General features: G+C 43.2%; 1 long non-coding RNA gene across 1 annotated transcript; it reads right to left on the minus strand.

Annotated features, from left to right (window-relative positions):
- Window positions 1–20,817: 20,817 nt before the first annotated feature.
- LOC142855628 (uncharacterized) lies at window positions 20,818–28,753 on the minus strand. Its single transcript, XR_012911534.1, has 4 exons — window positions 28,611–28,753; window positions 28,121–28,260; window positions 27,916–27,985; window positions 20,818–22,430 (listed from the first exon to the last, which is right to left on the minus strand). It is a non-coding gene; the product is annotated as an uncharacterized LOC142855628 (long non-coding RNA).
- Between the last annotated feature and the right edge of the window lie 259,605 nt (window positions 28,754–288,358).

A 288,358-nucleotide genomic window follows, 5' to 3' on the forward strand; every position in this document is an offset into this window, starting at 1 on the left:
GACAGAGAATGTGTTGGATGAATGAAACTGGCAAAAAGGAACCTGATAGAAATGAACTTGGGCTGTGGAGAACAATGTCAAGGTCATGGTGATTTGTTTTCATAGCCACAAACACACAGTGAGTGGCAGGGACCGTGCTTAGCACAGAGGACAAAATGATGACTCACAGGCCTGGAACTTGCCCACTGAAAGAGCCTCAGAGTGTCGGGAGACAAGCGTCACTAACCATTACTGAATGGATGCAGAGTTCTGGCGAGGAGTTGTGCAAGGGCAATGGGTAAGAGAGTTGACAGGGGAGGGTTCTCTGGGCAGATGAAAATCTGAACTAAGATTGCACTGAGCACTGAAGAGGCTGGGCATCCAGAAGAGATGGCTGTATTTCCAGTATTTTCTAACCCAGGCTAGTCAGAGGCCCCAAGACTACTGAAGGAAAGCCACAGACTTATTTGTCCATGCAGGGACTTGACAAGAACCCCTCTCCTTGTTCCATAGATTAATTACAGTGTGCCTGCCAGACAAAGGGCCTAGTGGGCAAATTCTCTGTGTGATGACTGATGGGGAGGATCAAGGGAAGTAGAAAAAGGAATGAAAGTTTGGAAATAAAGGTGACTTCTCAGGGGAGGAAGTAACCACATTAATGAATAAGAGAAAAGGAGTCCCGCACATGTCTCCCTCGATCTTCAGCCTGTTCTACTGATGTGGAAGTGTGCAAGTTCCCCCAGTCTGTCTTGATAGAGTAAAGTAGCCCAAAGAGTCAGTCTTCTACCCAGGTTTCTCTCCCTAGACGTTGGGAAGCAGTAGCTGCTTCATCAATGGAAGGAGTTAGCTTGTCACCTATTTTACAATAGGGGAGGAAAATGAATGAATGGCTCCTGCTGGCCTAACTGGACCCAGCGTAGAAAGTAGAACACACAGAAGTCTATTTCCAGCTTGCCTCATCACCACTGCGGAGTGCTCCATGGGCTCCTCGGCCGTTAATGGGCAGATAATTTATATTTCATAAGGTAAACTCCGAGTTTCCTTTCTGTAACGACAATAGGCAGTACACAGCTATCCTGGTGGAACCGAACATCATCATTGCTCCAGGGCCAGATGCGCTGTGTAATAAATAATGTAGCGCTTGAGCTCTCTGCTGTCTACTTGCAGTAAGTTAGGATTCGTTTCTGTGGCCAATGCGAAACAGCACTTAACACTGATATGTCTCTGTATAACTTGGTTTCCATGGAAAAGCTTCCAGCAATCCCAGAGATACTTTTGTCCTTAGATATCTTTCTGCCCTCTGAATGAGCAACATGCCCTCTCCTCTTCCTTCTGGCTTTTATATCTAAATTAACTCAATGTTCCATGGGTTTGCCTATGGGTTTGATTAATTGTATGAATTTCTTACCTTACAACATGCATGAGAAAGAAACCAGGGTCCTCGTGTCCTAGCTGTGATGTTAATGTTTGCTCTCCAGAGACCCTTCAGATTCCACTTGCCCCAGCACAGGAATAAAATGGATCAGGGATGTCCTTCAGAAGGCACATAAATCAGACAGCTGGAGGCTTTCCCAAAGGACCTAATTGGTGCCATCTTTGATTCAGAATATTTATTGAAGACTTGCCACATTCCTAACGCTGTAGGCACAGTGGGTACTGGGGACAGAAGCTGTCCCCAACCTCATCTGACTTATATTTTAGAGGAGAAGTTAGCCAATTGCCTCAAGTAATGACTTCATTATAGCAGTGACTGTGCAATAAGCCAGCGATGTTCAGAGTGTGACAAGCATGGGAGTTTGGGGACCTGGCTCAGAAAAGGAAAGAGAATGGCTTCCCCAAGGAAGGCGTATGAAAAGTTTGGATTAACTGGGTCAGAGAGATGGGGGAGACATTTCAAATTCAAGGACTGGCAGAGCCGATCCTAGTTTGGAAAGGCCTTGAAGAAGATGAAGGTCTTCAAGTCCCTGCCTTTGATGCCCAGCGTCCTGCTCAGGCCCCATTAGAATAAAGAGAACATGTGGATCTGGGCTTGGCTTGGGCCTGAGGAAAGCATCACCATTCCTGAGAAAAGGGTGCTTTCACTCCCAGCCTTAGCTTTAGCAAATAGGCTGCTTTGATCATGAACAACAATTAAGAACTAACCTAGAAACTGGTCAGTGGTGGCACACGCTTTTAATCCCAGCACTCGAGAGGCAGAGGCAGGTGAATCCCTATGAGTTTGAGGTCAGCCTGGTCTACAAGACCTAGTTCAAAGCTACAGAAAAAAAGGGGGGGGCGAAGAACTAACCTATGAAGACATAGCCCTATTCCCTGAACCCCATCAACTGATAATGCCATTGACTTTCACTTCCAGGGAGGTAAAGGAAGCAATGAGAAATGACACTTGTCTTCCAGGTTTGGGTAGTGTCCTTCTGTATAGTTAGTTTACATTTTTTGGGTGATCATGCGACCCACAGCATCATGACCTTTGCTTGATACTTCAAGTTACTGCTGCCTAAATATTGACTTGCTTGCCTGTGCAACCCAGATGTTAAGAGACAGTGCTTGATTGGAATTCTTTTATCCCATCTCTTATATCTCCTTGTGCTTAGTGCCAACCCTGTATTTCCCACTTTACAGCTCTCTGACCTGGAGAAACCGACTCAGTGCTGCTGCACTAATAGTCCCCCCCACAAAATGGACGAATGCTAGTTCTTGCTTGCAGGAAGAGTGTGCTCTACACTGTACTTGGAGCTGCCCCCGACACTCAGCAGCACTCTGCCAGTATTTGCCTTGTGATGGAAGCTCCATATCAATTCTTAGCTCCAGAGAGATTTGATTGTGTATTTTCAGTTGCGTCAATAGCATTTGCCTCTTCAATCCACTTACCCTGAAACTACTAATACAAAGATACCATCACCATGAGAGGTATTTATTTGATAAATGTAATAGATAAAAATTGGATCAGTAGACCTTGAACGTCAAGAGTCATAGCCTTTAGGTTAAAGCAACTGCTCCCTTTCCAAAACAAACAGGAGACCACAGTACGGTATGTCTTCCCGCCTTGCCTCCTTCCTTCCTTCTCAGTACATAATGCATTGAACACCTAGGTTTCTCGGGCCTACGTCTGGATATGGCAATAAACAAAATGGGTCAGGTTTTTGCATTCACAAGACATCCGTGCTAGTCAGGGGGTGCACAATGCATGCAATGCATACTGTGTTAGGTGACGTTAAGGGCTGGAGAGAAATAGGAATAGCAATAGTGTGTGAAAAGCCTGGAGGGTGATGGGAGAGGTGACCAAGGAAAGTCTCTCTCCGAGGGTGACACAGGTGGCAGGACTAGAGGGGACCAGGAGATAGCTTTCCCTGCCTCTGTGTTGACTTTCTAAGCGGACATTTGTGCCTTCTAATAACTTCATAAGGATTTATTTAAGGAAAGAAATGCTTGACCGGTATGACTCAGCGATTTTCACTCGTTCATGGAGCTTCAGGTACAGGCTGCTTTTCTCAGAGCCCTGTACTGCACACTGTAGCTGTTTGTGACAGTGACTATAAACTTATACTGTAACTGGGGGTGCTGGGTGGGAGCAGGCGGTGGGTCCATGATACCCATGTGCAGTAAGGTTACAACAGGTCAGGGACCTAAAATAATAGGAGGGGAACACCCTAAACTTCAAGAGTTGATGGTTCAAACAGCAAACTCACATAAGCATACACTCTGGCCTTCCAATACTCCTGTGGTGTCATCAGGTTCTAGGTGTTTGTTCTTCATGGACAGGTAAGTTGTGAAGATGACACCCCATGAGAAACCCTCCTCCTCCTCCTCCAAAAAAAAAGAGAGAGATTCTGAATGAACTCTAAGCTCTCAACCACACCTTCTAATTCAAAATCTCAGAAGCAAGCAGTCTTGATTGTCTATTTATCAGGATGGGTGTCTAGGAGAATTTAACTCTCAGAAGGGCTTAGCTGAATGACAAGGAGATGATGAGGAAGAGAGAAGACACCCTGTAGTAATAGGAGTGGAACAGCTGCGACCCCAGCACCGTGGCCGCCTGGCTAGCTTATGCCCCGAAATAACACTGCTTGGCCCATTAGCTCTAGCCCTTACTGGCTAATTCTGATATCCTGATCAACCAATGTCTAATAAACTGTGTAGCACTGGTCTTACCGGGAAAGATTCTAGCCTACGTCCATCCTGGGTCTGAGCTTCATGTGTCTGCCTCAGAGAGCAGAGCTATCACGTCTGCCTGGGAGAGGGGAGCATGGCCTCTGAGCTCACTTCCTCTTCCTCCCAGCATTCTGTTCTGTTTACTCCTCCCACCTATGTTTTAACCTATGAGGGCCAAGCAGTTTATTATAATTAACCAATGACCTTCCTCCATCAACACCCTGTCATGGAGAAGCCATGGGATTTGAAGGGAAGGAGTAGCTGGTCCCCACAGCTATATATAGCAGCCAACTTGTCCTCGGATCTTTATAGGTCACAGCAAAAGACATCAGTTTGTAGCATTGTACTTGATGGATGAGAACAGCTATTCTCAAAGATGTAAAGGGACTTGTGGGTTAATAATGAGAGACCTAAGGGAAGGCTTCTACCTTCAAGGCTCTTGTCCTCCCAGGGTACCTGGCTTAACTTCTTTGTTTCAGCAGATCTCTTATTGAGTTGTCCTCTTCTGGAACTGTCATGGCTGACAGAGATTTGGGAAATATTGCGGAAATGTGATCCTCACTTTCAACTTCATCAGCTCCAATATGAAAAGCTAGGGCTGCAACAAACACAATGGTCCTTGTCTTCATTATTCTGAGGAGGAAGGCTGGAAATGTAATCCCTTCAGGCTTTGTTTCTGGAGCAGAGAGGAGACTTTGTTATCAGGCCACTGCTTTCTGGACCCCTCTCTTCCATTGCAGGAAGCCTGGGCTCAATTTAGAAGCAAATCCTAGGCACAAGGGTTTGTCTCAGGTTTTTTTCTGCAAGACTCTTGTCCCTCAGGATTCTGAGAACAGAGTTCTTCCAGCCACGGTCTGGTCCACTGTGAACCGCCTGCTGCTGGGCCCATGAATCTCTGTGGATCTCAACTGCATCCTTCCTGTAACCCAGAGCATCATCCACTGGGACAGGTTCTCCAGATTAGCCTATTTGGACCCTGGCCATCAGTCGCAGCCACATAAAGCAGCAAACCACCCCTTAGGCTCCTGCTTACAGATGGACACTGACTTACCTCACCCACAATTACACTCCTGTGAACAAAAGAGAAAATGAGTTCTCATTTTTTTCTTTATAAAAGAGCTATTTTTTGCCTTGCCTTTTTCTTCTTAGTGTTCATGCTTGCTGAGATGGTAAATATGGAAAAGCTACAAAATTAGGTTCAGCTCCAGACCACACGCTGAACATCCATAGGGAAGTAGGGAGAAGGTGGCAGGGGGTGTTCTTCCATTCTGCCAGAGCCTGGCTATAGCACATGAAATGTTTCATTTTGTGCTCTTGTGCTAAGATTTTAGACCTGATATACATCCTAACGTTGGGTTATGTTTCTGGAAATAGGGAGATCCCTTTCCTTTTTCATACTTAGCCTTTGATTTAGCAGCTGAGAATGGAAATAAATTATATGATGGTAGCATTTTTCTGTCTCCCCCTCCCAACCCATAGGTGCCTAGGGAATGGATGCTCATACCAGCAAGGGAAAAAAGGTATTTTGCAGTACCCATGGGTTACCATGGCATTTAATGCAACAATGCATCTCTTTAAAGTCATGAACCAGATGGCGAGTTCCCATACAAGAGACTCTGGTGTTTGCATTTATACTCCTAACACCCAGGTAGGAACTAGATTCTGATAGACACTGGTGATTCCTCCTTGAATAACATAACAAATGAGATGAGAAGCTGGCATGCTGACGCTACATTAAAAGCTATTTTCTATGAGTATATTTAGTTAAGTATGCGGTCTCATTAGAATATAGGACACATTATACTCCCAAATTAGATCCATTCATTTCACTCTCCCTTCTATACATCCATTCACTGGCTCTTGGTTAGCTAATGTGAGGCATCATATAGCCTTTGTCTGGAGGATGTAGTGACTAATTATCCACTCCAAACCCGTGTCTCTCACTTGCCTCCATCAAAGAACTCTATACTTTATTGGAAAAAAAAGACAGAGACAAAAAATTGCAAGAAATAAAGTAAGCATTTTGTATATATCCACACTCCTACCATACAAATACCATATTCATGTATACACACACAAACACGCACATACACGCATGTACTTATACACACGTACATGCAACAATTGCTGCTGTGTGTGATTGTTAATATTGATTGCCAACTCAGTACGTTCTAGAACTGACTGGGAGACAAACCTCTGGGCACATCTGTAAGGGAGTTCCTAGACTGGGTTGAAGAGGGAAGACTCGGGATACATGTGGGCAGCATCATCGCCTGGGCTGGGGTCATGGGGCCTGAATAAAAAGGAGAATGTGACCTAAGCACAAGAATTCCTCTCTTTGTATATTCTGATTGTGGGTGGGATGTGACCAGCCACCCCCTATCCCTGTCACCATGCCTTCCTCACCATGATGCCTTCAATCAACAGTTTATGTTGTCATAGTTATATGGTCCTCATGCAGCTTTGGTCAGGGGTATGGACACAGCAGCAGCAACGACAGTTGATTGGGTGAACCATAATAGAAAATGATTCTGATGTGAGCTTAGTTGGAAGAGACTCAGACAGCGGGAAGACCGGGTTGATCATTGGAGCCATTGGAGGCTGTGGACTATGCTTACCTGATCACTACCACAGGTCAATGGAGATATGTCTGCTTCTGTTTGTCCCACTAGACTGCCATCTCTTGGGAGTACCTACATTAAAACTGTTAGAGACATTTGGTCTCTCTGTTGGCACCTCCCCAACATTGCTGCTGAGTTAGGCAGTTGTACCAGTATGAGTTCACTTGTGTGGTTTACTGATTCTTCAAGGAACTTCTCAAAGCATTTCAGTGAGCTTCTGTTTGTTCCTCAAAGTATAAGATAATACTATCTTCTACTGGTTAACTACTATAGGATCAAATATTGTTTATTTAAACTGCCAAACATGAAGATGGCAAAATTATTCATTCACAGAAATGAAGATACTCCCTTTCCTCCATATCTCACAGCATACCTTCAATGATGGAAGAGTTGAAACCAAAACAAGTTGAAGCACCTCATTTAAATGATGTTAGAACTCTGCCCCACGAGGGAGTCCCTGGACCAGAAGAAGATGAAAAGACCAAGTATTCCCTCATAGCCCAGATGCTGTGAGCTAAAAGATCAGGCCACTGTAGAACCTGTAGTGGAGATGGGAAGGTCCACTGTGGTACTGAATTCCTTTGTAGAATGATACCGATGTACTGCACAGTAATTCTTCCTTCCCACGACCCTTATGAAACACCTGCTCTCTCACTTTGACTCAGGCTCTCCTCTCGTGGGCCTGCTCAAGTTAAATGATTTTTCAGGATTAAAGTCTTTCTAAAAGGGTTTGTTTTACATGTGTCTCTAACAATATCTCTGATCATATCACCTTTTAAGATGTGGATGCTAGGGCAGCTCAGCTCTCACCCTAGAAAAACATGGTCTGGCCAAGGAGGAGGAAGGATTATTAGGGTTATCAGTATGTAATACTTACAATATTCACATCTAATTTAAAGCCAAAACTTGGCTTAAAAAATAAACATAAATTCAGTAGCGTTGCCTAAGAAAATGCTTTTCAAAACTCTATAAATATATCAAATTATTTTTAGAAATACTTCCTTTTGTGGACTTGACTTCTAAGTGCTTGGTCTACCTGTTGAGGCATTAAATACCATGCCACTTAGGTCCTACTGAGTAAGTTTGGCTATAAATAGAATTTTTGGCATAGCAGTTAGTTTAATATCAAAGAAGCAACACTCTATGCAATAATTAAAGGGAAAAGCAGGGCCAAGATCAAGACTCTCTAGAGGCCAACCTAAAAGACAGTAACTCCTAAAACTCCAGAGCCTGGTAACATCAAAAGAAGTTTATATTGTTCAGATGAGGTGAGGCTAAGGTATCTTTAGAATAATAAAATAATGTATTATTCAACCCGGGACACTTTTACAATGGAAAGGGACAATGCTAATAAATAGTGTTTATGGAGAGCAAAAAGTAAAGGAGCTTCTATCTACTGGATAAAAGGCAATACACTGGAAGGTTATGTTATACGCTCCTTAGAGTAGGATTATTAGAACAGAAGGACAATTTTCATTTACCATTCCTTTATTTGATACAAGACTGATACAACTTTGAAAGTTTTCAACAGTTAGTTATGGAAACCCCAGACCGCAAAACAATACAGGTTCTTGCCACTCTCCTTGGTTGCCCACCAGAGCTAATTGGTAGAACCCCATTGCTGATTAAATTGCACACCTTGGTCGCAAGGTAAAGAGAAATCAGTTTGCGACCAAGACAAAGGTCATTCTCTGCTGGTTAGCTTTCATAGTGCAGGAAGACACTTTAACTTTTTTTCTTCCTGCAGAAATTTAAAAGGCATCAACAGTCAAACCCAGCAGGGAATCTTATAAACCAAACCATCCTACCAGGTGCTTAAGATCCCTCAGACCCTAGGGGAATGCTTACTACACTTGTTTATGCCTGCAGACAAATCCTGCTCTGAGCCTTACTCAGAGAAGCCTGTCTTTGAGAAGAATAGTGGTGAATGCAGAATAACCCTGGCTAGTCCAGGTTCTGAGAGGGAGTGAGAGAAGAGCGCTCAACTCTCAACAGGATTTAATTACGACTCATTCTAAGGCTCAGAGATAACTAGGGAAGAGGAGGGCATGGAAAAAGTATAAAAGTTGGAGGGTGGAATAAAGGAGTGTAAAATGCTGTCTCAATGGCCTGGCACAGCCTATGTAGTCAAGACCTCGCAGAAGCCATGCGTGCCTACAGTTAGCAAGCACAAGACTCCAGTTAATCATAGGTTGGACTTAAGGAGTCCTACTCATCCCTGCTAAACTGTTGGCACTGATGGGGTTATGAGGGAAGGGGCAGTCGCAGTCTTCAGTTGGGTGCCCACTGGGCAACCATCAGGCTCCAATGGAGAATTCCAAACCCATGGGGTCACACATATGATACTGGTTAAATTCAGTGGATCTCAAAAACATACTAACTTTGAATGTAGGAAAGGAACTTACAGGGAAGAAGAGTGATAATAAGGATCAGAGGGAGACTGGAGAGGATGGGGGATTAGAGTAATCAGAACGCATTGTATAATCTATGAAACTGTCAAAGAATAAATCCAATGAAACTATACAGTTCAATAGATAAGATCCATAATCTGTGAGACTAACGCTTGGCTCCTCTACCCCATGTCCTGCTAAGAGTGCTGAGAAATTCTGCTCTTAATCTATTATAATCTAGGTTTACAGCTTTTTTGGTTTTTTTAAGGGTTTTTTGTTTGATTGATTTTCTTAAAAGAGGGGTTCTCTGTAGCTTTGAAGCCTGACCTAAAACTAGTTCTTGTAGATCAGGCTGACCTCGAACTCACAGAAATCCACCAGTCTCTGTCTCCTGAGTACCAGAGATGGCTTCATTTCTTCTCTGTTTAGAAAAATGATTCAAACAAGGAGGGGGAGAGGTATTCAAGAGGAATGCTTGACAGTTGATTGGCTGCTCTAGAAGGGAGACTCAGTCTTTTAAGGGTGTGGTCCCTGGTGGATTGACCATGCTCCAATGGATGGTCATATATCTATGAATATATGGGCAGCAAAAATTGGTCTCACTGCACTTTTTATAGAAGAGAGGTAGAGAGGGGAAAGGTACTTGAAATTTGAAGGGGGTCAGGAGTTAAAGATGGATCTGGGATGAGAGGGAAGTAAGAAAGTAAATAAGATTACAGTACACTGTATGGAATTCTTATAGAACTAATAATAATATCATATTAAAAATAATTGCAAGAGTTCTTTTTTTTGTTCCAATGGAAGAGGTGAAAAGACAATGACTCCTTTGCTTAATTTGGCAATAATTTCACAGGCTGCTATATGAATGACTTTTAAAAATAAAGTTCTCCATTTTAAGTCTAATAATACATTGTTGCTGATAAAAAGAGGTTAGAAATGTTAATTAAATCCAATCTGGATTCTCAATCAGAGAGGTATTATGTAAGCTTAATTATTTAACTTTTTTAATTCTCTGATGCTGACTTGTCAGCATCAAGTGTCTATCACATTGCCAGCACTTCTGTGTGTCAAACAGTTCAGCGCCTGGTGACAATTCTGTTTCATCTGCTTTCTCTTGTCAAACTCTCTGCAGTTCCTTCTGGCTCCCAATTAATCGCTAGCACTGAAGGTGAAGCAATTTACAGGAACTTAAAAGGAAGGAATGTTAACGACAGAAAAATTCAAGTTTGCTTTCTTTTATCTGGGAACATGAAGATTTGGGAAGGTTCCATCAGACCAGGTCTTGCTAGGGTGCTCCAGAATCAATGATTGACCATAGGAGAGAGAAGAAGCAAGCAGTGTTCTCATGCTAGTTCAAAGTTCAGGGGAATTTAGCTCTTGCACCAGCTTAAACACTCACGTGTAGAGACTTCTCTCATATAGGTAGTGTGTAACACCTTTAGAACTTGCTCTCCCAGATCAGCCAAGACTCAAACTTCGGAGTCTGGTGGTAGATTTCAACTACCATGTAATGTAACTACCATGTAAAGTAATTGTGTTTATACACACACACACACACAGTTATAGAAAATAAATAGAAAAATTCAAGTTACATGTTCTACCGTTGGAGTATTTGTAAGATTCTTTTATTCATTATCAAGCAATTCTTGGAATGATTGAACTTTAGGAATTGGTAATAGTATTGCAGGGTCTCCCAGGAATGTGCTTTGTGTGCCCAGTTCAGAGGACATGCTGATCAGGGCTGTAGACTACAGATACACCTATTTAGTTAAGCTATGCAAAGAATACTTAGTTTCCAAGCTATTTCTGTTCTGGAGTAAGGAAAGATGACATGAATGTACAAAGAGGCCAAGGGCTCTGCAAATAGATCCCACAGAAGGAGAGCTCTTTTAACATTGGAGAAGTATGGCTTGTTAAATGGGAAGTGCCTAGAGGAAACAAACCCCACTCTGGCTATGCTAAGGAAAAGGGCAGGAAATGGATGACCTTAGGCAGGTTTAGAGGCTGGATCTATTGGTACAGAATTCAGTATAGAAAAACAAAGACCAGATGAATTGCAAAAGGTGCTGGTCCTGTTTTATAAGCATGAGGTCAATTAAAAACATGTATCTGTAAATAGTCAGAGGAGGACATTGGTTCATGTGTGTGGGAGAGATCAGGGTTTCTTGCAACATGGATGGAAGGACTTCTGGAGGACTCATGAGAGAAATGTGTTAAAACAGAGAGGGAGTTGGTAAATAATGATTGGAATCCAGATTAAGGAGCCCAGGACCGTCCCAGAGAGGACAAGTGTCCATCTTCCCTTATGTATGGGAGATGCAGGAGCAACAACGAAAGGCAATCCAGGGGGCATATGAGGCTTAAAAGAGGGAGTCCTGAATGAGCCCCAGACACCAAGACAAAGTTCTTCTTCACTCAAAATTGTGGCTGCAGAGTGTTCTTTCGTCAGAAGTTTCCCAGAATGCTCGACTCCAGCTGAGATGCTTCAGTTAGAGATAGAAAAATAAAACAATGTAGTAAGAAAAGAAATTAGGAGATGGGAGAAGAAAGCAGAGGGGAAGGGAAGACAGGGGAAAGGAGAGAAGAGGTAAAGAGAGAAAGAAATAAGAATCATAAGAGGAAGGGCTTTTGGTGGACGAGAATACTTGGTTTTTCGTTTATTTATTTTGAGATTTACTTTACAGCTCACAGCATTAAGAACAATCAGTGCCATTGGTCATGTGTTTGCAGAGCATTTACATAGCTTTTTAATTATCTAGGGACCACATTTTTTTAACCTCATAGAATCTACAAGGGTATCATCAATTCACAATATCCTGTCTTATTGCAGGATCCCCGATTTATAAACTCTTCAACATTGAAACCAGAACTCAAATGTCACTGCGTCCTTTGAGAGATGGAGAAAGTTTAGACCAGGGCAGCAGAAGGGTCATACCCAAGGTCACAGTGGAAGATGCTGAGAGGCCACACTGTACATTTCCTGGCTACTGTTCTCATTATTGTCTCTGGCTCTCTGGATAAGAAAAATGGTCACTTGTGGCCTTACTTTTACTCATTCACCCTCCAATCTCTGTAAATGGCCAAGAACAATGCAGGGGATCCTGGGCTCTGGAAAAATGGGGAAAACAGAGCTATTGGGATCTGAGTTGCTAGAGACTGAGGTATAGGCTCAAGACAGGAGACGTCTGTTAAATCAGAACACCCAGCAAAAGGAATGTAGCAAGGACCTAAGCCAGGAAGTCAGAGGCTGACTTGGAACTGAGGATAAAGAGAAGCTCAGTGGAGTTGGCTGTTGTGAGACCTCCGGTCCTTCTTTCCAACCCTTTCAATGTTTACGTTTGGTAGACAATGCAGAAATGAACATAATCACTAAATATCTGCAGTTTGCCATGCTAGTTGGTGGGAGAAGGCAGTTTGATCCTGCCTCATAAGAAATATGAGATTGCCTTTCCCTCCAATGTTCTTATTTGTATATCTGGAGCCAATCTCAAGCTGTCTGGAACAATCTTGAACAATCTGAAATTCACATGAGCATATTTCTCTCCCACCGGCCAGTTCTCAGATAACTGCATTGCTTTCCCCTTCTCTAAGTAGAAGAAAGAGTTTTAGCCTGCCTCTTGAACGTAAGCATTTCTGACCCGTGCTGATCATCTGAACACGAAATATGAATATAGGCTAAATCACAGTCAGGAAGAAAACCCCATGAACTCATTAACCTTCTGGCCCCAATGCTCAAATACAGAAGGACCCCTGAGATGAATGTTGGGTGCAACAATACAGCTATTACCCCCTTACTTGTGGGTCTCCTGCAGCTCTTTCATAGCTACTGCATGGAATTGCCTATGCTCTTAGTCTTCTAAGAGCTAACAGGTTGCACGGGGTCTGGAAACAGGCATGCCTCAGTTGGGTAAGGATGGCCCCCTACCTGCCTTCTGCAACCATCTGAGCAGCACAGAATGCTCCTGTCTTGACATGATGCTAGAGTGAGCGACCTCCGATGTCTCACAGTAAAGGGAACAATTACATAATCAGAGCAACAACGCCAAAAGGAACAAACACATACGGAGCTGGGCCAACCACCTGGAATGCAGGGAAGCAGAGACACCTCCCAGAGTGGGCCCAGCAGCCACCTCCTAGTACAAATATATTGTTAGGAAACTCTCCAACTCATCCCATCACAGTCTTTTGAAGTATCCTAAAGTTTTATCCTAAGATAAAGAGTTCATTACAAGTTACTCCATCTCTCTGTTAAACCATCTGTAAGTTTAGCTGGTCCAGGTTCTTCTATGAGATGCATTTACCATCATATTTTTCCTTTTTTTTTTGTCTGACTTAGACCCAGAAACAAATATCATCATTTACTGTAACAGAAGAAAGGCTATGAAACAGTGACCCAGACAGACGTTGCACTCACTCCAAGGTACCTGAAATTGAACACCCTATAGCCAAGTTCTGAAAAGCTATGATTTAGCTCCCACATTGATAGATTTATGGAATCTCTCATTGGTTCACTTATTTTCTATGCTTCTGCAGAGTCTCACTTGAGTGGAGGTACCAGGAAAATGAGGAGAAAAGTTTACCTTTCAAGACAAATGATAGCTTTGGTCTTTACTTACTCTAGGAGGGGTACTGTCTGTAAGCTTGCAAGTCACTTCCCTATTTCATGGAGGAAGAAAATAGATCAGGCTAGCATGCCATTTTATGCCTGTATGTCACCAATAGACATTGAACCACAGCAATTTTGCCTCAAGGGCTGGGTTCACAGCTAGATCTAAAGTCTCTTATTCTAAGTCTCAAAAGGCTCAGACATGCTCTCCTTTAAGAAGTGGAGGTGGTGTGTGCCTGCCTCCAAGCCTGGAAATAGGTGACTGGGTAGGCAGCATCACTTTGTGAGCTGCCTGAAGATGTCAGCTACAAGGGGCTATTTGTGTAGGATAGCCCTGCCTTTAATTGAAGAAGAGTTCAGGTTTCCTGACTGCTAAGCTTCAAAATGGCCACAGACATTCTACCTAGCTTAATTCCTGTTGGGTAGTAATTTTCATGCTCCTATTGGACTTTATGTATGTATGTATGTATGTATTATGAGTGAATTAATGTGTAATCAAAGACTTTTGATAAAATGAATATTTTAACAAGCTACAACTTGGTACATATTACCTTCTCTGAATATAGCATAGAAATGTTTCTGATAGGCAATGCTTCAGAATGTTGCTGAATGTGCTTCTATAAGTAATAGATCCTTAGGATTCCATTGTTTGCTGCTGGAGAAAAAAAGAAGTCAGTGCAAATTAATGACTTTCTATGGATCACATAGGATGTTTGGTAAGGCCTAGACTTGACACATATTTATTTTTAGGAAGTTGGCAAAGTTTGCCTCTCTTGGGAACTCTTCTGTAGATGGAAGTTTTCATACTGCCCTGTCCTGTAGCCATTCAGTACCAAATAAACACACAGAGGCTTATATTAAATATAAAATCTTTAGTCTATTGCCCTAACTTAAATTAACTGATAATTCTTATCTATGTTTAGCCAAATGGCTTGGTACCCTTTCTCAGTAAGGCATTCTGATCTTACTTCTTCTGAATCTAGATGACAACTGTATCTCTGCTTTTCTTCCTCCCAGAATTCTCCTAGTCTGACCTGCCTACACTTCCTGCCTGGCTACTGGCCATTCAGTGTTTTATTAAACCAATATGCGTGAAAAATCTTTATAGTATACAAAAAAAGCTTTCTTAGGCTTAATGTAGAAATTCTTGACAAACATTTGGGTGTCATTTGTAAACAAAAGTTTCTGTCTTGCCCAGTCTCACAGCCATTCAGTCCCCAAAAAAACCCCACACAGATGTATATATTAATTATAAATAATTTGGCCTATTGCTCAGGCTTATTACTAAATAGCTCTTACAACTTAACCCATAATTTTTACCTATTTTGGTCAAATGGCTTGGTACCTTTTCTCAGTAAGGCATTCTCATTTTGCTTCCTCTGAATCTGTATTACGACTACATCTCTGCCTTTTTTCTTCCCAGAATTCCTCTAGTCTGGTCTCTCTACCTACACTTCCTGCCTGGCTACTGGCCAATCAGTGTTTTACTAAACCAAAATGAATGACAAATCTTTACAGTGTGCAAGAGTATTATCCCACAGCACTCTTCTACTTTCCCACTGTACAACTTTTGGTGACATTTACTCATGGTACCAATGGTTGACATGCCAAGAGCTTAGCTCTTTCTCACAAGCCTGTGTTTGCAATTATTAACACTGATAGTGTGGACCACCACATTAGGATTTTTGCCAGCTGCGTTTCACTGGATTTGTTCAGGAGATCATGTTATGTTGGGTGGTAGTTGTCATGGCTGTGATGTTCATGTGACTCATCACTTCTGAGTTTCACCATTCATTTTAATTTCAGCAGTTTCTGTCGATGGTTTCAGCACAATCATTTGACTGGTATCAAAAAAGCAAGCAAACAGATCTCCATGTTTTCATGCAGACACCTGGATCTACATTTTGAGCAGAGTATTTACTAAATGACTATAGTGAAGTCAGTTCCCTAACCCTTCCAATATTTCTTATTCAATGATCTTTGTAGAATAAGAATCACATATTCACAGTGGCTGCAAATTAGCAGTGCCAAATGACAGAACATATTCTCTCTCAGTTCTAGAGGCCATAAATCTAAAATCCAGAGGGAATATTCTTTGGGAGCTATAGAGAGGATCTAATTATTGTTCCCCGTATTCCTGTGCCCAAAGCCTTATTACTCAAAACTCTGCCTCCAGCTTTACATGAAATTTTCCTTTGTCTTTCTGTGTTATAAGGGTATTTACAAAATGTATATTTGAAAAATCTTTCATACATGTGTATATAATATGATGATCATTTTCTCCTAGTAACCTCCCCTTGGTCCTTTTTGATGGATTTACTTCTGTACTTTTATGTCACCTGTATGGACATAATTTTATTCATCAGTATAAAATCTAGGAACTGCAATGAGAGAAATCATACAATATTTGTCTTTCTGAGACTAGCTTAATTCACTTATGATTTCCTATAGCTGCATCCATTTTCCTGAAGCAACATAACTTCACTCTTATTGAGGACAGGAAAAGTTCCTCTGTGTATATATGCCACTTTTTCCTTGTCTGTCCCTCTGTTATTAGTTACTTAGGTTGGTTCTATGACTCAGCTACTGTGAATACCATTGCAATAACAATGATATGCAAATATCTCTGTGATAAGTTGATTTCCAGTGGTTTGGGTAAATTAGCCAGAAAGGGTAGAGCTGGGTCCTTTGACAGATGGAATTTCAGTTTGTTGAGAAACCTCCTTGTTGACTTCTGTAGTGGCTGGACCGGTGTACAGTTCCAGGAGCAGTGCATGAGGTTTCACATTTATCCACATCCTCCAGCCCCTGCTCTTACCTGTTTAATGATGCTCATTCTGGGGTAAGATGGAATCTCTATGTAGAACTGATTTATAATTCTCTAACAACTAGTGAAGCTGAATATGTTTCCATATGTTTATTGATCATTTGTGTTTCATCTTTTTAAAACTGTCTGTTCTTTTTGCCAGTCCTTTCATTGATTAGAAATATCTTTGTTGTTTGTAGGATACACTTAGATAACCCAGGATCATCACTTTGCATGAAACCCCCTAATTTAATCATACTTCCAAACACATTTTTTCAAGTAAGGGATTAGAATTGGATGCGGACATAGTTCCCAGTGGTCTCCATTCAGCCCACTTCAGGTTTCATGAGTAGGAGTGTTGAATGAGCTGAGTTACCGGTTTCCACACCAACAGGGCCCAACAAATGTCAGTGTTCTTCCGCCCAGGAATTTAGGAGGAGATCTAATTGCCTTCTTTAAAACTGAGTTCCAACCTGGGGAGCTTGGCTTCTACAGAACCCAAAAGCAGCTGCCATTTATTGTGTCTCTGCTGTGAGCTGGAAATGTGCACACTTTGCCTGAACTCATCCTCCCAGCTGTACAGCTGGAGGCTGGAGCGCAGTCCTGGTGGGCCACACAGTCTGTACAAAGCAGAGCGGCTGCTGTTAATTGCAGCAAGTCCCACATGCTCCCTGCAGGCCCCATGCTGCCTCTCCCACTTAAGGAAGTAACTAGCTGAACAGACATAATGATCATCTCATTCAGGCTCCTTGAGAAGTATTCCCTATTAGGAGCAAGCAAGGAGAGAGCACGGCCTTACCTTGTCATTCTGATTTCTAGACTAACCCATCTCAGACAAGGAAAAGATCTGGGGAAAAAAATCTTTGCTTTCTCTTGAGACTCGTGTGTATGTTCCCACATTTCAAAAGCCATTTTGGGAGCAGGGAGAGTGGTTAGACTATTAATCAAATTCTTAATAGAAAAGTTTCTAGAAGGGAGCACACCATGAATTATGGAATATTTGCCTTTGCTTGCCTCATCTCTGAAATGTGGAGCACCACGATTATACATCTCCTGCACGAACGCTGGGCTTTTCAGAAGAGCACTCTGTTGAGATTTATTGAAGTGTTGGAGCCCGTTCTGATGAAAAGGTACACGGCAGAATTCTTCAGCTCACTGAATTGAGTTCACGGGGTGAAATATTCATATGTCTGTGGGTACCGGGTTTGGAGTAATTTTCCAGTTGGATGGGATCTTTTTCAGTGCGAGCTCATCTTCTGAATGTTCTGTGGGGCCACTGTAGGTATAAGGATGCCATTGGCAGGATCAGACAGCAGAGCCAATGTGGTCTTGAAGCCAATATTCTTGTGGTCCTCTTGAACTCAGTTAGGGATCACCTACTCTTAAATGAGGCAGGAGCCATTTTGCTTAGCTCTAAATCAGTGCATACAATTTTGAATAATTATCTGTGGGTCTGGGTGTTGAACTTCTACTAAAAGTAGCAAAGGGGCGGGGAAGCATATGTTGAGAATGTACAAGAATTATATGATCTCCATGGAAACCAGGAGACTGTTGAGAGAAGTATAACGTGGTCCTTCAACATGCAAGTTCATGCATCTGAAGACAATAGATCAGCGGTTCTCAACCTGTGGGTCGCGACACCTTGGGGTGCAGTTGTATATCAGGTACCCTACATATCAGATATTTACATTACGATTTATAGCAGTAGCAAGTTACAGTTATGAAGTAGCAGCAAAAATAATTTTTATGGTTGGGGGTCAGCACAATACAAGGAACTGAATTAAAGGGTCACAGCATTAGGAAAGTTGAGAACCACTGCTCTAGATAGTGACACTTCAAGATGAACGAGCTACTAAGACTGACCCCTAAATGTCCACTGAATGTCTATGTTGATGGGATAATGCCCTTCAGAAGTGTGGTACTATGTTCTCAAGTAAAATGGGAACAATGTTGGAAGTATTTAGGAACTACATATAAAAGCTTTATATTTTAAAAAATACTCTTACTTATGTTTGATTTACCCTTTTAAGATGCATTAGATCCCAACAAGATAAAAATAAACAGGTTTTAGAAATGTTTCTTAGATGAAATGACTTCTCCAGATGAGAGATAATAGCTTCCTTCTTGAAATGACAGCCTGCTGCTCGTTATACTTCTAGGAAGATGGACATTGTACACTTTGAGGAGTCACAGGTAACCCCAGGAAAGAAGGCTCATTCTCAATTAGCATCAATTATAAAACCGCATATATTTTCATTGTCTTTAAGGTCAATGCTAGCACACAGGTTGGGGTACCTACAGAGTCTTCCTGCCAGATGCAATATCTTGTCTGAACCTTGTTCCCTGTTTGGCACTCCCTGGTTCCATTTTGATGGTTCCCCCAAGCGTCTCTTGACTTTAAAGCAGGCTAGCCTCCCATTTTTCTGCCTGCTGCCTACTTATTTACTTCCGCCAGAGCACAGCTGTCGCTCCAGGTTAAGGAACACTTGGATGGGATGGATTGCTCCAACGTTCTGTGTTCATTGACTTGAGAAAGTATGATTTGAGAATCCAAAACGTGATATTAAATTCTTCATTTTATACTTAAAATGTTTAGGAAACTTGCTAGTAGCGACTCAACTAGTGAAAGTCGGAGACAGTTTGAACTACAGTTGTCTGGGTTCAAAGTCATTCTCCTTCACTCTCACCAGCCATGTCACCAGACATGAACATTTTTCTGTGCTGATATCATACTTGCTTTGCTCCTTGTGTCTTCCTTCTTTTCCACAGGATCTGGGCTACCTGACACATGTTCTGGAAATTTCTTTAGTGTCATGAAGAGTAGTACTCTAATAAGTGGGTCCTGGAAGGAGCTGGACATAGACATGCATGCACCTAAAATATAGTTAACAAAGAAGGAATTGAACACAGATACACATACAGCCACACAAACATACATACAAAACATACACATGCCTAGATGTATGCCCACCTAACCCATTAAGGAAACTCCTCCCAGCTTGATGAAAAGGATATGGGGTCCCTGGTGCCTAGTCAGAAGGCCTGTGGTATCTCAATGATAAGCCTTCTGACTTGTCCATCCTGAAAGAAGACCAAGATTGCAATAGGAATGAGACCGATGTCTTGCACTAGTGCATCCTGGAGGCGGGCACTTGTCAGGCAAACCAGTCAACTGGAGTTTGCCCCAAAGAGCTAGGACGCGAAGACTCCAGAGAGAGGAAAATACATTTATTTGCATTGAAGGCTGCCTGCCTACACAGTTACCTCCGGCAATAGTAAGAACAAGCTGTTTTGCTGTTCTCAGGATTGCCTCAAATGCACGCAACTATACTAGACACACATGACAAAACCTCAACATCCAAAACCAAAAATTATGCCAGGACAAAGACCTTTCTCCAGCAAAAGTAACATTCATGAGTTTGGAGGTTTAGGTCATGGACATAACTTGTTTGGTTCCACCATCAATCCCAGAAGAGTTTCTTCAGCTTCATGAGTCTCTTTGAGAATACAGATGCAGAAACAAAATCCTAAGATTTAGGGTTTGAGTGTTTGCATTCAGTAGTCTGAATTTAGTCTGGATTCCCTAAGTGATTCTGATGCGATAGGCAACTAGCTATTCAAAGCCCAGCCACTAGCTTATCCCAAGACTTAAATTATTGGGGACAGGTCTTCTGAAAACACAAGCCAGAATATGTCACATCTCAGAGTAAATAAGACCTGATGCTGTGTCTTAACCCCATCCCTGACATCCCACCTGCTCCAAGGCTCTGCTCCTCTTTGAGGCCACAAATGCTTCTCTTGCCTGACATTCTTTGTAATACCCCTCTCCCCATTTCAAGCATTCTTCCTTGCCGTCTTTCATTGACACTCTGTATATTTTGGGCTACTGCTTCTCCTTGAACCAGGCCTGATTTGATGGAGTCTGACTCACTCGTCATTGGTATTCTACTCAGAGTGTGGACTGTGATCTCATGGTTCCTTTCCTGTCTCCTATTAGATTGTGAGTTTTTTGAGAACTCGATCTCACGCATCTCTTCCCCACGTCTTATAAACTGGGCCTGATGCCTACTAGGAAATCAGTACATGTTTACCATTAAACGAAGTGGTTATAACTCTCACATAGCATTCCTATAACTTTCAGGGTCACTATCTCCCAAATTTTCTTTGTATGCTAATTCCAGTGATAAATTTTATTGAACGGCAAAAATCCTATGGAACTTCAAACTGCATTATGTTAAAAACAAATAGTTTTTTTTATTGGTGCTGTATCCATTTCATTTGGGTGAAACTTCATAGTTTACAAAACACATTTTCAGATTTCATCTCACATGTCAGTCAAACAAGTTAGGCAGGGCATACTAATGTATCTTCATTTTGCAACTGACAACACAGACCTCATTAGATCAACTGACTTACGCAAAGATGAGCCAATGCTATCTGACCCAAAGCCAGAAGAATTGGTGCTACTCCAGTTAAAGCTTAAGTTGTCGATTATAAACCTTTCTGGGAGCATGTGCCCTGGGATCCATGCTGGGCACAGATAAACAGTGGCAGGGACCTAGCCACTGAAGGTTGAGGGTCTGGTGCCTAATTGACCTTTCTGTAAGGACCCAAGAGGCAAGAGGAAAGCAAATCACCACAAGCAAAGTACAATGTCTACTAGGCATACTGCAGTAGAGCTGGAGTAAGGACGTGACATAAGACAATTGCGGCTCTCTAAATTGTCCAAACCTGGTTGCCGTAGTTACTTTTCACCGACTTCATACAAACCTAGACATATCTAGGATGAAGGCACCTCAACTGAGGAATTGTCTCCATCAGACCAGTCTATGGATATGTCCCTGAGTGCATTTTCTTGATTACTAACTGATATAGGAGGGTCCAGCTGGATGTGTGGTTCTGGGATATATAAGAAAGATAGATGAACATGCTGGAGCAAGCGAGCCAGTAAGCGGTGTTGCTGTGTGGATTCTGTTTCAGTTTCGGCTTCCAAGTTCCTGCCTTGAGTTCCAACCTTGCCTTTCCTCTATGGTGGCTTGTAACCTGTAAACCCTTTCCTGCTTGTGTTGCATTTGACCCTACCCACGCTTTTTCTGAAGTTAGAAAAGACAAAGAAAAAGTATTCCAGAGTTAAGATCTCTGCCTTTGGGTGGTGCCTCAAGGGCATCTCAAGACCACCTGAGGGGAAAAAATCCTCTGCCAGAATGGGCGCCTCTTACGGCAGGCATCCCAGATATGAGGTGGGCTGAGGAAAACTCAAGCTTGCTCCCTTGCCTCCATTTTTGCTGGTTGGAGTGTCTGCCTCTACTGCTACCATCAGAATCCAGCTGGAGTCCTTTGTCGGTTTGATGCTTGCCAGCATCAGAGCCTCAGGAGCAAGCCTTGGGCTGTTAGAAAATGAACAAGCAAGAAACCATATTCACAACTTACACAGCCATCAGAGGGGGCTTCTGGTGCTGTTTTCTCTGTGCCTGGATGCCTGTGGGGCAAATCTGGGAAGGAAGCTTATGTGAGAAGGGAAGACAGAAGCATGCATCATGGGGGCTTAGCTTTGGCGACAGGGAAGAGCCGCCTGTTTCCCCAGCAGGGCGAGGCAGCCCCTCTGAAGTTTGGGCTGCTTCTGCTTCTCTGCCTTGTCAGTTGCTGTTCCACACTTTTGTTAGAGCGGCAGGGGTGAAGAGATGACTGGAACTCAATTTATGTGAATGCTGCAAGGTTATGAGAGACTCCAAGCCAGGGAGTCAGCCAGCAGCCCCGGGCCTGAGCGTTTCTCCTGGGCTCATCAGATGGTTGAAGGCATGCTCTGACTTTGGAACCTCTCTCTATTTGACAAGGAATTTCCTTTTATTCTGATGAGCTGATCAGAAGGGACAGCAAACCTGCGTGAGACACAAACGGAAATTATAACACTAATGAGGTAGCTTGGCTAAATGTGATATACAGACCCTTCTAGAAGTTGACTCTGTGAACTTGGGCTGGTTATTTTTATCTATTTATTTTACCTGAGTTTGTGGGTTAGAACTTTCTAATCTAAACACACAAACAAGCAAGATCTCCCAGGTATAAGAATGTTATTCATGTCCTTGATGGACGGATGATATTTCTGGATGTTGGATGACCTTTGTTCAACTCACCTAGCAGAAGAAAACTGAATTGGAACCAGATCAGCCAGCTCCCCCAGGACTTTGCCTACACAGAAGTCTGGCCACTTCTCCAGCTGTGAAATCCATGAGGCTAGCAGCTTGCTTTAAACCTTCTTCTCTCTCAAGGCCTGGGTGGGATGTTGTGTCATTTGACACAAAGAGTTCTTTCTACAGCTGTCCCCTCGGAGGACCACCCAGGGCAAAGCTGGTTTCAGCCACAGCTGGACAAATTTGGGGCAGATCTGGAGAAGAATTTCCTGGCAGTGTGGCTAAACAATGGGATGAGTTCCTGAGCAAAGAAGTAGTTTTCCCCCTTAGAAGATCTGAAAGCCTGAGCAAATCCCCCCCCCTCTCTGCTACTCCTCACCACGTGTGCACTCCCACCCTCCCCACCCCCACCCCGGGCTGTACGAGGCAGAAGCACGACACACTTTGTCTGTATCCCATTCTCTTCCCCTTATACCAGAGAAGGCTATGAGCCCAGAGGGCACAAGACAACTAAATCCCCCAAAGAAGCTGCCTAGAAGAGATGCAAGAAGCAATGCATAAATGTTCCCACACCTGTGTTCTATGTGCAGCTCTGTTGAGATAGCAGGGCAAAAGCAATGGATCCTTGCCTGCATGGATATCTGGTTCTAGCGAGAGATGAGTCTCCAAATGAGGAAGGCAGAGAGAAAGTCAGAACTGTGTTAGATAGGGAAATTCAAGAAGTCTCTCTGACAGGATGGTTTCTGCGTGAGACCGAGAGATAAAGGGAAACATCCCTGAAGACAAATGGGAAAGAGCAAACAACCTAAGAGATGACAGTGTGGGTGCAGAAGCCAAGGAGGCATCACTATGACTTCCTCTCCCTGGCGGACTGGACCTCTCTGACGCCCAGTCTCTCCTTGCTTGTACTACAGATTAGTCATATATCTCTGCATTAGCTTGTGAGAAGAAAGGGAGGAAAACAAGTCCACGTCTGATGCTTTAGTAAGTCACAAACTTTCCCTGTGACAGCGTTTATGAACGCTGAGTGTGGGGGACAGCATTGAATAAAACCCCTGTGCAATGTGGGATCTGCAGTGGGATGTGTATTGAATGGGGAGATTGGGAGTCCTTCAGATGTTTTTTGGAAAACAACAGACCTTTTTTTCTTTTGCTTCTCCTTCTAAACTGTGACTTTTTAGAGGACATGTGTACTAATTTTCGCCTTTGTGACAGAAACACCCAATAGATAAATTTGAGGAAGGAGCATTTGCTTTGCTCATTGTTTCAGAGGATCCAGTCCACTGTGGCAGGTAAGATACTGACCATATAGCCAGTTTACATCTTGGTGGACCAGACAGTACAGAAAAGAGGGCTAGCAGTTGCAAAGCCTGAGACAGAGGCAATGTATGGCATATTCTAGCAAGGAATTTGTCTGCTTTTGATCCCTGTCCCAGACTTCATAAAAGGTTAAGGCTCTAGGCAACAGACTAGTGAACTTGGCAGAGGGAATTTTAAGACAGTACAGCATACAGGTTTCAATATGGTTACAGTTGGCTACTTTTAGCTAAATTTATTGTGTGGATGGGGAATGTAGGTAGCATTCTCCTCTGCTTCTTGGACCATTATGATATGGGCTGAACTGCTCCACCATGGCTTCCCTACCTTCATGGACTGAACTCTCTGACCTGTAAACTGAAATTACTCTTTCTGAAGGTACTCAGCAAAAGTAACAAATAGAGCAGAAAACAATTCTAAGAACAATGTCACATCCTCTCTCTGTCTCTCTCTGTCTATCTCTGTCTCTCTCTCTCTCATGTGTGTGTTTGACACAAGTTCTTACTATGCTGCCTTGGCCAGCCTAGAATTCACAGAAATCTGCCTGCCTCTGCCAACCAAGTGATAGAATTAAAGCAACGTACCACCATGTCTGGCTTACGTTTAAGCTTTAACATAAGAAAATTTACCTTTTTTGAAGGCCATTATGGGTTAAACCTAAGTGAGATGCTGAAAAATCAATGAAAGTGACGGAAGGAGAGATGGAGAAATAGAAAATATGTCTGTGAAATGTTGATCAATGGTCTAATTAAAATAGAACATGCTGGTCTGTTTTCTGCACACATCTACGACCAGCACAGCTGAACATCTGTTGGCCTGCATCCTAAACCCATCAGGAGGATGGAACGGCTCTTTCTCCCCCAGGCACTTGTACCTCTCTGTTCTCCCCACACCCAGATATGACTGTGACAGCTTTAAGAATATTGTTCAGTAGGAAGAATCATAGGAAAATAAAGTTGAAAATTTAACCATATGTTCCAGTGTTTTGCAAGACATAAATAATAAATAATGAACCCTCACTTCTTTGTCTCTGTGCACACGAGGATGCACTCCTGTGAATGATGGAAACTGTCTAATGTTTCCTCTGAAAGAACACTCCTCACCTTCCCAGGCAATTAGAAGCTACAACTCATGCTGACTACAGCTTTCTTCCCCGGGGCCTCTGTTCTTTCTAACCCCACTAAACAGTGCCTATTCAACCCGGGATACAAACGGTCCAGTTTCATTTGATCTCCGTACTGAATGTCTTTATGAGGACTTGCATGCTCTCGTAGATGAGGGGATTCTACGCCAAGGCATAACTATGAAATCAATTGAGGAGTAAGCTCTTTGGATAAACTCTGCTGCTTGGGGAAATAGCATAATCGTCTGCTCTGCAATAAGCAGTGGTGCTCCACCAGCCCTGGGACAAAGGTCTTTCACCTATAGCACATATGTCTCTGCAAGGGTGTCAGAACATTGTGTAGATGGTTTAATATGGCTGTCCACTACTGCAGGGAACATAGCTGTTCTCCATTGCACGCCACACACTGCACTGTGACTTTCCAACACTGAAACCTTGACAGTGGCATGAACAAGAGACCTTGGCATTATTTCTACTTAGCTGGTGAACAAACGGAGTGGAAGAGACGAACAGCTTTGACTTGGTGTCATGCACAGCACAATCTGACATGCCAATCCCTGCTTTGTTTTCCGTTTTCCATGAAGGCCTGCATATAGGTGCTTGTCTCCTGGAGCGGTTTCAACAAAGTATGTTTCAATTAAAAATGCAATGATGGTAGCAACTTAATAGATAGGATTGGACAGATAGTTGCTCAGGCAAAGACAGTGTGATCCTTTTCTGAAAAAGAAAACCTTTTCTAATGTTCTTCACCATAAGCGCCTCTTTACTGTAAGGTTTCACAGATATGCATATATAGCTGACAATGTGTGTGTGTGTATACACATACATATATGTATATATAGGTGACTATATGTGTGTGCATATATTTGTATATATGTATATATAGCTGACAATATGACCTATTTCTCCTATTTCTTTCCTTTCGTTCTTCCGCCTTTATCAAATTGTTCTGGTGAAGGTCATCACTCTAACTCTTTCTCATGAAACCCTTCCCAAAATGCACCTCTTCTCCTATCATGCTGTATTATATAACTCTTCATCAAAGCACGCACAAACGCTCATCATGTATCTCAACCCTGAGTCTTTTTTGAGGACCAAGAATGAGTTTACTCCTCAGAAATGGACAGTCAACAGGGGATGTCAGAGACAGCAGGAAGTGGGGAGCTACAGAGCATCAACTTAGGAACTGATGGTGAGCTTTTTGCTGCTGATCATGTTCTGGGAGCTGCAGAAAAATACTTTCTCATGCTAGGGCTCATGGTTAGTGAGGCCAAGAGACTGTGGCTATATAGGTCACGGGTCCTAGGTAGAATCTAATGCCATTACTCTGCAGAGTGGACCTAGTACTAAAGTGGACTTGTCAACCCTCTCAAGAGAAGCTGCTCATTGTAGTAGACGGCAGTGGACACAGACACCTCAGCTGCTCAGCTGCAGACGATAAGAAACTGCAGAGCTCTCAACCCTACGCGGGACAGACAGGCTTGAGGTTCTTCACAGGCGAAGGGATAGAAATACTGTCAGAGCCAGCAGTGATGGATAACTTCAAGGAAATGTGGTTTTCTGGACAGAGCACTTGCACCAAGGAACTCAGGGATTTTGACAGCATACACAAGACCGGTACAAAGTCGAGCCAGACAAAAATTCCAGCATGGAAGAGGGGAGGTAGGCACACAAGTCACACGACTAAGTTCTGAGAGAGAGAGAGAGAGAGAGAGAGAGAGAGAGAGAGAGAGAGAGAGAATTCACTAATAACGTGACCCCCTGGTCAGTTGACCACATCACAGAATAAGATTCACAGTGGGTTTAAAAGGAAGAGGAGGTGGAGGAAGACTCAAAGTTGGCTGGGTAGGGAGGTGAGTATGAAAAGCCTGGGCCTGAGGAGAGTTGAGGGAGAGAAAGGTGAATTTCATCAAAATACATTGTAGGAAATTCTCAAAAAATTAACAAAATTATTTCTAAAAACCCAGGTGCTGAAGAACTACAAGTAATGTTGTTGTTTGGCTTCATACCATATTTGTGCAAATGTATATGCACCTACACATCCAGAAGTCGCACAACCATAATCCACTCTTGCTCATTCAGGTATGTTTGTGGTTACAGGGTTCAGTGAACCTTGCCTAGCAGCAAATGCACCTGGTCCTCAGGAATCCTAGCCTACAAGCAGAACACGCCTAACTCCATTTTACAAACCAGGAAGAGTGTCTCCCAAGGCAATTGGCTTGAGCTGCACCCTCCTGCAGCCAGGCAGTGGCAAAGCCTAGAAGGAGGTGAGAGGGACAGCCCAGCATGTGGACAGGCTGGTTGGACTGGCTGTACTTGTTCTCTGCCCTTCCCTCCTTCCTGTTACACATGCAAGAGTGCTCCTTGTCAGGCATGGGTCTTGCAATCTCTACAAGCCACAGGCTGGCTGGCATTGGGTTGGGGACTTTCTAAATTGCAGCAGAAATTTTAAGTAGCCTAAAAGGTTGAAGTGATTTCCATCTGATGAACAAAGTTGTGGAGGCCTGGGAATCTAGGAGACTGGTGATCTTTCTAAATATGCCCAAAGGGGTTCCACAGTCCTCTCTGTAGGCCCTTCTTAAGCAGAGATGGCAAACCACTAAGCTTCTGTGGCCACCATTCCTGTCATCCCGGGGCCAACTTATTATAATGATTGGTGTCCGCCTGTGTGGACTTCCATTTTGATGAGATCCAAGACTCTTCCCTTTCCAACTTCATCATCCATCCTAAAAGGACAGAAACAACCCAAAGTCCTTCCCGAGAGGGGTGGGATGAAGTGAAGATCTCTGTTACCTGTAGACATGCTGTCAGCTCTCGGGTGAAGCCAACAACAGACAAGAAGATTGAAGGGAGAGAATGGCATCTAAACAGAGCATATACAGAATTTATTTCTTGTCATAATTTCCTAAGCAACACGGTGTAACACTTACTTTGAAGAGCAGTTATAGTACATTGGGTGGTACGGGGAACACACACAAGTACCATGCAAATACACTACCTCTTTTCTATAGACGGTTTGAAGTTATAAGGCTTGTCACAACCCTGGGGATTCTTGGAGCCCATCTGCCATGAATACTGAGGGATGGTTACATTCGCCAGGAAATGAGGAGACACAGGTTCCTCAGCGGAACATTCTCCCTTTAAGAAGTTATATGTTAAAATGAATGCAAGCAGGCATACCATTTTCTCTCCCCAGCACCTTCTCCTGACTCTCACTTATAATTGCATGCTTCTTTACACATGTACACACACACACACACACACACACACACACACACACACATACACACACACACATGCACACACAAGAAAGAAATCATAAGCAAAATCAGACAGACACTGTAACTTCTTTCCTCACAGCTCCTCCCCCTTGCTGTTGCTACGGGCAACCACTGCCCACAGGTGCCATAGGTTTGGGCCACTTGGCAAGACTGGCTTGTCACATTGCAGCTCCAGTAACTGTGTGTGGGCGAAAGAGGGACACTCACCGGATGTGTTCTGTAATTAGTCCTTCTCAGAATAGCTTGATTGTCAATCTCGGATCAAAGGAGGACAGGCTTCTCCAGGGAGAAAAAGAATAGCAGAATTCTTAGTAAAGCAGAAACTGTGCTCCTCCAGCTCCCCAGGAGTGCCACAGAGATGTGGGGTGAGCCATAAATAGCACAAACACTAGATCTGGACAACTGAGGATGGCTGGGCCAGACTGATGGTGTCCACGTAGCCACAACAACCCCCACTCCTGGAGCAAGCACTGCCAGCTCAGCATTCTGACTCCTGTCTGAGCACAGGCAGATCATTTTCCCTGAGGTCCACAGCAAAGGCATAGCAGAGCTATGACATATGACTTTTTCTTTGCTAACTCAGTTTCCTCTCCCACGACAGCCCCATCCTATCTTCAGGGTGGAGTTCTGAGACAGGGAGAACTGGGTGAAAACCCAGGAGCCCAACTCACTGGCTTCTGCAGATCATCTCATCTGGCTTTGCTGCTCATAGGTGATATGACCTGAGAAGGCAACTGAACCCACTCCTGCTCATTAACACATCTTTACATTGCTATACGATGAAGTGCCTTCTGCCCATTATGGCCTGGTGTTGGGCTCCTCTGATCAGCTCAATCCTCTACACTCTGCCTTGCTTGTCCTGGATAGTAATTTAGCTCTTATACTTCTATCTGTGAAACCCTGCTTCTTACAACCTACTTATCAGTGAGCACCAGGAAATACAGCCTAAAACAAGCACTCATCTCTCCGAGAGATGAATGGAGTTTGAAGTCAAATTAATGAAATACCAGGAAGGTAAGAACTCAATATAGGCTCTGTTTGCTCCTCCCCTTGGCCCTGCCAAAGCCAGCACCCGAAAGGGACATAGACTGTGTAGTGTGTGTTCGCCCTGTCCCGTCAGATCAGCAAATGAATGCCTGATGTCTAGATCAAACAAAACCTGTTGGCAGGCTCAGCTCTTCTTGTCCAGAAATGGAAGCTAAGGAGCCCCACTTCACAACTGAAAGTAGGTCAGGTTTTGTTCCTGCTATTTGTGAATGAATTCAACACTGCTCTCCTCTGGTCATCTTGATTGGTCTTGGTGGGTGGGAATCCAGTTGGTGCCCATTGTGGACTAGCCAGAGGCTAGCAGGTGACTGTGCATACCAAATGATTGGTGTGACCTCAATATGAGAGGCTGCTAATCTGTGACAGGGGAATACTCTCTCAGCATAAGTTTTACCATCTGAAAAAATAAATACCAGTTGTCAGACAAAAATAATGTAGTATTAAGAGTAGTAAGATGAGCTGCAGTTTGCTATGTCAGTACTGAAGATTAAGATTTTAATATAGAATATTGCATTTTTTCCTTGATGGTTTTTCTAGCTCTTCCTTTCTTTTTCTTTTTTTCATCCATTTTCATCATTTGCTAATTAATGTGAAGCAGCTTCTCCAGTTATTATTTTTATATTTTTGTAAGGAAGCTATAGAAAGACATACTCTTGCTTTTCAACTATCCTCTCTTGGCTCTTTAGATCCAATTAGCTTGACCATCAGCCTGGAAGGTTGTTTAAACCACATTTTATGTTTCTATGAGATAGGATAAGATTGAGGTATAAATTCCTGGCAATGATGGACAGGTAAAGCCTCATCATAGTAACTATTCCTTGAGTCAAATGTCAGGTTCTCAGTGCTATAGGCCCCCATTGCCTACTTCCATTTTATCCTGGGTCTCATCTTTCACTTTATGCTCCAGCCATAACGCCTGGCAGTTTCCCGTCAGTCTATGTTGCTTCTCCTTGCTCTGTTCTCTGTATGACATTAAGTTAACACAGTTCCAGATGTGAGACTTGCTTGGACCAATACAGAACAACAGAAAGTGACGAGGGCTGCTTCTGGCCACTGGGTCATCTTCATGCCCTCTATGTATTTCAGAAAGAGTCTCACCGGTTCCCTTCAGCCTGGATCCCAGAGTATGTCAGGCAAGGAGCCAGTCCTAGGGGAACCTACAATCATTGTGAGCTATGGATAAGAAATTTTGGCTTGTAGTTACTAGTCAAGAAATCAGACATCTTTATCTATCTGGCCATCCCCTCTCTGTATTCTCTTATGACTTGCTATAGCACATACTTGTATTATAGCCAATTTCATCTGAAATTGGCATTTCCTCCTCCAGCTTTGCCTTTTCTATTAGCTAAAGAAGGCTGCAAGGTCAAAACACTGTGTGTTTGTTTACCATCCTATCTTTAATGCCCAGATTGGGTACTAGGAACATAGTGTCTGAATGTATTGGGTAAAACTCTCAACTCTGCAATCTTGCTTAAACACTGATTGTATTAATACAAATCAAACACTTCATTCTCAATGTCTACACTCAAGGTGACTTGTTGTGTGTGTTCCTGAGATCAGAATGGCATACATTTTATCAATGAACAGAGCTGAAGCGCTTTTCAGTAACTAGACATGGTGGCTGCATAATAATAGCAAGGAAAGAATTGTGGCCATGAGAGGAAGGTTGACAGGAGCCAGTGTAAAGTAACTAAAGCTCTGAACTATATGGGTCCCTACTCATTTTTTAGTTGCCCTGGACTGGGTAACATTCACAACCTTGCCTTTAAGGGAAGCAGAAGTTTGGTTGTACACAAAGGATGTAATGATAATGGATCTACATAGGAAGGTGTAAAAGACAAGATCTCCTGAGTAAACAGGGAGCATGGGAGTCATGGGAGAGGGTAGAGGGAGAGAAGGAAGAAAGAGAGGGGAGTGGAAAAAATGTATAGCTCTATAAAAACAATAAAAAACAAGCTAAAAAATAGAATTTAGTAATCCAAAAGGGTGTGGTGGTGCACACCTCTAATCCCAGGACTCAGGAGGCAGAGGCAGGTGGAATTCCAGGATGACCTGGGCCACACAGAGAAACCCTGTTTCGAAACCCCACCCCACCCCCAAATAAAGGGAAGACAGACAATCCATGTGTGTTAACTGATAAGGGGTACCAGGCTGCAGGTCATGACGGTCACATGCCTTCAGAGGCCACACACACATGGATCAAGAGCTTTCTGTTCACCCAGGACCAGTGCAAGCGTAGGGTTCCTGGAAGACACAGTTTCCTTAGGAGGCATAGCATTACTATGTGGGGTTTTCGAAGTACATACTTTTTCCCTTCCCTCGTTAGTTGCAGCATGCCATTTCTCAGCAGAAATATTCCCTTTGTGCTTTTCCTGAAATCACTATGATTTCCTAATAAGGAAATAGACTCAGAGTCTCCCCAAGGCCACCACTTAGGCACTGCAGATTAGAGGAGTCATCACAGAGGCTGTCGCGCTGATTGCTCATTCAGCTTTCCATCCCCAACTTCTATGGGCAGAACAAAGCATCCCCAGAAATAGAATGTTCAAAAAGGAATTTATTTAACAATTATAGAGCTTTTCAGGTTTCCATTTAGAAAGTATCTTATTCTAACGGCCAGCGTGACAAATTCCAGTGTAGACCAGAAAGTAAATACTTGACCATTTAATTAAAAGTCTGTCTTGATTGATGGAGTAGTTGACTGATTCATTCATTCATTTTGCAAACACACACTGGACCCAGGTATGCAAAGGAGAACTGGGATGCTTACACACTCGCTGGGTTTCTCGAAGGTGTTATTCACAAGTTAGTAAGAGCAGGGACGCAGGGAGCCGAGAGGCACAAGGACACACTGCGGGTTCTCTGAAGGATTTTGTATAGGTCATACAACATAGTTTCACTGGGCGGAAAGGAAGAATGAATAGGGCAGTCATGTCTCCCATTCCTTGCCTTTTCGTGGGGAAATGTGGACAAGCATCTATTCACCTTACATAGGGTACTAATCAGACCAAAGCAATGATTCTGCTCAAGTCTAGCATGATGAATCCAAGAGCTTATTGGGGCTCCTTGCTGAAGCATTTGTGATCCAAAGGCAGCTGTGTCACCAAAGAGACCAGCCCAGCATGAATGATGATTTACGAAAGCTGCATCCAGGAGATCCCTGTACAAACTGTTTGTGGATATACTAATGGGGACGGAAGTTGGTGGTAGGCATCGCCCTGTATCTTTCTTCACTTTATTTTCTGAGACACTTTCTCTCACTGAACATGGGGCTCGCCGATTGGCTAGACTGGCTGGGCAGCAACCCTCCTGGATCCCTCTGTCTCCATGTCTCAATACAGCGATTATAGGCATATGTTGACCCTCCCAGCTTTTCCTGTGCGTGCTGGGCATCTGAACTCAGGTCCTCTAGCTTGTACAGCAAGGACACTTATCCACTGAACCATGTCCCTTAGATTGCAGAAAATAATACCAGTTTCTTAGATATTTGTATAGTTAAGCAAAGGCTTTCCTTGGCTGGTAACTCATAAGACACAGAAGCACAGTAGACCTTAGGAAAACTTATTAACGGTAACAGCAAAATGTTAATAGCAGGAGAGAAAAGGACAGGGATGCAGAGGGAAAAAGGCAAGGCGAGGGAAAGAACACTAGGTGGATGGAGAGATGTAGTTGGGCAGATCTCTAGTCTGGTCCCAAATGGATCACAAACTACAGTTTGACTTCAGAGTCGGTTAGCCTCTTCCAGTGCGCAAGCATAGCTAGCTCATAGTATGATGATTAAATACTCTAATGTGCACAGTGTGGATAGTTCTCACCTGCAGCTTCCCTCCCTTCCAGTCTCCTCTGTTTTCAAGTGAATCTAAAATTTCCAGGCAGAAGTTGAGCCTGAGGCTGAGGAAGCCTCTTATTCTCCTATATCCAAGCAATCCACTCCTGTCCTGCCTGCTTCCCCTTGTTCTCACCATCTCTCAATGGTAATTCACATCCATTCCTTTACAGAATACAGGCCTTCCTTCTTCAAGACTTCCCTCTGCGACTTTCTCTCAGCCATTCTGTTTTCCCCTGGCTCGCTGACCCCTTTGATTCCTTTCTTTTTTTTTCTGGACGTGTTTATTTAACCGTCTAAACAAGCTCACGTTTCCTCCAAACTGGCAAGCCAAGTAGAAACAGTTTAGACATCTCTAAACTCATCCTGCCCCGCATGGTTTCCTCTTACCATTTTGAACAAGTTACGAAATACCTGGATTCCAAACGGCATCTACACTCAGTGCTTACATGTTGTCTGACTGGATTCTTCACCGAACTGAAAATTACTGATGTTAATGGGGCCGCGTCCACAGCTCAGATGTGTAGGTGGTGTCTAACACCTGGGACATTGTGTAGGGAACAATGAAGGCATGCCATACCATATCCCAAAAGATGGACCTGAAGGAACCTAACCTTTAGGAAGTTGAAAGTGCCATTCCAACTGGTTAAAAAAGTAGGAAAATAAGAGTAAGCCCGGAAAGAGAAAATGGCTGGTCTGTAAGTTTGTTTGGGACTTTAATTAGTCCAGTTAATATGAAGTGGTCACCTGAAGTACAAATAAGCAGGTTATCATTTCTTGGCTTGGTTATGATGAGTTCTGCCAAAGGCTCAGGTGTCAACGGTTTGGTTCCCGGTGTTGTGTTCATAGAAGGGACTCTGGTAAGGCATAGGGTTATGAGGGCTCTGACGTAATCAATGATTTATGCATAGATGGATTCATGATATGTTGACATTATTGGTAAGGTGGGGGAGGGGACACGTAGGATGAAGTTGGCTTGTCTTTAAAGGATGCGTGCCATCCCCGGGCCTTTTCTCATATGCCTACCTTCTCTTCTTGGCCACCATGACAGGAGTAGCTGTTCTATCACATGATACTGCCACCATGATATTCTGCTTCCTCACAGACCCATTGTCATGGAAACCACACGTCTGTGGCCAGAAGGGACCTTCCAAAGCACAGATCTTTACTCCCATAAACTAAGTTAAGATGCATCTTAGAATAATGCATCTTAGAATAAGATCATATAGAAAATCCAACATGCCGCACCTGAAGGAGCGCTCCCATCTGAGGCTAGGTGTGGAGAGCTCTGGAAGGCAGAACTCCAGGGGCCCTCCAGGGTGTCAAGCTCTCCTGGGTCTATCCATGTTCCTCTACTCTCTTAAGTCTCTGGTATCTTTAATCCACATTTCCACCAATCTTTGCAGCTCTTTCCCCTCACCTGCCTCGTAGTGACGGCCCCAACGTTTTGTAAAGGACGACAGAACTCTGATGACTTTCTGTAAATTTCACCAACTCTTTCTCCTTCACCCCATCTGAGTGGATGCAAGGACTCCACATCCCACTCATTTTATCTCTGTCTGTGGTAAGAATGTGGGGGAACTTATTCAGGTGCTTGCCTATGAAGGACAGCCCCATTCACGTGGGTAACCTATAGCTGTCCTGTGGCTCCTGGGTCTAAGTGTTTCCACTGTAGAGACTCTGGCTCCCAACACCCTCTTTCTTCCTGTCTGACTTTCTCTGCTCTGTGTTTACACACATCTGCCTAATAAACTTGACTTCTGTCCTTGCCCCAGGACACTAACTGGTGATTGTATAATCTTCTCTATCATCTACTTAGCAATTCTCTTCTGGATCCCTGTCATCTTTCCCGATCACGTCTCTTCTGTATTTTCTGTGAGCTAGACTTACACAATGGTGTCCTAGCTTTCACCTTATGTCCCCATTGCCTCTACCACCTTGATTTACCACCCTCCACACTCAACACAGAATGGGGCAAGTTTGGGAGTATTAATGATATTTCCATGATCTGGTGTCATGTAACGGATCAAGCCAGACACAAACTTATTTTCCTGCCTTAAAATTTGGCATTTCATATTTACCTTTTTTGGGGAAATAGGATGCTTCATGGTGTCTGTACATACACATATGAAGGAAAGAACCTTGTGCATCTGAAAAAAATGGGCAGTAAACACTAAGTGCATATACTTAGGTGATGTGATAAAGGTTGGTACCTAAGAGCAAACAGACCACAAAGAACACGTCTCATCCATGAAGACATTCTTCCTCATGAAGACACCCCATCCATATTCACATAGTAGCTGAACAAGACTCCAAGAAATTAAGAAACTTACTCAAGTCACCTGTTAGTCAAGAGCAGGGACAGGCAACTGTGGGTCTTCCCTCGTCCACCAGGTTCTGAAAGCCTGGGAACTGTGACTACATATTCACCCGCAGGCATGAGCACACATACACACATATGTGCATAAACACAATTGCATTCCTGTCTGTCCAGAGACAAGGTCACCAGAAAAACTTGTTTAATGATAAACTAGTTAAAGCACCATGTGAGCTGGGAAGATGGGTCAGTGAGTAAGGGTTCGCTCTGTAAGCATAAGGAACTGCGGTCTCCTATAAAATGCCCGGCATTGCCTGAGTCTGCAATTCAGGTATTACAAAGGGCGAGGTAGATCCCACGTGCTCAGTAGCCAGTCAGCCTACCTGAAATGGCGGGCTTCCTTTGGGCTCCGTTAAATACCCTGTCTCACAGCAGTAAAATAGGGAGTGGTGATAGCGCCCTGCTCTGGCCTTCCTACAGGTTCATACAGGAACAAGTACCCAAACACTCATGTGCATGTAACACACACACACACACACACACACACACACACACACACACACACACCCAGCACCTCATTCTCCTCTTAGCATTTAAGTTACTTCTTTTCCTTTTCTTTACTTCTGTCTTTATGTACACGACCTCAGGAGAGGCTTGGAGGGAAATGTATCTTTTCAGTAATGAGGCAGCCTTTGCCCCATTCCATTCCAAGATATTGAGCCCAGTTAATGGTACAAAAGAAAAAAAATACTTGCCTCTATAGCTTTTTACTCTTGTCATGTTTTGCCTGCAGGAACTCTTTTGTACCAGGTCTATGGGCTGAGTGGTTCAAGCTGTAGTCACAAGTTGGCCCTTTGGGAGTAGAAGGCAGAACCTCTGCCTGAGGCCCGCCCTTGGGGTGGGGGTGGGGGATGCTGCCAACCTTTCCCCACTCCCTAGCAAGAGCAGTTCCTGCCAGTCAGCTCATTGACTTCATAATAACATCTGTCTCCCATGTCTTTTTACCTTAAGATGGAAAGGGCATACTGACAGTCATTCCTTCCAGATGAGATGTGTGATCAATTGTCATTCTTTTGAATGAAAGTTATCTTCTCGCAGTGTTTGGCACACAAGATCTGAACGTACGTGTTCTCTCCTCCACCAGCTCTGGCAGTTCCCAGGTGGTCCTGGGAGACATGCATCTCTGAGAGGTAGATGCATGCAATGCCAACAAGAGACACAGCCCTCCTTTTAGAAAGACCTAATGGAGCAAAGAACTCTCTTTGCCCTCAGACTTGGGTTCAAGTTCTGATTCAAGTTCAAACTCAAGTTCCTACCTGCTGACCTCAGGCAAGTCACAAAAACTCAAGAGTCTCAGTTCAAGCAGCCTGATGGACTAAGAGCTGTCAGTCCTTCCTCCAACCATTCTGGGATTGTTCTTTGGGTTTGGTTAGAAACATACTTTATGCAATGCTCTTTTCCTCCAAAGCCTAGTGAGACGGGAGAACCCACAGAAGAGGGACACTTCAGAGGCATCATGAAAGAAAAAAGTAAAGAAGAAACACTGGAAACGTCAGCCAGCATGAGCTACGCCTAATAAAACAGAGCCTGCACAATGTTAACCATGGGGTCCCCAAATGCCTGGAAGGCTGGTGCTATGTAATGACTTTACAGGGGTAATAGACTCTTGTGTTCCAAGGTCTTAGAGCCCGGAACTTGCCAAGCCCTCTGCTCAGTGTCCACCCTACTGTTGGGAGTGTCTCTTTCTTTCATAGCAGATTCTTTATCTATCTATGGCTATTCATTGCCCCGGTCCAATCCTTTGTTTCAGGACTTGAGAATCTAGATGTATCAATGAGTACTCCTCCTGATTCATGTCTATAATGTCAGGAGTCTGCAGCTTACACATTCTTCAACGACAAGTGCAAAAAAGAGAAATTCAGGGAAAGGTCCAAACAAAACACAATAATTAGTGTTGCTTTTATCTGCACATTTAAGACTATCAGTCACTATAAAGGTCCACTCTTATGTGAAGCCTCCAGTCTGACATTGCTCCTTTTACAAAGGAAAAGAGTTCTGAAGGACAGCCCTTTCCCTTTCAGTGTTTCCTGAGAAGCGTTGGCTAGGTTGGGGCTTCACACTGGAGTGTGGTTCATTGAGCCTGACTACGATATCACCTGTTTCTTCAGTTCTTGGGTTCTCTAACCCAGTCCAGGACTTAGCGAATCACCAGAAATGTTCCACCACTCTTGAGTCAAAAGTTATTTTATAAATCACATAGCCTAGTTTTCCTGACATCATCCTAGAGCTGCTTCCTTCTAAGACAGGGATTTGGTATCAAAATTTATAGTCACTTTTTATTTAATTATGCTAATTGCTATTTCTAAGCATGCTTAGCATTTTGAATATTTTGTGTAATTACGTCAAACAACATGTTTAATTTGTCATGTCAAGTACAATAATTAGGATTAATTCTTGAAAAGATGTCATTACAAATTTGAGGTATTTACAAGGTGTAATTATGTCAAACGTGATAATAATGAAGAGGAACACTAAGGCTTCCAGAAAATCTCTGCTGAAGAGATCCTGAACTCTGCTGCTGTGGTCACCTTAAAACAGTTTTCTGGCTGAACAAAAGATGGTACCCAGTATGGCTTCGTGGTTTACCTACTACTGTTGAAAATATTTTTTGTTTATTTATTGTGGTGGGGGGTGCGGGGGAGGGCGGTGCACCAGTGTCCTTGGCTGAAGTTGCAGGTGGCTCTGAGCTGCCCAACATGGGTGCTGGGAAGCTAACTCCGGTTCCCCTCAAGAGTGGCAAGCACTCTTAATTACTGAGCCATCTCTCCAGCCCCCTTTGCTTATGACTCCAAGGAACAAAGCCAAGTTCTCAGATTGTACCTGAACCAATTGTGTTTTTCTTTTCATAAAACACCCAAGTCAACAGGAATTGTTTTCCACGTGAAATAGTTATCCTTCAGAAATGGTTTTGGGGAATGAAGACAACCCAGAACATAAATGGATTTTCCCCAGATGTGTAGATTTCAGGCCAGAGGAGGAGGGTAAAGTTCAAGGTTGCAATGCAGCCTTCCATTTCATGGCTCTGGCTTGCTCAACACTGGCATGTAACAGTCTCAATTACTTTAATGTGAGACACGAACCACACATGCTGTTTGCAGAGAAGAGAAAGGGGTGATGTTAAGCTGTTTTGTGGCTGTAGATGGCCTAACGGTCCTGTCTGTCATCATCCCTTTAGGGACATTCCAGACTCAAACAAGGGAGACAGGAAGGAAACAAAACCCAAGCCACTCAAGTTCCTTTACAGGTGGTGCGAGAGGACTGCCCGGCTGGGTGGTTCCACACAGGCCACTTGACCTCTGATAGGCGTCACTGTCCCCAGCTCCAGAGGAGGAAAAAGGGATAAACTCAAAGATGAGTTGAGGACAAAGGGCCCTTTACTTGGTGATTGTGTGGGTTTGAATTAAAGTAGCGCCTGGGGACACTTGGATCGGGATTTAGTTCTTAATTACATTGTTTAGCTAAATTGACACAGTGTTGAACTGAGTTTTAAATATACATGTTTATACCCAGAGACAGTTCCCATTCTCAGTCCAGTTCACAGAGGTCTCTCTCTCCAGTGAACCACGGTGAATGCAGAAACTCTCATCTGTACAAGGTACTCAGACTACGTAAAAGTAGAGTACTCACCACCCTGTCCCCCAAGGACATTTATGTCATCCCCTCTAAGATTTGGGGGACATTATGGAAGAGTAGAAGCGAGGGGGAAAGGAATGCAAGAGCTGGGAGATAGGGAGAAGGGCTCAAAGATGCTATTTTCTGGGTAAGACATGGGCACTGCAGTCATGAAGCCTCAGCAGGCAAAGATGCCTTTATGGACCTGCAGAAGAATGTTTCCATTAACAGCCAGGTGTGGACAGGGGAGAGGGGCTGGGTAACCTATGATTTTCTATTGAACTATGCTTCACTGACAGATTCAGAGAAGGGAGAGCCATCGTTCTCAGTTGGCCACTCATTCATGACCCCACCAGGCACCAAAAGATAGACCTAATCCAATAGCCACACAGGTGGCTCTGGTGACTGGGAGAGTCAAAGCAAAACAAAAAGTCATAAATCTGGAAAAGAGACCATCTTGACAGGGATGGAGAGAGATGAGACACTGAGGAGAACAACAGTAACCAAGACAGATTCTATCTGTGTATGAAATTGTCAGTGAACCAGTTCAATTATAACAATGGCTGAAAAATTTAGCCTCCCCTCCCCTCCCAGTTTCTTGGAGAGCTAAGTGGGTAAGAGTTGTTTCTTTCCCTGGCTGAAAGAAGCTTTACTCATTAACCAATAAAAGCAACACATATACAGAAGGACTTCGCACACCAGGTGAGGTTTTGAGCATCTCAAGTCTTTGGACTGAGATGTCCCTTGCAAAATTCCAATTCCAGCCCAGACTACTTTATTCAAAGACTTAATGTAAACAAAGGATTCTGCTTCCCCTCCCCCTCCTCCTTAATCTTCTGTCCCTAGTCACACCTATCAGTGTGTGAGAGTTTCACAACCTGAGTAATGCCCTGCTGGGCCAATTTACTCCTAGGAGCCCATTACACGCCAGCCAACTGTGGTACCCAATGCTTCCTCCATCCTATAGCTCACTGACAAACATGCAAACACTCAAAGATTTATCATGGACTTGTAGGCATGACTTCTTCTGTGGGGTCCTCAACTTCCTCTCTCAAGATACAACTGGTTATTTCCTTTATAGTCTATACATAGCAATCTACAAAATCTCCTAACGCTTTCTTTAGAAAGCTATGTTTCCCTACTTGCGTGGCTTCCTCTATAACAACATGAGGGACTCTTGGAAGGGTAGAAACTGTTGGATATCGTCTGAATATTGACATATTCCCTAGCATGCAGCACTGGCCTGGAATATAAAATTCAGCAAGCATGTTAATAAATAAGTTTTGTTAACTTTAGTGTGACATCTAAAATGTGCAAAATGTTTAGATTTGAAATGAGACAAAAATGGCCAAGTCTTTCTTCTTCCCTCACTCCCTCTCTGTCCTCCTCTTTTATTCATTCTCTCCTTGCGTCCATACATCTACAACTATTTACAAGTCATTGGCTCTGTGCTAAGCACAGGATCTGAGGATGTGTCTCTAAGATGACATGACATAGATACCTTCTACTGAAGGTTTTTAAAAGTATAATTGAGGGATTGCCTTATTAAAATCAAGGGGACACTGCTACAAGTGAATTCTTACATTATAAATAAAGTATCTTTTCTGACTAATTCAATTAGATCCTCTAGTTATGGGACTGGGACATTCTATTTCAAGTCAGTGTTTGATTCTCCTGTTCCTCGAAGTTTTAAACTCACAGGATGACATGCTGAGTCACTTATATAAAATTAGAGTATGTGTAGTTTGAATGGTAATGACCCCCACAGGCTGACATATTTGAATGCTTGATCCCTGTTGGTGAAACTGTTTTGGAAGGATTAGGAGGTGTGGTCTCAGAAAGAGATGTTCCGCCAGGCGGCTTTGAGTTTTTTCCCAATCCTAGGCCATTCACAGTTAGCTTTCTCTGTATTTCATGCTTCTCTGCCTTGTATTTGTAGATCAGATGTGAGCTCCTACTCACTGTTCCACCATGCCTGCCTGACTGCTTTCTTGCTTCCTGCTATAATGGTCATAGACTCTAACTCTCTGGAACAGTGAGCCTCAAATTAGATGCTTTCTTTTAGAAGTAACCTTGGTGATCAGGCGGTGGTGGCACACACCTTTAATCCCAGCACTTAAGGCAGAGGCAGGTGGATCTCTGTGAGTTTGAGGCCAGCTTGGTCTACTGAGAGAGTTCCAGGACAGTCAGGGCTACAAACAAGAAAACAAAAGAAACAGACAAACAGAGAAACAAAAATAAAGAATGACAAAGAAGTTACCTTGGTCATGGTATTTTATCATGATAGAAAAATAACTAAGACAAAGTTGTTCTTTGGCATCTCAGAACCTCAGTTCTGGTAGATGGAACCCCAGTAACTGACAGATGTTTGTGGTGAGAACCATACTGTCATCTCTTCCTGGTGCCTTCTGGGGAGTATCTGATTTCTGGCCCCTGGTTCAAAGGAAATGATGTTTCTAGTGCCCACAACCTTAACAAGAGCACAAGTCGTGGGTTTTCAAATGAAATCTAGATTAGCTATAGTTGTACATAGCTGCACTGAAAATGAACAGCCACCTCTTGGTTGTCAGTTTTGTCAACTGAGATCTCAAGCGCCAAGTCAACTAATTGTGACAAGCGCTTATGAACAGAGGTAAAAGGTGGAGCTCTTGACTTCAGCTGCTCATCATCATCCTGGAGAAACAACATCAATTTTCTTAGCCATTGTCCAGCTAGAGACACAAGCCCCTTGGAGTTTCAGAGAGATGAGAGGCTAAGGAGCCCACCAGGACAGATGGTGGCTGTGTAAACTTGGGAAAGAAGAGTGACTGTACCTTTGCCATCAGTGTGGAGATGGACACGGTGCTCGTGAAAACCCCTCACCAGTGCACAAGCTGAAACCACCCCAGTTTTGCAGGGGAGATCTGGAGACACAGACAGCACGAGCTGCTGCTAGGACATCATTGGAAAAGACAAAACTAATCCAGCTCTAACTTTGTCCCTTCCCTTCGTCCCTTACCATTGCCCCATATTGAATCAGCTGAACAGGAACCAGGGACAGGCAGCTTGAACAGAGTTAGCCTTCTGGGGACAGCAATGCAGTAAGGTCACTGTGGTTTGGCAACTCCTCCACAGTGTCCACAGCTAAGAGCTCACGCTGTACTGAGAAGCTCCTGCGTGACCCAGAACTCCTCAACTCTGTGGACAAGACCTTTGTTCGGGCAAGGAAGGCAGGAACCTAGATCCCACTGGGTTTGCAGTGAAAGTCCAACCTGGGCATGCCCAGAAGCTGCTTCTGGGGATATGCCTGTCCAGTGTTTGCTTTGTTTCTCCTTTCAGAGACAGGGGTTTAGGAAGCTGAATTACAATGAGACTCAATTGCAGGGAGGCTGCACCCACATAGTCATCAATTCCTCACAGGCATGGCCACTCTGATGTGTGCTCTGATCCCAAAAACCCTTCATTTGAGGTTATGTTATCCAAAGTGACTTTCAACTGTGTTAAGGTGACAATAAAATCTAATGAGGGCAGTGCCACGTGATGAAGAACCTGGAAACAGCCAGGCCTTAGCACACAAGTGTGTGGTTTGTGACGAGGGCATCATGACTGCTGTCTGGCTGACGGTAGTCTCCAGACTCCTTTACTTGGGCTGTGTTTGCATTTCAGAGATGTCAAGTCTTAAAAGACATGTGCATCTGGCTTGCCGAGACTAGGACAGATGCAAAAGCTAGCAAGAGTCGTGCGTACTCCCTTAGTTTCTGCAGTTCCCTGTTCCATCAGCTTCCTTTGCGATGCTCGTGGTGTCTGGCCTCCACATAGACAACTTCCCATTCTGACCATAAAGAAATGATCAATAGAGTTACCATCCACATTCTCCAAGCAAACTCACGTGATTATCCATGGTTGGATTATTTGTGTCTCTGAATCCTTTGGCCTTAAGTTTACAGGTTCACAGTCAGTCTCCAATAGGTGACTAATACTGCCTGTTGAATCTATAAGTAATGTGTGTTACGCTTGAATGCCTGTTTGCCTGCACATGTGTTCAGGTGTACATGCACATGCCCACTTACATACGCTGGCCTCAAATTGATGTCAAATATCTGAGTTGTTCATTCCCCAGTTTGTGCTGGCAGAATCTCCCACTGACCCCGGGTTAGTCAGTTCTAGCTCCTGTAATTAGTCATCATTGCTCAGGCATCCTCTACCTCCTGTGTGCAAGAGTCCCAGACCCTGGGGTCTGGTGGTCTCAAGGCCAGATTTGACATCTTCATGGCAAGCTCTTTGTCCCCTGAGCCATCTCCCTGTCTTATTTTTACGTTTGTTTGGTTTTGTGTTTTGTATATTATCTTGTGTGAATGTTTGTGTGTACAGACGCATCAGTGTGTGGAGTATGCTTGCACAGGTGAGGCATTCAGGTCAGAGGTCAGTCTTGGGTATTATTCCACAGGACACTGGTTGCCTTGATGTTTGAGACAGGGTCTCTCCATGGCTTGAAACCTCTATCACAAGGTTTTTTTGGTCACCCGGTCCCAGGAATCCACCTGCCTCTACACATCTAGCACTGGGAGAGCAAGCACATACAAGCGCATACAAGCACATACAAGCACGTATAAGCATATCTGGCTTTTTTATATGGCCTCTGGGAATGGAAGTCAGGCCTTCCAGCTCGCAAGGCAAGCACTCATGGTTGAGTTTATCTCTCTAGCCCATTATATAATAACTACATATTATATTTCAAAACTTTCTTAACTTCAATGAGGAATGTCTGGGGTATTTTATTGCCAACAACATAAATAGATCTGTTGAACTTGCTTCTCTTTCTAAATATCCTAGCGTGAAAAGGCTTTTGTTGTTATACTTCAGAAACTGTCTCGCTAAAACATAACAGAGGAGTCACGGTGCCTCAGTTTGCATTGTTGGTTTTATTATCTCCTTTTGATGGACCAGATGGCAAGTGATCTCTTTCCTGAAGTTTATGGTGACAATAAGAAGTATGGCTAGAAGTTGTAACTCCAACCATATTTATATACATTCCTCATGGTTAACTTCCATAATAGATTTTAGAAACACAGAAGGTAGGAGGAGGAGATGGCTCAGTAGAAATGCATGTGCTGTACAGGCCTGAAGACTAGACTTTAGAATCTCAGAATCCACTTAATACCATAAATGCCCAGTAGGTTTAGCAGCCCCTTGTTATCCCAGCATGTAAGAGGTAGAGGTGAATCCCTGAGACAATCTGGCCAATACACTAGCCAGGGAGCTCTGACTTCCACTGAAAGAACATGCCTCAATAAATAAAGAGAAGGGCAAGAGTTACGGCACAATGGTTAAGAACACACACTTTTTTTCAGAACAGAAGACATAAATTTGATTCCTAGCAGCCATGCCAGGAGGCCCACAACTACCTATACCTCTAGACTCCGAGAACCTGATGCCTCTGGCTTCTGCAGAACTGGCAAACATGTATATAGTTGAATATATAATTGCAAGTAAATTAAGAAAATGAATGGGTAGGATAGTGACTTGAACTTGGGCGCCTAGAGGTTTGTTTCTTCTAGAAATGTGTTAGCTGAGCTAGGTAATTTTAATCAGCATGTAAAATGAGAAAGAAGGGAAAGATAGGTTTTCTCTGTATAAATCCGTGTTTTAAACTATAAAAAGTATCAAGGTTTGATAATGTTGGAGGAGCATGAAGGACCAAAAACTTCTCTATAGCATTCCACGTAGTGATGTGTTTCATCCTCTAGTTCTCAAACACTGAAGAGAATGTAGTTGCTTCAGGCAGGTGTCATCACTCCTTAACCCACCCTGAAAGTTAGGGTCCTTAAGACAACCCTGATTCATTCCTCATGTGTGTACATTCTGTGAGTGGAGCAGGGTCTCCCACAGGATTCGGGAAATCTCAAAGATGTGTTCTAGGCCCCGGGTCTGGGAGTTGGATCTCATGGGAGGCCTTTGCAGCTTAGCTGACCTCTCTTCAGGATGGCATAGGTTCCCAGAGCATAGGAGCTAGCAGATCTATTAGAGCTCACAACCACCAATTATTCATCTAATAGTCAGTGTGACCTGGACCTGGCCATGGTCAGCAGAGGGAGAAATCGGTGCACTTCTTGAGAGAGGAATCACACAAAAAAAAAAACCAAAAAGGTTGTTTGCTTGCTGCTAGTTGTGGAGACCTGTATTAGTAGCTAAGAGAATTGTCTGGGAAGAATCTCACGTAGGACAATGACTTCTGACTATTGAAGGAGAATAAAACACAGACTTAGATAAAGCATGGGTGGGTGAGAAGACTAGAAAACAGCTTTAGTGTCTCCTGGAGCCTGAAGTATTGTCCTGTGGCAACAATATTCCACCAATAAAAACCTTTGAGACCTTGAGTGGACCTCACACCTGGTTATTTTCCTGTTTCATTTTCCCTTATTAACTGCTTCTAGATTTCACCTTGAACTCGTCCTTCATCTTGGACAGTTGCCTAGGATGGCTTCATAAAAACTACAGCTAGAATCCTGCTTCTAGGATTTGATAGCTGTCTGACTAGCTGCATACCTCTTAAAAGCTGAAATTAGAAATTAATTTTTTAAGACAGAATAGCATCTTGATGTCCAATTCAGTTATTGGTCACCTATTTTAAAGTAACTCTAGGTACACATGAAATGTCATTTTTACCATACTTCACCAAGTGGACAGAGAGTAGGCTATGTGCAGCAGATATGTTAAAAAGAACTTCACTCATCATGCCAAGACCTCTGTATTAATGATCCCAATCCTTATGACATCCCTTGGTAGCAGATGTCATTCTATCTCCTCCCACTTTAATAAAAACAACATAGCAAACATCCTGCCAAGCATTTTGCAGCAAATAAGAACACAACTAGAATCCCAACCAGGTTCCCATTGACTCCCTGATGCTCTTTTTTGTCAGCACAAGGGTCCCTCAAAGAAGTCCAGACTGACACTGAGTCCTACTTGCATTATAACTCATCATATGCTTCCCTTTCTTGGCTCCCTTAGATGACCTCTCCTCTGTGCAGATGGACTTTGGCATTCTTTACTCTAACCTGCACAAACCTTTGTTATAGCAAGGCCAGCTGTTTGCTTGGGTACTTGGGACCAGAGAGGGGCACAACCCCTACAAAAGTTCTCTTTACTATCCCAAGAGCCTTGCAGGTCTAATGAATCTTTTACTTTCTTCCCAGTAAGTATCTCTCTCCTTGAATCAAGAGAGACAGAGGGAATGTGTTATCTTCTGTGTGCTTATTACATTCCAAATATCATCTGCTCAGGCTGCCAAGGTCACAAGGATATCAAGCTCATGATTGCCTTTTCCTATGCTGTTCACTGGACTCGTTAACATTTAGATAACCCCTTTCATTATTGATTACATCCAAACACTGGGCTGAGGGCCTGGTGGGATAGCTGAGTGGGTGAGGACACTTGTTCAAAAACCTAATGACCTAACTTCAGTCACTGGAATTCCATGGTAGGAGGAGAGAATTTAGAGGCTACCTAGTCACTGCTTTCTAGACATGGTTCATATGTGTCTCGCCTTATTTGTTCAGACACCGTATGAAGCACATATGAAGGGAAGCAGAAAAATACAAGAATGAGAGAAGAAAGGAATGGAAGGAAAATCAGAAAACAGAAGTTTGAAACAGTGAGAGACAGCAGGAGACTTTGCTCTGGCTCCATCCTTGGGTAATGGGGAATCAGAGGCCTTGACTCAAACCTTAGGGAGGAATGTACGAAGATAAAAAGAGAAAGGACACAAGTACCAAATCTGATGTTATTTCTGCCATAGTGTGGGACCATGAGGGTATTCCAAGGCTAAGGTTTCTGACCCACTCCAAACCCTCTGAGCTGCTTCATGGTGACCACTGGACTATGTAAGGAAGGGGGAATCTTTTGCTTTGCTCTGCAGTTCGGTACTGGTTGTATATGTTTGGTACTGTTCTGCTTCTGTAGGTTCCTGCCCATCTGTCCTATCCACCTGTGCTATCCTGGAGCCAGTTGTTCCCAGATTCAGGGCACAAGAACAGGCTGCCTTTCCTCTCACTGTGCACCAGTTACAAGGGGCACAGTTCAGAAAGAAGGGATGTTGCGGTCCACTGAGTCCTATTGAGCTTAGCTGTCACGGGTTTTCCTCCAGGCTGTTTAGCTGTTATGCCAAGCAGAACAGCAAGCATCGATGTTTAACACGCATGTCCTGTGGCTTGTTTGGGACATTTTTAATCAATATTTCATCAGAACATTGTTTTGTAGTCCTGGAAATATGATCTGTAAAAGGCTGCCTTTTTAAGCACTTGTTCTTCAAAACTGCACTAATTATTTCAATTTATAATAAACTCAGCACAATTAATGCAATTTGATTAAATGCTAACACATTTATTTAGAAACCATCAACACAGAAAAGGGATGAATATGTCCATCATTCTTTAAAAGTATCCCAGTGCCCCCCTGCTACTTCCTCCCTCCTACCACCAACAGCGGTGTGCTTTCTCTCACTGTGGGGCACTCCCCATTTCCAAGAATTTTACCAGGATAGTTATGTATGTTGAGTTGGCCTAGAACAGTTAATTTTAGATTCATGCATAATATAACAATACTTTTGTCTTTAAATTTTTAATTATGAATTGTGTGTTCGTCTGAGAGAGAGAAAGAAGATGAGAAGGAGAGAGAGATTCAAACACATACGTGGAGGTCAGAGGATCTTTTAGGACTAGGTTCTATCTTTTGATGTTGTTTTGAGGCAATGTCTCTCTTGTTTCTGCTCTTGAGCTGTGCTGTGTACTGCCTCATGAACGTCTCCATCCTCCTGCATCCTTGACCTCTATGGTGTTTCTATTACATCATATGGATATATCACAATTGTTTACCCTTTACCACTTACTTTTGAAAGCTTTTCCCCCAGTCCTGGGGAACTGAACTACAGTTGCACACATATTATTAGTCAACGACAGTAGCATTGAGTTTAATCCACAGTACTACTTTTTACTCCTTATATTGATACAAGGTCCCATTAAATGGCCCTGGCAGGCCTTGACTCACTCGGTAGCCCACGTAGGCCTTGGGTTCTGCATCCGTTTGCTTCACCTCTCCAGAGAAGCTGGGATTACAGAGCTGTGTTTTCACCATTCTTGCCTGAGGGATTTCTCAGTGTGATCTGTTATAATCAAGCTTCTACACGCACTGTGAAGCAAGTCTTCATCAGAGTGCATGTTCCTCTTTCTTTGTAGTAAATACATGGAAACAAGATGGATTATATGGTGGACAATTATTCATATTTTTAAAAGCCTACTAATAATCTGAAATGGCTTTGTCATTTCATATTTCACCTGTGGTACCAAAAATTTCCACACCCGGTCAACACTCTATAGTCATTCTTCCGAGGCTCAACAATTTCAGCAGGTGTGTCATGTGCCACCCTGTGCCCACGCATGGATGATCCATGACCCGTTCTCAAATGTTTATTTCCCATGTGTGTATAGTTTCTTTGGTGAAGCACCTGCTCAAATATTTGCCATGGTTATTTATTATTTTTTAAGCTGAGTTGTTGATTTCGTTGAGTTGCAAGGATGTGTTATATCTTCTGGATGCAACCATGTTAAATATGTGGTTTATAGATGTTCGGTTCTATTTCTCGGTTTCTTTCCCTGTCTTAGCAGCACTATTTTGAAGAATGGAAGAGATCAACTTTGCTCTGGTCCAACTTTTCATCTGTTCTCTTCGGGTTTTAGTGTCATATCTTTGTATGACTCAGGCTCCCAGAGGTTTCTTTCTTAGAGTTTGGGGTTCTATGTTTAGCCTTATAATCTACTTTGAGTTATTTTTGCATATGGGAAAACATAAAGGCCTGTCGGAACATGGTCCAAGAATGGAGTCATGGGAGGCGATTTCTGTATGCTTGTGAAAAAACGCCAAGAAAGCAAGAAAAAGAGCCTTGTGAGCTCAGTTTCTTCAAAAATACAGCATTGTTCTTGGATTGTTTTTGGGCTCCTCCCAGGTGCAGCAGACAGGAGCCAGTTTGTATCAGCTTATTCATTACAACTGGCTACTGCTATTGATTCTGTGTCTCTATGGAAAGACCTGGTTTTGCCATGTGTGGCTTGCAGTTGTGAATGTACACTCTACACATGGGACCCCTCTTAACCCGAGAGTAGAGACTAGCTGATGCTCTGGATGGATGAGACTTTAGTTTGCCTCATTTATCAGCTCAAGCCTCCCAGCTCCCACTGTGCCTAGAGCAGTGTTACAGGCCTGATGGTGGGTATCGTGGCCATCAAAGCACCACAGCATCAGATTTTTGGAGAGGATGCTTTTTTCATGACTCATTTCTTCTCATTTTTTATTGAAAAATCTATAATAAAAATATATCTGGGTCAAATTCTGAATTCTTCTGTTCTGATAATATATCTCTCTATATTTTTTCTTATAGAACATTGTCTTATGGCAAAATTGACAAATATTTACTCCAAGGTATTATGTGTTATTTGTGGCTATTGTGAAGGGTGATGTTTCTCTGATCTCTTTCTCAGCCCATTTATCATCTATATGTAGCAGGGCTACTGATTCTTTTTTGAGTTAACCCTGTATCCTGCTAAATTACTGAAGGTGTTTTTGAGTGGTAGGAGTTCCCTGGTAGAATTTTTGGATATACTATCATAATCAGCAAATAGTGAGAGTTTGAGTTCTTCTTTTCTGATTTGTATTCACTTGATCTGCTTTTGTTGTCTTATTAGCTCTAGCTAGAACTTCAAGAACTATATTGAATGGATATGGAGAGAGTAGACAACCTTGTCTTGTCCTGATTTCAGTGGGGCCACTTTGAGTTTCTCTCCATTTAGTTTGATGTTGGAAGTTGGCTTGCTATATATTGCCTTTATTATGTTTAGGTATATTCCTTGTATCCCTGCTCATTCCAAGACCTTTATTATGAAAGGGTGTTGTATTTTGTCAAAGACATTTTCAGCATCTAATTAGATGATCATTTTTTTCAGTTATATTATATGGTGGATTACATTGAGAGATTTTTATATATTGAGACATCCCTGCATCTCTGGGATGAAGCCTACTTTGTCATGGTGGATGATTTTTCTGATGTGTTCTTGGGTTCATTTTGCCATTATTTTATTGAGTATTTTTGTATCAATGTTCATGACTGAGACTGGTCTCTAATTTTTTTTCATAGCAATGTCATTGTGTGTTTTGGGTATCAGGGTAATTGTAGCCTGTTTTTATTGTGTGAAACAATTTGAGAAGTATTGGTATTAGTTCTTCTTTGAAAATATTGTAGAATTCTGTGCTGACACGATATGGCCCTGGGCTTTTTGGTTGGGAGATTTTGATGACTGCTTCTATTTCTTTAGTGATTATGGGTTTATTTAGCTTGTTTATCTGGTCTTGATTTAATCTCAGTAAGTAATATTTATCCAAAAATTGTCCATTTCCTTTAAGTTTTCCAATTTTGTGGAGTACAGGTTTTCAAGGTATGACCTGATGATTCTCTAGATTTCTAGACCTGCATCACAAGAACTTTAATTCTTTGAAGAAAAAAAAATGAAGAAAACCAGAAAATGGAAAGATCTCCCATCCTCTTGGGTAGGTAGAATTAACATTGTAAAAATAGCAATCTTACAACAAGCAATCTACACATTCAATGCAATCCTCATCAAAATCCCAGCAAAATTCTTCTCAGACCTTGAAAGAACAATACTCAACTTTATATGGAAAAAGCAAGAAACCCAGGATAGCCAAAACAATCTTATACCTTAAAGGAACTTTTGGAAGCATCACAATCCCTGACTTCAAACTCTACAGAGGTATAGTACTGAAAACAGCCTGGTATTGGTATAAAAACAGACAGGAGGACTAATGAAACCAAATCAAAGATGCAGATATCAACCCACACCCTATGAACACCTGACTTTTGACAAAGAAGCAAAAAGTGGAAAAAAGAAAACAAATTCAACAAATGATTTTGGCATAACTAGATATCAACATGTAAAGGAATAAAAATAGATCTGTATCTATCGCCATGCACAAAACTCAAGTCCAAATGGACTAAAGACCTCAACATAAAACCAACCATTCTGAACCTCATAGAAGGGACAGTGGGAAGTACCCTTAAACACATTAGCACAGGAGACCACTTCCTAAATATAACCCCAATAGCACAGACACTGAGAAACAATTCATAAATGGGACCTCCTGAAACTGAGAAGCTTCTTTAAAGAAAAGAACACAGTCCACAAGACAAAACAGTAGCCTACAGGATGGAAAAAGATCTTCACCAAGCCCACATCAGTCAGTGGGTTGATCTCCAAAATATACAAATAACTCAAGAAATTGGTCATCAAAACAACAAACAATCCAATAAAAAAATGGGGTACAGACCTAAACAGAGAACTCTCAACAGATGAATCTAAAATAGCTGAAAGACACTTAAGGAAATGTTCAACATGCTTAGCCGTCAGAGAAATGCAAAGCAGAACAACTCTGAGATTTCATCTTACTCCTGCCAGAATGGCCAAGATCAAAAACACTTGATAATAGCTTATGGTGGAGAGGATATGGGGTAAAGGGAATATCCTGCATTGCTGTTGGGAGAACAAACTGGTACAGCTGTTTTAGAAATCAGTATGGTGATTTCTCAGATAATTAGAAAGCAACATACCTTAAGACTAAATAATACCATTTTGGGGTATATAAACCAAAAGATGCTCAATCATACCACAAGGACTTGTGCTCAGCTATGTTCATAGCAGCATTGTTTGTCGTAGCCAGAACCTGGAAACAACCTAAATGCCCATTGACCAAAGAACCGATAAAGAAAATGTGGTACATTGACACAATGGAAGTATTACACAGCAGTAAAAAATAATGACATCTTGAAATATGCAGGCAAATGGATGGATCTAGAAAATATCATATTGGGTGAGGTAACCCAGATCCAGAAAGACAAATATTTTATATACTCACTTGTAAGTGGCTTTTAGACATAAAGCAAAGAAAATCAAGCACACAACCCCTGAGAACCTAGGGAACAAAGGGGACCCTAAGAGAGACATACATGGATCTACTCTACATGGGAAGTAGAAAAAGAGATCACCTGAGTAAATTAGAAGTGTGGGGATCATGGGAGAGGATAGAAGGGGGAGGAAGAAGGGGAACAGAGAAAAATATATAGCTCAATAAAAGCAATATAATATATAAAATATTTATTATTACCATTATCATTCTTTTCTTAGTATTATTATTAGTGTGAGCAAGCATATGTGTGTGTGTGTGTGCGTGTGTGTGTGTGCGTGTGTGTGTGCACGTGTGTGCATGTGCTCTTGTGTTGCATGGCATGTGTATAGAGGTCAGAGGAGAATTTTTAAGAGTAGTCTGTCTCATCCCACCTTTTTGAGGCAAGAGCTCTCTTGTTTCTGCTGTGCTGTCTTCTCTGGACTAGCTAGTCCATGAACTCCTACTATCTCTCTGTAGGTGATTCTCCTCCTATCCCATTCTCCTTCCATCTCCTCATAGGGATGCTGGGATTACAGATGTGAGCCACCACATCCAGCTTGCTGGGGGTTTCAGGGATTGAACTTCAGATCATTATGCTTGTGCCTAAGTTCTTTTGCACACAGAGCCATCTTGCTGGCCCTCATAACTACATCTTTAGAAGTCAACATCAGGAAGTAGTAGCCTCCCACATAGTTCCTTTCTCAAACATGATTCAGTTAATATTACTCCTGTGTGATTGCATATGTGGTTACTATAAAAATAACCTTTGGAATTTTGATTGGACCACATTAAGCTAGTGGTTAATATAGGAAATTTTTGAATATTCAAGTAGTAATTCTTCTCAAACACAAGAATATCTGTTTAGAATTTTTAAATTTTTCTAAGCAATATAACTTTTACACATTTCATTGATATGGTTATAAAATTACATTCACTATTCAGAAAAATGTCCTCTCCCATCCACTTTGTTTGATAATAACATGGCTAAAGTAGGTTTATTTTGAGTATTGTGTATGATGCAGCCTTCTATAACTTTCTGTATTTAACCCATTTATACCTTTATGCATAGAATCATGGTGTGAGTATGCATGTGGATGCCCATGTAGCCCAGAGTGTTTTGGATGACTAGAAGTAGGATCACAGGTGGTTGTTAGCATCCTGATGTGGGTGCTGGAAACAACACAGGTTTTCCGCAAGAACAGCAAATGCTCTTAACCTCTGTGCCAGCTCTACAGATTCATGGGCATTTTAATGGGCAACATGTGTTTGTGTATTTATTTTCTTATGAAATAGGAACAGTTCTGGCCCTTACTGGAAGTCTCTGAATGAAACTCAATGCCCTTAGATCATTAGGTTCTAATGCCATTTAAAAAAAAAATCCAGCTATTTATTTTATTTACTTTCTCTTTGTTTCCTCTCTTTTCTTTCTCTGCTTATATTTGACATTAATTATATGTTAGGGTAGCATAAACTCTATTTGATTGGCTAAAAAGAGAAGAGGATGTGAAGCTGGGAGGAAGGGAAGAACTGGTGACCTGGGAGGAGTTGGGTAGTAGGGAAGAGGCAGTGACCTGGGGGGAAATAGGGAAGAGGGGTGAAAGGATCATTCCTATATGAAATCCCCAAAGAACTAACAAGACCTAAGAAAAATGCTTTTTATTCTAAGTTTTGTTTTGTTTTTGAGATAAGCTCTCAGGTAGCCCAGACTAGCCTTGAACTCCTGACATAATTGAAAATGACCTTGATCATCCTGCCTGACTCTCCCAAATATAGTAACCACAGTTGTGGCCCACCATGACTAAATGTCCTGATTCTGTTTTACTTCTTCTGTTATTATATTAAGATATTGTCTCATTTTCACAACCAATCCAGAACACGGTTATGCCGCTTCACTTATAGCATAAAAAAATAAGAATATCACGTGTTCCCATTCCTCTTCGCTTAGACTTTATTTACTTTCACATAACATTGTTCATCACACCCTCTTTATTAACAATGAACTGTTCTGTAAAGAAATTTCATAATAAAATATGTATTTCTCTCTAGTAGTCAATTCCAGGGAATGTTTTCATCTGTGGATTTATATTTCAATTTGGTGTTGATTTATCCTACACAAAAGAATTTCTTTAAGTCTTCCACAGTTGCTATCTGCTAGTGATAAAATTTTCAGCCTTTATATTTCTTTGTAAAGTATTTATTTTTATTATCTTTAATGTTATGTGTGATAACATACTTCTTCATGTTTCTTAGATCTGTAGATTTATGGTTTGATCAAAAGCAGGAAACATTTGGACTTCTTTCCTTTCTCCTTTCTTCTTCAGGTGTCAAATCATTTACTGGGCTACTCAAAATAATCTTAAAATTTACTCATTTTTTAAAACTTAATTTTTAGTAATAAGCTACACTTCTCTACCATTTTGATTGTTTTTTTTCATTTGTTATGAATTTAGGTTACTAATCTTCTTTCTCAAAATATCTAATCTTATCCAATATATTTTTCTTTCTTGAACAATATCTTAATTTTTTCGAGAATTTCATACAAGGTACTTAGAACCTATTTTCCCCTTCCCACCACCTTATCCTCCCACCCATCTCTTTCCATCCATCTTTGAGATTTTTTTCTTTTTTCTATCCAATGTATTTCTCATCTCACATACTGTAATTTTTACCCTTAGACATTCAATTTCTTTATAAACTCCAAACTCCCATGTCTCTGGCATCATGTCTTGTCCATACGGAGTAGATTTAGAATATCAGCTTTAATGTCTTTGTTTATTGACGCTAACAAATGTGTCACTTCTAGGGCAGAGTCTTGGACTGGCTGCCAGATGCCATAAATACTGTCCGATGCTGGATTCATTTCACTTCTGTAAATACTCCTTAGATTTATTCTAGTATGCAGTTGCTTTATTTGAGAAAAGTTTAATCTAGTCAAGCCTTTCCTGGATCCTTACTGGGAAGATCACCAAGAGTTCAGGGCTAACTCTTCTGTTTCACTGAGGTAAGCCTTCCCTGAAGGTCTGCCCACTGTCTAGGGAATCATTATTCCAGATTTTTCCAATCTGGCTGGGGAAATGGGCACTACATCTGGGCTCACAAGGGTTCATTATGAGTATGATTCTATACTCTGTCTGTCTGTCTTTCCCTCCCCCCTCCCGGTGTGTGTGTGTGTAAGATTTTTTTTTCTGTGCCTGACTTCATCAATATTCTGCTGAAAATCCCAAGGTCTCTTCTCATTCATCTATGGCTTCTGCTCTCTGTAGCTTTCTCCTCTATCTTGCCCTCTCCAGCTTCCTTTGACTCTTGGCACCCTTCACTGTTATGTAGCCCTGTGCTCGTTGGTGAACAGGCTCAAGATGTTGAGCAGGGAAAACTGTAGAGATTCTCCATGTGTTTCCCTCCCCTCCTACCTTTTCTTTCCCGATAGCCAGCTTCAAAAGGAAAAATCCTTGATTTCTATATTTTGTTTGTGTAATTTTTATTTTTCATATTTTAGCTGTCCCATTCTTCTCTCTTGATTAGAGCTAAAAAATAAAATTGCATCACTTTTAATTCATACAATTGCAGAAGTAACTCAGCTTCTGACAGAGTTACATCCATGTAATCCTCAATTGAAAATAGACTTAGTACATTTACTCTACCAACTGGCACAGCTTAGCAGCTGTCCCAACAAGATTCTCTTTGTCCCTTATCTTAATGATCAAGTGAATGATGGGAAACCCGAGGACCACAATCTTTATCCCTTGCCTTGAAGAAGATCCAGATTCAAAACCTGAAGTCCGGCCTCTACCACAAATTCATCCCTTCCCACAATTATTGAGATGTCTTGGGTCTTATCATCATATTTCAGGGGCCATCTATAGATCTCTGATGTTATAATAAAAACAAATGACAAATATAATTTGGAGTCCTTTTGCAGTTTGTACAACTCTATACACTTTCCTGCCTACAGGTGCATTCAGATGGCAGTTAGCACAGCCTAATTCTGGTTCCCTTTTGACCTTATCTAGGTCCTGCTAATATTCTATTATGGTTGTTCCAAGAACAAACCTTATTGATTTGTGTCACGTCATGGGAATGCTAGATTCTGTATGGTGTTCAGTTCCAGCAGTCAATAGACACACGACACTATTGTGGTACTTTATTAAAGTCACCAACAAAGTGGAACACTGCGGAGATTTGTAACCAGAGAAATTGAAATGTCTCATCTAGGTAAAGTAGGCATGACAGGAAGTGACACCCTCTCAGCGTTCATATCCATGTGCATAAGGGAGAAGCTTGGGCAGGAGGGAAGAGAGAAGGGTTTGGCCTTAGACAGAACACAAGTCTAGGCCTAGTTCCCTATGTTATCAGTGAAAACAAACAAACCCCCACACTTCAGGATTATCATCTCTAGAGACGAGGCATAACATCGTCAGCCTTAAACCCTTATTATAAAGATAAAATCGAATGTGCAGGAGGCTCACACTCTGCATGCAGTGGACACCCAATCAGTGCAGTTCACCTTTAAAGTCATTCCATTGTCAAGGTTAAATATTTGCACTGTTATTACACTGTTAGAACACGAAATAGCATGATTTGAGGCATGGGAGGACAAATTTCACTTTTATGCATGATTTTAAATCTTTGGATTTTGAAAAAAGGTTTGATTTTGGTAAAAAGCTAAATATCACTCAAAGTGGAGGTAAGAAAATAAATGACATGACTAATTAATGGTGCTTTAAGTACAGAAGGATGTACCCGAGTGATCATGTCACGCAAACTCAATACTTTAGAGGAAACCTTATGTCAATTCCTCCTTTTGGAGCAAAGGACGTTCTGAGGATTACCATGCTATATATCAACATTCTTCCCTCTGGAAAACATTATGCTGGGCCCTGCGTTGGGAGCTAAAAATACCATATGTTACCATCCTGAGCTCATAGACCAACAAGCAGTGATTGAGAAAATAAAGCACTCCCAGTGTGTGAGAGACGCTAATGCTGGGTCTGAGCACAGCACTGAGGAAGCAGAGAAGAAGGCCATTCTTAGTCCTTTCTGCATAATTTCTAACACCCCCTGCCCAGTGTCCAGCTGGACATGGTGCAATTGAAATGGCCTAGAGAGATTGTCTGAAACCGTGCCCAGCTGCCTCGCTCATCCCTCTCCACTCAGAAATGCCTTTCCCAACTTGGAATACAAGGTCCTGAACCCTGCCCCCTTCCATGGCTGGGCTTCACACCCAAGGGTTTTTCCATCCCTGCAAGGTGGGGTCTCCTACACAGATTTTTATCGCTATGATAAAGATCACGACCAAATGGAGTTTGGTGAGGAAAGAGTTTATTTCATCTCACATGTCCCTGTCACTGTCTGTCATGAAAAACAATCAGAGGAGAAATTTGGGGACCTACCTGGAGGCAGGAACTAATCCCTTCTGTGGGTTTACAGATACTTATTTGTAACCTAAGAAAACGGAGCTGGAGATAAGTCGAAGTGACATGCATGATGTCATACACTGGCCATTCCCAAGGATGGGATTTGAAACTGAACCATGTTCTCACAATACTAAATATCCATTTCTGTATCTTCCTATAAAAATACTACTTTCAGAACAAAAAGTGCTAGTTAATCAACTGCTAATGTAAGGGAAAACATTTTGGAAAGTAGTTCTGTGAATTATTGCCATCGTTACCATCGTTAGCTTTGACTCGTACTGCTTCGAGTTGAAGTTGCATTTAATCCTCAGGCATTCTTGAAGAATGACCTCAGTTCTATGTCACCGGGTCTTGGCAGTTGGGGAGAAGCACACAGTGACTGCAGAGATTCCCCATGGCTTTCTCAGGAGGCTTTCCTAGCTCCCAGATGCAAAGAGATGAAGTGGGAACTGACTTTCCCACACTTCTCTCTTTCCCAAGCAAATCCGGACTCAGGAGTAGGAATGCCTTGCTGCATGTGAGTGATCCTGTCCTATCCAGAAACAGCTCTGCCTCCTTCCTAGGGCACACTCAGTGTAGAAATCCCAGAGCTGGAAGGGGAGGAGCATTGTTCTCAGGAGTCATCAGAATTCCCCACACTTAGAATAGTGCAGACCCAGGCACCACCTCCATGCTGCCATTCCTGACCCGGACCTAGAGATTTTAAAAAGCCATGCATCTTTGGAGATCCAGTCAGGACTGCCCATTGTCTCTGTGTGTTCCTTTTATTGAAAAGCATCTAGCATTAGAGCTAAGCAAAATATGGTTTAAGCACAATGAACTATAAACTGGGCAGAAGGGTCAGGTAAAAAAAAAACATGGTGTGGGTTAAAGTTGGCAGACACTGACCTTACAAACTTTCACTACCTTTGTTTGGCCTGATCAGAAGAAACACGTTCTAACTCAAATTGCCAGGTTCTGTCTCATCCAGGCTTAGCTGTTTTCCTGATGGACATAGCTGGTGCATTGTTTGCCATGGTTTGTCTAGCTTAGCTCTAGGAGAAGCATACATGGAAAGGCAGGCCAAATCACCAACATTGCTAACTTTTAAAGGGCATTCCTACTATTCTGAAGTAGTTGATGATGATGCTGTGATGGGGTTGATGCGTGGTGTTAGTTCATACTGAATTCTGTTGTTAAAACTTAAGGAAAATAGCCAAATAAAAGGATACCAAGAATGTTTCAACAGAGCCAATGTAAGGATATTCATAAAGGTTGGGATAGTTTCTTCCTTAATCTCTCTAACTGGATAAGATCCAACCAGCAAGCTGGATATTGTGGGAATCACCCAGCAGTTATGTATTTGGTTTAGTAGAAGACAGAACACATTGTGTGGTAACCACCCATCAATTAATTACTCAATTCAGCCAAGACTGTAGCTCTAAGGATGTAATGTGCACATTGAGGTACACACCCAACCCAGAGATGGGGTGGACTTAGAAGAAAGGGAAAAACACAGGTCTAAATGTGAGGTTCTTGGCACCTGGTATAATCCTTTCCTATGTCCTATAGTGACCTACAAAATGCCCTCTAATGAATTCAAGGTAGGCTTTGGCTGCCCTCCCAGGCCTGAGCGTGGCCCAGCCTGCAGATCTGGCCATGTCTTAACAGAAGAGGGAAGAGTCTGAAGGTGATGCAAGAGCAAATTTTTGTCAAACATCAAACCTTGGAACTTGACAGTCCAATGTCCTTACATTTCTGTACCCCACATGGTCATTTCACCTTAGGCAACATAGGTCACAAATCCTAGCAAAGTTTTTATGGGAGTTAAACAGAAAAAAGTCTATCAGATAGCATCTGTGTTCCATCAATGGCAAATTTCAGCCCTGAGGAAGCTTCTAGACGGAAATGGCTCTGTTAGTCTTCATCTTTCTAGAGACTTTTTATGAGCTTTCATGAGGGTGCCTGGAGTTTTGCTCTATCTGTGACATTTTCTCTTGCAGCCGTGCACAGGGAAGTGAAATTGAAAATTTTTATATCTCTGTAAGTGACAACTTTTCTAGGAAGGACTAGGCAGACTAGCACCCTTATGCAGAGCACCACAATCCTTACTAGCACAGTGTAGATGACCAGTCCTAGAGCAGCCGTCATGGTGGTCTAGCTTCAGCTGTGTTTGGTGATAGTGAGGGAAAGGCACAAGACTGAGCTGTCTGCCTAGTTCAGAGAAACACCTGAGGCTCTGCTTATATCTTCCAGCCTTGATATTTCTATCTATTTCTGTCCCTGTTCACAACCACCCACAAACAAAGGAAGGCCCTCATGGAGTTCCATGTATCTCACGTCCATATTTTCCTTCCTTTCTTCTTCATCTCCCCTCATACCACAGAAGCCAGGATTAAGTCAGGCTTTCATAGATGTCATGTTCCAGTAAACTTCCATGTCCTGTATTACAGCTAACTTGGTGAGACTGGACTTTAGGGATACAGGATGCTAGAATGTGCTAAAAAATTTAAAAAAAAAAGGCCCTAGCATTATCACCTTGTGGAGGGTGAAAGAGTGGGCCCCCAGTCCCAATGCTCCAAGTGGCTTGTGAGCTACTTTATCTTAGCTAAAAGACTCTTTGTTTGCCCCTGGTTGCGTTCAAGACTATTACTGTGCTGTTATCTCTAACATGGGGCAATCACCTGCCCTCTCCTGTCAATGAACTGCTGTTAATACCCACGGCTTCAGTACTTCCGCCAGCACACTTAAGTGAAAACTCATCTTCGTTTTAGTCAGCCAGCCTCAAATCCTGGGTTCTCCACATCTCCAGCAAGGGTGCTCCATTTCCAAAACCTTCCATGTCTGGCGCTTCTACCCCTCATCCTTATGGAAGTAGTCTCTTCTGTCACTCTTTTTCACCTTCAGACTTCTCTGCTGGTCATTCTGACCTCTGCTTCAGAAGACCAGCCCTGACTCTGCCGTGTCTCCACAGACTTGCAATTTGGTTACCAAGAAATCTTCATTCAAAAAAAATTGTCTGGGTTCTGTTTTGATTAATTAGAATTGTAACACATAGTATTTCTTTCCCTCCATTCTTCCCTCCCCCTTTCTCCCTCTCCTCATCTGTGTGTATGTATGTGTGTGTATGTATATATGTCTGTATGTGTGTATATATGTGTGTGTGTATATATGTGTGTATGTATATGTGTACATGTGTGTGTATGTGTATGTATGTGTGTATCAGCAGGTGAAGAAAGTTGTAATTGGAAGGAGCAGGGTAGACAGGAACAGAAAATGAGGTGCATGTATTATTAAAGCAAAAAGGTGGTGATATCTGGGGGAACCAGCAAGATGGGGAAGTGGGAAGAGAAGATGGCTTGAATGAGAACAAACTATAGTGTATCTCAGCACTATGAGGCCCATTTTCTAAAATAAACCAGAAAATAATCAGAATGAGCAGGGAGGTGGAGTATGGGAACCAGTGCCATCTTTACCGTCTTCTTGCGTCAGTACGACGCACAGTCGGAGGTATAGGTGGTCTGGGTTGGGAAGCACACCTCAACAAGGCTAGTCTAGCCCTGCCACCCAGAACCCGGCTTGAGCAACACCTTGCATTCTTGCCTAGACTTGAAGCTGGCTCCGAATGGTCCCCTTATCCCAGTTACCTGTATCATTTCCTAATCCATATTGAAGTCAGAGTCTTCAATGACCTGTTCTCTGGCCTTTGAAGTAGATTGTGTCATCTACTTCCTGACAGCCGTTCTGGATGTCCGGTGCTAATGGCTCTCCAGGCCAATCCTGCTGGGGTGCAGTTCAGGAAAGCACGTCCATGTTTCAACTCTGTTTACTTAGCCTTTCCTGGGGCGGGGGGGGGGGGTGATAGGTTAGAAAAACCCAGGAAGCAACAGATCTGATCTCTGTCTTAGAAACAGAATCATTCTTGGTGATCTTGACTTAGGCACTGTCTCTTTCCTCAGCTTCTCTGTCTCCATCTACACCACCTGGGTCGTGAGTAGATGTTTACTTAGTACAGACTTCCACAATTGCCAGGAAGTGATTCTCACATTCGAGCATTTGGTCCATTCTGCAAAATCTGCTCCTTCAACTCAGATCTTGCCAGAACTAGACATTTTTGTTTTTGTCTTTATAATATTGTTCCTGGTACAAATTACTATAGGTTTGGCAAAAGAATGGATCAAAGCCTTCAAACACACACACACACACACACACACACACACACACACACACATACACTCACACACAGAGAGAGAGAGAGAGACAGAGAGAGACAGAGAGAGAGAGAAAGAGAGAGGCAGAGACAGAGTCAGACAGAAAGATACAGAGACACACAGAGAGAGATACAGAGACACAGACAGAGATAGGCAGAGATATAGACAAAGACAGACACAGAGAGATGTATGATCCCAGTGTGGAGGGGATCATAGGAACACAGGGAACTGATAGAGTCTCCCCAGTCTTTTCCTTTTTCAAATACAATTATTTTCTGTCAAAAATAAATAATGCAGTTGTTGGTGGGAGGATACTCTACGCATGGGATGTGTGTTTGAAATCCTCTAGATGCAATGGGATTACAGTGTTGACTTTCTATCCATACCTTCACCATCCGGATTGACCATCCAGGTCTTTTCTTATGGAATCCTGGCCATCAACCAATTTATTATAAAAGAGCACTCTAATTATGACTTCAGTGTCCCTGAATAGAAAAGAGATGGTTCAAATTGTCTCCTAAATTCATGTGCTTAAAACTTAAAATGGAGGAAGACATCTTTGATAGAAGCTCATACATGGCTTTTCCATGTGTAAAATCTTTTGGTGTTAGGATATCAGAGTGACATCGGTGATGGGTTATAAGGCCTCCTGATAGCCTTGCATCTGTCCATTTTCTCACCTATATGGGTGAGACAGTCTCTCCCAGCCTGCCAGAGGAGCAGTGTTCTCTCCTTTAGGGTACATCAGAGTTATCTGGGCTTCTTTGACAAGAGAACCAGGCCTTGGTATCTTCCTGGGAAACACATATGATTGATCTTCAGAGGCACAGCAGGCTTAGTGGAAATGATCCGATGGGATTCCAATAAGCAGCTGAAGTTAAGAAAAGATGCCATGGGAAACCCAGGAGTCTGGTTCTCCAAGCAAGAGGCAGTTTCTTCATATTAATGGATAAAAAGGAAAATAAAATAGATATATTCTGTGTCCCTTAGAGTAAGAACTGCATAGGGAAAACAACGGAGGGGCTGGGAAGATGGTCCAGGGGTAAAGTGCTTGTTCTGCAAATAAGAGAACCACCTGTTGGATCCTCATTGGAGAGCTGGGCACAGTGGCTCACACCTGTAACCCCACAGCTAGGGATGTGGAGGCGGATGGATCCAGGGTGGTAACTTGGTCAATACCACACAGCTATTGAATTATTTTTCTTACAGAAGAAGAGGCAAGTATTTCTGAGTGTAATAATATGTGTATTCGATGGAGGACAAATTACTTTTACTTGGGGAAGGGAAAAAGTTTGTCTGGAGGATGTATGAGTGCATTCAGGTTTCTATAAAAAAAAAAGTCACAAACTGTGTCTTAGACATCAGATTTTCTTTTTCTTCCAGTTCCGGAGGGCAGAAGTCCAAGTTGAAGGAGCCAATAGGTTGCTGTCACCCGAGGGCACTTCTTGGCAGTTTTACCAGCGTCCTCTGTGACCCTTCTCCTGTGCACACAAATGCCTGGTGTCTCTTGTGTCCCCAGGTTTCCTTTGTGGGTGTAAGATGTCCTTAAAAGAACATCGGCCCTGGGATTAGATCCAATATGAATGACTTCATTTTCTCTCAACGGCGGCTTAAAGGTCCTATTTCCAACTGCGCTCCCAGGCTAAGATCCTGGAGATTCGGGATTCAGGAAATGAGTTTTGAAATTATGCAATTCAACCCCTACACAAGGAGACAAGGGCAGACTCCAGGAAACGAGGTAGTGCATTGCTGTTTATGGGGCAGGCATATGGAAGATATGTCCCCTGTGAAAGAGCAGTACAATTTGCCCTGCACAAATTGTCCTAATGTAGACACTCTGCCACTATCTACCAATGAATGTATTTAATGTATTTGTTTGCCTAATTTTCTATAGATTAATAGAGATTCATTTGTAGTATAAATGTGTGAATATACCTGAGAGGCTTATAGTTTCCTGTTTTTTTTTTAACGTACCTGGTGTGTGTGTGTGTGTGTTGTGATTGGAGGGGTATTCAAACGTTTCTACCCTCACCATTTAGAACCTACTGGACTGATTTCTCATGCAAGACAAGCAGTTTTCTTCAAATTATTTAGATGAATAAGATGGAAAGTAAAACTGGTGTGTTCTGTGTCATCAGTGCTAGGAAACACACAGGGGTAAAAAGAGAGTGGTCAAAACTGTTCACAGGTAGAAGGCGGGGTCAACCAGGAAGGCAGCCATTTCTCATCACTTGGTCCAAAGACTAGGGGACTGAAAGTGAAAAACCTCAACCTTAACGGAGGTAGGCAGAGCAATAGTAATCAAGACCTTTATCTCATGCAATGGATAAGAACGTTGGATCATATCTAGAATGACACCAGTAGGCATCCAATCAAAGCTAGCTTCTACAGTCTGCTCAAATCTTTAGAGCTGGTCATAAAACAGTCACAAATCTGTAGTCAAGGAGGAAATTGTCAGTGTCTCTTGGGGCTGTTTCAGGCAAAGACAAAAGCATTACTGGGACTCCCGTAGTTAAAAGCATAGAACTGAGCATTGGGTGAAAGCAGAGTCAGGAACCGGAACAAACCAGATGCTTCTGGCTTTGGATTCCACACAAAATCTGTTTGAGAAAGTTTTCCAGGAGAAATACAAGACAGGAAATCAAAGAAAAACAACTCTAGTCGTTCTTCCACCTACTACTTGGAAGCCATAAACCAGAGGCTGTTAACCATGTCGCGTGGACCAATGACGTGTAACTTTGGCCACTGGTTGAAATCAGGCATGGGAGAACACCTGCCAGGACAGAGCTGGCTGATCCGGGGCTGACACTGTCCATCCCAGAGTGGCCAGAAGTAACTGAAAAGCCAAAAGGAGGCAGCACTCCCCACCACAAGCAGTAAACACATGTGTTATCCACACATGTGCTGATTGGGTCTGTGGAGTGAGGCTCACTGTCATTATCTGCCGGAAAAGGAGGAACTCTCTGGAAGGAAGTCAGTTCACTTAATTGTACACAGAGAACTTAAACCCGGGCTGAGATTCACGTGTGCTCACAATCCTCCCTCAATGACTTCCTCACATGTTTCATGCCCCCTTCTTGGCCTCTCTTCACCCTGGCTCAGTAGCCCCCACCTGGGTGGTCTCTCTCCTAGTGTTTTGCTATGCGATCATAGCCTTTATTTAGTCTTTATATGCCACAGGAAATCTTGAATCTGGAGCTTGAACTTGCTCCAGATTGAGGGAAGGATACATTTTTCCTTTCTCTGTGTGCTCAGGGTCCCACAGTGGTGGCCCTACGTTCTCCCACCCAACCGGAAGGCAAGGATTGAAGGGCTAGAGTCTAGCATCGTGGTGCATGGCGAGCTGAGTATGTGGTGGTTCTCCAGGGTTGGTGTAGACCCTGGGAGTAGAGGATCAAGTGGACGGACCACTTGCCTAACATCCCTTTGGACCTGGGGAATGTCATGGTCAGTGAGGCTCCATTCCAGGGGATATCCTAGTGTGTGTCCGCTCCCTGTGTAGGTTTGCGTATCCACTGCAGCTGCTTTAAACTTCCTACGTGAGCTCCTATGGACTCCACAGATTCCCCAGTGACCTTGTTGTAAAGTCACTAATGCCTATTTTTAGCAGTAAGAAAATCCCAGGAGTTGGTACCTTAGGTTGAATTACCACGTCCTAGCTGGGCATAAATGACTGAGAGAAAGGGAGACAGAGATGGGGTGGAAAAAAAGGTCATTGAAACTGAAAGAGGTAAAAGAGAAAGGTGATACCCTATGAGTCATCTTTAAATTGTGACTGAGCCAATGAGGTCTATGGAAAATAAGAGAATGTTCCACTCCAGTGATTTCCAAGTCTGCCAGGATGTTAGATTCATCTCTGAAGACTTTTTAAGGCATGAATAAAATTTATACCCCATGAGCGGGATGTTTAAGGGGTCAATCACAGACATTATGACCTATGCAAACCTAATGCCCATGCCAATGAGAGAATCGCTGATGTGTGTGAGGTCTAGTGTGCTAATAATGGGATCTCCCGTTCTCATCTTTAGTACTTTGAATGTGGAGGTTGAGGAAATGCTCTGAGAATATGTCTAGTGTGTAGACATCCTGGGTTTTATCACTACCCACACACTCTAGCCACACAAAAGCCAAACAGTAAAGCTCTTCATTTGGTCTTTGGGTGCATTAAGCAGCCACGAGTGCCTTTAAAATATTTTTTAAAGTTACTCTGCTTACTCTCTCCCTCCCTCTCTCTATCTCTCTGTCTCTCTGTCTCTCTCTCTCTTTTTCTGTGTGTGTCTATGTGTGTGTATGTATATATGTGTGTATCTGTTCGAGCATATACACATTTACTTGTATACACATGTGCCATAGCTTGTGAGTGGAGATAAGAGGACAGCCTAGAAGGTAGAGTTGACTATCTTCCCTCCAGCATGTGGGTTGTGGAGAACAAAACGCAGATCCTTAAAAGTTCAGCAGCTGGGGCCATCACTAGGTGACCGAGTTACATGCCAGCTCCTGAGTACCTGCTTCAGTTTTCGAACTGGCCCAACTTGGGTTGACATATTTCCTAGTCAGCAGTATTCCTAACCTCCCACAAACTCCCAGCTCACCTTCTCATACCAGTCTGCTTTTCAGAAAATGAGCCCACCTATCAACTGCCTAAACCATGTCTTCCATCCATCCATCTTCCTTCATCTTTCAGCATTAGGACTCAAAATGGAGCAGCTCGGCCTGGGACCAAGTCTGCTTTGTCTGCATTTTTCTTAGCTGACTAAAACTGAAGTCATGTAAGACATGGGCTACTTTTCATCACCCTTTGGAGAAACCACATGAATGAGTGGAGAGAAAGACACCTCTCAACCAACTGTATCAGGCTCCAGATCCAAGCTTCAGTAGTCCTGGTCCTGTGACATTTTCCATTATACATAAAATCCACAAAAGCATAAGCCTCCTGTTTCCCATTACGGATAGAGACAATAACAGCATCTGCCTTCCATGCACGTCGGGCAAATTTAAATGTAAGAGTGTCATTAAATGGTCTCTACACTTGGGATGCCTCCCTTTCTCGCTTTGCCTTCCCCAGCGCCCACCACGGTCCAAGCACATTACTGATGAAGAAATGATCTGCTTTGAGACTTGACAGAGAAATTAATGGGTCTATGTGCCATGACTTAACAAAACCCAGCATGAACATTTCGGTTTCCTACTTGAGTAATAAGTGGCTTGCAAGAGTGATACTTTGTGGAGTCTTAATTAATCATTTATTTGGGATGTTCTTTCTAAAAAGCAACCACCTTGGGGTACAGACACAGAAGGAAAACACTAATTACTCGGTTGCACAAAGCCAATCAATACTGGAAGGCCCACGGAAACAGAAGTCTATCAATCCAGCAGTGGTTAGAGATGGTCCAGTCTGGGGATGTCTGTGCTACACAGGCCCTTCAATTCCCTACCTGGAGTGATGTGGGAGTGTCTTCTTTCTATCTGTTGATTTCTTTGGTTAATTAATAAAGAAACTGCTTGACCTGATAGATCAGAACATAGGTGGGTGGAATAGATAGAACAGAATGCTGGGAAGAAGGGAAGTGAGGGCAGGCACAATGGAGCCAGCCTCCAGGTCAGACATGCTGAATCTTTCCCAGTAAGCCACCACCTAATGGTGCTACACAGATTATTAGAAATGGGTTAATCAAGATGTGAGAACTAGCTGATAAATAGCTAGAACTAACAGGCCAGGCAGTGTTTAAAAGAATACAGTTTCCGTGTTATTATTTCCGGGGCTAAGCTAGCCATGCAGGAGCCAGGTGGGACGAAAAGCGGGCCTGCCAGCAGCTCCTTCAACACTGGAGGCCCTTCCCTGCAGACAGCAAGGCATGGAAGTTAGTCAGAATGACACCCTCTATTGGACAGCACCTCAGCGCCAAGTACTGTTCCATGTCCGTGTTAGGTCAGTATTCACAGCATCCATTGAGTCTTGTCGCAAGGAGGAAACTGAAGCTGTGAGAGGTTATGGGACACTGTACATGTCACCCCCTGTTATCCACCCTGGGACAGGGACAGTACTCACACTCTGTGTCTGTGACTCTGTCAACAGTTCATGGCCTCTCATGGAAAGCCTGAGAATTGACTGAGACGGAAGGTGATGAGGTGTGTCTTCCTTTCATGCCAGCTCTGGATCTGAAAGATGAACAAACTCATATCCTTTAGCTGGTCTTTGCCTTGAAATATATGCATACATATGTGTGTATGTATATATATATATATATATATATATATATATATATATATATATATATATATATATACAAGAAAGCCAACTAACAAGGAGGTGATTTATTTGGGCAAGTTGTTTAAGTCTACTGTCACTTGGCACCATTGTTTTGAGCCTGTGGTGAGGTAACCCCTTATGGTGAATGAACATGTCAGAAGACACCTTTGTTTTATGATAACTGAGAAGCAAAGAGAGGATGCCAATATTCTTTTCAAAGGAATGCATCTAAAGATCTAACTTCCTTCATATATCAAAGGGGTCCTCACTTCCCAACAGTGTGGGTACTGGTGACTAAACCTTTAGAATAATGGTCTAGGGGTGGAAGTAAGATTGAAAACTGTAATGATTCACATTATGGCGAGATACAAAACTCCTTAGGGTTGAGATCTGATGAGAAAACCCAGGGAAGATCCTCGCAGAGCTGAAGACACACGCAGGTCAATCAGTGAACATGCGATCATCATTGCTGTTTTGAGACAGCAGGTTAAACCCTTCTGATTACACTGGGCCAGATGGATGGGGTCACGGGACCATGATACTCCTTAGAAAGCTGGCTCAAATCTTCTTTCCCTAAGGAGAGAAAACGTCCCAGTCTATAACCTGGTGAAAAGATTGCCTGTCGGATCTTGTGTCCTCACACATTCAGAGTTTTTCATTTATGATCTGCCCTCAGATATAAAAATTGTTAGCCTATGTAATATTTTCCTCTACATCTTTGAGGGAATTTTTCATTTCCTCTTGAGGGATTCAAACAGAGAACTCTCAACATACGAATCTCAAATGACTGAAAGACACCTAAGGAAAGGCTCAACAACATCCTTAGCCATCAGAGAAATGCAAATCAGAACAACTCTGAGATTCCATCTTACACCTGTAAGAATGACCAAGATCAAAAACACTGATGACAGCTTATGCTGGAGAGGATGTGGGGTAAGAGGAACATTTCTCCATTGCTGGTGGGAGTGAAAACTCTCACAACCATTTTGAAAATCAGTGTGGCGATTTCTCAGAAAATTAGGAAATAATCTACCTCAAGACCCAGCAATATCACTTTTGGGTATATACCCAAAGGATGCTCAATCATACTACAACGGCATATGATAAACTACGTTCATAGAAGCATTATTCATTATATCCAGAACTTGCAAACAGCCTAGTTGCCCCTCAACCAAAGAATGGATAAAGAAAATGTGGTACATTTTCATAATGGAGTACTACTCAGTGGTAAAATATAATGACATCTTGAAATTTGCAGGCAAATGGATGGATCTAGAATAAAAACATATTAAGTGAGGTAACCCAGACCCAGAAAGGCAAATATATCATGTACTCACTCATAAGTGGCTTTTAGACATAAAGCAAAGAAAAACCAGCCAACAGGCCACAACCCAAGAGAACCTAGACAACAAAGAGGACCCTAAGAGAGACATAGTTGGATCTACAAAGGAAGGAGAAAAGACTGAGTAAATTGGGAGCGTGGGGGTCATGGGAGAGGGTAGAAGGAGAGAGGAGAGGAAAGGAGGGGAGCAGAGAAAAATGTATAGTGCAATAAAAAGCAATAAAAAAATTGTTAGCCCAAATTAAAATATGTGAGAAAATCCACATTCTACCTCTCATTCCTTCATTTTTCTTTTATCCACAGCCACCATGGTTTTATTTCTGACTCCTTTATGCACTGTGTTGTGTTCTGCCCTGTACGGCAGCTGTTCACCAACCTTCCCCTGGTTTCCTTCTAGTACTTACCCACTTGTATTAGGTAGTTCTGTCTCTGTGACAAAAATCCCTGACCAATGGGCTCCAAGGAGGAGGGATGGATTTTGGCTCACTCTTTGAGCAGATATAGTCCTTCCTTGGGGAAGGCGTGGCAGCAGGCAGTGTGAGAATGAGGTGGAGAGGTTTGCCTCCTCCATCTGTAGGGAACAGGAAGCAGAGAGAGCCAGAAGCCGGGCTGCCATTAAGCACCAAGGCCCGCTCTCCTGTGACACCGTTCTCGGGTTAGGCCCCACAACCTCCGAAAATGTCACTCTCGGCCAGGGTGGGAGTCCACAAATGCATGAGCCGACATTTCACCTTCCGAGCACAGTGTCTCTAGTTCAATACATCATTCCTCAGCTAAACCTCCCGATGCTCCATCAGATTTGATTAAGACCACCCCAGGAGAGTCCCAGGCTCCCTTGTCTCTTTTTTTGTTTATTTCAGCATCCATGATTTTCACAATCAAGTAATTAAAATAGAACAATTGCCCTAGTCTTGGCAAAGCATGGAGACTAATGATTGTGCGTGCCTGCTTTTCCACACTTGTTTGTTTTTTGGATCAAATGAGAGTGTCCATTTTCTGAGAAGCGTGAAGTCGCTTTCTCTGACCCCGCTTGAAGGGTTTTACAGTTCGCCCCACCGCTCGCTTTCAATAACACTTGACACACATGGCAGAAGGCTTGTTTGTACTTTGCAGAGAGAAATGGAGAGGCCCCGGTCTCGAGCAGAGGAAACAAAGCCAGGCTGGAGCCTATGTTTCGAATGTCAAGTGCCCACTTTCCAAGGACATCTGACTTCTCTCCATAAACAAGCGAGCGAAGAGCTGACCTCCCCAGATGAGAGCCGCATGCCACAGTGACTGAGCCCCTGCTTGCAAGTCAGAGGTCCTTGGAAACCTGGCTGTCTGGCATAGGGTTTGTCTCTAATATAGTTTGGAAGCTAGAACCCAGACCTCTTTGAGCTTATTCTGTATGAAATACTATTAAGTGGGGAAAAAAATCAGTGACCATTTTCGTCTTGAGAGGCAACTGGTAGAGGAAACATGGTGGCCTTTGCCTTCTGTGAGTAGGGCACAGTGAGAGTCAGAGGAACAGTAGGCTGTCTCTTCCTGGGTCTCTGTTCTTGAAGTATCCACTGTTAGTGGCATCTCCACTATGCAGGTATCCTCTATAGTCCTGATGCTTGTAGTATAACAGTGGAAATATTAACGCTGTCCCTCTGGAGAGGGAGGGAATAAAGGATAGAAACAGGAAGATCTGAATTTGATGCTCAAAATCCACTTAAAATCCAAGCACAGAGAACTTAGACAAAAATGAGGACATTAAGATACACTTACATGGATCTATTCTACATGGGAAGTAGAAGAAGACAAGATCTCCTGAGTAAATTGGGAGCATGGGGACCTTGGGGGAGAGTTGAAAGGGGAGGGGAGAAGCAGGGAGGGGAGCAGAGAAAAATGTAGAGCTCAATAAAATTCAGTTTAAAAAAATCCAAGCGCAGACACTTGTGACTATAATCTCCTAGCAGTGGGGGCAGAGACAGGTGGAGCCCAGGCTTGCTGTCTGTCCATGCTATCTGAAATTTGAAACAACTTCAGGTTCAGTGGGAGACCCTGTCTCAAAGAGTAAAGTGAAACGATTATTTTGGTGATTTTATTTTGTTTGTTTGCTTGTTTTAGAGAAGTAATCAGGTTTGGTCTGGAGGTGAGGATTGGGGAGGGTGGATCCCAGCATACCCAGTAGAGCCCTTAACTTGCAGATTGTAGGTGTCATGTCAGAGGAAGCCATTCGGGCACTGCACGGTGTAGGTGGCTCAAGGCAAAGCCGTCATTACCATGGCCTAGGAGAGACAAGCCCTTGTTTGTAATCAGCAAACTCTGCCGAGTGTGATTTCTTCTTCAGCATCTCATAAGCAGGAAGAGTGCTGTGGTTTCCTGGGGGTGCATGCTTCTCCATCTCCTTCCCTCCCCTCGCGCAGCCAGCTAATTCCCGAGCCAGGGATCTAGGCTGCAGGAAGATCAGGTTTACGTCCTAATCCCTAGGAAACTTTGCCTCAGCTCCCCCAGTTCATTCCATCCAAAGGTGAAAGGAAATTGAGAGTTAGCTAATGCCAAAAAAAGGCAATCAAACCAACACAAGCCAGGACCAGGCTGTGTCACCCTGGGCTTTCCACACCGCTGCCACTGTTAACACCTGGGAGGCCTTTGATTCTCACGTTAGCCAAACACGCTATAAAGCCTGAACTCCTTCAGGCCCACAGAAGTCCTCCTGCAGCAGGGGAGGCAGGGGACTGTCACAAAGGTGCCATTCAGCCCTGGAAAACTTGCTTGGGCCTCTGAGGCCAACATTTCCTACATTCATCCCTGCAGATACTGGAGGAGCATCTCTGAAATCCCCAGAGGGCCACAGAGATTTTCCTAGCTACCCTTTTATACAGTGGCAAGGTAATGGGATTTCACATGGTGTGGATAAATATATCTGTATACCAGTGGCCGGATAAATATTAAGATCCTGAAAAGGCAATGGTTGCCAGCTCTCGTTCATGCAGAAGGAAGGGCTGTCTATCCATCATGGGATAGACCATCTATGTCCAAATAAGAGAGCTATAGATAATGCAGGCTCCATTCATAATTTCCAAGTCCAAAGTAAAGTTGCAGGAACATGCATGCATGGGGATGGGGAGAAGGGAGGGACACACACACACACACAGAGAGAGAGAGAGAGAAAGAGAGAGAGAGAGAGAGAGAGAGAGAGAGAGAGAGAGAGAGAGAGACGATGTAACTGGCTAATGTGGAGAAACCATGTTTAAATTTTAAGTGAGGGAAATAGGTGAAGTGGCCTCACTTACCTAGTTCTCCTCTGCTGTCCTTTTGTGATGCATGCCTACTGGATCTCCTCACAGCTCACTGTCGCTTCTGCCTTTCCACAGAGCTGCCCTTTCCTTCCACCAGCTGCCTCAGCTTGGCTCTGTCTGAGCTGAGAGGCCTCTCTACTCCTGTCTTTATAAGGTTTGTCACCAGAGATGTGTTTCCATTCACTACACAGTCTTTACCACATAAATCTCTCGCTCCATGGCTTCTTCGAGCGATTTTAAAGGCCTTTCTCATAACAGCATGCAAGCAATGGCCTTGAGAGGTCATAACCAACCCTTCCACTCCCCAGAGAATTAATTACACCTCGACTAAATTTCTTTGCCAGCTTTGTAATAGTTCCATTAGGTGACTTTGACGAGGGTCCGGTATCAGTGTTTACTGAGGTGACCACATGCTTATGTCTTCTCCAAATATGATTCTGATTTAAAAACTAAGATTCTCGTGGAGTTGCCCCTGTGATAGATTTTGTGCATAAAGAAATACACCTTCTTCCCCATCCCCTTTCAAAAGGATGGGGCTTCTTAGAAGAGCTTTTGCCTTCAGTACACATTGAAAGGTAGTAGAAAGCAACCCGTGCCTGACTTCTTAGGGCCAGGACAGACTGTATGCCATTGTCCCACTAAGGAACAAAGACTGGGAGAGCCCAATTCGGGAAATTTGGAGATGTGAAAAGGGTCTGAGATTTTACCCCCTATGCAGTCAGAAGAAATAAGACTTTTGGGTCAGGCATAAATGAATTTCATGTCTACTCTAGTATCCTGGATCCCACTCCTCATGAGTGCAAAACAGAACTGTCTGGGTGAACACTGTATACATAGTAGGTCTGCTTCATAGCTGAGGAAACTGAAGCCTGGAGAACATGCATATTTTATACTGGGCTTTAAGAAAATCAATATCTATATTCCCCTGGAGGATGTGGAGGCCCAAAAATGTGAGCCTATTCCACCTTGACTGAAGGTCAAAGAGTTTGAGATTCCTCAAAGTTGTTAACAAGTGTGGCTGTACACCCTGACCTAGGGTGTGGTTACTTGGTGTTTTGGACGGTTAAGATGGCCCAGACAGGTAGATCCACTCCACCCTACCCTGCGGTCAGAGAATTCAAGCTTACTTCTGCTCCTTATTTTGAATTCAGAGATTTGATCTAGGGTGTGGCTGCCTTCAGGATATTCGGCCTAGAGTGGGCTCACTGTCTAAACAACAGAATGCTTTTCTCAAGAAGTAATGGCTTGACGTCTCAAAGTATTGAAGCAAGCAACTGTTCTGGTTGTCCTTTGTGTCATGTTAAACAGTCTTTTGCCTTCTTTGACCTTCTTCCCCCCTTTTTGTATTGGGTTATAAAAGTGTATGGAAAATTAAGCACAGGGCAGACTCAGTGCTGAGAACTCAGAAGGCAGCATTCAGGATCCGCTGGGTTGACTTCCCAGTACTATTGTATGCTTCTGTTTGTGATTTTTCACTCATGTCTTTGTTCTCTTTACATATTTTTTTAATCCCCATCCCCTTACCCTGGTTGAAGCTGATCTCCAACAGGAGGGAAGCATTCTCTTCCGTTACCTGACAGTATATCAGGCTGCTGACCACTCTATGGGGTGACATTGTCTCTAGCAACATTCTCAAGAAAGACCTTCTTTGCAGTGGTTTGCACTTCAGAGATGTGTTCAGTCACTGATCAAGAATTTAACTCCCTTGAGCTAACTGTTTTATACTCAAAATAAAAATAGTACAGAAATATAATATATTCATGGTAGCATTGTTCGCAAATGCGGAATCCTGGAATCAACCATTCATAGAACAATGGGTCTGGTTAGATAAACTATTATGCATTCTTACAACGAGATCCTGGAAAGTTATAAAAATGAATAACAAAGGTCTAAATGAGCTGATATTAAGCATTTCTTGGACAAGAATTGGAAAAAGGAAACAAATAACATATATAGTTGCTATTTGTTGTACAAAAAATGAAAAGAAAATAAAGAAATTATATATGTTCATTATTCACATACAAAAAACACAGAATAAACAAGAATTTAATATCACCATTTACCTCATGCAGAGAGGAAGGATAAGGGTGGAAAGGCAGTTGGCTGGGAACAGGGTGAAAAGGATGATAGAGAATGGGCACTCTTTGAGGATATGTTTTGGTGTACTGCTGACTTTTATAGCTGTGTTAATATTTTTTATAGCTTAAAACAGAAAACCAATAAGACTGAAAGGAAAAACTCAAAACGGATTGCAAACACTAACAGATAAACCATAAACTTAGCTACACACAGATGAATGGCCACACACACACACACACACACACACACACACAGAAAGTAAATGCATGTTGTGTCTTACACCAATTGGGTGTTGAGTACCCTACATATGAAGCTGACATGCCTTCGATCTTCTCTGAAAAGCAGACGCAAGGATGTGAAGGTTTGTGGCCTCACAGAGTCTGCTCTCGTCTTCTGAAATTAGCTTTAGCTAATCTGTAGACAAGGAAAGGGGAGCCTGTAGTCTAGAAAAACACTGTGAATGACATTGGAATCTGGTTTTCATGTAACTTTCCTAAGTCGTAAAATTTTATCCTTTTTTTCCCCTTCATAGCCACTTAAAAACATAAAAGCCGTTCCGATCTCATGACCAATATAAGAGCAGGTGTGTCCCAAGGATTTGGACCTTGGGACTCTGTTTGCTGACCTTTATACCATATCATTTATTCAGTTCCTGTCAGTTCACCTTCTACTGCCAGCAGTCTGTATTTTAAGTCTAGCTTGTATATTAAGGCTCAAATGCATTATTTTCTCCCAACTCCACCAGCTCCTTTAAAGCCTTGCCTACCTCTGGACCAATGCAAACTCTGTATAACTTTCTGTGATAATATTTTCTCATGAACAAGGACACAAAGCACATGGACTCAGGTTGTTTATTCTACTGCATGCCTTGTTTCTCACTCCACTCATTATTGCTAAATCCCAGCTTTGCAGGGGGTCAGAACGCTCTCCTGCAACCCAGGAGGCTCCTGCTGTCTTGTGCTATGTCTTTGTACACAAGCTGCCATCTGGATGAATCTAGCCTGAGCCCAGTTGGAAAGTGTGCCCCCACTTTGATCTCTTATTGTTCACCTAGGTGTTCCTTGTCACCCTTAAATCTTAAACTGTATCGTGAGCTAAATGCCTAGTGAGTGGCAGACCTTCATTTCACAATAATTTGCAGAAGCAATCATCTCCCTCATCTTAATGCTGACCTTTTACTCTTGGATAAGTTTTTATGATTTTGCACCCTAACTTCTATATGTTTGAAACAGCCTGCATTTCCCTTGCTCATGTAAGTGTGGGGCAGGTAAAAGTACCTTACCCGAGCAGCCCTTCCTCTCATTCTCCGCTGGCCCATGATGGATTTACTGCAGGCAGTATTCATTCCATCCAGTGGTGTTGCTTCTGCCCCTGGACTTACTGAGGTCAAGGACAGATGGGCAGAAAGCAGGCAGTGTGCCAAAGGGAAATTATGGAAGCCCCATGAGAAGGGAGGTCATGTGACCTCCACACATGACCTGAGGACATTATGTTCAGTCACACAGTTGTGTGTCTTTAAGAGGGTGTCAGAGACACTCTGCCTTTCTCGGTTAGGGTGGGATTTCTCAGCACAGTTGGGAAGTCTGTCACTGACCTTTTCTCGAAGATACTTGTTGCCATAGTTAAGGGTGACTCTCTCAGAGGCGAGACTGTCATTTATGTAATTCCTATCTATTCATAATCGCATGCTTTTATCATTTGATACATGTTCGCTGGCAGGTATGGGGATAAAGACACTATGGTGCCTGTTTGGTGTAGGACAATGGTCTGTATTTTGTCAATTATATTTTAAATAAATGCTGATTAGCCAGTAGCCAGGCAGGAAGTATAGGTGAGACAACCAGACAGGAAGTAGAGGCAGGGCGACAAGAACAGGAGAATTCTGGGAAGAGGAAAGCTTGGTCTGCAGTCCTAACCCAGCCACAGAAAAAGCAAGATGTGACTGCCTCATTGAATAAGGTACCGAGTCACATGGCTAACACAGACAAGAAAAATGGGTTAATATAAGTTATAAGAGTTAATAAGAAGCCTGAGCTAATGGGCCAGTTTATAACTAATGAAGACCTCTGTGTGATTTCTTTGGGACTTAATGACTGGGGAACTGGGCAGGACAGAAACCCCAACAACACCTGTCTATGATTCTATCACAAGTAAGAACTAGATGACATCAGGGTCTGACTCACTTCCATCTGAATGTAAAAGCCTGTGCCTTCCATGAGCACCTTGCCTCCAGAAAGATGAAGGCTCCTCGGAAGTCAACTGAGAAAATCCAGAGTGACATAAGTAGTAGTGGTTTCCCTACTTGTCTGGTTGTTGTGATGAAATTCACCGACAGAAGCATACATCAATTCTGTCATGTCAGGAAGCAGAGAGAGATAACTGTGGGGTCTCAGCTTGTTGTTCTCCCTTAATTCGTTCTGGAACCCCACCCTGTTCTATGGAGTGCAAGGGCGATTCCCATAGTAAAGGTGGATCTTCCCACTGTTGAGGTGGATCTGTTTACCTCAATTAACCTAATCTAGATAAGGGCCAGAGGCAGTCTGCTAGGTGATTCTAGATCCTGCAGAGCTGTCAATCAATATAACTCACTACAGTATGTTCCTATAATAAATAGTAAAGTGATTAATCAACAGAATACAAAATCACCTGCATATTACATGTTTTGTGGAGGTTTTGTCTGATCCCATCCCTGATTCTCCAGTTGACAGTGACATGAAGAAATGGCTCAGAAAGGAAGGCTGTGTTGTTGTACTTTGAGGTTTTCTTGCTTTCTCATTTATACATCTGAGGCAGTCTGGGGACTGTGGGTGCCCATGTTGCATATTGCAATTCATAAATTAATGAGTGATTAAAATCTTACTAAGGCAAACACAGCCACAAATCCAAAAGATGCATAGTTATTGCCAGCCATAGCCAGCAGATGTATAGAAATAATTGGCTTTTAATGCTCATTAGTCAGTTTTATTACAAATAATGCATTTGCATGATATTTGTAAATTTATGCTCCAGTGGGAAGGCATGGTGGCAACCCAAGATAAACAGGAGAAGCAATTAGAAAAGAGGAATCCAGAAATTTATTAATGGTTCAACACCCCATTTATTTATACATTTGTTTGTTAGCTTGGTTCTTTCAAAAACAAAATAATTGAAGGGAACTTAAGAAATGTAGTCATTATTAGAATTTTAAATGGAGAAACTATGCAGACAGTAAGGAAGTGAGGGTCAGGAAAATTAATGAATTGGGATGCAGTTAGTCTGCAAGACGAGTATCAGTGCATCCTGCCCCGGTGAACATGTGTTGGCATCTGGGGCAGAAGTGATAACCGACTATGTGAGATTCATGGTGTTCAGGAAAACTGAAGCTAACACTAACAAGTGTTTCTCAAGGGAAATACAGCACTGCCTGGTCAAATGAGAACGGGGAAATTTATCCTACAGTCAGAAAGGAGACAGAAGCAGAAAGGGACACTAATACCGAACAAGACCTCTGGGGCAAACACCGCAGCTTCCTTGGTACCACGCCAACGTCAGAGCTGATACCCGATGTCACTGATAATGCTTGGGCACGTGAGAAGAATGCCCCTCTTTCCTCTCCCTTCTCCACCTTACTTGTGTACACTGACTCTACCACCATCCTTACAACTTGCCATTATTTAAACTGTACTTTGATTTTTTTTTTTTAAACAATGCAATGTCTGTTCTTGTGACTTTTCCAGTCTCTCACAGTTCAGGAAGACACTGCAGTTGGGCTTATTTTCCCACACCGCTTGGTCTTCTTAATGTCTTGGTTGTCACTTCTATTTGATATGATGACTATTCCAAGCACAGATTCTTCCCCAGTAAAAAGGTGGGCACACTGAATGTATCTGTTCCTTTGTCTGCAGATCTTCCCTGTGGCAGCCTCTGGTCAGGCAGAGGCCTGGGCACAAGGCATGGTATTATACCAGGTCTCCCCTTAGCATCACATGACACCCCCTGACTGCCTTCTGCTTAACTATAATCTTAATGAACATTATATTTTTGATGATTCACCACTCCCTTTTTTAAAGCTTTTTTTTTTTTTAGAAAGGCATATAGGAGACAATTTTCTTTTAGAGTTGGTGAATATCTCAAATGACTGTAACAGTCCTGTGTTACTGACAGCATATACAGAATATAGTGATGGCTGGAAACACAATTCTCCTTTGGTATGCTCACAGGATCCTTGAGGATAGGATACTAAAACCAAGTCCTAACAAAAGATACATAAACCTGTGCACACCCTCGCTATACTTTAAATCACCTCCCGATTATACTTAATAACCAATACTATAAATTGTTATACTGCCTGGGGAACAGTAAGAACACAAAGCAGATACATGTTTAACACAGTCACAGATTTGCGAACAGTTTCTGTCCTGAGTAGGTTTTATTTGTGGATGCAGACACTATGAGCAGAGGGGCCTAGATGAGATTCCTGGGCATTTTAAGGGATGTTCTGCCTCTCTTGCCAACAGTTGAAGCTCTGTATCTACTCTTTAGGAGCTTTATCAGGGCAGATGCACTGGATGGTATGGTATGGTATCCACCAGCAGCACCTCTGGCATGATTGACCCACTTCCTGCCTCCCAGTTCTGCTGTTCAGTGGGCTCAATTGGGTCTCTACCATTGCCAGCAGACCCAAACCTCTATAAGCCCTCAAAGAGTGGTGCTGAGATGTTCATTCTATACTTTGAAATGTCTGTCAGTCTTTCTGAGACAGTCACCAGCATTGGCAGGACAGACTGCACCCGCTGATCTTCCAGGGGAAGGCGCAGTATTTTTGTTTCTGATGTAGATACTCAATGACAACACCAGAGCTGGTCAAAGAGTGAGCCTATTGTTAGGTCAGTCTCTAGGCGCTCTATGTCTGTCAACATGCTTGCTGCATGTGTCAGCACTGGGCTATGACAAGCTGTCTTAGTTATTTTATATGTTGCTACAACAAAACACCTGACCAAAACAACTCAAGGGGGAAGGGCTTATTGTGGCTCAGAGCTGGAGTTACAGTGCATCGTGGCAGGAAAGCTATAGAGGCAGAGCTTGTGGGAGTGCTCAGCATCCAATCTGAAGTTGGGAAACAGAGGGACAGTATATATGCTCAGCTCCCTCTCTACTGTTCATCCAGTCCATGACCAGCACATGAAATGGTGCCACGCACAACCAGGGTGGGCCTTCCCATCCAAATTAACCCACTTCAGAAAATCTCTCACAAGCATGTTCACAGGTCAATGTAATCTAGGCCATCCCTCTTTGACACTCTTTTCCCCAGGCAACTCCAGATCCTGCCAAGCTGGCCGTTGAAATGAACCATCACACAAGGACTGGTTGACATTTTCTTTATTTGGTTGCTCCATGCCACTTCTGTGGAGGATGCTTTTATATGGTGCTCAAATGTGAAGTCAGCTTCGGCATCCATCACAATACCCCCAAACACACACGCCCGCCCATTGGCTTCAACCCCACTAGCTCTTTCTGTCCTCCTATATTTGCCCTGTTTAGCCAGACTACGGCCTATGAATATATGTATACTAAGATCGATGGAGTAGTTTGACTTGCTATTTGGATTCCTTTATAAAAATGAATGGTGGATCCTCAAAAGATATTAGCAATGTTCCCTGGGGGGGGGGAAGGTCATTGCAGGCATAATTAAGTTAAGGATTTTGAGATAAAATATTAACTTGGGTTATCCAGGTTGGCAATGAGTCTAATGACAAGTTAAAGGGCTGGAAAGATGGCTCAGAGATTAAGAGTACCTGCTACTCTTGGAGAGGACTTAGGGTCTCTTCCCAGCACCCACCTGAAAGCTCACAATGGTCCATAGCAGAAGTTCTAGAGTAGCCAAAACCTTCATTGGGCCTCCTTATATATCAAGAACACATATGGTGCCTGTGCCTACATGCAGGCAAAATACCTACACACATACACATAAACACATAAAGTCTAAGATGACAAAGGATAAATTTAACAACAGAAGAAAGCAAAGTGCTAATGTAGACAAGGATTGTAGTGATATGGTCACAAGTCAGAATCACTGGAAGCAAGAAAAGGCAAGAGATGAGCATCTATGAGGGTCTTCTGAGCATGCATGGCCCTGTTAATACCTTGGTTTTAGATTTATGGCTCAAGAACCACAAGGGAATGTTAGCTGCTTTTTTTTTTTTTTTTTGGACAGCAGTTAGAGAAAAATAGTAAAGTGGATCCTGGATTGTCTTGAACTACTGACCCTTAAATGTTTGATGTGCTGAGACCAGAATCTCTGCAGGGTCTCTCTCCCACTACTATCTGTGCACAGGCCTTTCCATGGTTTCTAATGGGGTAGCAACTTTAGGATCCTTTAGTCTGCTTTGTCTGATGAGGTTTGATGAACAAGATCAGCTTGATGCCCTGGGTTATTCAATAGCCCCCGGTCTCTTTGGACTGTTCCATTGGCAAGGCAGAGGAAGGGGAGAATAAATATCACCCTTGGACATAGTTTCAGGCCTTTAGTTTTGTCTAATGAATCTAAAGATGAACTGATTATGATCTTTGTTGATGAGGTTGAAAGGAATGACCGCAGTGTGGGTACAAACCATGTGTGGAAACCAGGTAAATCCATTGTATTTAGGGTACCAAATCAGCAAGGGGTGCAGCTGTAGTTGCAGATGCATTTGTGGCAGTCCTTTACCCTCAAAGTATCATCTGACCAATCAGCCAAATGAGGATTTGATAAGGAAAACCCCAGGAAGAAACCCACCTTCCACACACCTGCAGAATCCAGTATTGCTTTTGTTTTATTATTTTAACTTCATGGAAGATCAGTTTCATATGGGTTTGGGAAAAGAAACAAAGTTGTAAATACATGGTTAGTTGGACATTAATCAGATCCCATCACTTCACTTGGTCATATGCCAACGTAAGGCCATGATGACTTTGGGCCTCCAGCATGGATATGAGTTTGAATATTCTTACTCAGTCCATATAATGTCCCTTGGGTAAATGTCTACTGGTCCTTTTGAGGAAAGCACTGGGCCCCATCATCAGGGCAGTTCCCCTGCCTCGTCCTATTCTGTTGCAGGTTCTTCGTATTGATTGCCTTTACTTAATGGGCTCTCGATACAAACAATGGATCAGGTCCAGAACGCTACAGGAGAATGGGAATTTCTCTCAGTGAGGCCGTTGTTTTCAGCTACCACATCATGCATCCTCAATTTCATCTAATGCTGTGAATTAAGGCAGTTCTTAGTGGTTTTCCATGTGTTTTAAAAGCAAGGGACATCATCTCCTATTGACCATCTTTCTTACTCTGTACAAAGGGCCTTCTTACCTGCCACTCTAATTTTGCTACAATTGCTATTGGATTTTGATAATTAAATGCTACCATCTGACATTAATAATGATTTGACTATATATATATATTAATAATGATATGTCTCTGCAACGCCCTGCCCTATTGTCAATCCCACCTATAGCAGAATACTGTGAATGAAATTTATGGTGATGGTGTTGGTACCCCCATTCTCAGAACAGCCATTGTTCATTCTGGGATTTTTCACAGAATATAATGAGATGATAAGTCCATACTCCTGATCAGACATTGCTGTGGATCATTCTCAGACATGACAATGACCTTGAGCAAGGTAGCTTTCTTCAGACAAGATAACCCCTAATAGAGGTAACAAGTGGAGTCTGTTTCCTGGCTTCTCTAGCACCAACTTGGAGAGAAATAGTCCTTCCTCATATGACATATGACTTTCACATCTCTATAGATGTCACACCTGAGGGTGATATGGATAGGAAATTAAGATAGGTTCCATCTTCTGCAGGATAAGCTTTATCTCTGCCATAGAAACATAGGATCATTTAATTCTTATTAAATCACATTAAGTGATTCAACAATAGTTAATTTTAAATTATTAAATTATTATTAGATCTGACTATTGACTAATGTTTCCCAAAGATTATACTAAATTCCCAAATAAATTACCAGTGCATTACACACACACACACATACACACACACACACACACACACACACACACACACACACACACACACACACACATCTTCCAGCCTGGGAATATGGCTCAGTGGCAGAGTACTTGCCTAGCATCTGTGAGGCCTCAAGGACAAATAAAACAAAAGAAACCGAAACCCTGATTGGTGTATAAGCAGGGGAATATGGAAAAGAAACCATCTACTCCTTACAACACTGGACAGTTTCAGATGGGTCTAGCCAGCAACCATTGAGCAAGTGTCTGAACTGAGGGAGATACCATACCAAGTGGCAATGGCTCCAAGATGTATGTTCTGATTCCAGTAAAGACACAAAAACAGATTTGACAGGAGAATTGTCACCTACAGCAGGGGTGCTACTGTTAAATAACATCACCCTCACAGCACAGTGGGGGCTCAGGAAAGGCAGCCCCCACAGGAAGCTTTATAGGGGAAAAGATCCCCATCCATGAGAACTGACACAGCGTCATTCGTTGAGTGGTAGTGAATAGATTATGAGTGGAATATTAATAGACAAAGAAACAGAGGGAGAAGGGAGAACCCTAGACAGACCTCAGAGGCCTTTAGATGCTTCTCTGTACAGACAGCAGTAGGTAGTCAGTAGGAATATTTATCAGGGAGACTAGAGATGCATGACGACATTGCTGTGTCTTGCATCTTTGGCAGAACATCCTTGTACTCTTCTCTGGATGGGGCAGAGGACTTGTAGGGAAGGGGAGGGAAGGGGACGGGAGAAGAGGGAGGGTGAATGACTGACATTTGTGGTTTATAGGATGGAAAGAATTGATCAGTTAAGGCAAGAATTAAGGAAGACAAATACCATGGGGCTCTAACAATGGCCTGGGCAGAGCTGGTGGAGAGTAAATCTCAATGTGGCAGTCAGCTCTAAAGCCCATCTCAGATTCCGTTGTCCGTGCTCGTCACGTGGTTCATTTCTCACACCTCCCCACTGAGCTTACAGACCTTGGGTAAACTGTAAAGCAAAGATTCTGAAATCAGCCAGGCTGGACTTTTTCAAACCCATCTTCCTGTATCAGATGTATGCCTATAACCAGGAACTAGTGAAATCTATTTCATTTTAGTAACTGGGTACCAGCAGTTGTACTTTTTATCATTGCTCAATGCCACACCACAGGCTAGGTCTGAACACTTAGCATCTGAGAATACAATGGCATGTAGTTGTTTTTTTGTTTTTGTTTTTATTTTTGTTTTTTTGTGTTTTTTCGCTCACGTTATTGTAGTGTTAGTCACAATGCTGTCACCTTTCAGATCTACATATTTCTTGGTATTGCTCATCTGCCTTCTCATCCTTGGGAACAGAGTCAGACTGCACGGACAACCCTCATAAACTGGAACACAATACTCATTAATCTGAAATCACTTTACCAATTTCAGGGGACTGGAGAGACTTGAGTGAGAGGTACATTGTAACGCACTATGCCTGTTCTATGCGCTATGGTTCCCCAGCCAGGAAAGGGGCTGGAGATTTAAACACATACTCACGTAGAGACACAGGGACACAGGGACACAGGTCATCCTTGAAACAAGAATGTCCCCTTTATTGTGTTCAGGGGCAGCTTATATAGGGATCCTTAACTGATAGCCATGCCCCAGCCAAACCCACCAGAAACCACTTCTCTGACTATCAGGAACACCTAAGAGTCTCGTGCTCAGAGCAGCTGCAAACACAGGAAAACAAGTTGTTTTGCTCAGAGCAGCTGCAAGCATAACAAATTGTTTACAAGAAATTCAGGGTCTGAGGGTCCACAGCCCCCAACATCTCCCCCTTTTCTATATAATTAGCACTGTTCTTAACTGGCCTGGGTGTGGCACAAATATGATAGCAGTAAGTTGGATAATGCCCTAGCAAACATGCTCATTCTATGTTCCACTTGAATGATATTAAATGCTGGTCCTGGCTACAAGATAGTCACAGCAGCTGTCTGGCTGATGTCTGGTTGATGGCAATTCCAGCTGCCATGGAGGAGGCTGCAGAGGTGACAATAGTGGCCACCTGCGGGGATCCGGAAGTCTCCTACATGACGGCTCAGCAATTATAGGAAAGCCTGTTGCTTATACTACCTTGGGCCCACAGAGCCAGAACCACTGTTACCTTTCCCTCACCCCTCCATTGCCTTCTCCTCGCCCCTCCACTGCCTTCTCCTCGCCCCTCCACTGCCTTGTCCATATGCCACTCACAGACGGGCAGCCCAGCAGAGCCTAAGCAGCTCCCGCTTGCCTCGGCTTCAACACTTGTTGCCTTGTTTCCCGATGCTCCTGGCACTGCTGCAGTGTCCCCCTCTGCCACACAACCTCTAGCAAACAATTTGGGGAATTTGGGCGTTGTTCTCTATACTACTTTCTGCTGTTTATTGGGTGAAGTTTCTTTGGGGGTATTCACAGTGAGCTTCGGGGGGGGGGGTCTTGGTGCATCACACCACATTAGTCTAGAAGAAATCCATAGGTTCTCATCTTTTATGGAAATAAAAAGCAGAACCTCTTTTCCAAAGCAACAAATCCTTAGACCCATATTTTAAAGTCAAGATACCTTTCTTAGCAGTGCCCAGAATCAAATGTCTCTTTCCAGTCAAAAAACCAAAAGAAAACACAAATATACATAATCCAAATTCTCTGTGTAAATTTCATACTTTCATGGCTTATTATTTCTTTACTCCTTTTAATCTGTCTATACTCTGTCTCTTTAAAGACTTTCTTTTAATATGACTGTCTAGGCTCTGTTTCTTTAAAAACTTACTCTTCTTCTTCCATTCTTTCTGAGGCCTTCCATTCACCTTCCCCATTCCCAAGGGCAACTTCTCAGCCTGTCCCTGTTTCCGATCTCTCTGGGAGCCTCCACTTGGAGTGCCTGCTCTATGAGACGGTTCATGAGTCTTGGGCAAGGGCTTGGAGATTTAAACACACAAACACAGAGATACGGGTCATCCTTGAATTCCCCAAGAATGCCCCTTTTATTGTGTTCAGGGGCAGCTTATATAGATAGTGCTCTGGTACACCCCAGCTCTCAGGATCTTTCAGCTGCAGGTCCACCAGAAACCACTCCCCTGTCTTCAGGGTCTCATGCTCAGAGAAGCTGCAGGTTTCTCAGAGCAGAGGAAAACAAGTTGTTTACAGGGAATTCAGGGTCTGGTGGTCTGCAGTCCCTAACAGTACATGACTGCAGGCAAAGAAGCAGGACAACAGCAGGTTGGCCAGCTAGGTATGAAGGAGTCAACCTCCTGATTACACATAGCAGGCGCCAGAAGGAGTGAGCTGTATAGCCAGCTGGCTGATCCACTCTCCCTCAGAGTCGATTTTCTCATTCACAGCAAATGATAATGGTCTAGTCCGCTCAAAGTCATGAAGAGAAATGTGGTTAACGTGTCAATCATGGCACCTGACAGATGAGATGCTCTTGACAATACAGGGATTTCTTTTCTTCTCTCTAAAGATTCTAGAATTTTTCAGGTGCCATTACAATCACCTTCTCTGTCTCTTTGGCACTTTACAATCTTGGTAATAAAACTATGATCTATATTCATAGCCCCAGGTGAACAGGTGGGGACATTGAGTGGCAGAAAGTTGGTCAGAGCCTCATCATTGATAAGTGCATCTAATTCTCCCATTTTCAATCCTGGTGTGGATTATGAGGCAGAGATTTCCCTCTTTCAAGAACTTCAAATAGTAGGCTGGAATGATGGCACGTTAAGGACACATACAACTCTGGGAGGTGGCCCACATCTGCCTGTAACTCCAGCTCTAGGAGATCGGACACCCTCTTCTGGCTTCCACAGTCAAAACGTACACTTTCATGCACATACCCATACACAGAAACACATACACACGTGTGATTTTTAAAAATTAAATAAATATTTGAAAAGAACAATGTCAGATACAGGAAACTTGGGATGTGGATCCATTTTGCATGACTATGTTATACATGTTTGCTTCCTGATGAAGTGAGAAATGAACGCCCTGAACGTTTGCCACCAAATGAGAGTTTCTGTAGCCTGCGCCTTTCAGTGTTATTTACTTTGGACGTAACTGCCATGCTCGCTGAGAACCTGAGGTAATTTATTTCATGAAAACCATCCTACCATTAGGTAATTTGTCAATTCCCTTTCCACGCATTCTACATGTCTCCTACCAACTTGTCAAAGACAGCCACATATAGGGTGCTCCTGTCAAAAGTAATTTGGGGAAATGGGCATTGAATCAACAGGGAGGTGTGGCCTGGCTCCCCTCAGCAAGATGGCAGCTTCCTTTCCTGGAGCAGGGGTAGGGGCTCTAACAAAGGAGTTCTCCAGGTCCAGAGAAGCAAAGAAGAGATGTGCTGCTATGCCTCAGGGAATTTGAAAGGGACAGCAATGAAGACATGGCGACCCCCCAGGGAAGGGTGCGGCTGAGGGATGTGTTGTTAGAGGGTTGGCATCTGAGGTTCTCCTCCATCAGGAAACAAGAACCAGAGTAAGAAAAAAAGTACAGAGTGAGCTGTGGGCAGTAAACATGGCTGTAATGTTGGAATGGTTACAACACCAACTTTCCCGATTTTTGCTATTTTATTTAATGTTTATTAAATTTTTAATTAACTTTATACAACAAATTAAGAAAGAAAACTGCCTTGTTGAAACTCAGGCTGTGTGAGCTTAGAGAAAATATCATCTTGCCTTACTGGGGCAAGTTTTCAGGGAGTGTTTTCAGGCATGTAGAGTAGACACAGTACTTCACATCCCCGACTCTCCTCTGATTTTCCATCTTGGCCAGCCAGAGACTCCTCAACTCCTCACTGGGAGTAGTGACATGATTTTCTGGACAAAGAAAGAAAAATATGATGTCCCTAGTTCAAAAGGTATAAGTAACATGCAATTAGTTCAAATATAAAGCTGGGTGTAGTGTCATTGATCAGTGGTCCCAACCCACCAGAGACTGAGGCAGGGGGGATCATGAATTTGAGGGCAACCTAGGATATATAAGGAAACCTGTCTATGCCTCCATGTGTGTGTTCATGTGCATGTGTATATGTGCGTGTGTGTGTGTGCGTACAGGTGTCAGTGTAAAACACAAATATAAATCCTATTCCACCATGGTGTCTGCATATGTAAGCCAATGTTTTTATTTGATATTTGATGATATTTGATATCATTCTACACAGAAAACTTAACCTTATACAATGCAAATACAAAAGTGCTCAACTCCTGTTCCCCAAATCAGTGAATTATTGACTTATTCTGTATAGCCCCGCATGCAATATTCTTTATCAAGATGTGGGGATGCCATGCAATGTTAATTTAACCAAGACCTGTCAGGATGCCATACAATGTTAGCTTCATTTTATAATCCTCTCTAGAGCTAGGATTAAAGGCTGTACCACTGTCATTAAAGGCATGCGCCGCCCAGTTTTTATGGCAACTAGTGTGGCTACTAGGATTAAAGGTTTGTGTCCTTATGGCTACTGAGATTAAAGGTGTGTGTTACCATGATCTGTAAGGCTGAACAGTGGAACTGTTTTACTCTCCTCTCAGATCTTCAGGCAGTCTTTATTTATTAAAATACAGTTAAAATCCATTACATTTCCCTTTTAGTCTAAAATAAAGGCTATAATTAATATAAGGAAACTATATACAATAGGTACAATAGCTATATACAATATATACAAGCAATAAATACATCAACCATGTCTAGTCCATTTGCATTTGACAAATTCAGAAAAAAATATTTCATATCTATCCTATCTTGGTAAGTCCAATTTACTTTCTACCATAACTTCCTTTCTGTGTCTGGAAAACTATAACTACGGCTATCTAACCTTTAACTCTCAGAGACCCAAGAAGGAATATTAACTGAGTTCGCAGGAAGTGCAAGCAAACGATTCCCAAAAACTGTAAGTAATGACAGAAACATCTGGCTGCCTGGACAGTCACCCAAATTTCCTCTGCAATGTTGGGGTATGCGTCTTTGGCTTACAAACCTAGCATATCTATAATAATAATTTTCAAGGACTAGAAATTTGCATTACATTGTTAAATGAGCTGTATAGGTATAAGACTTTGAACAAGATTAGAAATGTATATAAAATATGTTTTAACAAAATTAAATTTGTATCAATATACAAAATTTGCATACAATATACAAAAGTAAAACCAATGTAAAACATTTAAAATTAATAGTTGCTTTTTTTGCAGGGCATAACTGATATTTATTTATTTATTTATTTAAGATTTATGCTTCCTCCCCGCCACCACCTCCCATTTCCCTCCCCATCCCCCAGTCAAGTCCCCCTCCCTCGTCAGCCCAAAGAGCAATCAGGGTTCCCTGCACTGTGGGAAGTCCAAGGACCACCCACCTCCATCCAGGTCTAGTAAGGTGAGCATCCAAACTGTCTAGGCTCCCCCAAAGCCAGTACGTGCAGTAGGATCAAAAACCCATTGCCATTGTTCTTGAATTCCCAGTAGTCCTCATTGTCTGCTATGTTCAGCGAGTCCGGTTTTATCCCATGCTTTTTCAGACCCAGGCCAGCTCGCCTTGGTGAGTTCCCAATAGAACATCCCCATTGTCTCAGTGTGTGGGTGCACCCCTCATGGTCCTAAGTTCCTTGCTCATGCTCTCTCTCCTTCTGCTCCTTATTTTGGACCTTGAGATTTCAGTCTGGAGCTCCAATGTGGGTCTCTGTCTCTGTCTCCTTTCATCGCCTGATGAAGGTTAATATTCAGGAGGATGCCTATATGTTTTTCTTTGGGTTTACATTCTTATTTAGTTTCTCTAGGATCACGAATTATAGGCTCAATGTCCTTTATTTATGGCTACAAACCAAATATGAGTGAGTACATCTCATGTTCCTCTTTTTGGGTCTGGCTTACCTCACTCAGGATAGTGTTTTCTATTTCCGTCCATTTGCATGCAAAATTCAAGAAGTCATTGTTTTTTACTGCTGAGTAGTACTCTAATATTTATATATTCCATACTTTCTTCATCCATTCTTCCATTGAAGGGCATCTAGGTTGTTTCCAGGTTCTGGCTATTACAAACAATGCTGCTATGAACATAGTTGAGCATATACTTTTTTGTATGATAGGGCCTTTCTTGGGTATATTCCCAAGAGTGGCATTGCTGGGTCCAGGGGTAGGTTGATCCCGAATTTCCTGAGAAACCGCCACACTGCTTTCCAAAGTGATTGCACAAGTTTGCATTCCCACCAGCAATGGATGAGTGTCCCCCTTTCTCCACAACCTCTCCAGCAAAGGCTATCATTGGTGTTTTTTATTTTAGCCATTCTGACAGGTGTAAGATGGTATCTTAAAGTTGTCTTGATTTGTATTTCCCTGATCGCTAAGGAAGTTGAGCATGATCTTAAGTGTCTTTCGGCCATTTGAACTTCTTAATAGTTGCTTTTTAAACATAGATTTAATAATCTACATTTTTAAACTTATCATATATATCCCCTTTTTTCTTTTCAGAGTAGATTCAATAATCTACCTTTCTTATTCTCTCTCTCTCTCTCTCCTGTTCTATCTTTGATTTTTTTTGAGACAGGGTTTCTCAATAGCCATGGAGCCCATCCTAGAACTCATTCTGTAGACCAGGCTGAGTTTGAACTCATATATATCTGTCTGTTTCTGGATCTTGAGTGCTGGGATTAAAGATGTGCACCACCACTATTTGGCCTTTATTTTTTTCAAAACAAGAACCTTGAATCTAATTTCCTTTGCTTAGCTTTTTTCCTGAACATTGTCAGTAACAATTTGTAACCAACACATTAAACAAAAACAAACATCCATAATAATTATTTTTGGGAATGTGGGAATAGTTTTCCAGGTTACTTCCTGCTGATTGGGGTCACTGATAATCTTGTGGAAACCCAAAGAAAATTTAGATCTATAATCAAGTCCTTACTAGAGTATTCTGTGAGGCTGGGTCATCTCAGCCAGCAGTGTTGAAGCTGTTCTGGATGTAGAACTCCGAGGAAACTGCAACAAACGTACTCTGAAACATTGGATCATCTGGGTCACCTGTTCCCATTGGAGATTTTTCAGAGGTCTTCTTCGATCATACCTTATTTTTCTTAAGCAAGAATGAATCCACAGCCTTTCACTTCCTGTGGAAACAAAAGCAAAACCTCTTTTCCAAAGTAACATATCTTTTGAATTAAATTTTGAAGTCAAGGCAATTTCAAAATATATAAATTGGATTAATGGAGCATTTATAATCAAAAGCCTTTTAACAGCTATTGCTCCTTCCTCAGCAGTCAAACAATTCACAGATAACACAATAATATACAGTATCCAGATTCTCTGTATATTTGCATCTTTACATGGAAGCTAAGCAGGAGCAGTACAGAGCTGAGAGTGCTAGTTTTGCTCCTGAACCCAAGGGACTAGACTAGGTTTGGGTCCTGTTCCTAGAAGTGGACTTTCACTCCCAACTCTAACCTGGGCTGGTAGCTAAAAAGTCTCAGGCAAATGGCATTTTCATGAATTTGTACCCCAAAAAGTTGGGTGCCAAATGAAGCACAATTAAGAAAAACTCAGAGAGAAATTGGGGTTCAACTTGAAGACCTGAAAAGCAAAACGGCCAGCCACTGGCTCTGACCTTAATCTCAGTCTGAAATGGTGATCCTGCCTCCCGGAATCTCAGAAGGAGACTGCCTGACTGAGAGCCATTTCCTCCCATTTTATAATCCTCTCTAGGGCTGGGATTCAAAGTGTGGACCATCATCATTAAAGGCATGCACCGCCCAGTTTCTAAGGCAACTAGTCTTGCTACTGGCATTAAAGGTGTGTGTTACTATAATCTGGTCCATAAGGCTAACCAGTGGGATTGTTTTAGTCTCAGATCTTCAGGCAGTCTTTATTAAAAATACAGTTAAAATCTACTACACACCTCCCTAGCATTGGCATTAAAAGGGCATGCCACCATGTGCTCACTTTTACACAGATGCTGAGCCAGCCCTCTAGCATTTTACTGACTGAGCCATCTTTCCAGACTCAATATCTGATGAATTTTAAGTACAGCATGTCAGCATGAATGGAAAACATTGGTTTGTAGAGCACGGTTCCCTTGTACTTGCTCTCAGATCCACTAAGTTCCCATAGTGGCACAACTTGATTCACTAGACACCACTGAGAGAGAGAGAGAGAGAGAGAGAGAGAGAGAGAGAGAGAGAGAGAGAGTATTCAACAGCATTTAAGAACACTTATTGCTCTTCCAGAATACCCAACTTTGGTTCCCAGCACACATGTGAGGTAACTCCACTGCCACCTATAATTCCAACTCTAGGGGACCCAACACCCATTTCTGTCACCGTGCCCCCCCATACATATGACTTGCATACAAGGACATACAAATACAGTCTTTTAAAATCTTTAAAAGATTATTAGTAAATCCAAGATAGCAGAAGCAAAGTATCACCAACAATGGGGTCCTTCTAGTCATGGCTACTATAAGTTTGTGAAATTGACTTTGCCCTTAACCTTCATGGCTTCCAGAGAAATATATACTTTCTCTTTTGTGAATGGCTCTGTCCTTGTCTTTCCAGATCTGAAGCTAGGCATCATGTTTAGCCGTGACATGCTTTTATGTTTTATCCAGTTTCTTCTGGAGGTCAGTATCATGGGGGCTAGGGTCCAGCCAATTTATTCATGTCTAACAGACAGTCTAAGTGGATGGAACACCACAGGACAAGCAAAATCCTTTCATGACAGGCCATGGCTCCGAGTATTTCTGCACGCACTAGCTTGTTCCTGTCCCTCACCATCTACTGGAGCAATTCTTCCTTGTTTTTCCTACCAGTCCAGTCCTTGGGCTTCTCATCCTCAAAGGAAGATGCTACTGGGCAGCAGAAAGCAAAGAGATGGGCTGAGTAGTGAGGGCAAGCATAAACTTGAGCCTTTGATAATCACTAATTCTAAGTTAATAAGTCACTTAATCAAGAAGCAGTATTGGCAATGGCCCTGAATCTAAAGTATGTCACACTCAAATTATGTCTTCCACTTCATTCTCATTCTAATTCTCAACTCCCTTCTGTAAATAAACTGAATATTGTAGTATTAATTTACTCTTTTATTTTAGAGAAAGTATAACCATTTAATACGTGTCACTAGGACAAAGCCCTTCCAAACACTGCCAAAGGGCAGAGAACTCAACTTGGCTTCCCCACATGCCTCGCTCTCAAATCCTGGTTTATCACCTCCTGACATTTGGCATTTACAGCTTGCAGAATGGCTTGTAAACAACCCAAAGAGACTGGTGGAAATCGGCTCCCTCATTCCTGCCTGTGCGGCACCGGGCAATCCCAGGAGTAAAATATTCATTAGCAGTGATCACTTGGATGACATCACCAGTCATTTGCTTCATTCGCTCCCTAACACATGATAATTTCACTTGGATAATACCACACATAATGCAGAGTTATTGGCAAGGGCTTTGAACTCCACCACCCCCCAAGTCATCTTAGGCTTAACCCTTTGAACACTGAATCATTCAGTCCTCCCTGTATCTCTCCACTGTGAGTCTGGAAATCAGCCAAGAGCATAGCATATAAAGGTTTCCTAAAAGCCCTTGACAAACTGCCTGAGATGTAAGAAGTAGGGAAGGGCAAAATTGATGACTATTTGCTTGATAAATATTTCTAGAGGAAGATATGTTAGCCACAGAGGATGGCTGGGGGAAGGGAGGAGACATCTCCAAGGGGACCTTGTTCCATTTCAGTTGTCAAAGCCCTTCTTTCCCCCAAATAACCTCTGTTCTTACCCTATCATCATGGGTAGGTTTAGTCCGATTCTGCAGCTTGATAGGATGAAGTCATACTCTGTGGACTTGAAGCAATGGCCTTTCTCACTATCTTCTCATTTAGGATTGGGCCTCTGTCTTAGGGTCACTATTGCCCTGATGAACACCATGACTAAAAGCAAGTTGGAGAGGAAAGGGTTTACTTCTGTGTATACTTTCAGGTAACGGTCCATCAGTGATGGAAGTCAAGGAGAAACAGAGAAGGAACCTGGAGGCAGGAGCTGATGCGGAGGCCATGAACGGGAGCTGCTTATTGACTTGCTCCTCATAGCTTGCTCAGCCTGATTTCTTTTAGAACCCAGGACCAGCAGCCCAGGGATGGCACCACCCACACTGGTCTGGGACCTCCTATATCAATCATCACACACAAAAAGATGCCGCCTGAATTTGTCTACAGGCAATCTGGTGGAGAAATTTTCTCAGTTGAGTTTCCCTCTTCCCAGATCACTCCATCTTATGTCAAGTTGACAAAATCAGCCAGTGCACGTGATAAATTGTATAAGCCAAGAGAAATTATTCCCATTGAACTAAATAAGGATATTTATGTTCTTTCCAAGAATAACCTCATGTCTATAATTTGAGATATCTGAGTAATTATTTTAGACATAGTCTTAAAAATGAAATTGTAAAATCATGAAACAGAATACTTAATTTTGATAGATGATCCCTAGTTTTCTGACTTGTACAAACTCATATTCCTGCCATCAATACTCACAGCTATTTCATAGTATTACTTGACTTACATCTTGATTGGGCTTTTTTGGTACATTTTCCAATATGCAAATGGTATCCTCTGCATCCTCTCGAAAACTTGCTTATTGGTTTTCACTTGTGTCTCCTCATTAATTTTGAGCAGCAATGAATGTACTTTTCCTGTTCTCTGTCAATATTGCAAACAGCATCAGGAGAAGTAATGCACAAGATTGTAATTTGATTTAAAAGAAAGAAAAACAAAGTGGCAAAGGGAAAACAAGGGGAATTCTCATGGAAACCACTATCAATAAACGGCTAACAAAAGAGAATAAATAAGGCAACTTTTATATTAACAGGCTTGTCCTCATAAATACCAGCTCTACTCTCCTTTTGAATGAAGAGTAGCATTTCTTCCAAGGATATTGCTGTGATTTTATTTATCCATCATCATTTCGGGATAAGGGACCATTGGGTGTTCCTAGCGTTTCCTGTTGTGGACAGTGACGATGAGTGGGTGCAGGATAATCATCTGGAAGTAGTGATCCACTTTTGCCAGAGTGTTCTCTCAGTTTCGTCCTAAATGAGTATGATCTAAAGAGGTTAAACAGGTACGGTGTGTGCACTCGTGACTGAATCCTCTGCCACACTTCACCATGACTCAGTGAGGTTGCAATTGCTATTCATTCTTACTCTGGTAAACAAATCCTTTTGATGCTAATTTGTGCATTTTGCTATATGCCGATGGGTTTTTCAAACATCCCTCCTCTTCCCTCATGTTCTACTGTCTCCTTCTGGCCCCTTCTTCCTCTCCTCACCTAGTCTCTCTTTCTGTGTTTGTTTGATATTTATATTACCCCCTCCCCACAGGCAATGTACCCAGGCTAAACACAAACTCAAAACCCTATTGGTCAGCTTCCCTGATGCTAGGACTTTTGGTGAAGGCCAATCCATCTTGAGGGGCCTCAGGGTTACTTATAGAGTTTCTTGGTACACCCATTGGCTACAATTAGCAATGCAGGATATATATTTTCTTGATAACAGGGAAACTTTATTTTACTTAAGATAATCCTTAAATATATCTAAATTAAAAATAAGAAAAAATGAACATATTAAAGAAAGAAGTTTGACTATAAATGTCGTTTTCAGAATAATATACATGATTCCATTTCTGAGATAGCAAGTTCATGAACACAATTGTAATTTGTTCAATTACAAATTAATGAACCTATTACATTTCTTATGGTAAAGAAGAGAAAGAAGAGTGTAAAACTAGGAAAAAGAAATTACTGAGGAAGCTTTGATTTTATATGTGATTTTTAATTTGGCTCCTAAACATCTTGAATCAATAATGACACCATTGGAAAAACAGTTGATATTAAAGCTAAAGATAGCTAAAGCTTTCATATTAGTTTATATTCGTAACTTTTTATAAATAAAAATAAGCCTGGTTGGGGAAAGGGTAAGAAAGAACAGACAGCTGGGAGGCAGCTTCACTAGTAAGAGCTTGCTGCATGAGGTCCTGAATTCAAATTCTCCGAGCCCAGGAAGGAAGCATGATGGGTTGTTATGTTTGTGACTCCACACTGTGGGGATGGAGCAGGAAGGTTGACGAGGTTTGTGGGTCACCAGGCTAGCTCTAGTTCAGTGAGAGACCCTGGGACAAGGGAATAAGGTGCAGGAAGATGGAGCTGAACAGGGTCATCCTCCTTTAAACACAACCATATACTCATGCACATACATCAGACACACTTGCACACACACACACACACGGGAAGGGAGGGTGAGGGAGGAAGGAAGGAAGGAAAGAAGGGAGGAGAAAGAGAGGGAGGGAAGAAGGGAGATAGAGAGGGGGGAAGGAAGAAGGGAGACAGAGAGGGAGGTAGGGAGGGAGAGAGGGAGAATGAGAGCCAGAAGAGAGAGAGAGAGAGAGAGAGAGAGAGAGAGAGAGAGAGACAGAGACAGAGACAGAGAGACAGAGAGAGAGAGAGAGAGACAGAGAGAGAGAGAGAGACAGAGAGAGAGAGAGAGACAGAGAGAGAGAGAGAGACAGAGAGAGAGGCCAAGTCTACAGGTCCACCCACCCCTCCCACTTCCTGGGAAGCTCCCTGTCCAGAATTGACCCACCAGACCTTACTCTCCACATTGCACATTTCAACCTGTTCATACTTATTCATAAAACATTCCCTTTGGTTTTCAGTCATCTGCATTTTCTTTATTATATTTAGGAAGATTTCATCTTAGCAGTTTTCATAGGATCTACTTTCATGCAAGCAAAAACTTTTCCAATGAATTTTCTGTCTTTCATTTTTCCATTGTGAACACACACACACACATTCACACACACACACTCACATACACTCCTGAGAACTGTTATAAAACACTTTCCCATAGTCTATCATTGTTACAAGGTCATATTTCTTCATAAGGAAAATGATTTCTCTTCTCTGGATTTTAAAATACATACCTATGTGCTTGTCTAAGCCAGCACATGTACTTTAGACGACCAAACGCCTCTGTTCTCATTGCTTTTGTTCCTCAATGGCCGCCATCTTCATCATCGGTCCTCCTACCCATAGTCTTATATTAAACTGGTTCAGTCTGATTCAGTTCTGCTTGGCTTCTGACCAACAGTTTTACCAAAATCTCCGTCTCAGGATCCTAGCATTTCTTAGGATGTCCGTCCCTCGAGCTCCTTTATACCTAAATGACTACCAGGCTGTCTATAACATGCCTGGATCATGTGTGTCTCACCCCATACGCCTCTGGTGACATTTCTGCATTGTTGTCTGCCATTACCCGGTGTTCTGTAAAAGTCTAAGTTTTGTTTTATTTTTTTTAACTCTCTTTTGCAAGAGTCTCACGTCCACACCCCCAACTAATGTTCAGAGAAGTTTGACAAAGACATCAACAATTGCTAAGACCTGTAGATGCAGCCTCTCACAGTGATGCCCTTCAATCTATCACAGTTAACTCACTGTGTTCTCAGTCACAAGACCTTAAACTGGTGTGTGTGTGTGTGTGTGTGTGTGTGTGTGTGTGTGTGTGTGTGTGTGTAGGGAGGTTAGAGGTTAACATCAGGTATTATTGTTCATGTCTTCTTTTGCTGAGGCAGAGTGTCTCGCTGTTTGTCATAGCGCTTGTTGATTCAGCTATTCCAGCTAGGCAGCTTGCTCCAGGAGCTCTTGTCTCTGTATCCCAAGCAGTGGGATTACAGGTAAGTCACTATTCCCCATCTCCACTCGGCTTATGTGAGTGCTGGTCATGCAAATTCTGCTACTTCTGCTTATGTAGGAGGCACAGTATCCACCAAGCCATCTTCCCAGCTACAAAACTAGCATTTTCAGTATTCCTTTTCTACTGTTTGAATCAACCCAAGAAGGCTACCCAGAGTCAGATGAGCTGGGATCCATGCCAACCGTCTCTTGGACCACCTTCTCTTATGTGTATGTAAATATTCCCAAATTGGGAGATTCAGAAATTACTCTTCTGTATTTGACAGCTGTTTCCACCATTTCCTCTTCTGCATTCCAAGGATGTGGATGCCCATACACTGCTTCTGTGATGTGTAGCTTCCTCTCTGCCGTTCCATTGTAACCCCTGCCACTGCCTACAGTGCTTCCCAGTGAGTTCCTGATGACCTCAGTCCCTTCTTCCATAACCACCTTGATTCCATTCAGCATCCCCCTCTTCTCCTCGCCCTTCACATTACTTTTTATGTGGCAGTTCATTTTAACTGACACATAATAACCATGAACATCATTGGCTACAGTGTGATATTTAAACATATGTATACAATATATGATGACTGAACAAGGGTAAATTTCCTATTCATTCTCTCAAACAACTAAAGATTTTCTGTGTCGGGGGCATTAAAAAAAATTCTCTTCTTGACCTTTTGAAACCCATACTGAAGTACTTCTGACTGTAGCTGCCTTCCTGTGTGAGAGAACGCTAGACTGCGGTCTACCTGTCTGAACTATGTGCTGCCAATCATCTTTTCTCTACCCCGCCCCTTTTGCCACCCTCTACTAAAGCACTACCAGCCTTCTAATTCCACGAGGTTAACGTTTGTAGCTCCCAAGTGTGGGTGAACTGTTCAAGAGGTGTCATTCTGTGCCTGGTTTATTCCTCTTGATATGAAGGTACATTTTACAGTGGTACAAATGACAAGGTTTCATGTTTTGTATGAGAGCAATGCCATCTGTTGTGATTGTGTAGATGGGTCCCATTTTTTCACACACAGTCACTAACCCTCACTTATGCTGATCCCATAGTGGAGTTATTGTGGTTGCTACTGCAATAAACTGGGCAGTAACGACAGCTCTCAGGCATGATTGAGTTCACCTAGATTGCTAATGTTTGATACTCACTGTTTGCTGCTTTCTTTTATGCCTGCCTGTTATTGACCATTTTTTCCAGTATTATAGGTTGAACGTGGTGTGTGTGTGTGTGTGTGTGTGTGTGTGTGTGTGTGTGTGTGTTGAACATGCCGAGTCAGCATCTCACCACAGAGCTGATTCCCTGCTTCCTATCTCCTCTTTTATTTTTTATTTATCACAAGACAGGGTCTCACTAACTTGCTCAACTCTGGCTTGGAGGTCACTCTGCAGCTCAGAAAGGTCTTGAACTGTGATCCTCCTGCTTCAGTCTCTCCAGTAGCTGAGATGACAACCCTGTGGCATTTAAGCCAAGATATCAGTTGATTGTGTCTTTTTAATGCAATCACTCTGAGAAACTGTCTTGTTGGATTGGAATACATCCTGTGACTTGGTGAAGACTTTCTTCTGGCAGAACTCCTCCATGGTGTCTTCACGGGCTCCTTTTTCTATTTTCCATTTTCTCTGGTTTCCTGCTTTCACAGTTGCTTACAGTAGCCTGAGATTTCTTTCACGCCTCTCAGATACTGACAGCTCGGCTCAGCTGCTTCCTTTCTGGATGGCCTAGCTCAGTGAAAAAGCTTCTTTGTCTCTCACCCTCGAGGTTCCATTTCAGAACTGGTTTCTCTGCTCATGACTCCCATTTCCTTAAGAAGCCTCAGAGGTAATTGACTGCTTTGATTTGTTGATGTTTCCTGTTCAATTCTGTATAATTTTATTATCATAATTGGGTTTATTATGGGTATTCCAGAGTGTATCTTTCTTATATGGCTGGGGTAATTATGTTTATATTGGATTGTTCTAGCAATAAAGACATGGCCTGACAGCTGTATACTACCAGTCCCCTAGACTCTGCTGAGCTGGTACCCATTTTCCCCAGATGGTGCTGGATAAAATGAGGGAGATTTATTGTTCAAACAAGGAAGTCCAGAGGAAAGGCCATGTGGTGCTGCTTCTCCAGAGCCTCCCCATATATCCTTTCCTCAAGGGACAACCAAACTCCATCAAGATTTATGTCTCAGTGTATTATTCTTTATAACTATACGTAAACATTTGCTATGGTCAATCTCTGCCTCTGTTTCTGCTTCCTCTACAGCTGGGAGAAAGTGATGGAACATCAGCAGGTTTGCCCGACTTTGAAAATGTCCCTGTATGATGGGGAGAGCTTCCAACTAATGCTGAAACCTTTCCAAGTATTACCCAGGATGCAGTTCAAATGGAGGCTATAAAAAGCCTTGCTGAGCTTCGCTCATAGCTGTCCCTCGTCCCCTGTGTAGCTGCTATGGAATGCAGAGGCTGTAGCTGCTGCTTCCCAATTCTCTTGTCATCCTCTCCAGATGATCTTCTTCAAGAGAATAAATATTGTGCTCCATGTATTTGTATGGTCTAGGAGATGAGTTTCAAAATATTGCATATGTGTGTGTGTATATGTGTACCTGTGTGTGGATGTTCCTGTGTGTGGATGTGTACAAGTGTGCACATTCAACTGTCTGCATGTGTGCCTGTGTATGTGAGTTTGTGTGCATGATATGTGTGTGTGCATGCATGTATGTACATGCTCCTATGCAAGTGTGTGCGTGCATGTTCATATGTGTGCTTATGTCTGCATGTGTGTGAGTGCATTCATGCATGTTTGTATATGCACATGTGTGTTTGCATGCATGCATATGCTTGTGTTTGTGTGTGCCTCTATGCAGGCACATGTCCATAATCATGTCTGTGTGAATGCAAATGTGTGTGAGTGATATTGGGTGCCTTCATCACTGGCTCCCCACCTTATTGTTAGAGAAAGGGTCTCTCATCAAAGCAGGAGCCCTTTGATTTGGCTACATGGGCAGCCAGTGAACCCCAGAGATTGTCTTTGACTCCTGTTGTTGCTGTGCTGGGGTTACAGGCTCTTACCAACATCACGCTGGCTTGCTTTTGTGGGTGCTGGGGACCCACACTGAGGCCCTCACACTTGTGTGGCCAGCACTTTACTAAGTGAACTACTTCCCCAGCACTGAGTGCATCCAGTATTTCACCTTTTTCTTTTTCAGAGAGTTAGATTTCATTGGGAGGGTTTTGATTCCAGCTTGTTTCATGCTGGTTTTTCATCCTGCCTCCGGAGTCTTCTCAGTGGCTCTTGATTTCTGGTTTTGCCTATGATATCTCCACATGTAGCTATTGGGTAGTGGTTTCTTTCTCTCGTGCTTTGTAGTAGCATCCTTTTGTTTATTTTATGCTGGCTTGCAGCTGCCCAGCCCTCTCTGTCTGGATCTCCGTCTTTCTTTTTTATTTCCCCAGCATATGATGCTGTAATGATGTAGCTGGCTAGCCTAACATTATTTCTTTATAGTTAAATCTGCTTCGCTATCCTGCTTATCTATTGCTCTATACAAATTTACCCAGACAATGTGACTTTAAAATAATAAGCATCAGTCTTTTCTCAATCTTTGGAAGATAACTGACCTCAAATTAATAATTTAAATTGAGTTTCGCTTATTTTGCTATAGCCAGTCAATGTTAAGACTGGAGTAATCGGGATATTCCCACCCATATTTCCAGCTGGGATGGAAAAGATTCCAATACCTGGAGCTACAGCAGCTGGAGGAACTTGGGCATCTCTTTCCATCATTATCATCTTGCCATGCAGTTTCTCCACCATGGTGGCCATGAGATCATGGCCACAGCAAACTCCTACCCAAGTTCATAGACTCCATCTCTTGCTCTGGAAAGGGGACGATCCTAATGGGGGTCTTTTAGGTAAAAAAATAAATGGTTTGCAGGATCTACCCTCCGGGTACAGTAATCCACTCTATTTCAAAATTAGAAATCCACTGACGTCCCTTGCCCAAAGCCTTGATCCACGGCAGCATCAGGCCAGAGCTTTCTGGCAACTGTCTTGTCTTAGCCTGTTCCAAGTATGTTAAGGTAGATCCCAAATAAGTTCAAAACCACAGCGCCATCAGGCAGATTCTCCAAGATCAGAAGAACTATGGTGTAGTAAGAAACGTGAGCTCTTGCTTCTGTATCCACACACCACAGAAAAGGCAGCAAATGGAATAATAATGACGGGCATTCCCATTCCAAAGACTAACACAGGGTGTCCAAGAAGTAAGGTCCAGGGTGTTCCTGTGCTCGAGCCTGGGATACATTGTCGTACCGTTGCTTTAAACACCTCTGCTGATACAAACAACTCCGTATTTAGTTTGTATAATATAACACCACACTGGATTCATTTGTTCTTTCAACCACTGATACATATTCCCTATTTTGGCCATTACGAATAATGTTGAAGTAAATGTGGAAGTGCAGGTGTCTCCTACTTAAAATTCTTTTGACTATGTAGAATAGATATTTCTAGATTATATGACAGTTATCATCTCAGTTTTTGGTGAATGTATTAGTTGTTTCTCATTTGCCACATCATTTGCATTCTCAACAAACCATAGTATTTGATTTTATCCACATCCTCACCAATACTTAATCCTTACTATTACAAAGTAAAAAATGTGTTAATGTTGAGCCTGGCAGATTCAAGGTTCATCACAGTCTGATTCACATTTCCTGAATAATTCCCTATTTCTAAAAATAGTACAAAATTATAGTAATTAAAGTACTACTACAGAGGTACACACACACACACAAATGCAGCAGATTATAAAGTTTCTATGTTAATTCACACGTACATAGCATGGACTTGAATGTTCCTTGAAGGTGCGTAAGTCAAAGGCTTGGTTATGAGCTTGGTACACTGTTGGGAGACAGGAAGACAGTTCGAGGACATAACCAACTGGAAGAAAGTTGGATGGTTAGATGACACCCCTGAAGAAGATTCTGGCATCCTGGCCCCTTCTGTCTCTGCTTTATTTGCCAGTTCCCATTAGGTGAACGGTCTTCCTTCATTGCAGGCTCCTGAAATGATTTACCATGCCACCACCGCCCAGGGCAACAGAGCCAACCAATCACTCACAGAACCTTCTCAAACTGTGAGGTGCCCCCAAGCTTACCTTCTTCTGTGCTAATTCTCTCTGGGGTTCTCTCATAGCAGCAGGAAGCTGGCTAACTCACAAGATCAACTGATTTCAGGAGGAAGGCTAAGACCCTAAGATGTCAGAAAGAAAATCAATTCAACAAATAATGCTGGGAAAACTGGATGTCGACACGTAGAAGAGGTTTTACGAGTTACACAAAAAATAGCTCAGAATGGATTAAGAAATTAAATGCATTTTAGCCAAATTTGTAAAATACCTAGAAAAAGAAAGGACTTCCTGACTTTGATTCTTGTAATGACTTCTTAGATATGACATCAAAAGCCAAAATAGGCAAGGTTTACTAAGTTAAGCTAAAAAGACACTGTAAAGCAGAGGAGATGACCAACAGGAAAAAAAATCGGCTTACAAAATAGAAGAAAATGACCAGAAGCGACTGGCTTCCAAAGCATGTTTCTACCTCCTAAAATACAATAACAAGAAAAGAAAAATTAAGAACCCAAGAGGCAATAAAAATACCAGCTAAGGATTTGTCTAGATATTTCCCCCAAAACAAAATTATTCAATATACATGCTCATCATCCTAGTGCTTAGGGGGCATTTCCCAGATAGCACTCCTGAATTCTTCCCTCCTTTTAGAATATAGCATATGTTTACTGACTTTCAGTAAATGTGTTAATTCTCACTATTTATTGTGTGTGTGCTTGCACAAACACACACATGTGTAAGCATGTCTGTGGGTTCATGTACTACAAAGGGCATGTACAAGCCAGAGGACAACATGATGATGTATGTGGGTGGAACACACATCCTCAGGTTGGTGATTGGCACCTATATCTGTTCAGCCCTTTATCATAGATTGTTTATCTCTTCCCATGTCGCTACACCTAAGCTGAAGCAGTCACTCAGCACTGTCAGTCTTCTGCCTTGAAATCGTGGCTGGGTCATCCTGGGTACACATCCGGGTCACAGGTGCCAAGATGCCCACCTTCATGTAAAATGAGCCCGGTACTCTAGTTTCTCACGGAGGATTTTCCACTCCTGCTCGCTTTCCTCTGACAATCTGCTTGAAGTCTGAGTCTCTTCCAGAGTTTTACTCCCTATATTTTGACTTATCCCTTTGTCCCGTTGCCCCCTAGTTAACTTATCCCAAATCCCATGCCATGGCATCCTTGGGGTGTTGAGTGATTCCTCACGGAGAGGTAGCAAAAGCAGCTCCAGTGGTCTACTGCATACATGTTTAGTTTTAAACAGTAGTATTCCACTATTGTTCTCCTTTTATAATTTCTCACATTTCTGGGCCTTTCCCAGACTCAGCAGGGAAGTTCTGTGGGCTTCTTGTGTAGGTATGATCCAATGTGGCTAGGGCCAACAACTTCTCTTTCCTTCTTCAATTAGATGTTGGCAACACTGAAAGAGCTAACCTTCTGAACTAGTGTGGGTGGATTCTTGTCCTGATTGCCCTGTGTGCTCTCTCTAGCAGTTAATTCTATCCTGGAAACATCCAGATAGCCTCATGAGGTCTGGGATTCTTCCATGGTGGATCAGAGCTCCCAAGGGAATTTTTGGAGAAAATGACACAGACATGAACCATCGAGTGTGTCAAAACATGTAGCAGAGATTCCAATCTGGATGTTTAAGTTACAGGTGCCTCTTCTGCCTCCTCCATCATGAAGCATACATAAAGGCCTTCCAGGGCTTCAGAACAGTTAAATATACTTTGGTTTTTGATTGTGGAAGATCAATCAGTACCACAGTTATGAATGGTCATTTCTGGAGACCATAATCTATCCTGTTGAGTTCCATCCATCATCTCGGGTCTTGGGCTTTTCTGGGAGTGGACAATATTATGTGAGAATGGGGGGATATGGTGAAATGGGAGAGCTTAAGGGTTCTGTATAAACCTTTTGGCAAGCTGAGGGCAGGGACCACAGCTGCAATGACTGCCCATCTAAGCCAGCTGATGATGACCCTTGGGCGTACACTTCTGAAGTGACAGGGAAGAGTGTTAGCTGCAGGTTAGCTCTGTACTGGAACTATTCATAGGAGCAGACTTTCAAAGATCATGAGGGCGTTGACTGGGAAAAAAGGATGGAGTTCAGTAATGGGTCCTGTCAGTGTGATGAGATATGGCCTGAAAAAACTGCGTGACGGCAGTGTGTGGAGACCATTGGGTCGGTTTCTTCATTCCCATGGCTTGAGCTCTTGGGTTTCATTTAAAGATTTATTTCTACTATTTATGTGTATGTATGTGTCTCTGTGAGTGAATGGCCCATGTGTGGGAGCCCACTGAGGCCAAAGGGGCATCAGCTTCCTTGGAGTTACAGTTCCAGAAAGTTGTGAGGCACCATGTGGGTGATGAGAACCAAGCACTGGCTCTCTGCAAGAGCACCAAGTGCTCTTAGCCATCTTGGCTCTGAGCAATCTCTCCAGCCCCCACTATCTGACCTTTATTCTGTCCCTATAAAGTCACTCTACCTGTGGATGGCTCCTGGGATGAGATCACAAGGAAGGACAAAGAACACTAAGCCACAAATCCCTATGAGTCCATTGTCAAGGTCTGTAGTTTCAAAGTAGGGCCTGGGATGGCAGAACTGTGAAAACTGGAGTCCCCTCCTTCCCTGAGAGATGCGCCTAACCTCTCCTGGGAACAAGGGAGTAAATGACCAAGGAAGACCCAGAGGAGCTGACCCATGAATCTTGCTCTTTCCTTCCCATTAACACTGGAGACCTTAATTCCTTTGCAGACATTCCCCCGTGCTCCTAAGACTTGGAGGGGAGTGTCTGCATTAATTCGTTTACTTTCCGTTACCAGACTCCAGCTACTAATTAGGGGAGTGGGAAAGAAAAGGCCCATCAACTGGTTTGTACACACACGCTATTTTAGGCGCTTGGGTTGTATATTTTCGGTGACATAGGACTCTGTTTAGGTAGGAACACTCCTACTTAATAAGCGTCTGAGGAAGCAAGCATTCTGCTTATGTCGTGTAAGCAGGAAGTGGAAGACTCAATGCTTAACCCGAAGTTGTCTGGCTGGAGATGTATTTGGGGTGGGGGGACTTCCCAGGGTGCACAGGAAGTTCCACCTACACTGGGTAGGAAGAGGTTAAGGAAAGAGCCTCTTTGATTTAGAGAAACTTTTAGACCAGCTCCTTATTGCTCTCATAGGAGATTTCAGGATACCACAGCTGTGGTGAGCGTGGCTTAATCTATGCTTGTGGGACTGTGATTTTGCAACCTTCCCCAAAGCCTGTCCTCCCAGTTTGTCGAGGATTTGGAAATCCCTATTTAGGTTTGTTTTTATCTGGTTTTTGAAGCAAAGAGCTATTTAATGTGAGCCTTATTTTTAGGAATGTGGACACCTGCTCATCTTCACAGTGTCTGAATGCTTTTCTCCAACAGGACAAAGTACAGTAGAGAATTAAAGGGTTAATTTTGGCTCCTCATTTCAGGGAGCTCAGTCAAGGGCTGCTTTGGGCCTGTGCTGGCACAACACACTGTGGCAAGAGCATGTGACATATTCACCTAATGGCAGCAGAGAACAAGGAGAGAGGCGTGAAGGGCTAAGGTCCTGAATTCCCCTTTGAGCATGTTTCTAATAACCTAAACTCCTTCTACATATCCCAACTTCTACAGGCCTGATTGCCTCCCCAAGGCACCACTGACTGGGGACCATACTCTGGATCCATGGTCTGCTCTCCTCTTCTCTGACCCTCTAGAAAAGCCTTTCTTGCTGACCAGCCACCGTCCTTTCAAGGGGTTAGCCACATCCAGGGCTTTAATGCCCTTCTAAACTGATATTTTAATCAGAAATTCCCTCTGTTTCCTCTCCTGAAGGGCTGAAGACTCTCAGCTCGCCTGTAGCCCAGCTCTTCATCAGGGAACACAGGGCTGGGAAGCTCCAGGTACAGCTCCCCAGCCACCCCCGTCCCTATTTTTGCTCTTATTTTTAACTGCACTTTCTGGCAGGAGCCCTGTTTGTCCTGACTCGAGTCTGCTGTTATGAGTCACCAGGGGGATAGAATATGCTGATTGCTGAAGCAGGTTATTACTTTCTTCTTTTTCTATGACTCATTCTCCTCAAAATCCCTAATTTATGATGAAAGTCGGTTAGATGTAAGCATAGAAACTGTTTCCAATGGGCTGTCTTATTATGCTCGGGCCCACTCTGTCTGCTTTACCTCTTGGGGGGAACAATGTGAGCCAGTGTGTCTCCTAGCAAGGGCTCCAGCAGGCGAGGTGAAAGTAAGGACCGCTACATCCCAATCAGGGCAGCTCCTGAGCAGAGACAGGGGGTTGTAGTGATTCAGAGGAGCAAATGATGCAGATCCTAAAAAGACGAACAATTTATATGGGATATGATGGATGTGTCCTACGTATGCGAAACAAAATGGCCGAGAGCCAGGAAGGAGAGTTTTGATTTACAGTGTTCCTCCTGAAGGGACCTTGTACATTGTCATCCACTTCACCTAACACTGAGAGCAGAGCCAAGTCCCACTCAAAAATAAACATAGTTCATGGGATTACAATGTCGAGTAACTAAGAACAGTCGCTGGCTTAGAAGGAGATGGAGAATAGTGGGTGGGCTGGTGAGATATGTGTGTGACATGCGTCCATGTTTCCGTGGGATCCTTAGGGGGCTGTGCATGTGTGTTCAGAGGCCAGAGTTATGTGTTTTCTACAATTGCAGCCCAACTTATTTTTTTTTTTTGAGACAGGGTCCCTTCTAGAATCTAGAACTCACTGTTTTAGCGAGGCTAACACATCAGAGAACTCTGGGGATCTTCCTGTCTCTGGACCCCTCTCGCCACAGTGCTGGAGTTAGAGATGCATGCCACCATGTCTAGGTTTCACTTGGGTGCTGTGGATCCAATCTCAGGTCCTTGTGTTTATGAGGCAGGCACCTTATCAACTGACCCATCTCTCCAGTCCTAGAGATGGGCCTTTTAATAAGCCACTTATTTTCAAAACGAAATTCAGAGGATTGAACCATAATCTTTCCTTATTTAATGTCTTCTATGGCTCTCCTGACCTAGTGTCTGCAGGTCAAGTCTGTGCTGAGAAAGTTCCTCTGTACTCATACCTGAAACTATTTCAAGTTCATTGGCCAATGACTGAACAAGGCCTGACCTCTGATATCTCCCAGGACCAGAGGAAGAATAAGATGGCTTTATTTCTGTGCCACTGTGTTCTCAGGAGAGAAAACTCCAGACTCAACTCCAATTTTCTTGCATCTGTTGTCTGCTGAGGCTGCCCAGCCCTCTCCCATCTTTAGTTCCCTGTCTGACAGAAACCATCTTACAAGTGGATCCACTTATGCTCTTGGGTGCCCCGAGGTGTTCTTTTGCCTTAGTCTGGCAAATTAGTTCGTCACTGCTGCTACCTGGGTGCCTGACACAGTGCAGTGTCTGGGATGGCCAAAGACCTCTTCCTTATGTCAATACCCGTCTTGTGAGAATGAATTACTTCCCCCTAAGACACACATGTTACACTCCTAGCCTTGAGCATGACTGAAGTAATAATAGTCTATGGAGACAATTAAGGCAAAATGAGGACCTCATCCTAGAAGACTGACATCCTTGTGAGACTGTGAGACGAAGAGACAACAGACTTGGGCGTGCTCAGTGGAAAGTCCCTATAAAGGTGTCCCAAGGAACTGATCACACAGAGGCCAAGAAGACCCTCTCTAGAACTTGACCTTAGACCTGTAGACTTAAGTGCTAAGAAAAGTAAACTTGTGTTATTGAAGATGTCTACCTATACATGGTTTCCTAACTGTGGCAGCCAGACTGAGCCGGCTGCCCTCCCAGACGTCAGCATCCTCTTGTCCAGAGAGAACTCCTCAGGTCACCTACCATCTTCCTCCGTCTGTTGCCTGGTACATGGTGGTCCTTCTGTTCATTCCCGAGGACAGTGGAGTCTTTTCTTCCCTCTTGCTCTTTCTTCTCTTCCTCTACTTTCGTGTAGTCCCCCAAGTGGCCTCGCTTCCCATTCCTCTTGGCTCCAGACACAGAGCTTTCTTTTCCAAGACCCATTCTTCCATTTTTATAGCGAACGTATTTGGTGTAAGTGCCGAGGCCTTCCAAGCTGTTAGGGCTTCCCCTGATTCAAAGACTTCAGAATTGAGTTAAGGGTAAAGACATCAACCAGCAAGAAGCCCTTCCAAGAAGCTTGCTGAACTGGAGTCTGAGGAGGAACATACAAGGGGGCAACTTGCACCTGGTGATGCCAAGTAGAATACCCAGTGCGAGTCGTAATACCTCAGCAGGACTTGAGGTGTATGCAAGTGTTCAAGAATGAAGGACAGGAAGGAGAGCCCTGCCAACCAGAATGGTGTGGGAAGCCCTGAGGAGATGGAGAAGTGGGAAAGGAGGGGTTAAGGAAGGATGAGCTATGGTTCTTGGTCCATGAGCGGAAGAGCTATGATTGGTGCTCACACTGAATATGACTATATGCCATTTTCAGTTACTCTCTAGATGGGCAAGGGGCAGTTTCTGAGCAGCTGGTTCCATGTTCTTCCTGAGAAAGTCTATGATATCTGGCACACATGGATGCTGTGATGTTTCAGCAAGAAATTTACTTAGGGTTGAGAAGGAGTTCTGAACTAGACTGGGGACTGGTCCATGCCCCCTCTCTGCATAGAGGCTTTGGTGAAATAGCATCAAGGGTGTGTGTGTGTGTGTGTGTGTGTGTGTGTGTGTTTGTGTTATCCACAAGTGTGCAAATATTATATACACCCATGCAGAAACTAAAAGTCAACCTCAGTTGTCATTCCTTAGGTGTCATCCACCTTGTTTGTTGTGACAGCGTCTCTCAGCTGGAAACTTAACAAATCAGCGTGACTGACTGGCCGGTGACCTCAGGTTTCTGCCTGTCTCTACCTCCTCAGCAATGGCCTACAAGAGCATGCCACCATTTTACAATTTCATACGGATTCTAGAGGATTGAGGGTGGGTCTTTATTCTTGCTTACTATTACTCTAGTCCTAAGAAAGAGTTTTTAAAAAATAAAATTTGCCTCTCACCCACACACACTCACAGTGTCCTCACTGTCCAAGAAGGAAATGATGAAGTGGATTTTGCCATTTTCAGGAATCTTGACTGGACAATGTCAGAGCTTGGGTTGACCCTCAGATCTTTAAGGTTCTCACCCACACACACTCACTGTGTTCTCCCTGTCTACCAAGGAAACAATGAAATGGAGTTTCACCTTTTCGGGCATCTTGGCTGGTGAATAACAGCTTGGTTGAGCCTCCAAATCCCTGCCCCCTTTCTGTGTTCCTCCCTCAATGCTCAGTAGACATTTTATAGGGAAATAGAAGCAACTCAATGTATTTTGATAACTTATTTGCTGACCTTGGGAAAATGTCCAACAATTGTCTGTATGACCTCAGGCAAAAACAATTCTACTTTAGAAACGCGAATGTTTGCCTTTCTGTGTGAGCTAAGTGGATTGCACTAATAAAAAAAACGTGTATGCCTGTAGGTAGAACAAATACTCAGTAAATGTCGGCTAGCTTCAGTAAGAGTAAATAGCATTTTAAAATCCATTTAAATTTATTATTTTATTTGTTGAGAGTTTCATAAATGTATCTAATGAATTATTTCAGTCATTTCCACTCCCTGTTCCTATCCCTCTCCCACTCCCAAGAAACCCTTTCTTCACCCCAGCAGGTCCCCTCCTACGTTAGTGTCTTTTTCTCTGTATGTATGACCCAATGAGTTTAATCAGAGTTACTTGTATAAGTGTGCGTGGGATTTTATTTATTAGGGGATAGACAGTATATTAGTGGCTATATCGTTAAAGAACATGAAACTAATCCTCCAGCAACCATTAGCTATCGGTAGCTCTTTGGGGAGGGGGAAGACATCATGGGCTCTTCTTTCCCACCCATGATGAAATGTTGATGGGCTAAGTCTTGTACAGGTCAGGATTGTCCATGGCAGCAGGGAGATCAAGAATACCATGTCCAGAAGACATCTCTAGGAGGTCATCCTCCGGCTCTACCATTTTATTTGGTCTGCCTCCTCTTCTACTATGTTCCTGAACCTTGGAGGAGGTGGTATAGATGTCCTACTTAGAGGCCAAGAAGTCCACCAGTAATATCATTTTTTTTATCAATGTGTGTGCATACATGTGTGTATGTAATATAAAGCAAAGCCGTGTTGGTTAATTTATGTAATCCTTTATGCAGCCAATAGTCCCCAAGTACCCATATCCTCTAGCTCAGTAGTTCTCAACCTTCCTAATGCAGTGATGCTTGAATATCTTTCCTCACCCTGTGGTGACCCCAGCCACAGGACTGCTTTTGTTGCCACTTCATAGCTGGAATCTTGCTACCGTTATGAAACATAATGGAAATATCTGACATTGGATGGCAAAGGGGTCATGACCCACAGGTTGAGAACCACTACTCTAGGTCCTTAGAACGAAGGTTTTCACTTTTGTGTTCAAAAGCAGATGTGAGGGGTTGGAAGGAGGGTGGTGGCCCCATGGTGCAAAGCACTTGCTGCTCTTGCAGAGATCTTCAGTTTGATTCGTAGCACCTATGCCAGATGGCTCATAATTAATTTGAAACTCTAACTCCAAAGAATCTGATGCCATTTTCTGACCTCTGTACATCTATTTGCATACACACACACATACATGTACACACATGCATGCACATACACACTTACATACACATACGTACACATACTTCTTTGAGGAAAAAAGTTGTGAAGGAATCATGCCTTAGTAAAACTCAATCATAAATTCGATATATGTTCTTTTTTTCTTCATACGTGTGCTGGCTGGTTTTATGTTAACTTGGCACAAGTTAAGTCATCTGAGGAGAGGAAACCTGAATCAAGAAAATGCTTCCATGAGATCAGACTGTAGACAAGCTTGTAGAGCATTTTCTTAATTAGTGGTTGATGGAGGGAGGGTCTAGCCCGCCATCAGTGGTGCCATTTCTGGGCTGGTGGTCCTGGATTCCGTAAAGAAGCAGGCTGAGGAAGCCATGAAGAGCAGGCCAATGAGCAGCACCTCTCTCTGACTACTGATTACATATATCTATAGTTCCTACCTATAGATTCCTGCCCTATCTGAGTTCCTGTCCTGACTTTCTTTGATGATGAACTATGACATGGAAGTAAAAGCCTAATAATCCCTTTCCTTCTCAATTTGCTTTTGGTCATGGTGTTTCATCACAGCAAAAGAAATCACAAGCTAAGACAATAGTTCTATCAGATCTTGCAAAGAGAAACTATATAGACAATTTGATCTTTCCTTCAATAGTTTGGCTTCTGTATTAATAGTTCAGAAAACTTCTGTCATAATTAATCAGCATTATCATGCCATATTTGGGGAAAACCTATCCCCACATGTGCCTTAGAATAAGGCATAGGTTTGAAGACATTTGGCACTCGCTTACACAGGACTCACTCTTAAGAATTTTGTCAAGTCAGCATTTCTTAGCAGTCCCCAGCAGTCTTCTGTGTGCTGGGAGAATAGGAGTTGGCTGTTTCTTTCAGCATTGGCATTTCCTATCAACTTAGCAGGACATTTGAAAAGTTGTGTTCATTATTCTCTCACATCTGATTCCTTTCTGGAAAGAAGGGGGGGGAAATGTGGGACATTCTAATTGTAGACGCGGCATTATCAACTACATTCTTGGAAGGACGGAACTTCTGTTTCAAATTATCCGCTTAGTGTTTTACATGTTTGATGACTGGAGGGATTTTCCACCGATTAGCTCCTGAGTCTGGACATTCAAGATCCTGCATTAGTCTCTGCAACCCACACAGTCCTAGGGCTGGGGACAATTTTATGTGGTGAATCAACCTCTGGCCCTCCTGCTTGGTGTCAGGGCATTGTGTGCATCCACACAATGGGTGGTAAGACTATTTCTAGAAGTTTTTCCCACAAGAGGGTGGTTAACAATAGCGCCATGGCTCTGGAGAGACAGCGCATATATAAATTCATGTCAGTGCGCCCAAACTGCCACCGCCGGGCATTCTGCTCAATTAGACACACCAAATGCCAATAGATCCAACACTGCCCCACACACGGGAATGTAACAGAAAGCAGTATGGAAAGAGACTAGGGCTGTCTGCACAGAGAGAGCACAGATCTGAAGTTTTATTTGTTTCTCAGACGTCACCCACTAGCCCTCCATGCAGAGTGCTTGTCTTGTAGACTGAGATTTCTTCCCATCTTCTGAAAAGCATTAAATGTGATAACATGCTACATGCTAATCCCCAAACCATGATCCAGGACACAGAGTTTAGAAAACACATGTTTTGTTGCTCAAAGTCTGTCAGAACCCAGGTATGGAATCCCCACCCCACCCCACCCCCACTTTTTTTTCCATGAAGCATTTGGTACCCAAGCAATTGACTTATGAGCTATGATTAGCAGAATGGTTCAACATTAAGAAAAGTGTTCTGTACCCTGACCCAGTCCACCAGAGTGTGGGTCACCCACTTCTATCCTTCCTCAAGTGCTCTAACGAAATGTCACAGACTAGAGATATCTTTTATCTGGCCCAACTCAAGCTCACCACAAAACGAGGTGTCAGACTGAGCTGCTACTAACTCTGAGGAGCTGGAAAATAGCATTTGGCAGAACCCTAGTGTGGGCAGAGGCCCCATGAAAATGTATAGGAACTGTACCCTTGACATTACTCAGTCTAGGTTCCTTAGAGATCCATCCCTTGTTCCTACAATGGGGCAGTTTTCCAGAGGAAAAAAAGACCATGGCCTCCTCTATCTGGAAAGTATAAGTAGATCCAATGACTCTCAGAGTCAAATCCTATGACACTCAGAAGATGCCCACAGCATCTTCCATGCTGGGGTCAGTCAGTGGCAGTAGCTTTCCTCATCACAACCATCAGCCCTCTGGACCTCTGCAGTCAGGGTTCTCCAAAGAAGCAAGACCAAAGGATAGTTGGCATTTGTCTATCTGTAACTTAATCTTATAGGTTATCTCTGTATAAATCCATACATACAAAGAGACACTTCTGTATTAACAATCATAGAACCCCCCCTCCCCGTTTCCCAAAACACATTGCTCTGTGTAGCACAAATAATAAAAACCTAAAGGCAGATATTAAGGTTCAAGCTAAAGATCAGCAAAGCAAAGCAGCCCACCACGAGAGAGTTCTTACCTCTAACAATGCTGGGAGATCCTGTCCTCAGTGTGACTGCAGACTGAGACCCTGAGTTCCTGTCTCCTCCAATCTTATTTCTCTCTAGTGCTGGAATTAAAGTCATGTACCACCATCGCCCGACCTCTATAGCTAACAAATGTGGATAACTTTGCACTCTGATCTTCAGGTAAGCTTTGTTAAAACACAAATAAAATGCTGCTATAGCTTTGCAGTTTTGAGTCTGACAAGAGAATGTAATTCTCAAAGATTTCCTTCCGTCTTGATGTAGGCAGAAACAGCTTTGATGGTTTCAAATAGAGGTGCTAACTGCAGGAAGGTCTTATAAGAACAGGAAGACCCCAAGAGTATATGAAGAGGAAGAGAAGTGAATGAGAAGGAAGACAGTCTGATCCAGTGATCATGATGTGCTAACACACTTGGGGATGGGTGTGCAGGCTGCTGCTGCTTTTTACCTGCTAGAACATTCTCAGATCCATGCTACAAGGGCTCCCTGGACCTAAGGCAGGCATTTCCAAATAGATGCTACCCTATTCAGGTAACTAGAAGCTAGGGTCCCCTTAAGTCTCATACAGCCACTGTCAGAACACAGTCCTCCAGCTTCTCCCTCCACTCACAGCCCAAGTCTTCCATTGGCATATTCTAAAGAGACTCTTGTTTGCAAGGGAGCTTGGGAAATGTAGTCTGAGCATGCATCTCTAGCTATAGGCACTTTGTCTTGTGCTATATGGGGACTGTCGAAGCTACTGTTCCTAAAGATCTTCATAGTATCTTCATGATTCTCTTTGCATCATTTTTATCAAGGCAGAAACAAAGTTGAAATAATTTAATCTGTTGCCAGGCAACTCCCTTTCAGTTCAGCATACTTCTTACTGCTTCAGGCAGTGTTCCTTTATTTCTTCAGTGATAGGGTACTGGTAGGTTTTAAGGAATTATATGTACACCTACAATACTATTAGGGTTTTCTTTGCAGGGGAATATTCCTTTCTAAAAACATGCTGATTTTTATTACCCTGGGCAGTGCCTCTATGAAGCTGAGGAAGGAAGGAACATGTTTGTCTTCCATACCTCCTTGGGAGAAGCCCAGTTTACACCATCTCTTTTACAGGCTCTTCACTTTCCGCTTGGAAAATCAAGTAAACTTGATGTCTCAGATGGAGCATTCACATCATCTTCTCTTGCTTTCCAATGAATTTATAGAGATTGTTAATCATACTCTACTTTCATATCTATTCCCTGATTGGGGGGGTGGGAGATGTATTCAAGCTAGCTGAAGACTCATGGATTTTGGATGTGACAAGTCCACACCAGATGGCCTCTGTTTTATCCTTACTTGCCGAAACTGACATGCAAACGCACATCTCTGCATCTGCACAGAGAGGCTGAGCTTCTTCCCCTGGCTCTCCCATGTGGATGGCTGCTATCCTCTTTGAGATCTTCATCTATCTAGATAGTCCTGTTTTGACTCTCCCCAGTTTCTCCATGCAGCTTGCTGCCCTAACTTAAATGAAGGCACGTGGGGCAGAGAAGTTCAGTAGCCTGCCTGCCAAAGTCTTACTGGAGACAGCCACCAAACCCAGAGGCACTGGTCCTCATATTAGAGCAGCGGCCACACTCTCAGGATCGTTCTCATATCCAGAGTGCCTGTGTGGTGTCCACTTTCTCGATGACCATGATATGACCGTGGAAAAGCGGCTGAACTCTAAAAGTTGTGTGATACCTACATTCTAAAACAGCATACTGTGTGTGTCTATCCACAGTTACACCCACCATGCTGCTAACTGACCTGCTTTCACAGGCCCAGCTCCCTGCTACACCTAGTCAAGTCTGCAGAACCAAACAGTGTGTCCATCTCCAGGCCATTCTAAAGGCATGACCCTGAGCTGGATCACTCTACCAAATCAACTGTTTGGCTTGCTATTTTGGAGAACAAAATACTCTGTATCATTTCATGATCTTTAATTATGATATTTATATTGTAACTAGCATATAAAAAATGGTATTCTGATTATCGTCTTTTTATACAAGTGCAGCCTGTGTTTTCTAGATAGTCCTCCTCCGGAGCCTCCTTCCTTCTTCTCACTATATAGTCCTCCTCCGGAGCCTCCTTCCTTCTTCTCACTATATAGTCCTCCTCCAGAGCCCCCTTCCTTCTTCTCACTATATAGTCCTCCTCCAGAGCCTCCTTCCTTCTTCTCACTATATAGTCCTCCTCCAGAGCCTCCTTCCTTCTTCTCACTATATAGTCCTCCTCCGGAGCCTCCTTCCTTCTTCTCACTATATAGTCCTCCTCCAGAGCCTCCTTCCTTCTTCTCACTATATAGTCCTCCTCCGGAGCCTCCTTCCTTCTTCTCACTATATAGTCCTCCTCCAGAGCCTCCTTCCTTCTTCTCACTATATAGTCCTCCTCCAGAGCCTCCTTCCTTCTTCTCACTATATAGTCCTCCTCCGGAGCCTCCTTCCTTCTTCTCACTGGGCCTTTCCTTCCTCACTGCTGCTTTCATGTCATGTGTATACGTAAATATTTTTAAAAATCTAGATTCCACATATAACCAGAACCATCTGTTATTTTGTCTTCCCCTATCATCCTCTTCTTCATGCCCCTCCCCTTCCATTATCTTTCATGTCCACAAACCAAGCAAAACGTAGCCTATTTTTTAAAAATCTCCTTTCTATTTACTTTGTTTTCAGCTATTTTTCATACCCATACATTTGGAGAGCAATAGTTAAAACAGGAGTGGGCATTTTCTGCTATTCTTTCAGTGCAGGAACCGAGAAAGAAGCAAGCAAGATCCACACTTGGTTGAGTGTTTTAGGATTCCCTTAACCAAAAATACTAATATTGGGATGGAGAGATGGCTCAGCAGTTAAAGTACTTGTCTCCAAAGCAAGGGGACCAGAGTTTGGAACCCCAGAACTCATGTAAACTCCAGGTGAGCATGGAAGCCCTCTAGTAATTCCAGCTTGGGGAGGCAGAGATGGGATCCCCAGAACAAGATGTCTGGGGAGACTACTAGCCTTACTGGCTGACAGGATCTCTCAAGGATCCTTCTGGGGCTCTTCTGTCTGCCACTGATTTAGAATTTGGTTTGGGTAATCTAAAACAGAGTCTTTGATTTCCTTCAGAACCAAACGGGCCTGTCCACATGATGACAGATCTCTTTCATGATAAGCCATAGGTCCTAGCAGAAAAGAAGCCCTTCTTGTGTTGTTCTTGTGGAGGGCAAACTCTGAGATAGTTCTGTGACCAAGTGTTCGCTTCCTCCACCCAGTTAACTGTCATTTCCTTTTGGGAAACACATCTGTGCTTATTTAATTAAAAACATTCTACATATGCAACCTAATAAGAACAGCCAGCAGTTTTCGCAGTGGCTTTTTTCTTTTTCTTTGAGTTAATGGTGGACTCTGCCCATACTTCTCAAGTCTGTTCAGAATTCTGGAGGGCCACAGGCAGACAAGACTCGGTGTCAGCAAACATTCCGGTGTTTGCAGATCTTGATGAGTGTGGATACCTGCAATGAATGAGGCAGAGGTGAGATGTTGATGAGCTGGCTTTTCAGGGTCTTGGTTAACAGGGGAAGCTGGGAACTGGAGAGCCACTCTCCTAGTCTAGAAGCAGTCACTGGAGTTGGTGTGAGTGGCCTCAGGTAGCATCTTCCTGTTCACTCTCTCTGACAACAGTTTCTAAAGCTGCTGACTTCACACTGTAATAGAAAGGGTGGGGCTGCTTAGAAGGGAAACTGGGGGAGGAAAGAGTAGTCTAGAATGGCCCGAAGCTCCAGCCATGCAGAACCACTTTAGGATTTCTAGTCATCAGAGCCCTGAAAGGAAATTTTTATCCTCAGAGCCTTTTGGCACCTCTAAATCCAGATTCAGCAGACCAAACTGGTATCCTGGACTAAGGATCAGAGTGTTTCTCAGTCTGGATTCCAGAAAGCAGCGCCTCATCAGGGCTTCTCAGAGGCCCTGGAGACAGTTCAGGCATTCAGTCTCCTTCCCTTCCCTTCCCTTCCCTTCCCTTCCCTTCCCTTCCCTTCCCTTCCCTTCCCTTCCCTTCCCTTCCCTTCCCTTCCCTCCCCTCCTTCCTTTCTTTTTCTTTTCTTTCTTTCTTTCTTTCTTTCTTTCTTTCTTTCTTTCTTTCTTTCTTTCTTTCTTTCTTTCTTTCTCCCCCCTTCCTTTCTTTTTCTTTCCTTCCTTTCTTTCTTTCATTCTTTCTGTCTCTCTCCCTTTCTTTCTTCCCTTCCATGTTAGCTCCCCACATGCTTACTTGTGACACCTGGCTAAGCATTTTATGCACATGTGTTTCTGCAGCACAACATTTAATGAGAATCACACAGACCTTTTTTTGAGAGCTTTAGAACAGATCAAAAGACCAAAGCAGGCATCTCCAGGCAAAGGGTAGGGTCAGTCCTTGGGGAGAGCTCACATCCAGACCTAGAAGGATCTCTGCCTGGAAGGGTCTTTAATGGCTCAGGAAATGTCTTCCATGCTAAAGAGAGCAGCTATCCCTTCTGCTGTTATGTAGGACGGCCTACCATTTCAAACTCAGATTTTAAAAAGGTTTCCTTTTGCACTTCCTGCAATGTTACTCCTCTATATGCCCTCAGCCAGCTTGTTTCCACTCTACAATATTCCTCTCCACCCCCGCCCCCCAAGGGGGCCCGCATCATTCAGGGCAAGTGGCTCTGCTTCTACGCTCTCCAGAACTTTCCAGATAGCTTTTCCAGGTAGAATCGTAAGAGGCCCTGTCTTATTGATTTCCCCATCCAGTTCAGTACCTGTTAGGAGCTCTCCCAAGAGATCATCAACTGATTAAATCAGGGGATGAATGAATAATTGAGAAGTTGTTCTCTGCACTCGAATTTCTGGTAGATATAATAATTCTGTGACTGTCTCACCAACTCTTACGTTTCCCAGTAAAGCACTCAGAAGAGAGCTTGCTTCAAGGATTTGCAAATCCTCCCGAGTGTTGGGGTCAGAACCATGGAATTCATCTGAAATAATGGCTCTAAAGTCAACTGCCCAACTGCTGAGCAGAATTTTGGTGTGAATAAATCCTCTTCCAGGTCTACACGTTAGGGACCAGTAGGTGTGACTTTTTCCATGGCGTTTTAGACAAATGTCTGCTTCCCCAGATGGAACACTGACAGCAAACCAAAGAAGCAAGCACACCTAATCACATTGGTGAACCAATGAGCCTACTGGAGTTACATTACACACAAGTGTGCAGATCACTCTGAGACAAGTGTCACTGAACAGCCCCACCCAGCCAAGAGGACTCTGGAGCTCAGGCCACCCTTGGCTTTCCTGCCTCAGGCTCCCAAGTGTTAAGATTTCAACAATGTCCCACTATACACAGCTTAATTTCTGTTCGCTTCTGGTGTCCATTTTTAATGTGCTTTACTCTGTTGTCTGTGATGTATATCTGGTAGCCATTTTTAATGCTCTACCTTCTGTCGTTGTTGTTGTATAAATTACACATGTGTATGTGTCTAAGCACATGTGATCATTTGATGTACATTATTATATTCTACAAATCCTCAAACCCACTATAGCCACAGTTGTATTCTTTAAGATAAATTTATTTTTTGTTTTGTTTTTTGAGACAGGGTTTTCCTGTACTTTGGAGCCTATTCTAGAACTTGTTCTGTAAACCAGGCTGGTCTCAAACATACATAGATCCACCTGTCTCTACCTCCCAAGTGCTAGGATTAAAGATGTGTGCCACCACCACTCAGTGATAGATTTATTTTAATTTTATGCACATGAGTAATTTGCCCAGATGTATGCCTGTGCACCACATGTGTGCCTAGTACCTTTAGAAGCCAGATGAGGAGGTCAGAGGTCCTGGAACGGAGCTGTGGTTGGCTTTGAACCACCATACATGTGCTGGGAACTGAACCCAGGTCCTCTGCAGGAGGCACATGCTCTTAACTGTTGGGACATCTCTCCTGCCTCTGACAACTGTATCCTTCAGTCTGCATGGACCCTACAACCCAATCGTCTGTCTCTGTTTGATGGTCCAGCCTCTGCCTCTTGCACTCCCCATAGTCGGAGACATCACAAGGACAGCTTGTCGATAAGTCCTTCCATACCAGTGGGTGACCTCTAACCAAGACTGGACCTTCAAACATTTCCGAGATAGTTCTAGACTCCTCTGCCCAGGGCCTCCTGAGGGATGGACTGTGAAGGATCGGTGGCCTGAGATCTGCAGACAGCCAAATTCGAAGGCATGTTTTAGTAGAGGAAAAGGTAAAAACCCCGTGCTGATGTCCAGGGTCCCGATCCCCGAGGGTGAGGCTGCACGGATTCCTGTTTCTGCCAGTAAAAGATTGTGGCAGTGTCTTTCTTACTTAGAAAATGAATCCTTGGGAGCCTTTCTCTCCTCTTCCCACTGCACCCTTCCCTATTCCTCTCCCCTGAGATTTAATCACCTTTTCCAGACCTGGCTTCTCCGCATCCATAACTGTGGTGTTGTTATTTTTCTCAGCTCAGCAACACAGCAGCGGGGATGGTGTTTACTCCATTGGCCTTGCAGGGGCACAGCTGGGCAAGCCCTGCCCTGCACTAACATTTCACACCACTGAGGTTCCACCTACCAGGGAAGCCAAAAGGAAGGGATTGTGGGCAAGCATTTCTAAGTGCATGAGTCAGGTTCCTGTCCCTGGGAAGCCCGCAACTGATGTCACCCATGGACCCCAGTACGATCCCATTCTTGATCCCCAGGAATGAACCAGGAGACAGCAGGTGAAACAAATATCTCCCCACGGGAGCTATTTCTGTGGAGTTCCCCATGAAGATCAAGCTAGATGCTCATGTTCCCCATATAGCTATCTTTGTTTTTGAGTTCTCCTGAGCAGCCAAAGGGTCACAGTCCCAGTGTCCCAAGTCCATGGTATTAAGTTACGGTTAATAAGACCCTATCCAGATTATTGTGCTGAGGACTGGCCTTCAGGCTTGTGGTTTTGTTTTTTAATCCCAGCCTGAGGTCTGGAACAAGGTGAACCACCTGAAACAACAGAATTTGCCTGATCTAAAGTGATCTATCTCCCCAGTAAAGATTGTTCTCTCTGTTAGTTTAATTTTCACATTTAACATGAGTGTTCGCATGTTCCTGCCTCCCTGCATGGGTCTGTTTATTGCACCTTGATTCTCTGTTACATTGTTGAGCCTTGTTTTCCTCTGGGTTGGGGGAATTTTCAGTGTTTATGAGGACCAAAGACCCCCCCCCCCCTGTATTTTGAAACTGCTTCTCTACCATCTACCCCAGTAAACAGTTTCTCTAAGCCTTTAGTAACTTGAAGAGCCTGACTGGGCAGTGAGCAGACATGGCCATGATGACAGTTTATAAAATTCCCATATGAAGAAGGAATGGGTCGCTAGGCAGTCTGTATTCAGCACGTTGGAAAATGTATGGAGGATGGGTGCTTCTCACAGAGGTCAGCAGCCAAAGGATGCAAATTCCTGGACCCTACTCTGAATCCCTTGAACTAAAAATTCACTGGAGATTACTCAGTGAGTCTGGGGAGAAAGCTTAAGCAGAAAGCCTACCCAAGTGTCAAGAGTCAAATCCGAGCTGCACAAAATGCAACCATGTAAAAAAATCACACATGGCATGATCTTGTAATCCCAGCACCAGGAAGATGGAGACAGGAGGATCTCTGAGCCTCATAGGCCAGCCAGTCCAGCTCGTCCGCTATCCCCAGGTCCCAGTGATTGACCCTACCTCAAAAAACAAGGTAGAAGACACCAAGGAATGGTACCTGAAGGTGGCCTTTGGCTTCCACATACACACACACACACACACACACACACACACACACACACACACACGTGCATCTTTTCAAAGGAACAACAACAACACCACACACATATACATCCTGTGTGGACCCTAGCATCATGGCGGGGCAAGCAGCTTAATAGGTAAATTGACTGCTTGTCCTGCAAGCCTGCAGACCTGACTTTGACTACTTAGAACCTACATCAAGCCAAGAGTCCTATGGCACAATTTTAATCCCAGAGCTGCCACAGCGAGATGGGAGGAGAGGTGGAGAATCTCTGGGAGCTCACGGGCCATACAGCCCAATGTGCACAGCCGGCAGCCACAGACCCTGTGTGAGATCAGCTGCAGGGTGAGGCCTGCCACCTGAGGCTATCCTCTGACTCAGGTGTGCTCGCACTCCATCGCTCATGTGCCTCCTCCAAATCTGACCCCTCCCTCCACCCAGACACACACAATGGAAATCACGAAAAAGAGTGGTCCTATGGTCTGCGAATGGTTTTAGAGATACCACAGATGGGGTGCTTTTATCTTGGCAGCTGTGGAGGAATGAGAATAGCCGATTACTCTCACTTTGTCCAAGTCAGCCGAGTGTTTACCAGGAGTGAAGTGCTGTGGGAATCTCACTTGGAGGAAGAGCACAGTCTCTGCATTGAATGAGTTTCCTAATATTAAGTTTTGCATTTGTTTTTAGCTTCATTAGGAACTGGGAGAAGGGTTAGTTTTCCCTTTGGATTGACACATATAGAGTGACAAACAGGACACGGTCATGGGACGTGTGAGCATCTGGGGAAGGTAAGGGTGATTGCTTTGGAAGAGATTATACATGTCTTTTTGCATTAAGCCCAGCACTACTATAAAGCAAGTTCTTCCACTGGTAAATCCTATGGGCCATTAGCCATCTGACCCATGGTGAACAGAGACTAATTTGAGGGCTCAAATGCTGTCTGTGGTGATGGGCAAAATCAAGGTTTGCAACCAGTGATGTTACTTTCAGGAACGTTCTTTCCAAATGTGACATTTCTAAACTGTTATTTGGATTTTTACATTTTAATATATAATTCTCTAATTCTGGGGGTCTACTTCTAGCAAATTTGGTTATGGACAAAACACAATTTAATACAGAAAAGTTTAGGAAAGAGGACAGCTGTGACAGAGAGAGAGAAGCTGGAAGATAAAGGTATCTGTTGTGGTGACACCTTTGCCCTTACAAAGAGAGACCTGGGGCAGGTGAGGATGAGAGGCAGACCTGACCCACTCTGGACTCCACTGTGATGAAAGCTCTGGAAGAGGCCTGGAGATGACCCCTGTAGCTCTCCCTATTCATCCTTCCCATCAAACACACCAAGCTCTTGCTACTTCCTTCTCAGCATCAAAGTGTAAAGGTCGAATTGACAAATAGAAGTTAATCCTAGATATTCAGAATCCTCACATCTAAAAATTCCGTCAAATAAGGGGATAAGGCCCACGGGGAAAGTGATGCTTAGCTGAGCTAAAGGAGGAAAGTAGAAGGAAAACAGTTCTTTCTTTTTTACAGTCAAGGGAGCTGAGAAATATATCAAGCAATCCATGATTCAGTCTAGGTGACTTTTATTGAATGGAAAATTAAGAGGGAGGGAGGGAGGAAGGTAGGGAGGGAGAGGGGGGGGGGAGAGAGAGAAAGAACGCAATTAGTTGATGACAAAAGACACAAGCATCTGTCTTTCTCATACACTATCATCACTGGATGTGACCAGCAAGAGGCCTTTAATAAATAAACCTGGCAAGGAATTTCCAAGAGATGTGCAGGCTTTGGTTGAACATATGATGTCCTTTTTCCCTTTATGGTCCAGCCTTATGTAGTTCAAAGAACCAACTATTTTGTGTTGTTCAGACAGACAACCCTATTAAGTTGTTACAAAAAATGGCCTAAGTTGAGAAGGAGCTCTTGGCCTCTGGCTATGGAAGACCCAGTGTTGGATTTGCTGAATACAGCATACATAAATAATAAGAACACAAACCTTCCCAATTCCTGTTCTTCTCCATTCTGATGGTAACATCTCTATTTATTTGAGTAGGAAGCTGAGCTCTTTAAGTATCTTTCAATCTTTCAGGGATGTCTTATCAAAAAATGCTCAGGGTTGATGAGACGGCTCAGCATATAAAGGCATTTGCTGCCAAACCTGGAAACTGACCTAAGTTTGGTGTCTGGAGCCCCCATGGTAAAAGGAGAATATCAGTTGTCCTCTGACCTTTCTGCACATGCTGTAGTATGCTTGTGCATGTATATACATGTGTTTGTGTAGGTATGCACACACACAAAGACACACACACACTACACATAAAAGGGAACTACCATTTTTCATGCCTTACCATCTACAGGGATTTGCAACTCTTACTCATGCCACATAATTAAACTTTATAAAAATTGTATCAGCTTGTTAACATCTGAGAAACTGAGGCACTGACATGTCCACCTCCAGGCATGTTCATAGGACAAATACTTACTAATGGAGATGTGTAGTAAGAAGGGTCGCTTGTTAGATCCTGGCCTCCTGGTTAGCTTAGACCTAAAATAATCACACAGAAACTGTATTAATTAAATCACTGCTTGGCCCATTAGCTCTAGTTTCTTGTTGGCCAATTCTTATATTAATTTAATCCATTTCTATTAATCTATATATTGCCATGTAGCAGTGGCTTATTGGCAACGTTTCGGGATATCTGACTCTAGTGGAGCCTCCAAGGCGTCCCTCTCTGCCTCTCTTCTCCCAGCATTCAGTCCAGGTTTCCCTGCCGCCCTATCAACAGGCCAAGGAAGTTTTTTTTTTATTCATTAACCAATAAAAGCAACACATAGACAGAAGGACCTCCCATACCAGAGATGTGTCAATAATGCTAAGTCTATACGAGTTTGTATAGTAGGTCCTGTAAGGAACTCAACACTCCACAGATGGTCTGACTGCAAAAGCAAAACTAAGCTGAGAACATCTTGAGGCCTGACAGAGAAGGGCTATCTTCTCCTCGAATCATCTTCCCCATATGATCTCTGCATTTAGGACTGTATTCCCAGTAAATCTTTTATGGGAAATCAGCGCGTAAAATTTCTGTCACAATAACCTTGATGTGTAAAAATTACAAAGTTAAAGCCTTCTGAGATGGAAATCTCATTTTAAAAAATTCTTTAAAATGCTTAGGTTTTAAAAATACCGTGAAAATACAAAATCCGGATAAGTCAGATGAAATATGTATAAGGCTGGGAAAATTGAATTTTTAAAACCATAATCCTTGACAATTACATTTTGCTCTTCTAGAGTTGTCTAATTTTTTTCTCTGCTTATACTGCTTTGTCTCTTTCAGAAATTAATCCTGTGTGCAGTCCCTAATTTTAATGCATCAGTTTTCATGGTTTATGTTAACTGCTGTCATCGGATTTATTTTAAATGTGGAAACTCTTCATCTTTCCCTTCCCCCATTCTTTCTCTCCTTTGCTTCCTTTCAAGGCAAGTTTTAAGGTATTATTACAAAGTTCTTGCTACATTTCGGTTTTATCTGAAAGATCTTAATTTATTGAATTTTTATATTTGTTTTGAATTTTTTGACCCATAATTTTTAAAGATTTTCAAATAGCAGCTACGTTAGTTGTTCATTTTTTAAGCTATAATGTCCATTATCAACTAAAGCATCTACAGGATTCCTGCAGTGTCCCTCCATCCCATCTACAGGATTCCTGCAGTGTCCCTCTATCTACAGGATTCCTGCAGTGTCCCTCTATCTACAGGATTCCTGCAGTGTCCCTCTATCTACAGGATTCCTGCAGTGTCCCTCCATCCCATCTACAGGATTCCTGCAGTGTCCCTCTATCTACAGGATTCCTGCAGTGTCCCTCCATCCCATCTACAGGATTCCTGCAGTGTCCCTCCATCCTATCTACGGGATTCCTGCAGTGTCCCTCTATCTACAGGATTCCTGCAGTGTCCCTCTATCTACAGGATTCCTGCAGTGTCCCTCCATCCCATCTACAGGATTCCTGCAGTGTCCCTCTATCTACAGGATTCCTGCAGTGTCCCTCCATCCCATCTACAGGATTCCTGCAGTGTCCCTCTAACTACAGGATTCCTGCAGTGTCCCTCTATCTACAGGATTCCTGCAGTGTCCCTCCATCCCATCTACAGGATTCCTGCAGTGTCCCTCTAACTACAGGATTCCTGCAGTGTCCCTCCATCCCATCTACAGGATTCCTGCAGTGTCCCTCTATCTACAGGATTCCTGCAGTGTCCCTCTATCTACAGGATTCCTGCAGTGTCCCTCCATCCCATCTACAGGATTCCTGCAGTGTCCCTCTATCTACAGGATTCCTGCAGTGTCCCTCTATCTACAGGATTCCTGCAGTGTCCCTCCATCCCATCTACGGGATTCCTGCAGTGTCCCTCTATCTACAGGATTCCTGCAGTGTCCCTCCATCCCATCTACAGGATTCCTGCAGTGTCCCTCCATCCCCATCTACAGGATTCCTGCAGTGTCCCTCTATCTACAGGATTCCTGCAGTGTCCCTCTATCTACAGGATTCCTGCAGTGTCCCTCCATCCCATCTACAGGATTCTTGCAGTGTCCCTCTATCTACAGGATTCCTGCAGTGTCCCTCCATCCCATCTACAGGATTCCTGCAGTGTCCCTCTATCTACAGGATTCCTGCAGTGTCCCTCCATCCCATCTACAGGATTCCTGCAGTGTCCCTCCATCCCATCTACAGGATTCCTGCAGTGTCCCTCTATCTACAGGATTCCTGCAGTGTCCCTCTATCTACAGGATTCCTGCAGTGTCCCTCTATCTACAGGATTCCTGCAGTGTCCCTCCATCCCATCTACGGGATTCCTGCAGTGTCCCTCCATCCCATCTACAGGATTCCTGCAGTGTCCCTCTATCTACAGGATTCCTGCAGTGTCCCTCCATCCCATCTACAGGATTCCTGCAGTGTCCCTCTATCTACAGGATTCCTGCAGTGTCCCTCCATACTTCCACTCACACACTGCAGATTTTTTGCTTGTTTGTTTTTAATTTTCAGTCCGTTGGAGGTAAACATGCATGTCTTTGTGAGTCAGGCTTTCGCTGGTCTAATCCCAGGTGAAGGTCAGCACTTTCCATATACTTCCATGCCATCTGCATACCCTCCCCTCCCATAGGGGTCTTTCTTTTCCCCTAGAAAAGAAAATGTTCTCATTTTGGAGAACATTTCTTGCCAGATAAAGATGTTGAAATCTTTCTTGATAAGTTCTTGGAAATTAGCCTTTAATGTTTATGGTTCAATAACCATGTTCAGTTAGAGAATTTCGTAGGTAACGTTTCTCATTTGGCATATTGTAAATGAACCATTGTAAGGTTAATATTTCAAATGACCTCTTAGTGCTCTGTAGGAACGCTAGTTTTGACCTGTGAGTTATCAAAATCGGGCAACTTTTTAATGAGTGTGATGATTTATCTTAGGATTCTCTTAGATTTCTTTAGGCAGATAATCACAGTCAGCTGAAAAATTATGTTTTGTGATTCCTCACCTCCAAAGTGCGTTCCATTGAATTTCCTTGGTTGACTTCACTGCCTACACAAGTGCCCTGCTCGACAGAAACATGCAAACATCAGTTATTTATTATCTACTGTTGTCATTGTTAGTGTTTTAGTGCTGGGATTGAATCTCTCCCGGCTCTATGTCCACTCAGATACACATTTGAATTTATATGTTCTAATCAACACATCCATAGGAGGGTGAGGGAAATGGCTCAGTAGGTACAGCACCTGCCACTAGGCCTAAAGACCTGAGTTGATCACCAGAGCATACAGTGGAAAGAGAGAGTTGATCCCTAACTCGTCCTCTGACCTCTTCAGAAGAATTGTGACCTGTGCAGGTATGTACACATGTGTGTGCATACACACACATACACACACACATACACACACACATACACACATACACACACACACACATACACACACACACTAAATAAAAACTTTAAGAGCATCAAGATAAATTGAATTTGGAAGTACATATTGCGTACACAACAGATTCTTCACCATTATTTCAGCCTGCGAACAAAATAAAATAATTGAGACTTTTTATATTATTTTCTACTGTGAAGTTTTTGAGATTGGTATGAATTTTATTCTTACAGCATCTCTCTGGGGACCAGCCTTGTTTCAAAGGTGCTCACGGGGTTCGTGCCCTCTGCTCAGAGTCAGCATTGGCTGTGCAGTCATGTGAGCTAACAGGGTAAAATTAAACATCTTTGTTTTTCTGCTCAGAAGGGAAGGGCTTGAACACCGTCTTAAAGTCAGGATTTCTAACATTTCTTTGGTTCAGAAATTTTATCATTTAAAGAACTTCCTTGTGTTTTCAATTTTGGTATTTTTTAAACATAAATAAATTTTAAATTTGTGGATGTTTACAACTTCTGGGATTGTCAGAACTCTCAGCTACGCAGTAAGCAGCAGTGAGCATTCTCTCTCCCTCTCTCTCCCCTCTCTCTCTTAGTTTTGGGTTGTTTTGTTTTGTTTTTGCTTTTGTTTTTAAATGAATTGCATACTCATCAGACTCAGTGAAGCAATTTACACCCCTTTAGTTAAGGGTCCCCTTTTCTCACACCCTCACCAGAACTTTTTCTTATCTGTCATCTCAATGGTAGTTATTCTGACTAGCGTGAGGTGGAATACCAATGTATGTAATAGGAATTTCCCTGATGGTTACAGCTTTAGGCTATTTTTTGCACATGGTTATTTTCACACTGCCTGTGTATTTCATCTCTTGAGGTCATGTATGGTATCGATAGGGTTGTTTTCTCTGGTACTTAGGTGGGGGGTATATACTAGGTATTAATCTCAAGTCAGCTGTAGAGCTCACGAACTTTTCTCTGTTGTGGGCTGTCTTTTCACTTGAATATTTCTTTGGCCATGCAGAACCTTTTTAGTTTGATGCAATCCCATTTGCCAGTTTTCAGTTTTATTCCCTGTGCTAATGGAGGCTTTTTCAGACAGCCCTTGCCTATTCCTACATCTCGAAGTATTTCCCATTTCCCTCTAACCATTTAAGAGTTCCATGTCTCACATGAATAATTTTGATCTTTACTGGGCTGGGTTTTGTGCAGTGAGACATGGGGATCTGTTTCCATTGCCTTACATGTGGATACCCAGTTCTCCCAGGACCACCTGTTGAAGGGACTCCCTTTTCTCCCATGTATTTGTCTTGCTGAGGCCGTGTAGGTTTTTCTCTGGAGCCTGCATTTTCTTTCTTTTGTTGATCTACACCTCTCTTTTTCCCTCTGCTTTGTTACTCTGTGCTGTTACTCATGTGTGATGGTGGTAGCTCCAGCAATATCCATTGTGCTGAAGATTACTTTAGCTAATTGGTGTTTTTTGTGCTTCTGTATGAGTATTAAGATCACCTTTCCTATTTCTTTGAGAATGTCATTAGAATTTTGAAGGAATTGCATTGAAACTGTAGATTTAACTTTGGTAATGTAGTAATTTTACTCTATTAATTCTTCCCATCCAAGAGTATGGGAGCTTTTTGTGTCCTTTTCAGTTTCTTTTATTTCTTTAGAAATTTTATTATAGATATCTTTCATAGCCTTGAGTACCTTGTTTTCTAATTATTCTATGTTGGAAGCTAAAGTAAATGGGATGGCCTTCCCAGTTTCTACCTCAGTGTGTTCATTATTTTCCATATGTTGACACTGTCTTACTGTTCTGAAGGGGTTTATCTGTTCTACAGTTTTCTGGTGGATCTTTAGGGTCTTATGTATAAGATCATATCATCTGCAAATAGGAGTAAATTTCACTTTTTGCCTGAAAATAAATTCCCAAGTACCTTTTTATATTTCTTAAAACTTTAAACCTAAATTGTCATTCTCTATTAGCAACCTGGGCCACCAACGACAATCTTGCTGTAACACTAGCTCTCAACAATGGTGGAGCAATCTGATTCTCTCTCTCCCTCCCTCCTTCCCTCCCTCCCTCCCTCCCTCCCTCCCTCCCTCCCTCTCATCTCACCATCGTGGGGTGATTGGAAAGGCTTACTGGCATTATCCCATCCCTCTGACACCTCCATAAATTTGCAGTTCTGAACACAGAACTTGCTTCGATTTTCTTCTGCCATGTGCCACGCACTTACGATGCCCTCTTGATGGTGCAGAATCTTCTAGCTGTTTCCTTCTTCATTGACTCTTCTTACCCCCTTGTACTGTACTCTGGAGGAATTTCATGAATCAACTTCCTAGTCTGTTAATTTTCTCTTAAGGAGTCTTCTAATTGCATCTCCACCCTGCCGGTTCTTACTGTTAATGTTTAGGAAAAGCCAACTTTGCCCTCTCTCCTATTTAAAGTTACTGTTCTAACTCTTTCCTTATGTGTATTAATTTTATTTCTTAAACATGCCTTTGTATGAGTTCTAGCTTCCTTTAAATTATTTATCTGTTTATTTAGTGGGTGGGTGGGTCCTACTATATTACCCAGACTGGCTTAGAACTTCCGGTCCTCCTGCCTCAGCTTCCCAAGTGCATGCAGCTGAAAAAGTGTGTGCTTTACCACATCTGCCTCCTTCTGCTTATTTTCTTAAAATGTGAGTTTAATTGAAGTCTCTACCCCTCTTGTGTGACAGTCTCTGTCTGATGATAGAAATATGTATTTCAAGAATTTCTGTTTAAATGATGGTTCTCTGCCTTGGATTACAGTGTTGTTGTTGTTGTTGTTTGAGATTTTCTTTTTCTGTCTTTCCTAGGGATTTGATGACAAAAGGACTAGTGGTTTGTGCACATGACAATCTAGTCTTTTGCCTGCTGCTTTCTAATTAAGTGTTAATGTTTATTATGTCATAATGTGGTCTGTGGGTGGTTGCCACTGATTGGTACTAGTGTCTGGTAGTTTTGTGTGACAGTGGAAACTGACATTTCAGTTGACAACCATGTAGGAACTAACTGAGGAACAAGTTGTCTGAAAGGGTTTTTTTTTTAATTTTTGGAGTTATGTAAAAATAATGTGTGTACATGTGTGTGTATCTGTGTCTATGTGTCTGTGCGTGTATGCATTGCCATGTGTTTGTAGTTGCCCTGGTGTAATTGAGTGTCAGATCCAAAAAGGTTTGAGTGACAGGCAGTTTGTGAGTCACCTGGTGTGGTTGCTGGGAAGGACAATAAGCCCTCTTACCTGCTGAGCCATCCCTCCAGTCCCTGGAGACTTTGGTTCACATCTTTGGCGAGTTCAAGTATCTTTGGGAGAAGAGAAACATTTCTTCAGTGACATGGTGATGAACAAGCTGCCTGTGCATATGTAAATAACTCTGCACTTGTGCTCCAATGAATAATCCTATTAAACCCCCTGGATCACCAAAAAGAGAAGGAGAAGGAGGAGAAGGAGAGGAAGGGGGAGGGGAGGGTGGGGAGAAGGGAGAGACCAGTAGGACAGGAAGCAGATGGGGGACTCCTTGAAAAGAAGAAAGAAATGAGCAGGAGTCAGGGGACAGAGTAATGAGGATGCGAAGGATCAAAATGCATGAATGAAAATTTCACAGTTAAGCAACTAATCATGTGATAACAAAACACAAACAAATAAATATGAAAAATAACATAATCTGCCGATATAAAATACTGCCTTACTGAGCAAACGAGGTAAAAAGCAAGCAACTGTGTGAAGTTCTTGATAGCTCAGATGACGATGCCTTATGTGGAAAATATATACCAACAAGTAACACAAAACTGTTTTAGACAAAATAATTCTGAATATGAGATGGTTTTAGGAACCCTTATTATTTTGTCTTTTGAAGTTTCATAATTAATATGACATTACAAATAATGATGCGTATGTCTAAAAGAACTTTAAACACAAAATATAAATGTTTTGTGATTGAAAAAACCAAAATAGTAGTGTTATTGTTCCATAAAATAAGGAGTGGCATTTTCTTTTCGAAGTGTGCCTTCAAGTTGGTGCATTATATGGTTTGAAGTTGGTATCAGACCTAAAGAAGAAAATGGAATCATTTGAGAGAGTAAAAAGGTATTTTTAAACATTTTTAACTCCTTACAGTATATAAGCCACCACACTAGCTTCTGTGGAAAGGGGGGCAAATCGTGGCTCAAATGAGAACCTCTGTTGGAGCAGAAGTCAATGAGAGCCAACAGCCAACTGCCCGTGTATGGTAACGAGAATCTACCGAGACTGGAATGCTACCTTCTGGACTAGACTGAGGAAAACCTCAATGATAGTCATTTGAACTTAGGGCAATGATGGCCAGATAAAAATGCTGGAAAAGACCATGCAGGGAGAGACTCCCACACAGTCTGTTCATTAAACATTAAACAGCTTCGTGAAGCTACATCTTGTGCTGTGAGGACCAGTGGTGGTTTACGAGGCACGGTTGGAGCAGGTTAGCCACCTCAGAGAAGGTCTCAGAGGGTAACCAGCCTTGGTACTTGGGCTTCATTGTTGGAGGAATTGGAAACCATTGCTTGGGTTTTGTACCCAAGTAGATCTGATCACGATTTGGTGATGGGTAAGGATGATAACCTTGCAGTGTGTAAGGTCATGTTGGGACTGGGGAAGTGGCAAGTTGTATGAGGAAAGGCCTGAGTGGATGGAGTAGAGCAGGCATGAAAACACACAGACCTCAGACCTGAGGCATGCGCATTGATTAAATGGATCTGTGGTATCTGCACACAGCAATTCTCGGGTCACATCTCTCTTTGCCCAAATATCCAATCTGTCTTTACTGGGAGGTTTCTTTCTTTTCTTTTTTTTTTTTTTTTGGTTTTTCGAGACAGGGTTTCTCTGTGGTTTTGGAGCCTGTCCTGGAACTAGCTCTGTAGACCAGGCTGGTCTCGAACTCACAGAGATCCGCCTGCCTCTGTCTCCCGAGTGCTGGGATTAAAGGCGTGAGCCACCACTGAGGCAACTGGGAGGTTTCTACATCAGCCTCCTGTCAGTTGGCTCTTGCTATCCTCCCCCTCTCCCCCCCTGCTGGTATGAGCTGATGTTATCAGTTCTACAGAGAGCTGCTAGGAACTGGCCTTTGTAGACAACTGTCAGTTTCCTTTGAGCAGCTGTCCCCTCAGAACCCTGCAGCTCACTTAAAAGCAAGCACAATCAAAAAACAGTACCACCCTGCCTGGCACACCCAAGGTGAGACTCAGTGTTATCTCTCACACTGGAAACTCTTTGGATGATTTACCTGTGGTTGAAATGGTAGGAGCAGAAAGGAGGCAGCGAAGTCACCCTACCCCTTCTCATTCACACACACACACACACACACACACACACACACACACACACACACACACACTGCATTCCTCCTTTGTGAGCTGCATCTTCCAGACAGCAAACTGCACATTCTCCCTGACTGTCACTGAAAGCATCCAGGCGCTCTGCTCTATGTCTGATACCATGGTGCTTTGACACATTCTCGTGGTGGACTCCATTTAAGCTCAAATGATGGACTCGTGAACCTGTGTTCGTGTGGATGCGCATTCCTGGATTGCTTAGCCATTGTGGGCAGCCCATCCCAGCTCACACAGTAAGGGATACAGCATTTTGAGCTTTCCCACCTGCATGATCTTAGCGGGGATGGGCTCCCCAGTCTTGATACCAGATTTCAGCTTTTCTGAGTTGTGCATCCCCAGGTGTGTTTCCCTAGCAACCCAGAAAGTGAGAGGTTTACCCTCCTTTTGGACAATGTTCAAAGACAATGTGCATAGAGAGACGCTTCACATGGGGACTTATTTCCATGTGTGCGAGGACCCTTCACACACATGATGCCCCCTGCGGATCAAGTGAAATGGTGCATGAGTTAAGATTCAGCACAGGTATAGAGGATATGTACAAGAACACATATGGTTATGTGATCTTACATGTAATTAAACATAACACAGGATATATAGGATTATGATATACAGGATGAAATATAAAGCCATAAAGTATAGTGAATACATTATTATATACAAATATATACATATATGAAGAGAGAGGATAAAGATGTGGCTCATGAATTTAGGGAATGGGAAACTTTGTCTATAAGCTCAAGTCCCATTGCTGATGGTAAAGTTCCATTGTGCATTGAATCCTGAATAGAAGGCATTCAGTGGCGTAAAAAACAAATCCAAGAGAAGACAAAAGAGGAGGAGGGAGACCTCGGCCTCACTCCTGCATGCAGAAAGGAAAGGGTTCTAAGACGCATTACAGCCACCTTGTTCTGTCCCTGCCCACAGCAGCTAGTGGACAGCGCCTGCCCTCACAAAGTAGGGCAATGTGTTTTAACAAGTTCTTGGATTCAAACAGGGTTTTCATCTAGAAACATGCTTCATAGATGACTCCCAAACAAAAATTTATCCAGAAACCCCAAGGAAGAGTCAACCAACACCCAAAATCAAGCATCCTGAACTTCAGCTACTGTATTTGCCTTGCCCTGGAGGGGTTTATGTTGTGAGACTGTGATTGATGCTGGAGATTGAATAGGAGCCTGACCATCATCAAAGCTTACAGTCTGCCTTGGTTAAGCTCACCATGACCAAAGAAACTTGGAAAGAAAAGGGTTTATTTGGCTTATACTTCACATCACTGTTCATGACTGAAAAAAAGTCAGAACAGGAACTCAAACAGAGCAGGAACCTGGAGGCAGGAGCTGATGCAGAAGACTTGGCAGGATACTGTTTACTGACTTGCTCCCATGGCTTACTCAGCCTGCTTTCTGATAGATTCCAGGACAACCAGCTCAGGGATGGCCCCACCCACAATGGGCTAGGCCCTCCATGATCAATCACTAAGAAACTGCCCCCACAGGCTTGCCTATAGCCTCATCTTTATGAAAACATTTTCTTAATTGAGGTCCCAACCTTAGATGACTTTAGCTTGTGTCAAGGTTATATAAAACTATCCAGCACACAACTTAAAAGGGACAAAGGTGATTAAACACCAAATAGCATGAGTCTTAAGCTAGGGGGTGTACTTTAGGGCTTTACAATTAAATCAAATGTATATTCTGACTGTGGGAGTCAGCACTTAAGCTAAGATGTTAGGGACCAGTAAGCGTTAAACAAGCCTAAGGAGGTGGTCGAATGTATTTCAAAAACAGGGAACAGTATATGGAAAGGAATGAGCTGTTGAAATGATGATGGAGCTGGAAGAATGGATAAGCTGTGCAGAAAGCAGGAAGAATAATGAGAGCAGAGGGTAGGGAGCATCAGCGTGGGCTAGACCAGGAGAGTCCTTATCAACACTGAGAATCCTATGAGGACTTTAATAAGTTCTTAGCATTACACTTTAGGAGATTAGCATGGCTATTGCATCAATAGTAAGGGCGTGGGCACGACTGAATGGTGGCTGCCAGTACTTAGGTCAGACAACAGTAGTTGGTAGATTTCGGAACATGGGAGTGTGGCAATCTGAAGAACAATCAGTAAGTAGAGATACTGGGGTTCTGTGGTACATGCTGAACAGAGAATGAGGACGTGAGAAAGTTCAAGGACACCATGAACTGACTGACTGCTGGGAGGTGCCAACACAAGCCAAAGAGATGCAGGGTCCAGATCCATTGTAGACTATTTGTACACGGTGTGAAGATGTGTTGCTGTGATTGGTGTGATAACAGCCAATAGTTAGGCAGGAGAGCTAGACAGGACTTCTGGGCAGAGAGGAGAATAGAGGTGCATGGGAGATGCCAACAAAACAAACTGGACACACGGGACAGAAAAAAGGTAACCAAGTCATGTGATAGGATGTAGATTAATAGAAATGGGTTAATTTAGCTATAAGAGCTAGTTAGGAAAAAGCCTAAGCTAAGGCCAAGCTTTTATAATAAATAAGAGGTCTCTGTGTCATTATTTGTGAGCTGGTAGCCCAAAGGACAGTCTGACTACACAGGTCTTCCAATATCATAGCACCATGTGGTGAATGTCCGGTGCCCCTAGAATTAATCACCTGCCCTTACTATGCCAAGGAAAATGTCCATTGTGAGAAAGAGCTGGGGGATGTGACCATGTGAGGCTCAGTCTCTCTAGGAATATGATTATTTCCGGGGAACCATCCATGCAGCTGTAACAGTCCCTGAGATCTGGTTCATGTGTACCGCAGCATCTTTGGCCTGAATAGATGATAGAGTTTAACTTTTATCTCAACTGTCATACTTCCCTGTCCATGCCTGCCCTCTTCTGATCTTGGAAGCTAGGCAGGGTCATGCCTAGGGTATACTTGGATGAGAGTTCAAATTATAAATTAGGCATGGTTGGAGATGAAGAATAGCTAATGATAAATAGAAAAACTGTAGTTAAGTCTTTCAATAAAATTTACTTAGGATTCAAGTGTTGTGAGGAGGCTGCTTGTTGGTTCCCAGCTGCTCAGTCCCAAAATAATCACACAGAAACTATATTATTTAAATCACTTGGCCTATTAGCTCTAGCTAATTGGCTAACTCTTACATCTTAATTTAACCCATCTTCATTAATCTGTGCATCACCACAAGGTTGTGGCCTACCAGCAAACTTTCAGCACATAGGTCTCCAGTGGCAACTCTATGGCTTCCCCCAACTTCGCCCTTCTTTCTCCCAGCATTCACTTTAGTTTTTTTCCACTTAACTAAGTTTTGCCCTGCAAAACTTAGACCAAAACAGTTTCTTTATCCACTAATAGTAATCACAGCATACAGAGGGGAATCCCACGTCACTCAAGTTATTTCTGAAGTTGCCAGATGTTGTTCCACCTCTCATGATGAAGCCACGGAAAAGAAATAACAGGTTAGAGGAACTGCTGTACTCTAAAGCTGTGGACAGCTATCACAGTGCATCCCAATCATCTGGTTTCTAAGAAGAAAGATCCAGGATAGGTTTAGATGAAAGGAAGGATGAGTAAGCAGTCCTGCCAGCCTACAGCGCTATGAACTCAAACAGTATTTCAGGAAACTAAAAATGAAGAGTGGAAGGTTGTCAGAACAATGGACTGATTTTTGGTACTTGGGCTTAGAAGCATCTCATGTGAAGGGTGAAGATGTCAACTTGATCTAGCATTTTTTCTCTACTACCTGTCAGAGGGCACTAATATATATCCCAGGTTCCTCGTAGCATCCCAGTCTAGAACACCATGTTTAATCTGGAAAGTAGAGATTATCAGAGTCCAGAGCCTAGGGGAGGGATGTTTTAAAAAAAGTGGTTGAAAAATCAGCATGGAAGATGGAAAAACACATGGTGAATGTATGGCTGGGGAAGCAATTTGCTGTCTATATTATAGCTTGCCTCACTGTAAAAATGGGAGGTAGCACAGAAATTTATAAACACTTATAACCATAATAAGCCTCCATGAAGGGAGACAGGGACAAGGTGGTTGCATGAAAGAGACGTTTCTCATGCACTGATGTGTTTTGATCCGAGGACACAGAGGACACCAGCACAATGTGCCACTCTGACAAGCAGGAAAGTGGCTAAGCTGAGGGGTGTTGTAGGGCCAGGACCTGGCTCTTCCCTATATGCACAGTTCCCCCTGACCCCATATTGATGATTATGATTATAAGGCTGAGTCCACAGCCTTTGCCTTTACATGGCACAGGGCTCAGGGACCAGGCATGTGCAGTGGGTGTCCTTGCTTTCAGTGAGGTGTCTTGACATTTTATCTGATGAAGAGATGGGAAACCAAGCTGTTTCCTGTGAAGAACATAATTCTAATGGAGAGGGTTTATTTTGAGGGAAAGAAAAAAAAACATCTTGTTTATCTCGGTTCATTTTGCTATTAGATAATAACTTTAATATTAATAGACTGATATTCACTCACAGTTATAATGGCTATTATTCAGTAGGATAGCCACCAACCTCAAATTTATTAAAGTTGAAAATTTTTGAGTTAGATTAGACATTCAGTTCTTTGATCATTCAATCCATGTCTCACTATGTGTCTATGAAACCTGTGCTTGATCTAAATGAGTAGGTCCCTGATTCTCATGCCTTCTCATGGGCTCTTTTCCTTCTGTTTGCCTTGCTCAACTGTGATATGTTAGTTCTTGTTTATTTTATTTTATTACCATACCTTAGAAACCTCTTTTTTTTTTCTAATGAGAAACAGAAAGGGAATGGATCCAGATCAGGGGTTGGGGGCGCGAAGAAGTAGGAGGAGTCGAGTTTCTGGAAACTATAATCAGGATATAGTTTGAGGGGGTACGAAAAAAAAGAAAGTTTAAATTAAAAAATAGAAAACAATGATACATCGAAGCAAAAAAAGTCAAGAAAGACAGATCATTCTATCATCATAGAGTTCTTTCATAGAATACCACTCTGTTTCAACAGGAAGTGATTAAAAAGTGTTGGGAAGAAGACATTTATAAGGCACTGGCATAATTTCTGTAAGAGACATTTTCTCTTTGAAGTCAATTCGTTCTCACTCGCCTGCAAGCTGTAACCACAAGAACTCCCAGTTTGCCTTTGGAAGGCCTCCTTGCACCTTTTAGTAGCCAAGAAACGTGGAGATGTGTAATTCTTAAATGTTTTATTACTTTGATTTACTGTGGGGGTGGGGAGCAGAGAGGGAGGGAGAGAAAAAAGGGGAGGGAAGCAGGAAGAGAGAAGGAGGGAGAGACAGATGCGACACCTTACAGGAATTAGTTCTTTCCTTCCACTTTTCCATGAGGGGTCTGGGTTTTGAACTCAGGTCAACGGTTTGTGCAGCAAGTGCTTTTCCTCACCGAGCAGCCTTGCCAACCCTTAACCCTTTTGTTTTCTGAGCCATAAGGAATTAGGACGTGCCCATGAGAGTTACTCATTCCTCCAGCTTCCCTACTTTACCAGGTAGCCTATGAAGATGAGGCAGAAGCACTATCCCCCACTTCTGTGTCCCTAGCTCATAGCAAGAAATCAGGACATAGTAGATGCTTAGCAAATAAGCATAGAATCTGCAAATCCTTCTAAATAACACTTAAGGAAATGAATTGCTTCATTAAGTTAATGAGATCATATTTTCTGGCAAGACCATACTGAGGGCTAAACATGAGTAAGAGCTGGACCTTACAGTATATCTGGAACGGGACCAGAGGATGCTAGTAGATCATGATATGGGTTATGATCAAGGTTACAAAGAGCGATCAGAGAAGAGACATCAGAGAACATACTCAGCCAAGCCAGAAACGGGGGCTTTAAAGAGAGCACTGCCGGCAGAAGGGTAATTTCTAAACATTGGCTTGGCTGTACCAACAGCTTACCATAGTTTTTTTAATAAAGTGGGTGTAAGGGGAACAAGGCAGGCAGTAGTGGCAGGGTCTTCAACACTGCATTGATGTCAGTGCTGCAAGTCCCCCCTTCCTGGAGACTCCCAAGCCTCAGACACGCAGGATTTGTCAAGTATAAAAATCTCCTTTCCATTTTCCAGATGGAGAAAAATATCAAAATTAGGAAGATAGCAGCCACTGAACACACCAAGGAAATAGCGGTATGCGGGAGGGGATAGGTCACAGCAGGCTCAATGACCACAGAAAGCTAAAGGAGTTCAAAGGCTTCGTGAAACTGTGGAACAAGAACTAATGTTCTAACTTTGCAGAGAAGGGAGAGCCACTGGATAGCAGCTCGTGACCGACAGCCCCATTGCCCATCCTTGGATGGAGAAGGTTCTCGGTGGCACAAAGAGAGCAAACCTAAGCCCTTGAATATGGATCAAACCTACAGCTAACCTCAGATGGTGGAGTTAGTAGTCTAAGATTTCAAAATGCCTATGACTAATATTTTTAAGAAGACAAAAGCACAGGAAAATTATTTGAATGAGGACTTTCATCAGAGAGGTAAAATCTACAGCACACTGATAAAATGGCCATTTGAGAATGATAAAAAGGGAAATATAGCAAACTTAAGACTCTAATGTATTTATGTATCAAGTAGCAGATAAGACACAAAGGAAACAACATAGAATACGGTCTGTCAGAAAACATGGAAACTAGAGGAGAGCAGAGAGAGAAAATGGATTATATGGCCAAGCAAAACAAGTCTCTTAAGAACTGGGTGTGGCCAGGCAGTGGTGGCACAGGCCTTTAATCCCAGAACTCAGGAGGCAGAGGCAGATGGAGCTCTGTGAGTTCAAGACCAGCCTGGTCTACAAGAGCTAGTTCCTTGGACAGGCTGAAAAGTTTAATAAAAAACAAACAAACAAAAAAAACAACTGGGTGGAATGGTGCCTACACATTTCCTCCCTTCTCTTTCTGCCTCCTCGCATGCCCCCTGAGTCTCAGTACTGGGGCAAAGAGGTCTCTGTGAGTTTGAGGTCAGCTTCAGCTACTTCTACGTATAGAACTCTAAGTCAGTCAGCCCTATGTAGTGAGATCTTGTCTCAAAAGACAAATAAGCACAATAACCAAAACCTACAACAAACAGACAAAAAAAAAGAACAGTCCACAGTGCATTAAAAACATAAGTGTGTCTATGTGGACAGAAAACCTTAGAAAGACAGAGAAACATACTACAACAAACAATACGTGGAGACACAATAGTCAAGGGTTTTCCCAAGCCGATGAAAGACGTCCATCCGCATATTCAGTAAATTTCCCCTACATAAATACAAAGGAAATCGATACAAAGCTGTGTGGAGTTCCATATGCAATAAATGTATGGAAATGAACTAAGAATAATCCTGTAAACAAAGGCTGAGAAAATGATGACCAGCTGGGAGCAAGAAAACAGCTCTTGCCGGAGAAGTGAAAACAGACGAGAGGACGGAGAATACAGGCAGGCAGTGTGTGAGGCTATGTGCATCCACACAGAGAGGACGGAGAACACAGGCAGGCAGTGTGTGAGGCTATGTGCGTCCACACAGAGAGGACGGAGAACACAGGCAGGCAGTGTGTGAGGCTATGTGCGTCCACACCGACAGAGAAAAGACAGTAAGAACCCTGCGAGTTTGGAGGGAAGAGTCTAGCAGTCTGACTCAGATTCAATTCAAAAATGGGATGAGGACATAAAAGTGCTCCATGGATGGAGTAAGAGTGTGGAAGACGCCGGGTAAACGGTCACTGCAGTGCAATCATGTGCAGGACTTGGTCCAGGCAGCCCTCTGAAAGAGGAGCTGAAGAATGTGTCACTAACAGGTTAAGAGAATGAAAGAGGGGAACAGTTCCCCAACATTGACAGCTAGTTAGAGACTCTTTGAAAGAATGAGCTAGGGGATTCCGCCTTCTACATAGACAGCTAGGACTCATGCAGAAAGGTGTCTACATGGGGTCACCACAACAAGCACAGAAGTTCAGCTGGCCCCCTGATGCTCCAGGGACCCCAGGACTTCTTGGTCCAGCGGTCTGGAAGGGTAGAACTATCACTCTGAGAGCAAAGAGTTTTATTTCAGACTAAGTAAAAAGATCAAATACAATCTTTGTTCTCTTTGGACAAATAGAAAAAAAAGTACAAAATTAGTGCGATGCTCATAAGATTAAAACCATTACTGAGGCTGGAGGTCTGAGCTTCCACAGTAAGAATGGCTATGAACAGTTTTTCTCCCTTTTCCCCAAAAGTCACATTCGGGGACTCACTGCCTCACATCTGGAAACCTCTCACCTGGCTCATAAATTGTGGGATGACTCAGTGGGTTTGAGAACATGACATCCTCCAAGGTCAGACTCACTGTTTCCTTTCCAGTCCATTCAGCCTTTAATTGCAAAACTAATGAACTGGCAAACCACAAGGACATGGTCAGTGCATGCTGAAGACAGTGAAATCTCCGTGTTATTGCTTTCAAGAGGCCATTATGGGTCCGGGGGCACAGATTATTTAGGAGGGGCAGAATGTCAAATGGTCACTTTTGTGACTTCTAAGGAATGTTCCTCCCGTGAAAGCTTTCCAGCCTCCCAATGGATGGTTCTTCTCAGGGTCAGACATTCTGGAAAGTAATACAATATGAGCAACCAAAGACATAAAAGATATCAGACAGATCTCTGCCAAAAAGGAGACCACCTTCACCCCACTCCACACAATAACACTATGCATCCTTTCGCCTACCGCTTAAATCAACTTATCGAGTGGTCTTCTGTGAATGGAGCTAGCAAACTTGCTTTCTCTGAGGACAAGGAAATTAGGATCTCTTCGAAAGGGAACTCTGTCAGGACATTTAATGAATGAATTCAACCACATCAGCACCATCCCCTAGGACTTCTAGTCAGGCAGAGGCTGAACAAGGTACTTCACCCTCTCAATAACTGGTACCGCAGTTGCCTATGTCTGTGTATCTGCTTATTGTCTTGGTTTCTTTTTTCTTGTTGCTCTGGTAAAATTCTCTGGCAAAAAGTAACTTAAGATAGGAAGGGTTTGTTTTAGTTCACAGTTCAAGGTCCAGTGCATCATGGTGGGGAGTCAAGCATCGGGATCCTGAAGCATCTTGCCTTACGATGTCTATCGTCAGAAGATAATAGTGAAGAGATGCCTGCCAGGGCTCTGGCCAGGATCTCCCACTCAGCATGATGCATCTTCTTACACCTACTCCACTGGCAAGATGATCTCCCTCAGGGAGGTCAAGGGTCCATCTCCCTGGCGATTCCAGATTGTGTCTGACATACAATTGGCATAAAAACCGCACCTCACACATGAGTTAGTGAATTCTTTGAAAGCAGGGACTTGGTTCAAAACCCTGTCATGTAGACTCGGAACCTGGCACTGTAGAAGCACTTGTCAGGGGATTAAAAGGGAAGAAAAGAGGGGTAAGGAGCACTTTGAACAATGTGTCCTCTGTTAACTTCCCAAAATAGGATTTTGACTTATTTTCTAAGTTGAGAGGGAAGAAAAGAAAGAACAGATGGTTATGGTGACCAGGGATCAGGCTTGAAAAGCCAAGGTTCAAATTATTACTCAGTCTTTCCCCCTAAGTTATAAGGGAAGAGTACAGAACCCCCATGTAGCATTGAAATGTTACCAATGGGTTCAAAGTCTATTTTCTCTCTTCCCAATCCCTGCCCTCCTACTCCTAATACAACAGCCAAGCTCAGCTTCTCATTATTCTCTATCTTGTCCTTGTGCAGCACAGAGCGCTGCTTTTGTATATAACGTGTTTTCATTGGAAATCATTATTTATCTTTTAAAATTCATCTTAAAAATTGCTTCTGCTTTGAAACCATCCCCAGGCACAATTGCTTTTCCTCTCTCTCTGTTCTTATTACTCTGTGTGCCTGCATTTATTACAATACTTGTCAGCCTTGGTTTTAATCACTTGTCTTTAGTTTCTTCACCAGGCAATGCATGGTGAAGAACGATTCTCTAATATGAACCCTGTGTTTCCTTTATTTCTAAATCTCTGGTGTCTGGAGTTTCTGTTGTCCCTTCCATGAACTAAACAGTAAAACACAGACTAAATAAGTCTGGACAAAGATGATATAGGATAGCCAAAAACCTTCCTAATACAGTTCCTCATGTTGTAATGACCCCAACCATAAAAGTATTTTCATCGCTACTTCATAACTGTAATTTTGCTACTGTTATGAATCATAATATAAATATCTATGCTTTCCAATGGGCTTAGGCGACCCCTGTGGAAGGGTGATTGGACTCCCCACCCAAAGGGGTCGTGACCCACAGGTTGAGAATGCTGACCTAGAGGGATGGAGATAAGATATGAATAGGAACACTGGGTGACCCTACTTAGGTTTCTGTTGCATCAATAGAATACTGACAAAAACACAACTCAGGGAGAAAGAAGCTTATTTCAGCTCACACTTTATAATACATCACTAAGGGAAGCAGGATACTAATTCAAGACAGGAACCTAGAAGTAGGAACCAGAGCAGAGACCATAGAGAAACACTACTTATTGTCTGTCCCTTTCATCTGGCTGAAGAGGCATTTCTTTGATAAATAAATCATCCCATCTGATTAGGGTGACACCGCCCACATTGGGATGGGTTCTTCTATAGACATTAGTCATTAAGAAAATGACCCACGAACACGTGCACAGGCAAATCTGATGGAGACAATTTCTCAACTGAAACTCTCTTCCCAGGTAATGCAGGGCTGTATCATGTTGAACAAAAATTTTTCTGCATACTGGATAACCAGAATGGCACAATCCTCTTTTGTATTAAGAAATGTTTATCAATGTTCCCCTTCCAAATCACCTCTGTTGGTAGTCATCATCATGAGTCTGAAAAAAAAAAAAAAAAAAACCTCAGCCGGGTGGTGGTGGTGGTGCACGCCTTTAATACCAGCACTCCGGAGACAGAGGCAGGCAGATCTCTGTGAGTTCGAGGCAGCCTGGTCTACAAGAGTTCCAGGACAGGAACCAAAAAACTACAGAGAAACCCTGTCTCGAAAAAATAAAACAAAACAAAACAAAACAAAAAACTCAGGACCCTGATATGTTACTTCAAAGAGACTCTCAAGGTTGACCTACCTTTGAACTACAGTCCAGTGAAAGAGACTGTGTTTTGTCATGTGAATAAATGTGTGATTGTTATGTTGGGAAATGGGTATTTACACACTATTCATGAGAATACATGCTAATTGTGCAGGGAAGAGTATGGTGGTTCCTCAAAAATCTAAAATGAAAAAAAAATCCAATCACTACCTTGGATATAGAGCTAAAGAAGCAATATTAGAGAGGCAAAAGATTCCATATTGTAGTGCTATTTATGATAGCTAAGTTCTGCAATCAATATAAATGTGCCTCAATGGCTGAACAGCTAAGGAAACTATGTATGCAAATGAATTGCTATCAACTTAAATGGAACTAGAAGACACTTTAATTCGGGTTACCAGACAGTGAGGAAAGAGGGAACATGGACAGATATTGGTTAAGGGTACTGTTATAGTTTCATTTCTGTGGCTATGGATAAAACACCCTGAACTAAAAAAATACAAAGGAGGAAAGAATTTGGTTGGCTTAGAGTTCCAGGGCGGCCACATTCAAGAGTAGAGTGAATGAATGCACCCACACTGCCTGCTTGCTTAATGGAACCAGTTTTCGTTACTCATACAGCTTGGGGCCCAGCCTAGGGATGGTGCTGCCCACAGTGGAATGGGCCAAGTCACAATCAAGACAATTCCCCAAAGATATTATCACTGGCCAACCTGATCTAATAATTCTTTAATTGAAACCCTTCCCATGTTTTAAATTGTGTCAAGTTGACCATTAAAACTAACCAGCACAGGTACAATGTTACAATGAAACAGGAAATAACTTCTTGTATTCTATGGAGCAAGTCAAATATAATTAATAAAAATGCTTTGTATTCAGTAAGAAAGGATTTCGAATATATTCATTTCAAGTCAATAAAAAAAAGCTTAAGGTGACATATATGGTAATTAGCCTCATCCCTAAATGTATGCATTAATCAAAATATTACATTATGCCTCATAAATATGCACAAAATATTAAAGTCAAACAAAAAATAACTGTGCATTCATTGAGAAATCACAATGATTGGCATATCAGTTATCAAGTGGTTTTTAAAACCACCACATCAGTTGGCTCTCCCTTCCTGGACACACATGGGTCACCTGCCCAAGTCTCACATTGGTGTCACTCCAGGCCTGAGCTCTAGCTGATGGACCCTGAGTAGAAGGGCTACACTCTGCTTCCCAGCCTGGACCAGTCAGAACCGACACACAATTTCACATAGGGCTTCTTCATTCCCCTGTGACTAACACACCCTGACCAAAACAATATGGAGGCAGAAAGGGCTTATTTGATTTACAGTTCCAGGTGATTGCCATTCATTTCTGGGACGTCAAGGCAAGAACTCAAGCAGTTAGCTACACCGCAGTCACAGTCAAGATCAGAGGGGAAAGGAGAATGCATCCATGCAACCGGATTGCTTAATGGAGCCAGGTTTCTTCACTAAGACAAAGGCAGATATAGTTAAGCACCCTGGCAGACAATTGAATAGGAAGTTAAATGGATGAGAAGTATACTCAATCTTGGAAACACAGCCTGCAGATTTCTCCAAACCCCATCAGTGTGATATAAGCTGTGAAAACCCTGTATCTCAGTGACACACTGTAATTCTTCCCTGAAATCTCAGCCCTTGGAAGACCAAAGAGGAAAGATTATGAATTCAAGGCCAGTTTGGGTTATACAGTGAGATTTTGTTTCAAAAGTAAGTAAATAATCTCACATCTCAGTAGCTTCATATACCCCCCCCCTTTTTCCCATTGTGGCAATTTGCTCATGCTACAGATGCACTATATGATTCACTCCCAACCCCTCTTCTGATGCATGGAGATTAATTCTTGCCATGCCTTCTCTGTTGGCTACTTTTAATTGCCAACTCAATACAATTTAGAAATACCAGGGAAAAGGGTTTTAATGGAGAACTATCTAGATCGTATTGGCCTCTGCCACGTTTACAGGACATTGTCTCGATTGTTAACGGCTATAGGAAGACCCACTCTGAGCACTGGTGGCACCGTTTCAAGGCTTGGGCTCTACACTGGGAGAGTGAAGACAGACAGGAGCTGAGCGTAAGAAAGGAAGCGAGCATGGGTACATTCTCCATAGCAATGGATCTTTGGGACTGAATATGCTGTGGTTTGATAGTGTGAATTTTTTCCAGTCCTTTAGTTGTGGCCTTGGGGTCTGGCATGTCTGCCCTCTTCCCTACTACATGGGCCCGTGCTGCTCAGAGCATGCTTCTAGAACACCTAACAGATATCTCTGGGCTTCAACACCATTAACTGTATGGTGAGTGAGATGCTGAATCAGGGGACTCCCATGCCATTCCCACCTTGTCGAGTGTCCCTAATATATTCAATTCTGTATGACTGCGTGTGTCCCAGTGCCCTCAGGTTTCCCAGGGGATGTCATAAGAGAAATTCTGTCCTAGAGAAGGCTTGATGTGTTGTTACCCTTCCAAGTTTTCAAGCCAAAGATTTTTCAGAGGACTCTGTGGTGAGAAAGACAATGAGTCACACTGGGCTTTCTTGTTCTATTTCGGGAGCCCTGTGGGAGGCAGTGCGGTATTGTGAAGAGGAACAAGTGGCTGGAGTCACCCTGGCCTGGGTTCGGAACTTGGCTCAAGCTCCCCAGCTGTATGAGACTGAAATATTGCTCTAACTCTGAGCCTCCCCCTGTGAAATAGGCTTTGAGTTATTAGTTATTATCTTTTTAGACTCACTGGACAATACGTGATGCATGGACAGTGTAGAACAGACATTCTGGAACATACTGTCAGGAACTGACACAGTCCTGAAGCATCACAGAGTCTGAAAGGATGTAGTCATATATTCATCGTAATGTTCAAAGCTACCCAATGTATGATTCAAGAAGAAACTGTTGTAATAAGAGCGGCGGGGCTGCAGCCCCAGCACCCCGGCTGCCTGGCTAGCTTATGCCCGAAATAACAACACACAAACTATATTCATTTAAACACTGCTTGGCCCATTAGCTTTAGCCCTTACTGGCTAATTCTGATATCCTGATCAACACATTCGAATAATCTGTGTAGCTCCAGTCTTACCAGGAAAGATTCAGCATGTCTGACCTGGCAGCTTGCTTCATGGCGTCTGGCCCAGAGAGGGGAAGCATAGCATCTCTGAGCTCACTTCCTCTTCCTCCCAGCATTCTGTTCTGTTTACTCCTCCCACCTATGTTTTAACCTATGAGGGCCAAGCAGTTTCTTTATTGCTTAACCAATGAAATCAACAGATTGATATATGACACTCCTACATCAAGAAACTTTTAATTATACCAGCCTATCCTTAGGCCCCTCACATCTAGAAAAGAATTAATAAGTGCTTCATTGTTTGGGAAGTGTTAAGTCAATTCTAGGCAAACTTGTTGAATTCGAATCGGGTTCAAATGCATCGATTCTTAGAGTTTGGATAGGTGCTGTGCTTACTCTACCATATGCCACATGAATGAGATCTGTCTATCAAAATGCTTATGAGTATTTATTGAATTTTACTGTGGTCCAGGCTCTCAAATAAAGATTCTATATATTCTCCAAAACAACACCCCAAGAAGGTCCCGTTGTTTCAACTTTGAAGATGAGGAATGTGTTGTTTAGATAGTTAAAGTAATTAAAGTAACCTTCTGGACTCTCCACAGTTAGATAGAAACAGGGTCTCCAGCCACCATGTCTGTGCTTTCCCCAGGGCATGAACCTTGGCTCTTGTTCTTCTTTACTGCACAGATGGCTGTGCAGGACTCCTAGCCTTGAGGAGAACATCGGGAGTGGAGGGAACTATCTTGAGGCAGATTCTTTCAGTTGTGGCAGAGATGCAGCGCCTATCCAGACTGACCTTGCCCGAAACTCAAAGAGCTGGAGATAGAAAGATTTAGGGATAAAATTCCATCCAACTTAAGGAAATACCTAGCAGGCAGGAGTGGAGGAAAACACATTACTGCCACCAGGGATGATAGCTGTGGATTTTCCAGAGAAGTACAAGTTTGAAAAGGAGAATCCCAAGCCCTAGAAGAATACAATGTAAAGCAAACCATGATGCCATGCAACAGCCTCTGTATTTGAAACTACCATCTAGACAGCATAGTTAAAATTAAACCCACATCATCCGTTTCTTTTCCCTTGACTCTTGGTAGTTCTTTGGATCACACTCCTGGTCCCACTGACTTCGACTGGTGGCTTGGGACTCATTATTGGTGAACCTCGAACCGTATGTCTCACACCAAAGCAGCCACTGGTGTGGGGGAGGGCAATGGGTGCCACCAACATGTCAAGGCCCAAGGTTGAATCAGCAAAGAGTTCTGATCCATTTTCTAAGATGTAGACATAAAGCCCAGACAGGCAGCATGACTCTTATCCCTCAAACTAGAAAGCCAGGGTCTAACATCTGTTCTGGTGGTTTCATTCTAAAGTGTCCCACCTGCCACCAGCGCTTTGATTTTCTTTGCAGTTCCTGGGCTTCTAATTTGTTTGGTTCTTCTTTGCATTCCTTCATCCATGAACTTCTATAAACCACCTTCCTTCCTTCCTTCCTTCCTTCCTTCCTTCCTTTCTTTCTTTCTTTCTTTCTTTCTTTCTTTCTTTCTTTCTTTCTTTCTTGTTTTTTCGTTTGTTTGTTTTTCAAGATGGTTTCTCTGTAGCTTTGGGAGCTAGCTCTTATAAACCAGGCTGACCTCAAACTCAGAGATTCACCTGCCTCTGCCTCCCGAGTGCTGGGATTAAAGGCGTGGGCCACCATGGTCTGGTGAAACTCACATTTCTTGAGAGTTTGCACTCACAGGTGGTATCTACTGTGTCACCCAGAAGAGAGGGCCTTCACCTAGAGTTCCCTATCCTACGTATTTGGTATTCAGTTCTTTGGGGAAGAGACCCAGGATTGTTATAATGGACATTCAAATTTTTAATATGCATTCTTTTAAGAATTGGAGGTCACCAATCATCAGACTTGGGCAAGGTTTTCAGAGGACCTTCATTTAACACATGGACTAACAGAGAGCTCCACAGACTGCATGAACAAACCACAAGATTCTCAGCTGGGCAGGACCTTTCTAGACCTCCCTGAAAGCCAGCAAGGCAAACTGTCCCTCTCAGAGATAGTGTCACTTCTTCCTTCTTTCATAGTTTTAATGCCCCAAGATCCTGAGCTGTCAGATGTCATCCCTCCCCATCCTCAGAAAGAGCAGTAGGAAGTGGGGACAAAGACAAGTGGGCTTAGACCTCTACCCCCCACCCCTCTGTCCCTGCCACTCAGTTCCTGGGTAGGCTTGAAGTGGTTATTGTGAGAGAAGTGCTGGGGTGGGGGTGGGAAGCTATTCACATAACAACAGCTTTGCTGAGACGTGACTCACATAATCATGCAAGTACTAGTAAATTTTGAGGGTTCAAAATAGACTTGGTGCATGCTGGGCAAATGCTATACCGCAAAGATATGAGCCCAGCCTCTGATTTGTTTCTTCAGTGACTGAGATGTGTACTTCTGCCAAATCACATGACTCTAAGTCCTCTCTCCCTCTTCTTTCTTTCTTTCTTTCTTTCTTTCTTTCTTTCTTTCTTTCTTTCTTTCTTTCTTTCGTTCTCTAGCTTTTGGAATGAGTAGCTCTGACCTTCTCTTGCCTGTTCAAGCAGTGTGGGGCAGGAAGGGGAAGGGTGGAGGAGAGTTCCCACCCTTTCCTGCATAACAACATGGGCCTCAAAAGTACCCCAGCTACCCAAACAGCCAACAAAAGGAACAGTGTCTTCATGTGACTTGTGCTGCTCTCTGCCGGGTTCCTCACTTGAAATCATCTTTTAGATCTTTCAATTACACTGTGATTTTTTTTCTTCTCTCAACAAGGCAAAATTGCCTCATTATTTGCAAGAGTGTATCAATAATACAAAAATAGCATGCTGCAGAAAGCCGCATCAATTAATACCCACATCTTTTTCGGCTCCAGACAATGATTGCTAAAAAGAACCATTTCCACTAATTTAACATATTATCTGCCACGTGAAGTTCCTTTCCTGCATTTGGGGAGGAGAGAAGCACTCAGATTGGTTGGGGCAGTCTGGAAGCCTTTTATTTGGACCCTGTATTGTTGTTATTTTTTTTAAATAGCCCTGTTTATCATATTTCAAGGGGCTCCCGACCAAAACCATAGCAAGCTGCCAGCTGATGAATCACTGACAGCGCAGGCTGCAGACAGCTAGAGCTGCTGACACCTTCAGGAAAGGAGGGAGGGGGAGGTAGAGGAACCCTCTCTCCCTCGAGGCCCCTTTGACCCCCTAGCTTGAACTATTCAGGACCTGCTTTCTCATCCACACACTGCAAAGAAGCTTCTCCCCTAGATAGATGTCCCTAGAGCTGTGGACCAGCGCGGACCAGCGCGGACCAGCGCAGACCAGCCTTGCTATGTTTCTCAATAGATGAAGGCAAGCCTCAACCTTGGTGTTCCCACAGGAGTGCACACAGGCCAGAGGATCCTATCCAGATACATCAATTCTCCCTCCTTCTTCCCCTTCCTTTAGAATCCAAACTCTCTCTCTCTCTCTCTCTCTCTCTCTCTCTCTCTCTCTCTCTCTCTGTGTGTGTGTGTGTGTGTGTGTGTGTGTGTGTGTGTGTGTGTGCGTGTGTGTGTAGAGAGAGAGAGAGAGAGAATAGCAAAGTCACTTGCATCCCTAGTTCATGTTTCTTCCTCCTGCCTGCTAGGCAGGCTCAGATTTCCCTTGAATGAAGACTCTCCTCTCCAACCAGAAAGGCCTAAGGCAAGCTCAGAGTGGGAATCAAGATGACTCATGACTCATTCTAAACAAGGGAGAAAGGAAGAGAGTTTTTTTTTTTCCTACAGTGAGGAAGGCACTTTAGTGTTAATTGTTAAAAGAACTCTTGATGCTACTTCAGGAAGTTAGCCTCAGAATGAGGATATGGAAGAGCAAGTCTTAGGACAACGGGACCACCTACCAACATGACCAGAAGAGAAAGTGAACCACAGAGCAGGATGGATCACCTAGAAAGCAAAGGAAAGTAGGGGCTGGGGAGGTGCTTGTCCTCTCGCATCAGGAACTGAAGTTGGACCCCAGGATCAGCATAGAACATCAGGCTCAGAGACACACATCTGTAACCTCAGGACTGGGAAGGCTGAGGAGGCAGGTCCCTGAAACCCACTGACCAGTAAGCCTAGTTGAATTGATGTACTTCAGGTGCAGTGAGAGACCCTGTTTCAAAAAGTAAGGCAAGCATTGCTTAGCAGTTAAGAGCACTCTGGAAGACAACCTGGGGTTCAGGTTCTCAGCCCCCACATGGTAGCTAACAGCTGCCTGTGACTCCAGTTCTGAGGAATATGGTGCCTTCTCTCATGTGCTGAGCATGTGTACATGCACAAAAGATAAACTTAAAAATAAAAGTCAGGCAGAGAGCATTTGAGAAAGACACCCAGTGTGGACCTCAAACCCAGGAACAAACCCAGGAAGGATGCTTTACTCGTGGGCGGTGTTTCTGTGGTAAACAGCTTGCTGAGTAAATGGAGACCCCTGTGGGTACTTAGGAAGGCCCAAGAGCTACCTCTTTAGCTGTGCAGAAGTTAGTTTTCTTTCCCAAAAGCCTTTGAATGAGTTCTGTTTTAGCATCTCCAGCCAGGGAGGCAGGCAGGGTTGTTGGGAGGATCCCTGAGGGCTGAGGAGAATAGCAGGCCTTGCTGGCCCACATAAAAGGATGGGCAGGTGAGCGAGCATGGTGTGCCTGCCCCCCTTCCCCCTCCTACAATGTGTGTTCCCAGGGAAGGCTGTCCTTGGCTAAGAGGTCAAGGAATGGAGAGTCTGGGGTCAGGAGGCTGAGCGAGATCAGGAAGCTGTGAAATCAGAGCAGTCCTGCGGATGACTCAGAGAGCTCAGTACTAGACCCTTTGGTCCCCACAATGAAACTGAAGTCTGGCTGGCTGGCTGGCTGGCTGGAGGTGGATCTTTACCAAGAAGCCCATGGCTACTTGTGCCCTCTCCAGATGCCTTTGGCTACGGAGGAGAAGGGGAAGCAGGGCAACCCACAGAGACCTGCTCCGAGGTAATGAGCGGAAATAGAAAATGTAATTAACATGTCTGCCCTGAGAAAGGAGCGCTAACTCTATTACCCTCGGCCTCCCTGCTTCCATTATGAATGATTGCGTTTCAATTATGATCCCCAAAGTATTTCCTTCAGGAAATATGTCAGGGTTCCGCAATAGGAAAGAAGGAAATGGAGCCATGAAAGTTTAATTTATTGTGGTGACTGCATTTTAAAAAGGAGAAAGAACAGGACTGCTGGGGACTGGAGACAAATACAGCACAGGCTCACCCCTGTGAACAGGGAGAGCTTGTGTAAAAGAAGCCCAACCTGGCTGGAATCTGGTCTGATGACGTAGGATGGCAATGGAGAGGGGACCTCCACACCCTCAAGACACCACGTGTACTCTGAATCTTACTAGCCTGCTTTGTGGGCCCCTTGAGACATTCAGGAAGGAGAGCACTTGGTTAGAGGGTGGCCATTGGTCTGGCCCCAGCACCCTACAGGAAACCGGGCTGGATGTGTAGGGTGTGTCCAGTGCCCTCTGAAATCTCAGAGTGTACTAACGGTAAAGAACTGGCAGCTAAAACGGCCGGGATAGAAACTGAACGAAAGGGCTCCCTCCTACAGTAATCAATAGGTGGGGAGTCAGCCGAGGAAATCAATAGGTTACCAGGCTTCTGACTCATGCTGGTCAATGGTCCTCTCAGGGGAGACATCACCTCCCATCACCTCCACAGACTGCAGAGGGGCTAGAGACTCCTCCAATGCTGCATCATTCATTTATTCATTCATTCATTGATGCTCCCACTCTAAGTGGAGCTGACAATTCCATCAAGAATAAGCCCCACCTGCACCCTGAGGACAAAACAGGCTGCAGCGGGAGATGTAATCAGGAAGTCAAGATAAATAAGGAGGCGCGGCTAAACCAGAGGCTTAGCTGCATTGGAGCTTCTGGGATCTTGCCTACAGTGGCTCAGGGAATTCTCCACAGGAGAAAAGCAGGTTTCTGATAGAGAGGGAGGCCTCCGCAGCGATTCTTAGGGAGGCTAGCAGGCTTTCTGGGGGATAAATGGGAACAGGGTCCTGCAGGGAAGCCCGAGACTTCATGCTTTCAGGCTGCCTGAATTGCAGTCCGGAGGGGCAGGAGAGAGATTTGAGTGCCAGTCAGGTTGAGGGCTGGAAGGGGTAAAGGGCAGGGAGCATGGATTTAACCTGGACTGTACTGGAATCCTCAGGGAAGACTTCCTTCAGCATGAGGGTGTTATTAGGAAACTACACGAGGAAGAGGACTTACTCTCGGAAGCCAGCTAGCCAGCTGACTGGAGTCCCACAGGAGGCCAGCATCATGCAAGAGGGATGTTCCAGGGCTGAACAAGGGAGTGGGAGAATGGCCCTAAAGGAGGGTGTCCCAGGGACTTTGCTGAAGGTCAGGGAAGGTCAATGGAATTTGTGCTGAGCTTTGGCCCACAAGCACAGTCTGCTACAATCTACACTTCGATGCAAACACCTAGAGCATGATGGGATTGGGGATCCTTTATTTACTTCTAAATCAGGAACTGACTCATTAGGACCTTACCCTATCTGTTGTATCATTGAACATTACCTTATTCAATCCCCAAGACAGTTCTCCAAAGCCACGAGCAGACAAGAAAGCTGCTGCATCTAGCCCTCTGGGTCAAGATCAAATGTAAAGACAAGAAAACCAAAGGAGGGGTTGGAGGGATGACTCAGTGGTTAAAAGCACTGGTTGTTTTTCCAGAGGACCCCAGCACCTACATACAAGCTCATACAAGTTCAATTCCCAGCACCTACATACAGGTTCACAACTGCCTGTAACACCTGTCCCTCTTCTGGCCTCTGAGGGAACTAGGCAGCAGGCATGTACAACCGTACACATAAGAATGAATAAATAAATATAATAAAATAATATAAACAAGAATGGAGTGAGCCACCATACCTCACAATTATTTAAAAATAGAAAGAAAGCCAAACAAAGTTCATGTTTGTTAAAAAAAAAATAAACTAGTTCCCATACCCACGTGGTAGGGATAGTAACCCCAGCACCTGGGAATTAGAGGCAGGAGAATCAGGAGCTCAAGATTATCCACACTACACAGAGTTTGAAGCCCGTTGTGGTGGTGCACACCTTTAATCCCAGCACTCAGAAGGTAGAGGCAGGCGGATCTCTGTGAGTTCAAAGCCAGCTTGACCTACAGAGTGAGTTCCAGGACAGCCAGGGGTACACAGAGAAACCCTGTCTCAAAAAATAAAACAAAAAAAGAATTTGAAGCCAGCCTGGGCTACACGAGATCCTTATCAAAACCACCACAACAAAAAGATGTTACATTCCATTAATTCTGGAGTTAGAAACAGAACTTCTGTCTTTTAAATTTTAAAGCCAGGGTGTGTTTCCTGTCTTCACTCCTGATGCCCTCCTCTTTCCTCCTCCTCGGCTCCCCTGTCCCTTCTTTCTCTTTACAGGTAGTTTCTTAGGAGCCAGAACAAACAGTAGATCTTAAAGATGAGGTGTGTTGACATAGTCAGGATCTCTGCCAAGTAGAAGAGAAACACAAGCCTGCTGTCAGGAAAGGAGGGCTGGGCCTGGTAACTTCTGATCTGTAGCACAGGAAATGTCTCCCCACCTTCTCCCCTCCTCCCCCTCCCTCCTGCCCCAGGTCTCCCAGGAGGCTTTGCAAAGAAGGTAGCACTTTCTGGGAGAGGAAAGAACAATTTCCCAGCCTCACAGGAGAAACACCCACCCGGAACCTGCAATAAGTCCGCTATTGCTCCTTCCTTGATTTGCTGCCTACAGATTTTCCTGGTGGCCATCAAAGCCTCTTTTCCTGATGACTCTCTGCTCACGTCATTCCGACCTTATCTGGCTCATTTCCAGCCCACACAGGACTCAGCACAAGGCCACTGGGGTGCAGGTGTCCTGTACAGAGGAGAGCCACCTAAAATTTAGGAATCAGCCTGCACTCTCCTTCAGAGATAGGGGGTTCAGCCTTGAACAGGAACAATGGAATAGTCTAGTTCCTGTCCCAACAGCAGCTCGGGTCACTCACTCACTGTGCAGAGGGGAAGCGGCTGGCAGTATAAAAAGACTCTGATGAACAACTAAGTCACCATTCACAAGAAACTCTAATCTTAGTACAGTTCAAGGGAAAGACAGACAGACAGACAGGGACAGTCATAAACAACACTTCCAGAACACACTCAGGACTCAGGCCTCCAGCCAGACACTCTTAGGATTATATATTTTTTTTCTAAATACTGTCACCCAAAAAGCTCAAGTCAGAAAGTCTCTGTCCCCTTTGGCAACCCCAGCATACAGCAATAATGGTAAATAAATAATTGTAAAATAAATAGTAAAAAAAAATAATAATAGTAAAAATAGCTACAATTTAGGGTTGCCTATTAAGTGTTTAACACTGCAGTTTATATTGTTTTATTTTAAACATTACCCATCTCTTCATGAAATCTATATATCATTATTACAGCAAAAGAAACGAAAAGATTAAATTAATTGAAGTCATACTGTTAATAAGAATCAACTCAGTTAGGTGGTGGTGGCCCATGCCTTTAATCCCAGCACTCAGGAAGCAGAGGTAGATGGATCTCTGTGAATTCGAGGTCAGCCTGGTCTAAAAAATAAGTTCCAGGACAGCCAGAGCTACACAGAGAAATTCTGTCTTAAAAAATCAAAAAGAAAAAAAAATCAACTCATAACCAGGATGTTATCTACCCACTTTTTCAGATTTACCTCCTTCTCTTTTTTCTCTCTCTCCCGCTTGTGCTCTCTCTCTCTCTCTCTCTCTCTCTCTCTCTCTCTCTCTCTCTCTCTCTCTCTCTCTCTCCTGCGCTCTCTCTCTCTCCTCTTTCCAACTAGAAAAACTGTTTCTAAAGTTGAAGGTTTGTTTATTTCTGAATCTTTTACATCTCAACTAAAGCATCTCAAATATTTGAATATCTTATGTAATAAATATTGATTAACGTGCTGAGGGAGACAGTGAGTTTTTTGTTTGTTTTTAGTGCAGTGAAAACCCTGACCTTTCTTTCAAGAATCCCCATATATGTAAATGAGGTTTTCAGAAAATGCTGTATTGTAGATGAGATTTTGATACCCACTTGAGATTCAGGTGATGGAAAGCATTTTTGCTAATGTAAAGCATTGTCTCCTCTTCCCTAAGAAGCTCAGTCATAGGCCTGTTCCCTTTCCTTCACAATCACCCTCCTCCCTTTCCTATACAAGCTGTTGCTCCAGGAAGAACTACTGGTCAACCTTCCATTCTGCACCGGAAACAGAATAGACTCGGGAGGAACATTCCCAACTGTCACAAAGGGCTCTGGGTTGCTAAAGCTTTGTTTCACTGATAATTGGAGTACTTTTGCCTCTGCCATTTTCTGTGTTTTGTCTAACTGTCTAGAGAACAGAAAGAAGACCTTGCAAGTGACCCAGTTTTGGTTTATTCTACTGATGACTGGGGCAAGATGATAATAACAAGATTTCTCCTTATGTCTTGGGACACTTTGTTCTCCTGTGGCTCCCACTACCGTTCTGCACCAGCCCCTCTAAATACAAATGATGACTGAATCCCTACAGCAACTTAGACTTAAGTCATTTTCCAACTCTAATAATAATCTACGAATATCTTCAGAGGAATATTTAAAAAACAATGAATTAACAATTGGCTTCTATATAGTATTATAGAATTGCTAAGTTGCTTCCTCATTCAAATTCCTACTTGATGCTATTTTCATTCTACACACAATATGGCAATTATAGTTGAACAGCCTAGAGACAGATTGACTGGTGTTGTGTACCCATGTGTCATTAACTTACTGTGTGGCTTTGGTCAACTGTCTAATTTGTCTGCGTCTCAGAATATTGTCGACTGAATGAGGTGAAGATGTGCACCGAGGCTTGGATAAATTCTCACCTATGATGCATACCTAGTATCATTATCCAAACCTGACCATTTTTCTTTTTTTTTCTTTTTTTAAAAATTTTTTTACTGACCACTTTTCTTACGACTGTATGTTCATATGCCTGTCTTGCTCCTAGAATGTGATCTTGATGTAGACAAGGACCTTGCCAGGATGTCTTGGCCCCTTATATTTCCAGCCTCTAGTACAGTGGTACCTTGGATATAAACTAACTAGAAAGCCAATAAAGAGGTCTGTGAATGGCTTACGTTCTGGTTTGGATCGCTCACTCAATTTTTATTCAGTCCTATTTTGGACAAAGTAAAACAGTAAAATTGTCCTTGGATTTAGGTTTATTGGTTATGTTTCAGGTCTATATTGTTTGGTTTGACTCTTGTGTAGCAATGATGTCAGGAGTTGTTCCCCCAGATAGCTAATGATTCTACAGTTTGGGCTTCAGAATGATGGAGACAAACCCAGATTGCGACACTCTAAAAGCAGAGTCCTTATCCAGTAGAACCCCCACATCCAAGGGAGCAATCTGGTGCCAAATTGGTTTCGTGGAGTCAAAGAAGACTGTTTTTCCAGAATACTGTTGCTTGGAAGTGACTGAAATTGCCTCTATATATGGAGAATCACACACAAAAACATATGTCTGTTGTCCATATACTCTAGGGAGCCCTGTGCTTATCCTAGACCACTTACAAGGACATTGACCTGCAGAGACTTTAGAAAAGGAGCAGGTATTTGAAGGATGTTTTTTTATTGGACCTTTGTGGCAGTAGAAGACAGACACTCATTAGCAAGTAACTTAGGGGGTTTCATCTTCTCATTTTAAATAAGCATGTCATCTAGAATAAAGTTGGTCACAAAAAATATAAAATTCAGCTCAAACGTGTGTGTGTGTGTGTGTGTGTGTGTGTGTGTGTGTGTGTGTGTACCAAAGGAAACTATCAGGTGCCATCCTTTTGGCATTGTTCATCTTGAGGCAGGGTCTCTCACTTGCTTAGAACTCAATAGTTGGACCAGAGAGTTGGCCATTGAGCCCCAGTGATCTGCCCATCTCTGGCTTGCCAGTGGTAGGGTTACACGTGCATACCCTACACCCCAATTTCTAAAGGTGGGTTCTTTGGTCCTTTTGCTTGCAAAGCAAGGACTTTTTCAGCAAAGCTTAAACTTAAAAGAAGGCCGACATATGATGTGCTCCTGGCAATATCAAGTCTGATTCATGTCCAGTCTATTCATGTTGCCTTTTTAAAGCCCTCGCTTGTCTGATTGTGTGCAGGGGCCAGAGAATCAAGTCCAAGGCTTTACTCTTGCAAGGCAAGTATCCATGAAGCTCCTTTCATTTGTTTCACTTCACATGTAACATTTGTACTTATCCACAAGGCACAAAATCAAAACTATATATGTGTGTGTACATATATAAACAGTTGTAAATATATATATATATATATATATATATATATATATATATATATGCGCACACATGATATGTGATGACCAAACCAGGATAATTAATATTTCCATATCTTCGAATATTTCTATGTTGGGCAACTTCACACACTTCTGTAATTATTTAAAATGTGTTGTCCATCAATCCCATAGATATTGTGCTCCTGTGCATATAGAATTTTCCTCAGTTGCATTTTCTGTTATCCTCCCTCTCATGTGCCCCTATCTTTACTCTAGTCACCTCAATTCGAGAAAGATAGACCTTCACAGTAGCAACTTCATGTTGTTGATGATGATGTACCAGGAATTGAACGAATGGTCTCACATATGCTAGGCACATACTCTACCAGTGACTTAGATCCCCTGCTCAAGCTTTGAGCTATTTGTTGACTTCGTCTCAATTCTACCCTGTGTTCTCTGTCATTGCTTATTCACTTAGCAAATATGTGGGGAGCTTTCCTGCCAGGAACTATTAGTACAAGCAGAAATCTTAATGAATGAGGAAGAAATAGAGTTTACATATGCTCTCCTCCAAATAATATAGATAAATAGGTTATGGAGATGAGGACATAATTACATATATAGAAACATAATGGGTATTGCTTATAGAGGCCAGTGCCAGGAAGTACACCAGATGTATTTTTATTCAGTCTCTAAAGAATCTTGCAAGGTAAGTGTGCGTGTCTACGTTTCAGCATGGGGGAAAGCTGGAGCATAGAAACGGTGAGTACTTTACTGGGCGCCCACAACAAGCCAATGTGGATGGTTACATTTCTAAGTTTTGTTTGTCCTTTATTTGATATGTGAGGAAAGACATAGCCCCTGGCTCTTCAGAGGGATTGTGATTCCCATGCCAGATGATGTTAGGATCAACCAGCTGCTTATTAATTTCATTGTAAGGATTTTGTTAAACCCTCAGTGCATTTTGGGTTAAAGATAATGTGCTTAGAAGTACATATGTTAATCAATTTTCCAAAAGCAACATTGTCCTTGTCTGTAGATATTGTTTCGTTTTGGAAATTGATTAGACTTAGTCTTTGACAAACTCATACATGTATATAAAACATTCTGCGTGCTCTCCCCACCTACCCACTTCTACCTCCCTCACTGCGATTTCTCTCCTCCCTTCAAGTCCTTTCCCTACATTCCCTCTGTTTTGTGCCCCACTGATTGTACCCAGGGCTATCCCTGGATTTGCACATTTGGAAATATTTATGGGAAAATGGTTGGTTCACTGTTGGCATAACAACTGAAGGCAATGACTAACCTTCCCCCAGAATCCACCAGTGCCAATAGTTCACGAGGGATGGCTAGGGCTCCAGGAGCTCTTCCTAGGTCTGGCCTGTGATTGGCTATTGACAGGCCCAGTCTTGTGCAGGAGACTGCAGCTGCTGTGAGATTATGTTTGCGATGGCTGTGTCACATCCTGAAGATAGCCTGGCCCCGCCCTTCTCCCTATCTCCTGGCTCTTGCCTTCTTTCCCCTCCCTCTTCTACAATGTTCTCTGAATCTCAGAGTAGGTAATATAAATGTTTAGGACTCTACCATCAATTCACCCCAACACATTAAGCAGTCATGATTACTGCAATGACTCCATTGACTTTGTCTTCTAGACCATAATTCTGAAGTGGGAGATGTCACCGTTTTCATAGTCTTCTTGTGGCAAACCCCGAGACTGTATGACAAGTCTATTTTAATTTCTCTGATGGCATGAAGGCTTATATTGATTCATTAAATCTCACTTTCCTTTTGAAGGGAAAATTAAGAAGGGACGGATTTTGTCGAGACCTGCCTGGCTTCCTTCATGTCTAACTCAGAAATAAACTGCTTCTCCCAGAGAAGTAGATCATTGCTTCTCCACAGCATCTCGCCACAGGAAATAAGCCTTCTTTCTCACTGGCTTGCCTCAGAAATGCCCATAGAGCCTGACTTTGTATTGCTTAGATATTCAAATTACATCAGCCTAGGAGGCATTTGGACCTCTGCAGAGTAGAGATAATTGGCTTGCTCCCTCCATTTCCAGAATACAGGATCAGAGTCCAAGGTAGGCCATAAGACTAACTCTATACTGTGTTTAGCTAATGCCAGGCAACTCTTGAATGCTGAACAATAATCTCCCTTACCTTATTATTTATTTTTTGCCTTAAACTCACTACATGACTGAGAATGATGACCTCAAATTTCTGCCCCTCCTTGCCTTTTCCTCCAGAGTATTGGCATCACAAGCATGCACCACCAACCCTGGTTTAATGTGGTGGTGGAACTCAAACTCATGATTTTTTGCATGCTATGCAAGGACGCTACCTCCTGAGATAGATTCCCCAGGCCTTTTTTTCCCTTTTATTGATTTTAAACAAAAAGACCAGACCATTTTTCCTCTATCAATTTGAGTAGAATAATTATGAATTAGTAATGAAAGTACTAAGCAATGTATAAGACGCACAACTATGCACCAGGCTTCCCCCACTGTCCTCTGTACTATTTAAAGTCAACTTGCATTTTGCGTAGAAAGGTAATGTTGTTAAGCCAAGGCCCCACAATAACCACAGCGGCTGGATTTTTAACCCTGGTTATCTGCCTATGTGCAGCTTCTCCTTACCGTGGCTAGCCACAGGCATTTGTTAGGTTACATTAGGAAAATTTATTATAGTCTTGTAAGCCTTAAAAAATGTGTTTATCTATTTCTGTCTCCCATCTGGGAACTGAGGAGTGTCTAGAAGCAGGGAAGCTTGGGGAGCCAAGAAGTTCAGAGAGAAGATAATTGAATTTCAGGTTGCTGTGAAAGAAATATTTTCCAATAAAGTACAATGATTCTATTCTCTTGAAAAAGAACCAGAAAGCCCAGCATCTATGGGAATGTTCACTTAGGTCACAATAGCGCCCTGGTTCTTGGTCCTCAGGCTCAGGCCTTGGTGTCCATCCCCGCAATAGCACACCCAACAATGTGCTAACAGTTTTCATCGAGCAAGTTGCTTAACCTCTTCAAGAGTTTGTTTCCTCCTATTTAAAAAAAGTGGTACCTACACACAACTATTTTTATGATGAGGAACCAAGGACTTCCTTCTTGTCATTAGCCATGCATGTGGCTCCTGCATGTGGCTCACTGTGCACACACTAAATTTTCAGTGGTTTCGCTCCACAGTCGGTGTTTCATAGAGAAAGGTTGAACTGCCAATAGAGGAAGCCAGTGTGCACAGAGTGGGCACCACACACACAAGCCATTCGTTATCCTTCGATACTGTGTCATTAACAGATTTCTTTAAACTGAAATTTTATTCGGGGGAGAGGGAGACATGTGTTCGATACATGTATGGAGGTCCGGGGACAATTCCATCATGTGGCTTCCAGGGATGGAATTTGGATCTTAGACTTGAAGGCAGTTGCTTTTACTAAACTACCTTGCCAGACCTAGCATCATGAATTCAGAGATGATCTTCCTTGGCTTTGAATTATCAGGTCATGCACTGATAAATGTACGTTATGTCATCAGACTCATATGCTAGACACTTGTACATTTAACTCCTCTTAATCTAGTATTATTTATGATAATTTATGATCATTCTCTTGTATATTTTTTCTTTTATTTATTTTCTTCCTTCCTGTTTCCAAACATAAATTTTAGCAGATACTCAAATACTCCCTGCTGTTTCTAATTAGTTGGACAAAAACAAAACAGAAAAACCATATATCCTGATAAGTTAATTCTGATGTTTAGTTTATATAGAGAAGTCTAGTCTACTTCATCAGAAAAAAAAAGCTCATGGTTTAAAGAGCATAAAATTAAATAATTTTTTTCTTTTTTAATAGATGGCTACAGGAAATAAGAAGATTAGAGAATCGCACATTCCAGATTGGTGTTAAGCCCTGCAGTGTTTTCCAGTCTTGGCTGGGAGGGCTAGTTCCTGGGTATGGCTAACTTCCCCCATGTATCAGAATAAGAAAATAGGGCCTGACATAAAAGCACCCCAAAGTTAGTCTTTCCTTGGTGAATTAGTGAGAAGGAACCAGAGAGATGGTGGAGAACATCAGGGGCCCTTCCTGCCTCTGAATGCCCACAGTCACCCCAAATGCAGCACAGTTGTGGAATGTGTATTTGTCATGGGCGAGGCCCTAGGCTCTATTCTCAGCACTGCAAATTCAAAAAAGAAGTCCCAGGGAGCTTCTCATATCACTTACTAAGACTCGTCAAGATCTGGATCTGTCTGCATTGAAATACACACACACACACACACACACACACACACACACACACACACACTACACACACACACTCTTTTCTTCACTAGCTCGTGACCTGGGACTATCTCTACATAAGCTGCCATCTGGTCACATTTTCCACATCTGGAGAACCTTCTCATCTAACCTGTATAACATGAACCCTTGTTATTTATCATCAAACTGCACGTTAGTCTAGCAGTCGGGTCTTTTGTTTGCTACTCTGCATGCTAGTGACCAACACACAATGATGATGTTAAACTCTTTATTATTAAACAAGCAAGGATCTTCCTTAGAGCCTAAGGTAACTATAAGGATAATGAATTTTCATGGTTTCTGGATTCCTATGAGAAAAATCTCACACCAGGAGCTGTGGCGATAGGCCAGTTGATGAAGTGCTTGCCACACAAGCCTGGGCGTCTGAGTTCAGGTCATCAGTACCTATTTATGCCAATACAGTGGCATGTGCACGTGATCCCTACTCTGAGGAGACAAAAGCTGGAGGATGCCTGGGAATTAACAGCCAGCCAGTCTAGCAGAATCAGTGGTTTCCAACGTCACTAAGTTGCTCTTCAAAATTTAAAGTGAGTAATTAAGAGAACCTCCCGGTGGCCTCTGTGTATCCACACGCATGCATTTCAATGGACATATAAAATTATATAAACACACACAATAAAATTAAATTAAAACTAAGAAAAATGAAAGTCTCATAGCAAAAGAATGTTCTGATGGGCCCCAGATTGGAGAGATAGCGTGGAAGCGTGGCACCATGGCCTCTTGCAGACTTCATAAAGACAGAACTTACATGGAGATGACACTAACTTTAAATCTTCAGCCACAAGAAACAACCACACAGTGGGACTGTAAGAAACTAATCTCAAGCATACTAATGAGTTTAAATGTGACCTGCCACCCATAGGCTCGTTGTACTGGGACCTAGTTGCTGGTTGATAGACTTTGGGGTGGTGATTAGACTCTGAGGGCTCAACCTTACCTGTGATTTGATGGACTCATGATATCCTACCCTTATTGGGAAATGGGAAATTGTAGGTTGGATCTAGTTACAGGAACATGTCATGGATGCTTCATCTTGCCACAGTGCCTGTCTGTATTCCTTTCCAGCTATCTGTTGATCATAATGCCAGACACCTGCCCCACCACCCTCTCCCTGCTATGGCGGACTGAGATCTAGGAAATTGTATGAAAGCTAAATCTTCCTTCTTTTTTAGTTTTCTTATGGCAAGGGGAAAGCTAACAGGAGGTTTCCAGGTCAAAACATCCAAAGAATAGAACCTATGATCACCAATAAATAAAAAGCTGGGTTGGTCACATTGATATCAATAAAATAAGCTTCAGAAGAACAATAAAGACCGAGGATGAAGTGCGGTCCTCTAAAATAACAAAAAGTCATGGCAGCCCTAAGTGGGTTTGTATCTAATAACAAAAAGAAGAAAATCCGAGTAATAGCTTGTATTTATAACCATCTTTTCTCAGCAATCAATAAACATATAAAGAGAAAATGAGATGGGAAACAGAAGAGATGAATTACATCATCAGACAACTGGATTAAATTGATGGTTATAAGTTATTCTACCTACCACAGGGTAGACATGTATTTGTGTTCAAGGTTTATAAAGAGTTAAATAAGATAGATCATTTCCTTGGTTATAAATTAAACTTCATTGACATATGAAATACTCAAATACCATAAGGTATATGTCTGAATAGTATATTGGTTATGTTGTGGCCGCCATAAAAAAAAATACAGCACACCAGGTGCCTTAAGTGACAGCATTTGTTATTCCAATTCTGGAGGCTAGAAATTCAGAACCAGGATTCTGGTGAATTTCTTGTAGAGCATCTTTCTCTGGTTCACAGATGGCTGCCACATCACTGTTTTTCTCCATGGTACTTCCTTTGTCTGGGTTAAGTGTCTCCTAATCTCCTGTCATTACAGAGACTCCAGCAATATTGGATTGGGCCCACTCTAATGACCCTATAACTAAATTACCACTTTAAAAACCCATCTCCAAATGCAGTCACATTTTGAGGTACTGGGGTACAGCTTGAAAGTTAGAAGAACAATTTAGTTAAAGATCAGATGGAACTGAACTGGAAAACAGTACTAAAGAAAGAATAAAACCTAGAAAATACAGAAAAATCACACAAGACAAACAGGTTCAAGAAGCAGTCACAGGCAAATAAAATATTTCTGGTTGAATGAAAACGAAACTAAAGCATCCCACACTGCTGGGAAATGCAGAGAGAAAGAAACGGTGCAATGGTGCTTTCTGAAAGGCATCAAACAGTTTACAGAAGGAAATTATAAAGTTCTGCATCAATCAGCTGAGATTTTACCTCAGAAAGAGAGAGAGAGAGAAGAGAGAAGAAAGAAAGAAAGAAAGAAAGAAAGAAAGGAAGGAAGGAAGGAAGGAAGGAAGGAAGGAAGGAAGGAAGGAAGGAAGAAAGGTCAAGAAAATACTAAGGAAAGCAAAGGGGTAGTCAAGAGCAACAAACAACAGAATTAGGCACAGAAAAACTGTGGAGAGACATAATGAAGCCTAAAGCTGGTTCCCTGAATAAAGGAATAAAGCAGCTATAACTGTAACAGGACACACACACACACACACACACACACACACATGATTAGATTGATGATAGATGATAAATAGATGATAAATAGATATTCCAATGTCATCATAGCATCCACATACATCAAATGGATAACACACATCACACAGACATTATTTACACACACCTATCCATGTACATACATAGCTATGTTACTATTACACATATCACTTGAAAATAGCTTAACCCTAAATAATTTTGTCTAAATATACTTGGCAACTTATATGGAAGTTCATCTCTCAGAGAGGACTAAAATAATTGAAACAAGGCCAGGATTTAACTTATGATCAGAATACTCTAGAAAGTATTAAGTGAGATAGTTGCCAGTTTTAAAAAAAAATCTGCCTGATATTCAGTCTTACTCATATCTGTTCTATAAAATGTCTTTCAGGGAGAAGAAAAAAGAACACTTTCCAGCTATTTTTATAAGTTCAATGTTACCTTGATGACAAAGCCAGAAATAATATAAAAAGATAAAAGTCACAAGGTCATTCAGACAAATAGCCTTAATAGTATGAATATAATTTTTTTTGTTTTGTTGGTTTTTTGAGACAGGGTTTATATATATATATATCTGGCTGTCCTGGAACTCACTCTGCAGATCAGGCTGGCCTTGAACTCAGAGAGATCTGCCTCCCTCTGCCTAGGATTAAAGGTGTGCACCACCACCACCCAGCTTGTTTTTTTTGTATATGAGTATTCTGCATGTACACCTACACACAAAAAAAATGACATCAGATCTCATTAGAGATAGGTTGTGAGCCACCAAGTGGTTGCTGGAAATTGAACTCAGGACCTCTGGAAGAGCAGCCAGTGCTCTTAACCACTAAGCCATCTCTCCAACCTGCAAAAAAATAGTTTTTAAAAATACATTAAGTAATATGCTTTATAAGTATATAGTACAAATAAAAAAATGTTTATTCTTGGAACTGAAGGCTGATTACTATTTGAAGTCATTTTGCCCAGCTCCAGCAAATGAATTAGGAATAAGTAAGAGATGGGGCTAAGGAGATGGCTCAGTGGTTAGTAGGGTTACCGTTCTTCTGGAGGACCCAAATTCAGTTCTCTACTAATACCACGGTGTTCACAACTGCCTATGACATCAGCACCAAGGAATCTGATGCCCTCTTCTGACCTCTTTGAGCACCACACTAATAAACATGTTTTACACACACACACACACACACACACACACACACACACACACACACACACACACAGTTTCTGAAAAGAAACACAGTAAATCTCATGTAGGATCTGTGTTCCATATTCTAAAAAATGCTGATACAAATAGCATAAAATTCTATGCAATTAAAGAAATAAGGACAGGAGTTCTCAATGCAAGAAAAACATCCATCCCCCATTGTTGGCTAATATTTATTGTTAGCTTGATGGGTTTGGGAATCACCATGGAAATACCTCCAGGCTTGTATGTGCAAATGTTTTCAGAAGGTTAAAATAAAGAGGAAACTCTTATCCTTTATGTTGGTAGCACCATCCCATGGGTTGGCCTCCCAGACTGAATAAAGAGAAAGAGATTTGAGGACCAGTGTTCACCTTTCTCAGGGGCTGAACTATAAATGTACTGTAGCCAGCTGCCTCACACTTCAGCCTCCATGCCTTGTCTGCCACCGTGGACTGTCTCTACAAACTGTAAGCCAAAATAAGACCTTTTCTAGTTTGCTTTTGCTGCAACCAAAATAGTGACAGATATGCATAACTGATTACAACCTATATGAAGGGTAGTGTCAATTATCAACTCAGAAAAACAAAGAATACCCTGGAAAGTAGGTGCCTGAAAATGTCTGTGGGAGGTTATCTCAATTAAATTAATTAAAGTGGGAAGACCCTCCCACTGTGGGTGGCACCATCCCCCAAGTGGGGACTCACAGACTGTATGTGTGGGGGAAAATGCACTGGTCACTACCATCCATGCATTCATCATTGCTTTCTGTGGTTATGGATGCTGTGTGACCCACCTCCTCAAACTCCTGAAGCTGGGACTCCCTCCACTATGATGGAGAGTAACCTGGAGCTCCAAATAAAAATAAACCTCCCCCCTTTACATTGCTTCTGTGAGGGTATCTTATTGCAGCAACAGAAAAGGCAGCCAAGTCACACTGTATGGCACCTTCTGACTGGTTTAAAGAGCTGAATGGCCAATAGCTATGCAGGAGAGGATAGGCAGGACCTCTTGGGAGAGAGATGAACTCAGGGGAAGAATCTGAGAGGGAGGGATTTGCCAGCGAGACGCAGAGGAAGTCAGATGTACAGTACTGAGGAGGGGTAACAAACCATGCGGCAGAATGTAGATTAATTTAATGTAAACAGGTTAATTTAAGTTTTAAGAGCTAGTTGGGAACAAGCCTAAGCTAAGGCCAAGCTCTTGTACTTAATAACAAGACTCTGTGTCATTATTTGGGAGCTGGTGAGCCAAAGAAAATCCAATGACACACATGACCGAAAGCAACTTACAGAAGGAGGAGTTTATTGGAGCTTCCCATTAAAAAAGAGTAAGAGTTCATCATGGCAGGTAGGCATGGCAGCAAGTGACAGACATGGCCGTAGGAACAGGTAGATGAAAGTATGCATCTTCAAGTGGTATCCTGGAAGCAGCTATAGTGAACTGGAAGACTGGCAAAGCTTTAAACTCCCAAGGTCTGTCCCCAGAGATGACTCCTCCCAGCAAAGTCAACCTTCTAAGCCCCAACACTCACAGCGCCACCAACTGGAAACCAAGCATTCAAATAGCCAAGCCTATGGGGCACAATCTCATTCAAACCATGCTCCCAATGATATGTAAATTTAATGCAATACTATTAAATGTTGAGACACCAGAAGGTGTTTATTAGGCATTGTTCTAGTGTACACACATTCCCTCCCTGCAAAAAATTTATAAAGAAATGTCACGACACTAACAATTAATGTGTGAGAATAAAAAGTTAGCATGCAGCCCTTATTTTCAGATATAGTCTAATGCCACAGTAGTCATGGTGCTATTTATAATAATATTGGCAAAGGGAGACACAGATCAATGGAGTAGAACCCAGCACCCAGAAATAGACTGGAGGTACGGCTAAGCTATTTTTCACAAAGATACAAAGTGATCCGATGGAGAAAGTGAAAGTGTTTTCAAAGGTGTTAGAAGATGTGGACATCTTCATGTGAAAACATGAACTTTGTCAGAAATAGCCTGTTTTATTCTAGGAAAATGACTCAAAACATATCATAGCTTCAAGCGTAAGACATAAGTCATATAAATTTAAAACCCAAAATACAGTCCATTAAAGAAAAATAGGATAAATTGGATCATACCAAAATTTGAATTTTCCTCTATTAAGAGAACAAAGAGACAAGGACAGACTAAGATTATTTGAAGGTTACAGATATCCAACGATGATTAGGTATATGTGTTTTAATAGTTCTCAAAAACTCAATAAGAACATCACCCAAATTTTAACATAGGTTAAAGATGTGCACAGACATGTCAGCCCAGATGCATGAATACACAAACAAATACATGAAGATCTGGCATGCTCCACAAAGCCAGTCATCAGAAGAAAACCAGAGCAAACTGTGTTAGGTTTGATTGGCGCAAATAATAGCAGTGTGGAGACACATTGGACAGTCAGGCCTGTCATCGCAACAACTGGAATGACTAAGGTAGGAGGATCGCAAGTTCAAAGCTAACCCATGGTAGGGAGTTACCCCATGGCCAGCTTGAACAAACTGGTAAGACATTGTCTTAAAACATGGTAAAAAGATGCCTGGCAACACAGCTCAGTCATATAGCACCAGGCTACGCAGGAGGCACTGAACAATCTATAAGCACATGTACTCTATACATGTATACTGTATGCTGGGGAATCTGAGGAGGATAGAGGATGCTCATTGGTGGCTGTTGAGTATGCATAACCATGTAGCTCTTCTAGGAAACATTTTGGCACAGAGGATGCAGAAACACTGTCTCTAGGCATTTACCCAGGATAAGGTACACACCAAATTTTCATTTCAGTTCTATTTAGTATTAGCCAAAGGTTTAAAGAGTGCAAATGTCTCTACTGGATATGTACAAGGACAAACTTCTTGTGTCTGTTCACTGTCACCGTTCTACCACTGACCAAAAAGCTTAGTTCCTTAAAGCTATACACACTATGACTGTACAGTCCTGGAGGTCAGGAGCCCTAAGGTAAAATGCTTTCAGGACAGCATTCTTTCTGGAAATTGCCAAGTAAAACCATTTTATCCCAATTTTCATTTCTTAGAGGTCTTTGTGTTCTTTGGTCCCTATCCCCCTCAATCTTCAAAACCAACCACTATGGCCTCTGCTTTCTGTCATCATGGATCCCATCTGACTCTGATCTTCCCTCTCATAAGGACCTAGGTGGCATCGGAACAGCAAAGTCCCATTACTGTGTAAGGTGTCATAGGCATTGAGGACTCCAGTGCGCACATTGTTGCCACCCATAGCCTTTCTGCAGTGTAGAATTCTACTGAGCAGCACAATAGAGAACACTTGCACAAGGGTAGTAATATAGATGCTTGAAAGCATTATACCCAGTGTCCAAAGTCATGTACTCTGTGTGTCTGTGTCCATGACTTTCTGGAAAAGACAAATGCTCTCGCTGGAGACCAGGTCTGTGGGTGTCTGGGGTGAGGGGCTATGATGAGATAACATTGAGCAGCTGATGAAGGGCATGGACATGCCCTAGTTTCTTAGTATGCTAGGTGAGTTATGTGAATTGATATCCAAGTTACAGCTCATAGGAGTCTAATCCAAAAGAAAATCAACCTTCAAAGTTGACTTTGCTCTGTGTTTCAGAGGTAGAAAGAGAGATAGAGATAATAGTGCATATACACATGCACACACATGCACACACGCACAAATAACCCCTTTTAATCTTACAACCCTCAGTGGTGTGGTTTTTATATAACTACAGGAAAAGGTGTTAGTATAAGAAGTCTGGGGACCAATATCCCATATTCTCCTACTGGGGAACTTGGCAAAGATATCGTGTGATTTGGCCATCTCTCTCACACCACCAAACACTTATGAGCAAGGACAGAGTGTCCTCATGTAGATGGCCTGGAGCCCCTCCCCCCTCCCTGAAAAGCCTGGAAAATAGCACTGGAGGGTTGGTGAAGCTGGTCTGCCACTCGACACTGGCCACTGAGAAGCTGCCCAGAGCAATGGTTTCCAACACTTTATTTAGTACTTTAAAAATATACATATTTTATCCCTGGCCTTGTTTAACATTTTTCACTGAGTTCCCTTTTAAAAGTTTGCTTTTTAGGAGACAGAGGCTAAAAGTAACTGAAAATTGATTACAGGAGCCTCAACAAGATGTCTCTGGAGACAGCGCCATTTCCTGGAATGCTTGACAAAAGTTTACGAGATGTGTATAAATACATGGATGATGCTCTCAGTGACCTCTAAACTGTTCGCATTTCAGGAAGATTCCTAGCAGAGCGCCTGGGCTGGCAGATCCTTGGGATTCTAGACTTAAATTGAGAAAGAAAGAGAGAAGGAAGGAAGGACAGACAGACAGACCAGATCCCTCTTGAGTTCAAGTATCACAAGCGGCTCTGCTGAGGATCAGGCCATAACACCCCTCCCTCTCTTTCCCCCCTTCTGCTTGCTTGGCCGCAGGGGTTGTGTCCAGTGCTCTGTGTGGTTCACCTGGTCCTAGCAACTTTCATGGTCAGGAATTGCTATTACAACCACAAGGAGGAGGTAAAATCTGTAGTCCCATACCCTGTGAGGATGCAAATTCTCATGTGTAAAGTGTTGTATGTCTGGCAGACTGTTAAAGATTTAATACCAAGAGGGAAAGAAAAAATAAAACCATAGTGAGTGCGGGATGCATCCCAAATGCTCTCGACATGAGTTTATCAAGAGCCCAATCTGGGCTCCACAAGCCCAATATGCCAGGTCCCTTCCAAGTTACCAGGCAGGCTCTTCTGATGCCTTCTGTTCTAGGGTCCTTCTTGAACATAGCTCCTTCCTCCAGGGCTGCCAGACTTCCTTACAGCCTGCAAAGATGACTCCCCTTTCTTAAGGTTTGTTCTCCCACCCATTTTGATGACCAGGCAGAGGTGACAGAAATAGCCAGTATGGTGAGTCAGCCAGGCGTGTAGTATCCCCAAATATCCTTATATCAGAGGTCAGGAATGTTGGGCTCTAATTTCTACATCCTTCCAGAGAGAGGGTAGCTACAACTGGGTTGTTTTTTTCAGTATGTGTTCTGAATGGCACAGTAGAGACTCGAGACTCACTTTCCTAGGGTCTGGTACAAGAAAAGTGAGTATGATACTTCCATCTAGCCTGGGCCTTCAAGGAAGGGCAGTTTCAATGGGATCCTGCTCTGCCCTTTGTCTAGTGTGCATTCAGGTCAGTACCACCCTTTAGAGAAGCTGACACCTAGTGTGTGATGCCTCTGTCCCCTCATATCTAGGCAACCCTTCATGTTTATTAGGTTAGATGTTGGTGGAAAGAAGGAAGGAGCAAGGGAGGGAAAATAAAAGAAGGAAGGAGGAAAGAGAAAAAATGGAGAGAGAGGGAGAAAGAGCAAGAAGAATTCTCTCTGTATCATCCTAAGCATAAGGGGGAATGGTGCACATATGCACACACCAACTGCACTGAGAAATAGCACTTAGTCAGAGTAAATGAAAGAGCAATCTCCCCAGCTTAACGAGCCCCTGGCTTCGAGAACTGATTGTTTTTTTCCTTATTCCCCTCACTTTGATAATTGGATAACTAATTTTAAAAAGTCATCTCAAATAGTGAGGATGTAAAGCAAGCAGGGAAGGCATCATTTACCACCCTTCACCCGAAGGGAAGATTCGATACTGAACACCTCTCAGGTATTTTCCCTGGTGTTTTGCAACTCTGTGAGCACTTGACAGCATGGGGTGTGTGCACCTGCTTGGGTACAGTTCAGAGTTTGCTGGCTCCTACGGGACAAATCATAACTGTTCTCCGTCATCGTGAGAGTTAAGCAGAAACGGAGATGCTTTGGCTTGTAGGTGAGACTGTGGAGAAGTCTCTGTAGGAATCTGAGGTAATGGAGGCATGAGTGGATCAGCTTCACCCTGACCTTCAGGACCCTATGTTTCAATCATGTGCCTTTTCCAGTCTGGTCCATGGTACTCTGGTCGTGTGAGATGCTCACATGGGGAATCACTAGTTGACATGTGTGTGAGAACTTGCTCTCTTCACAAATGTTACAAGGGTAATGTTAGTTCAAAACTAAGTGTAAAACAGTATTTTTATAATAAATAAAATTTCCCCAGTTGTTACAGAGGCTTCCTGGGAAATGACTATAATATGGTTGTCACGGACACTATCCTTTAAGGACCCTTCTACAGCTCTGAAAACTTTCAGAACAGGAGAATGAAACTCCTAGTGAATATGCTCAAGCAGATTGCTAATATGTTATCTAAGATCTCTCAAAACTCCTTTACGAGAACTGGAGAGACGACGCCTCACAGCTCAGTGGGTGAAGGCATTTGCCACCATGACCGACATCCTGAGTTGTTCTCAGGACCACATGAGGGAAGGAGAGAACTGATTCCCACAGGTTGTGCTCTGCTTCTGTTGACACGCTGTGGCACATGTACAGGAATGGACACAATCAATCAGTCAGTTTAGTTTTAACTAGTCTATTTTTTTGCCTCATTGATGTGATGTGTGTTTTTTTTAAATAAACAATTTTATAGTACTCTGATAGATGAACAGGGCTTGCAATTTTTAAATTCTCTTCATGAAGGTTCAAGATTTATCTACAGATGACTGTAGGGGTTTGCTTTAACAGTTAAATAGGATGAACACAAATCCTGACAATTCTTTGACTACCTTATCTGTTATGAATTTTGGTTGACCTGCAAATGTTTAGGAAAACATATCAATTGCATCAAGGTGTATCACCCGACATTCATAAAACTTTTAATTTTTAATTAATGGTTCTAAGAGCTTTACTAATGAGTGCATATCAGTTAATATGTTCAACATAGTTTATTTTCCTTACTATGTAAAGGGTGATCCATACCTTCTGAAGCTGGGAATAATATCTTTGCTTGTCTCAGCAGAACCAATTAAAAACTTCAGCTTGAGTGGATAAACAGTTCTAAAAAATATTATTGGAAGGACAGGGATTTAGATACAGAATAGGCAGGCTGGATGCCCAAGGATTGTAGGGGATCAGTGTTTGGGGGCTCAGGACAGGGAGGAGACTTGAAGAAATTAAGCACATGTATATTCCAGGTTGTTGAAAGTATTCTGGGTATATGACACTAACCTTGTCAAAGCCCATCAACTGTCATAGCACAGAGATCGACTATGCAATCTTTAAAGTCATATAGGAGGTTCGTTCAGCATTTTGAGGTCTACCAGGAGATGCGGGCAGTGACAAAATAATCCAGTTATGTTTTAAGAGTTTAAAATAAGTCACAGAGGCCATGGTGGATGTGAGCAAGGTGGTGCCCGAATGGGCTGGGCGATGAGTGGAGATAGTGGACGAAGGGGTCAGAGCAAGATGCAGGAGGACTGTGCCTTCATTGATAGTTGTGTCTATGAAGTTGCCAGTTACTAATTCAATTGTGTGTGTGCACCAAAAATGTATGTATACATTATAAACAAATGGAACATAGAGTTGATGGGGTTTGGTGTTAGGAGCCAGGTCTCGGCTATTGTAACGGGGGTGTGCCAACAAGCTAAATGAAGGACTAAACTAACGTATAACAGCAATAGAATCAACTTGTAGGCACTGGGACAAAACCATTTTTAACATAATACTGACATAGTCATTTGATGTTGAAGTATTTAGAAACATGCTTATGCAAACACATGCTTACATGTTTATATTAACATCTTTGCTCTGACAGCAGAGAAGGCACAGAACTATTGACATCCCTAATAGGATTATTCAATAAATGAGGGTTTCTAATTGGGATGAATTATTGTGGAGTTGGATGAGGGAAAATGTAAAATGACCTTGGGGCATCCTGTGAGAGCAGATGAATGAATACATATACATGCATAAATATATGTACACACATGTGCTAGCTCATATAGAGTATAAAAAGAAACACAAAAAGCCACAGGAAGTTATCTTAATGGACAAAGCAGAGAGCCAAAGCAATAATAAGTATTAAGGAGGGCACAGTAAAAGATTTAAAAAATTAGCTAGATAAAATAATGGTAAGGAGCAAGGGGCAATTATTTCTGGATGGCGGAGTCATGAAGAGTAGATCTTAATGCTCTTAATAAATGTGCTCAGTACTCTGATCAGAACCTTCTTCCATCTAAAAATTTTGCCATTCATGTACTGGTTACTTTTTCAATGTCAGGTATCTGTTATGTTCCCACTTCATAAGATGTGTTATTTGAGAATATCGCATACACGTATAATGTCTTCTGATTACTCCACACACACACACACACCCCCCACACACACCATTTCTCCCAGCCTTGCCAGGCTCTTTCTTCCCTGGGGTCACTTTCCTGTATTTGTGTCTTGTTTTGTTTTAAGGGTCCTTTGAGTTTCACAAAGGATGCCTATATGGCCATGGCCATGGACCTATCTAGTGGATCCTGATGACATCACTAGCCCACACTTGTTCCTGGAAACCTGGTTACTGGGTTAATGCTGTGTTTCCATGCCACCCAGTGATGGAGGGATGCCAGAGAATCACATTTCCAGATGTCAGACTTATTTTTATGAAGCCTTCCTCCCAGGTCCTTTGTGTTCAGTGACAGTAATTTTAAAAGCTGCATCTGTCTCTGAACTAGCATTTTAAAAAAAAAAGAAAGAAAGAAAGAAAGAAAGAAAGAAAGAAAGAAAGAAAGGAAAAGAAAAGAGGACCAGCCTGCAACAATGCTCTTGACTCAGATTGATATGGTACAATCAGTTTCAACTCTATCCCTTTGAGATGTGTGTGGACTTCCTGTGCCAAAGAAAATTGTGAGTGTGACAGACACAGGACTGGATGAGGGTGTAGTCTTCAGTTGAGCCAAGTGCTCTGGATACCCACAGGGACTTCCAGGACGGACATCAGTTTTTCGATTGTTTGTCTTTTCTAGATGTAAAACAAAACCGGCTTCCATTTTCTTCAGAGAGCCCAAGCGGAGTCTGCATGACATGTGGAGTCCTTTGAGGCAAACCTACTTCTCTTACACTGACCATGTGATGATGCCACGGAACCACCTCGCATCTACATAGGATTTCATGCAAGACAAACTGCAGTATGATCAGCTTCCATGGCCCCACACTGTTCCCTTACCCTGCCCATCTGTCCCTCGGAACACAGGATCATGAATCATGTGATGTCAATCATATTTTGTAGGTTGAGAGAATGAAGGCTTACAAGGAACCAACGACAGCCCACCTGTTACGGTTTGAATAGGCTTCCAGAAACTCGTGTGTTTGAACCCTTGGCCCATAGGAAGTGGCACTATTAGGAGGTGTGGCCTCGTTGGAGGAGGTGTGACATCTCTGGAGGAAGTGTGTCACTGTGGGGGCAGGCTTTGAGGTCTTATAAGCTTAAGTCTGGACAGCGCCTCTCAGTTTCTGCTGCCTGCAGTTCAAGATGTAGCACTCTTAGCTCCTTCTCCAGCACCATGTCTGTCTCCATGCCACCACACCCCATCATGAGGATAATGCACTAACCCTCAGAACTGTAAGCTAGTCCCAGTTAAATGTTTTCCTTTCTAAGTGTGGCTGTGGTTATGGTGTCTCTTCACAGCAATAGGAGCCCTAGCTAAGACAAGCACTAAGTAGATAAACATCTGTTAAAAACTGACTGTGTTGGTTGCTTTATTGTCAGGGACAAGGATCATTATGTGTGATTACATGGAAGCCTGGGTCAAGTATGACTGTGGGGTCTCCAAGTTTTGCATAGCTCCTCCTTCATATCTCTCAATGTTCCCCAGAAAGCACCAAGAACACTCCCCACCCCGTGTTCACCAGAATCTCTCCCTCCACTGTAGCCAGCTCCCACCATGCCTGTATGCTTCCAGCACTCTGCAGAATGTATGCAGCTTCCATTCCAGGTCTGCTGGGGGTACTGTGGTGGAACAGGGTTCAATACACAAGCACGAAGTAAGAAAGCAGGTTCTGAGGGAGAAGAGTCGAGGGTGGGAAGGAGCCAATGTGTCTGGATCACCTATCAGGCGCCCAGCTCCAGGCTCTGCCCCTTACAGTTCTCTCACAGTCCCTGACATCAGGGTTTTAGTTCCCATCATAAAGATGAAGGAAATCACATTAAGTCATTTCCTCCAATTCGTGCAACCAGCGCATGTCAGAATGAAGATTTGAACCCATGCTAAGCGACTTCATTGTTGGTGTTTTTGGTCCTGGGTGGACTAAGAATGCTCTTGGGACTCTAGATTCTGAAGGGCCCACACTTCATTTTCCTCACCTGAGCAGAGAAGAATGAAAATTTTCCAGTCTGCATCCTCTATATGCATAGAACAGCCATGTCTATTTTCATTGGCTTTCTACCCATTTTTTTTAAAATCAAGAACTGAATATTTTCCACTTGAGTATAAATAGATGTCTAGATTGTAAAGGTGCCTAGAGCTCAGACTTACTTAACTTCCAGTTTAGGTATCCACCCCACATTGCACAATTATCAACTGGGATATGACGCAATTTTTTTTTTTTCTAAACAAACTAAACCAAACAAGTATTGGGTAACTAGAATCTCTCTTTATCCTTGTGTGTGCCTAGCAACTTTGCAGGTCTGTTAGGGAGGAAAAAAATGCTCTCGACAGGAGCTCAGAAAGATACCCAAAGAGTAGAAAAGCATGAAGCTTTGTGTGCTGTTGCAATGGTTTGGGCTGAGATTAACAGAGGAGAAACCCTAGGACCCCACTGCACTCCTCTGTTCTCTGTGCAGAGGCAGCAGCAGCAGCAGCAGGGACTTGCAGAGACAAGAACCAAATGCCCATCCCCCTATTCACTCTCCAGACAGCTAAGCCTGTGAACGCTGTGAATTGCTTTTCAGCATGGATTTTTCTGCTGAGTTTAATGACGCAACATTACAGAAAGCGGGAAGAATGAAGAATTCGTGTTGCCTGGTTTCATCACCCCAACAAGAGTGTTTTTGTTCTTGACTGTTCCCTTCCAGCCTTCCTTTTCAGCTCTAAGTGATTTAACCTGAGAGACAGAATGAGGGCGGCCCCAGGAACTGAGGGAGATGCCTTCTTTGGTTAGAGTTAGATCTAGGGGCCAGTGGCTGAGCCAATGAGATGGCTCCGCAGTTAAGAGCATGTGTTACTCTTAAAGCTGACCCCAGTTTGATTCCCAGCACCTACGGGGCTGCTCACAGAATCCTGAAATGCCAGTCCCAGAGAATCCGATGCCATTTTCCGACCTTCACAGGCACCTGAGTACGCATATACCAACGTAAAATTTTTTTAAAAATTATTTATGTAAAAAAAAACTTTTAAATCATTCAACAGACTTCCTCCTCCCTTACAAAAAAGCATGGAACCTAAGATAGTTTTCAGATCTGTCCACAGATCCCTGCAAAGATCCCATACCTGGGACTGAACTCCAGTCTGTATGCGACGTGTGTTTTTCCTGTTATTGTCAATCAGCTACGTCCTGTATTTACCAGCATATCCAAGCATCTTACTTTATTATGTTTGTTTAAATTAATATTTTATATGAGTAATTTACCAACAGTAGATATGTCGCCGTGTGCTCTGAAGCACTAAATTTGGCAACACATATAAACTTCAACCTACAAAAATAAAATTCAAGGCCATGGCTGTTTTCTGTAAGCAAACAGAGAGACAGTCTGCATTTTGTTAGATATAAAATCTAATTCTGATCAGAGAGGAGTCGATATCTGTGTGCCCCGGAAAATTCCAGAGCACTGTTTGTGTTTCACATTCCTAGCTGGTACCCATTCTCTTCCGTGGGGGATGTGGCCCTCCAGTGTTTATTCTCCATTTGCTTCAGCATCCCCTGGTGTGCCCAGCTGAGCTCCCAGGTCCTGCTCATGTCTCTGGAGACATTACCCTGTATCCTTATGAAAAGCCTACTCAGGTCTGCCTTGATTCGGCACCCATAGTTCTCTTCGGAGCAAGAGAACAAGAGCACGACCAGATGTATGGGTTATAAGGACAACCCAGCTGGGCTTTCCAGGGCCAAGATGCCCCCTCAGGTGGGCCCATACTTCCAGCAGATCTGCCATATTCCCAAGGGAGGCTTTCAGGGAACCAGAGACCTTGGAGGTGGTGGCAGTTACCATGGTGACTAGGGTGCAATTCTGACTGGGTTGAGGCTAGAATGGACTACCCAAGTGGTGTTGGGGGAGGTTGCTCATTTGTTCCTGGCCACTTAGACCCAAAATAATCACTCAGAAACTATATTACTTGCAATACTGTTTGGCCAATAGTTTAAGCGTATTGCTAGCTCTTATATCCTAAACTAACCCATCTCCATTAATCTGTGCACCACCATGAGGTCATGGCCTACCTGCAAAATTTCATCAGGCTCCAGCAGAGATGTTTGTCTCCAGAGGCTTCTCTTCAAGCCTTCTACTCTCTCTATATATCTTTTTCAGCCTGGCTATATTCTGTTAAGCCATTGGCCAAAAGCACTTCTTTATTAACCAATGGCATACAGAGGGGAATCCCACATCACCTCCTCTTTTCTGTCTAAATAAAAGAGAAGACTTTAACTTTAACATAGTAAAATTACATATAACAAAACAGTCATCAAGCAAGAATTATAGTTACAATATTTATATCTACTTTATCTTTTATCATAACTAAGGAAAACTAATAACTATCTATTGAGTAGAACTGAGAAGTACAGCCAGGATCCAGGTGACCAAAGAGGAGATGCATCTGTGTTCATTGTGGTTCTCCTGGATAGGACAGAACCGGTATCTATGTCTATAATCTGACTTTATTTCAAGGAATTGGTTGTGGTGGATTGTAGCCATTTGGTGAGTTCAAAGCAGGTGGGGAGGCCAGCTTGCTAAAAGCTGAGGGAAGCTGTGGTTCAAGTCTGAAGCAGTCTGTTGATTACTCCTTTTTCTGGGAAAGGGGAGGATAATTCTTTCTCTGTAATTGTATGAAGCCCACTCACGTCAGAAGGACCACCAGCTCTAGTCAAAGGCTATTGACTCACATACAAATCCCACCCTAAACCATGTCACACATGTTTCAGAATAATTGTCAATGACATATCCGGATGCCATGACCTAGACATAAAAGCTGACCTAAAATCAACCACCACAACATTCTTGCACAAGCAGACATTGTAAGCAAGTGGCAGAGCCTGGCTACCTCCCCAGCGCTTCTTTCTCCACAGAGTGTTTTCACCCAGTTTCTAAAGCATTGGTTACTCCGAGAGAGTGCAGTGTCTAAACAGCCAAGGGAGGGAGTGGGACTTTTGCAACACATGAATTAGTTTGTTTGAGAAACCTTAAACTGTCAGGCATTCATCTCCATGGATGCACAAGGTGACTCAGCTCCTTTTATTGTCCCAGATAACTGACTTTAACATCGCAGCCGAAAACAAACTAGTTCTAGAAAACTCGTGATTTTCGCTAGAGCTGTACTCACAGCAGAAAGTGGTAAGAGATGTTCATTTAGGTGTCCAGTCTGATGGTCTTTGTTCAGTTTCCACTGGGCGTTAGGCTGGAGGCTGCCCTGAGGAGTATTAGAAGAAGCAGCTACAAGATACGTACCCTTGTGTCAGGGTGGGACGGCAACGAGCAGTGACATCTCCATCCTGTCAGCGGCCCTGTTATGAAGCCCTTCAGCAAATAGTATTTGATTTAGAAAATAAAATTGTTGTATTTTTGCTTAGTCAATGGTCACTTTGCCTTAATGATAGTTAGCTCGAAAGTGATTACTTATCTAATATATATATATATATATATATATATATATATATATATATATATATATATATATAGAGAGAGAGAGAGAGAGAGAGAGAGAGAGAGAACACCTATTAAATGTATCAATGTATTTTTTTTCTATCTTTGGATGTATAGGAAGAAAAGAAACCAAGTCAAGGATACCCTCAAATTACCCTACAGGACTGGGTACTTTCTCTCATGTATACTAGCTGTATGTATACTTACTCTACTATATCTGTCTGACTTTCTCTCACAAAGATTGTTCCTCTTTCTTGCTTTATGTTTTTCTTCTTATTTAACTAACTTATTTAACTGTTTGTTTGACAGATACCTTAGATACATTTTGGAAACACATAGGAAATTAGGTCTAGAGATGAATGGATTGTTGGGTCGATAGATGGATGACACTGTAGTTGGATGGAAGGATGAATGGATGAAGAGTGGATGGACAGATGGATGGACCCATGAATGGACGGATGGCTAGACAGATAAATGGAGTTAGATGAATGAATGAGAGTGAGATGGATGGATGAAACATTATATACTCATTCGAGAAAGTTATACAAATTCTCTTTGAAATGATGACTTTCAAAGTTAATCTAAAAGGAGGGGTGGCTGTGAGCTGGAAGGGAGAACAGTTTCTATGAGGAAGGGAGGTGGGGGAAGGGAAATCTGGATGACACTTGTCTTTGGTGGACAGGGCCAATTAAATAAGTGACTTAGCAGTCACATCATCAGGTTAATGCACCTTCAAATGAGTCCCAGATACTTCAGCCATTATGCTGATGGAAAGCTTTTGGGGAGAGAAAACACATCTCCCTGTGATCACCCTGTAATTATCCATTTCTTGCCCAGCTCTTGCTGGTTTTGATAAGATCCATTAGGATAATAATTACAGGCTCTGCTAATGTACGGTGACTCTATAGACATATACTTCTTTCAGCCCCTGTGTGAGACTGAAGTATGTTAACCTCTTGAATGTCTTCAATCATAGACTGTGTCAGACCTGTATTAACCGCCTGGCTCAGCTTCGCAGACTCCAGCTAGCTGCACACACGTGTGGAAACAAAGCCTTTTCATTTCGCTCATGGCTATTTCCCTTTTTAGGAACATGAAATGAAATACTGTGTTTATCCTGTAGGTCCCAAGCATGTACGTCAGCTGCAATGCCTGAAATAGACACGGTTTGTTGCCCTAAATATTTGATTCTTGAGTCAAGTTATTATAATTGCTAGACATCTTTTTTAAATAGATGGGGGAAGCATAACTGCACGTTTGAAATAAATGCCATGTGCAGATGTAGCATGGTTTCTTTTTATCTTTTTTTTTTAACAAAAATATAATATCCCCAGGCTTAACGGATGAAGTAAATACTGATGAGTTGTTTATCTCATCTGAACTTCTGTAGCTTTAAGAAGGCAGAATTCAATGGTCTGAAGGTTAGGAGATGGTTTGTAGCAGTTAAGGGGATTTCAGTTACTAAAAAGACAAACTTAACACACCCTTTTGTAAAACCATTGTTAATCAGCCAAGGCTCCAACGCTAAGGCTGCTGTTTCTGTTAGCTTGATAAGTATATTCAGATTAACGAGTGAAGGCAAATACATTGACCACAGATGTAGCTCTGTACTGGGCAACCTAACTGCCTTTGAATGCCTTGATAACTTATCTTCCAGAAGCAGGGCAGAGCTGAAGTGGCTAGGCCGCCTTGACATCTAAAGAGACGGCCTTCAGACAGAGATAGCTTCAAGGAGTCCTGCTTTGGGATGTGGTCCTTTGAGAAAGGAAAATAAGGACTAGGAGTTTCTGGGTGTGTCTAGAGTGAGCCCTGTGGTGTGAAACGTCTACTAACACCTCCCTCTGATTCTTGTGCTGCTGGTTGTGTGTGTGTGTGTGTGTGTGTGTGTGTGTGTGTGTGTGTGTGTGTGTGAGAGAGAGAGAGAGAGAGAGAGAGAGAGAGAGAGAGAGACAGACACACAGACAGACAGACAGAAACAGAGAGAGACAGACAGAAACACAGAGAAGACAAAGAAGGGGAGACTCTTCATCAGGACCACCTTGACGAAGAAGAATGAGTTCTACTAACAAGTCTACTGCAACTTGCTTATTTTTTAACCCATCAACAAATATTCACAGTCTATTTTCTGCTTATCCAGTGTCATGTGGCAAACAGGGAATGTACCGAGATGGGCATTGTTTCCCAAATGTGGTCCATGGAGAAGAAAGTTAACAATACATACAAAAGGTACAAAGATTTAAGTCCACGAGACAGATCCCCCAAAGTGTGAAAACAGAGAACCACTCCATGCTCAGAGAGGCACCAAGGACCCCAGTTGGTAAGTGGGGGGGGAGGGGTGAAAACATTCCATGCTTCCCAGGCTGGTTTCTGTTTGGCATTTTGGATATGGGCCATCACTTTTTAGGCAGGTTAAACAAAGACAGAAGCACGCATTCACCACACCATTCAGTTCTTAACTCATCAACATATGTATGTGTGTGAACTCATGTCCTATTGATCTCTTCACGTAGCTGACTGCTTACTCACAGATCCCCCTTTTCACAATACCTTGGTACTCCCTTTCCTGCTGCTACCGTCTGTCAGCAACAACCCTGTTCTGGTAATGTTAGCCACGCTCTGTCACACACAGAGTATATATGTTGCTCTGTTGGCATTTATCTTAATTTCTGCAGGCAGCATTAATCTCCGAAGTCTATCCTATTACCAGCTCTCTTCCTCATGGCCCACAATGCCAACCTTCACCCATTGTCCCACACACCCATGACTACTCCTCTTCAGGCCTTTGTTTCCCTATTTAGCGGACACGCAGGAGATCTCTGGTCTCCACTTCTATACCATGATGAGATGCCTGGTTAAAACAGCTTCATCCTTTGGACCAAATGAAATAATTCAGTATTTCTAACATTAGCCTGGTAGGTGATATAAAGATGTAAAACACACAATGAAAATTAATGGCGTATTTGGGGTATGTTAGAAGATTTATGGCCTATAAGTAAATCACACTGAATAAAACGGACAGGTTCAAGATGGGTGATTCTAAGCAGAATATGTTCCAAGAACAGCACAACGGTCACTCAAACACTGAAAGGAAAAGCACAGGTTGAGATTTAGAAAATGCAGGCATATTGAGCTAATGGAGAGATTCTTCACACAGGGAGACAGGAAGTCCGCTAGAGCAACCACCAGAAGTAAGGGCTGGTGATCGGGATGTGCCAGGCTTTGGGGGCAGGAGGGATGGTCTATGGAGGAGGGCACAGAGGCCACGAAAGATGGCAGGCGTTTTCCTAGAACTCACGGTAGGAGATACTTCATGGAATGACATCTTAAATTCTAAACAGAAAAACTCTCCTTCTGAGTGCACTGTAAGTATTTATTAATTTCGTGGTACCAGGTGATAGCTAATGTTCTCCAGCAGCCGAGCAAAACCTCTAAACTCCTTCTCAGAGGAGTGATTTTTGTAGGGCATGAAAACACACTGCAGCATTTAAATGGGTAAGACCAAACACACAAAGGAAAACCATACCGCTTTAAAATGTCATAGTAATATCATTACATATTACTAGAATGTATATCTATAATACACACACTATATATGCATTGCATATGCATTATATACCAGTCATCATATATACGTTAATGTATAGGATATAGTGTAATATACTTTAATATAATGGGTTAAAAATTACAATAAGCTAAGTCCTTTTTTAAACACACATTCATTTTATTTTTAGGTATGTGCATGAATGCATGTATACACATGAATATGTGCATGAGTGTAGGTATCAGAGGAGGCTGGAAGAACGTATCAGATTCCCTAGAGCTGGAGTTGAAGGCAGTTGTGAGCCACCCGCTGCAGATGCTGGGAACTGAATGTGGGCATTCTGCAAAAGCAGGGAGCATTCTTAAACTGCTAAGCCATTTCTCCAGGTCTCTTGCTGCCTTTTTTTCTGTTACTGTATCCACCAACCAATCTTCCTTACCCAATGGATCTTTCCTCCATAGATCTTCCTTCCTTCTAAGATAGCCTTTCTCCATCTGTCTGTCTGCCTCTCTGTGTCTCTCTGTGTCTCTGTCTCTGTCTCTCTGTCTCTGTCTCTCTCTCTCTCTCTCTCTCTCTCTGTGTGTGTGTGTGTGTGTGTGTGTGTGTTCATGGGGACTAGGACCCAAGACCTCACACATACTGGGTAGGCACTCTACCACTGAGCCACACTCCCAGCCGCATACACCTTATTCCAAGCACTATCCTGGTAGCTTGCTAACAGGCCATGTCTTGAGAGCATTGCTTCACAGAGATATTTCAAGATGCGTATAATCATAATATAAGACCAAAACTAATCTCTGATCTCCCTGACTGACATGTCCTGAGTGACCACTGCCACTGCTGTCTGGGTAGGCTCACTGAACCCAGTACAGCAGGAAATGACACACATTTCCGTTCCAAAGCAAAAGGAACGCTCCTCACTCGCATCCGCGGGCTCTGGCTATCACTCCATTGAGAACCTGTGGACCCTGATGGGAGCTGTCAGGCAGGAAGGACAGACGGTGATGTACAAATAGAGAGCAGCACGCAGGAGCATGGCAGACTTGAAAAGAAGAGAACGCAGCATGACCTGAGCTCGGAGTGCAAACAAGAACAGAACCGGTGAAGACGGAGGAAGCCCTGTGATTAAAGGCCTTCCCTGCTCTTTTTAAATTCTCACCCCGGGGAAATGGAGAACAGCAATGTCACATTTGGCTCTGAAACCTAAGGTTTGCACCAACACGGAAGATATCTCATATGGTTCTTTGACTTTTTCCACAAACCACATTAAGAACACGGAGCAGAAAAGAGAGTTTTCACTTGTAAACTCCTCAAACTTGTTTCCTTTCTATCTGCAGTAGGGACGCTAAAAGGATAAAATCAAGGGAACATTCTGGAAGGGTCCATTTTACATAAAAACCATTTAGTTTGAATTCATTACCAGGGCTTCAGCTAATGTGAGCCTACCAACAGCCAAATTTCACCTAAGTTTTAGATTTGACTTCTCCCAGGCTTACTAACACAGGGATGGGGTGCTCACGGCATCCTGTTATCTGTCTATCCTGGCTGAGGTCTCCCCGTTTTACTAGCACAGGGATGGGTGCTCACAGCATCCTGTTATCTGTCTATCCTGGCTGAGGTCTCCCCGTTTTACTAACACGGGGATGGGGTGCTCACGGCATCCTGTTATCTGTCTATCCTGGCTGAGGTCTCCCCGTTTTACTAACACGGGGATGGGGTGCTCACGGCATCCTGTTATCTGTCTATCCTGGCTGAGGTCTCCCCGTTTTACTAACACGGGGATGGGGTGCTCACGGCATCCTGTTATCTGTCTATCCTGGCTGAGGTCTCCCCGTTTTACTAACACGGGGATGGGGTGCTCACGGCATCCTGTTATCTGTCTATCCTGGCTGAGGTCTCCCCGTTTTACTAACACGGGGATGGGGTGCTCACGGCATCCTGTTATCTGTCTATCCTGGCTAAGGTCTCCCCGGTTTACTAACACGGGGATGGGGTGCTCACGGCATCCTATTTTCTGCCTATCTTGGCTGGGAGACTATTTTTTTCCTTTTGTTGTTTCACCTCCCTTCCCCCTCACAGCTGGACCTCAGGTATCTGTACAATCACACACCACTGGCAGGAAAAGAAAAAAAACCTCCCACCTACATTCACAAGTAGTGTCAATCACTCCACTGAGAACCTGTGGACCCTGATCAGAAAGTCGTTCTCCTCAGTCCAATCACTAACCCACAAATAACTGGGAAGTTACTGCTCCATCTTGATACACAGAAGCCGTATTTGTCCTCTGACCTTTGAGTTCTAGAAAAATTTTACATGAACGGGACTGTAAACTTGGAAGAGGTCACCAAATGTTCTCTTCTGAACCAGTGACATCGAATCAAGTGCTCCCTACCAAATATTTCTCTGACATCATCTGTCCATATCCTGAGAAATTCATTAGTTCGTAGATACACTTCTATGAAAAATGTAGTCTGTGCATTCCCAAAACCCAACTGAATCTGTGTGTGTGTTTCTGTGCATGTGTGTTTATGTGTATGAATTTATGTATAGATGTGTGTGTACAAGTGATGTGTTTATGCATATATGTATATGTGTGTACATGTGTAAGTTGTGTGAGTACCTGTGTATGTATGTATATACATGTGTGTATTATGTGTAGAAGGCTGTTTACCTGTGTGTGTATGTAAGGGGTGTTCTCCACTGAGCCCTCACTCACCTCTCTACAATGGCACTACTTGTTGGCTCTTTTCAGTCGCTCCTAGATGAAGAGGTACAAATTGATCATTCTGTTGGGAATTGGTCATTCTATCTCTGCACTTCCATGCTGAGAAATGCTTGAATCTCGGTCACTCTGAGCCTCTGAAAACTGGGAACCCTGGTGTCTTTTTTTTTCTCACTGTCTTGCCTGGTAACAAGCAAAGTGAAAGTCCATGAATCATTTTCATGTGACTTCCCATCCAGTTATCATTCATTTTGAAATGTCATCATCTAGTTGGCTGTGTTATTATTACCAAATATAAATCCAATTCAGATCATGGACAGTGCCTACCGAGTGTGTGCTTGGTGCTGCACAGAACATCTTTCAACCTCCTCTGGTGGCAGTTGAGAGTGAGCCATTTTCCTCCACTTTGTCTTTTCATTGCGATGATTAACTGTGCATGTGTGTGACCTGAGACCGAGGTGGCCCATGGATTTTGACGTGACACGCCTGCCAGTCAATCCCTGATTCTTCTTTGCTAGGAAAAGAATGTCTGACCTTCTGTTGGGCAGTGTTTCTGCACTGGAAATGATTGGGGGAGCACTGGAGACAGAGAAGGACCAGGCAGTTGCTGGTCAGCATCCTTTGTGCCTGTTGGAGAACTTCGCATGGAGCTATCCTCCTCCCCATTGATATGTCTGCTGGGAAGCCTCTGGTGGTGGAGCCAGGTTCAGATGATTTGCTCTGTCCTTACAGAGAGCTGCTTGGAGGCCAGCATGAATCTGAGCTGACTATCTCCCGGGGCACAGATAACACAGATTTGTTTCTGTGACTTGGAGATGTCTCGCTGTTAAGGACCCTTCCCTGCTAGCCCATATTTAGATGCTATGGAGAAGAGTGAGCGATGCATCCCCTAAAATCTGTCTGGGGAGATGTGTTCAGAGGCTGCTGCTGAATATGGTGATGATGACCAGGAATGGCATCAATGGGCCGAACCAAAGGGCCTGGTGGGAGACATCCCCCCCAAAAAAAACCTCTATCTGAGTTAAGCATTGAAAGTTGAGAGAAGAATCAAAACACATCCGGATGAAAACGGAAAATGGAGGTGAGCTGGGGGAAGGCTGGCGGAATTAACACTGGGGAGAAAGAGTGGAAAAGGCAGCTGTATGGATGTGTGTCACAGTTTGCCCTGATGGTCATAACAAACACCTCATCAACAGCACAAGTTCATGCTTCTGTCACAGTCGAGAGCAACTGTTTTCAGTGTGTGCCGGCCATGGCAGTCTCACTTGGGTCCATGTGTCTTCCTCATTCTGGGATTTGGACCAAAGCAGAGCCTACATCTGGAACCCATTCTGGTCATAGCAGAAGCAGAAGAGGTGAGTTAGGGGCAAGTGATGGCTCTTAAAGCCTCTGATCCCAAACAAAGCCAACGGTACTTAACCTTCTAACCGATTCATCATCTCATGTCACCCAAGCCTGTCTAAGAACAAGAGGGAAGGATTCTCTGCCAGGGGGAGTCTGTGTCTCGGGTGGAGACCGTAGTCAGCTTGAAAGAAAGGCGAGAGATGTTGAGCATCAATGGCATGGGTCTCAGAACCTGACAACCACAGACAGAAAGTGACAGATTTCCCTGTAGCACGAATAATAGAAACCCAGACACAGATATCAGGGTTCAACCTGCAAACCAGAAAAGCAAAGCAGCCAAGCCACTAGAGAAGTCTTACCTCTACCAAGGCGGGGCGACCGCAGACTAAGCAGACTAAGCCTCTCTCTCCTCCCATTTTACATTCCCTCTAGCGCTGGGATTAAAAGTATATGACTCCCTAGTACTGGGATTAAAGGGGTGAGGTACCACCACCTGGATTTGTTTCTGCATTGATCTTGTGTAGCCCAGGATAACCTGGAATTCACAAAGAGCCATCTGCCTCAGTTTCCCAAATCCTGGGATTAAAAGTGTGTGTTACCATTACCTGACCTCTAGTGGCTTTAACTTTGCCTCTCATCTTTAGGCAAAATTTATTTATTAAAATAAAAATAATATACCACTATATTACCCTGCGAGCAAAGGTCACAGTGAAAATCATGTCAGGATTCTCTGGGATCTCGCCTAAGTCGGTGTAGGCTGCTTTAACAAAAACAATAAAATAAAACAAAGGAAATAGACTTATTGGTTCAAGCAACAGAACTCACTCTTACAATTCTGGGAGGTTAGATTCTAAGATCAAGGTTAACTTCAAATAAAGTCTGTCTCCCTGGTTTGAAGAAGGCCTTTAGGTCAGAGTTCCCTGTGTCCACAGCTCTGGAACATGGGTGGATTTGGGCATACCTTTCAAACACTGGCATAGCCTTCCAACTCAGTTAAACAACCCACCATCATCTAGTAATTCTCACCTTGCTATTTTTTGATTGGTAGTAAAATGTAATTTGTTTGATATAAGCCAGGCCAGCATGAGTCTCTTCTCCATTCTTTCCTCCCACCCACCCCCTTTTCCTCCTTAGCTATAAACTGAATCTTCAAAGTTACACTCATTACTTCCAGCATTATTTGATAATTCCTGGATTATCTCTTGTCAGTCAACAAGGTCATTCTGTATTTTGGAATCTAGCCTGGGAAGGTCAAGGAAAACACTACCATTTAAAGAAAGAAAGAAACAAAGAGAGAGAGAGAGAGAGAGAGAGAGAGAGAGAGAGAGAGAGAGAGAGAGAGAGAGAGAGGCAAGACTAAGCAATGGGTTACATAGTGGAAACTAGATTTTATTCTGCCTCAGTAACACTTGCAAGCTTTGTATGTCTGTCCTTGTCTCTAAATAATTTAAAAGCTGTGCCCTGAGTGTGATCAGAGGCATGGCCATGTAGGTAAGAAGGGAAAGAGGATGAAAAGGATGAAGAACTTTCCAGAAAACCTCCAACCCCAGAAGGAATCAGTCTTTTCACTACCTGTTCAATCCGGCAGGGCTGGCCCTCTGAGCCACCGTACTTTGCTCCGTGTCATGTCCATCAAAAGTCTCCTTACGCCAGTGATCTAATTAGCAGGGCCGCAGGACCAGGAGAGGACCAGGACGGCTCACTTGGCTCGTTAAAAGCTCCCAGTCTCCTGCCTGGGAAATTGTTCTCTAGTTTTACCAGAGCCATTTGCCTTTTTGCAGACCTCAGGGGAGAGAGGCAGGGCTAGCTGAATTCCTGGTGAGGCCCTTTGGCCCAAGGCCTCCATAAAACCTTGGCACCAGCCTTCCTGACTTGGGGCTTTCCTCGTTAAACCTAGAGACAGGAGCTAGCTGTTTAGCTTTTAGAGGCCTAGCTCAGACAGACTAGTCTCCTCTTCCCTGAGGGCTCAGGGCTGAGACAGGCCTCTTGAAGTGAGGTTTGGAGGAGCTGTTGGGCTCTGTAGGGGGCAGGCAGGGAGGTAGCAAAGAAAACAGGTATGTGCAAATTAGAACTCTGAGTTCCAAAACCAACATGCCATGTTCCCCTTCGTGACTGCTGATTGTTCCCTGTTAGAAAAGCCACACTATTGGTCTATGCCCTCATTCTTTTTTATTTTTTTTATTAAAGATTTCTGTCTCTTCCTCGCCACCGCCTCCCATTTCCCTCCCCCTCCCCCAGTCAAGACCCCCTCCCAAAGAGCAATCAGGGTTCCCTGCCCTGTGGGAAGTCCAAGGACCACCCACCTCCATCCAGGTCTAGTAAGGTGAGCATCCAAACTGCCTAGGCTCCCACAAAGCCAGTACGTGCAGTAGGATCAAAAATCCATTGCCATTGTTCTTGAGTTCTCAGTAGTCCTCATTGTCTGCTATGTTCAGCAAGTCCGGTTTTATCCCAGGCTTTTTCAGACCCAGGCCAGCTGGCCTTGGTGAGTTCCCGATAGAACATCCCCATTGTCTCAGTGTGTGGGTGCACCCCTCACGGTCCTGAGTTCCTTGCTCGTGCTCTCTCTCCTTCTGCTCCTGATTTGGACCTTGAGATTTCTGCCCGGTGCTCCAAGGTGGGTCTCTGTCTCTGTCTCCTTTCATCGCCTGATGAAGGTTAATATTCAGGGGGATGCCTATATGTTTTTCTTTGCGTTCACCTTCTTATTTTGCTTCTCTAGGATCACTTATTATAGGCTCAATGTCCTTTATTTACTAAGACAAAAAGGCAACCCACTGACTGGGAGAAGATCTTCACCAACCCCGCAACTGACAAAGGTCTGATCTCCAAAATATATAAAGAACTCAAGAAACTAGACCGTAAAAGGCTAATCAACCCAACTATAAAATGGGGCACTGAGCTGAACAGAGAATTCTCAACAGATGAAGTTCAAATGGCCAAAAGACACTTAAGGTCATGCTCTCATTCTTATACTTAAACCTAAGTTCAGCCTTCTTACATCTTCCCTTATCATTTGATTCATGTGCTACGCAATATTTAGAGGGTCTTCTTGTCGTGGCATAGGAATAATAAGGCACAATACAGAGGCAGTTTGCAGAGGGATAGAAAAGGATCAAGGAATGTGGCTCCCACATTCCAACCGCTATTAAAAAGCTGGGCTCAGAGTCCCCCAAAAGCCAAAAGAGTGAGCATTGTGAAGCTAATGTCCTTCTGATATCCAGGCACACCCAGCAGATGGGGGCTTCCTCTGGTAAGACCTGGATAGTGTGGCCTAGCTCGGGGACAGTCCTAAGTCAGGCCGCCCGTCTCTTTCTGGCTTCCCCAGGTCGCTCAGAGCGTGGAACTTAAGGCTGACATCTCCAGAATCATCATTGCTCTTAAGGAAGTCAGTGACACTGAAGGAGAATGAAGAGCATTAAGAGAGAGCTAATGCAGGTCCCAATCACATGGACGCAAAGGAACGTGAAGAGTCGGGCTGCTACCTGACGAGTTCAGCAGCTCCTGTAAGAGAAAGCTTTGGCAACACCACGGTCAAACAATAACTTTTGTGAGTGCTGTTTCGAGGGGAAGATACCTTGAAGGATAAAAGGGGTACAGTGCACACCTCTGAATACCCTAAGGAGCAGAAGCCATGGGAAGGGTCAGTGAGGGGTCTATAACTTTGAGATGAATGAAACTGCAGCAACCGGGAGCGACAAGGACTCCATGCCTCCTCTCCAAGTCCCAAATAACCTTTCCTTTCTGTCCACTGGGACAAAGTGGGCCCTATTTCTTTTGACATGCCAAAATGCTCACCCAAGTCACAGTCCTCAAGTGACAGGTCTAGACTAGGGATCTCTTCAGCCAGCTGCTCTCCCTTCCTGCGCACAGGGTTACTTGCCCCCTCATCACGTTGTGTGCAGGGCACATGCCAGTTGCACCATGGTCTGGCATGAGGAGCACACCAGGGTGGAGGATGAGGATGAGGTCAGCATCACTTCTCCGCATGGCAGTTGTCAAGAGGGGAAGGGAACCATGGAAGCCCCTGTTGATGATGGGTAGCAGAGGAGCTGGCAGTTAGAGCTGGAAACTGGTTCGTGTAACACCTGGCTCATGGTAGGTGCTAACATACTGTGCTCTGGAGTTATAGTTACTGCCTGTATCCATTAATAAGCGAGCTCATGGCCAGGTTGTCCCCGGGGTCTCTTCAGCTCTAGGAGGCTGTAGGCAACATCAGAACACTTTGCTCTCAGTATTTCAAAGTCAGTTTCAAGAATACTTGTGGATACCCTGTGGAACTCAACATCTGGGCACGGGGATAACAAAAAGAACATTTCCCCCTCCACATTATAGATGCTGTGGCTGATGATCCTTCATCCTCCCCCCCCCCAGTTCCCCCAAGCCCTGGACTGGAGCTGCTGCTTTAAACTGGGAAGGTATCACACTGCATTAGCGGTTACTGTAATTAAGAGCCACACTCCTGGAACACAGCTGTGCAGAAGTCCCTGCTCTGCTCCCGAATTAAGGTTCCTCTGGGTTTTGTCTGCTTACTTCATATGAAATACAACTCATGTTACTGCCAGCAATCGTCATTCACCAGCCTAAGCTGTGCAAAGATCCATACTTGCCGCTGTGTTTCTTCTTCCAAAATAGTGATAGATTTTATCTATCTACTACACACCTAGGGATATTGCAATCTTTGATAAATACAGTACACGCAGAAGCTCTTGTTTTCTCATGAGCCTTTGAGGCAAGTCTAATTTAGAGTAGTTTCTAGGGTCAAAATTCTAACCTCGTTGATTCTGTCTTCAAGACCAATAGGTTTCCTACAAACTATATCACTTCACATACATCAAAGTCATGAAAACATAACCACGTGGTTTCCCCAATCTCAAACCTAAGACTGATTTCAGTAATGAACTGAGCCACAATATTTGACCTAGTTAGATATTACCCATGAAACACGGCCTCAAAGATGTTCTTCATGGGATCATGTATTTGAACGCCTGTTCCTGGTTGTTGGTGCTGTTTGGAGACATTATGCGTAATCTTGCTAGAGGAAGTACATCACCGGAAATGGGCTTTGAGAGTTTATGGCTTAGCCTCACTTCTGGTTCTGCCTCCCTCCTGCATTCATGGTGCAGATGTCTCGTTCAGCTTCCTGTTCCTGCCACGATGCTTGCTGTCTGCTGCTATGCCTTCATGTCATAATGGACGTTCCTCTCTCCAGAACAGTTCAGAAAAACAAATGCTTTCATCTCTAAATTGCTTTTCATCATGGTACTTTATAACAAAAAATAGAAAAGTAACTAATATATTTTTTGAAATATATTTGGCCGGGCAGTGGTGGTGCATGCCTTTAATCTCAGCACTCAAGAGACAAAGGCAGGCAGATCTCTGTGAGTTCGAGAACAAAGCAAGTTCCAGGACAGCTAGGACTCTTAAACAGAGAAACCCTATCTTGAAAAAAACCAAAAAAAAAATAAATTATTTGATACTCACATATGTTCTCATTACATCTACTCCCCATCCCTTACCCTCCTCACTTCCCCTCCTAACCTCATGTTCTATTTCTCTCTTAAAAATTAAATGTTAATACTCAGAGTCTCATTTAGTGATGCCGTGTGTGCACGGGTATGAGGCCGTCTGTTAGTGCAGAGGTAGCAAATTCATCTGCCTAGTCCTTTTTCCTGGTGGTTGCAAAGAGCCCTGTTACTTCACCCAGTCACTCAAAAGGGCATTTTAAGGAGGACAGATGACATCATGGGAATAATGAGGGCTTTGGAGTCAACTAGTCCTGCTTTATTTTCCAGCAAATATTTATTCAGCGTGTGCTCTGTGCCAGCCCAGCTCTAGCGCCAGAGGCAGTCTCCTCAGCAGCTCCCACGTTAGGGGCAGGGTGCCCACAGCGAGTTAGTCTGTAACCTCAAGCAAGTCATGGAAGACTCCTAAGCTTGTTTTCGTTTTTCCCAATTGTGGAATGGGCATTTTAATAAGATTTACTGTTAGATCTGGTGATGCTCGAAGCTTCTACCATACAGTAGCTTAAGAAAGTCTATGTAAGTCCACACTGTGGGAGAAGACTGAGCACTTTCAGAATTATGTTATTCTGGGTGGGTATGTGCATTAGTTTTCAGTTTTAAAGCCACAGACATCAAAACATTATACCTTAGAATTGTTGATTGTGTTATTTCTAAAAATATCATTTTTTTAAAAAACCTATTTGTAAGTTTGGACAGGTATGTTTATGTGGGTAGTGTATATGCTCTGTATATGTGTAGTATATGTGTGTGGTGTATGTGTGTACATGTATATACATGTGTGTATGTAGTATATATGCTCTGCATGTGTGTACACTGAATGAAACTTGTGTGTATATGTGTGTATGAATACATTAAATGTATATACCTTTATGTATGTGTGTAATATATGTATTCTCTGTATATGTATGTACTATATTGTGGTTTATATGTGTGTGTATATATGTATGACATCTATGTGCATGTGTGTGTATAGTAGATATGCTCTAGATGTGTGTGTATTATTTTGTGTGAATATGTGAAAGTATGTATATGTGTGAAGTATATGTGTATATGTGTTTATAGTATATATGCCCTGATTGCATAGTATATATGTGTAGTATATATTTGTGTGTATGTATGTGTGGGAAGTGTATGGACATGTGTGTTGCTGTGTGTGATGTATGTGCTCTGTATGCATGTGTAATATATATGTGTGTGTATTATATGTGCATATGTATATCCTGTGTGTGAAATGTATGTATATATGCATAGATACGTGTAGCATACAGTCTTTGTATGTGTGTGTAGCATATATGTGTGGTGTATGTGTGTATGTGTATATTATGAAGCACATGCACATGTGTGAATGAAAGCATAAGTACAGAGGCCAAAAGTGGAGGTCAGGTGTCCCAGGTGATCACTCTCTACCTTTTCCCCTTAAGAAAACCTGGGACTAAGCTGACAGGCACCAACCTCAGGGATCCTCCTGTTTGGCCACCTGAGTATTCTGTCACCTGCCCTATCACCATGCTCTGTCTGGGTCTCATAACATCGAATATCATCCAGTTACTTCTACATCAGCATAGGAGCAAAGGTGAAGGGAAGGGTGATAGATTATCAGTTCTACCCCTCTCTCTTTGTCTCTCTGTCTGTCTCTCTCTCTCTCTGTGTGTGTGTGTGTGTGTGTGTGTGTGTGTGTGTGTGTGTATGTGCGCGTGCGCGCATGTTGTATAATCCAGCTCCTACCAGACTCCAACTGTGTGTGTGTTATGCATGATTATTTTCTTTTCTTTTCTCACAGGAAAACGCAATATTAGTCCAGGTGAGGTGTAAATGGAGCATGTTAGTCCATGGCTCAAAATTACAGCTGTTGTCTGTAAGAAATAAGAATGGCCATGGTAAGGCCACTCTGAGTGGCACCTGAGAGGGGAGAAGCGCTGATGATCATGTCAGGGACAAGTAAAAAGGGGGTACATACAGGGACTTGAATTTCCAAAGGACAGGAATAGGTCAGGGCGAAGGGAGAGAACCAGAGATGCTGCGGCTGTAGACCGCAAGCTCCCTGCAGCTAATGAATGTATCTCATGCCCTTGAGATGTGGCTCCAACCTTGGCTTGCTTTTTTCAGTTTTGCCAGTTTGGGGGAGATACCCAGCTTCCCCAGTTGCATCCTGTTATACTCTTCTGGAACACAGATGTTCCTTCAGGACATAGATGTCCACTTTAATGTGACTCCTCTAAAAAGACAGGCCTAAAATTTGACTGTCAAAGTGATTTTTGCAGTGCCTTCTGGCAGTTCTCATTTTTAAGACAATAGCTGTTTAAAAAAATAAAAAAGATCAGGAATAGACAAATACAGGTTTTCTCTCAAGTGTGAAATCTAATTTTAAGATTGCATGTTTATATACATGCATATTTATGTTTTCTGAGTGTGTTTATGTGTGTATGTATGTGAGAATGTTTATATGAGTGTATGTATGTGTTTATATGTATGTGTATTCACACGTGTATGTTTATATATGAGTATGCATGTGCATACATGTGTGTATGTGTGTTTACATCAGTATGTATGTGTACTTATATGTGTTTGTGGGTAAAGAAAGAACAAGAGGGAAGACTGAATAGAAGTGCATGTATGCATGCTTAGATGTGTGTTTACATATGTGTGCATGTGTGTTTACATGTGTGGGGGGGAGTAAGGAGGATCATGAGACAGAAGGCTGACAGGAAGTGAGAACTAGGGAGAATCCATGAAATAAGAGAGCAGCCAGGGAACTTACTGGGGTAAGAACGGGAACTAAAACAGGAGGAAGGGAACATGGCCTTAGGAGAGGAGAGGGGTGCGGGTAAGAATAAATATGGCATGTGCATGAAGATGCCAGGATGAAATCAATTCCATTGTATGTTAACCCCAAACCTAATAGAAATAGAAAGGCAATGTTATACTTTGTTTCTTGTAGCTTGGACCATGACTCATCTTGAATTAGTACTTACGTACATGAGCAGAGGTAAAAATCAAGGTCTGTTTTCCTTGTTTGTACTCGGCAAGTTACTTTAGCATCATTTAAAAAGACATTTTGCTTCCCTGGGGTGTGTGTGTGGAGAATCATGACTAGGGAAATGTTCTTTTGGTCATAGTTAATCTGTGTATAAGAGTTTTATGGTTCTACTAAACTCTGTCTTTTCCAAAGACTGTTTAAGGGTATAGAGTATTATTTAAACTAATAAGTAATTTAAAAGAAACTGAAAATTGTACACAGCATGTTTCCCACTGTGTTTATAGATATGCACACATTAGTACTATTGGAAGAAAATTCATTAAAACATGAACAATGATTGTCTCTGAATGATAGCCCGTCTTTGCCCTTCCTCACATTTTCTTGTTTTTCAAGGGTTCCACCAGAAATGTGTATTATCATTATGGTTCAACAGATGCTTTGTTTATTTGTTTGTTTTTTAAGTTATGTTTCTTGTACTACAGTCTTCTCTGACTAAAACCTGTAAGCCTAAGACACCGAGAAGCCATAATAATATTTTCTGTGCAGCCGTTTCTCCAAAGCAGCTAATTTAAAAAGACAGGAAGGAGAGAAAGGCTCTTCTTAAAACCACGTTTTAAATATGGGCCAGAGGCAAGACAAGGATAGAACCTAAGTCTCCTGAACCAAATTCCTCCCATTCTTGCCTTCTTCCTGTCAAGAGCTTTACAGAGCTGAGTGGGAACCTCAGCAAAAACTATTGAGAAGTGGAGCTGAGGGGAAGTTAAGCCACACCCCCATGCATGGTATAGGTTCTTGGCTCAAACCTTTGGAGCAAAACTCTCCTTAGAGCCCTACTTGGGCTCCCCTTTGATCCTCCATGTGGACTGGGTTAACGATTCCTGGGACTCACCACATGACGCAACTTCTTAATATTCTGTTAGTTAACTCTTTGCACAATATAAAATTGGACCTCTCTCCCACCCTCCATCCTTCACTCCCTGTATCCTTCCCTCCTTCTTTCCCTCTCAGCTGACCAATGAGATCAATGTTAGGTCCTAATTTCTCTGTTCACATCCTTGTTATTAAAGAAATCTTGGTCTATGCCTTTAAATCTTTACTTTGGGGGAATTTTCTGAAGTTACTGTAAAACTAGTAGGTCTGGAAAAGAGCCAACACTGGCTTCAGACCACATTGTATCTCTACTCCAGTTACCCACAGTTAGTCATCCCTGGCAGCTTGCTTTCTTATGCTTCCTTCTCTTATTTTCTTCTTCTCTTCAACCCTCCCTTGCTTCCTTGCCTTCCTGTCTCCCTTCCTGTTGACATACAAAAGAGTTCCACAATAGCCAGGGAATAGAGTATATATAAAAATGGTTTATTTGTTTGGGGATTAACTCACAAAAAGGGTAGCAATCTGCTGTCCCTTGTGTGAGCTTGGAACTGGAACCAACTCCTGCAGCCAAGAGACCCATGTGTAGTGGCATTGCAGTTGTATTTTAATAAATAAAGACTGCCTGAAGATCTGAGACTGAAATAGTGTCACTGGTCAGCCTTACAGGCCAGGTTATGGTAATATACACCTTTAATCCCACCAGCCATACTGGTTGCCATAGAAACCAAGCAATGCATGCCCTTAATCACAGTGGTGCACACCTTTAATCCCAGCCCTAGAGAGGATTATAAAGTGGGAGGAAACAGCTCTCAACACACAGTCTCATTTTTGAGATTCCAAAAGGCAGGATCACCATTTCAGACTGAAGTCGAGGTAAGAGCTAGTAGCTGGCTGTTTTGCTTTTCAGATCTTCAGGTTGAACCCCAATTTCTCTCTTTGAGTTTTTAATTAATCATGCTTCACTTATGCACACATTTCATCTGCCTTTATAGTACATGATACCATGCCCAAAGTGAGCCAACATCTTAAAGGCTATTGGCTGAAGGAGTTTCCACAGCACCTCCCCCTTTTGTCTAAATAAGAGAGTTCTAAGCCTAATACAAAACTATATACAATAAGAACAAATATCAAGTATTGTCCAGGGAAAAGAAGAGGCAAAGACAGACATAAAAAAATAGAATTAAGTCAGCATGTCAACATCAAACAAGAAACATATACTAAATGTTTCAATAATTAGTCTATCCTAAGCGGTCTGAGTCTTATATTTAAAAAATGGCTTGGCTAAGTCATAAGAGGAAAGTAACTATGACTATTTAGTTTTCAACCCCATCAAAGACCTGAGAAAGGAAACAATAGTACTTGAGTAAACAGGAAGTACAATCAAGCATTCAACGTGAGAGTTAGCTTTCAAGAGGACCTTAAGGCTAGGCAGAACCAACAAGACCCTCACATACAAAGTAGATACCTCTATCATGGTCAGCTTTAATGGTCAGGTTGAAGCAATCAAGAATTTTCTGGGAAAAGAATCTCAATTAAGGAATTGCCTACATCAGTGTTTCTCAACCTGTGGGTTATGACCATCAGAAAACACATATTTCTGATGATTTTAGAAACTTCCAACCATAATTTATTTTCCCTGCTACTTCATGACTATAATTTGGATACTGAACAGTGTTTCAGTTTCTAAGGCCATCAGAAAGTGTTTTTAAATTATTGCAACGCACAGGTTGAGAAACACCAACCTAGATCATATTGGCCTATGGGCATAATAAAACAATTATCTTAATTGTTGATTGATGTGGGAGGGCCTAGCCCAATAAGGGTGGTGCCATTCTCGGAGCAAGTTGTCTTAACTGCATAAAATAGCTAGCTATTCATAATTCTCCCTGCCAACTAGCAAGCCTATTTCTGCACAGTTTCCTCGATTTTTCTTTGGCTGTGATTTAAGTTCCTTGGTTAGAGATAATTCTGTGCAAAATGCAAGCCAGCTTGCCTTGAGGTTCCGACCTTGAGTTCCTGCTTCGACCTTTCTCGGTGATGAAGTGTGGTCAGCAATTGTAAGCTGAACAATCTCTCTTCTCCTCTATGGTGCTTTTTTGTTAGGGTGTTCTTGTCTAACAGGATCAAAGCTAGAACAAGCTCCTACATTTGAAGTCACACATTCTACATAATTGAGTGTTTTTCACAGCGGATTGCACCTTCCAAGGCTGCTAGCCAGGGCTAAGCAGTTGCAGCTTAGCTGAAGTTGTCCCTGGGAGATGGAGCTGGACACACTGCACTGCTACAAATAATTACGCAACTTTGTAGCTTGTAGTGATATTTTATTTGTATTTTAAGAAATAAAGCTTGCTTGAACATCAGAGACCAAAACAGCCACCCTGGTCAGCCTTACAGACCAGGCAGTGACACACACCTTTAATTTCAGTAGCCACATTAGTTTGTCACAGGAACTGGACACGAATACAACCCCAGCACTAGAAAGGAATACAAGACAAAAGGAGATAGCTCTCAGTCTCATTCTGTGGATTCCTAGAAGCAGGATCACCATTTTGGACTGAGGTAGAGGTAAGAGCCAGTAGCTGACTGTTTTGCTTTTCTGGTCATCAGGTTAAACCCCAATATCCGTCTCTGGGTTTTTATTAATCGTGCTACATTAACTCTCCCCATGTTGGGTTTCACCATCTTTAAAGGGCCTCCAAAAACAGGATGTTTTGGTACCAAGTCATTTGTGTGCTTATAAAGGCACAAACAAACTGAATGTCTTTTTTGAAGAAATTGCCGTCAGTTCCAAAATGCTGGAGAAGGGAGTTGAAAGTATAGAAGACAATCTCACAGACCATCACAGGGAGTTCCTGGAAATGTGGCATTTCCATTGTTTTTAGTAGCATGGGAGGAAAGAATATGGGCAGATGGTCTGAGACACAAGGTAAGCAAACTTGGAGCAACAGCAACAATAAAATAAAAACTCTTTTGAAGTGGGATGGGAAGATTGCTCAGTTAGTAAATGCTTGCTGTGTCAGCTTATGGGCCTGAATTCATTCCCAGAACCTTGGTTTCCAAAAAGAAAGTAGCCTATACTTGTGATATCAGGGCTGGAAATGCAGAGCCAGGTGGATCCCTGGGGCTTACAGGCCGGCTAGCCTAGCCTACTAGATGAGTTCCAGGACAGTAGGAGATTCTGTCTCATAAGACATGGAGGCTGCCATGTGAGGAACTGCAGCTGAGGTCCTCAGGACTCCACAGCCATACACATACATGTGCATACATACCTACACACAAACACACCTGTGCACACATAAACACTGTAAAAGCAACAGCAATGTGAAGTCTCGGCTCAAATCTAGGCTTTGCCTCTTCAGACGTAGAAAAAGATTTCTTTGTGCTAGGACTGGGTCTCTTCTGTTGCAAGTGGAAAAAGAATACAATACACCCATCTGTCCTGCTGTACAAATGACCCCAGAGAGGCAATAAAATGATACAGTTTTTACTTCAAGGTATTATCAAGCACAGGACTTTGCACAGCTTCTTGTTCATGTCCACAAGGAGGATCTTGTTTCGTCTTTTTTTCCAGAAACTGTCAGTCCTTGAGGAGATGAGAGCACTCTCACCCCCATGTGATATGATCAATAACTCCAGAATAAGTTGATAGAAAAATGGACCTGAACCGGATATCAAATGTTTTGTTGCTTTTATCCATTTTAGAAATCGATTTTGATGTTCCTGCGAGATTCTGCAAGTTTTGGCAAAGCAAGTATTGAAGTGGGCATTTTGAGCAGATGGAAGCAAACCCAGAAAGGACAGAGACGTGGCTCAGGCCACAAGCAAAGTTAAAGATGAATGATGGTATTAACTTGAGCTATTTCCAGGCTAGCTCAGATATGGCTTTCCTGAAGGTCAGTGCCATGCTTGGATCCCTCACAGCCTCTGCGCTGAAGCTTGGTCCCCAGCTGCCCATACTAATAACGGATGATTGGGTCGTTCAGACACTATCAGTGGGTGATGTGGGAGTCCCCTCTGTGTGTTGCTTGCATTGGTTAATGAATAAAGAAACTGCCTTGGCCTGATAGGACAGAGAAGACAGAAGTGAATTCTGGGAGGAAGGAAGCAGAGTCAGAGGGATGCCATAGATCCACAGCTGAAGGTAGATGTGCTGAAATTTTTCTGGTAGGCCACAACTTTGTGGTGATATACAGATTGATAGAAATGGGTTAAACTAAAATGTAAGAGTTAGCCAATAAGAAGCTAGAGCTAATGGGCCAAGCAGTGTTTTAATTAATACAGTTTCTGTGGTTATTTCAGAGCTAGGCTAGCAGGGCAGCTGGAAACCAACAAACAGCTCCCCTGCAACAAGTGGGCTGACCTGTTGCTGAGATCATACTGGCTGGGGGAGGCAGGGCTTCGTTGGAAGAAGCGGATCACCTGGCAGAGCTTTAAAGGGGGTATCTTATCCCTGGCTCCTTCCTAAGTCAGTCTTGCTTGCATTTCTTTTCTCTCCATTCTCCTTTGTTCTTCCTCCACAATGCTGCTCCCTGGTTACTGTGAAATGAGCCATTTGTTCCTTATGCTCTTCTTCACGATGCTCTGCTTCACATCACCAGAAACAACGGTGCTGTTCAGCCATAGACTGAAATGCCTCAAACAACAAGGCAAAATAGACTCTCCTTCCTTCCAACTGCTTCTCTCTGGAATGTGTTGTGGCCAGGACGAGTGGGAGTAATGCTGTAGTTCTCGCCCAGCCAGTGGGTCTCCTCAGTCTATTCCATTCCCACAACCATGAGAGTAAGAAGAAAGGAAGCATCTGGACTGTTCTCTGGAGTGGTGTTGGTCCCAAGCTGTGCCCTAGAAATGACTTTCTGGACCAATCTAGAAAAGGTCAAGGGTAAACAGTGCAAATGATCCTATCTTTGTACAGTGAGGTGGGGGTGGGTAGCTTCAGAAGTCAGATGGAGCTAAGGAAATAAGAGAAAGGGAATGTGGGAATTCTGTGTTCTTTCTTGCTCATCAAGATTGTAGGATGGGAACAGAGATGCCTGCACTGTGCTCCCTGCAGGCCAGGAAAGACTGTGATATGACTGTATGGAAGTGCTAGTAGCCAGCTCTCATGGACGATGGAAAATGAGGACCACAGCTGACCTACTCATGGGCACTTAGCTCAGGAGAGGATCTTGTCTGTTCAGAGCACATCTTCTAAATTCTCATGACAAATGTCTGTTGTAATATGAGCGGTGGGGCTACGTCCCCAGCACCCCAGCCGCCTGCTAGCTTATGCCCCAAAATAATTACACGGACACTGTATTCTTTTAAACACTGCTTGGCCCATTATATCTAGCCTCTTCTCGGCTAACTCTTGCACCTGGACTAGCCCATTTCTAATAATGTGTAGCACCGCTAGGTGTGCTTACGGGGAAGATTCTAGCCTACGTCCATCCTGGGTCGGAGCTTCATCATGTGTGTCTGCCCGGGAGCAGGGAGCATTGCATCTCTGCTCCAGAGAGCAAAGCTGTCAAGTCTGAGCTCACTTCCTCTTCCTCCCAGCATTCTGTTCTGTTTACTGCTCCCACTTATGTTTTAACCTATCAGGGCCAAGCAGTTTCTTTATTGCTTAACCAATGAAATCAACAGATTGATATATGACACTCCCACATCAAATGTCAAGATGTCCTAGTCACATCGAGGACTGCAGACTGGGGAGGTGGCTCAGCCAGTGACTGCCATGAGTGAAGACTTGAGTTTGACCACCAGAAACTCAAACAAAAAGGCCAGGAGATTACAGGCACGCACCTGTAATCCCAACACTAGGGAGGCAGAGGCAAGACAATTCCTGGGGCTCACAGTTAGACTCACCCAATTAGTCATGCCAGGGTCAACTAGAGACCCTCTCTAAAGATGTAAGACGGGGAGCAACCCAGGAAGCCTCTCACCGTCAACCTCTGAACTCCACACCCACATGTATGTGTACCTACACAAGTACACACTCCTGAATACTGCAAGCGCATACACACACACACACACACACACACACACACACACACACACACACACAGACACACACTGCAGTTATTACAGGATTTATCCAGAACTGGCAGGCCTACTCACTCGCCTATGGAAATATCCAAAGTGTCCATGAGTGGTGGGGGCTGAACACTGAAACTGAGTGCTGGGTGAACTCTGCCCTCCACACGCCCAGAGTCTCAGGGAAGAGCATCTTAGCCTTGCATGTTGCACATGGGTATAGATCAGGGACAGCACTAGCCAGGGCTCACAAGAAGACCAGACCACCAAAGGCATTCATCTGACTCCTTACTTAATCATGCCTGGCAGCTTTGGGGACTGTGGAGTCTAACTCAAGGGGAGGCACTGTACATACAGAGCCTGACAAGGGAGGTTGAAGTTAGAGGTCCCTACCACCTAATGTTTCTGCTGCCCCATTAGGCCATCTACCCACCTGTAAGAATGTAGGGATGGAAAGATGTCCAACACATCCAGACCAACTGATGCTGGATGCTCAGGGGTGGGACATCGAAAGAGATCATCTCTTAACTGTCGTAGAATGATTAAAGACCTATACAGCAGGAGGTGAGGGTGGCCCAATTAGGAAAGTGCTTGCCATGTAAGCAGGCATGAGTCCCTGGATCTGATCTGTTGCACCCACATAAAAAGCGGGGCACTGTGGCTCATACTTGCAATTCCTGGAATGGGGAAGCAGAGAAAGGCAGACCCTGGAGATTAACTAGCAGCCAACCTAGGCCAACCCTCAGGGTCCCACTAAGAGACCTTCTCCCAGAAAAGAAGGTGAATGCCTCCCTGAGAAGGACAATAGGGGTTGATCTTTAGCTTCCACAGAAACTCACACACTTGCAAGCTCACCCACAGGATATGCATACGAATCAACATGAGAAGCATACAGCGAGGCAACTAAACTAGAGAAGACTCTTCTGCCCACCCACACAGCCAGATTCCAAAGACCAGCAGGAGACAAGCTTCCAGCAGGGGTGAGGAAGGCAGTCCCAGAAGGGCAAACAGCTTGAGAAGTGTCGTGATGGGTGGCTGCTATCAGCATTCTTTGGAGATCCATTAAAAAGAAAAACAAAGCGAAGTAGCAACAAAGCCAGCAATGGTCAGGAGTAAAGGCTGCTGAGATTGGTTTGCACAAGCCTCTGCTAGGGTTTGGGCTCTGCTTAGCCACATCCCAGCAGGCACAGGGGACCAGTTAATCACCTCAACCACGCTGGCCTCTGTTTCCTCTCTCTGTAACAAGTAACCATCCCATGAAGTTGAGAAGAGCCCAAATACAGCTAAACTGCCAATTCCCTCTGTTTTCCTTAGCCTTGCTGGCATCTTCACCTTCTAAAAAGAAAAGCTTTCTCACCTTTGCTTCAAGTTTTTATGGGGTGTGATGGGGGGCTCCCTATTGGTTTGTTTTGCTTTGCTTAATGAAAAAACGATATTGATTTTTAACTTTTCTCTCTGGCTGTTAAATTTCAAACACTTTCTGGGGTTGGAGGCGACACAGAACAAAAGGTAGACCGTGTAGTCCCACTGGGGTGCGAACACACAATCCAAGCTCTCTCCTCTCAGATACTATAATGTGGAATCTGTCGTGTTGATCTTCTATCTATTGATTGATCAATAAGAGAGAATCCAGAATTCTGCATTCTGTATTTTAGAGAAGACCATGTCATGAAGACCTCCCTATTCGGAACCAGGGGAATAGCTGAATCGGCCAGCGGCAAGCTGCTCTCAGAATAGACCAGAGAAGTCTTTTGCTCCCATAGCAGCGTACAGGGAGCACAGCCGGGGAGACATTCCGAAGGGAAGCGCCCCATGAGGGAGCTCCTTCCGTGGCATGCTGCCCGGCTTCCCGTCAGAACTCCCTCTGCTTATGTATAGCTCCAGGCTTGTATTGATATCCGTGCGCATATGTTGGCCCGGCTCTTCCTTTCCAGGCGAGAGATGGCTTCTGCCGAAGCTGCCAGTGCAATATTTTGAAAATAGACATCCATTTTGAGGAGAAGAGACATCCACATGGGACTCTTTTTTTAGCTTTTACATTAAAAATCATGATAATATCTGTCTTCACGTCAGTGGGATTCTTGCAGCTGTCGGATAAGCCGTAAGTATGGGCTACATGCATGCAGCCCGAGCGAGCTCTCGGTGCTGCCCAGCAAAACACTGTAAACTTACTTGGATAATGATGAGAATTTTGTGTGCGCATCTGATTTTTTTGTCTGTTGTATCTATGTGCCAGTCATCTACACATACCGCATGCACAGGGTCATGTGGAGGTCAAAGGACACCCTCAGGTGCCAATCCTTGGCCACCTTCCACCCTGTTAGTGACAGGGTCTCCTAGTGTCTCCTTCACAGTGAAGACAAAGTTAGCCGCTCTCAAGCTCCCGAAAGCCCACCTTGCTCTGTCTCCGATGTCTCCATCAATAGAGCTGCAGGCATGCACATCCACACACTGCTGTTCTACAGCAGTTCTGGAGACCGGAACACTCTCCTGCTTTCACAGCGACTGCTTTACCAACTGAGCCAGGTCCCCACCCATCATCCTCTGGCTTGTTAACTCAGCTGGCTGTTTTCCAAAGGGAGAGCCTCGCTAACGGCAATGCCGTGTTTCAGTGGCAGATGCTTGGACACCCCTCAGAGACCTGGTGCTTATGGGAAAACGCTGTCACTGAGGTACTGAGGTTGCTTGTGTCTGGGCAAAGAAGAAAAGGTTTGACTACTCTGGTACTGGTTTTCCATGCTTACTTTTACACCCTCCAGACATAGATGAAAACATCCCCCAGCCCCTGACTATGATTCTCCGGCTTTATCTTCTTTTCACTATAGACGTCACTCGCTAAATGATGGTGAGGTCATGGTAGAGTTAGGTGGTCATCTACTCCAATAAAAGTTAGGTCCTTATGTAAAATGGAACTTGGGGACACATACACACAGAGAAAACCCATTTGAAGATGGAGAGACTGTTAGAGGCAGAAGGCACATGAAAACTTAGCAAGATACCTGTACTCATAAAAGGGCTTGGTTAGGAATCCAGGCAACCAGCATGATTGTGTTTCTTTGCTTTCCTGTGACTTTTTGCTAAGACATGAGTGGGGTGGGGGTTTGGAGTTATTCAGTATAAAGTACCACTGTGTTAGGATGTTCCTGCTCAGTTCTCTAGCGTATAGACATCCTAACATACTCTGGGTATGGAGAAGCCCACAGTCTACCTCAGGTTCCCTCAGCTCCAATTGTAGTCCCAGTACCTAGAACAATTATGCCTACCACATAGCAAAATCCTGATACTCTTTTAAAGAAAGAATGTGGAGTGCTTTTAATGTATCTGTTTGAGTATTTCCGATGTCACTATAGACTGGATTAGTCTGTTGTTTGGGGAGACCGTATCATACCAGAGGTATAGTGAGCTTAGATTTTGGACATTCAGCCAAAGTTAGGGCTTACAGCTGTATTAGTATGAAAGCCCTCTCCAAAGAAAAAATCTACTGAAGGGGAAGTAAAATTGGAGAAAATTAAGCCCTTATTTTCCGAGTGATAGTGTCTCATGTTATTTGTAAATGTGCTTAACGGTTATCTCTCTTAAACACATTATATCTTGGTTATGGTGACACAAACATTTCAACCGGTGGATCCAAACGTTCCCTAGAGCCATGCTGGAAGAAGGTGGCCACCAGTGACATGTGGCTGTTCCAGGGAAAGCTAATAGGAAGTGGTGAAAGCTTCAGATTAACGGCTCTGCTACTCCATTAGTGTCGTTTTAATCACTGGTCATGGGTAGCCAAGAACGGTCAGAGCTGACTGAGTAGGTGCCGAGCAGCACCATGGAGGTACACAGCACCGCTCTGGCCTGCATTTCTGAACTCCTGAGTGTTTCACAGAATGAAGAAATAGAGGCCCTGTGACTGGTGGGACATTTTCACTCTTCCCACAGCTACCCTGGATGCTGTGATCAGGGAAAAGTTGACCCTACAAGGCTATGTCCTTCTGTTTTTCCAGGACAAATTAACGGCTTCAGAACAATAGGAGCTATTGCAGTGTGTTTACATGAGCTTGTCCACTGTTCAGCTTCTGTTATTTCTCAGTCCTACATAAGAGAAACAGTGATGTCAAAGGGGAGGTAGTTTCTCACGAGGCCAGGGACACACAGGTAGTTCCGGATGACTGACATGTTGGTCTCATGAAGTTAGGTATGTAAAGGACAAAGTATTGGGGAGGGTGGCCCCAACGGAGAATGACTTTTGCTTGGAAGCTAGGGCTGGGCTTTGTATCCTGCTTCCTGGCATACTATAAACTAGACAAGATATACTTGGTGTTGTTGAGTGAACTGATCCTTCGATCAAACACCTAACTCATCAATCACCCAAATAACAGACTTCAGATGAATGAGGCCAGATATCTTTTTTCCAGACAGACAATGCTGCTCTCTATTATGAATAAACTCTAACATTTCCTATTTCCACTGTGCATACTTCTGTTTTCAGGTTAATGTACACATCAGAAGGAGGGCCAGATGAAGAACATGCCACACAGCCACTGAGGGATCCTAGCCCTGTAGCTAGGACATTCTCAACCAGTATCCAGCAGGTTACCACACCATTAAAATAGAGATGGAGAAGTAATTTGGTGCCTGGCTCTCCCAGGCTGTGCCAGGAATGGCAGAAGTCATGGGTACTTACAAATCATTGGCAGTGAACTATGAGATAACTCCATTTCCAGCTCCAGAATAATAAATAGAAAACATTTCATAAGCATCAGCTGTGTGGGCCACACCAAGTCACATAGGACGAGGGCAGTTCAGACTTGCCTGCAGGTTGGTATCTAAGACAGATAGAGACCATACAATGCAGGGCAAATGATGTCATGGACGAGCAAACGAACGAGCCTGGTTATATCCCAGTAAAATTTTACACTATACTTTGTATTTCAGGTAAGTCTCTTGTGTCGTGAAACAAGATTGTTTTTAATCAACTGAAAAGGTGAATTATAGTCATCTCACAGGCCATGAGCCAGATTTTGACTTCTGACTCCTGGAATTTTATGTTAATTATATCTGTATATAAAAGGTGGTTTTTAAAAAATAAAATTTATTTCAAGAAAATGAAAATAAGGGTGCAAAATCAATGCTTTCCACAGGCTGCAGAGGCCTGCAGAGTGCACTGGAAGCCAGTCCTGACTTACTCACTGCTGGTGTGTTTTAATTTCGTGCCCCCTCTAGGCACCATTTAAGACTAACCCCCATAATTAGAGAGAATAAAGTCAAATAAATCCAGGCTAGCGGGAGGGGTGGAGAGGTGTTCTGGGACTCCTCTGGTCTGTAATAGAAACCCAGGAATAAAGATGTTCTCCTGCAGGCACCAGGCTCTCACTGTGAGAATTCCCAGAGTCCCACACGAAGGCAGCTTTGGCCCTCTTAGTCAAGGAAAAGAAAACAACAGTTGGATTCCCTTGATCCAGAGTTATTCTATCTCCAACTGAATAAACACACCAACAAGACATGGGACGAAATGACTTGTCTGCTTCGAAGTGATTTCTTCCCAGCGTTTACAGTAACGTGGGGTTATTTCAGATAATTTGGAAAATGACCTAAAGGTATAAACATGAGAACAAAAGTCACCCCAATCTCAGAACCCAGCGGCAACTGTTGCAAACCTGAGGCCATTTCTTTGACATAACAAATTCATACTGAGTCGGTATATTCATAGACGGCGCTTTTTTTTGGCATTATACTCTATTTTTCTCTGTCACTAAAGAGCCCTTATTTTTATTTTTCATTGACCATATAATTTGGAACATACTTTTATCTAATTAACTGATACAAGGAAACTAATCTTTCCTAAATGGCCATGCTTTTAGTCAACAATCTGAACTCCTCTTTCTAGGGCATGGCCTAAAACCCAGGACAAATATGAGGCCTTGGACTCTTGTCCTGCCCAGGTTGACTTCTTGTGCACATCTTTATCCAAGGGTGAACCCTGTGCTAGGTCTTTGTGATGCTGAGATGAATCCATCCCAACTTCTGCACCATGGCAACACTCAGCCACTGTGGAAGAGAGCGAGGTGCTCCAGTGACAAGTGCAGAGGGGATGGATAAAGCCCTGCACAGTCCAAGGACGGACCGCACCTGCGTAGTGGCACTGAGGGACTAGAAGACTTAGAATACATGCTTAGTTTGAGTGGCAGTATGTGATAGGCCTTGTGATTCTAGTTGAAAGTACCTTCACAGGGATGGGATGGTGTTCCAACCAATGAAATGTTTCCCTGCCCATTGATTCTGCTGTGTTGTTATTTACAGCAAAGTTTAGTTTTGGAAACTGGTGATTGGGTCAGCACAGAGGTGTTTTATCCCATCTGAAGTCAGGGAAGCAGCCTTGTCTAGGGACCATCACTTGGGCCAGGAGTCAACGGCATTTCCTGGTAGCCTCGGGGCAGCCCGCACTGTCCTTCTCTTAGCAGGCACATCCGAAGCAACCCCAGCTACTCTCCTCACACTGAAAGCAATGGATTTACCACCTAGGACATCACACAAGCTTTCTGTGGTCTCCTCAGACCAGGTTTGCTCCAGGGACATAGCTGACTTTGGTGAGCCCAGGAAAGATATTCCCTGTTGGATGAATTAGTTAACATTCTGTCTCATCTGAAGCCTACACCGAGACATTGTGTTTTCATTCCTGCTTTCTCTAACTTTATTAATACACACTGGCCATTCACAAAAAACTGGAATTTTGCACTGTGCCAACCGAGGGGACACAGACAATCCCCTAATCCAGGCTGGCTGTTAGTACACACTTCTTCCATTTTGTACCTTTGGGCTAAGTTTTGAACCCAGTTACAATCAATTTTATTATGTTTGTTTTGAAAATGTGCCTTTCTTTGAGCATCATTTATATATATATATATATATATATATATATATATATATATATATATATATATACACATTTATATACATATATACACATTTGCATAAACCTATTTCATCTGCCCCCGAATTGCACACAGCTGACCAGAGCTTCACAGAAACATGCAAAGCACTCACACATGACACCGTACATCCCTCAGCTGCCACTTTTCTATATGTGTATTGTAAGCCACACCCACGGACATCTGATTTTATTTTTTAATCTCCTTCCTCTAATAACAGCCATTCATAAAGTTGCGCAAGAGTGTTTCTCTAACTCTACAAGGCTTATTCAGACATAAGGAGAGAAAGGTATTCCTTACCCTTTCAGGACTGATGAATAAGAATGATTTTTTTTAATGGTGATTTACCTGGTGCTGTAGGTGGATGGCATATTGGTTGTAGAAGACAGCAAGACTTAAAATTCTGCTGGGCAGGGTCCCTCTACTATAGTGCCTCCCCCCCCACATTAACTCAACTCTGCCAACCACACATATCTGTGTAAAACCATTAGGAAGATGGCATTCACTTTTCAACCACAATGGAAAGTAAGCCACAGAATGAAAGGAGACTCAACCCAGTGCTTCAGGTGAAGCAGACATAATTGTACATTTGTTTCCTCCATGTTTATATAAAGCATAACAGATTGTATTATTGATGTATCCAGAGAAACAGAACATGCACACTCAGGCATACATACATAGGCACATATACCCATGAATGCACACTCATGTACATACATACACATATACACACCATATTGCTGAAAACAACACACATATACAGACATGCCTCATTATTGAAGACGTCTCTGCTCATTCACATGATTGTCTTCCTAAAACAACCTATTAGACATACTTAGAAATATTGCTTCACCAACCTTTGTGCCATTTTTTAGCACATCCAAAGGGCACATGAAATCAATATCATGCATATAAGCTTGATTGAGCAACCATGCCATGCTAAGACATGTTTAAGGACTTTATTGTTGTTGTCTTAACTAATTGCATCTCTGTTGCAGCCCTGTGCATAAATCTCCATGGTCACTCTGTTCTATAGCTGGGTCCAAGGGAAGCCAGAAAGGTCAAGTGATGGTTTCAAGGTCAAATAGCTAATGTGCCTGTCACTGAGTTATAGACACTCAGCTCCAGACCCCCCTTTCCATATTCTTTCATCTTTTGAGGGTGGTTGGGAACGGCCATATCAACTCTGTTCCTGCTTGCTCTGCAAAGCTGAGAGGATCCATCCCTTTCTCTTTGTCCCCTGCATTGCTTTCAGCCACTTGTGTCACATGTCCTCCCAGACCGAGCTGATTCTGTTGTGAAGTTTCTCGACCACTTGCACTGTAGACTCCTCTGTACCCCATCTCTTCCACCCCAAGGGAGCACAACATCGACCAGCCCTGTTCTCAAAGGTCATTGGTTGTGCTCCAAAGGATGTAGAGTTTGAAGACTTTGACATTGCAAATGCTTTGTGGTGTCCCCTCACTACTGTAGACTGATGATGCATCCTGCTCCTGCTTCCTCTTCGGGACCTTGGAGATCTCTTCCTCCCATTTGGTGACTGCATTAACAAGGTTACATTCTTAAATGGTGGTTAATATGATGCTGTGTTCTGGATGGTGTGAGCTCTGCATCCTACATCTGCTGAGAAGAAGCTAAACTCCCAGATGGCCATCTACGAGTAGAAGCTTACTATCTGTGGGTGTTTGAAGAAAAATGCCCCCTATAGGCCCATAGGGAGTGACACTATTAAGAGGTGTGGCCTTGTTGGAGTGGGTGTGGTTTTCTTGGAGGAAGGGTGTCACTAAGAGGTGGGCTTTTAGGTCTCAGATTCCCAAGCCATGCCCAATGTGATAGTTGCTTCCTGCTGCCTGCTGATCGGGATGTAAAACTCTCAGCTACCTCTCCAGGATCATGTTTACCTGCCTGCTGCCATGTTTCCCATCATGACACAATGGGACTAAACTTCTGAACTCTAAGTCATTCCCAATCAAATGTGTTCTTTTACAAGAGTTGCTGAGGTCATGGTGTCTCTTCACAGCAATAGAAACCTAAGACTCTACTCATTCACTGTCTCTCAGGAATGTCACATAATCACAGATCCTTGAACAGATCCCATCTCTACTAAGTTATGTAACCTAGTTACGAGGTAGATGGCAATGTTATGCTCCCATGAGAAAAGTTCTGCCAATCCTCTGTGGGTCCTGACTTCTGAGACAAGTGAGAACAACTAAGTACCTTTCTTTGGGACCACTGGGAGAATGAAAAAGGACCAGGGAGAGTAATGGACAGCAGATACTCACATTTGATGCATGCACAAGTTTTATTTTGAATTCAATATTTCTTGTGAAATCAAGGACAGAGTATACTCCCCAGGAACTGCCTTGAAGAATGGCAGAAATGGAGAACCTCAAAAGACATCCCTTCCAGAACACTCCTTTGCAAATAAGAACACTGAGCCCCAGAGGGAGGGGCTGGCCCTAAAGCACCCAGGAAGTACATGTGAGAGTCCAGGAGAAAACACAGATCTACCTGGCTCTTCACTTTTCAGGTAAAAGGGATTCAGAGTTGATGGAGAAAGAATATTTGCCAGGGCAGATCAGGAGACCCTTGCTTCTCATTGCTGTTCTCAGAGGCCTAGAGCAAAGGGGGAATGAAAGGCTGCATTGTCCCTTTCTTACCAGGCTGTTCTAACAGCCCCCTTTCCTTTCCTTGGATATCACAGTGAGGCAAGCAAGGTGAGACAGGGTCATACTCTGTCAAGTTTTCATCTGTCTTATTAGTTATACTTTCGTTTGCTGTTTTTGAATAAATGCAGTATTAACACAGAGGATAGCTGACTGCTTTTAAGGCCTCCTTATACTTGGCACTCAATATGGGTGTCTTGCTTTGGGGATTCTGCTCTTGTTCCATCTCTGCCCTCGAGCTAGTCCCATCCCATTGCACCAGCCCAACACATATTGATTTTTGTAGCTTCATATCCATTTTCTGATGTGTGGTGCCCTACTGAAATACCAAGGGCATTCCTACTGAGAGCATTGATGTGTGATGATGAGAAAGAATGACGGCCATGCTGGATCATGGATACATATCTAAGAAACAGGGGCAGTGCCTAACTGGGAGGGGGAGGATACTATAGTGAAGACCAGGAACCAGCTTTGAAGTCAGGGGACCTGGGCTGCATGTGCTGATACGAGACTCCCTGTTGGATCATCTGGGATCTGAGGGTAGTGGAGCAAGGACTTTTCTCAGTCACCACTCCTGTTATTACAGAGGTCATAGCCCAGGAAAAGGAAAGCATTCATTTCTCTGAGCTTCATTTTTTTATGACTGAAAATGGAAATGGCATTACCTTACTGTCTGTCTAGCACTGGCTAGAGGTCCAGAGAAGTAATTTCTTGATGTGAAATTATCACTTTGTGTAGTTAGACGTTCCCTGTTGTGGTGCATCTTTATAAGGCTCTAATTTTGGATACTCAGGTAAAAAGAAAGAAAACAAAACAGCCACTTGAACCTTCCAACAGATTGCCTGAATGGATAACGTAAGTTTTTAGGGGCACATATTCCTTCCAGCTGCACGGAAGGCTTTTGGAGTCTCCCTTAAATATGTTCATTGCTTTTTTGGATATGTGTCTTAAGAAGAAGAGGAAGAAGGAGAAGAAGAAGGAGGAGGAGGAGGAGGAGAAGGAGGAGGAGGAGGAGGAGACGACAGTGAGAATGGCCATTCTGAAGCAATGATATTCACACTTAACTATCATTGGCATTTTTATCCACTTACTCACCATACAAAAGAAAAGAAAAACTATGATGGACTTGAAAAAAGGAAAAAATAGCTTTATATCTTGTTTCACATCTCATGTATCTATTGCCGGCATCCTATTACCTAATTGTGCCCTCTCTTGGTCCTCTTCCTAATATCTGCATGATACCCACCCTTATACCTGTTGCATATATACATGTGTACAACACTGGCTAGGATCTACAAATGAAGGACTGAGTGTAGTTATATTAGGGTTGAGTTTATGTTACCTCACTTAATACTATACATTCTAAGTCCATCCATTTCTTTCAAATACTATGTTTTTTATTACAGCTAGATAATATTCCACTCTGCATCTCTACCATATTTTTTCATCGTCCATTCATCTGCTGAAGGATGTCTAGACTCGTTTCATTTCCTTATGATTGTTAAGCTGAGCAGCATTAAAAGATAGGGGTTCAAATATCCCTGTGGTAGGATATGAAGTGCGAGGTATACACCTAGGACATAAATAGCTGGGCCACATGGTAGTTCTATTTTTATCTTTTGAGAAACCTCCAAAGTGATTTCCAGAGTGGCAGTATTAATTTGCAACTCCACCTGCCTTGAATAAGGTTCTGTCTCTGTCTCCATCCTGTCCAACATTTGCTGTCATATATCTTAATCGTAGCCATTTGACTGGGGTGAGGTGGTAGCTCAAAGTTTTAATTTTCAAAGTTTTAATTTACATTGTTCTGCTGATCAAGGATGCTGGCTACTTTTAAAAATAGTTCCTGGTCATTTGCCCTTAGTTTTTTTAAAGGTATTTAATTCATTAGCCCATTTGATGATGGTAGCTTTATCTCCTTGGTATTTAACTTCCACAATTCTCTATAAATTCTGGATGCTGTCCCCTGTCTGAAGGAGGGCTGGTAGCGATTTCCTCCCGTTCTGCAGTCTTTACTGCCTTCAGTGTGCAGACATGTTTTAATCTCATGTTATCCCTTCCGCTGATTCTTGGGGTCTGTTTTTGTGCCACTGATGTTCTGTTTAGAAAAGTCTTACCTCGGTGTCTGAAAGAATATTCTTAATGCTCTCCTCCATTGTTGCAGCATTTATGGCTTTAAATTTGCATTTTTGGTACATTTAGTTCATTTCATGCAAGGTAAATGATATGGATCAAATTTCATCCTTCTGCAGTAGGTGCCCAGTTTTGCCCACACCATTTGTTGAGTGGATTATCTCTCTTTTTCCATTGTATATTTTGCTCTTTTGGTCAAAATTTGGTAGGTATAACTTTGTCAGCTTATTTCTGGGTCCTCTATTCTATACCACTGACCTGCCTGTTTTTATGGCTGTATCAAGCTGCCTTTATTTCATGTGAATTTTATGGATTTGCAAAAAGACTTTTTTCCTTATCTTTAACCTCACCCTTCTGCCTCGGAACTTGGCCCTTCATCTTTTAGTTTAGTCATGGCTTCCTTTATGCCTTTCCAAAGGAGGACTAGGAATTACTTGAGAGCATCTCCACACTGACAGGAGTGCAAAGGCAGTCTTTCTCTGGAGAGATTTTGAGAGAAATTTCTTACTTGTTTCACAAGTAAGCAAAAATAATATTTGGGAGATTTCTTTCAAAATCTCTCCCTAGCTACAGGGGAAGGCAGAATTCTGAGAGCACCTCTGGTGATTCACAGCCTTGCAAATGTCTTGCTTTGGCATGCAGGTGGGACTTGCCATGGACTTCTAGTCAGTAAAATGTGGCCAAGGTGAAGCAGTAGTCACTGTGACTGAATTCTGACTGTGCTATGGGATTGTGTTGCAATTCATTGCAATGTGTAAAGTGTCTTCAGAGAAGTTTGATATGAACCTTTAAGACATGAACTGCCATGGTCTGATGGCTTCAATATTCCAAGTAAGGGTGATGGGCGAGACAGTTCAATCCAAAAACAAACTAAAAGTAAACAGATATTATGGGCTACTGATCATAGCATGCTACTATAGAGTTTACACTATTACATTGGATACCTATATTGTATGTGCCCTCCCCACATACAAAAATGAATCCTTATGTCCTTGTTCCATAAGTCAGCAAAAATAATATCAGGGAGATTTGTTGTCAGGGTTTCTGTCCTGCCTAGTTCTTGCAATTGTTAAGTCCCAAAGAAATCACACAAAGGTCTACATTAGTTATAAACTGATTAGTCCATTAGCTCAGGCTTCTTATTAAATCTTATAACTTATATTAGCCCATTATTCTTGTCTGTGTTAGCCACATGGCTCGGTACCTTATTCAGTGAGGCAGTCACATCTTGCTTGCTCTGTGGCTGGGTCAGGACTGCTGACAGGAGTTCCTTCTTCCTGGAATTCTCCTGTTCTCATTGACCCACCTCTACTCCCTGTCTGGTTGTCCTGCCTATACTTCCTGCCTGGCTATTGGCCAATCAGTGTTTATTTCAAATATAATTGACAGGATACAGACCATTGTCCCACACCAGACACTGAACACTCACCACTATGAATCAATAACTGGCAAATCTAAGATATGAACTCAGATGAAAGCTTGGTTTCTTCCTTCATTTGACCCACCTCCCTCCCTTCCCCTTTCTCCCTTCTCTCTTTTTCTCATAGTCCATACACACTCTAGGAAGACTTATCTCACTTGGAATTTCAGCAACACTGAAAAAGAACTCACACTAAGTACATAGGGCAAGGCTGCCTACGACTTAATCAGCAGTTATACAGACTTCCTTCCAAACGTTAAAGTTCATCATCGAGTCTCCTACTAAGGTCCAGTTGTTTAGTAATAGAGCATAAATGAGATCCTTAAGAAGTGCCAGGAGATTAAAAAAAAGACCATGGGGGATGGAGAGAAGCATCCATTCTTTGCCCAGTTACATGGTTTTTCCTCTTTATTCATGTCTCAGGTTCAATGCTAGCCTAGCCACTTCTAACAATATGTAAGTAGTGATGATTTTCTTTTTGTGGAAGATATAGATACAGAGAAACCTAGCCTTCTCCGCATAAACACTCAAAATACCTCTCTGCTCCTTTGTTCTGCTCCTTTGTTCATTCTTCCCTGTCTGTGACAGGCACTGTGTATAGGGATAGATCATCACCTACTGTAAGTACCAACAAAATACCTATGACAAAAATCCCTCCTCTGTGACAATGTAGAGACCGTATAGCTCAGGGAAGCTTAGCAACCTGTGAATTACACACACACACTCATCAAGATGCCCCGCCCCTTGCCTGTGCTTTTGCAGAATGTGACAACTATGAAGCTATGTGTCCCTACCAAACTCTGCCACTGACTCCCATTCCTAACCAAGCAGTCTCTCTTGTCTCCCTGATTGCCTCTAATTTGCCATCTCCCTGTCTCATGTCTGTCTATTTTAAAAATTAGTGGCTCTTACCTTCACACAATCTACTCCATACCAAGCTGAGGGATCCTGCTCAGACTGCCCTGTTTCTCTGGCATTTTGCTGTCTATCCAAGTCCTGCCTGCTGGGATTCACATTCCTGTCCATCTGACCTCACCCACCTCCAGTTGTGAATTTGTTCTGATGCTGACCCTGAAGTGGTGGTAAAGATGAAGTAGTGTTGAAAGTTCTGAGGTAAGTTTGAATGTAGGACTGATTTTCCTAATGTTTTGTAAAACAACATGATTCCACAGAAGCTGGTTCCCACGCGTGCGTGTGTGTGCACACATGTGTACATGCATGTGTGCGTGTGTGGGTGTGCGTGCATGTGTATACGTGTGTATGCTTGTGTGTGTGAAAGCACAGGGAGGTGTCATGGACAGAGGAGAAGAAAAAGGGGATAACAAGAAATCAAAAAGGACAAAGAGGAGGGTGGAGAGAGAAAGAGGCTGGTGGGCAATGAATTCAACCACCGCTTGCTCAAGTCACTGAAGAAAGGAAAACTACCGAATCAGGTCATTCATTATCCTCCCTCTGCACTTCAAACACATGGTAATTGCTGGTTTAGCTAACAAGTTGGGCCTTAATTACAGGCCATTAGGCACCATTAATAAAGAAAACCAATTCCACAAGAATCTGAGTCTCCTCCTCAGAGTCTCATTCCCTGGAAAGAGAGTCTTCCGGTTCCTGAAGTCTGGTCCTCCAAATCCTGTAACAATGGAATGAGGCTCCTTTTTAGATGCCAAGCTTGGCCGTGACGTCCTGGGACTCATCTCAAGCACCTGTTCCTTGCCAATGCCTGGACACTCTGACTCGAGGAGTGTACTTATGGACAGCGACCCCAAGTGGCCAGTCTACTTATCTGCCTCTCCACCTGCAAAGGACATGTCTCCCTCTCTGATCTTCCTCTTCCTCATGCTGCCCTTCAGTGTGCCAGATAGATGCTCTATCAAGGAGCTGTGGGCCCAGTCATAAAGAATGATTTCTTTGGGCCACTGAAATAATCACAGTAATTATTACTTCTCTCATACATTGAATCCCTAATATACATCCTTCCCTTCACTTCTATTATCTAAACCTATCTTAGCAATATGCTATTATAAATATCTTGGCCTGTTTTGATGGTGATAAAACCGAGGCCCAGGGAAGCTCACTAACTTGATCAAGGTCGCACATGAACCTGGACGCGACAGAGGCAAGACTGAAATCTGGAACTCAGGTTCTTTCCAGAAGAAAAACTAAGTTTAAAAGAAGTGGCAAGTTCTCAGTCATGCACTGATACGATGAGCTACTGTTTGCTGGCAGTGTTTGTCTTAATGTTAGTCTTGTATTTCTGAGGATGAACACTAGTGACTCACCGGCCGCTGTGTTGCTACTGTTAAGCAATGTGTCAATCACATCGGCTCAGAATGAAAGGACTGGCAGTCCTCAGCGTTGATGAGGCAGGACACGGTGCACCTGGAACTCTCATCCATTGCTAATGGAAGTACAGACTGACATAAATGTTCTGGAAAAGTGTTTGGCAACTTTTACAAAATGAAAATATTTAAGAAAAAGTGAAGTCATATGTTCATGCAAAGATTTCTATACGAACACACTTTACCCTAATAGCAATCAAAACCTGGTGGCAGAGTTCACTTGTGCAATGTCTCAGGTAGACTCACCTGTCTGAATACCTCCTACACAGATGGGGGCGCTGTTTGGAAAGGTTGTGTAACCTTCAGGAGTAGAGTAGAGCCCTGCTGGGTGAAGTGAGTCAGTCACTATGGCTTGGCTTTGAGGCTCTTTTGATCTCTGCCTCACTCTCTGTTCACCCTTAGCTTCCTGAACACTGATACAGTTTGATCAGCCGACCTCTTGTCCCTGCTACGGTGTCTGCCCCTCTATGATGGACTGAATCCCTCAGGAGCTGTAAGTCCAAATAAGGCCCTCTGTCCTGTCAAATTATCATATCAGGGTAACAAGGAAGGTACCAACACCTAATGTTTATTAGCAATCCAGATGTCTATCAAAGGGTGACTGGTGAAAAAGAAAGCTATGAAATATTCATATAACGTGAAAAGTTTTTGTTTATAAGGATTTGTTTGTGCATATGTCACCATGAGCATGCATATATGGGCACTTGTGCCGGCCAGGAGAAGTCATCAAATCCCCTGGAACCGCAGCTACAGACAGTTGTGTTCCATCTGACAAATAGGAACTTAACTCCTGTACTCTGCAAGAGCAATACACATTCCAGCAAACACCACTGCACATGCAATTTACATACAAACCCTCATACAATGGACTGTCAATATGACATCAAGACTTGATTTAGACAGGTTGTTAGTCTCATTCATGGCCATTATGGGGGGGGGCAAAGGGGGACAGCTTAAGGCAAAGGGTATATTTTGACTCACGGTTTCAGTTCATCGTGTCAGGCTAGGTGCTGGGATGCAGAACAGCTCACATCATGACAACCTAAAAGGGAGAGAGAAAGGGAGAGTACGAATATGAATATGGTCCACTGGCCTTCTCCTTTCCTCCATTTGCGCTGTCTGGACCTGCGCCTATGGGATGTCCTACGGAATTCAGGTCTATGGTTGATAGTCTCTGTGAGCACCACTGCAGACACAGAGGCTGCTTTCACTGACTTCCATGGAATCCTTGTAGCTCAGTGATTTAATGAAGAACTGTGAGACTATGCAGCACAGTAAAAGCCCATGCCCAGGATCTGGACTCAGTCATTACAGAACGCTAGAGATTAGATATGCAGTCGCAGCTCTGGTATCCAATGGAACTCTGTCTTATGGACCCACAGAATTGGTTCAGCTTATTGCAGCTTCTACATCCCTCTGAAGAAGGCCACATTATAAGGAGCACTACATGTGCTCCTTTCCCAGAACAAAATACTACATTCAGACGGGAGAGGACATAAGTGGGGAGGGATGGAAAGGCCCAGAGTTTGATCGTCCAAGGATAACCAAAAAGTTGGTTGAACAAAAGTTTGATGGAGGAAGGTCATTGGTTAAGTAATAAAGAAACTGCTTAGCCTCATAGGTTAAAACATAGGTGGGAGGAGTAAACAGAACAGAATACTGGGAGGAAAAGGAAGTGAGGTAAGATGCTTCAGACAGACGCCATAGCTCAGCTCTCGGGGGCACACGCGATGAAGCTCCGACCCAGGATGGACATAGGCTAGAATCTTCCAGGTAAGCGCACCTTGGGGTGCTAAACACATTATTAGAAATGGGCTAGTCCAGGTGCGAGAGTTAGCCGAGAAGAGGCTAGATATAATGGGCCAAGCAGTGTTTAAAAGAATATAATTTGTGTGTTGTTATTTCGGGTAAAGCTAGCCGGTGGCGGGTGCTGGGCAGGACGAAAAGCCCGCAGCTCCTACTACAAAAGTTCAGACCCTGATCATCGTGATGGCCACAGAAGTTCACAGAGCTGCCTTTCGCTTCTTCTCCCACCAAGGCCTCACCTCCTCAAGTTGGCAGAGCAATCCTCACTGAGCACTTAGTGTGGATGGACTGTTCATCAGTAATAGGAAAGGCATGGGATACACAGCAAACTGGACCTTTGCAAAATTCTGCAAATTGTAAAAGGTTAAAGTATCTACAGTGTGCGAGACACACACACATCACTGGATTTTTGAAGGTGGAGAAGGAAGATGGTTGGAGAGGGAGACTATCAGAACATCTCCCTGTGGTTTAGAGGGCAGAGGTAAACTAGATAGCAGATAGGAAAATGAAAGACACTCCAGGGTTAACCCATCCCCCAAGTATAATGTCCTGGTGGCCCAGGAGGTAGTGTACAATTAAAGACTTGCGTCTGACACAGCTGGATTGTGTGTTGTGTAACTCAGTACTTGTATGGCCTTGGTGAGCATCTGGAAAATAGAGATTACAGTGACTTCCACAGGAGGTTGTTCAAGTTAAAGAATGTCAGATGAGCTAATGTCCATCACAGACAGTACTCAGCCAATGTGCTGTGTAAGTTACTTGTCTTGTTGCTGTGATCAAATGTCTATTAAAAGCAACTAGGGGAAGGAAGGGCTTGTCTTGGCTCATTGTTTGAGGGCCTGGTCCACCGTGGTGGGAAGGTACAGCAGTGGCAGGATGAGGCAGCTTACGTAACATCGTGTCTGCAGTGAGGAAGCAGATAGAGAGGAACTGGTTCTCAACTCACTTTCTCCTGTGTCCCTTTGCGTTTAGTCTAGGACCTAAGCCCACAGACTGCTGCTGTTCACATACACCATCGCTAACACTGTCGAGTTAGTCAGCCATTCTTGTCATTGTTGTGTGACTGGGAAACGGCAGATGAGATGCTCACAACAACTTGACAGATACCTGGAGATACTGACCATTCAGAGCTGAGGAAACCAAGACTTGGGGAAAGTGGGTAAAGTTTACAGGTTAGCCAGTCTGGGGCTCTGACTTCTCTCAAACACCCCAGATGATGTGAGTGCTGAACTTCAGGATAACAGTGACTTGTTAGTGGTGGAACAGAAAAAAAAGGGGGATTCATGGGATTTCTCTCCCATAGACAAATCACTACAGGCTGCTAAGGAAAGCTGAGAGCAGGAGAAAGTATTTTCCCCAGCGAGGAGCATACTGGATGGTTACCCAATACCAAATGGTCAGCCCTGAAAACATAAACATACAGGAAACACTAGGTGGGTTGAGCAGTTGCATTTGTGTATTTGGGGACACATATATGGATCAGTAACAACTAAAGACAAACAGGCCATGGTTTTGAGAGGGAGCAGTACATGGGAGAGTACAGAGGGAGGAAAAGGAAGTGGGAAATTAATATAATTTAATCTAAAAAGCTTGTATTAAAGAAGTCAAGGGCAGGACCTAGGTTCAGAACTTCAGGCTAGGGTCCCAGGAGTTTCAGATACATAATTCAACATGCATATAGAGACCTGTAAGTGTGTAGCAAAAGGCCTTCTCATACTTGGGATTTCCCTAACCACAGCTCTGGTCACTGAAGTCCTACGGAGCTGAATCCCAAAAGGTGAAGAAAAAAATACCAAATTGTCTTTCTAACAATAGGTGTGGGTTGAGGGTTGGTTAAATCCATTCCCTTTGATGACTGGATAATGGGCTCTGGTTCAATGTCTCTGCTAGCACAAACGTCTTTGAAGCTTCTCTGTGCTGAATTTAATGAATGTTATTGTCATCTTCCAGGAGGCGGGGGGGGGTCTGTGCACAGAGGTGGATGGAATCACTCATCGATCTTGATGTCGCACCAGGCAAGCGGTTGGAGAACCAGAGCAGGATGTGAAATCAATCTAGCGATCTATTTATAGAGCAGGCAGTGCCTTTGTCATGGTGATCCGACCAGAGAGGGAATGGCAACATCTGCAGCATATGACTCCCACAAATTAAAACCCATGTCCTGGCAGCATGGAAAAGGAAACTCATTTTTCTTCCAAAAATACCATATAAATGCGGACTTCCCGTCACCCTGCCAGTCTCGTCGGTATAATTCCCAATCTATCGCCCGCTTCTGTCCCTTCAGTATGCATGTCCCCCTCCCATCCTTCATCGCTTCTTATTCACTAAGCATTTATTTGCTCTATTATGCATTACAGGTTGTATAAAATGCCATGAGGAATTCAGAGACGGCGGCACAAGGACTCTACCTTGAGCCACCAGGTTAACCAGCACACAACAACAACAAGAAAACACAGCATCCAACCATTCCCACTTCTGCTTTCCTGACTTTTGACTTTTGACTTTTGACCATGGAGCATTTGCTTCCTTGCCAGCGGAATGAAAGCAATGACATCTTCAGAGCATCTTAGGGGCAAGCTCAGAAACACTGATAAATGCCTAGCTGAATATTCCAGAACTAGAATCTTGAGACCAAGTCTTAAGCTTTGCAAAAACAAATAATGGCATTTACGCATGTGTTATGACATGGGTTTGAAGGTTTGTCCCCAAGAGGTTCATGTGCTGTAGGGCTTAGCTCTCAGCTGATGGCGCTATTTTCAGAGGTTTGAGGAAATTTAGAAGTAATGACTATGATGTGACTGGAGGAAGGTCACTGGGGACAGATCCTTCAGGGTGCCTTGCTCCTGGCTGGCCCCTTCTTATCTTCCTCTACTCTTCCTATATTCCAGAAGATCAAGTAGCCCTTCAGTTATACATTTGCAAGTGGAGAAATATGAGCCAAACCCTCTGAAGCCGTGAGCCAAATTCTACCTCCTCTTAAGGTGTTCCACAGGCATTCTGGCTATAGCTGCGTAAATGTAACAAGACAGCAGGATATGAGATTGATCTAATAATTAAATGAAAATGAATATGCATATTAAGAGAGGTAGGACCTAGGTTCAAGAAACAGCCTCACCTAAAACTTCATTAAAATTTGGTTAGCAATGCAAGATATAATTTATTTCATATATGCAAAGCATTATGTAAAGCCAGTCGACCTCCCTTCCTTCCTCCCTCACTTCCTTCATTCTTGGCTCATAAATCCTTATATTGCCACCAGAATACAAGAAAAATATGAGGAAGTCATTCTGTCAAAATTGTATAACATACAGGAGAAAGTGAAAAATACTATAAATTGTAGCAATAAAACTAACCGAGGAAACATTTTTCCTTAACTTATATTATTTAAAAATAACTTCCTGTCTAAAACAAAAATTACACTGATATGTTATACACAAGAAAGGTAATTTATATAGCAATGCTGTAAAAGACGGGGTAGATAAATTAAATACAGGGTACTCATTCTCACAGCAGGGGATGGAGAGATGGCCCAGCAGTTAAGATCATGTACTGGTCCTGCTGGGGATGCAAGTTCAGTTCTCAGTACCTACATGGGGTAGGTTAAAATTGCCTGTAACTACAAGTCCAGAGAGCTTGAATGTCAGCCATCCTCTTCTGGAATCCATAGGGAATATACTCATGTGTATATACCCACCCATGGCTAACACATACATACTTACTTGGAGTTTAAAGTTGATTTTAAAACAATTAAAAAATTTAAAAAATATTATGTCATATACAGACTGGGGCTATACTATTTAAAATCATATGGTAATAAGTTTAATATCTTAAACAGCGTGATAGTCACTCAGAAACTAAAATTGAGACATGTCTGCCAAGACAAGTATGGGAATAGAAAAGAATAAAAAATCAAATTCAAAGCAGATGAAAAAAGGATAAAGGAATAACAGAGAAGAAACTAGAAACATGTAGCAAGGTGATACAGACACAACTATACTAGTAATAATTAAATGGGAATGGTTTAAATATCCAATTATAAAGCTACCCTATATTGCTATGTTCATCTTGTCCAAGCACAGCAGTGCTTTCCCACATATGGACACACAATAAACAACTCCTAGCTCTCACCAGAGCCTAGCAAGCTCTCCTCTCAGGGCTCTGGTCTGCATGAGGTTCCTCGGAACAATGGCTGTGGCTGGGTGGTCCAGGGTACTTTGATGGGGAAGGGATTTCAGAGAGTTATGGGGGTGCATGGCTATGTAAGCAAGTCACCCACAGGAATCTCAGCAGATGCGCAGGATCTACAAGACGCTAGTATCTTTGGTCAAACAACTTTCTTATTCTAAGCATACACCCCCTTTAATAATCAGTTCATTTGGTAAGTGTGATATTGGCCTAATGTGCTTCCCTAATATTCTCTAAGTATTACTTCCGACAGGACCTGGATTGTTGTCTGGGATGTTTAAAACTTGCATGTTTACTCTGTGCCGCGGTTTCACCTTTCCCCAACACCCCCTGCTTCTTCTAGTTGACTAGTGCATAGCTAAAACTCACCTGCAAGCCAGCATCTCCTCCCACTCCTGAGGACATGTGAGAGAGGCTCATTGGGGTCTCACTTGGTATAAAATCATGGTGGAGTGTGTTCTTAGCATGCCTTAAGCACTGAAGTTCATCCCTAGCACCAAAACCAAACAAAAATGTTCTAACTCCATAGTCACACAAACTAGGAAAATACCTACAATAAAAGATCCTGTGCTAGTTTGAATGTGAACGGCCTCACGGGCTCATAGATTTGAATGGTCCATCACCAGGGTGTGGAACTATTAGAGAGGATTAGGAAGGAAGTGTGTTGTCACAAGGGGTGGTCTTTGAGGTTTCAGAAGCCCATAATGGACTCAGAGCCTCTCTCTTCCTGCTGCTCGAAGATCTGGATGAAGAACTCCCAGCTACCAAGTTTACCTGTGTGCTACCATGCTCCCTGCTATGAGAATAACTGCATGAGCTTCTGAAAATCTTAAGCAGGCTCAGTTAAACGCTTTGTTTTATAAGAATCACTATTGTCATGGTGTTCCTTCATAGCAATAGAATACTAAGAGCAATGGCTGGCTCCTGTGGTACAAATATGTTCGATAATTACATGCATTTGATTATAGATACCGGCCTATATATCATAAGGTAAGCCTCAGAAGGCTTATCCATCAGATGCTAACTTGGTGGGTAACATAGTTAATACCCCTGGTTTTTTATTGTGTATGTGTGTGATTTTTCAAGAAGCAGGAGCTTGGGACCTTGTGCATGTGAGAAAAACCCACCACCACCGAGGTGCAAGCCCAGCCCTTATACCTCTGTTTTAAGGTATACATGCTCCCAAACTTTCTTGAATTGCAAAATCAACTTCAGCTCACTGCAAATATAAATAAGATATTCAGGGTTGTTTGTAAATAGAAGTAGTCCTATTATTGATAAGGAAGCCTCTTTGCTTCTTTCTGATAAGAATTGTTTTCTTCCTAGAATTCAGTTTGGAAGCTGCAGAGAAGGTAAAGGGGGGAAAGGAACTTCAAGGGAGCACACAGGAAACAGGGCACACTTCTGCATCTAAACACTTGGTATTTTGGCTCTGCCATTGCTCTGGAAACAACCAATAGGTCCAAAGTCTGAAGGACTATTTGAACCGCTGCAGGTGATAGAAGCTAGGTTCTCTCTGATGAATCTGGGGGAGAGAAACAGCAAAATGGAATGCCAGAGGGAAGAGTTGGAGAGTAAAAAGAAGAGAGAATAATTTAAGATTTGCCAGGGCTGAGCAGATCACTGGAGTTTTATGATGTTTCCCTGTCTTCTCTTTGAAAGCCGTGTTCCCACCGTTGATTTAGTCCTCATTCTATCTGACTTTGATGTACATTAAAGCGCTGGGGAATGGGCTCTTCCCTGCGCCCGATACTGCAGCATCGGAACTGGCTACAGCACAAGGTGAGATGCCAGTGGGAAGCCCTGCTTTGCTGTTTGCATGTGTCTTCATTATGATCAGAGTGACATGAGCTAAGATGATACGCACATTCCCAACACTTGGTGCCGGCTTTCATACTGCAGACGGTTCTCACGGTCACTGCAGCCGCGCTTACAGCCTCTGTATTCAGACACCTATTATAGCAGATGCAATCAAGCCTGGATTGCTGAGCCAGTTTAACCACGCAGCCTCTATTCCCTCAAGCTCCACCTTAATCATACGGGTTCCAGGCTACCCTCCACTGACCTCTCCGCAGGGCCCCACCAGCCTGCCACAGCCCACAAGAATAAAGTTCCATTGACTGCCACGTATGTGCTGGAAGGCTTGGATCTGGACTTTCGCTGAAGGTCCAAAGCCACACATCAAATTGCACATAGCGAACATACCCATTCTGGCTGTCCACAGCATCTCAAACTCAGAATTTCCAAAACGGGACTCCATATCCCGACTTCCTTTCCACGAATGAATCGTTTGCTCCAGTCTATGTAGTCACAGATCCAGAAAAAGAATGAACAAAATCAGAGACCCATTCCCAAACTGTTACTCTCGTTCATCACCCAAAGTTTAATGGATCAAGCTTTGGGGATCTTTAAAATCAGTCCTAAGCACAAGTCCTCTCCTGCCTGACTTCTGCATCACTTTGCAGCAATATGATTGCCTATTCTGCCCATGGATTGATTACTGTAGGAGGCTGATTATAGTAAGTTGTCTCCACAATGACTTCACTAGATAATACAAGGTGATTTTCTGCTAAGATTCTTGGCAAGGTGAAGTATCAGCATATACCAGAAACCATACCACGCCACTTCCATAGGACTCTGTTCAGAACCCAAGCCAAGAAGGTTTGAGAGAGAAGCTGAAATTTTGAAGGAACATGTCCTGTTTGGAGTCTTATAAGACTTCTCTATATTTTACAAAGTGAAGAGCCCTTCTTCTCCAGCATGGCAGAGGATGGCTAAAGACTCCATAGAAAAAAAACCCATCTGGTCTGAGGATAAGCACCCTGCCAGAAGGAGAGGGGAGAAGCTGAGAAGAGATTCTGTGTGAAAATTCTCAAAAAAAAAAATGCTAAATGACCCGTAGGCAAATTCAAAGTCATTCCTTAGAGGAAGAGCTCTGGGCTTGAACTGCAGCTATGTTCTGCTAAGATGGGACAAGTGACCTTCTAAATTTATTCAAGTGAGCTGTCAGCCCAAACAAAACATCCTCTCCATAAAACAGCAACAACCCTTCCCCCACGTGTAACAAAGCTACATTATCATTACACTGGTTTCAGTTCTAGTCCCTGTGATAAGATACCCTCACAAAAGCAGCCTGGGGGAGAAATGGTTTATTGTAGTTTACAGTTGCAGGTTCTAGTCCTTCATAGCAGGGAAGTCAGGATGGCAGGAACTTGAGGAAATTGGCCATGCTACATCTACCACCAGGAAAAGAAAGCAATGAATACAAACAAGCTTATACCCAGCTCACTTTCTCTACTCTTATTCGATCCCAAATCCTCTGCTTAGGGAATGGGGCTGCCCACAGTGGGCAGGTCTTCTGATCTTAATTCACATAATCTAGATAATATACTATAGATACATCTTCAGGATATGCTGATCTACACAATCCCTCATCAATACCCTCCTCCCAATGATCGCAGATTATATTAAGTTGACAATTACACAGATGATTATAGATTATATTAGGTGGACAATTACAACAATCACACACGTCAAATAAAACATTTACAAATACTCAGGATATGACTTAATATTTCCTGACATAGGGACAGAGGGCATGTGACTAGTTTCAAGGTACACCAAGAGAAACAAAACTTTGAGATGATACAATGATCAAAATTAACAGAAAATGATTTTGAAGTGTTTTAAATATGCTCAGTATTGTAGAGTACTTCCCACTTTCTCTTCTATCAGGTTCAGTGGGCTTGGACTGATATTGAGGTCTTTAATCCATTTGGACTTGAGTTTTGTGCATGGTGATAGATATGGGTCTATTTTCATTCTTCTACAGGTTGACATCCAGTTTTGCCAGCACAATTTGTTGAAGATGCTCTCTTTTTTCCATTGTATACTTTTAGCTCCTTTATCGAAAATCAGGTGTTCATAGGTTTGTGGGTTAATGTCAGGGTCTTCTATTCGATTCCATTGGTCGACTTCTCTGTTTTTATGCCAATACCAAGCTGTTTTCAATACTGTAGCTCTGTGGTAGAGTTTGAAGTCAGTGATGGTAATGCCTCCAGATGCTCCTTTGTTGTATAAGATTGTTTTGGCTATTCTGGGTTTTTTGTTTTTCCATATAAAGTTGATTATTGTCTTCTCCAGATCTGTGAAGAATTTTGGTGGGATTTTGATGGAATTTATACATATTAGAGTACTACTCAGCAATAAAAAACAAGGACTTCTTGAATTTTGCATGCAAATGGATGGAAATAGAAAACACTATCCTGAGTGAGGTAAGCCAGACCCAAAAAGAGGAACATGGGATGTACTCACTCATATTTGGTTTCTAGCCATAAACCAAGGACATTGAGCCTATAATTAGTGATCCTAGAGAAGCTAAATAAGGTGAAACCAATGAAAAACATATAGGCATCCTCCTGAATATTAACCTTCAGCAAGCGATGAAAGGAGACAGAGACAGAGAGCCACATTGGAGCACAGGACTGAAATCTCAAGGTCCAAATCAGGAGCAGAAGGAGAGAGAGCACGAGCAAGGAACTCAGGACCGCGAGGGGTGCACCCACACACTGAGACAATGGGGATGTTCTACTGGGAACTCACCAAGACCAGCTGGCCTGGGTCTGGAAAAGCCTGGGATAAAACCGGACTCTCTGAACATAGTGGACAATGAGGACTACTGACAACTCAAGAACAATGGCAATGGGTTTCTGATCCTGCTGCACGCACTGGCTTTGTGGGAGCCTAGGCAGTTTGGATGCTTACCTTCCTAGACCTGGATGGAGGTGCGGGTTCCTTGGACTTCCCACAGGACAGGGAACCCTGATTGCTTTTCGGGCTGGGGGGGGGGACTTAATTGGGGGGGGGAGGGAATTGGGAGGCGGTGGCGGGGAAGAGACAGAAATCTTTAATAAATAAATAAATTTATTGATAAAAAAATAAATAAAAGTTGTCTTCTGACTTCAATACACATGGTGTATACACACACACACACACAAAGAGAGAGGGGGGCACTAATAAAGACAATATAGTAAACTGAAAAAAAAATAAATATGCTCAGTGTAATTAAAGAAAATAAGTTAATTCAGATGAAAATATGTAACATCTCAGCAGAAAAATGGAATATATGGAATAAAAGCAGAAAAAACATCTTCTATTTGAAAGGCAATTGTGTGAGTTTTTAAAATAGGGTGAGTTTACGAGACAGGGGTGTTGTGCTTTCCTGTCCCTTTAAGGGACAAGCCACGCCCACTCCCATTACCTCTGACCTGCCGCCGCCATCTTGCCTTTTCCCTTTTCTGTTTCCTTGGCGTGTGCACTCGTTCTACTCGTTCTCTCTCTCTCTCTCTCTCTCTCTCTCTCTCTCTCTCTCTCCTCTCTCTCTCTCTCTCTCTCTCTCCCTCTCCCCCTCTCTCTCCCTCTCCCCCTCTCTCTCCCTCTCTCCCTCTCCTTCTCTCCCTCTCTCCTTCTCTCCCTCAATAAATGCTTTTATGGCTACTTTCTGTGTCCATGGGTCTGCTCACAACCACCGGGCATTGGGAATTCTGCCGCGTGGCTTCCCGCTGATGGGAACTCTGCCACCGCTCCGGGTACCGCTGGAGCTTGCTGCTGCTCTGTGGGCCCGCCGGGCAGGGGGAACCCCCGGATTTTAAGAATAACAAGGGGGATAGCTTGGTGATGAAGCACTTGCTTGGCATGTGGGTTCAGTTCCCAGCACTGAGGGAAGAGGGGGGTAAACTTTACAGAACTATTATAATTACAGGAGATAGTCAGTGAACTTGAAGATAGATAAACAGAAATGGTCAAATTTGAACTGGGGGGAGAGGAAGAAGAGAAAAGGGCCAGAAGGGAAGGGAGGGGAGCGGAAATAGAACCATAGCCATGGACAGTATTGTTTCTAGCTCTGTTTCCCTGAGGGACCCACAGTGCCAGCCTTTACGCAGCTCGCAATAAGTTCCACGTGTCTCCATGCTTATTCACGAGTTTGTCTCATGGAACACTCCTATCTTGTACCTGTACACTGTCATATGGGCATTGCCTTTCACTACCAGTCTTGGGGTTTGGAGCTCTTCTGGCTGACCTGGGGCTCCTCCTTATGAAGAACTTTAGCCTTGCTTCTACAGTCTTGTTCTACGGGGGAAAACATTGCAGTCAGGGAATTCCCACACATTTTTTTTTTTCAGTACATCTTGGTTGGATATATTAAAGGTCTTCACTTGAACAACTAAAATTGCTGAGCTCTGTTAAGAGATCGTAGGACTGGCTGAATTGAAAACCACTGGGGTGTGTGTTCAACTGGATCTCCTGTGTCGGTTATAACTACAGGTTGTCAAATTCTGGAGCTCTGAATATCTTTCTTTGAGTAAATTATATTTAGGAGAAATCACTTCTCATTAGACCTGGGAGGGTCTGTTCTTAGTCAAAGGCCTTCATTCCGTTCTCACCCCAATGCCGTCTGGGAGTTTTAGGCAGCTGTGTGGAATAGGTTTTTGTCATTAGCCTTCAAATCTCCATGCATCCTTTAGTTCCGACTAAAATCATATTGTATGTATAACCTTCTGATCATGAAGGGAATTATTTTGATAATTTTTTAACTTTCCCCAATCATTCTGAGAAACCTGGCAGAGAACCAGCACACATTATGAACTCAGGCCTCCAAGAAAAGGGAAATCGTTATTATCTAGTTTTCCCAATATCAAGGCTTAGTCTCCAGCCATTTCCACCCAGACAAGGTGTGTGACTTCTCAGTGGGTTCGCTTGTCTATGTGCTCAGGTAGAGAGGCCGGCTCCAGGAAAGAGACTCTCATCACAGATGAGCCAGATGCATGGGCACGATCACAGGCATTCTGTCAGCTACCAAAGAAGAGTGTCTTGGACAGACAGACGTCAGCCAGTGACCAGACAGATGAGCCTACAAATCATCTCAGGGCTTTGAAACTCCTGAGTTGTCAAAAATCACTTCAGGGATTATGACGGCTAATCCTGCTTACCAACTTGACTACATCTAGATTCATCTACAGTTCAAGCTCTACACACTCCCCTGAGGAATTTTCTTAATCAGATTATTTGAAGCAGGAAGACCCACCTTAAATTTGGACCATGCCTTCTGGCAGTATCCCATGGAAGGGAGATTTGTTTTTGCCTCCTTGCCCTCATTCTCACCATGGGACTACCCAGACTGCATCCTGTCTGCAAGCCAATGTAATAAGTCTGTCTTTAATATATATCTATTCTAGCAATTCTATTGCTTTATTGAACCCCGACTAGCACAGGCTATGTCTAGTAATTATGAAAGAGTACTGAGGACACACTATTTACTTTCTAAATGTTCCAAGTGAACTTCGCATGACAGCCACGTGGTATCTTTTCCCCAGAGCCCAGGGAAACATCTTAGCTGTTACAGATTCCATCCAGTTGATATCCTCTCTGTCTGTCTTTCCAGATCTTCACCAATAAGCATAACCTCTGAAAAAAATTCAATACATAAAGCACTCAGAATTAGTGCTCCTGTAGAATCAGTGATGCCTAACCCTGACCCTGCCAGAAGGAAGGGTACGTGTATAGTCTACATTTACATAGTTAAACCATGTGCATTATAGTATACTTAAAATGGCATCGATTTGTCTGCTGACAATCTCTCTGAGTCACCTCAAGTGAAACCAAGATACTCTCATTAAACATATGGCCATCTTGCCTAAAGAAGACACAAACACAATGACTGTGGGGACTCTTGAGAGTAATGACATAACTGAATGACCTAACCAGGTGATGTCACTCTGTGTTGTCACTCTGAACTAGTAACATCCCAAGAGGTGTATAATAACTCCCAGGTCTTGCACTAACATAAGATTCACTAACTCCATCTCCCAGTACACTCACTGAATAGCCTGAGTCACACTTCTCATGTCACCAGGAATAGCCAGCATTGAGCCAACTCAGGACACATGGCAGTGGGTGGGGCAGAGAGAAACCAGGAGTAATTTGAGGATTGAGTCTCAGTTTTCTTTCCCACCTTCAATTTTTGCTTAGCCAGTTAAAACTTTTAAAGAAATGATGCATGAGTAGATAAATACATGGAAAGTATTAACTTTCCTAGTTTGAATGATATCCTAAAGCTCAAACTACAAAGTTTTCATCATGACTACTAAACTTGAAGATGTGAGAGAAATTCAAAGTCCAAATGGAAAAGAAACAGTTACCATCTTCTAGAGGCTGTGTTATCATTTGACAATATTTCACAAAAGGATTGGGAAATGGGTTAGAAGATGCTGAGTAGAGGAAAAATCATAGGACAGTGTTCTGTGGAAAAGATCAAGAAAGAAGAAAAATAACAAGTTAACTCATAAACTTTCTTAGTCGGCTCATGGAGAAACAGAATCTCTGAAAGAAAGTGTACATACATAGGTGTATGCATGTAGGCGAAGGCCTTTAGTACATGATATGATATTATACAAACTGATTAGTTCTCACAACTTGCAGGGAAATTATTGGAGGCAGCTCAAAAGCAAGCCAGGAGCTAGTGGTATATATTGGAGGAGGCTGCTCACTTGTTCCCAGATGCTTAGACCTGAAATAATCACTCAGAAACTATGTTATTTGCAATACTGTTTGACCATTAGCTTAAGACTATGGTTAGCTAGGTCTTGTATCCTAAACTAAGCCATCTCCATTAATCTGTGCATCCCCACTAGGTTGTGGCCTATCAGCAAATTTATGGCAGGCTCCAGTAGAGGAACTCCGCCTTGCCCTATTCTGCTAAGCCACTGGCCAAAACAACTTTATTCATTAACCAATAAAAATAACACATAGACAGAAGGACTTCCCACACCATATGCCAACATGGGTGTAGACAGCTCAGAACCAAGAGCCTTGAGAACACAAACTAAAGCAAATACCACTGTCTCAATGTAAGTGGTCCATTTAGATTTTTTTCTCCCTTGTTTTTATGTTCTGTCCTCAAGGAACTGAATGATCCCAACTCATACTAAGGAGAGCGTGCAATCTATTTTATTTGGCCTACTGATTCACACGTTCACATGCTAATCCCTTCCAGAAACACCCTCACAACTAGAAATAAGACATAACTAGCTCCCTGGGCATCCCTTGGCCCAGTCTCATTGACACATCAATTTATGAGTCATAGGAATACTGAAGAACAATGGTCAGGAAAACACCTATTTTGCAGCCAGCAATTGAATCATGGATTCAAGCAAACATCTCTATCAGGAGTGTTAAAAGTTATTGCAAAAATCTGGTGAGAAATTCAGTAATTATGATCTCAAAGACATATCCTATAGATTAACTACTGATTAGAAAAGGGAAATTGTATCTCTAGAATGGAGTTACCAAATGATCTCTATTCAATCAGATGAGCAAATTTAGTATCACTATTAGTGAGACAAAAAAAAATCATGATGTATCTTTTATAATAAACAGCACTATTTATGTGTAATATAATTCTGAAATACCATATAGAAAATAGATTTTAGATGTACTTAATTATCAACACAAAATTACTTAGAATCTAAACATTCTAACTACATTTATAATGTACTAACCTTCTTTTATCTATAGCTTTATTTTCTTTTATTTAAAAGATCTATGATCAACTATTATCTAAAAATATAAAATGAAAAATTTTACAAAAAATGATCTATACATTTTTAACTGTGTGACATTTTAAATGGAAGAATAACATTTCATGCCTCCCCACTCCGTCCTGCTGGGGCATGAGCCATCCTTATCCAGTGTATCTACACTGTATATGCTACCCTCCTGTAACACTAGCAATCTTGATTATCACGCTGTCACAGTAGCTCAGCTTTTAATGTTCACATGACACATATTTTATTTGAAGCTGTCTTCAAAATTCAAGAATAGCAATTTTACTATAGTGCATTGCTATAACCTTCATATTCTGCTATCAGTTATTATTACTAATCTTTTAATATGCATAATCCAGGAATTTAACTCTATTTTAGATGTCTATATGTTATAGAAACAGTATACCTATAGTGTCGATTCTATTTGGTTTCCAGTAGAAAAATCCACCTTGGTTAGGGATTGGGAGGGTGATGATACTTGGGAAATAGTGAAGACCTATCAATCAAATGCAGTATGCAAAATTTGTTTGAAGTTTGAATCAAGACATGCAACTGGTGTGTTGCCATTCAGAACCTTACAACTTAAGATTATTTATCATTTATTCTCTTATGTATTGTAACAGTTCCAATAAATGTTTGCCTCCTATGGATATCTGTGATCTTCTTGTGGACAAACCAGTTGTCCTTGTCATTTTGATGTCTCCTGCTTATGGTCTTTTGATAAGTGACCTCCCTGAAAGGCTTCATTTGAGTTCTGGCACACAAGTCCTCCTTTATTTTTAAATTGTGCCTAAAAGGATACCTTTCCTACTTCTTTAGTGTCTTCTGCACGTGCTCGCCATGTTCTTCCTCAAGTCATGGGATTAAACAAGTTAAATCTGGTCCACAGGCCACTCCCACATGAGGCAACACAAAGACCTAATCAGACCAACAAGACCCATAGCAGCTATTGTTTGTAAATGATTGGTCTTCAGGATCAAGGGATTTCACTGGCTAGCTTTTGTTTTGAGGGTTGAGGTGGACTGTTTTGCAGTTTGGAGAGAATTTTAGAGGTGGTGGTGGGTTCTAATTTAACAAAACTCAGTACCATGTCAAGCTAGTTCTGAAACCAAGCAGTGAGCAGAACTAGAGAGACATGGGAAGAAGGCAGGGGGGTCAATGTCAATGGAAATTTCTCTCCTGTCTACCTGTTTACAAATACCTGGAGGCTGCTTCTAAGATAATTGACTCAGAGGCTTAATATTACTTATAAGTACTAGGTTGAAGTATATAAGCTCAGGCTTGTTACTCACTAACACTTACATTTAAATTAACCCATATTTATTCTTTTGTTTTCTCACATGGCTTGATGTGCCCATCTTGCTTTTTTCTGAGTCTGTTGGCGACTCCTGACTCTGCCCTTCTCCTGCCCATCATCCTTTGTTTGGTTGCCCTACCTATACTTCCTGTTGGGCTGCTGGCGAACCCGCGCTTTATCAAACCAATCTGGGTGATGAATCTTTAGAGTGTACAAGACGATTATTCCACAGCAGGTCAAGAAGAAAGCATGCCCACAGGAATGACTGCCATGTCACCATAATCATGTCACCTAAAGCCATTCCATGGTACACTCCTAACATTTCCAAAGTCCCTTCTAACTGGGCATGCCATGATAAAAAATAAAAAGAAATGAACTGAAAGGGGAAAAACTTTCATTTTAAGTAAACCTTAACAGAAAATTTTATAAAACTAAGACTTGCTTGAGTTCAAAGACAAAATATTATATATCCTTAGTAATTCCCAATGAAATATTTTCAGACTAAACAAGGGTATAAAAGAAAGGTCAAGTTGAGAGTTCAGGAAGAGAGGTATCTCAGCATAGAGTCAAAGCCAGGTGGGTAGATGAATTCAAAACCTCCAGGGAGATTTGAACAGGAACTTCCTTCATAGAGTTCCAGTGAGACTTCAGATCTCAAAATATAAAATAAAATAAAATTGTTTCTTTTCATGCTTCAAAAGTGTTCTCACAAAAGCTTCTATGAACAGTAAGAGTATTGTGTTCAGGAAGCAGTCAAACTCTTAAAAGAACTTTCCACAATCCCATCTGCATGTTGACCACCACTGAAGCAGGGTATTGAAAAATGTATATGCCAGAACTCTGCAAGACTTCTAATGGAGCTCTATTAGCTTGAGCAGAAAGGAAGGGAGAGAGAGAGAGAGAGAGAGAGAGAGAGAGAGAGAGAGAGAGAGAGAGAGAGAGAGAGAGAGAGAGAGAAAACACAAAAGACCTGTGGACCTGCAGCCTTGTGTTAAGGATGACTGTGGGCCAGAGAACTTTCTAGTACCAGGGCACAGAAGATGCAGCTTCATCTGGTCTGCTGGCCCTTTCACAGCCAGAGCCCTAAGCCACCATAGGGTCAGTGCATGTCCACTCTGTCCAGCATGAAGGAATCAAACCACAGCAACCTACATGTAGGTAATCTCAGTGATCCTGTCCTCCCACCTATAGGCCAGAATGCAAGTGCAGGATCCTGTAGGTAATTCCAGGCCCACAGGGTTTGAGAAGCTCACATTTTCCTCAATGTCATTCCCAGATACAGGATGAGCAGAGTCGCCATGTTGTTCTATACAATAACAGCTAATCTTTCAACTTGATGGGATTTAGAGTTACCTAGGACACACACTTTTGGGTGTGTTTGGGGACTGCCTGAGTGTGAATGAAATGCATTCAGCTCCCTTACTCCTAGGCTGTGTCTCCCACCCCAATTAGCCCAACCAAGATTTTCCTTCAAAAGCACTGGAAGGGTTTGATCTAATTTAAACAATCCTTCAGGAGGTGTTTCTAGAGATTTGCCTCATAGATGAGTCTAAACCCTTCCTGTCAAGTCAACAAGTCACTCTGCCCCAGACTCATCTGCCTTCAGAAATGGAACATCCCTTGGCTATTTTGAAAACAACCCAATCGGGCTTGCAAAGGGTGATTTAGGTCATGCATGCATAGAACTGGTGTGGAGTGGTGACAGATTGGTGTGGGGCGAGAGTCACTTGGATCTACTTTCCTCATACTCCAGGGGCATGGTCATTCTCGGGGATGGCAAGTGGCCACTCTCATCATAGCAACAGGAATCATAACAGGTAATCAACATGTTTGACAAGCCCTCAAATAGAGATCTACAGGTTTAATTTGGGAACTGAGCTAATTGAAGGCTGGGTGGAGTTCACTGAAAGGATGAGGAGCCCTTTGCTAGTGGAATTCTGTCTTGGTAATGGAATGGCCGCGCCCCGTCTAGGCATTTATGCAGCTTGCTGTGGTTTAAGGTTTACAGGCCCTTATATCTCCCATGGTGTTGAACAATTTTAGAGTAGCTTTTCCTTGCCCAGAGAATCTTCTAGAATAGTCTCTTTTTTTTGTTTTTTTTTATTAATTTATTTATTTATTAAAGATTTCTGTCTCTTCCCCGCCACCGCCTCCCATTTCCCTCCCCCACCCCCAATTAAGTCTCCCCCCAGCCCGAAAAGCAATCAGGGTTCCCTGTCCTGTGGGAAGTCCAAGGAACCCCCACCTCCATCCAGGTCTAGTAAGTTGAGCATCCAAACTGCCTAGGCTCCCACAAAGCCAGTGCGTGCAGTAGGATCAGAAACCCATTGCCATTGTTCTTGAGTTCTCAGTAGTCCTCATTGTCCGCTATGTTCAGAGAGTCCGGATTTATCCCAGGCTTTTCCAGACCCAGGCCAGCTGGCCTTGGTGAGTTCCCAATAGAACATCCCCATTGTCTCAGTGTGTGGGTGCACCCCTCGCGGTCCTGAGTTCCATGCTCGTGCTCTCTCCTTCTGCTCCTGATTTGGACCTTGAGATTTCAGTCCTGTGCTCCAATTTGGGTCTCTGTCTCTGTCTCCTTTCATCGCTTGCTGAAGGTTACCTGATTTTCGATAAAGGAGCTAAAAGTATACAATGGAAAAAAGAGAGCATCTTCAACAAATTGTGCTGGCAAAACTGGATGTCAACCTGTAGAAGAATGAAAATAGATCCATATCTATCACCATGCACAAAACTCAAGTCCAAATGGATTAAAGACCTCAATATCAGTCTGAACACAGTGAACCTGATAGAAGAGAAAGTGGGAAGTACTCTACAACACATGGGCACAGGAGACCACTTCTTACGTATAACCCCAGCAGCACAGACATTAAGGACCTCATTGAATAAATGGGACCTCCTGAGACTGAGAAGCTTCTGTAGAGTAAAGGACACTGTCGCTAAGACACAAAGGCAACCCACCAACTGGGAGAAGATCTTCACCAACCCCGCAACTGACAAAGGTCTGATCTCCAAAACATATAAAGAACTCAAGAAACTAGACCGTAAAAGGCTAATCAACCCAATTATAAAATGGGGCATTGAGCTGAACAGAGAATTCTCAACAGAAGAACTTCAAATGGCCAAAAGACACTTAAGGTCATGCTCAACTTCCTTAGCGATCAGGGAAATGCAAATCAAGACAACTTTAAGATACCATCTTACACCGGTCAGAATGGCTAAAATCAAAAACATCAATGATAGCCTTTGTTGGAGAGGTTGTGGAGAAAGGGGTACACTCATCCATTGCTGGTGGGAATGCAAACTTGTGCAACCACTTTGGAAGGCAGTATGGCGGTTTCTCAGGAAATTCGGGATCAACCTACCCCTGGACCCAGCAATACCACTCTTGGGAATATACCCAAGAGAGGCCTTATCATACAACAAAAGTATATGCTCTACAATGTTCATAGCAGCATTGTTTGTGATAGCCAGAACCTGGAAACAACCTAGATGCCCTTCAATGGAAGAATGGATGAAGAAAGTATGGAATTTATACATATTAGAGTACTACTCAGCAATAAAAAACAAGGACTTCTTGAATTTTGCATACAAATGGATGGAAATAGAAAACACTATCCTGAGTGAGGTAAGCCAGACCCAAAAAGAGGAACATGGGATGTACTCACTCATATTTGGTTTCTAGCCATAAACCAAGGACATTGAGCTTATAATTAGTGATCCTAGAGAAGCTAAATAAGGAGAACCCAAAGAAAAACATATAGGCATCCTCCTGAATAGAATAGTCTCTTTTTGATCAGTTCTGCAAAACGTCTTGTGTTTCAGAATCCAAAGGGTCTCTGATGGCATCATTCATTATGTAAGTCCATCTTGGCTACTTTAGCTCAAACAGCTACCACAGTTAAGCAATGTCCTTGAATTTAAAATCCAAGTGCGATGAGAGAATTAAGGAAGCCTAAAAAATGGAATGTTTATAATGCCTTTTCTCTTATTATCCATTTACTTTCTCTTATTAACAATATTTATTTAGCCTTTAAAATGTAGGGGCTAGAGAGATGGCTCAGCCATTAAGAGGGTATGATAGTCATAGAGGATCAACAGTCAAATCCCATTACCTATATCAGACAATTTACAACTGCACATAGCTTCAGATTCAGGAGGTTCATCTCCCTCTTCTGACCACTGTGAGTAACTTTACTCATGTATACAAACCCACAAAGGCATACACACACACATATACACATAAAAAAATTCAAAAATGTATTACTGATGTGCATACTTCCTAGGTTTGTTGTGAAGATTCACAAGATTAAGCATGTAGACAAATGTTTGACCCCTATAGTTTATATAAATATTGAATGATAGGTCTGTCATGGTTTATGAACAGTGCACACTCGCTGTAAGTAAGCAGATATTCTATTAGCAGTGACGACCACGGAACAAGATGAACAGAAGGGAACTGTCTTGTTTCTTAGATGTTTTCAAGTACAGGGGAAATTAGCTGCTTGGAAACAAGAGTTGAATGGGGAGCAGGAATGGACATTGTGTTCTGTGTAAGCCTTGCTTCACAGCTAGCTACTCAGGGAGAGGGGGCTGAGGCGAGGGTAGAAGCATCACGGGTCCTATGTCCTAGAAGGTACATCATCCTGGATGTTCACTGTGCCAATACGGAGTGTGACAGGCAAAGCAAGCCCCTTCTGAGCAAGGGTGCATAAATCCCACAACATCCAAAAGGCATTTAATCCACCCCAATTAGTAAACAATTGAACTAAAGCTTTTAAAAAATAAAGTAGCCTAGAGTAGTTATAAAGTGAGACTAAATAGGACTTTTCCCATTCATATGCAATAATTTTGTGTTGGTTGAAGTATCCAACCATTTGCATTATGTCAGAACGTCCTATAAAAGAAACAATCAAAGCAATTAACTATTTTCTCCCTTTTTCCTATATGTTATGGATGTTATGGAAAAAGCTGATGAAGAGTCATAGAAAACATTTTTCCATGAAATTTTCATTTCATTATTGTTCAGGGAAGCGAGAGGGGGGAGAGAGGAAGAGCAGGTGGGAAAGAGAGAGAGAGCACGGGAGGAAGTGAGACTCACTACAGCTCTGGTAGTTAAGAACACAGACTTTCTGGTTAGAACGCCCCACATCTAACCTACTGTGTGCAGGGTGCTAGGTAAACATAAGCAAGCAGAGTTTGTTTTCTGAGCTTCAGTGCCCAGATTACTATATTATTCCAAGGAAACTTGCAGAATCAAGAAACCAGAATTCTGGACCAGTTTTGCCTCTCACTGGATGACAGATCTCAATAAATCAATGTCTTTTTCCTTATTGCCATCTTTATAAAAGCTCATACCGGACTCTTTTCCTTGGCACAATAATTGCAAGGTTCAGAAATGATGGATACTTTAGAAAGTACACAGGCATAAAAGGTAAGGAGAGAGGCATTTTACACATAATGCCCATGCTGCATTCCTCTCTTATGGACCGTGTATGACTATTAAAAAATAGTTGCTAGCTTTATCATAAACTGAGGTGGATCAAACAGTGTTTTCTGCAAAGCTCCATCAAGCCTTCCATTTGCCTGTCACCTGTGGCCTCCATAGCAGATCATCCCGGGTTTTGGTGAATTTAAATAACAGAGTGCAGGCTGGAGAGCTGGCTCCGTGGTTAAGAGCACTGGCTGCTCTTGCAGAAGGCCTGGGTTTGGATCCCAGCACACACATGGCAGTTCACGACTATCTATTCCTCCAGTTCCAGAGGATCTGACAGCCTCTGCAAGTGCCAGGCATGGATATGATACACATGCACATATAGAGGAAAAACAGTCACACACACAAAATAAAATAAATTTTACAAAGAGGTACTGGGCAAATAGGAGCTCAGGCTTCTACCTGGGCCTGAACCTGGGGCTCACCTATACCGTGTTAAGGATTTCTGTGTGAGTAAATAGTAGCCCTAAATAAAGACAGTTGCAATCTGCAAGCTATTACTGGGTGGCATGGGTCTGGGCTGCTGAACATGTTTTTGTTTTTTCAGGTTTACTACAGAGAATTCAGGCTGTGTTTCTGTTCCTAGGCTAATCACGGATAAGTAGTCCCTCTCCAATACTCAGTCAGTGACAGCCATGCAGCTGCCATTGGATTTCCAGAGCAAAGGAGGTTTAAACGAAGTTGGGTCAGAGTAGAATCAGTTAACACGGGACTTCTTGAAGGGAAGGGAAGTCCCAGCCTCCCCAGTTCCTCCATACATGTCCTTAAGCCCAGCAAAGTCTTTGAAGTTGTAGGAAATGTCCTTTCTCCATCTACAAAACGCTATCCACATAATTCTGAGTCGTGCGATCCTCTGGAAGTGACTGGAGGTTTCAGGATGGTAACTTTCAGGAAGCATGGGAAAGAACGAAGACTTGAAAGACTTGGACCAGAACGATTGATACTCTGATGTGAAGCCAGTCTCTCCTCAGACTTTCTGCTGAGTCCATTGAGATGTCTCCTGAAGTGCCCTGCTCTGGAGCCACACTGATCTAAGGACTGCTTTCTGTAAGATCATTCTTGATTAAAGCTCATCAAAGTGGCCCCATGAGCACTTTGATCAATTCCTTTTTCTAGAAAAATACCATTTTCCTTGAACATAGACTTAAATGAAATTAGAAAAATCTAGGCTGTTACATTGAAACACTTATAATTAAAGCATATTCATGAAATGGTGATAGCACAGGGATTTATTGAGACTTTCAGCTTCGCTCAGGGAAATAGTGCAGAGTGGTCAAAAGCACTTCTGACTCATGGTCAAAGGGCACCATATTTAGTTACATGTTGTTCTATAAAGAGCATTGGATTAAAATCCTAAGAAGCCAGACTGCATATCTGACATCATCATGTACTGTCTAATTGGATCTTTTGTCATCGGGACCCAAGTTGTTTTATCGAGAAACTGAAGGTTTGGAGCTGAACGCTGCATGAGGTCGCTTCAACTCTAAAATGATATTATCCACTCTGCTAATTATTTTTAGTTTAGTCATTAGTATATAGGTTATAAGTTTAGACTGTCTAATTGGAATTGTTGCTTTATCTCCTTAAATGTAATACCACCCCAGGATACGAGTCTCACTTAGAAAGAGACAGAAAAAGAAACAGAAAATTTCTCCCTCTGTTTTTTAGTACTATAACATTTTCACCCCAGAGAGAGACCACTTCCTAAACGTTATGTTGTCCCCACTAGAGCTATGTTCCAGAACATGGGCTGCCTTTGAGCCTGCACTGAGAGTGTGCTTGCCAGAACATGGGCTGCCTTTGAGCCTACACCGAGAGTGTGCTTGCTCTACCAGAAGCAGAAATGGACCCTCTGCCAAGATCTACTGCCTATTGGCTGAGCAATACTCAAGAATGAAGACCAGAGACCCTCAGATAATTTGACCAGAGTTCTTCGCAATCTTTTCGCAGAGTTCCTGAAGGCAAGATGGGCAGGGTGGACAAGCTAACGTGTAGCCTCAGAGATGACCATATGTCACCCACTGATCATTAAAATACAAACAAGTGAAAGACAACCCCAGAATGCCAACCTTGCTTTTTGTGAGAGGTCAGAATACCTTGATAACTTGCTTTCCAATTGTCCCACAAATTTCAATAGATATTCTCCACAATTGGTAACAGTGAGCCAATAGTTTTATACTAGAACAAGTAAAATAGTTCTGAGAGTGCCGCCCCCCAAAATTACATAGCATTTTCTATCTTTTTTTTTAAAATCTACACACTTAGGACTAAAGGAGTAAGACACTAGCTTTGATGGATGGATGTGTCAGTTTGCCAGAACACAATGGACTAGAGAGCAGAGTACTTCCTCTTGAGCTGATGATGTGAGACTCTCCCGTGGAGGCAACTTTGTATGGATGCCTAGGGACTGAAACAGCTCCTTCATAAAAACCAAGTGACATTTTTATAATCTAAAATGCAGTCAGAATAATAAGATCTAAATGGAGCATGGTAGGCAAATGCAATGCTCTCCACTCCAGTCTACAAAATAATTCTAAATTTGAAAAGCATTGCCCTTCCCATGGATGGCATTGCTCTAAAATTCATGCTCATGGAATATTAAAATGCATTAAGTTCAATTTTTCAAAAAGCATTTGTTTATTGATCCGATGATTACATTATATACATTTGAACTGCCAAATGTATATAAATAAGCAGGAAGGAACTGATGTGTTATTCATCACTAAATCCAGAGGAGTTCATTTTTAATGCATAATATAGCTGAAAAAATAATTTGTAAGAATTATAAATGTCAATATCTACCTGTTAAACATACCCATTCTCTGAGATGTCTTCCATCATCAATGAAGCGCAGAACCTCACAGTGCATAAAAGGCTTCAGTCCTAAGCTTAAAGATAAATCCCAGCCCATTAAAGATTTCTCTATGCACAAAAGGATAGTAGATTAAATAAAGACTAAAAATAGGAGGCTCTTTGAGGAACAGCTGATCGGTATGCAAGCTACACCACTTATATAACACAATACGTACATTAAGATGGTCTGTCTACAGTTACTTCCTATTTTACCGCTGACAAACTCTATGGCCACGAGTCAAACATCCCATCTTTCCAGGACCATTTTCACATTATTAAATAAGGGCAACAGCAGTGACTACTTCTTAAGGTTATTGTAAGGATTGGTAAAGTAAACATACGGAAAACACTTGGTGCTTGATGGTATGTCAATCATTGGTGTCACACACAGCATTAGTCATATGTAAATTAGTGTTGAGTCACTATTCATCCACAGCTTCTTTGTCTAAAGAAAGGTGTAACAGGAAGGCTGCTTGTTTGTCCCGGCTGCCCAGAACCAAAATAATCGCACAGAAACTGTATTAATTAAATCACTGCTGGGTCCATTAGCTCTAACCTCTTATTGGCTAATTCTTACATATTAGTTTAACCCATTTCTATTAATCTGTATAGCACCACGAGGTTGTGGCCTACCAGCAAAGTCTCGGCACATCTATCTCAGGCACCAGGTCCATGGAGTCTCACTGACTCCGCCCTTCTTCCTCCCAGCATTCAATTCTGTCTTCCCTGCCTACCTAAATTCTGCCCTATCGATAGGCCAAGGTAGTTTCTTTATTCATTAATGGTAATTACAGCACACAGAAGGCACTCCCACATCAGAAAAGTACCAGCTGGGCCTTTGTTGACTTTTGTAGAAAGTCTTGTGTTTCAAAGGGCCGAAGTCCGGTATTTGAGGTAATTCATGATAAAAATGAGGGTCAGCACCCTGAGACACAAACCCAACAATTATGAGTGAGACTCCTGCAAAATTCCAACCCTACTTGAAATTTAAAATCAGAAGTCAAGGCAAGATGCCCATCTCTGACAGGATCTGTCTGTCAGCGAAGATACAGATGGATGGTACCACTGTCACACGGTGAGTATGTCAGTCTCATTCCTCTGATCATTAGCTCACTAAAATGACTCCCAAGTTTGTAATTTCCTGAGTTTCTTTCACTCCAGACTCAAGCTTTCATTTGCTTACAAGACTCAGGACACTTTACCTCTTATAAGGAATGTAGAGATGACTTGAATTATCCAGGATGAAGAGTTAAGGGTGCTCGCACACATCACCGTGGGTACATCATGGATTTGAGCATCTGTGGATTTCATACCTGCAGGGTTTTGGAGAAAATACTCCATAGTTACTGCATAATGACTGCATGCTTGACCCATTTACATGCTTTCCTGTGAATATATCATCCAGATACATACCTTGAAGTCATATTTTGAAATTAATTTTTTCCCTGAAGTCTGATTGACAAAATTGTCCATTAAAGTAATAACATATTCAAAAGCATAAAAATGTGGCATATTGAAGGGTTAACTTGGAAAGAACTGTGTAAGGAATCTACAAGACAATAAATCCTACTGAGAAGGACTAAACAATAAAAGAGTAAATACAGAGATGCAACCCAATCAAACATTAGGAGGACTAAATTATATAATAAAAAAAAATCTTGGGAGCTAGAGAGATGATTCAGTGTGTAAGAAGATATAATGCTTTTGCAGAGGACCTGAGTTGAGTCACCAACCCCCATGTTACAGAGCTCACAACTGCCTGTTACTCCCATTCCAAGATCTGATGCCCTCTACTGGCCTCCATAGGCACTGGCACCCAGTTGCACATATCCACATACAATCCATTGTTGTTGGAGCTGCGGGTTGCATTCTGCCACCCAGCTCCTGCCACCGGCTAGCTTTACCCAAAATAACAGCACATAAATTGTATTCTTTTAAACACTGCTTGGCCCATTATATCTAGCCTCTTCTCGGCTAACTCTCGCACCTGGACTAGCCCATTTCTAATAAAGTGTGTAGCACCGAGGTGCGCTTACCGGAAAGATTCTAGCCTATGTCCATCCTGGGCCGGAGCTTGATTGCCTCTGCCTCAGAGGGCAGAGCTATCGCGTCTGCCTGGGAGAGAGGAGCATGGCGTCTCTGTCTGAGGCGTCTTACCTCACTTCCTCTTCCTCCCAGCATTCTGTTCTGTTTACTCCTCCCACCTATGTTTTAACCTATGAGGCCAAGCAGTTTCTTTATTACTTAACCAATGACCTTCCTCCATCAATCCATAAATAGACATAACAAAAAGTAAAATCCATATAAAAGATAAAGAATTTACGCAAATGCAATAATCATCACAATTTCAACAAGTAAAACCTTGATCATCTGGTCTTTAATTCTTGAGAAAAGGCAAAGGCTTTAGATTAGCCCAATAAGTGAAAGAGAAGAATGCAGTTGGCTTACCAATATACTTGATTTCCAAGCTTACAAAACTACAGTGTGGGGTGAAGATGGATAATGTGATTGACAGATAAGAACAGAGAGTTTAGAAATATTCACAGGAATATGGACAACTGAGCTATGAAAACCCTGCAAAGGCAAATCAGCAGATAAAGGATGGCCTTTTCCAGTGAAAACTGATTGGCAGTTACACGTTCACATTTGGAAAAGGAGCTTCAATGTGCACCCATATCACATATAAAAAGAATTTCAAAATGTCAGCCAGATCTAGACTTTTTAAAAAGCCTTTAAAACTTCTAGAGCCAAACAGGAACTACATGTATTACCTAACATTAGGCAAAATGTCATAGATATGACACTCAAGAAAGCTCATTATGTTAGCTAATTTTCTCACTACCACAGCAAAACCAATGTAAGGAAGGGAGGAATTTGGGGGCATGGCTGTGGTTAACTAGAACAATATGTCATGGTTTGGAAAGCATGGTGGTAAGATTAGCAGGAGTGTGAGCTAATCACATTGTAGCTATGGTCGGGAAGCAGAGAGGTCAATGCTGCTACTCAGCTCACTTTCTCCTTTTTCTTTGTTTTGGGACTCCGGTCCATGAGTGGTTGTCACTTACATTTAGGACGGCTCTACACTCCTCAATTGAACCTTTCTTGAAACACTCCCACAGACACAGTCACAGGTATGTCTCCCAGGCGACTCCAAATCCAGTCAAGTTGACAGTGATGATTAATGGTCACAATCACTAAGAGAGTTAAACTCTGCTTCATGAGAATAAAAGATATCTACTCTCTGAGAGACACTGCTGGGAAAACAAACAAACCATAAATGGAAACACACTCTTTCTGAAGCATCTCTCCATTGAGCTTTGGAATCCAGATCACATGTAGAATACCCATGAGCCAACATTAGGAAATCTAAAGAATCAATTAAAAATATGGGATATTTGAATAGACACTACCAAGGAAACTGTGAATATCAAATAAACACACCACGTGATGTTTAGTGTATCTTACCATCAGGCAAATGGAACTTAAGACCACAGTAGGAAATGATTTTTTACCTCCAAAGACTGCTAATTAAAATCCAGCTCACATTAAGTGTTGAAGCTATGGAGAACACAGAATCTCCCAGAAATTGTTGAAATCACAGAGAGCTCAGCAGTCTCTTTATAAGGCCTTCCATACGTCACAATCATGAGACGCAGTTGCTCTGTCATATCTAAAACAGTTTTCTTTTCAGGGGCAATAACTCCCCCATCCTCCTCCTCACCTGACTGATCTGAGATGCAACCACAGCAGCAGTGCCTTCAAGGACCATGGTGGAGGTGTGTGTTGGAGCTGCTCTCAGCAGGGTCAAGGACCACTTCCCCTGGGAAGCTTGAGAGTGGTTCTTCAGAAGAGGACAAGAGGGGAGCAGATGGAGTTCAGCTCACAGGAAAGACCTATCATTGCTCAGGACTTTGTGATATAATAGCCGAACAGTAAAGAACCAGGGTTCAGTGACTACGAGCTGAAACACAGCATGTTCCTCCCTCTTGGTCATGGCCGTTAGCAGAACAAGAGCCAAATTTTATATAAAAGCTTGGGCATTGGAGACAGACACATGTAAGCCCTGATGCTTATTATCAGTGCATCCTCTAGCATGAGATGAACCTCTCGATTTCTTCTATTTCTTTCTATTAAAGATGGCGGGCACCTTCTATAATGATGTTTATAAGAATGGAAGGTGAGGGTATATGAAGGTTTAGGTGAAGTATCTCCTAGAGGCTCAAATATGCTTGAACACTTGGATGCCAGCTGAGACCACAGTTTGGGTAAGTTTAGGAGGTGTGTCTTGCTGGAAGAACTGTGTCACTAGGGTTGGGCTTTGAGGTTTCAAGAGCTTCTCACCATCCCCAGTTGGCCGCCTTTCTGCTTCATGCCTGTGGTTCGAGGTTAGCCCTCAGCTTCCTGTTCCTGCCACCCATGCCTTTGCTCTGCCTTCGGAAGCCCAGATGAGCTCTTTCTTCTTTACGTTGCCTCGCTCATGGAGTTTACCACTGCAGCAGAAAAGCAACTGAGATGGGGTGTATGATGAGCACCCAACCCAGATCCTGGCATACAGGAGCTAGTGCATAGACTGGCAAGCCCTGCCGCTAGCCCTCAGGACTTCTCCAATATGCTTAGCATTCTACCTGCTTATTCCATCACCGTCTTTGCCCAAATTATGGCAGTTAGATTTTCATAGGCTTTTCTGATGGTAGGATTTTCCTCCCCGATGTATCCTTATACTCTGCCAGAATGTAATCGTGTCTGCAGTTCCGGCCTATTCAGCATACTTCACAGAGAGGTGGAGAACCTCACTCAGCATTGTATTTTATTTTCTGTCTCTCTGCAGTGCCTACAGTGTAATAGGTGTGTGTGTTTGGAGCGGCACCTGAATGAACAAAAAGGGTGGAGCAGCCTGATGTGACAGCTGGAGACAGGATCTGGAGGCAGTCCAGACACGGCGCTGCAATCACATCAAGCACCTGCAGCCATTCTAATTTCTGCCTTCGTATCTCATGTCTGAAATGTTTCATTATTGGGCATTCATTGGCAGATCCTCCTGCCTGGAAGAAAGGTTTGGTAGGGAGATGGTTACAGGGCTGGCAAGGAGGCTCAGCAGGTTGGGAGGCTTGCCATGCAAATCTGATGACCTGAGTTTAACCTCCAGAACCCACATAAAAGTAAAAGGGGAGAACTGAATCCACAGAATTGTCCTCCAACCTCCACACACGTACCATAACACGTGTGCCCTCCCACATTAAAAATAAGCAATTAAAATAGTTTAAATGATTGATGGAAATATGAAAAGGCCTGATTGTACAAGCATGAGGACCCAAATTCTAACCTCCATCCCCAAGACCCATGTTAAAAGACAGGTATTGTGACATGTGCTTGGAATCACAGCACTGGAGAGGCAGAGAAAAGTGGATCCCTAGGCTCATCGGCCATACTAGTCAAATCAACAAGGTCTAGGCTTACTGAGGGACTCTGGCTCAAAACATGAGGGGGGAACATACCTGAGGAATGATACCCAAAGCTGACCTCTGACCTACACCCACAGATAAAGATGCATACCCACAGAGAGAGAGGGGGAGGGAGGGAGGGAGGGAGGGAGGGAGGGAGGGAAGGAAGGAAGGAAGGAAAAGGTGGAGGAAGGGAGGGATGAAGAGAGGGGTCTGGATAGATGTAGACCATGAGCAAAGAAAAAGATTATTCTACCAGAAAGAGTGGTCTTTGTTGAGGCACAGAAGTGTGAAATAGCCTGGATATTTGGGTGTAGAAAAGGGAGCTGGAAGACGAAAAGTTGAAGAACCTTAACATGGAGAATTGTGAGGCTCCCACAGTGAGAGGAGGTGCAAAGTAGATGGAAGAGAGGATTGGTTGCTCTATGATCCAATGGCTGATCATCCATCCCATGCAAAAGGATCCTCGCTCTACTCCAACTGTCTCTTTGCATATCACTCAGGACCATATTGTTCTCCGTTGTTTTCCTCCACCCATGGTACTGAGGTGCACAATGCACATCCAGAGAGCCCCCCACATGCTCTGAGGTAGGGCCTTCACTATTGCCAGAGTGCAGGGATTTACAGCAACAGTGGGAAGGGACAGAGAAGCACTTCCAAGTTTGATGACGAGTGAACAGAAAGAGTCCGAGTTCAAGTTCCTGGTGGTTCTGTTGTTCACTTCTTTCTGGTCTTTTCAGAAACTATGCTTTTCTACTATTTTGGAAATGTTTCAAAAAATTACAGTGAAGTTCAATTGTGATGGTAGAGCTTCCCTAGGTTATTTTGGAAAAAATAAAGTGATATTTGAAAACTGTAAAAACATATTTATTGAAGGATACTGGTTTGTTTCTTTGCTTGTTTATTTGTTCCATTGTTTTCAGGTAGGGGCTCTTTATATAGCTCAAGCTGGCCTCATATTGACCATTCCATTGCCTTAGCCTCCTCTGTTCTAGGATTACAAGAACACACCACCAGTCTGGCCTGACTGCGGGATTTCTACACATTGCCTAAGAATAATCTAGACAAGAAGAAACGATGCATAATCTATGCAGCCATTGAACTTCCCAAGAAACATGGTTTTAATCAAATATACAGGGTGCGATTAAATTAGAACATATTTTATTTCTTGAGACACTAGAGGAGTCTGTAAATCGCTGGCAGGGTTCCTTTGTCACCTGACAGGATGCTCAGGTAGTTCCCAGAGGCCTCTGATGTGGATACAAACACTTTGAATTTATGCTCATGGAATTTTAGTCTCTTTATTGGCATGAAAGCTTCATGGTAAGTCAGGATTAAAGTCTAAACGTGGAAGATCTCTGAATTTCCTCTTCTCGTCCCTGCCACCCCATATAGTTTTTTTCTACCTCTTCCGTGTTTTTATAGACATTGATCATTCACCAAAGTCCCTTGTAAGATTCCCCTGTCATATCCACCCCACTAAATCTTATACTATAAAAGCAGACAAAGCTATGTTGAGTCTAAGTTCAAGGTGAGTTCTGTCTATGGCACATCAGAGATTCTGAGCACATCCTGACTCTACCCAGCAGCCCATTAACCATATAAAGAAAACGCTGTTAAAAATTCTAAAACTTCTGGGTTTCCTATTTGATGTCTCAAGGATTCCAGCTGCTCCCCTCACAACTGTGTCTCCTGGGCACCCAATCCTAACCCAGGAAAGTGAAACCAGATGCCCTGCCAAGTGCTTACAGTGTAATAGGAAATAATTGAGTGCCTGGTAGTTTTTTTTTTTTCAGATAGCTATGGTCCCTGCTCCCAGCTGCTAGGTCACTAACAGCTGAGTAAATACATAGCTGGTAGCTACAGCCAGGGAATTGCCACACAGCGCCCATAGCCCTGGATATGGCAGGGCCTGCTGATGTTTACCTATTAGCAGAAAGAAATCACCAAAGTCTATGCTACTAACCCTTTGACTAACGCCCTTACAAATTGATTGTTCTATTTATTGAGCTGGAGATACAGAGGGAAGATGTTGTTGAGTTCAATAAAAGTAAATTAAAATCTTTACACTGTGCCCAAAGTATATTTAGCCTTATCATTAATCCTAGGATGTTGAGAAGCTTGTCCAGCACAGCACATGTATCAACCATACAGGGATGATAGTTAAAGCAGCAAGGAATGGAAGATAATTATTTTCACTTATTCTATTATATATTTTCTTTCTGAAAAGCTACATTGTTTATTCTTTCTCCTTGTTCTTTTCTTATCCTTCTCATTATTATTATTATTATTATTATTATTAGCCTACTGGGCCCACCTTTCCCAATAGGAATATTCAGTGCAGATAAGATCATCCCATTCCTCCTGGGATACTGTAATATATGTCATCTAGATTCTGAGAGTAAAGGATAGATATCTCCTGGGTTTAAAGGCCAGCAATTTGGCATGTGTGACTATGATTTTTAAGGATGAATCTGAATTGGTGCGTGTACACTGGAGGACTGTGTTAAGAAATATTATCTGTAGAGAAAGCAGCATGTAGGAAGAGGTGGAAAAATAAAATAGCAGCACATGTTCCAGAAGGTTCACCGAATTAGGGACAAAATGTCTACCAAGAAGTAATGCTGGGAGTTAGAACTTAAAGACAGGATTTTCTTTTCACGTCATCCCGTGTTTCATTTCCACTGTCTGGGTACGATCTGCAGTGTCCCACAGAACTCAAAAGCTCTCTATGCTGTGGCCATGGGTTTCTTGCTTTCAGCTGAGCATTAACCAAACCACCCTCATCCGCTGCTCATTCCAACTGTATCTGAGAGACCAATGGGACGACAGATGTGATTCCTGCTCTCCCTGGGCCTGGAACACACTTCCACCCTCACAGGACAGAGGACTTCAGGATATCTGTTCCCAGACAGGACCTGAGTACCTTTTGTGCCTTCCGAGACAGAATAATAGTCTATAGTGTTTGGTTGTGACATCAACTTTGAAACAAACCCTGTTCTTTATAGTTCTTGAGAAGATTAAAATCATGCTCACTAAAATCTCTCTGTGCACGCACATGCGTGCATGCATGCATGCGTGCTTCTGTGTGTGTGTGTGTGTGTGTGTGTGTGTGTGTGTGTGTGTGTGTGTACATATCCATAGCGTATGTGCTGTGGAGGCCAGATGACAACTTTAAGTGTGTTTTCCAGGTAGCATTCACCTTTTGTGTACCTCTATGCCAGCTTTTTTTCCCCATGGGTCCTGGTAATCAAAACTCAGGTACCTGAGCTTACAAAGCAAGCAACTGACTGACTTATCTGCTTATGTCATTTTGAAGTTTTTCAGATGACCATGTGTCTATTTTTGTTTGTTGCCTTTGGAGTTCTGTGCTGTATTTTGTCAGCAGTAGATGTGGAATCAAAGGGGCCTGTTCTGAGTCCCGAATCCATGTCTTGGGACTTTGGACAATTTACGTAGTTTTGTCTGAGCTGTGACCATGTGTGAAATGAGAGTCGGGTCAGTATTTTGTCCTTTCCATTGCTTGGCGTTCCTGTGATGACCAAGTGCTGCGAATAAGGTGGGTGCCATTTTCAGTGGCTCGATCGGAAGTGAAGCATTTCTGAACTACACGGATGATGCTGGAACTGGCTGGCTAACTGATGTCCATTCTGCAAGGACTCCATGCAGAATGATGGTTCCAAGAGCTGGCAGCCTCAGTCCCACAGGATCCAGGAAGGAAAAAGCAGACCCTGCAGCATCGCTATTTTCCAGATGTCTGGTAGGCATATGACAGAATTTATCTGATCCACAAAAGTTACAAAGTCCGTATAATGATGGTTATTTCATATGTGAAGAAACGGTATGACAAGAAGATTAGATTGTAACCAAGTCCAGGTTACTAAAGTCTAACATTTTGTATATTTTTACATATATGACAATCAGACATAATTTGTTTTATATGTATACAAAGACATATATACACATGCATATATATTGCATATATGTGTATGTGATACATACATTAAATGCACATATCTGTGTATATGCACAAAGGCACTTGTGAAGTGCCAAAATTGAAGCAAAACCCAAGCCTGCATACCACAGCACCCTTCAAGAAACAGTCAGGAGTACTGGTATGCACATTGGCGTCTGGGTTTCTGTTCCACCTGCCTCCTTCGGTTGGTCTGAGGATAATAAAAACAACTTAGACAGAAAATTTGGGTTCAATTTGCACATCTGGAAAGTAGTGATTACCTGCCTCCTACATCACAAGCCAGGCTGTCTGGGCCACTACACATGCTGAATAAGCTGGTATTTCCTTCTCTTCTTGACCAAATCGTCTATTCCAAGCTCATGCCTAGGCTAATGTCCTCAGTCACAACCCTGCTCATCTGGAAACGCTTTGGAAACGCAGGCCAAGGCTTATTCATTGCCACACTGTGAGGGAGGAAAGATTGGCACTGGGGTGACTTGGCCACAACAGGTGACTGAGAAAACACCTACCCACAAGGCCTGGAGAATTCGAGGCAAAGCTTTCTCTCCCCGATAAACTGATCTCGTCTTCTCTGACAAGTCTTATAAGACAGGATTGCTAAAAGTCAATGAGACTCAGCCTATTATCAATGCTCTTTCCAAGTTCCACCTGGAGGTCATGCTGTGAAAGGAAAAATTGGCTTTGCTGACATCCAAGTCCAATGGAAGGTCACCGACTTGAATTTGGTCTCTTGCTCTCTTCCTCATTTCAACTTTCCTACTTATCTCTGCTTTCTCTGGGGGTTTCAGTGACCTGACTCTAGTTCTGGAAAATACTCAGGGCTACGGGAAACCAGTGATCAAAATAACTGACCACACTGATGACAGGAAACAGGGTTTGAGGGCCATTCTTTCCAGGTCTGGTGAGTGGGTGGGTGGGTCCAACTGCTTTCCGTTCCAAACGTTATCACAAATTTGCGTTCACTTCCTTGTTTTCTGGCTCCATTGCTCTCTCTAAGGCCTACCTTCCTCAGTAAAGTGAAAGAAAGCCAGGTGATGACGTTGAAGATGTTTGTCTCTGAATGCTGGAGTGCAAATCTATCTGAAGGAGCAGGCGTGCTTGTAGAATGTCAAGATTTGCTGCCTGTATAGCTCAATGGGAGAGGACTTTGCTTAGCACAACCCCAAGTCTACAAATGGATAAACGACTAAATGTCAAGACTAAAACTAATGGACCAGAGGGCTTCCAAGGAATCTTGAGAAAATCCTCATGCCTAGGAGCAAGGTTGTCTGAATTCAACTGCAGGCTCCCACAGCCTGGCTGGGAAAGTCGTTATGGCGTGTATGACTCATGGGTCCAGTACCAACATAAATAAAGAAATATCAAGATGCTTCATGAAACTGCACTGAACTTCTGTCACTTACTACATTGAGATTTGTCCCCTACTGTAATTGCCAGACTGAGACGATTGACTGGAGAGATAATGAGCTGCTGTTGCTCAGCTTCATACAGACACGGAGGGTATGATAAGAGCCCCTAAGACAGATGGTAGCCAAACCTTTTAGTTCATAACCTGGTACTTACATTTTTTGCAAGTGAAGAGATTTGAATCAACTTTCTGTTCAAGGTTTTAGATACTTATAAAAATCATTGCCTTAGTGTGTGTATATGTGTGTGTGCACTAGAAAAAAATACGAGAAGGAGCCATCTCTTGCAGAATCAGACAGCTTCAAAATGGCCATTTTCCTTGCTTGATTTAGATAGTTCCAGATCACTGATGGAAGCCTTAAAATTAGATACACAATACCCAAGAACCTGTCAACAACTGAGGAAACAATTGGGGTGACAGGAAGAAACATCCATTCCTTGTGCAAGGGGTGCTCTGAATGAGCATGCGCTGTCTGAGGTAGTCGTCACGATGCATCTCTTCGTTTCTTAAATCTACTGCCACCACTGGCCCTCATTTCCCATAAGGCGAATTGAGAGCCTGGCATCCTAGGGCTGTGTACTCAGGTCCATGTTCAGGTTCAAACATCATGTCTATTGTTCTTTTCTGTATAACAAGCACCATATGCATTGGAACACGTGAAGGACAAAGTGAAGAGGTTTCCCTAATCTTCAAACATTTAAGAGTAAGACTGTGCCCTCTTCTGACATAGCAGGCATATTTTCTGTATCTTATAGCAAACAAACGAGGGAGTAGATGAATCCAATTGCCAAGATGCATATAGTTTCCCCGGCTCTGACAAATACCACATGTATCATTATGCCTGCTGATGTTTTGCACTGTTTGATTTTTTAAATGAATGTCTTCATTTTTTTCTTTCTTCTGTTTATACAGTCTACAAAAGTTCATGTGCAATCTGAAACATGCATTTGATTGAATCTTCTGCTGCACTCGCATTTTTCTCCTCAGGGAGACCTTGTCTGCGAAGCTATTGCTTCTCTTTAAGGAGCACACGCCTGAGAATGCACCGGTCCTCCTGCAGCAGGCTGAGCAGGAGGTAAGTAAGGTCAGGGTGGGATTTATGAGTCATCTCTTCCACCACCCATTACAGGCAAATCGAGCTGAAAACCAAACCCACTTGGCACTGACTCAGAGGGGGACTTCCTGAAGCTGCGAAGGACAGGGAGAACATCTAAAGCCACATCTGCTAAGATGCAGCTAACCTCAGTGACACTCTAACAGGGAGGGGGTACCAGACCCGGGACCCACAGCTGTGATGCTCTGAATCCAAGATGCAAGCCTGAGCCTGGCCACCAAGTTCTCTGTTGGTTTGGGTTGAGTTTGCCCATATTCATACTAGGTGGTCAATCAATCCCACTCACTGAAGTTTCTATCTGTGCTATTTTTGTAACAGGCTTCATGGAGGAAAAGAAAACACCACTTTGCTTCTCAGTAGACCCACAATCAGCAAGGGCTTCTGGGAAGGATTGGGACTTGCTCTATATTTAATATTACCTAGGTAATTTTTTATGTGTATGTGCATGTGTATGTAGGAGCCAGAGATCAGTCTTGGGTGTCTTTCCTCAAGATGCCATCCATTTTGGTTTAGGAGACAAAGAGATTCACCCTAGGCAGCCTGGCTAGCACACTCCAAGGACCTCTTGTCTCCATCTCCCCAGTGCGAGGAGGACAAGAATATATCACTAACCCTAGCTACTTACACAAATTCTGAGGATTGTAGAGAGAGGTCCCAATGCTTACAAATTAAGCACATTGCTGAGTCAAATAACTCCCCAGTCCTGTGTAAGTAATCCTATGCATTAAACTTGACCAAATTCTAACGAGCAAAGGAGAATAAAACTATATGAAAAAAGTTCTATAACAAAGATAAATATATGGAGATGACTAAGAGACAGTTCTTTGGCAACTGAGGCCTCTTGCTGTAAATTTTATCCCTTTATAGGATTTAAAACATAGAAGGGCGAACAGTTATAAATCTATGCTAATGACTATACAACACAAAGATGGCCATTTTTAGCATCAGTAACATAGAGTCGGGGGCTCGAGTTTTGAAGGTACAGAGGCCTGTGTTTGCAACACAAGTTGATTTCAAACAGCTACCATTTTGGGGTGCTATATGCCATCCCCATAGCAGCCACAAAGAAAATACACATAAAATATGTGAAAACCTCAATAAGGAAAGAATACAAATACATCACTATAAACATTCTAAATCCCCAGAAAGGTAGTAATGGAGAAAGCAGGGACTAAGAATTATAAGAAACAAAGAAAGCAAGAAAGCAAACTAAACAGTTACTCTGAAAGCGGGGTTAAAGGATGCAATGGAATAATACTTGTCCATAAAAAGGAAGCAAATGATGATCCGTGCATCATATACTTCCGTATAAATGAATCGTGAAGACACAATACTAAACAAAGTTAGCAAGTCATAAAAAGTCACATGCTATACGATGTCACTGATGTAAGAGCCCTAGATCCCTTAAGCTGATAGAGGCAAGGAAACAGTGCTAACTGCCTACCAAAGCCAACAGGAAGGAGGAAAGCTAAGTCATTCTTTGATAGCCGTTCTTTGACGGGAGGGGAGTGTTTGCATGGCAAGAGGAGAGAGCTCAAAGGGGCAGTTGTGGTGGTGGTGGCCTCTACCTCTAAGCCTTGCTCTCAGAAGGCCGAAGCCGGAGGAGGACTGCCGGAAGTTCAAGGACAACCTGAGGGCTGACATTTTGCACGCTATGAAAATAAGACCTTACTTCAAAAGTAAGATAGTGATGTTGAATTCTCTTCTGGGTCCCAGTTTGCAATTGTACAGTCAGTGTGCTTCTGTCAGAAACGGTCCCAGATAACCTAAAAACACCACCAAAATCTTCCAGAAGTGGAACCATAGGCATTTTAATTTATTGCAGTGGTTCTCAATCTTCCTACCACTGCAACCCTTTAATACAATCCCTTGTGTTGTGGTGATAGCCAACCATAAATTTATTTTCATTGCTACTTCATAACTCTAACTTTGCTACTGTTATGAATCATAATGTAAATATTGGCTATGCAGGATCTAGCATGAGGCCCCTATGAGAGGATCTTTCATGCCCAAAGAGGTCATGATTGTGACCCACAGACTGAATACTGCTGACCTAATAGTTTTGTAGTAAGAAACTTTTCAGGAAAATGAGAACTTTAGAACTCAAGATCCATAACTATTTCACTAGATCAGTTTGAAAGACTGGAAGAAAAATTCCTGAGTTGTTTCATGATTTGACCTTCTCTTCATTTCAAATGCTGAGTGATGGAATAAGGGGATGTTAAGGACTTTGGAGGTTTTCTGAATTTGGATTGAGTGTGATCTGTGTCATTGCAACACAGCCATGGATCTATGGGGACAAAGAATGGGAGTTATGTCTTAAAAGAGGCATGTTTTGGTGCCAAGCTAACAGAGGATGGACTTGTGAGGCTTTAGATTGACTGTCAACTTGGCAGAACTTACAGTTACCTAGGAGACAAATCTCTGGGCAGATGCACAAGGCAGTTCTAATTTCTAGAATAATTAAAGCAAGAAAAACCCACCCTACACATGGGCAGTGCCATCTCATAGGCTGCTGTCCCAGATGGAAAGAGAAAGCAAGCAAGCCGAAGTACAGCAGTCATGATTCATGTTCTCTGCTTCCAGACCATAGATACAAGGTGAGCAACTGCCTCACATTTCTGCTGCCACAACTTCCCAAAGGTGGGCTGTAGCCCTCAGAGCATAAGCCTGAGTCAACCCTTCCTCCCTTCAGTTGCTTCTGGCTAGGGAATTCGTCACAGCAATAAGAAAAATCACTCAGTGGTTAAGAACACTGGCTGCTCTTTCAGAGGACCTGGGTCCAATTTTCAGCACCCACATGGCAATTCACATTTGCCTGTTACTCCACTTTCAAGAAATCTGACACTTTACACTGATACACATGCAAGCCAAATGCCAATGCACATAAATTTATTAAAAAAATCCATTTTTAAAAAAGAAAATTAATTATGGTCACATTCCATGCACATACACTCAGCATTAACTGGACTATGGGGTTATTAATAACAAGTTAAAAAGAAGATATGGAAAGGAGATGGAGCGATGGAGAGCTGGAGGCAGGTAATAATGCATGGATAGGATCTATATACATTGCACAAAACTTTCAAATGTTTTAAAGATTAAAGCTTTTATTCTAAATTGATAAAAAATATAGGCTTCTCTTTTCCATTGATGATATAACATAAATATTAATTTCCACTTACAGATCACTAAATAATTACCAAGTACCTTTACAAATACTACTTCAGACAAGACCAACTAGGGCAAAAATAAAAGCCACCTGAGCTTGCCTTGAGGAAGGCTGGTGGAGCAGAAGTCAACAGAAGACGGTGGAGCTGGCCCAGTATTTTCAGTGTTCTGGAAAGTATTACTCCCTAGGGGAAGAAGGGCTAGCAGAAGCTGGGTTAATTCAGGAGTAGCTTCATCTCACATCTATACTTCACACGTGTTGGCTGACCGATGAGAGCTGTCAATAACCCTGACAAGGATGATAAACAGGAAAATTGCCCTGAAGATACTTCAGTCTTGACAAAGAACTGTCTGTGAGTCACCGGAACCCTTGTGTGCCTTGACTATTTGTTTTTCTTGCTTCTCCTATGGTTTGCTTTACAGTTTTGGTAGAGGAGCCTGGTTCCTACTCAAGTATCAAATTTCTTCAACCCTGCTTAAAATCTGTAAAGTAGAGATGTGATCTAGCCAGAAGATGAGCCCACAGTCCAGGCTAGCCCAGTTTAGTGACATCTTCCTAGAACTGAAGTGATTGATGTGGGAGGGCCTGGCCCATTGTGGGTGGTGCCACCCCTGGGCAGGTATTCCTGGGATGTATCATAAAGCAAGCTGAGAAGCCATGACAAACAAGCCAGTAAGCAGTGTTTTCCTCCATGGCTTCTGGTTCAGTTCCTGCCTCCAGGTTCATCCTCCAAGTTGTTGCCCTAACTTCTTTCAATGATAGATAATGATGTGGAAATATAAGTGAAATAAACCCTTCCCCAAGTTGCCTTTGGTAATGGTATTTTATCACGGCAGGCAATAGAAACCCTAAGACGTGGGCTGATGGCAAATTACCCCAGATCGGTAGCTTAAACAACAGATATGTATTTGCTCACAGTGGAGACCAGGGGTCTAAGACCAAGACAAAGGAAGTCTCGGTTTCTTCTGAGGCATTTCTTCTTGGTCCACATATGGGTGTTTTCTGTCTGTTCTTCTCAACATCTTTCCTCTGTATGGGAATGTGAACCCATCCCAATTTCCTTTTCTGATAAGAGTACAGTTAGGATGGATTAAGACACATCCTAAAGATCTCACCTTAACTTCTTGAAAGGATGATCTCTCACACCTCCCCAATATCATTGCAAGTGAGAAGTAGGAGGAATCAGGGGATGGCTCACGCCTTTAATCCCAGCATTCAAGAGGCAGAGACAGGTGGATCTCTGAGTTCGAGGCCAACCTGATCTACCAAGTGAGTTCCAGGACAGGTTCCAAAGCTACAGAGAGAAATCCTGTCTCAAAAAAACCAAGAGAGAGACAGAGAGACGGGGGGGGGGGTGGAGGGAGGGAGAGAGAGACAGGGATGGAGGAAGGGAGGGAGGGAGGGAGGGATGGAGGGAGGGAGGGAGGGAGGGAAGCAGCTAGAACAATGACCTAAGGACTGGCAGCAGGTTTTGGACATAGGACACAGACAAACTCTGCTCAGATCTATACTTCCTCATCTTGTAACTCTACCACCTTGGAGAGGATTGCTTCAATTTTCTATTCTTCAGTTCCTCTATACCATAGCCCACTTTCTGCTGTCCTAAAAGACTGCTTGAGGCAGGATGATTTATAAAGAAATTTATGTCTTTACAGGGTAGAGACTGGACGGTCCAAGTCTAAGAGACTATATCAGATGCACACCTTCTTACTATGTTATAACGTTGCAAAAAAAAAAAAAAACCAACCAAACAAAAAAGGTATCTTGTAGAGAGACAAAATAAGCTACCAGTTCATCTGTCCTCTTCATCTTCTGAAGGCACTAACTCTATCATCTGGCCCCATCCTCATGACTTTATCCAATCATAATTACCTGCTAAGTCATCCTTTCCAAATGTATTGACCTAGGATGCTGAGGATTCAGTTTCCCCAAATGTGGATTCTGGGTAGGCAAACATACAAGCTACAGGGTTCCATCTGCACAATGGTATTTGTAACTAGTTTGGGGGTGGTTATAAGGAGGACATTGCCTAGCAAATTAATAAATGAATAGACTTTTTTTCAAGGAGTATGGAGAGGCAGCCCTGTATTCTGTTGAGACTGTGTTCCTAAACAGCAGCTTGAGTGTCAAAGCCCCAGAGAAGCGTAGGGTTGGGTGCACCATTTCTTCCACAGCCGTGGACTGCAGCTGCCACATTTGCCCTAGGGACTTCCATGTTTATTCATCAGGACACTTCCCACTAAAGGTCAATGCAAGTCCTTGATGTGACTAATTCAGCATCCTCCATATTCTAGCAATGAATATTAGAAATCACAATAGTACCGATCATCCAGAAGTCTTGTTCTTTGAATTCTACGCTATTGTTTGTAACTGACAAAATGTTAAATGACAAAAATAATCACTGATTTAGTTCCCATTTCCTTCTTGGATCAAGGAGATAAAGGAGCCATCAACCCAATCTCTGTGCTCAGAAGCCAACATCATCACCATATATAGTGAGATTTGGGGAAGGTAGGCAGATCATTCTTGGGCAATTCTATGGGCAATATTTTTTCTGAATAAAAAAACATAAAATCAACTCCAGTCTTGCCTCTCACATCTGTTTCTTATGATACTCCAAACTTTATACTTTTTGCAGTATTATTGTCAATATTAAGCTCAGATAGTCCACAGTCAGCGGTATTCTGCTATAACGACTTCAGTGGACTATACCTTTGTCTGCAACGCAGTCTTTCAAGTATCTGCTACCAAATTCACTGGTGATGCCGGCTGCTGCTGCCTGGTGACTGCAGAGCAGCCATATACAGAGAGAGCTATTTCATCATGAACCATGTGAGAAGTCACTGGCGGAAGACATCCCCACCCCAAGCATCCGGTGATAAAGGATAACATTCATCTCAAAACAACCCAGCCACAGGACACTGCAGCAGGGCAGGAAGTGGAGCTACTCTTGCGGATGGTTGATTCAGTCCCACACCATCTGTGGAGGACACTGGTCATTAGTCAAGCAAGAAATGCCTTACACAGCTGGGAAGCTGAGCAGCGGGCTGGTGAATGGAGCCCACCAGACTTGGAATGAAGGCTCTGCTCTGGAACCCTACACACAAAGCAATCACCTGGATAAACATGAACCAGACATGTTTCTTGTTAAATCAGCTCCTCTTCTTTCAGTAAGAAATGTGAGCTACAGTCTGTTTCTAGGGAAGGAACTCTTCTCTCGTGAGAATGTGACGTGTTTTTTTTTTTTTTCACGGTATTCTACGTATATAGCTGAAAACTCTTGCAGCTCTCCAGGTAAGGATCACAGCTATTGCATTGATGGTCAGTCTAATACTCAGGCAAACACTTTCAGCCCCAGCTTCTCTGCCATGTCACATCTGCTACACCTCACTGTGTCAACCAAGACTAGGTCCCTGAGTGTTTTTAACTGCGCATGGACTGTGTTTGTTTTCCTGCCCTACTCCTGAACTTTGAAGTTCTTGGTAACATTGGAAGATATATCTCAAATTTACTTTTTCACTGAATCACACAAGTTCTTTAGCTGATTCTGCCTTGATTTTATGGTTCTTGACAAGCAAGCCTCGTAGTGGAAGGTATTCCAAAGAGCTGATGTCTTCTTCTTGGGTGCAAAGCTTCATACCTCCTTACAGTCTGGGTAATCAATTGGAACACTTGTAGGTCAAGGAACAAGGCTGGACATCATGGAAAGGGAAAGACAATTTCATGACCCAGGATCAACCAGGAACCAGCAACCTGGCCTGCATTTACTCTGATACACTAAAGAAAAATTCTTTGTTACTCATTCATGAAGACAGTTTCCTGCATACTCAGAGTGTGGTGTACACATTGAAAAGTATACTTCTTGAAAATGTTGGGTTTCTCTAGGACCTAGCAATAATAAGCACAATATCCAAAAAGAGATTGGAGAGGAAGATAAATAGTTCATCCATATAATCACAATAAACAGAGTCCCCAAGTCCTACTAGAGTTCTTCCAGGGTGGATGATCACTGAGTCCAGGGCTTTCTAGTGTCTCACACCTGCTCTCTGAGCTGCTATGTATTAGGGCTGCTCAGCATGTTCACTGCTGACAATACTATTTGCAGCTGTCTATCCTTCTGGGCATCTCTAGCAAGCTTCTGGCCTCTGCCTCTCAATCCAAGTGATGTGACTCCATGACAGTAGGGAAGGTAGCAAAGAAGATGGATGTGAGTACCATTAAGATGTGGGTGCCATTAGTAGAAAGGGTAGAGCCTTCTCTCTCTCTCTCTCTCTCTCTCTCTCTCTCTCTCTCTCTCTCTCTCTCTCTCTCTCTCTCTCTCTCTCTGTCTCTCTCTCTGGTGTGTGTGTGTGGTTCAGAGCTAAGTAGTTCTGAGTTCTGCTCCTTGGTCCACCTTACCCATAGGCATATGAACAGGGCAAGCTACTTCAGTTATCAAGGTAGACTCTCTCCCCTAAATTGCCACATGAGAAAACGGGAATGCTGAGAGGAACTAGAGGTGTTCATTTCTCACTCATGTAGTTATTTGCCCTTTGAAAACTTACTATTTGTGAAGATTTTGCAATTTCCTAAGGACCTATACCTGTGCAGATCCTGGTTGTGTGTGTGTGTGTATGCGTGTAAGTCTGAGAAGTGGTCATTTCTGGTATGAGACACAGGACTCTTCTAAGTTGACATTAGTAGATGAGCCAGTGCAGAGGACAGAGATCTCCACGTGTATGGTAATAACCTGTGGACTTCATGAGTAAAAGAACAAGAGGCCCTCTGTCCTCTCTCTCCATCCTAGTTCTTAGTTTTTTGCAAAGATCTGAAGACTCACGGGGAAATGAGTCCCCCGCCCCATCTCTCTAGCCTGGATTCTGTTCTTGAATGCTCACTCTGCTGTCAGCCAGGAATGAGTGGGCCTGGATCACAGTGTTCAGTACCTCTCACAGGTCCAATCTGTGCTCCGTCTAGACAGACAGCTGGAGACCGGCAGCAGGGGATATCAAACACTCCAGGGTGGAGGACACGCTGTGACAAAAGTGTTCTCTTCTTGTCTCGCTCGCTCCTGTCTCCCTGAAGACTGTCAGGAGTAGCTGAGGGCTGGGCTCCTTTAAGTCAGAGATTTCTGGATTCTGGTGATTTCTTTGTCCTGCCTCTCAGCTTTCTCCACAGCAGGAAGCCAGACAGCCATGGTGGCACATGTCACATAGGCTTCCAGGGTTGGTCTCTGCCCTTCTCAGCTTCTCATCTTTCAATTGCAAATTCACCCTCACCAGGCATTGGGGACCTCTAGGATTCCTTTCCTGCTGGATTTTGGCCTGTGTGTTGTACCAGTTAGATCCTTTATAACCTGGCCCCTTCTCGCCATCTCTCCCATCTTCCTTTCTGGCCTGCACTTCATGTTTTACATTTTGTCAACATCCCATGCCATGTTCCTTCTGCCATGGCAACCCAACCTGTCACCAAGTGAACAGAATCCTCCCTCCCTACCCCACTTCTACCTCATTCCTACCACGAGGCTATAACCATATCTACACTATTAGGACTTCCTGAGTATATCGCTGTGGTGATGCTCAGACTTCAGCCCTTTCAGTTCCCTGTTGGTTTGCAGACATGACACGAGCCATCTTTATCATCTCATACCACATGCATAGTTGAAGCTCAATGTGCACCTCTAAAAGAAAACAAAACCTGACCATGCAGGCCTCATGTGCTTTGTTCTGAACCTCTCTGCCCTCACCACTCACTCTCCAGGGAAAAGCCAAGTTGGTGTGCCCGCAACACCAGCCTGAATGTGTCACTGCACACATAGAACACTTCAGTCACCTCTCATACTCCTTAGGATAGAGTTCCCAATCCACATGGTGCCTGAAAAATCATACTGGACTTGACCTTGCCACCATACTCTGAACCCCCTTAGTTAATACTCTTCTCTTCTGAAAAACAAGATACCCTAAGCTTAATGGTTTAATTACTATTGTTAATAGGGTGATTATTCTTTTATGCCATCGGTATCTAGAGTTATTAACATTATCTGTGCTCAGCTATGGGTCAAGAAACAGCTCTGATGACCTTGCTGGACCCAAATGACAGAAGCTGACTAGCTAGGGCTCTGGCTCGGATGTCCTCAGAGAGATAACTGGGTCCTCCTTGATGTGGCCAAGCTTTCTGCAGTGGAATGCGCTGCCTTTCTTTCTCTGGTGGCAGCAGTTGCGAAGAAAGAACACAGCGTGTTCCAAAATGTTGAGTCTGGAACTCATAACTGGCTAGACTATTGGCAGTACTTCCCTTCATTCTATTGGCCAAAAGGTTCATTTGCTGTGATAGAGCATTCTGATCCAATACAAGCTAAGGAATGGGAAGGGCCTGCTAGACTACTAGTCCAGGTCACAGATCATCACCGAGGGGAAGTGGAAGCAGGAACTCAAAGTAGATAGGCACAGAACATCACTATCAATGGCAGAGAAAGAAGAATGCACCCTTCTGTACACTTTCTAACTTTCTCTAGTTAATCTACTTAATCAAGAAACTCCTTCCTAAGGAATAGTGCCACTCACAGTAGGCTGGGCCCTCCTAAATCATTATCAAACAATCCAAAACTAACAAAGGCCACACCCACTTCCCCTTCTGGATTTCTCTAACACCCTTCACTTTTCTTCCAAATGATCCTCATGGGTAGATTGCTTCATGTCTTCCCTCATAGATAGTAATATACCACAAAGGCCACACATATGTCTGATCTGCTCATCACTACAGCCCTTGCAGAATCAGCTGAGGTCCAGCATGTTAGAGGAACTAATAAATGCACACAAATAACAGAAAGAAATGGCTTTGAAACTCACAATAGACTTGGTGTCCATTAGTGCCCTTTGGGAGTCTTTGTTTTATATTGTTTTGGACTAGCAAGGGGTCATGGTTATTTTCTAGGCCCAGGGAGGACATAACTAGAGACATGTTGCCATTGGTAAGATGGTCTGCAGGGTGAACATGTAAGCTGTGAGCTTCCCAAAGGAGTCTGAGAACATTTAGAAAGAGATGGTGAATGGTTCCCTATGAGAAGATGCCAAGATGTGAGGACTTACGGATGCCTATGTATATTGGTATGTACACATGGAAGCCAAATGAAGGTGTTGGATTCTTTGAAGCTGGAGTTACAGACAATGTGAGCTGACCAGTGTGAAATGTACGAGGTGCTGAGAACTGAACTCAGGTCCCCTGAGAGAGCTCTTAACCACTGAACTGCTCCCCAACCTGGAAGGTTTATACTTAACTAAGAAGAAAGTCTACCTGATGGGCAAGTATTTACATAAGCAAAGCATCAACAACAGAGCAGTGAAATGAAGGGTGTGGGACATAGACAGGACAACAGTCACCTCTAAGACTGGTGTGGGAGGTCCTTCTGTCTATGTGTTGCTTTTATTGGTTAATGAATAAAAGAACTGGCTTGGCCTATAGCATGGGGTGAGGAAGGCAGAATCAGAGAGACACCATGGAGCCACTGGAGACAGATGTGCTGAAACTTTGATGGTAGGCAACAACCTCATGGTAATATACAGATTAATAGAAATGGGTTAAATTAATATAAAAGTTAGCCAATAAGAAACTAGAGCTAATGGGTCAAGCAGAGATTTAATTAATGCAGTTTCTGTGTGATTAGTTCAGGCTAAGCTAGCTGGGCAGCCAGGAACCAACAAGCTACCCTTACCCCAACATAAGACTGTGGAACATAGACAGGACAACAGTGACCTAAGACCCTGGGAAGAATAATTTGACAAACTACATAGTTGATATCCTAAGTCAGAAAGGTGGAGCAGGCAGAGGAAAAGGCAGAAACCCCAACAGAGGGAGTCTGGGGTGAGTGCCTTTTTTGTATCTGGTGGGTAGGAGTGGGTTGATGCCTTCATATAGAGGCTGGAGGCTCCGGGGAGCACCTCCAAGTGAGTATAGCAGCCAGGAACATCCACAGTTGACACATCTCATCAAAGACAGTAAATTCTCTCCTATGCCCCATCTCCCCTTCAGCCGATTGCTGCTCTGCTCAGAGTCCTCTGCTAGGGATGGGGAAGGGGTGTGCACCCTCATCCCACTCTGGGGGAACAGTCAACATCTAACAGCTGTGACTGTCCTGGTACATCTGGATGAGGGACTGAGGGAACTGCCACTCTCAGCTCTGAAGGCCACACATGAAATCTGCTTTCTCTCAGCAACAACGAAATGAAACTGTGAATCAGTGCAGACCCAAACCACAATCTGGACATCCAGGAAGTAAAGGGCTGGCAACATCTGTACCCAGAACCTGGCCCTACCCATTCTGAGACCTGAGAGCTAAGGATGCTTTCCAATCTCCCTGCTGAGATATGAAGGGAAATACTCGTTTTCCTATCAGGCTCACTCAGCTGGAATATTTTTTGTGTGTCCCTCCTCTTTCCAGGCTCTTTCATCTCCCAAAATAGCCACATTAATGATGAATCCTTCCCCAGTGTTTTCTGCAATAAGTTTACATCTCATTGTGTTCTCATTACCTGAGCAGAAGCTGACTCATCTGGGGGTCACATGTCACTCGCCCGGGGCCTCATCTCCAGGCATGGTGCTCCTGCCTCCTTGCCTCCAAACCGCCCTCCTCCTGCTTCTCTGACCCGAAAAGCTGTCCACTCCTTCATGACCCTAGGGCCACAGGCAGCGTTGTGCTCAGTGGTGTCAACCTCCCTGATCAGACATGGAAAAGAGGAAGGCCTTGCCACTGTCAGAGCCCTTTGTGTCTTGAATTTAGAAGGAGGGAACGAATCACTTGCCAGTCCCCATGATCTTCATTTGAAAGGAAGCATTTTAACAGCTGGTGTCTGAGTTATGCACAGCACATAGGAGCTGTCCTAAGATGTCACTAAATGCATAATGCTAGCAGACAACATGTCGCCACACAATATTGCCAGGAAAAAAAGTGGGACAAAATGACCATTTCCTCAAATTTTATGATCAAGTAGAACTCCCGTTCAATCTAAGTGACAAGGTAGCCCAAGGTCCTGGAATCAGGACACAACCTTTGATCACATCTGGACTCCATCATGTCTTTGCTCCATACTTGGCCAGGAGTTTTACCTTTTTCAACCTCAGTTTTTTTCACTTGGAAAATGGGCATGATAGTATCGTGCGTACTGAATTACTGTGGGGAGGAAATGATGTCATACACATAAAGCATCTCGCCTGGAGCCTGATCCAGAAAGCTTAATTAAATGTTGCTGTAAGTAGAGCTGGGAAATGAACGAGGTGGGAATGAATGGCCCCCAAGCATGCCTGCTGCAGATGCTGCCAAAAGTTGAAAATGGGCACGCCTTGAGAACTTCTGTAGTCAAACTTTTAGTATCCAGGATGATGAAGCAATTCAACGCTTGAGTTCATTTGTGCCTGAGGAAGAAGAGAACAATAAAACCCAAGATGATGAGAGAATTAATGATAAGTCCTAAAGGAATAAGAGGGATCGGTTCACTGTGAAGTCTGGAGCGCATTCTGGGAACCGGGATGCCTTTTGCTGGGATGTTAAGGACTTTGTAGCTATAAATGAGCTGGTGCTGGAACAGCCAAGCTAAGATACTTAGCAAAATAGCTTTAAAACATGTCATCTTGATATTCAGCTTGGAAGAGTGTACATGGAATATGAGGAAGACATTAGTCAGGAAGCAGCAGGCCTGGATTCTAAATCATTGCATTGTCTTAAAATAGCCCTTCCCTCCAGGGTCTCATTTGCCTCCATTTTAAATGACAAAGTTGAAACCTATGTCCTGAAAGTCCCTTCCAGTGCAACATTCTACAAGCCTTCCTGTGTCATCCGACTGAGCTGAACATACGCAGAAATCTCCTGAATATCCCAGCAGGCATCCCTTGAGAAGGAAACACACTGTGAGGGCCACAGAGGACTGGCCCGCAAGGGTGCTGGACTATCATAGGGAAGAAAGCTGAAGAATATGGGGGGGGGGATCCCCCAGGCCAGAAGCAATGGCAAAAAGACATATTCTGAGTGACAGTTAGGCACAAGAAAACCTTTGGAAGGCATTCTGCCAGGACTCGGGGTAGATGAGTCTGCATCTCTGGAATATATTCAGTTTCTCAAGTCTGAGGGACCAAAGGGCTTTTAAGTATTAAATACATTCGAAAATGAGCCTCTGAAGAATAAAAGCCTGGGTACTTTTACAGCACGAGTTGAATTTCTTGCAAACGTATTTTCTCATTTGCTCATCACGTAACATCTACAGGGTGCTAGGCTGCAGATTCTGAAACAAAAGAAGAGGAGGCCGCCCTGAAACAGAGACTGCTCACAGTCCAGATGAACTTCAAGCACAGACATCAATTCGAAGGGCATCCTGGTGTCTCCTAATGTCAACATATCCTGTAAACATATTGAATAGAGCACTGAACTTAAATGCTTCCTCTATGCACACACACACACGTGTGCACGCATGTACACATGTGTGCGTGTGTCTTCATGTGAGTATATGCATGTGAGTGTATTACTCTAAGAGTCCAGAGGCATCAGATGCTCTTAGAACTGGAGGCATAGAACACTGTAAACTGAACACATGACTTCTGGGATTATACCAGCATCCTATACAAGATCAGTACAGGTTCCTCAACCCTGAGACACATCTCTCCAGCCATCCGTTTTGTTGTCAAGACAGTGTAGCCCAGATTGATGTCAGACTCACAGTCCTGCTGCCTCAGCCTCCCTAGTGCTAAGATTACAGCTTCATTGATCCCAGAGAAGAATAGTCATTTTCTATCTTCTTCTACATAATCCAGTTGAGTGATGAGCTCCTCAAAGGAAACTTGAGAACCCCAGGCACAAGTTTATAGCCTTTCTATTAATGACCTTGATTACCCTGGTCAAAAAAAAAAAACCCAACTCTGATCAAAGAGAATTTGCTGAATTAGTGAATTGCATTTCCACCATGTATGAGACCCTGCCATAGACACAGGTGGAAGAGGTGTTTTAAAATAAAGTATCCCTCAAAAAGTTATCAATCATTTTGGGAGAATACACTGGATCAAGTAGACAAATATATAGGGTACAGTATATATTGCATAGAGTGAACCAGATCTTCACAAGGTGCCTGGATGTGGAGCATGGGGCTGGGAGAGAAAGAAAAAGTGACCAAGCTTTGATGGGTTCATAATGGGAAACTTGGGAAGCTGGAATAGAAGATCTGGTTTTGGATGGTTTGTCATGAGACAAAGAAGACACCTTAGAAGCAGAGGCCATATTGATGGCTGGGCAAGGCATGAGAATTGCAGGATGCATGTAGCTGGTGCAGAGGAACCATAAGCTATTCTAAGGAAGCTTACCTATCCAAAGAGTCGAGAAACAAAACCAATACAGACACTGGATCAAAAGAAGATAGCTAATCTTTAAAGGTATCGATGGATGGGTAATACCCCACTCATGAGATTGGATATTACATCCATTGTTTATCATCTGTGTGAACTGAGATGGGCTTTCATGTTTTAGTTTTCTTGCTGGGAAATGGAGCCTCGTTTTTGCAACCTATTCCAGGAGGTACAGATGAGGATCCGATGTGCCAACACTACCTGGCACACTGTAGAAGTGACTTTGGGGCAATTGTAGTAGTGGTGGAAGTCGAGGCTGCCATTCCTGCTTTGGAAGGAGGACAAGCATTCTAGCACGGAGTGAATAATTAAGAGCAAAGAAGATGTCAGACGTGCAGTCCAGGAAGGAGCATCCTAGCTGCCTAGCTAAGCTTTTAAACCCGTAGAGTCATTGCCACTTTCTACTTACTAAGGAACTTACTTGAGTTCTCAACGTGGCTTCCCTGGGAAGAGATCTGAGAATCCTTTGACGCCCAGCCTGCCTTTCATAGGGTGATTTTGATCACATCCTACCAAGTAAAACAGCATCCCTGATGGGTGGACCCGAGCAACCGTGACTTTAAAGCTTCTCAGGAAATGAGGGTGTGTAACAGAGGAAACCGGAAAAGGACTGAGGGGGGAGCACGGAAGCGGTAAAGAAAGAACATGAATTCTATTCAATGCTTGCACAACGCCTACTCGCTTTGACCTCTACTGTAAGAAAGTCTTGGCTCTGAAGACTGTTTCTAAATGTGTCATCCTAAGCTGTGGGAAATATTACTGAAGAGTAATAGCTATACTAGTTAATCTATGAGTCTACCCGGCTAATAGACCATGTCCAGGCATTTGGTCAAATATCAGCCTGGATATTTTGGTGTTTTTAGGTGAGGTGTTTACCTGGCAGTCAATAAACTTTAGGGATAGCTGACTTATCACCATTATGTATCCAAGTCTTACTCAGCCAATAGAAAGCCTTGACTTTTCCTCAAGATAATGGACTTCTGCCTCCCATTGGCCTACAGAACCAAGGCACAACATTAGGCCTCCAGCCTGCTGGACTGTCCACAAATTTGGGTCCTTCAAAGCTCCATAATCATTGTACCTAATTGTTTAAAATGCTTCAGTCTGCTCGTTCATATATTCAGGCAGTAGGGGAGAAGAGGGAATGATTTTGTTTTAGTCTCTGGGGAAACCTAACTTCAGTGCTGAAGGTCCTTGCCATTTTGAATGGAGACCCAGACACTGGCATTTTTAGAAAACCCCACTGTACATGTGGAAGCATGGGAACTTCTGGTAAATGGGAAAAAAGGAACTCACTGCTTAGCCTGGTGACCTGAGCTCAATGTGAGGAACCGGTATTGATGACAGGAGAGAACCGACTTCCACAAGTTAACTTCTGACTTCCACACTAAATTATAACATATATGCCCTCCCCGTCACACACAAATAAATATAATAAAAATAATCACTGTTCTAAGTAGTAATTCCTAGATAGCATCCCTCTGCAAATTGACTTCATAATTTTTCCATTTAAACACACTTGCAATGAAAATTCCTCTGTAATGGCCCTTTCCTTTCTGAATAGCCTGAACCATTGCCTCCTGAAATTAGTACCCTAAAGCCCTCATACCCAATGTGTGTTTGGAGATAAAACCTTGAAGAAGTAACTATTAGTAAATGAGGTTAAAGGTAGGCCCTAGGCTAGTATTTCTAATATTCTTTAAAGAAGAGAGAGAGATACGAAGTATGGGAGAAGGGAGAGGACCTTCTACAACTCAAAGAGAGAGACCTTAGAAGGGCCTGATGAAAAGTATCTGTCCCCAATGAGCTCTCCGCTGACACAGCAATCCAAATCATACCAAATCAAACCAGATTAGAAAATGCCGAAGTTTAATGGATAAAACACTCTCGGATTATTTTCTAGTCCCCCAGAGAGGAGACAGAAAAGAGAGACAGAAAGACCATGTGTCTGATTTCAGGGGGGCAGTTTAAATACTCTGTGGGAGTGATCTTGAGCATCTCTGGTGGAAGGGGGAGTCATCATTTGGCAGACTTTCTGAGATGCAGTAGAGTTTGGAGAGAGATGGGAGAGGGGCTTAGGGTGACACTTCCATCAGACCATTCCAGACTCTGGGTATATGGATGCCAGGGGCTGGGGTGACGCTTCCACTGGAACAGCTGACAATGTCATGAGCTGGAACTTGAGCCTCTACACCTGAGGTTAATCCCTCTGTGTGGGAACTAGGCTGCTGTATCAGCCTCCGTGTCTATGGTGGGTTTTTTTTTTCTTTCCTCTACTCATCCAGGCACTTCTCACATGAGTGACATTTGCAGGTTTGTTCAGACCAGCCAGCAAACCCGTGCTCCCACAAACTTGCTCAGACTGCGTCTAACCTAGTCATGTGGCTTTCTCTTGCAGGTTTTCCCTCCAGCTTGAGTTAGACCAGGGTAGGCTTTAAGATGGTGGGAATGGATAAGGCTTGGTTACTCAGCACCTTGATGAAGCACAGTCAGTCTCAGATGCTCCAGAATAGTGAAAGGTGACTATTGCAAGTGAGTTCCTGTTCATCTGGTTACCCTGGTCATGGTCACCCTGGCAGTGTGCCAGAACTGCAGACTCTAGGAGCCTCTGGCCAGGGCAGCCTCTGTGCTAGGACTGGGAACCTGTCTCTGGGTTTCCCTGTGCAATTAACAGCATTCTTGTGACTTTGGAGGGCAAGTGTCTCTATTCATCCACTTAGGGTGCTTGGTTTCAGGACAATGAGGACAATAAGATGAATAAGAACTTTGTACCTGACACTGACCTCCCATCAAATGTTGCTGCTCTCCTCAGGGAAACGTTTTAAGAACTTAGGGCCACCTCCATGAGCTTTAGTTCATACATATGCAAAATGGAAATTACATTAGGAAGGACTCATGAAGGATTACTGAAGATACACTATCACCATGTGATGCTGAACATGCTTTAATTAAGAATCCCCTCTTAGAACCTTCACCCAGCAACTGATGGAAGCCGATGCAGAGATCCACAGCCAAATACCAAGCTGAACTTCGGGAGTCTAGTTAACGAGAGGAAGCAGGGATTGGATGAACAAGGGGGATAAAATCGTGATGGGAAACCCACAGAGACAGCTGATCTGAACTAAGAGGAGCTCACAACTCTGGATCAACAGCTAGGGAGACTGCATGGGACCAACCTAGGCCCTCTGGATGCTGTGTAGCTTGGTCTCTTTGTGGGGTCCCTAGTCCTGAAAACAGGATCTGTTCCTGGCACAGGAGCTGGGTTTTTGGAGCCTATTCTCCATACAGGGATGCCTCACCAAGCCTTGATACAGGGGGAGGAGCTTGGTCCGGAATCATTGACGTGATATGATATGCTTTGTTGACTCTGCTGAGAGGCCTGACCCTTTCTGAATGGAGGAGAAGTGGATAGATGGGAGTGGGGTGATAGGAAGAGAGGAGGGAGGGAAAACTGTGGTTGGTATGTAAAATAAATGAAATAATTTAATAAAAAAACAGGAAAAAAGAATCCTCTCTTTTCATTGGTGCCTTGAACCTATGCATACTATAATAATTTATTTTAAATGTTGGCCTGACTTGGAACACTTGCTTGTGCTGAGAGACTGCTAGTGTGTCTGAGCAGAAATGTTCTCTGAATCACCTAAGCCAACTCATTTCACTTTGTGGGAAAGTCGTTTGCCACAATTGCACAATGAGCTGTCCTCAAGTTAAAACTGGATGCTAACTCTCCTGACCCCAGCCCATCATGCCATTAGATCAGACAAATATCAAGTAATATGGAATTTTCTAAAAGGCAGGATCCCATCCATGGATTCATTTTTTCCTGTTTGTTCTTGGGACTCTCAACAAAATACTGGCAAACCGAATCCAAGAACACATTAGAAAAATTATCCATTATGATCAAGTAGGCTTCATCCCAGAGATGCAGGGCTGGTTCAACATACGAAAATCTATCAATGTAATCCACCATATAAATAAACTGAAAGAAAAAAAATCATATGATCATTTCATTAGATGCTGAAAAAGCATTCGACAAAATTCAACACCCCTTTATGATAAAGGTCTTGGAGAGAATAGGGATACAAGGATCCTACCTAAATATAATAAAAGCTATTTACAGCAAGCCAACAGCTAACATTAAATTGAACGGAGAAAAACTCAAAGCCATCCCACTAAAATCAGGAACACGACAAGGATGTCCACTCTCTCCATACCTCTTCAATATAGTGCTTGAAGTTCTAGCAATAGCAATAAGACAACATAAGGAGATCAAGGGGATTTGTATTGGAAAGGAAGAAGTTAAGCTTTCGTTATTTGCAGATGATATGATAGTTTACATAAGTGACCCCAAAAATTCTACCAAAGAACTCCTACAGCTGATAAACACCTTTAGTAATGTGGCAGGATACAAGATCAACTCCAAAAAAATCAGTTGCCTTCCTTTACACTAAGGATAAGGAAGCAGAGAGGGAAATCAGAGAAGCATCACCTTTCACGATAGCCACATATAGCATAAAATATCTAGGGGTAACCCTGACCAAGGAAGTGAAAGACCTATTAGACAAGAACTATAAGTCTTTGAAGAAAGAAATTGAAGAAGACACCAGAAAATGGAAGGACCTCCCTTGCTCTTGGATTGGGAGGATCAACATAGTAAAAATGGCAATTCTACCAAAAGCAATCTATAGATTCAATGCAATCCCCATCAAAATCCCATCAAAATTCTTCACAGATCTGGAGAAGACAATAATCAACTTTATATGGAGGAACAAAAAACCCAGGATAGCCAGAACAATCTTATACAATAAAGGATTGTCTGGAGGCATTACCATCCCTGACTTCAAACTCTATTATAGAGCTACAGTATTGAAAACAGCTTGGTATTGGCATAAAAACAGAGAAGTCGACCAATGGAATCGAATAGAAGACCCTGACATTAACCCACAAACCTATGAACACCTGATTTTCGATAAAGGAGCTAAAAGTATACAATGGAAAAAAGACAGCATTTTCAACAAATTGTGCTGGCAAAACTGGATGTCAACCTGTAGAAGAATGAAAATAGACCCATATCTATCACCATGCACAAAACTCAAGTCCAAATGGATTAAAGACCTCAATATCAGTCCGAACACACTGAACCTGATAGAAGAGGAAGTGGGAAGTACTCTACAGCACATGGGCACAGGAGACCACTTCCTACGTATAACCCCAGCAGCACAGACACTAAGGGCATCATTGAATAAATGGGACCTCCTGAGGCTGAGAAGCTTCTGTAAAGCAAAGGACACTGTCACTAAGACAAAAAGGCAACCCACTTACTGGGAGAAGATTTTCACCAACCCCGCAACTGACAAAGGTCTGATCTCCAAAATATATAAAGAAATCAAGAAACTAGACCGTAAAAGGCTAATCAATCCAATTATAAAATGGGGCACTGAGCTGAACAGAGAATTCTCAACAGAAGAACTTCAAAAGGCCAAAAGACACTTAAGGTCATGCTCAACTTCCCTAGCGATCAGGGAAATGCAAATCAAGACAACTTTAAGATACCATCTTACACCTGTCAGAATGGCTAAAATAAAAAACACCAATGATAGCCTTTGCTGGAGAGGTTGTGGAGAAAGGGGGACACTCACCCATTGCTGGTGGGAATGCAAACTTGTGCAACCACTCTGGAAAGCAGTGTTTCGGTTTCTCAGGAAATTCGGGATCAACCTACCCCTGGATCCAGCAATACCACTCTTGGAAATATACCCAAGAGAGGCCCTATCATACAACAAAAGTATATGCTCAACTATGTTCATGGCAGCATTGTTTGTAATAGCCAGAACCTGGAAACAACCTAGATGCCCTTCAACGGAAGAATGGATGAAGAAAGTATGGAATATATACATATTAGAGTATTACTCAGCAGTAAAAAACAAGGACTTCTTGAATTTTGCATACAAATGAATTGCTCTTTTTTTATTCCTAGTAAGTTATTATTATTGTTGTTGTTATTATTATTACTTTTTACTCTAGGTAAGTAAACCTAGAAAAGTACTCTAGGTACTTTTCAGGTTATTATGATTAAACAAAATAACCTCAACAAAGAAACTTAAAGAAGGAAGGGTTTATAGATAGAGTTCACGGCTCCACAGTACAGTCCATCATGTTGGGGAAGTCAGGGCCGTCACGGTATGAAAAACTGGTCACAGCCTGTCCATAGTCAGGAAGCAGAGAGAGATGAGTGCCTGCTCAGCTTCTTTCGAACACAGGCCATGCAACTGAGGACCCCAAGTTCAGGGAACAGTGCCACCCAATTTGCATCTTGGTTTTAATTATTTGATCTTTTCGGACAGGGTCTCTCAATGTAATCCTGACGGGCCTTGAACTCACAGAGATCCTCTTGCCTCTGCTGCCAGAACGTTGGGTTTCAAGACTGTTCCAGCATGCCCTGTGGATGCCACCCACTTTTAAAGTGAGTTTTCCCACTTCTGTTAACCTAGTCAAGATTACCCTTTTATGATGTAGATCCTGCCAAGTTGCTATGAAAACCACCACAGATTTGTCCATTAGATCCTTTTCCAGTCCCAACCACCACAATTTACCTTTGTGGGGTTGATTTTCCCAAACACCGGGGAGCCATCTTTCCTCATCACCATTCATTGCCAGGATACAGAAAACAAATTCTTGGTTTTGAACGAATGTAGTTAGAAAAGAGTTCACCAAGGAGTGTGTGAGGAAGTTACACTGGGCTGAACATTGTGGATTTGCACTCAGAAGACCGGACTGAACTCTCAAGGTCCGAATCAGGAGCAGATGGAGAGAGAGCACGAGCAAAAAACTCAGGACCGCGAGGGGTGCGCCCACACACTGAGACAATGGGGATGTTCTACTGGGAACTCACCAAGACCAGCTTGCCTGGGTCTGAAAAAGCATGGGATAAAACCGGACTCGTTGAACATAGTGGACAATGAGGACTACTGAGAACTCAAGAACAATGGCAATGGGTTTTTGATCCTACTGCACGTACTGGCTTTGTGGGAGCCTAGGCAGTTTGGATGCTCACCTTACTAGACCTGGATAGAGGTGGGTGGTCCTTGGAACCTTGATTGCTCTTTGGGCTGACGAGGGAGGGGAATTTGATCGGGAGGAGAGGGAGGGAAATGGGAGGCGGTGGCGGGGAGGAGGCAGAAATCTTTAATAAATAAAGCTCTGTGCCAAGCATCCTCTGTAACTCTTGCAGCTCACTCCTTCCCAGTATCCTCTGCAAGTCTTATAGCCCACTCCTTCCCAGCATCCTCTGTAACTCTTGCAGTTCACTCTTTCCCAGCAACCTCTGCAAGTCCTATAGCCCACTCCTTCCCAGAATTCTCTGCAAATCCTATAGCTCACACCTTCCCAGCATCCTCTGCAAGTCCTGTAGCTCACTTCTCACCACACAGGAAGAGTTTTTTTTTTTGAAGCCTGAGTGCTCCTGGACCGGCATTCCTTTACTTAGGACGTGTTTCCCTGAGTTTCTAGGCATTTCCGTTCATCTCTCAAAACCTACTAATAACCCATCTTTCCAAATGTGTCTGTCTCCATCTTCTTTCCCCGTCAGCTCCCTGTCTCATGCTTGTCTGTCAACATCGCCTGTGCCTCACCAAAGGGCAAGTTGGGCTCTTTGCAATGCATTATTATTTCTGAAGTTGCTATGGAAAACAGTCCTGGGGTGAAATCGGCAAGAGATGGAGCCAGGGCCTGCTGCTAAGTCAAAACACAATGACACATGTGCACCGCGCAGAACAAACTGAATTCCATTAGATGACTAGGTCGTCCGACTAAGGCCAGGATCTGGAAGTGGGGATCAGGGCGATCTGAACGTGTCCTTCTTTCCAAGAATTGACTAATTCTCCTCAGGACCAGGCAGGATGCTCAGGAACAGCCCCCCTCCACTGCCGCCCCTCACTGCTGACTCACAGACTCACAGCCTGCTCTGGTGCCTCCCCCACAAGAAAAAAATGCCGAATGTTTTGGCTGGAACTCAACAGCCAGGAATCTTGCCACCTGTCCCACTCTCTTTTTTCTAAATGCTGCTATTAATTTGACAATAGTTCTTGTTTTGTTTGGGTTGTTTTTTTTTCTGATTTTTTTTTCAGACCATCAGGGTGGAATGAGACTGTCAGAGCAGAAGGAGGCAGGGCTCTTGCAGTAACAACACATCTCCTGTTCTCACACGTAACAGTGTCTCCAAGTACTCAGGAACAAATAGGCCAAGAGTCCAGTGTTTGCAAATCTCACTCTTGGCTCAGAGTGACAGCTTGAAGCCCTGGAACATATCTCATGGTTAAGGCTGGCAGGTATACCCCCAGGAAATGCAGAGTTCTCTGTTTCATTTGGTCCAGCTGCTAGGATACTGTGTGGAGGGGAATCTGCTAGGGATGGAAGGTTCTCTGTGAGTAGGCAAAGTCCATGGAAGGACTGCTTAAATAGTCTGCTGTCACAGAAACCAAATTCTCTTGCCCAAGGATGTGCTCCCTCCTCACCCCCGCCAATATTAAAACTCCTGTATGTCATGGGAGATTCAACTGATACATTTCTAGCCCATTTATCCATAAAGGACTCAAGTTTCAGCATCCTCCGAATTCCCCTTATGAGGGAGTCAGGAGGCTCTGATTCCAAACCCTTAGCCCAGAAATTTCCAAAAAGGAAATTCTAAACGTCTCATCTTTCCTGACATCCATATTTGCAAATGTAAACTGAAGCCACACCTTGCCACCCAGGTTGAAGACCCAAAAGCAGGTTCGTCTGACGATGCTCTCAGCGGTGATGTGCTCAGCATCAATGTCTGCATTTGTGTCTTTCTGATGAGGAACTGTTATTTTTAGTCTCCTTCAGAGAAATGTCATTTTCTTTTAACTATGGACTGATTATGTTGGGGACTTATTTAGTGTTGTGGCTGCTGCTTATTCTTTGTTTGCAGACAGGGTCTCAGGTAGCCCAAGATGGCCACAGACTTGCTGTGTAGTTAAGGATAACCTTTAATTTCTGATGCTCCTCTTTCTACCCCGTGAATGGCAGCATCCCAGGCAGGTATGACCCCTCCTGTTTACAAATTGTTTGACTGCAGGGCCTGTAGTCAGGGCTTCGAACAAGTTCATGAGGGCAGCTGTCTCCTGCTATCCAAGGGGATACGTTCGACGACCCACCCACAGGATGTGCCTGAAACCATGGTAGTAAACCCTACACATGTTTTCCTACACATATACACCACGATCAAGTTGCATTTATACATTAGGTACAGTGAGAAATTAATCACGACAATTAATAGTCAAATACAGCATTTCTAACTATACACTGCCACATGGCTAGTTAAATTTGATGAATTGCTTATGTCTGGGGCCGCTCGCATATTGACACACTGCTGCTGACTCCTGGTAGCTGAAGATGCAAAAAGTGAAACGCAAGACGGAGTTGGAGGGCTGACTGCTGTAAATATTACCCTAATCCTGAGACACTAAGTTGAGGCAACTAGGTGATTTCCTCTATGGCAACTTCACCTAAAGGTGAATAAATCACCGACTTTTACTCCTTAATCTGGACAAGGAATAGCACAGCTTTGGGAGGGTCTTCTAATGAACACAGTTATTAGTTGCTCTCTTTCTAGTGTGGCAAAGCTTTCTCCCAGTACCTACTGACCTTAGAGTTAGATTTTTCATCACACTCTCAGGGTTTAGGCAAAGCCAAACATAAATTTAGCACCTTACCCAGAAGGGTCATTTTTATTAGAAATTTGGGGGAAAATATTATTTTGTGTTAAAGATATATAGAATAAAATGCAGTAGCACCTGAATTTAAAAAAATGAAACTTATAATCTGATTTTAAACAATAGCTCATGCCTATGGATCCTTTGGTACAGGAACTGTATTGAGCTAGCATGCATTAACTCCCAAATCCTCAGTAGCCCCCCCACCCAAAAGACAAAAGTCATCATGGAAGGTGACAAGAATCCAAACCAGCAGTGACAAGGAACACTCCCAAAGCCATACAGCTCGCAAGAGCATCAGGATTCTAACACTATACCATCTCCTACCAGAGCTCATGAACTTGAGCACCGTGGCCCTCCATCTCACACTCTGGCATTTGATGGAGATGGCGGGAGAGCCAGTCATGTTCATTGACTCTCTTCAGCTGGCTGTGAGAACCCAGTGGAAAGTTTTAAGAAGCCAGGGATTCTAGCTCTCTCTCTCTTGGCTGCTGCTTGTTACATAAGATGCACATCAGTAAAAGAGCTGAATTGCAAATACTCTACTAACCTGGAAGGAATGTCTGAACAGCTCCCACACCACACTGGCACTCAGAGACTTTTGTGGGTTTGCAATGATATTATTGAAGTTAAAGGGTTTGGCTACCTCTGTCAGTAACTTGAGTGTGTCTTTTGATCCACGTGGAAATTGCTCATCTAGATGACATTTGTCTGTTATTCTTAACTGCCGGTGGAGCCCGGCAATCCATTCCCCAGAAGGCTGTGAGCAGCCTCCATCCTTTGTGAAAGTTGAGCATCCGGTAAGAAAGGGTGTCAGGCGTGCCTGGAGGCGAGACTTCTGGAAGGCTGACTCACACACATGGTTAGAGCTCTACTGTTCACAGGCACTGGCTTTTTTTTTAAAGCAATTTGGATGTATGGAATCAGTGTGATGGTGTATATGCTAGGGTACATTTGAAGGCACTGTTCCTCATGTGTGTCGGCTCTCAAGGTGGGGTCTGGGAGATGGGAACCATGAAGTCGACACTGGTGTTCCAGCATCAGTGTGATCAGGCACAGTGGAACCTCCTGTTCCAACATGGCAGTCCCCATCAGGTGCCAAGAATGAACAGATTAAAGGAATAAAAACACACTGTGTCATAAGCTCAGACCTTGAATTTTCACCCAAGGTCTCCCCAAATGGTGTAGGAATGAGAGAGTGTTCTGTGCCGGGTGTGGAAGTCCACCATGGCAGAACTCCAACGCTTATAACCGTCTGAAGTCAGAGGAAAAGTACTGATCCATTCACCCTAGATCTGTTTGCAGAACCAGTGGAGACAGCCAGGGCAAAGATAAATGGGTCGGACCCAGAAGCCCACAGCTAGCAGCCACAGCTGTGGCAGGGAGCTTGCCAGGGACAGGGCTGGCTCTCAGAAGCAACTGCCCCACTTGCGGCTGTCTGAGAGCCCTCATGGTTCCGCGGTGCTCCGCTACTCCATATCCTAAATCCTCTCCAGCAGCCTCTCTGCCTCCTTGGCATGTTTCAGGCCCATCCCTGACTCTCCCCCACACAGAGCTATACTACTGGGTTTTTTTCTTCTTTGAAGTGGCAAACTACCCAGGAAAACCAGCTTAAAGGGTTTAATTGAATACACATGACTTGCACATGAGAGTACATGCTATCATGATAGTCAAGTCAAGGCAGAAGCGTGAGGCAGCTGCTCCTATTATGCCTTCAGTCGGAAAGGCAAGGGATCCCAACTCTTTCCTTTTTGCTGTTGCTGCCCTGTTTTTCCTTTTACTCACTCCAGAACACCAGCCCACACTGTGACCATCCTGTCAGGGAAGGAGGTATTCCAGAAGGAAACATCCGTGCCCCACCTTGTTTGGTTAGTGAGATATTCAAACAATCCGCTCCCGAGAATGAAAATTTCTCCAGAAATTCTACTCCGAGAGAGGCTGAATCCCTGGTGTTAGACAGAGGGGGATGTGATTCTCCGGAGAGATATTACACAGTTCTGACAACCTAGTAAGCCTTCCAGGAGAGGCTGGGGCAGAGGTAGTGATGGATCAGTAATAGGCAGGACCACACCTGTACCAAGACTGCTTAGTGATACCCTTCCTCTCAATATTCTAAGCGTAAAACTGTCTTGATCTCAGAATAGATCTGGAGGTCAGCCAACTTCTCTGTGTGTTCCTCTTCTTAGCATTGCCATATTGATGAAATCATTCTCTGTTGTTTGTTATGACCTGACTCTTTAATATTGGTACTGGCCAAAAGCAACCGAGTCTCACTTGTTGGAGCAGCCAATGCCCAAGTTTACCTAAACATTCCAGTAGCGATGAATTGTGCCTCCCATATCCTGAGTGGGTCTTGCCTCCCATGTATTGAATGGGTCCTACCTCCCATGTCCTGTGTGGGTCCTGCCTTCCATGTCCTGTGTGGGTCTTGCCTCTCATGTCCTGTGTGGGTTCTGCCTCCCATGTCCTGAGAGGGTTCAACCTCCCACGTCCCGTGTGGGTCCTCCCCCTTAGTTAAGTTGTAGGTACCTCCTCACAGCCATGAGCAGAGGTATGTGTGATAGGAGATTTTCCATGTGGTCAAGTTGACAGTGAGGCTCTACCTTCACAGAGGTGCAGGAGCGACTCTTCCTTGCTTTCCTAGATGACAGAGTCATGTCACATGTGAGTCCCCGACTCGAGTTCCTGGGATGAGTCTTGCCCCGCTATAGCCATTCTCCACTGTCATCTTTTATGTTTGTCTATTGATTGTGTGTGTGTGTGTGAGAGACAGAGACAGAGAGACAGAGAGACAGAGACAGAGAGACAGAGACAGACAGAGAGCATGTATACATGTGAACAGAGATCATCTTGTGGGAGTTAGTCCTCTCTACCATGTAAGTTCCAAGGACCAAACTCAGGTTGCCAGGATTTCTCTCTCTCCTCTCTTTCTCTCTCTCTCTCTCTCTCTCTCTCTCTCTCTCTCTCTCTCTCTCTCTCTCTCTCTCTCTCTCTCACACACACACACACACACACACATATCCTTACTTACTGAGCCACATAACCTAGCACCCCACAATCTGCCTCCATCCCAATCAGCTTTCCTTCTCTCTCTCCCTCCCTTTCTCTCTTTTTTGACTTAGTATGTAACCCTGGTTAGTCTGAGACACACTATGTAGACCAAGCTGGCCTCAAACTCACAAAAATTGGCCTGCTTCTGCCTCCTGAGGTTTGGCCCCAGTCTGACTATGGTTTGACCATATTCATTGGGAAATTTTAGAAATATATTTTGAATTTTTGAATTTAAAACAGTGTTTACTGATGGTGTATCATGATTAACTCTTACCCCACTCCACCTCTCATTGAAAGGGAACTATCCTGTGTCTCGTGCACCCACGGGTACAGTATATGCTACTTGCCCATCAGTTATCTGGTACCCATCTTGGCTACCACGGCAACCATTGCAATTCCACAGTAGTCGTATTCAGGTCTTGTTTGTGATGGGCATAATACACTTTATGTTACCACAAAGAAGAAACAGTGTATAAAACAAGGAATAGGATGGAACATGGGTAGAACGGAGGAGAGCAGAGAGGAACAGGGTGGGGTGGAGTAGAATAGGATGGAGTGAAATGGCATGGAGTGGAGCGGATGGCATGGGGTGGAGCCGAGTGGAAAGGAGTGGGATGACAGCTTAGCGATGGGGGTGTGTGAGGCCACTGTAGAGCCTACAGGGCCAACACAGCCCACAGAGAGTGTGGATAACCCATGAATCCAGGTGCCCACAAAGGCTCTTGAGGTGATTTCTCCATGCACAGGGAGGGGGCTATTGTAGTCTAACATCCCACCTGGGCTGCACCAGGGCCCTCATGACTCAGCTGTCACCACTGCCCCATCCCACCTGTCCTCACGTCTCACCTGTCACCACTGCCCCATCCCACCTGTCCTCACGTCTCACCTGTCACCACTGCCCCATCCATCCCACCTGTCCTCACGTCACACCTGTCACCACTGCCCCATCCATCCCACCTGTCCTCACGACTCACCTGTCACCACTGCCCCATCCCACCTGTCCTCATGTCTCACCTGTCACCACTGCCCCATCCATCCCACCTGTCCTCACGTCTCACCTGTCACCACTGCCCCATCCCACCTGTCCTCACGACTCACCTGTCACCACTGCCCCATCCATCCCCCCTGTCCTCACGTCTCACCTGTCACCACTGCCCCATCCCACCTGTCCTCACGACTCACCTGTCACCACTGCCCCATCCATCCCCCCTGTCCTCACGACTCAGCTGTCACCACTGCCCCATCCATCCCACCTGTCCTCACGTCTCACCTGTCACCACTGCCCCATCCCACCTGTCCTCACGACTCACCTGTCACCACTGCCCCATCCATCCCCCCTGTCCTCACGACTCAGCTGTCACCACTGCCCCATCCATCCCACCTGTCCTCACGACTCACCTGTCACCACTGCCCCATCCCCCCGTCCTCACGTCTCACCTGTCACCACTGCCCCATCCCACCTCTCCTCACGTCACACCTGTCACCACTGCCCCATCCATCCCACCTGTCCTCACGACTCACCTGTCACCACTGCCCCATCCCACCTGTCCTCATGTCTCACCTGTCACCACTGCCCCATCCATCCCACCTGTCCTCACGTCTCACCTGTCACCACTGCCCCATCCCACCTGTCCTCACGACTCACCTGTCACCACTGCCCCATCCATCCCCCCTGTCCTCACGTCTCACCTGTCACCACTGCCCCATCCCACCTGTCCTCACGACTCACCTGTCACCACTGCCCCATCCATCCCCCCTGTCCTCACGACTCAGCTGTCACCACTGCCCCATCCATCCCACCTGTCCTCACGTCTCACCTGTCACCACTGCCCCATCCCACCTGTCCTCACGACTCACCTGTCACCACTGCCCCATCCATCCCCCCTGTCCTCACGACTCAGCTGTCACCACTGCCCCATCCATCCCACCTGTCCTCACGACTCACCTGTCACCACTGCCCCATCCCCCCGTCCTCACGTCTCACCTGTCACCACTGCCCCATCCCACCTGTCCTCACGACTCACCTGTCACCACTGCCCCATCCCACCTGTCCTCATGTCTCACCTGTCACCACTGCCCCATCCATCCCCCCTGTCCTCACGACTCACCTGTCACCACTGCCCCATCCATCCCCCCTGTCCTCACGACTCACCTGTCACCACTGCCCCATCCCACCTGTCCTCACGACTCAGCTGTCACCACTGCCCCATCCCACCTGTCCTCATGTCTCACCTGTCACCACTGCCCCATCCATCCCACCTGTCCTCATGTCTCACCTGTCACCACTGCCCCATCCCACCTGTCCTCACGACTCAGCTGTCACCACTGCCCCATCCATCCCACCTGTCCTCACGACTCAGCTGTCACCACTGCCCCATCCATCCCACCTGTCCTCACGACTCAGCTGTCACCACTGCCCCATCCATCCCACCTGTCCTCACGTCTCAGCTGTCACCACTGCCCTATGAAGCTTCACTGGGTTTCATCTTAATCAGTCCTTGCCTGTGGCTTTCTGGTCTCTTCTATAAGACTGTCACTAACTTCCTCGCTTTCACAAGACTGTTACTATTTTCCTCTCTTCCGCGAGATTGTCATGAACTTCCTCACAGTATCTGCATATTCTCACCTTTACCTGTCTCATTCTCTTTACTGAGATTCTCCTGGGCCTGGACAGTATCTTATTCATCCTGTGTCAGCACTGCCTCCTATTAGAGCCAGCCCCGTTTAATTCCTGTGTAGACCTTGGTTAAATGAATGGAATCAAGTGACAGGCAGGAAGGATTTAAACACATGAAGTCTTTGCAAACCACACGTGTGGACTGTGCTGGGGGCGGGCGGGGGGGAATCTACTTTTGTGACTGGTGACAGCCCACCTCCCCAAGGCCATTCCAGAGCAGCGTGGCCCAGCTCTTCCAGCACTGCCCTTTCTAGAAGAAATGTCTACAGAGAGATCCAAGGCTCCGCTAACTGCCAATTCGCTGTGCTTCTAAAGGGAGCATCCAGACTGTTTAGAAGTAGAGCATCTATGTGACAATGTTTTCAGACCAATGTCACTTCCTTTAGAAAGTCAGAAATTTGTTAGTCTTCCTTCACCTCCTGCTCTTCAAAACTAATTCGTTTATACACGAATGCATGTGGCACGCTTGGGGACTAAAGAGGGCTACTCTTCATTTGCAAACCAGGCAGCTGGATGGACAGGCAATGCCAGGAAAGTCCAGTTTATCCAAGCTTCCTACCCGTACAGCAGATTTCGGCTTTGAAAATTGCGCCTAGACAGAGCAAGGCCAGACCTGTGGGTTTATATCTGCACATTTGATTCAATCCAAGACATACTGCAACTCTCATCCATATGAAGACTTTCTTTAGAATAAAGGATAGAGGTAGCTTTGAAGTAGATGTTAGAAGAGATGGAACAAAGCCCGGGACAGGCAAGGATGAGATCTTGAGGGTAGAGGCTACCATTGGCTTTGAAGCTGAACCATTACTGTGGGAAAACATACGGCAGGTTGCAGAGACACCTCCTTGTCTCCTTCTGTATTTGATGCTCTAAAGCAAATACCCACAGACCAGCTAACTGAATAAATTATAGAAACATATTTTTCTTGGGTTCGGAGGTCAGCAAGTCTGAGATCATGATGCTGTCAGGTCTCTTGTCTACTGAAGTATCGCTGCTTCCACAATGAGGCTTGCTGCTCAGTCCTTACCTGGCAAGGAGGAAGAATATCACATCCCTGACTGGTGCAAGGGCAAAGAACAAAAAGGAGGACCAGCATAAGTGCTAACTGCATTCAGAAAGATGGGGCTCTTATGGAGTAATTTCCAAAAAGGCACCTACGCTTTTTTTAAAAAACTTTTTTAAATTTATTATATATATATATATATATATATATATATATATATATATATATATATATATATATATATATATATATATATATATATATAGTGTTCTGGGCACCAGATCTCATTATAGATGGGTGTGAGCCATCATATGGTTGCTGGGAATTGAACTCAGAACCTCCAGAACAGCAGTCAGTTCTCTTAACCTCTGAGCCACCTCTCCAGCCCCTTAACTTTTATTTTTTTTAAAAAAAGAAAACAAACTATCTTTTCCATTATACATAAAAATCCAAATTTCTACTTCCTCCCCTCCTCCTATCCTCCACTTACCCCTCACGCCACCACCCCCCCATCCACTTTACAGAGAGGGTTAGGCACATTGCTTTGGGGAAGGTCCAAGGCTCTCCCTATTATATCTAGGCTGAGCCATCCATCCAAAGAGAATAGGCTCCCCCCAAAGCCAGTACAAAGTAGCAGGGATAAATCCTGGTGCCACTGCCAGTGGCCCCCACAGTCTGCCCCAGCCTTACAACTGCCAACCACACTCAGAGGGACCAGTTTGGTCCCATGCTATTCCTTCCCAGTCTGGCTGGTGTTGGTGAGCTCAGGTAAACTGTTTCAGAGGGTGTACCCGTCATGGCCTTGACCTCCCTGATCATATTCTCACTCCTCCCACTCTTCATCAGGACTTTGGGAGCTCAGTCCAGTGCTCCGATGCATGTCTCTGCCTATGTTTCCATTTGTTGCTGGATGAAGATTCTATGGTAATATTTAAGATACCCATCAGTCTGACTACAGGGCAAGGCCAGTTCAGGTATCATCTTCTCTATTGCTTAGGGTCTTAGCTGGGAACATCCCCGTGGATTCCTGAGAATTTTTCTAATGCCAGGTTTCTTGCTAGCCCCATAGTGGCTCCCTCAATCAAGATCTCTCTCTCCTTGCCCTCATCTCCGACCTTCCTCCATCTTGTCTATTCCATTCCCTCCAGTTCTCCTCACTCCCTCCCCCCCTCCTCCTCCTCTTTCATCCTCCCTTCTCCCCCCACCCCTATGTCCCCATTATTTTCAGGTGATTTTGTCCACTTCGACTAAGGATGTTGAACACTTCTTTAAAGTCTTTTGGCCATTTAAGATTCTTCTGTTGAGAATTCTCTGTTTAGTTCTGTACCCCATTTTTTAATTGAGTTATTTGGAATTTTGATGTCTAATTTCTTGAGTTCTTTATATATTTTGACTGATGTGGGGTTGGTGAAGATCTTCTCCCATTCAGTAGGCTATCTTTTTGTCTTATTGACTGTGTCCTTTGCTTTACAGAAGCTTCTGTTTCAGGAGGTCCCATTTATTTATTGTCTGTGCTACCAGAATTATATTAAAGAAGTGGTCTCCTGGGGTACCAACTCTTAATGCTCTCACATTGGGTATTAACTTTCAACCTGAGTGTATGGTGTGGGGGCGATAAATTCATGTTATAATGGTCTTTTAGTATAAAAAAAAAACTTAGTTTGTTCTAAGAAA

This window comes from Microtus pennsylvanicus, chromosome 8 (genome assembly GCF_037038515.1).
Source record: "Microtus pennsylvanicus isolate mMicPen1 chromosome 8, mMicPen1.hap1, whole genome shotgun sequence".
NCBI classification, from domain to species: domain Eukaryota; kingdom Metazoa; phylum Chordata; class Mammalia; order Rodentia; family Cricetidae; genus Microtus; species Microtus pennsylvanicus.